The sequence below is a fragment of the Danio aesculapii genome, chromosome 23, assembly GCF_903798145.1.
Source record: "Danio aesculapii chromosome 23, fDanAes4.1, whole genome shotgun sequence".
NCBI classification, from domain to species: Eukaryota; Metazoa; Chordata; class Actinopteri; order Cypriniformes; family Danionidae; genus Danio; species Danio aesculapii.
In genome coordinates, this window is record NC_079457.1 from 14,035,728 (window position 1) to 14,324,085 (window position 288,358).

Below are 288,358 nucleotides of genomic sequence, written 5' to 3' on the forward strand. Positions count from 1 at the left end.
ATATCCTATTAACTTCAATGTTTTTTTATCTTATGTCAATCTCAATAAACACTGATGTTTGCTGACAACTAGGCTACATTATTTAAGGCCATTAGTTACGACATTGATAGGATCAAATGCATAATTCCTTTTTAATTCTTAGATATTTTAAGTTTTCCAGTCATAGGTTGCTTATTAAACACTCCCTCGCCTGAACTTGCCGCGAGTGAGACAGAGAAAATGAAAGCACATCAGCACCAAGGAAAAATCAGATGCTCAAGACATAATCTTTAAAATAATGACATTAAAAACTTAGCAAATATATGACAGAGGTTTGTGATACAACAATTACAGTGAGGCATTCATTAAACCCTTATTTTCCTCAGAGCAAAACAAATCATCCAAAATAGCCGAAATATAAATAAAATTTAAGTGAAATATTCAGTTTCAGAGAAGCCTTTGTTAAACGGGTTTCATTGTTAATGACAAAATCATCCATTGCTGGTGAGTTTCAATTTAATTAGTTTAATCAAGTAATTTGATTAGACAGGACAGGCTTTTAGAATGTATTCGCAGCACTGAACGTGTTCCCAGATTACCTCGGAAGAACAAACTCAGTTGGAAGGCTGAGAGAACTCAGAAATATGTTGTGAGAATAAAGATGTCTGCATATTTAAGCCAGTCTTTAAATATAACTGCTCAAAACACCTTAATATTTTAGAGAAAGTAGTTAAAGTTTGCATAACCAATAACTGATCTTATCCACCCGAGAAATATGCAGCCTATTTTTGATTTCCTGACCTACGGATTAATGGCTGCACCTGCAGGTATAACAGAAATGATGTGCTCCATTTGCCCAGTGTCACCCACGTGACGGAACTCGTCATGAAAATCGTGGAAAAAAATTCAACATGCTAGACTTTCTGCTATGGTGTTGTGACGCGTCGCAGACATGATATCCGTTGCTGTGAACTATGCCACATTACACGAGTAGAAATGATTGAATCTTGTGTCACGACACCCATTTGTTGTTTACAACCTCTTACAACCAGGCCAGGGCTGGCCAACTAAACCGTGCCTAGGTCCGATTCGGAGCACTCACACTTGTCAAACGAACCAGGAAACGAGCCCTGGTGAAATGAAAGTCAACATTTGGAGTGGATCAAAAATATTGTTTTTATATTTTTAATAAATAATAAATATATAATATATAAATTAAGAATGAATATTATTTCATTCATAAAAGTATGTTATTGTAAAAAATATATGAAGTAATCAATACACATTTAGGTTTTAGGACCACTTCAAATGTTCTTTTACTATATACATTTCAAATTGATCAATCATATCCTTCGGCTTAGTGCCTTATTTATCAGGGGTCACCCCAGCGGAATGAACCGCTAACTATTCTGGCATATGTTTTACGCAGCAGATGCCCTTCCAGCTGCAACCCAGTACTGGGAAACATCCATACACTCTCATTCACACACATGCACTCATACACTATGGGCAATTTAGTTCATCCAGTTCACCTGTACTGCATGTATTTGGACTGTGTGGGGAAACCCGGAGGAAACTCACGCGAACAAGGAGAGAACATGCAAACTCCACACAGAAATGCCAACTGGCCCAGCCGGGGCTCGAACCAGCGACCTTCTTGCTGTGAGGTGACAGTGCTAACCACTGAACTACCATGCCGGCTCACAAATTGATCAAATTTTGGAATAATTTAAAAAAGACAATAAACAACAGGAGTCATGATCAGCTTTTGGGCAGCTATTCGTTTATGAAGTTTATGCTTTTGGCGAAAAACAATGCATAAATAAGAATCCCGACAAATAAAAGCATCAGTATTTCCTGAGTGCACTCTTATAAAAACGCCACTGTCCGTGCTGTAGCAGATAATGAAATACTCATGGAGGCCTGTGATCTGCAGTTCGGTACATTGGAGTCCCGGGATCAGATGGTAATTGGATGGAGAGGCTAAAGATGAAGCGGCCCGTGAAACCAGACACAGATCAACACGAGCCACAGGTGACCACGATCCTCTCTATCCATGATTCACCAGCAGATTCTGTGGAGAAAAGCCGGAGGAGGATGATGAGACATATTTTATAATCAATATCAAGACTTCAGGTCACAATTTATATGATTATCTATAATTCTTTGACAAGTGTAAATGGAGCAGCAGTGTGAATGCAGAATATTGAAATGCAGTCTGTCGATATACATGAATACTACACTGTACAAGATGTTAATAACAGTTTCCATATCTTTATCTGTCGAATTTTGATGTTAAAAATTTAACTAACTTTGATGTTGAACAGTTTAACAAAGTGACTTTTATTGACATTTTAGTAGTTTGAAATAATATAATGCATAAGAAATACCATATGGAGAAATAATAAGTTTCTAAAATAACAGAAAATGTACTGGCAGTTTATTACAAGGTTTTTGTAGCATAACATACAACACAAACTCAGACAATATATTCCATTAAACTATCAAAAATGTTAGTAAAAGTCCCTTTCAAACCCGGGAAAGTTGAAACCCCTGGCCCCGCCCACAAACACAGAGCAGATCCCGGATGAATCATGTCGCGAAGACGCTGTGCTCTGAAGTGTGAGAGAAAGGTAGTGTTATTTCCCTACCCAGTCAGTCAGTGGTTGAAGTTTATTTATGCAAAAATACCTCAACATTATAGCCCCAGCCTTGTGCTGTGTTCCTGTTATTTTTTCTGACGAGTGTTTCAGCAATCTACACACTTACAAAAGGGGATTCGTTGGCCGTATGTTAAAAGAAGGATCAGAAAAGACTATTGATATATGGGACTTTGTCAGAGCTTAACAGGAACTTTAAAGCACACAGTTCATGGATTGTTTTCTTTCTCCAGTTGACAAGTAGTGCGATTAAAATGGTTGCCTCCTTGTTTTCTCTAGCTTGCAAATTATGTATTTAATTGTGTTTTGTTACTTGTAACCGCTTGTGCTGTCTGGTTATTTCTTTATATTCTCATATTGTGTCTGAAAACACATTGAAAACGCCAATGTTTCCGGATTTAAGTGCGTATGTGAGCTCGCGATCTACTGTCGTTTGTTCTTGCTATGGCCATCGCCAGCCGTTGCTACACACATGCAGTAGTCAAGTTTCAAAACAGTGCAGCTTTTGCCGCTGTGTGGATTAATGCAGAATGTGTGTCACTGTTTTTACTTATGGTTAAGGATAGAGCAATATGTTGGTGTTTAACTGCATTGCTTTAATGCGCTCCTGCATTGGGCTCACACATACACTCTGCACTCTGACTGTTGATAAGCCATGCTGGGCATTTCTCTCTGTCTCACGTTGAACGCAGTCCGCCAATCACAACAGACTGGGTCACCGGACCAATCAGCACAGATTAGCATCGCGCTAAGGAGGGGTTTGGGAACAAATGAATCGCTGAACGAATCATATGGGAGTCATTGGGATAATTAGGTAAAATAAATGCATATTATAAGACAATGAAAGTGTTTTTTGACCTTGCATGCATATCAGCCTGTTGTTGGAGACCCCCAAAACCAAAATCTGACCTTTTATAATGCGAAATAGAGGCTCTTTAACTTGACTTCAATTTAGAATGTAATTTTGCGCAGCTTGTTAGTAAACAACATCTCTGTGTAGTAAATGCTGCTCCATCCAAATGCACATGTAGAGGTTTACTAGAACCGGCTTTACTGACAAAATACGCATGAAAATCGCATTTGAATAATCATCGTACCCTAGTAGAGTACAGCTTCGCAAAGCCAGATCATTACAATTTTATTTTATATTTAACAATTGTACAATCTAATAACTATTTTTATTTAAATGTAAAAAAAATTTAATTGGCATCAGCCGAATTGCTTGTAAAAAAAAAAATGTAAAAAAATATTGGTAATTGCATTTAGCTATGAAAAATCGAGTTTGGTGCACCACTAGTCTGTGCCATGAGCAGTTGTGGGTTTGGGGCAGAGGGGGTGGACCACACCGCATGGGTAATCATCAGCCAGCAAAGGTCAGGCTCTTAATTCCAGTCATTCGGAAGAGCTCCATACATTGGTGAGAGCAGATGGAGGGAGGACAGGTCATCAGAAGAGGAGGGAGATGAAGACCAAACAAAGACAATCAGCGAAAGGGAGGACACTATGATGACATCACTCAGATTCCGAACAACCCACATAACTATTATTTCAGAGCGTTCGCCTTGACCTCGACAAACATGCAGGCAAAACGAAGACGCTGCAAAGCAAGTTAATTAACAACCTGTCAGCCTCACCAAAGGGCCGGTTTAACCTCGGAGGATTCGCTTCTTTCAGCCCAGAGGTAGAAATCAGCCTGGGTCAGGAAATCTGCAGCATTGATACCAATTACTCTGCATGGCCCTCGGAACGACTCAAACAAACATTAAATTGGCTTTCAAAGAGGGTTAAGGGTTTTTTTAGTGAAAGGAGTGAATGTAGAAAAGACGCAAGTTACACATGAATGAGTGTTTCTTCAGCTATGGCCAATTTTGTTGGCCTTGTGGACTTTTGGAAAATAAACTTATTTTTCACATTTCACAAGTTTGACTGGTTTACTAACAATAACCAACATAGAAGCACCACATAAGCACTATTTAGATTGTTTCATTTATCTATGTATGTACAGCGGGGAAAACAAGTATTGAACACGTCAGGTTTTTTCCTGGAATTAATATCTCTAAAGGAGCTGTTGACAAGGAACTGAACCAGATTTTGGTGAAAACCCAAACAATACAAACATAAAAATAAAACAAAACAAAACTATTCTGAAAAATGAGTACTGAACTACTGAAATGTATTTATTACTTAATATAAAAGGCTTTTTTGGTGATGGCAGCTTAAAGATGCCTCTCATTTGGAGAATGTAGTCACATACAGCTCAGGTGTGATTTTTTTCACAGACCTCAACAGAGTGTACAAATCTAGATGCTTCTGTGGTTCTCGTCAGTCAAATTTGAACATTATTTTGTATTTTCTATTATATTCAAGTCAGGTGATTGGCTGGGCCATTCTTCAGCTTGATTTTCTTTCTCTGAAAGCATTTGAGAGTTTCATTGGCTGTTCAATACTTTTTTCCTGTGTCATTTCATTAAACATAACTTTATTTGTAAACTAATTTGATTTGTTTTCTTTTCATATATGGATTTCCTTGATTTCTACTAACATCCAGTGAAAATTTCAAGTCAACGGCACCTTTAGAAATATGTTTTCTGAGAAAAATGGTGACATATTCAATACTTACTTTCCCTACTGTATGTATGTATGTATGTATGTATGTATGTATGTATGTATGTATGTATGTATGTATTTATGTATGTATGTGAATTGTACTGGTGACACTGTATAATGCATATGGTGTTTTAATCATTTTTGAAAAATAACTCCCTAATCCTAATACAAACAAATTCATATTTTTACATGCTGTAATTTGCACAATTTAACATAACCCACAAATAATGTTATGTTCACAAATGATAACATTTTTAAAGTAAAGTTTTTCATCAATTTGCAAAACGCTTAAAGTTAACTATAACTAAAACCAATAAAAACACTTCTGCTACTTCATATACAATAAATGTTTAGTGGAATTTACCTAAAATTCATACAATTACTAAAATAAAGATGAATATATATATAACAGAATATATCATTTAGTAACACTTTATTTTAATGGTCCATTTGAGTATTAGTAGACTGTCTGCTTAATATCTGCTGATACTGCTCCTTCAACAGACAATTAACTGACTATAAAAAACTTTGCAAGTTCATGTCAATTTACACTAACTCTAACCACAACCCTTACCCCAACAGTCCACTTATTATCTAATGAGAGTTAGTTGGCATGTAGATTAGTTGCATTATTATTGCAATTTAACTTAAATTCAACAAACAGACCATCAAAAAAAAGTGTGACCTATTATTTTTTTCCTAATATACATGTACATACAGTATATGTGTATATCACAGCTGTTGTATCACAGTTAATTTAACTGATGTAAAAAAACACATTTGTAAAGTAGAAAAACAAATGTAGGCATGGTAAAACATTTTTGTGACCTTCGACGAAAAAAGAAAAAAAAAAAAGTGGAGAAGAAAAAGCCCCCAACACAGGTTCCACCAGAGCTACATTTAATTCACTAAAGATCACTCTCTATAAGTAACTCGACCTACATAACAGAGTACCACAAAGAAGCTGCCCAGCGGTCGCCTTCCACAGCTTTCACACAAGGCCACCGTCAACTCAGCAGGCTTGTATATGTTGCAGTCCCTTATTGATCGGACTGTCTTTCCCTGTGGTCAAAGGCAGCCAAAGCCAATGTTTGTGCAGAGAATCAGACTCTGATAACCCTCCTGAGGACCTCCTGGATCAAAACAGGGAACTAACTGGAGGTGGAGGAGAGGCTGAATGAAGAGTGTGGGATATAGAGATAATTACAATGGGTCCAACACTGAGCCCTGAGGAACGCCGACCCATCGACTGTGCCAATGTGGCGTATTGACCTGCGGTTGATGATAGTGTGGCGAAGAGTGGGTGTCATAAAAAAGGTTCAGAGCTGAGAAACGTATAACACAAATAAGAAAGCTGATAGATCAATATCACAGCGGTGACGGATTCCTCACCGTGTACAATGCATGAAGGACAAATGCTGACAAGATAGAATGTTTGAGTGCAAAGGAGTGAAAGAGCGAGATTGATGTTATTTGTGACCTTATACTACAATTTTATCTGACAAAAGAACACTTAAATATGAATAGAACACAACAGCATAAGCACTGCAAGTATGTGTCTGTGTGTGTTATGTAAGCATAATGATAAAGGTATGCATGTATCAGGGCTGCTTCCTCTGAAGAGGCAGCAGTTCAGATGCTTCTCAAAAGCAGGATATATTCAAAGAGCAAAAAATGAAAAAATATGACATTAAAATGCGTGATCACAGCTATTTTTTTTTTTTTTTTATGTAACACTGTCTAACAGTGACACTAGCAGGAACAAATTATAGAAAGAGACCAACAAGCCCATTGAGTTTTGACCAACCCAGGCTCATTTCGAAAACATAGCCCTATATCCATATCTGGAGAGTGCCAAATACGGCACCTGATTTGTAAAAATAAATTGTTTTTCTACTTTACAAATTGTTTTTCTACTTTACAAGTCAGAGGAGGTATTGTTTCGCAAATCCACTAGAGGCCGCTGTGTATGCTTTTTCAGATCTTAAATTTCTCTTGCGAGTGCCATTTCCGCCTGCTGTTCTCACGTAAATCCACCAGAGGCCGCTGTCAACTGACTGAATCGACTGATCACCTTTCTCCTTCCCTAAACCCAACCAATAGTGTTTTCGAAAGCACCGATTGACCAGCGCCCACACACTTTCCTAAACCCAACCGACAGTGTTTTCAAAAGCAATCCAGAAAAAGAAAAGCCCTCGTCTGATTGGTTATGCTATAAATCCCACCTTTATTTTTCCATGTGCATTTTGCAATCCGAAATGTAAATGACCACAATTTTGGAAATAATTGGAAGACTAAAGATTAAATAAACAACTGACATTCTTAAAATATAATTTGAAAAAGATGTGATTCATGGGTTTTTTATGAGGAATCAGCTTGGAAATAACAATACATCTTAGCTTATGCAGAGTGCAGACTGCATGATTTTACCCCCGATTTTGACTCGCTGACAGGTTTTGAGAAATCGCCTACAAATGCCTGAAATCCCAGGCAAATCGGTCCTCATTCACGGGAGTAACAATCACAGTGTGAACTATCAAAGACGCGATCTGAGAGAATCGCCGATGCCCGTGAGATATTTGGAGCTAAATGCTTGGAGCTGTCTGCAATTCAAATCATGCAGTGTGAAATGAGTTTTGACTGAAAACAACATCAGCGATCCCCTACAGCCAATGAGAGAGCAGCATCCACTAGTGTGTGTATCTGCAGGTCAGAGGGAGGTTAAGGGAGCAGTTAAAAGTGTTCATTTTCAGTTTATTTGGACCCAAGAAAAAAAACTTGTGGAAATTTGCCAGGAGCACCCGTGTCTGTTTGACATGACATGTAAGAAATATCACAACCAAGTTGAAAAGTTTTTAAAAAGTTGAGCAGAAATTGCTAATTCCCTTTAAATCCAGGTAAGCAAATATGTACATTTTCTTCCCCATTTGAGGCTTCTTTGTCATTATGTAGCAAAAGACTACATGTTTTGAATTGTGTGATCCATCTTGCAAGTGTAAACAAAGCAGCGACAAAATGCTACCGCAGATAGTCATGCAGTATTAAAATATCTGTGACATGACTAGGCAGGGGTCGACAACCGTTTTCAAGGTATACCGCGGGTTGGAAAAGTCAAGGTTTTAAAACCGCAAAAAAAATCTGTAATATTGTTCCTAAGGTATGTGTAATATTTTTTATTTAAATTTTTTTAGTTTTACAGTATCTCCAGCAGAAAAGAAATCCAAAGTTGCCATTTTAAATTGTAAAGAAATCTGTGTTTTTAAAACTAATGAAGACAGCAGAAGTCTGTGATTCATTTTCATTTTTTTAGCCTGACATGTTTACTGCTCCAAAACATTTAAAATATTTCAAAAAATAAAATATTTTGTGTTCAAAGGGGAAAATATTTGTTGTGTTTTACCCAGACATTTAAAAAGAATATATTTCAGAGCTGTAATCACAATACTGTGAAAACGTGATGTTTTTATCCAAAGTTATCACACAGTCAGAATCATACTGTATACCTGCCCATGCTTAGACACGACTACTTTAAAAATCATGCAGTCTGAACTCGACATTAGTTTAATGACTGATGATTGAGGTGACTAAACAAACAAACACCTAAAAAAGTGAGTAAACACTCACACACAAAGATTTTCTAGATACAATGCTCAACATACATCCCATTTTGAAAAGGAATATTGTTATCCATTACTCAGTATAGGTCATATATTTTGGTCGATTTAAATAAAACACATTTATTAAATGGATATATTTATTAAAATAATATTTTAATCAGCGAACATCTTTAGAAATATACAGATAATACATTTCAATTCATGCTAAAAATTGGGAAAAAAAATTACAAACTACAAAATTTCAACCCAAATTTTTAATTTTGCTCTTTTAAAAATTTTCATTCAATATTTTTCCCTAACATATACATTTGGGTGTACTGATTTTGGACCATTACCAGAAGTTATTTTGTTAGATTAGCTCCAGATTTGGCTTCAGTACTGAGTAATCTAATCTGTATGCACAAATTGACTAATGTAGAGCGCCCTATAGAAAATATTCAGTTAAATGAGAGATTGTGAAAGGTGTACTTGTTATATTATTATTATTTTATTATTAATAATAAGCATAACCCATTCGGTTAAATCTGGGTTATAGCATAACCATGTTTCAAAAATATAATAAAATAAATCACATTTACCAACATCCCTCTTCTTTCATGATATTTATCGGCAGAATTAATCAATCACATGAGATCAAACAATAGACAACCCCAACCATCCAATCAATCCCTGACAAACGAAATCAAGCTCCACCCTACATTTTCTCTTGATTCACTTTATAAAAAAATACAACCATTTCCTGCCATTTTCTGGGGCACTGTGAACCCTTTATGTATCTAAATAGCTAACCGGATGTCCACCAAACAAAGTGATGTAACGTGGAGAAAGAGTTGAGCTGATGTTAGAGTTTCATTTTCCTCGTTCTCTGAGGTGTTGTCTAAACTGCTCTCACCATTAAGGACAGGACCAGACAGCTGCTGCCGCTGCGATGGCAAACAAGAGCGAAGCAGATGAAGAAGAACGATCAAACAAGACAAACAAACAAGGCCGAGAGGGAGCTCGACTCTGAACTCTACACAGAGCAGAGCACATGAAGAGAAGAAAAAAAATTTGCCAGCAGCGACAGCGAGTTTATCTACAAGAATTTTAACTTCACCAACTTCTGATGCGCTGCTCTCTGATCTGTTGGCTCTTTTCATTTCAGCTTAAAAATCACACAGACACGGGCAATCAAATATGCGCAAGAAAGTTCTCCGCAACACATCTTGCATAAAGCACGTCCTGAATCAGGCATTTAATAAGCCTGATAAGAGCTGATCTAATTATTTTTTACTTCACCTTTTATTAGGTGGGAAGTTTCAATGAGCCGTGTTCATTTGTTTCATGAAAAGATTCAATACTTTAAGACCTTAAAAACTAAAAATGCAAAACAAATAAAGAACAAAATGTCAATTCTCACCGAGAACAAAACGAACATTCATGAGGCTACATTAAAACTATATTCACTCTCATCAAATATGTGGTCCTGATCAACAAAGCTCTTCAAGATGGACTGCCATTGATGAAGGTAACAATAAGACATCAGATTCTGCTGGAAAATGCTGCAACAACACCTACCAGTTCAAAAACAAAAGCATAACTGTTTATATACAGCTCTGGTGGCAAAAAGACCATTTGAAAGTTGCTATCGGTGCTCTGGATTTGCCAATAATAGGTACAGGTATGTGTTTTGAGTAAAATGTTAACTTGGTAAGTGATGTGTTTTATTAAAATTTCATATAAGAATATTAACATTTTGCGCATGAATTTGCAGAAAACAGGCCAGTATTAAATGTTTTGTTATTATTTGAAATCTGGAAACAAGAAATATGTTATATTTTCTGCAAAACAATGCACTAAATGATAATATAGGCATCTGGAATTTGTAAAATATAAAGTGCATGCAGAAAGTATTCAAAGCGCTTTACTTTTTCCACATTTTTTTATGTTAAAGCCTTATTCCTAAATGGATTAAATTAATTAATTTCCTCAAAATTCTACACACAATACCCCATAATGACAATGTGAAAAAAAGAAAAAACCGGATAAATCACATGTACATAAGTATTCACAGCCTTTGCTCAAAACTTTGTTGATGCACCTTTGGCAGAAATTACAGCCTCAAGTCTTTTTGAATATGATACCACTGACTTTTCATGCAGGTTATCTCTGTACATTGCTGCATTTATCTTTCCCTCTAGTCTTCCAGTTCCTGCTGCTGAAAAATATGCTTCACTGTAGGGATGGTATTAGCCTGATGATGAGCGGTGCCTGGTTTTCTCCAAATGTGACGCCTGGCACTCACTCCAAATAGTTCAATTTTAGTGTCATCAGACCAGAGTATTTAGTTTCTTATGGTCTAAGATGGCTTTTTGGAAAACTCCCAGCGGGGAGTGGCTTCTGTCTTGCCACTTACCATACAGGTCTGATTGGTGGATTGCTGCACAGATGGTTGTTCTTCTGTAAGGTTCTCCTCTCTCCAAAGAAGAACGCTGGAGCTCAGATAGAGTGACCATCTAGTTATTGATCACCTCCCTGACTAAGGTCCATTTCCCCCCCATCCCTCAGCTTAGAAAGCCGGCCTGCTCTAGGAAGAGTCCTAGTGGTTCCAGACATCTTCCACTTACGGATAATGGTGGCCACTGTGCTCACTGGAACTTTCAGAGCAGCAGAATTTTTTTCTGTAACCTTCCCCAGCCTTGTGCCTCAAGATAATTCTGTCTCAGAGGTCTACAGACAATTCCTTTGTCTTCATGCTTGGTTTGTGCTTTGACATGCATCGTCAACCCTGGGATCTTATATAGACAGGTGTATGCCTTTTCAAATCATGTCCAATCAACTGAATTTATCACAGGAGAACTCAAATTAAACACCTGAAACACCTCAAGAATGATCAGTGGAAACAGAATGTACCTGAGCTCAAAGGCGAAAGGCTGTGAATATGTACACGTGTTTTTTCAGGTTTTTTATTTTTAATCAATTTGCAACAATTTCAAAAAATCTTTTTTCACATTGTCATTACGGGGTATTGGTGTTTAATGCATTTTTAAATCCATTTTGGAATAAGGCTGTAACATAAAAAAGTGGAAAAAGAAGTGCTATGAATACTTTCCGGATGCACTGTAAATAAATGAATAAAAACAACTTGTAACATAGTAAAAAAACATTTTTTTCTTCAGTATAACATTAAGAAGATTTTTAGTTGAAATTGTGGTCCGTGTTTACAGACAATTTTTCTGTATTTGTGACGGTGTTCCTTAAGGCTCAGTGTTGGGTCCATTTTAATTGTCTCTATATCCCTCAGGAGGGTTATCAGAGTCTGAGTCTCTGCACAAACATTGGCTTTTCTGATCACCTTGGTCTTGAGTAGTATAATCGCAGATATTTTACTAATGCGTTGGTTCATGGTCAGGATTTCTGAAAGTCTTGTTAACTTGTTCACAGCCAACATTTGCTTCATGTAAGCCTTAGTGGTTGTTCATACAACTAAAGCTGACGGTAAAACAGATTGGCCTTCAGAACATGTGGAAGTCGGAAACACACATTCACACTTTTATCTTTCAAACACGAGCACAATGTCACTTACTTTCTTTCTAAAAGGTCAGGTGGGTTCAGTGACCCCAAGCTCTCCGGCCACTACATCATGTCTGCTGTGACAGGACAATGTGAAAAGGAACGAATATATGCATGACCTCTGGCCTCTCCATTTCTGGACATAAAGCTGGAAATGGCCTTTGCTCTAATGACATCATCATCATCATCCAACAACAGCTATTCTAAAGAAAATAGAAAAGCCACTTTTTCTGTGGCTTCAATAAAATATACTGATTTGACAACAAAACCGCAAATTACAATATCACATATTTGGCCTGCAGCACTTATCTAATATCACATTACTTTATGGCACAAGAACTAAATATAAATATATCTAAAAATGTGAATAGTTGTTAAGCTAAAGTCAAATCCTCCTTTATTTAATCACTCTCCTTCACATAAACTGCAATTTAATATCATTTAATACAATTTACAGGGTTCCCACTCTTACATGAACAACAGATCCAAGGATTTTTTACATTTTAAAATCAAGAACTGCTGTAATTTACATCACCAGCATGTTTAGCTAACATTAACTTACATTTATTATCATTACATTTAAATGAGCTTCTACACAGTGTTTAACACAGCACCAAGTGAATGAAAACATCCAGCTGAGGGTAAATCTGAAAGTACACTGTGTTTAAAACTATTGATTCTTTAACAAAATAGTCAACTCAGAGTCGAATAAATGAATCGTGTTGGGTTCGGATCTTTTGCCTGAACGCATCAACATTGACATGGTACATCACTAAATATAAAGTGCCGGATCTGGTAAAACGTGAACGCGCCTTTCCCTTCAGACACTAGCGGGGCATGGGGGATCACGGGACTGATCTTGACGCGAAGATGATGATCATTGACAGATGGAGATTTGGCTGCGAGGAATAAACGCTTAAAGTTCATTTTCACAACAACACCACAATATAGCCAACCCAGTGCTGTGTTTGTTCCTGTCATTTTTCCTGGCTGGGTCGGCTGGAATTTCTGTGAGGAGTTTGCATGTTTTCCGGTGTTTGTGTGGGTTTCGTCCAGGCGCTCCGGTTTCCCCCACAGTCCAAAGACATGCGCTATAGGTGAATTGGATGAACTAAACTGGCTGTATAGTAGGAGCGCGCGTGTAAATGAGCAAGTGTATGGGTGTTTCCCAGTAATAGGTTGTGGCTAGAAGGCAATCCACTGCATAAAACATATGCTGGAATAGTTGGCGGTTCATTCTGATGTGGCGGCCGCTGATAAATAAGGGAGGAAAATGAATGAATGCGTAATATTTACATGCGGTTTATGAAATTTAAATAAAATTTGCATTATTTGTCATAGTTCTTGTACAGGATTTACATTTAAGATTTGTAAATTAAGAATATCTATTTTTTTATTCTGTTTTTGACAGCAGCTAAGCACAATTGTTAAAAAATAAAATTTAATTCAAGCACTTTCAAGGATCTGTGTTTGCTTTTAAGTACTTTCCAGGCCTTAAATCCATATGTCTGAAATTCAAGTACTTTCAAGAAGAGTGGGAACATTAGATTTAATATAATGAGAACTTATTTCTTCATTTTTAATTTCCAATACGTCTCAAAACATGTACTGTTTAATTTACATTTTCAAATTTCTTGAATTAAGTCAAGAAGTCATTTTTTCAACACATTTCTAAACATAATAGTTTTAACTAATTTTAATAACTGATTTCGTTTATCTTTGCCTTAATGACAGTACATAATATTTTACTAGATAGTTTTCAAGATACTAGTATTCAGCCTAAAGTGGAATTTAAAGGCTTAACTATTGGTTAACTTGGTTAATTAGGCAAGTTAGGGTAATTAGGAAAGTCATTGTGTAACAGTGGTTTGTTCTCTAGACTATTGAAAAATAAAGTGGGGGGTGCTAACGATATTGACCTTAAAATTGTTTTTAAAAAGAATTAAAAACTGCTATAATTTTAGCCAAAATAAAAAAAAAACAATTATATACTTTCTCCAGAAGAAAAAAATATTATAGAAAATACAGAAAAAAAACTATGCACTGTTAAATATCATTTGGGAAATATTTGAAAAAAAAAATAATCACACGGGGGCTTCAACTGTATATATTTTTGTATTACACATTTGAATTTAAAAAATAAAAGTTAAAATTAAAAAAACATGAACGGTTAATCAATGTCATGTTAAAAAACCCAGCTGAAATCTGTCTGAATATTTAAAAAAAAAAAAAAAAAAACTTTATAATTTGAATCACATCTATTCATGGCTTTTACACAGACAGTAAAGTTTATAATTTTTTGTTTAATTTATTATGGAAAAACAACAATTAAGAAGCACACTATAGTATCGTTATCAGCTCCCCCAATGTGCATTTAGTCAGAGCTAAATCAGAGATCCATCACTTCAGGCGCTTGACAGGCAATCTAGCACTCAAAGAAACTTCTTACCCACCAGCTGTAGAAAAGAGAGGTGAAACAAGAAAGCAGAGCAAATAAAAAAAACACACAAAAAATATCCCTGTACCACCTGAATGATAGGAGCGTTCACTTTTCCCAAAATGCTTTTTCAATTCAATCAAGAAGCCATTTCTTCCATCCGAACAGTCTGAAACACAATAACCTCATTCTGAAAACAAAAAAGCAAACAAAAACCTGTCTGTTGTAGGTAAAGGAACCCACAATTTGGTTGCTCTTCCTTATGATGTCTGATGACAACCGTAAAAAAAAAATAGATGTCTTTGAAGCCAGTCCGTGGAGGTACTTCAAACCTGCCTTTGTGGATGGAGTGATGGCCGGTCCAAACAGTGTGTTTGCCGCTCCTCCTAACAGCTTCAATAGAATAAAACAGAGGAAAGAGCTTTTTGGAGACCAGACAGACAAAGTGAGCCCGCCTTGTTCAGGCGCCAAATGGGAAACAGCACACGGATGCTTTCGGGGTAACAAAGCAAGAAAGCCATTCCTAATGCATTTTTATCACACCTGGAGAGTGTTGGGGAAAAAAATAAGAGAGAATGGACTGCAGTGTTACTCAATGTAAAAAAAAACCTGAGAGATTCTATAGTTCAAGTCCTGAAGCCGCTTTTTAGCTGAACAATGTCTGTCCGGTGGATAATCAGGGTTATCTGAGGGAAAACACAGTGGTGTGACTGCGATACCGAAAGGTCACGTCGGCCATTGTGTTTCAGGCTCTTGGCTTCAGGTTTCCCCCTGCTGACTGTGGCTTCAAAGCCTTTGTTAGGACGTTCATAGGCCATGTGGCAAGCCTGAGCCAAAATGAAGCCTTCAGAATAGGTTTGATATGCCGTTTGATAGTGCGAAGTGCAGACAATAGCGATAGAACGATTGGAGGGGAAAGCATAGAAGCAAGTCACAAGAGAAGAACTACAGATTGGAAGATGAATGGAGAATTACGGATACAAAGAGCATGTAGTCAGCCATTTTTTGGATCTGATCTTTTTGTATTACAAGCATAGAGTATTGTCACATTTGGTTCCAATGTCCCTCCATCACAGAAAAAGAAAAGGTAGCTACTGTAGGTGCAAATTAAATCAATTTCAGCGACAAAGGCCTAACAACACACAAGCTGCTGTAAAGATTTTAACACTAAGATAAAAACTGAGATTTTGATTTATGCAATTACACTGAATGAGGCTTTGAAGCTTTCAAACTTTAAAATAAAGACACCAGAAAAGTATGATGAAAGTGTTGCATACAAGTTATACAATAGCTTTGTGTGAAATACAGATTGAAATTTAGGTTGCTAACTACTCAAGAACTTTTCAATCCACCATTAACGTGTTCTTGAGGTGTTTAAAGAATCGTTTGAGTTAGACTTATTGGTTTGAGTGATTTGTTTAGATAAGATTTATTACAGAAGGGTATTTTTGGGAAGAAAGAGATGCATATGCAACAAAAATCAGTCCAAGGCACTCATAAAAATATGGAAAAAAAAATTTAAAAAGAAATTTGTATATTTTTTCCACATTTTTCGAGTGCCTTGGACTTACTTTTGCAGTTTATTCTGATGAATCCCTTACCCAGAGAGCACTGACACTTTATTTAAGCTATTCCTGAGCACTTTTTGTCTGATTTTGGAGATGTATATGCATTTGACAGGTCAATAAGTAAGTTTTCCATTGATTTATACTTATTATATGTAAGGACAAGGGCGGCACGGTGGCTCAGTGGTTAGCACTGTAACCTCACAGCAAGAAGGTCACTGGTTCGAGGCCCCAGTTGGCATTTCTGTACGGAGTTTGCACGTTCTCCCCGTGTTGGCATGGGTTTCCTATAGTTAATAGTGACCCCTGATAAATAAGAGACTAAGCCGAAGAAAAATGAATGAATGAATTATAGAACTATATTTGGCAGAGATACAGCTGTTTGAAAATTGAAAACCCGAGTGTTGAAAACAAAGAATTTCTATTTATTTTTATTAAATGAAGTGTTTAGCATTGCACATTACTAATCAAAAATTAGATTTTGATATATTTAGAATAGGAAATTTATAAAATATGTTCAGGTAACACAATCTTTACTTAATATTCTGACATTTTTGGCATAAATAAAAGCAATATGTTTGACCCATACTATGTATTTTTGTTTTCATTTTTATTTTGCCTCAATTTTGGCTTTAGGGGATGTAAGATAAGACTAGTTTTGTGAGTCCCAGGGTCACAATTCAGACTCGATACATTTTCAAAATCAACTGATTGAGTAGGTTTACATGGACACCCAACCCATACCCAACCTAACCCAATTTTAATACGACTGAGATGATACTCTGATTAAGAGAATACCATATAAACAGCTATTTTTGATTACCTTAATCCGACTTAAATCGGACATGTGGAGTATGCCGATTTAGTAGCATAATTAAAGTGCAGTACAGACATGCAAACACCTTAATCAAACTATTACCGTCATGTAGAATTTTCGTTGCTTTTTGCAACAGGATAGTCTACACACACATGACTGTTTGGCATTATTCTCTGCACCTATTATGTCAGTAAAGGACCACAGACACATACACCATGAAATGCAGAGGTTTTTTTCCCCCATACAGTGTGCAGTATCAAATTCCGTTAAAACAGCACTCTTCCACCAGTTCATACTCGTATCCAATATCTCGTTTGTCAAGGGGACATGCATAAAATGTTCCTGAATGAAAGCAAAAGTGCCAAACTGCAGTTAAAGTTGACAAATTAAAATTGAAACATTCGAAACTCTGGTGGAAATGTGGATAGCGCGGTGATGCAATGACATTAATCGAATTATGTACTAGAACATGTAAAACGGGATCATGAAAGGAACATTCAAATAGTAACTCATGTAAACAACTCATATTATTGTATTATTCAGATTAAGGCAAATACTTTGATGACTGATGTCCATGTAAATGTACTCACTGATTTGGTCATGGTGGTTGACAGTTCATAAGATGAGAAGATTAATCAGTAAAGTAAAATCTGTTTTCATTTTACCCTGTTTTCCACCCAAGTCTCTTGTATGTATTGGAAAATAGTGTTAAATTTCATATTTAAACTTGAAAATGACCACACAAGCAACATAAAGGTATACATTTTGTAATCAATTACAATAGTTTGATTTATACGGATTACTCTTGTGGACTGAACTTCTGAAGCATGAACAGTTTGGTATAATGACTTTCAATGGTGAAACAGAAAACTCACAGGCTTCATTAAAACATATCTGCATTTTGAAGATGTAAAGCCTAATAGGTTTGGAAAGGCATGACTGTTATGGGTCCCAGAATTGTAATTTTTTTGGGGTATAACTAACAATTGAAAAGATCCAACATGCAGCTGCGTAAAAAAAACTCAAAACAAACAGGTTTGGAACAACATGATCATAAATCAAACAACTACAGCATTAGTTGAGAGATTTTTGTGTGTGTTTTACAAGAAAATATTAAATGTTGTGTTTAACTCACTGCTTTCCTTCCTTTGTAATTGTAAAATTCATCAGGGATTTTTGAGTGAAAGTTTCCGTACCACAAAAAAATATATATTTGAAAGAGCATGTGGAAAATAAACCAAGCAAACCTTTTCCTTCATATGAATGATGAACAATAAAACGAGAAATATGCTGTCCCTGTCAGGATTCTGCCACTTCGGTCTTGATTACTCTCGTTTTGGTGGCAGAGACTGGGTACTACTCCTGTCTTGTCTAGTTTGTTGTGCTCGGCTTGAGCACTTATATTTCTTGTCATCGTTTATCTTCGTCTTTGTATGAGCGGCTCCTGGCCGCGCTCGGGCTTTGCGCGATCCCGCTTGATGTGGGCACGCGAGGTATGGGCGTGCTAGTTGTGGGCAAAGTGAGGCTTCAGGAAACACTGAAACAGTCGAAGCAAATGTGTCGAAGTTTCAAAACGTTTCTACAGTGACACCTATTGGTCATTTTTTAATGATTTGCTCTGGAACAGCTTCAGCAAAGAAAGTTTAGCAAATTGAGGTATTAAACCCCACATTGGAGTTGAGGCTTTAAGTTATTTAGTAAAGCGGTGAGAGTTCCAGACTAGCAAGCTGAGTTCGAATCCAGAGTGATGCAGCTATAGATGTTATTTTAAATGCTCTGTTCTTGGAACATGTTTTAACATTGGTCTGACATCTGAATGACCATTTTGTGAATAAATGTGTCTTGTTTTGATTATAAAACAGTGACATTATTAAAATTCCTCAAATCATAAATTTCGATAATAATAAGTTCGAGTCTGGGCCCTTTGCAGCACAGTAACTTTGTGCACATGCACTGTCCACTATGCTAGATGAGACCGAGGGTTTTTTTTAACGCAGATTCCCCAGGTCTCGAAATGCCTCTGAAATGACCGATGCTTTGAATTGCTTTAGTCGTGTGACCTGTGTGTTTCGAATAACCTTAGTCACATGACCTGGGTGTTTTGGATCAAGCTTCAGTGCAGTGTTTCAAAACACTTGCGCTTTGGGATCTCGACACTGTGTTTCACATCAGCCACCCCTAGGGAATTCTCTGGATGTCCGCTCTCGTCCTTGTGTATGTGTTTGTTTTGTCTTCAGCATACTGTTTTATTCTCAGCGGCTCAGTCTAGTTGGTTTTGGTTGGCACTGGGATGGAACATGCACGTCACGTGTAAGTAAGTGTTTTCATTTATCGTGTGCTTGTGTCTTCTGTTTGTGTTTGTATTGTGTAAGCACATGGCTTAATGTTTACATTGTAGCCATGTTGTATAGCATTTTGTTTCACGTGAACATGCGGTTATTGAGTTCTCATTGGCTGTGTGTTCTAGCCCTGTCGTCTCATGAGCCTATAACTTATGTTGTTTATTTGTGCCACAGCCATATCACCCCGAGCCTGGTAAGAACCTGAATGGGTGATCAATGGGAAAACTAGGTTGCTGTAGGAAGTGGGGTTGGTGAGGCTAGCAGGGGGCGATCAATCTGTGGTCTGTGTGAGTCCTGATGCCCCAGTAAAATTAGCGGGGACACTATACTGTCAGTGGGCGGCGTTTTTCGGATGAGACATTAAACCGAGGTCCTGACTCTGTAGTCATTAAAAGTTCCATGGCACTTTGTGTAAAGAGTAAGGGTGTAACCCCGGTGTTCTGGCCAAATTCCCTCCATTGGCTATTAACCATCATGGCTTACCAATCATCCCCATCCACCGAATTGGCTGTATCAATGTCTCTCCACTCCACCAATAGGTGGTTGTCCTGTGGCTACCGTTTCATCATCCAAGTGGATGCAGCACACTGGTTGTTATGTGGAGAGACCCCTCATGATTGTGAAGCGCTTTGGCTGTATGACCATACACAATAAATGCGCTATATAAATACACATTACATGTGCTTTCCCGTCTATTGTCTAGTCCCACCTTCCTTGTTAACCTATTATTAGTTTAGTATATTCACCTGCTTGTTTGCTAATGTGTTCTGCTTATAGTTTCCTCATGTCTGCTGTCCTGTGCCAGTTCGTCAGATGTCATTATCCAGTCGAGTCTTGTCCTGTTCTGTCCAGCCCTGATCTCTGCCCAGTCAAGTTTGTTTGTTTGTTTGCTAATGTTTTAACTCTTGGGTTTGTTTTTGTTGCTTTTTGTTTTGTTTTTTAATTAATAAACCCTTTTTATTTGCTACACTTGAGTCCTCATTCCCTTTCCCTACACCAACCATGACAGTCCCGATGACAGAAGAAATAGTCACGATGGTGGGTACATTATGACAATTGTAATGTCTGCTTGAACTTAATCTCTATGAAAGTAAACGGTAAATTTTAATAACACCACCACCTTAGTTTCTGTGACACAAGGAAATAGTAGAATAAACTCTTTCTGCTTGGCGTATGCTTGATCATCAGGGCTAAGAAGCAGATATGTAGCTGTAATCCCTTTAGCCAACAGACAGGAGCCAGTAAAGTACAGCGGCTTCTAAAACCCATTTCAGCCGCACACGTTCAGCTAATCAACAACAACCACTTATCTTAGTTAGATTCCCCACGAGACCAAAGATTACAATGAATTTTAATGTACTCCTTCCTACAGCTTTGATAAAGGCTGAACGGCGTAAATGAACGAGAGCCGTAACTCGGCGTATATATGTTGCGTCTCCAGGGCTGAATACATTAACACGTGTAATTTGGTCTCCACAGCACTGCACCTTTTTGATCTAAAGGCTTTCAGAAAAAAAGCAAGGCAACGGTCTCTTGTCGTATATTTCAATGCACCGCAAATCACAGCTTTCTAGTTCACCCAACCCCCCCACTTTACACTTTTATATAGATGTGCAATAAAAATTAAATAAAGAAAAAGCCTCTCCATCCATTTCCCTCAAGGTCTTTCTTGGTGTGGCCGCGTGAAGCTTTTTCAAGCCATTACCGCAAACAAGATAATCCTAGCCATCTATTATATTGTGTAAATGTGCTGCAGGAACAATAAGTTTGTTCTGAACTCGAACCACTTTAGCGTGCCACTTTCGGAAAAACTTTTGGAATCTGTGCCGCCAACAAACTCGCCATTATGCTTGATGTTGTTTGCCAATGCGAGCTCTATTATTTCAGGACACAAAAGGAGGAGAGAAAGGGAAACGGCTGCAAAAAAGAAAGATAATGGTGTTCGCTTTGATTGGTTCCTTCTAACACAGGCGGACCGAGGATCAATTCACTTTTTGAAAAGAGGGGAAGGTTGTTTACAACCAAGGACCTGCAGCAATATGAAAATGAAATCAATAATCCCACTGTGAAGAATGGATGGATGGAGGCTCGAGGCGTCTGGTATAACAAGAGAAAGGGGTAAAAAAAAAAAAACGAAAGGCAGAGATTGGGAATGATAAGCCTTGTGCCTGCCATTTAAAACTCTGGCTTTTTTACTAGGATTGTATATGTTTAACATATGCGAGAAGTTAAACAGGTTATTACAGTGAGTAATTAGTTGCAGGAGAATTTGATCTGATAAGCGCAAACATTTATACAAAATGTTGCTTAAAGAAGGGGTATACAAGAGCAAGTACACTAGTGTGAAAAAATGCCCCCATAATGAATTCTTACTTTTGTTTTGCATGTTTATCACATTTTAATGTTTCAGATCATCAAACTAATAATATTAGTCAAAGGTAACACATGTAAACACATCATGCAGTTTTTAAATGATGGATTTTATTATTAAGGGAAAACAAAATCCAACACTACATAACCCTAATTGGGAAAGTGTTTGCTCCCTGAAACTAATAACCAGTTGGGCCACAATCAAGCATTTTCAATAACTTGTCTTTTACAGCTCTGTGGAGATTTTTGGACAACTCATTTTTGCAGAATTGTTGTATTTGAGCCACATTGAACGGTTTTCTGTCATAAACCGCCTTTTTAAGGTCATTCCACAGCATCTCAATTGGATTCAGGTCGGGACTTTGACTAGGCCACTTCAATGTCTTCATTTTGTTTTTCTTCAGCCATTCAGAACTGGACTTGCTGGCGTCCTTTGGATTATTGTCCTGCTGCAGAACCCAAGTTCGCTTCAGTGGGCAAACACTTTTTCACATATAGGGCTATGTAGTTTTGGATTTTGCTTTCTTAAAATGATTAAAACCTTTATGCTTTAAAAACTGCACGATGCGTTATATTTGACTAATATTTAAATTAGTTTGTTGTTCTAAAACATCTATACATATTTTGATGGTGCCTTTGTTACATTGCATCTACAAGTCAATTAATTCTCATTAGATTATAAGTAGACTGTTAGGTTGGGGTTAGGGTTAGTTTAAGTTGACATGTACTTGCAAAGTGTCTTATAGTCAGTTAAATGTCTGTTGAAGGAGCAGTATCAACAGATATTAGCAGACAGTCTACTAATACTCAAATGGACTATCAAAATAAAGTGTTTCTCATTAAAGTGTGATTCACGAGTTCACACTTGCAATAGTTTCAGAATAAAGCGTATTTGGCGTGCTGTCCGGGGAGAGGGCTCTGAGCTCGGAGAAGACACCCAAATTCGAGTTATTCCTCTTATCAGGAAACAAAGAGGAATAGGGATTCGAGCGAAGTATCTAGCCCGGCCCCAGAACACTCCCCCCGGGATTGTAATGCTTAAGAGGTGAGGTGACGGGGTGGTGGAGGGATGCTAAAGTCGTAAGATGCTGCAGGTAAGACAGCTTTGGTATATATAGGGGTTTGGTCAAGAACTGATTGGATAATAGAATAATTGTCAATGACGTATTTGATACTGAAACTTCTGCGCGTGCTCCTCCCGAAATGTGTTTATAAAACATCACCAAGCATGCAAAAATATAAGAAATCAGCAAGGGGACAAACACTTTTTTACACCACTGTATGAAAACTGAATATGTTTATACAGATCTTTCAGTTTGGGATGTCATTTTATGTCATCCCAATGTGCAAAACTTCATCTGAAACTTCTGTAACTGTCACTTTAATACATAAATATCTATTCTTAAATCCTTAAATGTGTTTTTTAATCTAAGCTTTTTCAGTTAAGCCCTAAAAAAAACTTCACTGAACATTACAGCGCACCTTCTTTCCAGCTTTGTTTTACTACTTCAGATACAAAACAAGTCTCATTTTTCAAATACTGCCCATTCAATCAGTTCAAACCATAAATGCTGTTTTGACTTTCTTTGACGAGGCATGACAGATTTATACTGCCTACTCAGTATAAACTGCAACAAGTGAATGTGATCCCTCCTTCCTCTTTACTAATCTCACGTCTTGTGTAATCACTCAATCAGCATTTCAACCACAGGAAGACGTCAGTAAAACAGCTTGTAAACAACGTCACATTTACCTCTGCCATGTCATTCAGATAGTTAGCAAGAGATGTGTTCTCTAGGGAAGAGCATTTCTTCAAATATTTGCTGTGAAATTGTGCCAAGGCAAAATATACACGTCCTCAAAATTGGGAAAAGTATTTTCCCTTTCATTTTAAAAAGATTCACTACAATATACACTATATATCACTATACACTACAATGTTTTCAAAACAATTTGCATATACACAAATCTACAAAAACTACCAAAAACACTATCACATATATGTGGGCAGTAGTTGGTGCTGTCACTTTGTTAGCAACAGTACCTGTAGACTCATATTCACGCGGCCGAATATGACAGTTGGTTGGAATATTGGTATAGTAAATGCTCACTTTGCTGAAGAAGATTATCACCATTTATAGCCTCTCTTAAAACTAACTGTGACTTTATTTTCAATATTTTTATTGCATTTTTTCCAGATAATATACAACCTTTTAAATGTATATGAAAAATAGAAGTCCAATCAGCAAAGAGATGACATCAAATATATAGCAACAAAAACAAGAAAACTGTAGAACTCTTAAATCAAACACATACTTTTCTACCCCCTTCTATCCACATCCCTCCCATCTCCACCTCTCCCTATTTTCTGAATCCTTCAATAAGTATGCAAAGATGAATCAAGACAGATAAATAAATAATAAACCAAATGAAAATATAATTAATTAATTCATTAATTAATTTTGTTGTTAATGAAAGACCATATAAATGCTACCACCACCACTAGCAGCAGGTTAGCACAGAAACTCCATTGGAAAGACTGTGGTAAAATACATTTCCATATTTTAAAGACATGGCAGGGAAAAATGGAATTTATTGCAGTGCTTCTTGTCCAGTCGGATACCCACTTTTTATCTTATATCAATCGGGCAGTGAAGATCACTGATTTTTAAAGAAATCAGATCTTAAATGTGGCGATTTTGTAATGGAGAGACAGTTCACCGGAAGCGATTGGGCTGGCTGACTGAAAATTCAAAGTCTGCATGCATATACCCCATTAAAAGTCAGACAGGACACTTTGTAAAAGTTAAATCATTTGTCATTTTAAATTTTTTAATTTTAGAGATTGCTATCGTGCAATTTTTGTGCATGCACAGTTGCCGGGGCAAACTGAATATAACACTTTAAGCAGCAAAAATAATGGGACACGTCACTAGATTTAGCTGCTGATTTGAAATATGTAATTTAATTGCAAGTTCAGAAAGTAGTTTGAGACCTCAGGATTCCCCTATTCCTTTAGATGGAACAGGATGAACTGCCCAGAGGCATTGCAAATATGGGTGATTATTGAATAGACTTTATTTTTATATACTGCTATTTTTTTTATGATAATTTGTTCACTAATTAAGACAGACATGACATTAAATAAGAGTAAAATAAATTGCAATCTTTCACTTCAATTACGAAATTTAATTTCAAGTCTGACAATTCAAAATGTAAATAATCTAACATTATAATACCTTAACTTAAATAAATGCAAATAAAATAAATGTTCAAATGAAATAATTTTTTTTTTTCAAACATACATGAAAGTTGAATCTCCGACTCCAAGCTTCAGACGCTCACATCTGAGCTACCTGCCCTTAGCTTGAGGGATTTGTATTAGGCGATGAGCAGCTCTTCACGCCATCGGTTGTGCTCCAACAACCATGACAGAGATGTGACGGGTGATTAAAACGTTGCTGTGCACTGATTCTCACACGTTGTAACAAGAGCTTTGGAGAAAGAGAAGATCCAGAGGGACAACACTTCATAGTGGAACTGTAACAACGCTTAAGACGTGAAAAAAATACAAAATCAAAATTGATGCCATTTACCTTCCTAAGAACCGTTCTTTGTCTTATTTTGCATGATATAGATGAGTATCCTTCTTTATTTGAATTTACAGTACTTTTGAAAAAGAGTTGTGTGAACAGGGCCAGCTGGAATGACATGAGGAACAACAGGGGCTAAGAATTTACACTTGAGCATAGACTACACCTAATGGCAAACTAGCTGGTTTAATTTACACATGCATAATAGGAAATAACAGTCTATGTCTGCCAGTATCAACAATCTATATTTAGCATGCAAAAATGAAAATCAAACTAGAGCTGTGCCTTTTATCTGTCCTGACTACAATTTTTTTTGTTTGATTTCTTCACTTATAATTTTATTCTCAAAAATTAAGTCGATAAACTAAACAGCCAATCAAAGTTGTCATTCACTGAAGACCCCAAGGCCAACAGTTTCAGTTTAACTGGAGATGTCTGACTAGTGTTGACAGCAAAGAAAACACCACAAAAATGAAGCTGACACTCAGGTTGATGTTTGCTGGTGATTAGTTTGGTTTGTCAGCCAGAGTCTTAATATAACAACTCATAAACTGTATACGATATTGATAAATACTTTTCAAACATTGTTCAACTAATGAAAAATTATCAACGTCAAAGCCGGATTTACAATTTCACATCTCCAAGCTATACAATAATGTTTTAATTCTGAATGAAAATCAATGTTTTATGAAAGAATTAAATGAGTAAATGACTCAATTGCTGCATCCCATTTTGCATATTATCCATCCTAAACAGTATTAAAAAATAGAATTAGTATGTCCCGAACTGTATTATGTTGAAAAGAGTATGCGCAAGTTTCCCGAACTGTGTTCTATTTCTGCTAGAAATTCGAAGTGTAGAACCGTCTGTACAATAAACACTAATACTGCCCACAATACACTCAAAAAATGACATTTGCTGCTTCAAAAAATAAGCTCTTTTAAAATAAGCTGAAACAACACAATTCTTGTTTTGTTTTGGAAAACTTAATTGTTTCATGTCCAATCAAATTAAGTTTGTTTAAACTAAGAAGTATAATTAATTCCTTCATAATAGCCCCTTTCACACAGTGATACCGGTAAATATCTGGAAAATTTCCTAAACGACTTCACCGGTAAATTCAAATAAGCACCAAATTTTTCCGGGAAAGACCATTCACACATCCATTCCAAAATGCCGGTAAATTCTGACATCATTAACCTGAAATGAGCTCTAAACAGCTGCGCTTGTATTTGTAAGCATTTGACTACATTAAAAACTCAACTTTGAGAACAACTTTGATAAAAACATCTGGAGGAACACTTTCGCATGTTGAGATGCACATATTATGTGTGTGCTTGTGCTCACCGGCTGTTTTATCTGTACATGCGTCCAGCAACTGAAGCAGAGTTTGGAGGTAAACAAACAGCGGTTTATCATAAGCATTTTATCGATAATTTTTTACACAGTTGGCATTAAGAAGGAACAGAAACGTTATCTGACTTACATCTAGCAGCTAAATGTGTCTGGAAAAATATTCAAAGGCTTTTATTTTCATAAACAGTGTGGACGTGAATGCGTCTGAGTGTTCTAAATTGGCTAAAGTAGACATCTCACGTCAGCGCGTTCTTTTACGCAATCTTCCTTCTGCGTTCTCACAGCGCAGCATTCCAGCAAATTACCAGTAATGTTACAACTTCTCTTTCCGGAAAATTGCCAGAACGAATTTGCCGGTATTTTCAAAAAGAGTCTGTTCACACATACAGACCTTTCAGGAAAATTGCCGGTAATTTTCCGGAAAGGTCTGTATGTGTGAAAGGGGCTTTTGTCTCAACACAAATCAATTGTATGAAACCATGAATTTTACAGCCTACACTGCATGATGGAGGTGAATTCGATTAGAACTTTAAACTTGGGTTAGAAGTGTAAACAAATTACAAATATGGTGGACACGCAAAACCAACCATTAAGTAGAGAGGCTTTGATATGACTATTAATTAATTAATATCTAGCCAACTGGAAAATATCTAAATGACGGTTTCCATGTTACAGTTTAAGTCAGAATTATTAGCCCCCCCTGTTTATTTTTCCCCAATTTATGTTCACGGAGAGAAGATTTTTAACACATTTCTAAACATAATAGTTTTAATAACTCATTCCTAATAACTGATTTATTTTATCTTTGTCATGATGACAGTAAATAATATTTTACTAGATATTTTTTAATACACTTCTATACAGCTTAAAGTTACATTTAAAGGCTTACCTAGGTTAATTAGATTAACTAGGCAGGTTAGGGTAATTAGGCAAGTTATTGTATAATGATGGTTTGATCTGTAGGCTATCGAAAAAAAATATATAGCTTTAAGGGGCTAATAATATTGACTTTAAAATGATTTTTAAAAAAACTAAAAATTGCTTTTATTCTAGCTGAAATAAAACAAATAAGACTTTCTCCAGAAGAAAAAATATTGTCAGACTTACTGTGAAAATTTCCTTGCTCTGTTAAACATTATTTGGGAAATAATTAAAAAAAAGAAAAAAAAAATTCAAAGGGGGCTAATAATTCTGAGTTCAACTGTATATTTCATCTGCTACATCTGTGAACAAAAATGTTGCTTTATTTAGAGGTTTAGTGTGGGCTGGCCATTTACATAGGACTTTGGACTTGGATAAACTGCCTAAAAGCATTACAAATATGGCTGCCAAGTGAACAGTTTTTCCTTAAAAAACTGTTTTCATACTCTGTGTAGTAACATAGATACAGCTTCCCATTCACTAGAACCAAAGTCCCTTTAGGGCAAGTCATTTCACTCAGCCGCCATCTTTAAAATGCCTCTCAGGCAGCATGCTTGGGCGTTCTGTCTGAATGGGGGAACATCAAATTCTCCAAAAATGTTTGTCAAGCTTTCGATTACATTATATATTTGGAATCAGCAATAAAATTAAACAACAGCTGACTCATAAGTTTAATTTTTAATACTCAAATCAAACAAAATCGGCATATTTTCAGGTAGCCCAAGCTAATGCGCATGTGCATTCAAAAGCAACGAGATCACGACCTCAGTTATAGTCGTTTTACACACGATCATCCTCCGAATAATGCTTTTTGCTCTTCAAAAATTCATAACTTTGCTCGTAATTCACAACTTGGTTTTAATGGTGAATCTCCTCCAGAAATGACAGCGACTCTTTGTTTACAAGTTTGTGGGAGTTTGAGTCATCGCTGTCATGTGATGTGCGTTTGACAGGATGGACTGTACCTCGCGTTTGGTTTATACAGATTACAAAACCAAAAGAATGAGTTTGAAGTGTGGTTGGTTCGTTTAAAAGCACAGATTTCAAGCTTTATTTGAATACATTTTTCATGTCTGTGAAGCAAGTATTCACTGAGATTCCAGTGTGTTTGTTTACCACAAAAACTGTCGCAAAAACATACGTCTGGTCTGAGCTTCTCCCCCGGATAAACGTCAGTCTATAGCGATCAATGATTGGCTGCTGTACTAGTAGCCGCCATATTGACCGTTACACTTTTCCTCATTCAAAACTAAACGAGTGACATGTCTTGTGTATTCTGTAGTCTTTGCTAGAACTCACTACTGTCAATGATATTGGACAGATTAGCGTTTACGATACAACATACTTTACTAACAAAACACCATTCTGCTCTAAATACGAAGACGTTCTGAGAAACCTACCATGACCCAATCTGCTCTTCATCTCTAGCTATTTGATTCACTGAAAGAGCCAAACAGAAAACGCACAGGTCTGCAAAAATCACACACACAACAGAAACATCTCAATTAATCTGAAATCTCTTACGTAGACCAGCATAATCCACTATTTATTTGAATGTCTTCTTAGGTGGTGCTTGTATTGATGATTGTGTTTGTGGTCCCTGAAGTGGAATCTGTTGTTGCAGTTGTGTCTTGCTCCACATCCAAATAAATATCAAGCTGTCATGCAATATTCCAGCAACACTTGATCTGCAAACTCACGCTAACACACACAAACCCAGCAGACAGTTTCTTTCAGTCAATCTAGTGTAAAGACTGTCCATCTGTGGGCCTCAGTGGAGAAATGCAGAGATACATTTGATCTGATGATCGACTGCCGAGACAGTATGGGGCGAGGGTTGAGAGTGGGTTTGTGTGTGTGCACGTTTCTAGCATAGCTATACCTTTGGGGAGAAAATCTGCTTAAAAATGCTCCCTGATGTTTGCTGAATCTGCTAGAGTCTGCTTGGAAGGAAAGTTCAAAAAACAAGACTGCGCGTCACATTGATTTTCCCGCAATTAAGGGCTGTTGTTAGACACAACGTGAAGCAGCCTAGAGATATTGCAAAAAGATAAAACAAATCAAAGATAAAACAAAGGTATGTTCAAATAAGGAAATGCAAATGTAATTTAGGACAATAATAATAATAAAGTGTTTTTGTATTTCAGAATGTAATATAAAGTTATTTATTATTATTATTTTTACTCCGCCCATACGAGTGGCAAGCAGAACACTACAGTTTGACAAATATTGACAAAGGTTTTTTTAGGTGAGAATGTAGTTGATGGCGGCCATCAGCCTACTATACTGAACAGAGCAATGACAATTGTCGCCACCTACTGAATTTCACAAATATGGTTTCCCATTTCAGTCATATATCATTATTATATCGCAACGATCATTTTAACATCTCATCCATTTCTGAACTCAAATTACATAAATACAAATAATTGGTTAAACACTTATGACTTTATTTACTTGTCCACATACACAAAGAAAACATAACAGACAGTCTAACTGTAGGATTATGTAATAAACTAATTCAGGAACTTAATACTATCATACTTGGTTGAAATCGTTTTGTTGTAAAATATAAAAAGCAAACAATAATGTGTCACATTAAAATGAATTACTAGAGTTAATCATTTAAACAATTTACAATATAGTTATAAACTGATCATCTTAACTGATTATCTGATTATACTATCTTTTACTAAAGTTTAGCAAGAGTTGGTAATACATATTATTATTAATTATTAACAGTTAATTTGTGTGTAATGCTAAATTTGTTGCAACTATAATTACAACAAATTACCAGTACTTTATGGTTTAAAAACAATATATTACTTACTATAAATTACTATAGTATTTAATGTGGGAAATTATTAATAAAAAAGTTATTAGAAAATTAATCAAATAAATTCTATTAAATCGTTGAGTATAATATTAATACATCTCAAGATGTATTATTGCCTATATTAACATGCTATTATTTCTTTCATTATAAATAAATCCATTATATAAATTAAACCGGTCCAAATTAGATCACTCAGCAAGGCCAGCAAACAAGTATCTGCTATATTGACTCTGTCAGATTATAATGACTGATCATCTATGATGACTAATAGAAAATTTTTCAGTCTATTAAATTGAATGGCGATCGGAAACAACGCTCCTCATTCGCTCGTCTCAATCGAATATTTGTGAAATAGTAAACACTACTGTTTATTGCGTACAATATTTATTAACAATATATATTGATGACGATGTCCGAGAATACGTTAATAACATTAACATCCATCGTAACCATATATGGTTTGCCTAGATCGTGTGTGCTGGATTGTGTGTGCCTGAAACGTGTGTGTTTCTGCAGGCCTGCAGCTGGATATTATTGAAAAAAACAGCATTTTCTCAGCGCATTTTTCAAACTACAGCTGAACAAATCATTATAGAACTGAACATTATAGAAGTGTGTATCTCTCTCTCTCTCTCTCTCTCTCTCTCTCTCTCTCTCTCTCTCTCTCTCTCTCTCTCTCTCTCTCTCTCTCTCTCTCTCTCTCTCTCTCTCTCTCTCTCTCTCTCTCTCTCTCTCTCTCTCTCTCTCTCTCTCTCTCTCTATATATATATATATATATATATATATATATATATACGCACGTGACCCACGAATTAATAACTTTTTTGAACTTACAGGTTAATCCAACATAACAACTGCAGAGAGACCGCCTACTGCGTCATTGAAATCACGTGTATGAAAGCATTTTGGCTTTCATCAATAATGATGGAAAAAGTTGTGGTGGGACCTAAATGATTTCTTAGGCTATTAATTAAAGGTGTTTTCTGTCACTGTTTGTTTAGTCTGCATTAATGCATTCAGTGTAAACTGCACAATTAAACATTAAAAGATCGCAATCTCTATTCATACCTGTGCAACATGAATGATAAATGACAATCATTTGCATATGTTTATTAATCCTTCAAAGAGCTGCATTCAAATCTGCATTTGAGAGAGAGATTCAGTTTTTACACTTTTTCAGTTAGTTACAAACAATTAAATAACACAGAAGTACTGGGAGAACAGTTTATAGTTCAGATATAAACACTGATGTTTATGGTAGAGATTAAAATCACCATTTAACAACTTGATGCTGGTGAATGTTCTAGCAATTACATTGTTTAACCAATGACTGGTGACAAACAACCATCAAAATTATGCCACTGAATAGGTTTTTCAATAATTATCCACCTATAATCAAACATGAAGTTTTATGTGTGAATTGTTGAATCATTAATTGAAAATAAATTGGATATGTTGTACATGTTAGATTTCTATATTTAGCATTATCAGCAACAGTAGCAAAGATCATTTTTCGTACTGAATATTTTCCTTTTTTTCAGCTGTTTCTGTATAAGTTCTGTTTGTTAAAACCAATGATTTTTGCAGCAATATTTTTGTATAAATGGAAAGCAAACGACATTTGTCTCCTCCCTTCTTTGCTGATCCGTTACACCGCCAATATATATATTCAGTGGAAGTCAGAATTATTAGCTCCCTTTGACTTTCTTTTTCTTTTTAAAATATTTTCCAAATGATGTTTAACAGAGCAATATTAATATTTTTTCTTTTGGAAAAAGTCTTATTTGTTTTATTTTGGCTAGAATAAAAGCAGTTTTGAATTTTTTAAAAAACATTTTAAGGTCAAAATGATTAGCCCCTTTAAGCTATTTTTTTTACTGTTTACAGAACAAACCATCATTATACAATAACTTGCCTAATTACCCTAACCTGCCTAGTTAACCTGATTAACCTAGTTAAGCCTTTAAATGTCACTTTAAGCTGTATAGAAGTGTCTTGAAAAATATCTAGTCAAATATTATTTACTGTCATCATGGCAAAAATAAAATTAATCAGTTATTAGAAATGAGTTATTAAAACTACTGTGTTTCTCCGTTAAACAGAAATTGGGGATAATTCAGGGGGCTAATAATTATATATATATATATAATTATATATATATATATAATTATATATATATAATTATATATATATATATATATATATATATATATATATATATATATATATATATATATATATATATATATATATATATATATATATATATATATATATATTATAAATGTATTTATTTAATTCTATTTTTTTAAATAAACATATTACTACCAAATCCACATTATTATAACTGTTATTGTTGTTATTAGATATACTGTTCTGTATACAAAACTTCGTTTTGTTATGCATTTGGATCATAGAATCTATTTATCTTTTTTATTAATAAAATTAATACTAATATTATTATTATTAAAATTAATAATAATAATAATAATAATAATAATAATATAGTTTTTGTATTTTTTAATTTAATATAAAGTTATTATTACTATTATCATCATCATCATCATTAGTATTACTAGTACTAAAAATATTTATATTATTTTAACTAATCATATTTATTACTATAACTGTTATTGTTGTTATTTGACATACTTTTGTATCAAAAAAATTTATTATACTGTATTAGTAGTAGTGGTAGTAATGTAGTAAAAATAATGCTCTTTCAATTTGTTATTATGCATAGTTTGGATCATAGTTTCCATTTATCTTTTTTATAAATACAATTAATAATAGAGTATATGAAAGAAGTTGGAAACAAGACAATTGTGTGTAAACATGGACTCTAGACATTCTTAACTCAAATTATCTAAAAACAATTGTGCATCAAAGTGCTGCACAGCAACGATTACACAGACTGTTTAGTCTTCCTTACATATACATTCACAATATTTACAGTATCTCAGAGCTCACTCGAGAGCTGATGGATTTCTATATGTGGACAGGCGCTCTGAAACATCTGTTACAAAAGAGCGCACTGACCTAAACTGTCACACACACACACAGATCAACAAACACACAGGGCATTAGCCCTTCAGCAGGCATTGATGCTGATGGCAGACCTGGGGCTTTGGGGGGCAAATTTAGCGCTGGGAAAAACAGCATTAAAAGTTTTAGGCAGCTCTCAAAAAGTTCAGCCCTGACACAAACAGCCCCTGCCGGCCCACAGCATCAATCCCAAATCAGACATGGAGGCCTAACTAGCATGTTCTCTTCTTCCCTTCTCTTAAATTTCTCTCCATCCCAATGTCTTTTTATCTCCTTCACCAATCACCCACAAGCATCTCTCTCTTTTTCTCCCTCTCTCCTTTTTTTCCCTCTGTGTTAAATGCAAGGGAGCTCAAAACATCAATCACCATCAAAGTCAGTGTGTTTGAGTCTGATGGTAAATGAGCGGACGATCCTGGTGCAGGAATGGTGGAGGAATCAGAAATTCTCTAAGTCATTATATCAGACACTGCCCAGAGAAGCGTAGGTGCCCTGTTAGATGGGGTTTGCTCGCGGCACAAGTGCATCATCTAGATCCTGCTCCAGGCTTCCTCGTACCTGAGCATGCAGCTTTCACAAAGTGAAGCATGTCAAGTGCAAGAGAGAGTTGCTCTAATAAGAGCATCTAGAGGTGCAAAATGCTGTACGGAATATATATGCGATAAGATGAGAAGAGCCGTCTTTGATCAAGAATTAAAAAGGGGGCATTTAAAACTATAGTCTATATATTTACAAAACTGATTAGATGAGTTGTCTGGAAATTATGTCAACAAGTCAGCCCTAGAGAAACAATGTAAAATTAGGTTGGTCAAAGGTGGGGTTATTGTAGCTAAAAGGATAGTTCACCCAAAAATGAACATTTTGGCAGTGTTTAATGGAAATTTCGAGTGAGAACAATATGAGTAAATGTAAATTTTTTAGTAAAGTATTCCTTTTACTAAGACAAACCATAAAGTCAAAATTGGCTATTGGCCTGTTGGTTATTTATATTTGATATGTTATATTTTATTAAAATGTTTACTGTCCAACTTATTTCTGCTAGTTTGATATTTATTTTCTTTGGTCATATATATATATATATATATATATATATATATATATATATATATATATATATATATATATATATATATATATATATATATATTCAATCATCATTGCATTGGCTCCCTATTAAATATCGTATACATTTTTTTACTTTATTGACTACCTACAAAACCCTGAATGGCTTAGCTCCCCATTATTTGAGTCTATTATAGCCCCTCACGTCCACTACCCTCAATAAATTCTGGACAATTGATTATTCCCAGAATATCAAAATCAACTGCAGGCGGTAGATCTTTCTCATATCTGGCACCTAATCTCTGAAAGAGCGTTCCTAGTAGAGTTTGGGAAGCAGACACACTCTTTCAGTTTAAAGCTAGATTAAAGACACATCTCTTTGCATTGGCATACACGTAAAACACAAATGAAATCCAAATCTTCTAAAGGACTGTTAGTCTGCATTATTTAGGGCAACCGGAGCCGGGAACACTTCCCAAAAGACATTATAATTTAAACGGCATCTACGCTTATGTCTGTTTTTCATTATCCAGAGGTTTCCATAATCCTGAACCAGGCCGTATCCTGAGCAGATGCTGTGGTCGTCATGGAGGAGTGGAGAGCATGAAACTGATTCCTGTTAGACCCCAGTGACAGACAAGTCCTTGCATTGATCCTGAAGGGCCAGCCTGTACACCAGCCGGTGACCTCTCCCACATGCCCACGTCCAGCGTTCCCCAGCCTCCAGCACCTAGACTGCAGCTCTGTACAAGACGTTTGGCCATAAGAGAAATGATCGTGCCCAAATGACCCTGGTTTCTCTCTAGGTTTTTTTCCTTCACTTTCGCCAATTGGTGAAGTTTTTTCCTTGCCGCTGTCGCCACTGGCTTGCATGGTTCGGGATTTGTGGAGCTGCGCATTGATGGATTTGCTCCTCAGTGTTTGGACTTTCAGCAGTGAAATTCACTCTGAAAATTCACTCAAATCTTCTATGTGAAGCTGCTTTAACACAATCTATATTGTAAAAGCGCTATAGAAATAAAGACGAATTGAATTGAAAATTAGAATCCACCTCAAGCTAACTACAATACTCCATAATAAGACCAGGTGGTATCTAAGACTGTAGAATACACAAGACACGTCACTCGTATCCTTTTGAATGGGCAAAAGTGTAACTGTCAATATGGGAATGAAGCCCCGCCTTTTAGTATAGAAGCCAATCAGTGATCGCTATATGGCAAATAAAGTCCACCGTCTAGTACAGGAGCCAATCAGTAATTGCTATAGAATGACAATTCTCCAGGTGAGGGGCTCAGACAAGACGTGAGTTGCTGCAGATTTTGTGGGATGAGAACATTTAAAAATGAAACTAAAGACACAGTTGTTGTTTAATTTTATTGGTTATTCCTAATATGAAATGTAATCGTAAGCTTAGCAAGTAATCTTGGAGAATTTTATGTTTCCCCATTCAGACAGAATGCCTGAGAGGCGTTTCAAACATGGCCGCAGAGTGAAATGACTTGCCTTAAAGGGACTTTGGTAGTAATATGGTATATATATCAATAGAGCAGAAAAAAAATTGTAAACCATAACATTTTTATTTTTATCTGGTGTATAGCATGACATGTTAATAAGTAGGTGTGGCTAGCTCACATGCAGTGTGTGTGAGCCTGAGCAAGAAGTTGCTCATAACACTGAGAGTCAGCAGTCTAATGTGGACTTTTAACCATTCAACATTGAATGTGAGTACAGAATAACTTGGTGGTACAATATTTCTCAGTAAATTAAACATCACTTGTGTAGCACTACAGCCTCTAATACTATCTGCCTCCCCTGGTCCTAATACACACCCTATAAACACAAAAGTTTCACATTAAACTTATAAAAATAAAAGTAAAATACCAAAACATGAAGTTTTGTAATAAATGCTTAGTTTTAATTGATGTATTTGTCGGAAAAAGGATTGATTATCTAGAGATTAATTCAGTATCTGCTCCATTAATCTTTTTTCTTTAATATATTGCTCTCAACCAGCATCCAGCTGCGGCGGCTCTCACAATACTAAAAATTTACTAAAACATTTAGTTCTATCTAGGAACAACGCATCAGTTGGGGCCTAAAATCACAAGTCTAAATTTAATTTATTATGAGTAGCTGACACTTATGTGGATATAAAAATATTAAACCTGACTCTGTAAACTAGCCTGTAAACTAACACTTCTCAAAAACACACAATCAGAAAAGATATAGACATCAGCTCAGCCAAAAGAAGTTATTATATCAGCAAAAATCCCAGCTATATTTACCAAGGTCCAATAAAAATGGTGAATTTGTTTTCAGTTCTGAAGTATTTTAGTTAAACCCCTTTTTTTTTTTTTTTTTTTTTTTTTTTTGATTTTCTGGAATAACTAAATTGTGAAATAAAATTACTTGTACAGTAAAACAGAATTTGGGTCATATCGCCATATCCCTACTCCATGATACTAAAACAATTTCAGCTTTGCCATTACAAGATATTATTATTGGATTATTTTTTATTATCATTACCATTTTCCCCCTGCAATTTTCCTACATTTATGCGATAAATGGAATGCAACTTACTGCAATTTACTGAAAATGTACTGTCCCCAACCGTTTGAAAGTTAGTTCATATAAAACACACACACACACAAATATATATAAATTATTTCATTTTGCTGATATGTAAATATGTATCTCTTTCTTGTTATAAAACCATATGTAGTTAAAGCATTGTTTTAAAAGTCACTGTGTAGCATATGTTTAATTGCTGGAGTCTAATTAAATGCCACCCAATTATAACAAGGTTGACTGCGTTATATTCACACCTCCACCAAACAGCGTCTGTTCCACAGTATTGACAGGTAACACACATGCTATGCTAAAAAAATATTATCAAGAGGTGACTCACCTCAGCAAGTGTTACTTATAATGCAAACTGACATGTCTATCACTTAGAAGAATAATGAACTCAGAAAAAGAAATGTCTCCCATCATTTACTGACCCACATGTTAATATTAACCTGTTCGTTATGCTCAGATTTCAAATCTGATTAAATAAGAACAACTTTAACATTCTGCTAAAATTAGTAAATGAATTTTAACTATTCATATTTTGGTAACATTTTACAATAATGGCTCATTTGCTAATGTGTTCACAAACAATGAACAATACATTCACTACAGTATTTATTCATCTTTGTTAAAGTTAGTTAATATAAAAAGTCATTCATTGTAAACTCATAAATAGTCATTGTTAACTCATGTTAACACACAGTACATTAACTAATGTTAACAAGAATAGCTTTGGGTTATAATAACACATTAGCTCACTATCTGACAAAAATCTTAGTAAAGTGTTAGGAAAAACAAATAATAACTTGACTTCCAGTTGATCATTTGGTATCAGAAGTGGCATATATTAAAGGCAAAAGTCTCGTTACTTAACAGAAATAATGTCCAGTATAGAATATAAAGTCATGGTGCAGCGAAAAAAGAATTAAAATTGTGTATGACTCCCATGAGCTTGGAGGACTGCATCCATACATCTCTGCACTGACTCAAATAACTTATTAATAAAGTCATCTGGAATGGCAAAGAAAGCGTTCTTTCAGGACCCGAGTTCATCAAGATTCTTTGGATTCATCTTTAATGCCTCCTCCATCTTAGCCCAGACATGCTCAATAACGTTTATGTCTGGTGACTGGGCTGCCCAATCCTGGAGCACCTTGACCTTCTTTGCATTCAGGAACTTTGATGTGGTGGCGGAAGTATGAGAAGGAGCGCTATCCGGCTGAAGAATTTGCCCTCTCCTGTGGTTTGTAATGTAATGGGCAACATAAATGTCTTGATACCTCAGACTGTTGGTGTTGCCATCCACTCTGCAGATCTCTCGCACGCCCACATACTTAATGTAACCCTAAACCATGATTTTTCCTACACCAAACTTGACTGATTTCTCTGAGAATCATGGGTCCTTGTGGGTTCCAATAGGTCTTCTGCAGTATTTGTGATGATTGGCTTGCTGAAGAGATGATTCATCAGAAAAAAAAATATCTACCTTCTGCCACTTTTCCAAATGATCAACTAGAAGTCAAGTTATTTGTTGCTCTTACAACTGGGATTGACTATAAGACTTTTGTCAGGTAGTGTATATTCGTAAACTACGATTAACAAATGCTGTATATTGTTAAATCCTAGTATGTTAGTAAATAAATTAACTTTAACCAAATGAAAGCTTATTGTTCGGCCCACGGCTCTCAATATTTGTTTTTTGGCCCTTCATACAAAAAAATTTGTGCACCCCTGCTCTAGGGTAATAATAATGAAAAACAAAAATCACATTTTGAAGACAACTTTACAAAAATGCCCCTGGAAATTAATTAAAAGGTGAAATACTGCTCCTTAATGTACAAGTTCTCAACCCAACATTACAACATGGACAACATTACTCAGCTTTCCTGGTCCAATTTAAAGAAAAGAGAAAGCCATATTAAAAGCAGGTAAACTACTGTACAATCTCCCTGCAGGCCAACAAAATGAACAAACATCCCGAGGCTTTGTGTGCATTGAGAACGATGTTCGATTAGCCAAAAATGAACAGCATTGATTTGGATTTTGTGTTTACCGCCTCCTGCTTTTCAAGCAACAGCCATTCCCTTTTTATATAAGAAAGTTGGACAAAGACGCAGCATGCGACTACGTGCCTGCACACACAAAATTGCTTGATCAAAGTGCACCGAAAAACCCTTTTTAAAAAAATATTCAATTCCAGGCATTGAAAAGAAACTAGCAAAACAACAAGGACGTTTTTTCCAAGTTGTATTGAGTAGCTGTGCTGCTAAGTAATGGCAATTAAACTGAGTTCAAATCAACAGTTGACACTTGCATTCAACAGTTACAATGCAGCACGGATGAGTGGAGGTGAGGGGAATGAGGAAGTGAGAGCGATAACCCACCGGCGGCAGCATGCGGAGCGCCACATTCACATCCTGGTACCGGGAACCGTTGCCATAGCAGTGATTATCACACACTCCCTGAGAGCAGTGTGTACTAGAGAGCCAGCAAACCATCCACACACACACACAGATATACGCACGCTCTCTCTCTCTGTGTGATCGGGGGTGTGATGGAGTGCAGCCATTATTGTACTGTTGCCTGGCTACGACTGAACATAGAAAGTAAAACTCCTGGAGAATTAACACCTTGAAAAGGACACCTTTACTGACAGCCATTCAGCAAGGGCACCACAGACAAACACTACACACTTTGGCGATCGTACTGTAATGTGCGAGGAAAGAACGAATGGACTGGAATTTTTAGATTTTCACAATAATGGAATAGTTCACCCATATCATCGCTTGCTCACCTTGATGACATTCTATATCTGTAGGATTTGCTTTATGCTGTTGAATACAAATGAGAAAATGAAGAACAATGGCTGGGTACAAATAACACTGGACTTTTTAGCTGCCCGTAGAATTGCAGTTATGAAATTTAGCCTACAAATAAAGGAGTTTCACTATTCAGACCCCCTAGTTTTTCATGATTTTTTCAATAAAAGCGAGTGATTTTCTGGCAGTAATTCCCAGAAATTTTAGGTCTATTTTGCGATAAAAAATATATATAAATATAAAAAATTCTTGTTTACCAGGTAGCCTACTATGTTAGGTGCGCAATCTGACACAATGACAATGACACAAATCATAAAAAAAAGATTTTGGTCTCTTGTCAAAACAAGATCTAAAACAGTAAGGATTAGGGCAAAAGAAGGTTGTATAACTCTTATTTTTATCCTCGATCTTAGTTTCTCTCAGATTTCACTCCTTGGAGCATCCGACATCAGGTAGGCTACCTCATTCAGGACATGTGTTAGGGCTACCCCTACTGTAATACACCTAAAACACGGATTGCCTTAAGCATTTTCTCTCGTTAACTGCAGAGAAAGATTTATTCGAAAACATTTATCGATTTTGCGCAGATCATAATATCAGTCATGCATGTAAAGCACAAATAATGTCCTTCAATTCGGTCATATCCAGCGGCCGTCATCCTTGAATCTCAATCATTGCAAGCAGCTTGCTGTTCTGTTTGTTCCGTTGCTCCGTTTTTTAGATGTTTGCTCACGCTTTATTTTGCAGTCTGAAGTGCGTCAAACGCACAAAACACCCGTTTCATGCTTAAGGATGTCTAATCCCATATTTGTATTGACTTCATTGACATGCGTTTCATCTGTGTCTGCTTACCGCACAGGCTGCAAAACAGTTCCCCCGCTCTCATGTAATATGTGTATTGTGAGGGCGTAGGTGAGACGTCATTTTTCGGGAGAGACTCAAATACATCACGTGCGCTGTGTATGCAAAGTCATTGTGGTGGGGAGAGCGTGGCTGAACACCCGAAAGGGAGAGAGAGAGAGTGGAGACACCGGCGGCTGGTCAGTAGCCCAATCAGAAATAATTAATAACACCTGTTTTCTCTAGTGATTGGGTCGGAGAGACGCCTTCTTAAGGGAGCGAGAGAGACCAGTCGGGAGAGAGAGAGAGCGAAGCATCAACCACCTTGAGGAGTTGTTGTTGATGCCCGGAAAGGAAATAAAAATAAAGAAACATTGTCACTACCTTACGCCGACCCTGTCTTCTTCTTCCCTCACAAAGAACCGTACAACAGTCATGTAAAACAATTAATTGCAAACTGAAATAAATATAATTTGATTATGTGGTTTGGAATTGGATGTTTCATGAAATTATTTACATTTTTTGTATATATATGTGTGTGTATATATATATATATATATATATATATATATATATATATATATAAAAAAACATATAAGCCAATGATTCAAAAATGACAGATATCGTTTGATATATTGGCCTTGGTGATATATCGGTTGACCACTAACCATAATAAACCTAAAAGACAGAATGCCGTAATACTAGTCACAGGAGGCAGAAGCATTGTCTTATAAATGACAAGAGATTTCATTAAGGGCAGGGAAAGAGTTGAGCAAAGTAACGCAAAAAAAAAATTTATTAAATAAAGCGAAAATAAGACGTTTTTAGCTATTGTTAAACAATATTTAAATAAACTACATCTTAAAGCACATTTAATATGCGCATCCAGGTTTGTTTTGACAATAAATAAAAATCAGAGTTTCACATGGCAATTTTCGATCCTCTCTGATCTTTTGTCACTGCTGATGAAAAGACAAAAAAGTAACCCGCTTTTAACTACGTTTGACAATTTGAGGTGATTTGAGGCAGACCAATGGCGAGAGTTCAACTCTATGCAAATGTGCTGCAATGCAATGCAGAAGCCAAAGAGCATTTACATTTATATTTATGCATTTGGCAAAAGCATGTATCCAAAGCCACTTGCAGTGCATTCAAGAGATAAATTTCATCAGTTTTTGTGTCTCCAATGAATTAAATCCATGATCTTGGCGTAGCTATCCTCATGCTCTACCAATTGAGTTACAGGAACGCCTACTGCTAACGGAAGAGGAGGAGAAGTTCACATATTCCTCTGCTTGAAGTTGTCAAGTAGGACAGCTGCTAGACAACCAACAGTACATCAAATTGGCAAACACAGAGTGAATGTCCCTTTAGAAATCAAACAAGGTTTTATTGCGTACTGTGCCTTTAAGACAGAAAGTGGAAGATTATTTGGCCTTCTAAATATTAAGTATAAAATAATAATATAATAATAAAGAATAATAATAATTATATACTTAATAATAAATATAACAATAAAATAGTAAGTATATTATTACTGGTTTTGTTATTATTATTATTATTATTATTATTATTATTATTATTATAATAATGATGATGATGATGATAATAATTTTTATTATTATTAATCTTTTTGTGTCATTCATAATACTGATGAAATTAACAAATATTGTAATACCAATTGCTGATTTATTAAAATACGTTCAAATTATTAGGACTGTAATGAACACCTGTCTTTTATTGAATAGTTATGACTTATATAAATATAATTTGTTATCAAATTTAGTTTTATTAGTATATTTTTAAATGTATTTAATATATTTAAGAATCTTAGCATTTCATTTCAGTTGGATTGAAATTAATACAGAAAAAAATGTTTATTAAATGTCTATCACATTTGTAAATCAAGTGTTTCTTAGACATTTAACAATTTAACTTCGTGGATATTCTAAGCAACTATAAATGTACTGAACTTTTGAATAACATATACATAATTAATAATTACCTTGAATATCCATGTTACTATTACTATTTACTATTAACATAATGTTAACTTACTAAATTAATAAAATGCATATCTCTCTATTAAATTAATATTTTCTATAGGATGCTTTACAATAATATATTTGTGCTTACAAATTAAATTAGTCAGTACCAAAGCTTGAACTAATCTAACAAAAAATAAATAAATAATAAAATCACAGTCCAAAAATCAGTACACCCGAATTAATTGGGGGAAAATATTAAACTAGTTTTTAATAAACAGGAAGAAAAAAAAAAAAATCAAGAGAAAGATCAAATATAAAATTTGGTTTAACTCATTTAAATTTAATTATATTATTTTTTTATTCCTAAGGATTTTAGGTGACCAAATTCGTATTTTAATGGATATAACTGTTTATTAAAATTGTTTAAATGCACCAAAACTATTGGCTATATGTTGATTTTCAAAAGGGGGTACTTATTTATACTAAGCACTGTATATTCTATTCATATTTCTTAATTGATTTTTTTAAATATTTAATAAATTTTTTAATAACAACTTAAACTATAAACATTTTGGATGGTGACATTTTAATGTTATGGATTTTAAAAAATTATCAATGTCATGAACTTTTGATCAATATGACATGTATATGACCTACATTAAATTTTTATTAAATAACTAATTACACTTAAATTTAATAAAAAAATTTATTTCCTAATTTTGCCATTCAGTTTTTCAATGCCTCCTTAAAAAATGTAGAGATGTAAGTAAATTAAATAAGGTCATAAATGCTTTAAAAACAAAACAGAGTGGAGCTATGAATCACCTTGTTTCTTACCTTCTTAGCTGCATTGATGCACTGCATGTACTCTTTGGCCAGATCTGAGCACTGAAGCGTCTGCTCACGGTTTTCTCTATAGCAGTTCAGAATCTGAGCTTGTAGGTTTAAACACACTGGCTCCACATTACGCGCCCTGCAAAATAAGATCAGACGTCAGTTAGTTAATTTCGACAATCTTTTAATTGCAAAGACTCCAAAAACTAGGGCTGTACGTCACTGGAAAATATTGACATTGCGATATTTAGTTTTTCTGCAATAATAGGTGGCACGGTGGCTTAGTGTTTAGCACTGTCGCCTCACAGCAAGAAGACTGTTGGTTCAAATCCCAGCTGGACCAGTTGGCATTGGCTCCCTTATGTTCGCATGGATTTCCTCTGTGTGTTCCGGTTTCCCCACAGTCCAAAGACATGCACTATAGGTGAATTTTATGAACTAAATTGGTGTGTCAAAGTGAGAGTGTATGGGTGTGTCCCAGTAGTGAGTTGTAGCTGGAAGGGCATCCCCTGCGTAAAACATATGCTGGAATAGTTGCCGATTCATTCCTCTGTGGTGACCCCTGATAAATAAAAGACTAAACCGAAGAAAAATGAATGAATGAATTTAGCAATATGAATTCAATTTTACAATGATGATGACTTGAGTAGCTATATTTGGTATATTTGGTCATTTTACATTGATTTGGATGATTTTGTAAGGGAGTGCATCTGCGTAAAATTCTAAAAAAATTCTAAAAAAAAAATAAAGCACAGATGAAAACATTGTAACCCAAAAACCAGGGCTGCACGATATTGAAAAAAACAAACAGCTATACAATCACCGGCCACTTTATTGGGTACACCTGTCCAACAGGTGTAAATTTCTAGTCAGACAATCATATTGCAGCAACTCGATATGCTGCAGTTCAATCTGAGCATCAGAATGGGGAATAAAGGTGATTTACGTGACTGAACGTGGCATGGTTGGGGATTTTCATGCACAACCATCTGTAGGGTTTACATAGAATGGTCAGAACAAGAGAAAATATCCAGTGAGTGGCAGTTCTGTGGGCGCAAATACCTTGTTGATGCCAGAGTTTAGAGTAGAATGGCCAGACTGGTTTGAGCTGATAGAAAGGCAACAGTAACTCAAATAATTACTGGTTACAATCTCTGAATGCACAACATGTCGAACCTTGAGTCGGATGGGCTACAGCAGCAGAAGATCACACTGGGTGCCACTCCTGTCAGCTGCGAACAGGAAACTGAGGCTACAATTCCCTCAGGCTCACCAAAATAGGACAATAGAAGATTGAAAAAACATTGCCTGGTCTAATGAGTCTCATTTCTGCTGCAACATTCGGATGGTAGGGTCAGAATTTGGCATCAACAACATGAAAGCATGGATTTATCCTGCATTGTATCAACAGTTCAGGCTGGTGGTAATGGTGTAACGGTGTGGGGGATATTTTCTTGGCACACTTTAGGCCCATTAGTACCAATTGAGCATCGTGTCAATGTCACAGCCTACCTGAGTAGCAAACTCCACATGCAAACTCCACACAGAAACGCCAACTGACCCAGCTACGGCTCGAACCAGCGACCTTCTTGCTGTGAGGCGACAGCACTACCTACTGCGCCCCCGAGTATATTTGGTTTTTCTGTAAATAACTTCACATTGATGATGACTTGAGCTACTCTATTTGGAAAGCTTTTTTGGATTTGTATAATTTTTAGGGAATCTTCCTAAATTTTTATACAAATATACAAAATAAAATATTGTGCCAATGAAAACAATAGAACGAGCATAAAAAAATAAATAAACAGTGTATTGTGGCTTTCTGTGGAGTCTAACAGCATTGTGGATCAGAAATGCAATACTCAAATATAAAATGGCATCATATAATCTTTTTTTTTAATAAATAAACAATAATTATTTTTTTATGGAAAATTTTTGGTGCCCAAATCATTTAAATTAGCTTATAGTCATCAGCCATAAAAACACATTAAAAAAACTATTAGAGCCTATTAGGTCATGTTACATTAATTCCAACATGACATTGCAGATACGAAATGATATATTGTGCAGCTCTTCCAAAAACACATAAAACCATTTTAATTTAAAGTCAGTGAGAGAAAACTGTAAGTGTTTATCTAACTTTATGTAACAGCAAAGGCAGAGGAAAACTCTAATAGACATTCTAGCAGGATCGTGTATGGAGTGACAGTAAATATTTTATATGAAGCGCAACCAAAAAAGCGACTCAGCGGTAAAATACAGTCGCATGACTCACTCATTTCCCTCCCTCCTCCCTCGATTCCGCTCTTCCTGAGGATGGTTTAGTGAAATGAATGAATGCGGAGAGACAGGTTAAACTGAATTACCGGCAGAGTGGATATTCATTAATAACACCAATGTCAAGAGTGGCAGTGACTAGAACAACTATGATAAATAACCCGGCGAGTGGGAAGGAGGTGGAGGGGGTGAACATACCCGACAAACTCCTCTTATATCTGTACAGTAGACCCTGAAGGCAAAAGAAAGAGAGAGAGCTGCAAATAACCTGTCATTCATCCTCACTTCAGACAAACACCTTCAATCAAACTAATAACGCGAATCTGAACGGCCATTGTTGAAATGACTGCTGAACTGACGGTTATTGGCTGTGATAATGTGTGGAGGGATTTCTCTGCAGGTCGTGTTGCTAAAAAGCATTAAAAATGTGTAATAAAAGCACAGAATAGTAATGTAATTTAAAAAATGAGTCTGTCTAGTTGTGTTAATTAGTCTTGATGCCGAAGAGGAAATTTATAGTTATTGTTAAATTGAATTAATTTTAAATTGATCAGGTATGGGCTCTGTTCAAAAAATAATTGAAAACCACAAAGACTATTTATTTAAAATAATAAATGCACAACTATTGAAGAATCAAATAACGTATGCATTGATCCAAATAAGTTAAAATAAAATAAGAATAATAATAAATAAGAAGGTCGCTGGTTTGAGCCTCGGCTGGGTCAGTTGGCATTTCTGTGTGGAGTTTGCATGTTCTCCCTGTGTTGGCATGGGTTTCCTCCGAGTGCTCCGGTTTCCCCCACAAGACCAAAGACATGTGGTACAGGTGAATTGGGTAAGCCAAATTGTCTGTAGTGTTTGTGTGTGAATGAGAGTGTGTGTGGATGTTTCTCAGTGATGGGTTGTGGCTGGAAGGGCATCTGCTGCGTAAAATATATGCTGGATAAATTGGCGGTTCATTCCGCTGTGGCGACCCCAGATTAATGAAGGGACTACGCTGAAAAGAAAACGAATGAATGAATAAAATAAAAAATAAAAAATGTAAATATTATTTATAATTTGCATCAAGTATGGATTGTGCAAACCATTTATTTTAAATAAAATAAATATAATAGAATTAAACAATGCATGTGTGCAATAAAAATAAATAAATTAATTTAAATATATATTTTTTAATATTATTTATGATTTGCATCTTGTATGGGCTGTGCAAAACATTTTTATTGAATAAAATAAATATAACAGAATCAAATAATGTGTGTGTTCATTAAAAAAACAAAACAAAATATAATAAAAATTTAATATTTATGATTTGCATCTTGTATGGGCTGTGCAAAACCTTTTGTTGAATAAAATAAATAAAATAGAATCAAATAATATAATCATTAAAAAAACACAACAAAATAAAATAAAACTTAAATATTATTTATGATTTGCATCATGTATGGGCTGTGCAAAACCTTTTATGGAGTAAAATAAATACAATAGAATCAAATAATGTGTATAATAATTAAAAATAAATTAAATTAAATTAAAAAATTTAATTTTATATATTATTTATGATTTGCATTAAGTAAGGGCTGTGAAAAACATTTTTATTGAATAAAATAAATATAATATAAATCAAATAATCTATGTGTTCATTAAAAACAAAATAAAATGTAATATCAAATTCAAATATTATTTATGATTTACATCACGTAAGGGCTGTGCAAAACATTTGTAAATAAATTCATTTAAATTAAATTAAATTTATTTAATTAAATTAAATAAATATATTAAAATCACATAATTATCTATTCACTGAAAAAATAATTAAATAAAAAAAAGATCAAATAAAATAAATTTTAAATATTATTTATGATTTGCATCATGTATAGGCTGTGCAAAACATTTTTATTAAATAAAATAAATATAACAGAATAATTATCTATTCATTAACCAAAAAACTAGAATGAAATTAAATGAATTAAAACCAAATAAAATAAAACTAAACATTAATTTCAAATATTATTCATGATTTGCAAGTACAAAATCTACCCAATCAAAATAATAACAAGTTAACAGCTATCATACAATCAAATAATGTATGCATTAATAAAATAAAATAAAACAAAGGGGCAGCACGGTGGCGCTGGTTCAAGTTCAGGCTGGGTCAGTTGGCATTTCTGTGTGGACTTTGCATGTTCTCCCCTTGTTTGTGTGGATTTCCTCTGGGTTCTGCGGTTTCCCCATCAAGTCCAAGAACATGTGGTACAAGTGAATAAGCTAAAAGTGTCCGTAGCGTATCAGTGTGTGTGTGAATGAGTGTGTATGGATGTTTCCCTTGATTTGCATGCTGGAAGGGCATCCCCTACGTAAAAACATATGCTGGATAAGTTGGCGGTTCATTCCACTGCGGCGACCCCAGATTAATAAAGGGACTAAGTTGAAAAGAAAATGATTGAATGAAAATAAAATGAAATGAAATGAAATAACATAAAAATATCAAATTCTATTAATGATGTGCATTATTTATGGGCTGTGCAAAACATTTTTATTGAATAAAATAAAACAGCAACCACAAAATCAAACGAATAGTGCACAGCCTAACAGCCAACGTAGAATCACATAATGTATTCATTCATTGAAAAATAAACAAATGAAATAAAATGATTCAGAAGTGGTCTGTGTTAGCTACATATAGGCATCAGGCCACAAACATGACTGATGGCTTGACTGATTAAATGGACTTTCATTTGACTCAAATCTTCGTTCAAAACATATCCTAAGCCAATAAAGCCAGGTTTTACAGAGCAGTTTATCCAATCAAGCTAATAACTCTGTCCGTCAAGCTGATGAAAGCTGGGCTACAGCCGGGTGTCATGTAGGATATCACTGGACTGATTAGGCAAAGTGAATCCAGGCATCCACCTCCAGCTTCACAGCAACTGCGGCTTTCAGACGATCGACATCCTGCTTAATTGAAAGGCGATTTAAAGGCACAATCCAGCTAAGGTTTCACTTGCAAGTTCAATTAAATCATCAACGATTGCCATCATACTGACTTGCTTGAGATACGTCGATTCCTTTCCAAGCAGGGTAAACTAGATTTAAGCAAAGGGTGAGGGAAATAAACCTCCTTCAATGGCACATCTGCGCACGTTTGTATCAGATCCTGTTTTTTATCAGCCCACTGAAACCGTTTTTTGGTTTTAATTACCCCGCAAAAGGAAGAAACGACTACTGTAGTGACATTCTTTGCTCCGGAAGATAAGAAACTTGCCTTTAATTTAAAATAAAACTGCCTTCATCAGGAGCGGCGGAGGCTTCTGATAGAGCAGAGGGTTTATTAAAGCAGTCTGAAGCAGAAAATTGGCTTGCTCAAACCCGGGCTGAACTGAATTGAACCAAATTGAAGGTGAGGTCTTTAATAAAAATATTAGCCGAGCTGCTTACGAACTGCTCGGCTTTGAAGAGCACAAGCCGTGCCTGTTTAAGGGACGCTCGTTTCCTCGTTTCACATCTGTAAATAAATAACACCGCGCTTAAAGATTAAATGTTAATTACTGGAATTTCGTCTATTATTCGTAATCTCCTTAACGGAGCAGAGTGCTACAGAACAAAGCGCGACTTCAGAAACCTTTCCGAGGCGGAAACGCACAAAGCGCAATTTAAAAAAATATGGAAATGAAATGCAAAGAAGAAGAAAAAAGCAACTACAAAAGATTAAATTAGCTTAAAACACAGTCTGTGTGTAGGAGCATGTGCTCGTAACTCGGAGAGACAAGCTCATTATTCTGATGCTAAGGAGCTGTGCGCTAGCTGAGAATTGGTAGATACCAAAAGACCGCGCGGAGGTTTAGCTTCCACACGCTCGTTAATTATTTCCAATCAGCTCTTGTTGATAAGAGAGAAAACAAGACTTTGGAAATTACCGCACTACGGAAATCTCCAACCCGGATTACCGTCTGAATGCTTGAGAAAGCTAGATAAACAAATAATAGCAAGAGGAAGAACACAAAAACACAAAATCAAACTTGATAGAACACGTAGGCCACGAGGCTTTATCAGCGGAGAGTTCGGCTCGACATGTTTTCCGAATCGAGGGTCTAAAATTAACTAGATTAGAGGCGCCGTTGCCTTGACCTCGCTGGAGCTCAGCTGGCAGATGAGAAGCTGGTCTTATCTGCTCCACTCTGCTTCCAGCGGCTCGCTCGCTCTCTGACAGCTTTTCAATTGACTGAGCACGCTCTTCCTCCCTTCTCCTCCTCCACCCTCCTGTCCAATCTCACCTGTAGGGGCCGGTGGGCTTTTTTTTTTTTTCTCGCAGCAATGGGCCCTACTTAAACCTGACAGGGCGAGAGAGCAGGATGGGAGGCAGAAAGAGAGAGAGGTGTAACAATACTTTTATCTGTACAATTTACTTCACATTCTTAACGGTGTAGTCGTTAATATACACAAGTTGTCAAAAAATTACATTTAAAAACAAGCTGATTCTCATGTAACACACACAACACTACAATAACACATTATATTTTACAAAAACACACACTATGGGCTCTATTTTGATGATCCATGCGCAAAGTGCAAAGCGCAGGGTGCAAACGCATTAAGGGCGTGTCAGAATCCACTTTTGCTAATATAAGGACGGAAAAATCCGCTTTACGCCGTGGCGCACAGTCTAAAAGGGTTGAGTCTATTTTTTTTATGAGTTATAGGTGTGTTTTGAGAATAAACCAATCAGTCTCATCTCACATTCCCTTTAAGAGTCAGTTGCGTCGCGCCATAACGCATTTGCTATTTACATGATGGACTTTGTAAGTGTAAATGCTGAACCCTTCACTAGAGAGAAAACAGTTAAACAGCATCTACAGTGCGAGAATTAGAGATGAGCCTCCTCCTTGTTTACTTTCGCTTTCACTCTCGTGGATAGGGAAACATCTTGTACGCACAGACATCCATTAGCCTATAAATAATTAATTTTATTTGTTAAGCACAAAGATTTTTGTTTCAAAACTATTTCTAAATTCAGTTCTAATCTCCAGCAAACGAATAAATGAACAATAATAACGAAGTGTGGTCAAAAAACTGAGTTATATCCAAATACACATGCTGTGCCCCATATAGTCTAAAACCTGACAGGTGGGCAAATCTAAGCTTGTTTTTAATAAAACAAATATAAATATGCATATAATAAATAATACTGCTAATAATGATAACATTACACAAAAGCAAATTGTTATGAATAAACTGAAAAAGCCCCCCGAGATGAAGACATGAAAGTATGGTTTTTATATTTATGTAGGCTAGAAAATAATATGTTTTGTAATATTTGAATCCTTTATATTTATATCCTATATATATCCTTATTATATCCTATATATATCCTTAATATTTTAATTTATTTCATATGTAAAGATATTTACGTATTGCTGTACATCCTGTTTGTATTAAGCAATGTGTAAGCGAGGCGCATAACTAACGCGCTCTGCGCTGGACAATAGACCGGCTTTGTTCTGGTCTATAGATCAGTCTATTAAATTTTCTCAAAACAGCAACACGCCAGCAATGCGCCTCAACACACCTCCTTTTTTAGACCAGAACGCCTATTTTTTTTAGAACAGAACATATCAGTGCAAATGCATTTGCTATTTAAACAGCATGGCGCAAAACGTCAAAACGACTCTTGCGCCAAGCTGAAACTAGCAAACAACAATTGCGTTGCGCCTTGCGCCGGGTGTATGATAGGGCCCTATATTTCACTTAAAGGGCACCTATGATGAAAATCAACTTTTGTAAGCTATTTGGACAGAACTTCACGTAGGTATAGTGTGTCCACAGTCATACTGGAGTGATATAAACCCAACAAGTCTCTTTTTTAATATTTCCTGATGTTAAAATAGGATCCAAGTACCGCAAGCCCACCGCAATGTGACATAGGAGTGCGGTTTTCCTCGCCCACCGAATTGATTGACAGACGCAGGGGCTGACTTGGTGATTTGGAGGCCGTAAGCAGTTTTAGGTATGGGGCCCTGGCATTGAAAGTCAAAACATTCTCTTTCTCTATAGATGATTTTTTTTCTGGAATTTTTTCAGGTAGTTTAATAAACCCATTTTTTCTTTTTGTTTATTCCTCCAATAAAAAAACTAATCAGAAAACTTCAATTAGGTTTTTTAGATTCCTTTAGTTTCTAAGCACCTTACTTTCCAATCTCCAAATGCTCCACATCTTCCTTTTCCTCACAAAGAAACGACATAGTCCATTCAGAGCCATATTCAGGTGTGCCACGTGCTCATCGCTACTGTAGCTATTGCCCATTCAATGATCCGACATTGTAAATTTCCAGTGCACTTTGCAATGGATGGTTTATATAGAGTCAGTCTATCTTTTATTAGGAATTCTGACTTTAACAACTCTGGCCACTTTGAAACTTGTGAATATTGATGCACTGTATATATATATATAAAAATGTAAATGACATTTGCTGTTTGTTTAAACCACTTATTTAAAATGAGTCAAAACAGCACAATTCTTCAGTTTCTTTTGGGGGACAACTTAATTGTTTCATGTTTAATCCACTTAAATTTGAAAAAAAAAAGTTAACTTAATTTCTTCATGCTGCCCCAACACAAATCGATTGTGTGGAACCCAGGATTTTTTACAGTGTTTGCCATGGTTTTAAAAGGACAAAAATGTCTGAGCAGATAAGATAAAGAGACAGAGAGAGAAGAGGAAAGAGAAGTGCTCGGAGTGATCTGACAAAGCTGATAATTACTGCCGTATCTGGGGTCTGCGTTTGCTAGAGCGGCGGGCCAGAGTTCTGTAGCTCTCTCTGGGCCAGTGGTCTCTGAAGTGCTGAGAAGTCAGTTCTCTCGCCTCTAGTCAATCATTGCATGGAGTTGGGCAGTCACGCGCGCCTCTGTAACCTCCGGCCCGCCGCATGGAGACAGGTGTAGAGAGGAGATGTTAGTCTGGTGTGACAGGGTGAGGGGTTGTTGGGGTGCGGGAGCTGTCTGACATGTCCGCAAGACAGGAGGTCACTAAGCAGCAGCGATCAATTGCCTTTCTAAAAATCACACGTTTGTACTATATTAGAACTTTCAGTACACCTGGAATCCTCCACTTAATTTACTTTTTTATAGTACAGTCATGGCCTAGTGGTTAGAGAATTGGATTTGTCATCCAAAGGTCATAGATTTGAGTCACGGCACTGGCAGAGACGGTGGAGGGAGTGAATAACCAGCACTCACTTCTGTCCTCAATATGGCTGCAAGTCACCAAAGCCCCAACTTATTTGCCAAATGACGTTTAACAGAGCAAGGATTTTTTCCACAGTATTTCCTATAATATTTTTTCTTCTGGAGAAAGTCTTATTTGTTTTATTTAGACTAGAATAAAAGCAGTTTTTAATTTTCAAAAAAACATTTTAAAGGTCAAAATTATTAGCCCCCTTAAGCTATAAATTTTTTCATTAGTCTACAGAACGAACTACTGTTATGTAATAGTTAAGCATTTAAATTGCACTTTAAGCTGAATACTAGTATCTTGGCAGGGGACTTCAACTGTATGTGATTATGTATTATTCTAATTTAATTAAATGCACAATGTTGTGATTTTTTTTTTTGCCAATCCTTGTAATCTAATAATAGCTAATCAGAGGATACTGTAGGTCAGAACAAACCAAATATCCCACAAAACACTGAAAACTTGAATGTGTTTATTAATAAATAAGATGTAATATAAATAAATACATACATTTGATTTACTGAAGGCGTACACAAGCTAACATTACTAAAAAATTTGATCGTCCTGATAGTCAATGTATAATTCGCACCCTGCTGATAACAATGATTCATCATGTTCAAATAAAGTCCTTGATTCGACTGAATAAATAAAGCAAAGAGAGCATGGTGAGAGAATTGAACAAGACAATAATGGTTAAAATTCAAACCATACATCTCTGGCATGTGTGAAAAACATATTCTGTGTGACGAAAACACAGCTGCTTTGGACTTTTATTTGGGTTGCGCCAGACTTATGAACATGTGCTGCACTCTGGATGTGTTAAAGCAAGACTCATGACCCACAGTCTAGTCGTCCCACACCTCCACCCACCCTTCCAGCCAACAGCTCCTCTAATGAGGGCCTTTCCTCTGAGAGACCGCAAACAACATCCATCGCAAAACAACAAATGCCTGGCTAAGGCTATATAATTGGCTGCCATAGCACAGGAAAGTTTGCTGAGAGGGGAGACCAACCATGACGCTGGCCAGATCCATTTCTTGCTCCTTTTTTTAAACTTAGCTTCATCCTTTAAAGAGATAGTACAGCTAAAATAATAACCATGTTACTATTTACTTAAACTCATGCTGTTTGAAAACTGAATGTTACTTTTTGTGTGTTTTAACAAAACTAAATTTGCCCACCTAAAAAAAATAAAATAACGCAAAACACATATCTATGCAAAAACAAAACATGACCTAAAGACAATAAGGCACTGTGCAGTACCAAGTTGTGGAAAAAACAACACAGATTAATTGGAAATGCATGTTTTTTTTTCATTGTGAAACTGCACTGAAACATTTTGATCAGTTTGTTCAGTAGGCCACTTTGAACAGTATTATACTATGATGCAAACTCTAGGGTTAGAGTCTGGTAAAGGTTGGTCCAGAGCACTTTTCTCGATTTTTGCTTTTGACAACAGTATTGATTGGGTTTAGGTCAGAGATTCACTTGGTGATTTGAACAACAAGCCCTGCCTTATTATAGATGTGTACAAGGAGGACTTATATCTGAAACGTACAATAAAACATACCCTAAATAATGTATTTCAGATTTACAATAAAAGTACATGGTGCCCTCTAATAAGATTTGTCATCAAAAAATGGGCAACAAATGCTCCTGGACCTTTTTTTTTTTTTTTTTTACATGGTTTAGTCCTTTGTTCACAAAATTTTAATGCAGATTGTTTACAACAAGGCACAATTTAACCATGGATTTTCAGAAAGACTGAAACAAAGATAATGGTGCGTCTAATACATTAGATTCAACAGAAATCTCACACTAGGTGAGAAAATTAATTTTACTGAATTATTTTTATTATTTAATTACTGCACATGAATACTAGTCCCACACAGTGATACCGGAAAATTACCGGAATGACTTTACCGGTAAATTAAAAATCTGTGCTGTTCACACAGGTAAGAACGTTCCAGAATCTTTCCGGAAAAAACATTCACAGTTCACACATCAATTCCAAAATACCGGTAAATTCGGACATCATTAACCATAAATAAGCTCTAAACGACAGCACTTGTATTTGTAAACATAAAGGGAGTTGACGGTTGATGATTTCACTTCTGTTTTAAACTTTAGCGTTCATGTGCCTGCTTTTGTCCCAGAGACGGACCAAAAAAAGTTACCATTTGAAGGCAGAGGCACTAACCGCAGCTAAAAACAGCTTTGTTTACACCAGTGGTGCCCAAACTTTTTTGTATGAAGGGCCAAAAACCAAATATCATTGATAGCCGTGGGCCAAAGATAAATATACCAAACTATTTTACATTAAAATTGCCATGGGAAATTAATTTCATAATATTTAAAAATAAATAGAAAGCATTACTTTGAATCGTATTAACTAATGTAGTATAACTTTTTAATGATAAGTTAATGCAATAAAAACAATCATGTCTATAACACAGTGGAGTTTAATGCTGAATACACAAGTCAAGCAGAACCTGCCTTTGCCTTGATTCGCTCGCCAAAGTCTCTGCATTGTCCTCTATCTGTCGTATGTACATTTGAAACTAAATCTGATTAATTTACACCTTTTATATTGAAACATGTTCCGGCAATTTTTCTTCTGCATTCACACAGAGCAGCATTCTGGGAAATTACCAGCAATGTTACAACTTATTTTTCGGAAAACTTGCCGTAAGGAATTTACCAATATTTTCAAAAAGAGCCCATTCACAAATCACCCCTTTCTGGTAATCTACCAGAATGTCTGTATGCACGAAGGGGGCTACTGTTAGATGCAGAAAACAATATATCAGTGTTTATCTCAATTTCATATCTTATTTCATTAAAGCATCTATGCTTGTAGATTGTATATCATCATGCAGATAAAAATTATAAATTCTTTCCAAATAGAGAAAATTTATTCATATCGTAGTATATATATATATATATATATATATATATATATATATATATATATATATATATATATATATATATATATATATATATATATATATATACATATACTGTACAGTGCATCCGGAAAGCATTCATAGCACTATACTTTTTCCACATTTTTGTATGTTACTTACTCATTTTTTTCCTCATCATTCTACACCCAATACCCCATAATTACAATGTGAAAAGATTTTTTGAAATTGTTGCAAATTTATTACAAATAAAAAACCTGAAAAATCACATGTACATTAGTTTTCACAGCCTTTGCCGTGAAGCTTCAAATTGAGCTCAGGTACATTCCACTGTTTCAGCAGCTTAATTGGAGTTCACCAGTGGTAAATTCAATTGATTGGACATGATTTGAAAAGGCATACACCTATCTATATAAGGTCCCAGGGTTGACAGTGCATGTCAAAGCACAAACCAAGCATGAAGACAAAAAAATTGTCTGTAGACCTCCGAGAAAGGACTGTCTTGAGGCACAAGGTTGAGGAACGTTACCGAAAAATTTCTACTGCTCTAAAAGCTCCAATGAGCACAGTGGAATATAAGAGAGATGATCAATAACCCGATGGTCACTCCGTCTGAGCTTCAGCGTTCTTCTGTGGAGAGAGAACCTCAAAGTAGGACAACCATCTGTGCAGCAATCCAGCAATCAGGCCTGTACGGTAGAGTGGCCAGACAGAAGCCACTCCCCGCCTGGAATTTACCAAAAGGCATCTGAAGGAATCCTATTGAACATCTCTGGAGAGATCTGAAAATGGCTGTACACCGTCGCTTCCCATCCAACCTGATAGAGCTTGAGAGGTACTGCAAAGAGGAATGGGCAAAAATCCACAAAAACAGGTGTGCCAAGCTTGTGGTATCATATTCAAAAAGACGAGGCTGTAATTGCTGCCAAAGATGCATCAACAAAGTATTGAGCAAAGGCTATGAATACTTATGTACATGTGATTTATCAGGTTTTTTATTTTTTATAAATTTGCAATAATTTCAAAAACTCTTTTTTTCACATTGTCATTATGGGCTATTGTGTGTAGAATTTTGAGGAAATAAATTTTAATTTAATCCATTTTGGAATAAGGCTGTAACATAAAAAATATGGAAAAAGCGCAATGTTAGATTTTTCCAATAGAGCAGCCTTAATATATACACTCAATAAAAATATAGACACAACACTACTGTTTTTGCTTCCATTTTTTATAAGCTGAACTGGTCCAAACTTTTATTTTTATATTCTCTTAAATGCTGTTCACATATGTCTAAATCTGTATTAGTGAGCACTTCTCCTTTTGCGAGATAATCCATCCACCTCAGAGGTGTTGTATGTCATGATGCCTGCATTAGACAGCATGATTATTGCACAGTTGTGCCTTAGGCTTTTAGCAAAAATCTTTTAATCTCATACATGTATATCCATTTTAATATTTTTATTCTCTATATTTCAAACTATACAATACAATTTTGTATAGTTAGCTAATTTATTACAACTAATAACATTGCAATATTCAAATTTCTCTATCAAAAGTAAAATAACATTCTTTAAGCAAAATAAACATGAACGATTTGTTTTGAATCCGTTCCCGATGTATGATCCGGACATTTCTTAGTGGGATTTATTCTCTTTGAATAAACAACAAGTTCATGCAGTGATTCTCAGCATTAGCAAACACATCCAAATATCTTGCGGTGCACCCAAACCCGCATGTCCTCATCTGCACTGCCTAGTCTACATCCCTGACTGACAGGTCCAGCTGAGTTTCTTAACAGCCCTGTAGGTTCGCTAGTTTGCCTGGCAGGATCGCAGCTCCTCAGCAGGCATTTTCAATTTGAGTTATCAGATCCACAGTACTCCTCGCTAGGGAATGGGGCAGGTTGGCCGCAGGGTTTCGTGTGTTGGAGGGGCGAATGACAGAGAGATCCTCAACCTGAACAGTGAGGAGGGTGAGGATTAAACGGCGGCCTTGTCATGCTCCAGGAGTCGGGGGTCTGGCTGCTGCCGTTCCCTCAGGGATTAAAACCAGGATTAAAACATCAGCTCCACGTAGGTAGAACTGCAAAAATGCTTGCTAAAGCTTTTCGAAATATAACTGCCAACAAGTGGATTGGCTGGAGAGAACAAGCTGTACCTCAGCTAGTGCGAAAACTAGAAAAAAGAAACGGATTATCAATTTCTAACCTTTATGACGTGACATCAATTTTTGATCCAGTTTGACTTTAATGCCTTTTCCTGATTCTGAATGGTTCAAAAACGCTAAACAAATTCTAGTTAGGGGAAAAATCGTTATTGTGATATGATTTAATGTGATTGTGTTCATATTAAGTCTTGAAAAATTGGAAGTGCATCACTGACAAAACAAAACAAAAAAAAATCTCAATATTTTAGTTTTATTTACAATGACATTAATGGAACAATATATTGCTAAGTGTGTTTTTGTGCAGGTACATTTATTAATGTAGGCTTGTTGTGGATAAACATAGCACAAACACAGCCTAAATGAGTGACTCACAGAATTACTCATTCAAACAATTTGTTCAAAATGTCTGATTCATTGAGAAACAACGCAAGTATATTTATGAATGAACAAATCAATCACTGAAAGTACAAATAAAAGCTTCCTTCAGAAATGAAACACAGCAGTGTTGACCTGAAAAGCAACTGGTTCAATATGTTCTGCTAACTGTTTCATTGGCAACACAGAAAAAAGTCATATCAAAAACAGTCCTTTTATGTATGTCATCTCGTCAAAATAAAACAATCATGGCAAATTATTTGAAAATGATTACTGCATTTTTTTAAAAATGTTTTGGAAACACATTTTTTTCGAATTTTCACTTTACCTTTAATTGATTTTTTTTTATTTTTGTAATGTAGAGTTTCCTTTTTTGTCTGTATTGTTTTAAATTTTTTATATGTATTTAAAAAATTATATACAAATAATAAATACAAAAATTACTCCGCCCACATAGAGTTACAAGCAGAGAAATAATCTCTACAGTTGACAAATATCACAGCTGTTGGACAACATAATGTACTTTTGAGGCTTTTTTAGGCAAAAGTGTAATTGTTTAGATTGCAACTATGCAGTTTATTTATAAGAATAGTGCCTATTTTAGTGTTCGCGGCCATCAGCCTGTCATACTGAGCAGAGCAAAGAAATTTATGGTTGATGTTCCACCACAAGATGGCGTCTGAGACAGCATCATAAGTCCTTAGAGGGAGAAAAACTCTTGAACAAACAGCTGAACAAATCATTAAAAAACAGGCAAGTGACATTCTAAGTTGATCTCTTTGTTTGATGTAGTGCTGTATTTATACAATAATAATCTAGTAGTGTTTGCTTTGCTTTGGCTTTTTCTGAGTTAATTATTGTGATCTTCCGATTGCAACAGAGAAATATTGGGAAATCTCTGTAGACTGAGATGGAATTTCATGCCGGTCAACCTTATAATCTTAAAATGTGAACAAAATTCACAAAATCCACCTGTTTTGTCATCACTTTAGATATTATGCTATAAAATCATTCAAATACTAGCTCTAAAGTGATGTTTGTGAAGCTGCAACGGTTACTGCTGTTCTGACCGTCAGCTGCTAATGTAAATGAATGGTGGAAGAAAGTAGATCCTCGTACAAAAAGATTTTTGACACTCTCTGTGTTTGATCTTTTTTATAACATGATTATGCCGTCGAACTGTTGTATAAAAGCAATATCACACGAGTAGCAGTGCAAGATGGCTGTATATGTCACTGGTGGGGCACTCGGCCTGCAACGTAGAGCTATTGTACGCCTCCCACCACTGCCGAAATACAGCCATATCGCACTGCTACTCATGTAATATGGCCCATAATAATATAACTATATATAATGATTATATATTTTTGAATAAATGTAATACTAATCGCAAAGACTATTGCAAAGTTATTTCAAAATCAATTTCCATTGGATGTCACCAAGCTTCCTTGTCGATCTTTCATTTCCAGCAGTCTGGCTCTATTCTGCCAGCCACCACCCACTTTTTTTTTTTCTTCCTCATTTCTCTCAAAAATCACATCTCATTACAAAAGCAAAAACGATTGCGAACACTCTTTCATGTCGAATTTAAAGAGACGCTTCAGTCTGCTTTCAGCTCAGCTGTTTTCGTAAAAGCACAAGGTCATACATGAGCAACAAAGACACAGAGAATCTGAAGTAGTCATGTACAGATGTTCCTCTGTGCTCTGATTGGCAGATGAGGCGTCCCCAGAGTGAAGCTCATTACCCAGGTGCCAACATCGTTTGTATAACCTCAAAGCCCTCGCTTCTTTGCCATCTTCGCACCTACGACTGGCACTCGCCAACAGCTGGTGCAAAACCTGCGAGACTCGAGAGGGACCAGAGAGGAAAACAAGCTAACACAAACACTTACACACAGGCAAATCTGAAGATCTGAGCTCAATGCCGTGCTGCCGCGCGACACGATACCTCACACACTGGGACGGCCTTGCCAGATTATAGTTTTAAATCCCTCTTTAAATCTAGCACAAAGCATGCTGGGAGAGAATTAGTCACAAGCCATCTGCAGGTTTAACGGTCAAAAGTGTTATTTTTGTTTTGTCAAACATAAAGGCAATTTTAAGAGTCGTCTGGTGAATTCGGGGATTTTAATATTTTGAATGATTGCCCTCCTTTCCCAGAAATTAGCTAACGCACAAAGAAACCCAGAGTGCTTTGTTCTGCGGGGGGTTCGGATGAACAGCCAGACTTAACAGAAGGGTTCCTGAAGAAAATGGATTTTCAAAATATCTGAAAAATTCATCCTTTTTTTTTTTATTATGTACAAACCACTCAAGACAGACCAAAGACAAGCTCTGGGGCTGAGCAAAAAAAGCAGGTGTGTAAAATGGGGATGACATGTAAAGACATTCACCTGTTATCTTGAAAACTAGATGAACTGCTGGATTCTAGCAAAGACTATGGAATACACAAAACGTGTCACTTGTAGAGCTGCACAATTAATCAAAAAAAGATTGCGACCTCGGTTCAACCCATAGACGAACTTAATCCAGCATTTTTACGATTGTGTCAATCATATTTTCAAGTTCAGGAGAGAAGCAAAGGGAGCTGCGCGAGTCTTTTCATTGTTTCACATACATTGCTCAGCGACATGGACACCTCCAAATGATGTTGAAAGAGTCACATACTGTATTTATAAGGTATAATTCACCTAAAAATGTCATTTTTGTCTTCATATAATGCTGTATTCGCGGCCTGGAAAATCACACATGACGTGAGCTGCTGACCATAAGCTGTTACCACAGAGAGGGCGGGCATGCGCCCTACTTAATGATAGACGCGTGCGCATCTACTTTAGTGAACAGAACCTGCATAGGCTGTGAGTAACAGGTGATAAAGTTGTAAATGACATTCAGTTTGTGGCACAGAGTGAGCGTTTGGGAGCCGTGCGCTAAGTATGAACAGCACTTATCAGTGAAAATGAAAGTGAAAGCTTGCACATCATTTAAATAATCATATCGCATTTTAGAGTTATGATTGCGACAAGCAATTCATATATTTTTACCTTCATAGCGAACACACAGTTGTGCATGAAAATAAATGTTTACAGTGTCAGTATAACTACTCTAGCCTATATAATGTTCATTTTACCAGTGAATTAAATGTCTATTAATGTTAGATTGCAAGTATGTTAGATTGCAAGCATAAGCCTAGATCTCAAACATAATTCAACATCAGAATTATTATAAGTAGAATAGAATTATTTATAGAAATTAGTAGACCTACACATAATATTATTGTTGTTTTACCATGTGTTTGAGAAAAAGCAATAATAATTGCCGACTCATATTAACCTTTATTTTACATCTACAGAATCGTGAGAAAATAGTGATCTTTATTTTAAGCAAAAAATAAATAAATAAATAAATAAAAATCGCGATTTTAATTTTACCCAGAATCGTACAGCTCTAGTCACTCGTATAGTTTTGAATGGAGAAAACTGTAAAGGTCAATATGACGAATAAAGCCCTGTTACTAGTACAGGAGTCAATCAGTGATCGCTACACACTGACGTTTCTGCATGGGATAAGCTCGGACCAGACTTGTGGTTTCACGATAGTTTTGTGGTTAAAAAAACCCACTGGAATCTCAGAGAATACTTGCTTGATGGATTAAGAAATATACCCATTTAAAGCTTGGAATCTGTGCTTTTAAATGAACCAAGTCAACTGGAAAACTAAAATTATTTGGTTTTATAATCTGTATAAAACATAGTCTTTATAAAAGAAAAATGACTCCACCGAGTGAAATGACTTGGCTTAAAAGGACTTTGATTCTAGTAAAGTCTGTTAGCTATACATGTACTAGCTACCAATTATTTTAAGCACATTTAGGAAAAGGCAAAAAAAGGAGAGAAAATTAACAATAATAAGCAGGCACTGAAATATCGGCTAAAACAATGTTTCATCGGAAATTTGTGGCAGAAAATTGAAAACTGGAAATCATTATTAATATATTAAATGTATATCGAAAGCTTGTCAAAGCATCCAAAAATAACTGCAAAGCACATTATAAACAATCCTCTACTCTAGTTTTTGCAAACTTGTTGAGGCTATTTATATATGATGTATTAAGCAATTAAAGTGCTTTCTGAAGGATTGGGCTAAACTATTGAGCTTTAAAATAAATAAGAAAAAACTTGATGCATTTTGAAGCTGCAATGTGACCTTTAAATAGGTCTTTTAATATTTAAATCTTTTACATATTTTTAAAATCAGAGTCTTCATGTCATTTTTGTTCTAAATATTGATTTACTGAATGGAATTTGTGTGTGTGTGTGTGTGTGTGTGTGTGTGTGTGTGTGTGTGTGTGCGTCTTTTGTGAAGCATTCTAAAAATGTAATTATTATTTATAAATTTTTTATTTACAAATATATAGGGTGTGGGCAGCGCGGTGGCGCAGTGTGTAGCGCTGTCACCTCACAGCAAGACGGTCCCTGGTTCGAGCCTCAGCTGGGCCAGTTGGCATTTCTGTGTGGAGTTTGCATGTTGTCTCCGTGTTCGCGTGGGTTTACTCCGGGTGCTCCGGTTTCCCCCATAGTCCAAAGACATGCACTATAGGTGAAATGGATATGCTAAATTGTCCGTAGTGTATGTGTGTGAATGAGAGTATGGGTTTTTCTCAGTGATGGGCTGCAGCTGGAAGGGCATCCACTGCGTAAGACATATGCTGGATAAGTAAGGTGTCGACCCCTGTTTAATAAAGGGATTAATCCGAAAAGAAAATCAATGACTGATATATGGGGTACATTCTAATATATATGGGAGTAAAAATTAAAGCTACACTATACTTTTATTGTTTTGATGTCATTAACTGTCATTTCTCATTGATTAAATACACCTGTAAATCATGGTAAAAATAAATGAGTCATTATTATATTTTTTTCAAAAAAATAATTAAAATAGGCTAATTCTAATGTGCAGGGGAATAAAATTATAGCTGTGTTCAACTTTTACAGTTATGTCATTACTGTCAGACTGTCAGTTCTCATCGATTAAATACATCTCTACTGAAAAACAGTGTTTTTTTTTAAACAAATACAACTGACAGAAAACCCCTACATTTGAATCATGTGTATATTTCAAATTTGTTTTGACATTCAAAACAAAAAGCCCCTTTCACACATACAGACCTTTCCGGAAAATTACCGGCAATTTTCCTGGAAGGTCTGTATGTGTGAACAGGCCCTTTTGAAAATACCGTTAAATTTGTTCCGGCTATTTTCCGGAAAGAGAAGTTGTAACATTACCGGTAATTTGCTGGAATGCTGCGCTGTGTGAATGCAGAAGGAAAATTGCCGGAAAGAGCGCGTTCACGCTTAGAACGCACTGACGTGAGACGTCTACTTTAGCCAATTTAGAACACTTATTCATGTCCACACTGTTTATGAAGATAAAAGCTTTTGAATATTTTTCCAGACACATTTAGCTGCTAGATGTTAGTCGGATAACATTTCTGTTCCTTCTTAATGCCAACTGTGGAAAAAATATCAATAAGATGATAAGCCGTTGTTTGTTTACCTTCAAGCTCTGCTTCCTTCAATTGGTTGACGCACACACATATTATGTACATCTTGACATGTGAAAGTGGTTCTCCACATGTTTTCATCAAAGTTGTTCACAAAAATTATCCCACCATAGAGTTTGTAATGTAATCAAATGTTTACAAATACAAGCGCAGCTGTTTAGATCTCATTTCTGGTTAATGATGTCAGAATTTACCGGTATTTTGGAATAGATGTGTGAATGGTCTTTTCCAGAAAAATTCCATCATGTCCTTGCCTACAGTATGTGAACAGCATTTTTTTTTAATTTACCGGTAAATTCCTCCTGGAAATTTTCCGGATATTTACCGGCATCACTGTTTGAAAGGGGCTAAAGTGTTCTCTTAAATAATTATTAATAAAATTTAAAAAATTTTGCCCAAAATGTTCAAGACTTTTATTTTGCGATCTAAAACTTTTTTCTGAATTTATTTTTATAATGTAATTATTCTTTGCCCTCCAAAACAAATCTAGTAATTCTATGACTTATCTTCTGAAATGCCTATGCAGAAAATGAATGGGGAAAATACATCTGGAAGCTAAACGGCTGAAATGTGGATAGGCACTGTTAAGCAAGAGATAAGGACAGTGGCCAGCAAGAGGAACAGACAAACCACCATGCAGGAGGAGACACACACTATAAAAAAATAAATAAAAGGAAACCTCCTCAGCCTCAGTGAATGGTAAACAGCTCTGGGACAGCGATGAGTTCACGATGAGCTACAAACAATCCACATTATTACTGCAGCTGGAGATTCGTTTGAACCCACAGAGAGCAAAATGCCCATTTCCTGCATAGTAGAACATATTATGGATGCGTCCAAAATCGCCTACTACTAGTATAGGTAGTACATCTGAATTTGAATATACTACACGATCGTTAGAAAAGTATGTTCTATATAGCAGTGCTTCTCAAAATGTGGTGGTACACAGACTAAAAGGTATGCAAAGGAATCACTAATTATCAAAAGGAAAAAAGTAAACACACATTTACCCCGGGGACACATACGACAACACTGATGTGATCAGGGGCCGGTTGCACCAGCAGTGCACAAGATAAAACGTAGCCTAGTTGTGACTTAAAGGACACAAAGTTATACATTTCTAAATATTTTTGTGTTGCACTATTGAACTTAGTTTAAATGTAAAGTTACGTTCTAACTAAATATTTTACAGCAGCCTCGACCCATGTATAACAGTAGAAAGAGAAGATTAGTTTACATTGAGGAGCTCATGATGATAATGAAGAATGCTCTCCCTCTACTCAGCCTTAATTTCCTCCCAAATCTCACATGTTTTTCGGATTATGAAAGGTTTTTTTGTGCTAATTGTTTCCATCAATTAAAATGAGAATTTCTTCATGACCATGTTCTTCCTGCTCTTTTCTCTGTCATGTGTAGGATATTAAAAAAAATCTAGTTTTTGAATGTAATTTATAATTTCATTTTCATAGGACAGTTATGAATAGAAGCATTAGTTGCAGAATTTTAATGATTTAAATGCTTTTTATTGGATATTACGTCATTCAATGCGACTACGCGGGACTTTACGGAGAGCTTATAACCTACTAACTACGGTTGCCCAAACAACATGTGGTGCAATAGAAGTGAGAACAAATTTAGTTACAAACTAGCTAGTAGTTACTAAGCCCACTAGTGTGGACTTTAGATTTCAGTTTAAGAAAGAACTTACAATCAGCTGGTGCAACCCTACCCAGATGACCATGATAAATATTCTTATTAAGAATAAATATGCCTTGTTTTTTAACTGTGCATAGCTGTAGCTGATTAATTAGGCCTACTACGCTACTTTTTTTAATGCTGGTCATTATGGTGGTACTTGGAGAGACTATTTTTTCTGAGGTGTACATGGTGTAAAAAGTTGAGAACCACTGCTAATATAAACTACCTGACAAAAGTCTTGTTGCCTATCCCAGTTTTAGGAACAACAAATAATAACTTGACTTCTAGTTAATCATTTGGTATCAAAAGTGGCTTATATGAAAGGTAAAGGCATCTAGATTACGCTTTACCTAAATAAAACATGATCATGCCTTGATTTTTAATTATTTAATTAGGACAGTAAGGTCTGACTTGCTTAGACAAAAGTCTTGTCACTTAACAGAAAATAATGTACAGTATAGAATATAAAGTCATAGTGGAAAAGAATGAATATTGTGTATGACTCCCATGTGCTTGGACGACTACATCCATACATCTCTGCAGTGACTCAAATAACTTATTAATAAAGTCATCTGGAATGGCAAACAAAGCATTTCTGCAGGACTCACAGAATTCATCAGGATTCTTTGGATTCCTCTTCAATGTCTCCTCTATCTTACCCCAGACATGCTCAATAATGTTCATGTCTGGTGACTGGGCTGGCCAATCCTGGAGCACCTTGACCTTCTTTACTTTATGGAAGGCTAGTGGAGGCTAAAGTATGAGAATGAGCGCTATCCTGCTTAAAAATTTGCCCTCTCCTGTGGTTTGTAATGTAATGAGCAGCACAAATGTCTTGATAACTCAGGCTGTTGATGTTGCCATCCACTCTGCAGATCTCTCACACACACCCATACTAAATGTAACCCCAAACCATGATTTTTCCTTCACCAAACTTGACTGATTTTTGTGAGAATCTTGGGTCCATGCGGGTTCCAATAGGTCTTCTGCAGTATTTGTGATGATTGGGATGCAGTTCAACAGATGATTCATTGGAAAAATCTACCTTCTGCCAGTTTTCCAAATGATCAACTAGAAGTCAAGTTATTATTTGTTGCTCTTATAACTGAGATCGACGACAAAACTCAGACATTCTACATCTGTCATTTATCATTATCACAAGACCTTTCGGTGTCAGTTGCTCCAGTTCTATCCCATTCAAAAAGTCTCTCGCTTGGCATTATGGGATAGCATGGAGTCAATTGGATGCGCACTACAGAATCACACTACTTCTCGCCTACTGTTTTTCCAAAACTATGAATTCAGACCTACTACTACTGTAGGCTCGCATACCGTTTTGCACATACTTCATAGTAGGCAAGTTTGCAATTTCGGACACAGCCATTGTCTTTAATGAATATCAACCTGGTCAATTGCACAACCAGCTTCAGTGAAAAACTGACAGCAACCTCAACATGAAAGTGATGGCAAAGAATAATAATTGATGTACAGGGGAGGGTTCCTCGAATGTTGCATTTACGTTAATGAGAATCTGGAGACACATCCTGGCATGTTCTGCTCCTTCCACCTACTTTCATTCCACCATTTGTAGAGAAGGGAAAGAAATGAAGCATCTCCATAGAAACCAGGCCACCTTCCTTTGAAAGCAACAGAGCAAGGCTGCGACGCTGCTGCGCTTCTGACCCTATCATCAATTATGGACTATTTCAGGGAGTAAACTAGAGGACCGCAGAAAGGCTTACCTTGCCGCCAACATGATCATTAATTTAATGAAACATCTTCAAGGCACTAAAAAAAAAAAAAAAACCTGTCTCTATTCAAGAAAGTCAAGGTTATTATGAGGTTGTTATAAAGGCAGAATAAAATAAGCACGTTTCTTTTCAGGCATGTTTGTTTGGTAAATCAACTTTTTAATCTTGGAACTTGAAACTTTGTTGTCTGATCACTTTAACACCCACTTGACACCAAAAAAAGTAGCTTTAAAGTTTGCTTACTTTGGGTGTCTAATTTTACTAGCTAATCAATTTAATTCTTCTTTCTAAAACTATCCCTACAGCTCATTCATTCATTTTCCTTCGGCTTAGTCCCTTATTTATCAGGGGTCGCCACAGCGAAATTAACCGCCAACTATTCCAGCATACGTTTTACGCAGAGGATGCCCCTACAGCTGCAACCAAGTAGTAGGAAATACCCATACGCTCTCGCATTCACACACACACTCGTACACAACAGCCAATTTAGTTAATCTAATTCACCTATGGCGCATGTCTTTGAACTGTTGGGGAAACCAGAAGACACGGAGAAAACCCACGCGAACATGGGGAGAACATGCAAACTCCACACAGAAATGTAAACTGGCCCAGCTGGGACTCGAACCAGCGACCTTCTTGCTTCCAGCTTGCTCATTTTAATAATATAAAATGTTTACATTATGATTAGGTGACAATTTTACAATCTCTTACTTTATATTGGCTTCGCTCCTGGTTGCAGCAGCGTGGAACTGTTCGGCAGACGACCTGAAGCGTTCTTCATTCTGAAACAAACAACGAAGATATTAATTATGAGATGAACCTCTGCATGACTGCTAGAACACAATGAGCATAAACATGATAAAAAATAATAATGCAGAAAATTGCTGGTAATGTTTTTTGCAACCTTTTGTGTATAAATAGCACTGATTTCTTTCATAAATATAAACATTTCAGACAGGTTCCAAACCTTTGTAATGCAAATATATTTGAAAAGAGTCTTGGGAAGGCAATTATGGCACTTTTGAAAAGTTGCATTTATTTATCCTGCTTTTTTGTGTTTGATATAATTTGCACACATCAAGATCTCCGTGATCTACAACCATTATGGGCGGGGGGTATTTAGTGATTTAGGGGTGAAGACAGTAGTACTCTCTTGTACACGTTTATATTTTCCCAATATGTAAAACAAATATACAATTAAAAAACAAAACAAATGTTGGACAATGAAGCTGAACTATACAGTTATCCCAAGAGACCTTTTGGTAACTCTAGATTATGAATTATTTAAAGGCAGCTGAATAGTTCCTATTATGCCCTTTTTTCAAAACGACAAAAAAGCCTCAGGTGTCCCAAAAATGTGTCTGTGCGTAAAAAAAAAAGTTTCAGCTTAAAATACACTCAATTTCTCTGTGTGTCTGTGTAGCTTTATTCCTTACATTGTGGGAACCAAATGTCATCAAAAGGTATACCTCAATACTTGATGGGGACATTTTTTTTGGTCCCATGATAAAAATGGCTCATAAATCACACAAAATCAAGCATTTATCAATATAAAAAAGCAGATTTCCTGTGAGGGTTAGGTTTAAGGATAGGTTTGGGGTATAGAATATGCAGTCTGTACAGTATAGAAGTCATTACATGACTAAACCAATAAGCAAGGTAAGCAGCCTTTTAGGGCCCCGGGGAATTAAGGGACCCAGACCAATGCCAGGAAGCCTATATTAATCATATAGCTCTTTTATAAATGTTCATATCATTTTCAATCATATGTTGTAAAATCTGTTTATAACCATTAGGATTTTAACGTTATTACTTATTTAATTTGCATTAATAAGATAAAGGTTACACTTTAAAATATTTTTATTATGCAGTTAATTTACAGAAAAGAAAAAATACTAAATTAATAATAATAATAATAATAATAATAATAATAATAATAATAATATAAAATCTACAGAGGAAGAGAATGTATTGAGTTTCGACGCTAGGGTCCCATGCCTGGAAGCGCATATGGTCCCTAAATCATGGAGTCTACCCCTGTGTGCAAATGTGTGGGTGCGTGTGTTCTTGTTTTTATATCTCAGTGGGGACCTAAACCTGAATGCTCACAGATTGATGGTCACTGTGGAGGTCTAAATTGAGGTCCCAATGGGTAAACACGTTTAAAAATCAAGTGACAAGTCATTTGAAAAGGTAAAACTCATAAATTTTTCTTTGAGGGTTGGATTTAGAAGTAGGGGGATATAAAATGCCATCTGTAAATATTAAAATCATCACAAGGATGTGTGTGTGAGAGGGCTCGGAGTCTGGCAACAACAAACAAAACATCTGCAGGCATTTTAAAGTCTTGATACAGATCGGTTTTTGGAGAGCACAAAAAGCTGTCTGTCTATTTAGCTGAACTAAAGTTCTCTTCCTGTTGTCAAATGCAAGAATAAGTGAAAAAACAAAGCTGATTACGTCTGTAAATTAAGGCTGTACAATATATCATTTCAGCATCGATATCACAATGATCATTGTTGACTCTAGATTATAACTTATCATTTGCATGCGTTTTTCAGGCCTGTGACTGTATAAGGACTTTAAAGCATTCAGGTATAAGACATTTTATTAATTTTGAAATTAATAAAATGTATTTTATTGAATTATTTACACAATGAAGACGATGCAGTATTATTTTATATTTGATCATTCAATTACTATATATCTAAATGCAGATAGACTCACTGAAGCTGCAGATAGATAGAAAACAATAAAACACTGTTTATTTCAATTGTATTTTTTCTTTATTGTATTATTATTGCTTGCAGGTTTTGTTTATTATATTTTATTGCAGATGCGCTCCCCTACAGATCATTCTTATCAATTCAAAAGCATTAATTCTTTCCAAATAGATATTTAAGTCATCTTGTGAAATTGTATTGATATCACAATAAATTATTCCAGAATAACAAAACATTACAATGTTGGATTTTTCCAAAATTGTGCAGCCCTACTGTGAATGAACCAGGGTATCTGCAGTTTTCACAAAGTCAAATTTAAAACTTAAAGGCCTTTTTAAGACCATCATGAATAAGATTTCAGACTTATGCAGGACATTTTTTTATTATATTTTATTAGTTATTTCTTAGCCACATATTTTTTTTAAATAGTCAAACGAGCAACCTAAATGTATGCACAACGGTCTGTCCAAGTCAGTGTCCTCATAAATGCATATATAAATACACAGAGAACTTTTAAACAAATATTATTGTGAGGACGATAATTAAACCATACTGGTAAATAGAGTTTTGTTAAAGTTATATTGCGATGGATTGTTGATGATTGGATGCGTGTTGGCCTGATGGGGAGCTTTACATGGACAAATTCAGACCTGGTTACAACTGTTTAAACCGACAAGCAGACACCCTGACGTACATGTAGACTCTATATTCACCCTCGCCCACTTAGAAATGCAGGAATTAGAATGAAATATTGTGATGTGTGCGTCATACTGAGGACTACAATTGAGGAGTTTGCGGTAGTTGGGAATAGCAATGAATAGTGAAAAGCTTCATTGGAAGTACCTGTAGATCTTTTTCATGCTCACACAGCAGCAATACATGCTAAAGGAATAAAGGTAGAGAACGTAAAAAGCATAATAACGCCTTTAATAGCTTTCATCTTTCTAATTCTACACATTCATACACATAAGAAAAATGTCTGGCTGTTTAAGCACAACTGCTTTTAATTTTTAATGCTTTTAATGAAGCGTTAAGCAGCAGTAATACCGAGCAAATGTGGAAACAGCTGTCTCAGGTTGTGATAAAATGAACATATAAAACTATTTTTTTTTAGCTTGAGCAAAATAAAAGTTATGCTTTGATTTATTAATTATTTACATTTTGTTTTTCCTAAGATTGTTGCTAATGTTAAGAGGGTTTTGTGCACTAAAAAGGCATTATTTATGGTTCTGAAAGGCTGCTCTGCATTTAAAGACATTCTGTGCCCCTTTTTTTCAAGATGTAAAATAAGTCTCTGATGTTCCTAGAGTGTGTTTATGAAGTTTCAGTTCAAAATACCCCACAAATAATGTTGTATAACTCTTTGAAACGGTCCCTTTTAGGCTTTGATTCTAATTCGGCCATTTTGGTGACTGTCGCTATAAATGAGATGGTGCTCTTTACAAAAGAGGGCAGAGCTAGAAATGCCTATGTGTCAGCATAGTAGCAGATTCAAAGACAAGACTGAAATCTTGTCTTGCCTATGCTATTGAGGGGGAAGATCGTCACTAGCAGGCACAGACTTTCGCTCCTTCTAAAAGCCATGTACAACAGGAAAAAATAATAAATCAATCAATCAAGTGTTTTTAATCAAGTGCGATTATAAAAAAATATATAATTAATAAAATTTTACCATTAGAAGCTGGTTATATTCACAAAAACTGTTTCCACACAACAGAGTTTTAAACCCCTTCTAAAAGGTATTTTTGCGTAATAGGTCCCCTTTAAAAGTGGTTTCACTCCTGGCTCATTTGGAGAATTTGTTTCAAAGCCTCATGCATCTTCTTCTTTAGTTCAACAAACAACAAACCATGTGGTGTCAACATTCATAACGGGAAATGTGTTACATAAAAAGCAGTCTGATTCTGTGAGTGAACATTAGTTACAGGAGTTGAAAACCAAAGAGTTTTAAAAAAATGCAATTGCTCTTTTTCATGCATTTGTTTATACATACACACGCACAAGCACAAGCACACACACACACACACACAAATTATCACGTATGCATCCAAGCATAAAATATATACACCCCACATATACATACATTTTGTAATATAATTAAATGTATTTTATGATGTATAATTTATAATGCATTAATTTTGTAATATAATTTAAAAATCATTTAGTTTGGGAATAAACTCATTGCAAGTGCTGTCTGTCAATGAGTGTCTGTGTCTGTGAGTATTTGTGTGTGTATGATGAGAGGACAGTTTTACTCGCATGACTTGCATGAACACATTTTGGTGCAATTAAATTTTTTGCCTTAAGAATGCAAACCGAACCGAGGAGAAAATCCAACACTTCAATAAGAGAAGTCAGTTTTGGCACAAAGCAAATGATCTACAGAACCAAAAATGCACAGGAATATGTAAACAGCATCTTTACATATAGTTAAATTTACAGTCCATCTCTTACAGCATGTGAAGAAAAATAATAATGACTCTTCCTGCACTTTGGGTACGTGTCCACACGTGTCTGTTGATGGGAATGGAAGTGCTGTGTTTATGAAAAAGGGCAATGACTACGTGCTTTACGATCACTGATGGCCTCTCTGCATTTTTTAAAAAGAACCGACAGAAAAAGGTCTCATCACAGAGCCTTTTTGGAGGAACACTGGCCTTTTAGCTGCGCAAAAACACGCACTCTTAGATGAGATTTTTGCCCAAATCAAACACTTTCTAGAATAAGAAACCAACTCACTGGCAACTAAGTAACAAGCTTTAGCTGCAATGTAATGTGTTACTACTGTCTATTTTATGAAAGAAAAAACATGTCTGTCCCCTGTTAGTCTCACTAGCCAGACCAAAGCTTTAGCGCTTTAGTGACCGCCCACAATGTTATATGACTGACAGGTTAACCAACCAATCATGTTTTGTTTTCTGCCACACCATGTTTTTGGGTGTGGAACTGCCCTCAGAATAACAGTCCTAGACATAACTGCATCATTTTCAAAAGTTTACAACAATGACGCATAAATATTATAAATGATCTTTCCCCATAACATCGACAAAACATGCATGTAAAGTTTAATTCTTTATTTTGGTGATCCATGTCTACATGCATCCTCCAGGTGCTCCGGTTTCCCTCACAAGTCCAAAGACATGCAGTACAGGTGAATTAGGTAGGCTAAATTGTCCATAGTGTATGTGTGTGCATGAGTGTGTATGGATGTTTCCCAGTGATGGGTTGCAGCTGGAAGGGCATCCGCTGCATATGCTGGATAAGTTGGTGGTTCATTCCACTGTGGCGACCCCAGATAAATAAAGGGATTAAGCCGAAAAAAAAAATTAATGAATGAATCCCCAAAACAGCCCAATTTGGATCAAAGCCTAAAAGCGGCAGTTTCAATAAGTTAAAAGAAAATGTGTGTGGTATTTTGAGCTGAAACGTCACATACACACTCTAGGAACATCAGAGACTTATTTTACATCTTAAAAATAAGCATAATAGGTCACCTTTAACCTTCATTTCATACATATGTGTATGTACAATTGTGTGTCTGAAAATTCAAAAATACCCCAAAGCATATAACTTTCTAAGGCCATTTTTACACAGTAGCACGATTTATACTCACTATCATATTTTTGTGAAAAGCCAAAATATAAAAGCTTTCTTATATTTTATATTTAAAACTGTGTGTAAGTTAAACCTTTACTCAAACATGGTAAGGCGTCGTATTTTTGATATTTGCTTCAGTCTCTTGCTATAGTTACAGGTGATAGTCACAAATAAAACAGCATAAGAGTGAAATCAGTAAGCAAATGTGCTTTACAATCACTGACAGAGTGAATGTAGCCAATGGCCAGGCCAGATTTGAGAAAGAACCGTTGACATGTAAATGTGGGCAGTCATGCAGTAATGCATTTATAAAACATTTTCTCCATCACCAGGCAGCTATCAAATGACTCAATCTCATTCTAAACAAATGCTAAACAGCACGTGCTGAGGGCGGAACCTTTATCACACATAAAATAAAGTGTGAAAATATATGATGCTGTCTAGCAGGATTACCGGCACACTGACCCAAATACATTTCTGAATCCCTTTATCCTTTCAGGGAGCGATCCCTGACAGATCTTCAATTCGGGGTCATTTTCATGCCAGCGGGAAACACTTAATGCTGTAAAACAAAACTAATCCTCAATAACAAGAGCTCTGCTGCCAGGGCCGGTGAGCTTAGGACCCTAATTCTGTAAATGAAAAACACTTACGCGCAGACCACAAGCGATTGTTTTAGATTCGCGAGATTTACACTGGGCCTTTGGAAACTTTCAAAGCACTTTGTGACATTTTTCAAGCCCTTCGTTGCAAGATAATGATATCTGACCATCATCAGAGCCACTATTCAGCAGCTGACACCGGATGGGTTTCGCTAGAATGAACAACGACTCTAAATGAGAAATTGGAGAGTAAAAGATAAGGGCTATACCGAAATGAAAAAAAAAAACCTTCTTGCATCCTTGCATGCATTAGCGTCGAACGGCCCTTCCTGTAGCATCGCAGCAGGAAGGGATTTGTTGGTTATATCACGCAGCTGGCACCTGCTTTGTCATTCTCCTCTTTGCCTGGCACTGCCCGTCGGTGACACCCTCGCCTTTTCAGTCACAGCCACTGCATTTCTAATCCAATCAGCATTTTAATCTGTATCGGGCAGCTATGCTTCGCTGCCGGTGCATTTGCTGCAAGATTTCCTCCCAAGGACGAGCACTTCCTGTGACAGACAGGGAACAGTGCAGGGGAATCATAGAGCCAAAGCAAAACCTTTTTTCATATAATGTTGTGCTATATAATATATTTATAATATTTTAATTTTTTTGGGGGGGGGTGGGATTAGATTTATTTTCATTCAGGATAGGCAACAATAATTGGCAGAATAGCAGTATCAAATGCATTTAGTTTTCTACAGCGTTAAGGTTATTGGACACTGAATCTGAAATTTTCGTCCAGAAAAAAATACAAAAAAATACATTAACTCAAGTTAGTCAATCATATGACACACTGCCTCTTGTCTGTTATAAAAGAATATTAACTGGGTTTGTTGTTTTCTGTTTTTCGCATTCCGAAAAAGACCTGGAGAAGTGTTTGACAGTTCAAACCCACGTACAAGCAAAAGCTCAATACAAAATGCCGTCATTTGAGCTAACTTTAGACAACACAGTGCCATAATGTGTTTATGTGTGTCCATACATTTGTTCATACTGCCCAAAGACATTACATATAAAAAATGGTCATCTTTCGTTCCGTTGCTTCGACACATCAACACGGCCACCATCTATTATAATGTCTATAGGTACTCATCTTCATTCCTCTTTCTTTTCTCTACTTTGGAAAGACAGTAGAACAAAGTGGACACTGCTTAAACTGACTCTGAAATGTTTTGCCTCTTTGTAATGATAATTAATACACATCAGACTCAGTGTGCAAGGTTTGTTTACATGACGGATTTTTTGCATATGAATACGAAATAAAAACACACATGAAAATTTCGGACTTTAAAAAAAAAAAAGGTTTTTAACCTTATAAAGAAAGCAATCATTAAAAACCACCCAGTAGCCTACACGAGAACATAACTCAACAACCTAGAATGATTACTGAATGATCATGTGTCCCACTAAGACTGCAGTAATGGACTGTTGGAAATGCAGGTTTTGCCATCACAGAAATGTATTAAAATAAACTAAAAACAAACAAACAACAAAAAAGTTACTTGAATTCATAATTTTTAATTATGAAAATTATTATATATTTGTGTGTCACGGTGGTGCAGCAGGTAGCACGATCATCTCACAGCAAGAAGGTCGCTGGTTCGAACCTTGGCTGGGTCAGTTGGCATTTCTATGTGGAGTTTACATGTTCTCCCCGTGTTTGAATGGTTTCCTCCGGGTGCTCCGATTTGCCCCACAGTCCAAAAAAACTTGTGGTATAGATGAATTGGTTAAGCTAGATTGTCCATAGTGCATGTGTGTGAATGAGAGTGTATGAATGTTTTCCAGTGATGGGTGCAGCTGGAAGGAACATCCACTGCGTAAAACATATGCTGGATAAGTTGGCAGTTTCATCTGCTGTGGTGACCCCAGATAAATTAAAGGGACTAAGTCGAAAAGAAAATGAATGAATGAATTATATATATATATATATATATATATATATATATATATATATTTGTTTTTTTACTTCATTCTATAACAGGTCGTTATTATATTTTTTGTTACTTTATGAAAGTATTGTGATCCTGGACCACAAAAACTAGCCTCATGCTGCTAAGGTATAGAAAATAATACAAGAAATAATAATTATAAATAAAATACTTAGCAAATTTCCTACTGTAGATATATAAAAATGATATCATTAGTTGTGTGCATTCCTAAAATGTTTAAAAGGTGAATTTCTCAATACTGAGATTTTTTTTTTTAAGCGTCACACTCCAGATTTTTTTAAATATTTGCATCTCGGCCAAATTCTGTCCTAACCCAAAAAAACATACATCAATTGAAAGACCATTTATTCAGCTTTCATGTGATCTATGAATCTCAATTTCCAAAAACTGAGCTTTTGTAGCCCAGAGTCACATTTACATGTCTTACAAACTCCAAACTTTCCTAAACTTTATGTCCCAATTAAAGTAAGATCTTAATGAATTGCTAATGTAAATCTACCCTGCTGTTATAACAGTGTGTGCCAAGGATTGAGAATAACAAACAAAAATGTAATACTTCAAACTAATAAAATCACTGTCAACAATTCGGGTTCTGTTAGACTTAATCCACCTACAAATATGTAGGAGATGGTCTTCTCTTTAAACAGCAAAAAATGATCTGTTATATAAGAAAGGCATTGTTTATATCTTAAAAACCATGTCCAGACTTCCTCTGGGTGATTAACCGAAACAAGCAAGAAACATAAATATGAAAAATTGATAAGCTGAATAAGCAGACGTTTCTTCAGCGCATCAGCATTTACTTTTTGCATTACCATATGGAGATGCAACACAGCAAAAACGCATGCAAAAAAAAGTCCTAGTCTTGATTGTAATGCTGCTCCACCTCTCTGCTTCTCGCCATTACAGAGTCAATGAGCTATTACACCCCTGCAGCCCCTTACATCAGCGAACACCCAACACGGCATGAAAAATACACAAAAAAAGCATAATTCTGCTTAAGAGAAAAAAAATAATAATTTTAAATACTTTGAAGTAAATTAATTTAAGATATGCCAATGTTGGTGCCCCAGGCAAGAAAGGGCCAGATATCTGCCACTGGTCCAGGTGAAACCTGCCGCAGCCGGTTAGGGAATTTCTAGAAGGAGAGCTCCCGTTGACAGCACGTCAGCCTGGCTGCCAGGTTTTCAGGAGGATTATTATCTCGTACCCACGCTCAAGTGCTTCAAAGTGCTTTGCAACTAGTGACAAGGGAGAAAGAGAGCGAAGTAGGGGGGAGGCTGAAAAACGGTGGGGCAATAAAAAAAAAATCTTGTCTAGAGAGTGCAAGGCAGCTAAGAGCGGGACGCAGACATGACTGGAGAAGCTTTAGCGGGATTAGAGAGCGCTAGCGCTAATTCAAAACTGTGGTGGAATGCTGCTGTTTACAGCTTTTGCTTTCAGCGGCGCTAACTCACAGAAATTATGGATGTTAGGCGATTATGTGTGCAACCTTCAAAAAGATATGGGGGGGGGGGGGACGCCACGTTTGCGGCAATAAAAGCCATTCGCCACTTGCAGTGTGGAGAACGTTCCTGTGGTGGCTCGTCTGTGCTGTTGAGATAGACTTCTTCAGCTGCACCTGCCATTGAGGGGAAACAGGAGTAGCAGGATGGATTCGCCTTACCTCTAAGAGGTCTGTAATGAAGATACACCCCCTTCGAACCCATTCCCGAAATCCCCCCACCCTCTACAAAACCCCCTTCTGGGGTAACAGCAGTCTTGAGCAGACATGCCAACTGCCTGCATTATCCTACTCCCATGGTCTGACTGTGTCACACGGCAAGTAAAGCCTGACTGCAAACACTCTGTGCGCCTTTTATTGCCAGCTTCTGATCCCTTTGGCAAACGGCGCTTCCTTGTAATGAGGTAAATATAAATACTGGGGCATCTGACACACTGAGTTGATCCTATTTGCTATTAGACAGAAGATAGCTCATCTGTAACCTCAGTGCGTGCGAGATAGGGAGTGTGAATGTGCGTATGTGTGTGTATGGGTGGGAGGGGGGCTCCCAATGTAGAATGTTATTATGATGATCGCACAGTAATTAGCACTGGGTCGCCATTAATCCTCACAGCCTGTGTCTGCCCTGAGCCAGCGACGGAGATTGACACAATGTGGACCACCCCTTCGTGCCCTGACGGAATACTTGTGGCATAAATTTAGTTAACCACTTCCCTACTGGTTGTGCACCATCAATGGCATTTGGGGGGTATTGATTCTATAGCTGAATTTGAACGTAGGGGCAAAAAGGATGCAGAACTGAAATTGATATTTGCAAGCAAGGAAGTAGGATTACAATTACATAAAAGAAGGAAAACCGTGTTGGAAAGCAGAAGCCATTGACCACCATAGTATTTTTTTTGTCATTGTTCCTACTATGGATGTCATTGGTTGGTGGTTTCCAAATTCTTCAGAATTTCTTGTTTCTTGTTCAACAGAAGAAAGAAATTCATAAACATTTATGTAGACTATCCCTTATAGAGAAGCTAAATAGACGGGCAGAAGATACACAGAACAAAAAGACTGACCAATAGTGAGAAATGTAGATTGATAGGCAGACAGACGAGCTAAAATGTAAACTGACAGACAGACAAACTAGTTGGGCATTAAAAAAAACAAGTCCTATGAAATGACACTTATAATCAATGACTACGGCCCAATCCCAATTCTACCCTTAGCCCTTAGGGGAAGGGCTAGATACCCCTTGAAACTGAGATTTTTCAGGACCACACTCGAAACCAAGGGGTACAAACATTTACACGGAAGTAAGACATGCAAAAATTATAAAATTTTTTCATTATTACAAATTTCTCCAACAAAGAAACACACGTTTTAATACATTCATCACCAAAAAAAACGCTAAAACAAAAAAATCTATAATTCCTAATAACTCCTGTATAGCAGTCCCACAACATTCTGACACTCGATGACACTCCAATACCCTGTCAGAAAAGTCTAGTGGCTGGGAATGATCTTTTTACAGTGTCTGCTATAATTTTAATGTTGTTTTTGTGTGTTTACATTGATGAATATGGCCAGGGTGTAAATGCCCAGTACAGTTACGAGCTTATTGCCACATCATATCATTATGATAACATGATATCGCTGCCTTCAGGGATTTCCTGAAGACAAATACCAAATAAATAACGGAACTGGAATAAACTACAGCAGTCGTGATCAATCTCGTATGAAGAGATCGCGATGACATATGATGACATGTGCAGGTGTTGTAGTTCAATTCTTTGGGGTAAATTTTGAAGCCCTTCCCCTTTATACTCTGTTTTAAGGGCCAATGGGAAAGGTAAGGGAAAATGGGTAGGGGGACAAAGAGAAATTGGATGGGCCTATATCTGGAAACATGGAGGAGTGAAGGCTGGCTGCTATGATTCACCAAAACAAAGCAGTTCATAAGAGTCATTTGTTTGGACAACGCTTTATTAGACTAGATTTATTTTAATTAATTACAGGCTTATGGTATACTTATGTCTGCTGTAAATTAATCGATGAAACTGATTTTTATTTAACCACACTGGGTTAACAGTGCTGGGGTAGCAGATGGGGTGGCAATGCTTTTTCTCAGGTGTGGCAACAACCAACCCGTGCCACCCTAGTACGTCTGCCCCGATAGAGACTACTGTTACCTTGCAGGTATTGAAAGATACATTCACTCGTGCAGGCACAGAATATGCATTCTCATTTCAGATTCGGTGTGTTCAAATACAGCTTTTTGGTACAGATGGGACCAGGTGCAGCCAATTCGAGGCAACAACATAGTCAGTTAGCTCTTTAATGTCAGTTTGCTCTATGCTGAGCTTTAGACAGATAGACTGACCGACAGATGTTGGTCAAACTGCAAAATAGACCAACAGAAACAAATAGACAAATGTAGGGCTCCAACAACGAAATGATTAAAATCGATTACTAAAAGCGTTGGCAACGAATTTCATAATCGATTCGTCGTGCCGCACAACGCGGAGATGTTTGATTATTAAAAGTGAACGCACTATGCCTCTCTCGCGTATCCATCCTTTGAACTGTGAACTGGCTCTAACTTGGTCCTCTTTCACCCAACCAAGGGTCATTGGAAATATGTGCCCAGGGATACATTTTTGAGAATCGATAATTAAGAACCCAGGGGTACATTTTCTTGCAGTTTTTGTTTTCACAAATCCACTAGAGGCCGCTGTGTACATTTTTGACAATCTCAAATATATTACTGGAGCACATTTTCTCATATGTGACATTTCTTGTAAATCCACCAGAGACCGCTGTGTACATTTCTGTCAGTCTCAATGTCCTTCTTGTGCATGTGCGTGAGAGAAATGATATCGACTGACCCATCCACCCCCTTCCCTAAACCTAACCAATTGTGTTTTAAAAAGCAAAATAGAAAAGCCATAGCAGCCACGAGCTTCTACCACAATCCCACAGTGCTTTTTTTTACGCTTAATTTTACCTGGTTTCTGGAACTGCTCTTCACCGGACTCTAACCCCGGTCCACACTGCGGCCCCAAGTCTGACATTGTTTGTGGTGAGCTACCGAGCAAACCAGTCAAAGTCATTCATACAGAGGTAAGCAGTCAGCGGTATTGGACCGTAGCGTCCATTTTACACACAAAATGCAGCCATATGTACCCACAAGCACATATTTCTCGGTTCTCAAATATGCATCACTGGGCACATATCCTCAAATAACCCATATTGCTTTCTCATCTCTGCGTATATAAACTTACATGGGCCAGGGTAAAAAAATAAATAAATAAATCACTTCTCAGAATGCTTCACCCAAGCATGTGCTCTAATACCTTTGCACACAAGGACTTAGTTATCGTCCAGAGAAATATTGGTAACGTAGATTTAATATAAACGGACAAAATGGAAATGGTGCTTGGAAGTACTTAATAAATCTCCCTCCGTCTCAAAATGAAATGTGAATTAAGTCTGAAAGACAGTGAGGTGTAAATCTGCCGCATGCGAACAACGTTGACTGTACACCGTGGAACAAATCCTCTCTTTTGAGAAACACAGGCGTTAAATTATCAGCCCGGCAAAGCCACCATGGATGCCGTCCCAGTGTTAATATTTCCCTTTGCAATCCTTTTGTTTTCGCATCATAATGAAGCATGTACCCAAAACATTCATCTCCATCTCTTTCCCCCGAATCACTGGGCCCAAAGTGAATAAACAAAAAGGCAATTCTTCAAGCCAGTGAGTGAGCAACCCTCTTAGTACAGCTTATATGAACAAAGCAAGAGGAACTGAACAAAGTGAGGGAGTCAAATAGGGAGGAATTATCTCTCTAAAGCTGTCAAGGTGGCTGGGTTATTCTCTTGTTCTGAATGCAGGGTTTGACAGAGAGAATACAAATATTGCATCTAATGCCACTTTCTTCAGTCACTGAAAATAAAAACGACACCACGCATTATTATTAATGGAGGCACGGCCTTGTAATACATTTTGTTCCAAACACTGTATTCAGGCAAATTTGTTTGACGTTACTATGCAACTACATTATAATGTTCCCTTGACTGAGGTTCTTCAAATATTGCTGTGTTCTCTGGAAAATAAGGTGACTCAACTACGGTAATCAACCAAATTGATTTGGTGTTACTACACAACTAGGTTAAAATGTCTCACTGAGAGTCATTCTTTAAATATTGTGGTAAACTGCCAAAAATGCTTTTCCAAATTAGTTTTTTTGTCTTGTTTCTAGTCCAAACTTCTAAAAATTCTTAACTCAAGAAGCATTTTCTAGACAAGCAAAAAAATAATAATCATTTAAAGGGCACCTATGGTGAAAATTCTACTTTTCAAGCTGTTTGGACAGAAATGTGTATAGGTATAGACCATCATATTGGGGTGATTTAAATACACCCAGTCCATTTTTTTCAATTAGCAACATAAAAACGGAGGACCAATTGGAGCAGTTTTGAGACCTCGGCTGGCAGATAAACAATCACCACATGATCGCTCTCGTCAGTGCCATTGTTTGTAACTTTAGGTGGGTTTGCAAACACGCAGTCACAGAAGCTCCCTGTCATCTCAATTAGGTGCGGCTAGAAAGTGAGCGCGTTGCCTCGCGTGCGCATCCCTCCATTGGAAATAACGAACATCCCTTAGTTATAGCCCCAGTCAAAGTTAATCCAGTGTGCGTGGTTATTAGTCTCCGTGTTACAGCTCGGAGGTTTAAACTAGCACACAGTTGGCATAACTTTGTTTAGTTTCTGCAGTTTTGTTCTGTGCAGAAACACGGTGTTGAGAAGCCTTTATGATTAATTAACCGTGACAAAGCGCGGTTAATAGTGAAACCGGTTAATCATTATGATCTTTACAAAGATACAAATAATTTTGTAACTACCACTCTGACACATTCTGGCACATTAGGAATATTGATTCCTCAACAGTAGTCTCTGCTTGGTCTGTGTCTGAGTCGTACATGTACGGCTGAATGCTGGTCCTCACACTCATGTTGCTTCTCTCTGTCTGCCTGTCTGTTGCCATACACAAAGCTCTTGGCTCCGCCCCCTTGTTAAGTTGGGTGGGAATTCGAAACTAATTTTCATGTGAAAAACACACCCCTAAAACAACGACCTGTGTACACGCCCCCAAAATAAAACTTAACACATAATAAAATTTAACACATAATAAAAAATCTGAATTGTGTTTTGAACTGTACCTAGACTGGCACACTCAGAAGAATCATAATATTAATATTAAATCTTAAAAAAGGGGTAAACTAGGTGCCCTTTAAGTAATAATATGCCAAAATTAAGCAAGTTTTTCCTTAAACGTGGCATATACTGTATTGATTTAATAAGTTAAATTGTTCTCTGAAATCCACATAGTAGGTTTAAGGCTTCGGTAAGTTCAAAAAAATCTCCAGAAATGTTTCTAGTAGCTCATTTATTACTCCATAAAATACAGATAGAATCAGAAAGTCCATGATTGACAATATATGGTTTGTGTCGTGAATATTAATAAGCTCTGCCACTCATAGGCCCTGTTTACACTGCCAGTTAATTGTGACCCAATTCTGATTTTTTGCTCATCTGTGACACAGATTGGATCTGTTCTATAACTGTGTAAACACGAGAAAAAACGCATGCATTCGAATATTCAGAGATAGGTTTCAGGCCTCCTTCATATGTGGAAATAAATCAGATATAAATCGGATATGTGACATTGCAACTGTCATGTAAACGGGCAGAATGGATTTATTGAGGTGTTCCGTTTTGTACGTCATTAAACTTGCGACAATGTGGTACTTCTTCGCAGTTTAATGACGTAGAAGGAAGAGCGTGTGTGGAGACGCCGACGTAGTAAACAACAACAAAAACAACAGAGGAAACATGGAGGTGGAAAGTGGTCAGTGGTCGATGGCAGAAGTTACCTGCCTTCTTGCCCTGTTGGAAGATGAGTCCGCGCAGGACACCATATATAAATCACAGGCGCAAGCTGCAATGATGGCCCTTTACCTCCTCCTCTGCCTCAAAATCTATTTTAAAGTTAGGTGAACTTCGCATATTGCACAGAGCTAAAAGCAAGACAATTTCTTTCAAACTTGGCTAGTGTGGCGCAGATGCTAGAACCGCCTTTATGCATGCACAATGTCATGAATTGTATGGCAAGTGTAAACATTAAATGGATATGGGTCACGTATAAACAGACGTTAAAACAGACAATATTTTTTTATTAAAAAAATAAATCAGATATAGGCAACAAATCAGAAGACCTGACAGTGTAAACAGGGGCCCTTACAGATACACATACAGATAAAGAGAGAGAGAGAGAGAGAGAGAGAGAGGAGAGAGGAGAGAGAGAGAGAGAGAGAGAGAGAGAGAGAGAGAGAGAGAGAGAGAGAGAGAGAGAGAGAGAGCATGATGTACACTGAACACGGACAAATATAAACCCAATCAGAGTAACGTTAACCTATTTTTCTCATCAGATCTGTTGTGGAAAAGACTAAATTTCTATTACCGGTGCCATCCCCCATCCTATGCAATCCTCAAAACAGTCATATAGCGGTGCGTGACTGTCAGCTGACGCACTTCATAGTAATAAATACATGCTGTTTCCCAAACGGATTCTGTACACTTGATTTGAAACGGAGCGAAAGTCTGGGTTTTTGGTTTGTTTTTGAACAAACATGTACACGCAATAATAATAATAACAACAACATGTAAAGATGTCGATCTAAACAACTAATTTTGTCCTAAATGAGCATAAAAATTTCGAAAAGCAATCGAATGTTTTCATTATAACATTAGATGTGGGCATTTTTAAAGCGACACCTGTTATTTAATGCAATCAAACTAAAAATCTAAATAAATGAGAGATTCATTCAATACTCTTTAATCAGAATGTGTAAGTTATACAGTGAACAAAAGATTAATGAGATTTGATAACTTGATTCAATTTCTTTATAATAGCTATTCATTTTAATAAACTGAACTGTTTGCTAATTCATTTGCTGCTAATGTATACTATTTTTGGGGTTTTTTGGTAAATAATAACAATAAAATATATTGCTGACTGTTTAACTGTTTATTTACAATGAAACAGCTTCACATGAACATATTTATGTTTTTTTTTTTTTTTTTTTTGGGGGGGGGGGTCCTTTATTTTCACATCCCAATGTTGACAGGTATGATGAAAACATGACAGTTGAGCGAAGTGATTTGACACGATTCAGCAGTATACATGTGTTTGTTGAAACACACGTTTCAAATTTCACAATAAAAAACATTTTGCATCCTGAGGCAAGTTTGAAACATGCCTCGTGCTGTCGTTGCCCAGTAACGCACAATAAACAATTTGAGACTCATGTTTTCAAAATAAAAGTCCCACATACATAGTAAGTGAAATATTCACTTAAAATAACTAAGGGACTTTTTGAAATTGTTGCAAATTTATTAAAAATAAAAAACCTGAAAACTCACATGTACATTAGGTTATTCGCCCTTCTCCTCTGATGGCCAGCCAGCTCTAGCAAGAGTCCTGGTGGTTCCAAACATCTTCCACTTACGGATGATGGGGGCCACTGTGCTCATTGGAACTTTTACAGCAGCAGAAATGTTTCTGTAACCTTCCCCAGCCTTGTGGAACAATCCTGTCTCAGAGGTCTACAGACACTTCCTTTGTCTTCATGCTTGGTTTGTGCTTTGACATGCACTGTCAAACCTGGGACCTTATATAAAATCATGTCCAATCAACTGAATTTTCCACAGGTGAACTCCAATTAAGCTGCTGAAACATCTCAAGAATGATCAGTGGAAACAGAATGTACCTGAGCTCCATTTAGAGCTTCACGGCAAAGGCTGTGAATACTTACATACATGTTTTTTTTTTCAGGTTTTTTGTTTTTACCAAATTTGCAAAATTTCAAAAATCTTTTTTTACATTGTCATTATGGGGTATTGTGTGTAGAATTTTGAGGAAATAAATTAATTTAATCCATTTTGGAATAAGGCTGTAACATAAGAAAAAACGGGGGGAAAGTGAAGCGCTATGAATACTTTCCGGATGCACTGTATGAATAGTGTTCTCTAAATGTCGACGTCAGCTGCTCGTCGGGTCCGGATGAATGACCTAAAGTAGGCATCCATGCAAATGCAGAGAGCATGGCCTGTGAGTCTTGTCACAGTTTGTTTTGTCCTCTGATTGGGCCGTTGTTCACTGGAGTTTTACACTCGTGGACTTTATATGAGAACGAGGAAACAGTATGCCCATCTCCATATACTGATCTTTTATTATTCTACTATGCCTTGGTATACCTAGATTTTCACCTTTAAAACAAGCAAAATAATCTGCCAATGGGGAACTCAAAATAATTTTATTTTTAGTTTAGACAAGAATATTTAGTTTACCCCTTTGTCAGATTATTTTGCTTGTTTTAAAGAAAAACTCACTTAATTTTGGCATTTTAATACTTAATAAAACAAGACCATATGTTTTGCTTTTCTAGAAAATTCTTCTTGATTTAAGAATTTTTTAATATTTTGACAAGAAAAATCTCCATGCAAGAATATGACTGAGCAGTATTTAAAGAATCTCTTAAAATGACATGCTTAGCCTGTGTTTAATAACAAAAACTGTTTGACTGCAGTGGCCGAGCCAATTTATTTCCCAAAACGTACAGCAAATATTTGAAATGAGGTGACTCGAGCACTGTAGTCAAGCCCGTTTAGCGTTACTACACAAGAACCTGACAATGTTTATTCATTAAGGATTCTTCACATATTGCTTTGCCATCTGGAAAATTATATGACTGAACCACTGTCAATAACCATGTTTCATTTGATCATTACTAAGCAACTAGGTCATAATGTTTCTTTGACTGAAGTTCCTCAAATACTGCCTTGCATCCTGGGAAATTGTGACTCAGGATTTAATCTAACTAATGTATTCAACCGAACACATCTGACATTATTAGCAACTAGGTTACAAAATAAGACAATATAAAGAATGCTGGAAACCGGTAACATCCATAGTTAAATTTTTTTCAAAATAGCTTCTTTTGTGTTCAAGTGCAGAATGAGTAAATAATGACAGAACATTCATTTTTAGGTGAAAAATCCCTCCAAGCAAAATAATTTGTTGTTTATAGGCATCTTGGTTATAATGTCAGATGACATTCATTCTTTAAAAATGCCTGTGCATTCCAGAAAATAAGATGACTCATATTTTTACAATGCTTTTTTTCCTCAGAATAGTATTTTTTACATTTAAAAACAGGGATTTTAAAACATTATAACCATGAACCAAACCAACCAGCTACAAGGAGAATTCATAACATCACAAAGAAATACACTACCTGACAAATGTCTTGTCGCCTATCCCAGTTTTAGGAGCAAAAAATAATAACTTGTTGATCATTTGGTATCAGATGTGTCTTATATGAAAGGCAAAAGCCTCTAGATTACACTTATTTTACCAAAATAAAATATGATCATGCCTTGATTTTTAATTATTTAATTAGGACAGTAAGGTTTGACTTTGCTTAGACAAAAGTCTTGTCATGTAACAGAAATAATGTCCAGTATAGAATATAAAGTATATTCAGTATAGAATATAAAGTCTTGGTGTAATAATTAATATTGTGTTTGACTCCCATGAGCTTGGACGACTGCATCCATACAAAGTTTCAGGAACTTTGATGTGGAGACTGAAGTATGAGAAGGAGCGCTATCCTGCTAAAGAATTTGCCCTCTCCTGTGTTTTGTAATGTAATGGGCAACGCAAATGTCTTGATACCTCAGGCTGCTGATGTTGCCATTCACTCTGCTGATCTCTCACACGCCCCCATACTGAATGTAACAAACCATGATTTTTCCTTCACCAAACTTGACTGATTTCTGTGAGAATCTTGGGTATGCGTGTAGGTCCCAATAGTTTAAAGAATAGACAAAGTATTTGTGATGATTGGGATGAAGTTCAACAGATGATTCATCAGAAAAAAAATAAAATAAAATAAAATAAATCGACCTTCTGCCACATTTCCAAATAATCAACTAGAAATCAAGTTATTATTTGTTGCTTTAACAACTGGGATTGACGACAACAGTTTTGTCAGGTAATGTGTATATAAATCATATATTGAATTAATATGAACAGATGCTTTCCACCAAAGCATATTGAATCAATTAATAACCTCAGACCTGTTGTGAGCTCTGATAAAAAGGGTTTATCAGTTATTTAAATTCCCAATGGAGAAAATGAAGCCAGTTTTCACTTTCAGGAATTATTTAGTAAAATTCTGTTGACTCTATCTATAAAAATTTGTAATAAATAATACAGGTTTAGGACGACGCGGTGGCACAGTGGGCAACACTGACGCATCACAGAAAGGTCACTGGTTCGAGCCTCAGCTGGGTCAGTTGCCATTTCTGTGTGGAGTTTGCATGTTCTTCCCGTGTTTGTGTGGGTTTACTCAGGGTTCTCCGGTTTCACCCCCAAGTCCAAAAGACATGCGGTACAGGTGAATTGGTAAGCTAAATTATTCGTATTATATATGTGACTGTGTATGGGTGTTTCCCAGTGATGGGTTGAAGCTGTAAGGGCATCTGCGTAAAACATTTGCTTGATAAGTTGGCGGTTCATTCCGCTGTAGCGACCCCAGATTAATAAAGGGACTAAGCCAAAAAAATGAATGAATGAATAAATAATATTGGTTTAACAGTAAACAGCAAAGTCGCAACGTTTCTTCATGAAATATTCAAAATCCTCTTTCTCATTCTGGAAAACAACATGACTGAACAGCCAAATATATTTAGCATTTCTTCAGCTGTGGTTCTTCAAATATTGCTGTGAATTCTGGGAAACAAAGCAACCACCGTAGACAATCACATTTATGTACGTAAATCAGTCAAACCAAACTCGTCTGATGTTACTAAGCAACTAGGCTATGACGTTTTTCCCATCAGAGTTTCTTCAAACACTGCTTTGCATTCTGGGAAATAAGCTGACTCCACCATCACACCCAACCAAAAATTCATTACACAAGTAGGTTATAACATTTCTCGTTTGGTGGTTGTTCAAATTCCTGCTTTGCATTCTGGGAAATAAGGAAAAACTCAACCACGTGCAAAAAAAAAGCTTTTTTATGGACACCCACTTTCATACACTGTTACACGCTGGGCCGCTTTCCTACAGCATGTTGCTGAAGAGGGGAAAGAAGCAAATCTCACTTTTTGCCTTCTGCATGCGGTTGATAAGACCTCAGAGAGAGAGAGAAAGAGAGCGAGGGAAAAATGGATGAGGGAGGGCAAGAGAGAGAGAAAACGAAAGAGAAGGGGGGGACTGAAGAAAATCACAAATCTTGGAGAGCGACTCTGACTTCATTTGCCAATAGCTGAATGGTTTCGAGGCTTTGGCTAAAGCACTTTCTGCACCATTGCCCCTCGCCGCGCAGAGCAAGCCCTTTCCATTTAACGTAACTTTATTCATTTTTATTTTTTTTTACACCAATGGGGGTCAATCAAGGTGTGAACCAAGCGGATAAAGGCAGTCGGCGTTGTTGCCCATCCAATTGGAGCCAATGCACTTCAGATTCCCACTTCAGTGCAGTATGAACCATTATGATCTCTGTCCAGTCGTTTACAGAGGATAGATGGCTGAAGGTAGGGCAGTGGAAAATGGCCCTGCTTGAGCATTATCCATCTCTGAAAGCGGCTAAACGCGGCAGCTGAGGATAACCGGTGCTTTCATCCTCAAATACTGTCGTAATGAGAATTGTGTACAAACAGAGGCGTCTTCTGCAACTATAGCCTTTGCGTGAAGTGGAAAAAAACTGACAGCAGCTTGGAAACAAGTTCTTAACCACCCACTGATCCGGAGTTTCCTTATGCACACCTTTCTTTAAGGCTCTGGCGTCATAACTTTTATTTCTTGAAAATGTCAGGGACTGGCTGTGAAAATTATACGGGAGGAAGAAACTTAAAAGCCAGACATTTCAAAAGCTTTCTGAGAAATTGCACAGACGCTGTATTATTTTATTTGACAATTTACACACTCGAGGCAATGATATCTTGCGAGCCTTTTCATCAGCATTTAGAATGTTTTAAAAATATGGTGAAATTGATAAAGGATGAAAAAATATATAAATAAATCACCAACCTTCTTCTCTAGCTGTGTGATTTGTTCTTGGTAAAAAGCCTCCAACGCCTTCAGCTCTGCCTCCTTCTTGTCCAGCTGTTTCCCCTGGAATTAAATAAATGAAGAGTTATGTGGCGTCCATTTGCTTGTCTTGACAAATTTGAGGTTTATTGCAAACAATATATATTTCTGTAAAAAAACATGAATACTAAAATCATTTTAATACTTCTAGCAAACAAAACGAAAAATCTTGTAAAGAAACTTTAAAAAAATAATTGAGGAGTAAACTAGCCAAAACCATGCAAACCAAGCCAAAAATAAAATTGCAAAGAAAAATTTATTAAAATTAAATAAATAAATAAAATAAAAAAATAAAATACTTGCATTAAAATAAAAAAAATAAAAAATAAATATAATAAAAATGATTTATTCTGATAATTACATTCTATCTATTTCTAAAATAATAATAATAATAATAAATAAACTATGAACAAAAAAATTGGGGAAAGAGTCACACCTGAAACTTGTCTATAGCACTTGTTCACTGCTGCTCTTATAGTTGTGTAAATTGCTTCCTTGTCCTCATTTGTAAGTCGCTTTGGATAAAAGCGTCTGCTAAATGACTAAATGTAAATGTAAAGCCAAAAATAGTAAAGTTAAATAAAAATTAAATAAAAATTGTGATAAACAAAAAAAACATTACAGGTAAAAACTAAATTTTTAAATTTTAAAAATAAATTATAAAAATGTTATAATCTGATTATTACATTCTGACTGTAACAACTATTTGTAAAAATAAATATATAAATAAATAAACTACGAAAAAAATAGAGAAAGATGTTTAAAGCCAAAATTAAAATAGTAAAGTAAAATTAAATTAAATTAAATTAAAAACTAAATAAATAAAATTAAAAATGCTTGCATTACAAGTAAAAAATGTATAAATAAATTTAATAAAAATTATATATTCTGATGATTACATTGTTTTTTGTGTCAAATAAGTTTTATTGAAGACACAGATTCAAAAAGAAAAAGATTCTCTGTTTTAAACATTTTGATAATTACATTCTGATTGTAACAACTATTTGTAATAAATAAATAAATAATGAACAAAAAAATTGGCTTTAAAGCCAAAAATTAAAAAAAATTTAAAAATATATCTTTTAATTTAAAGCCAAATATAAAATAAAATAAAAACATAAAATAAAATTGTAATTAAAAATTAAACAAATAAATAAAATTAAATTAAATAAAAATTAAATTAAATTTAAAAATAAAATAAATAAATAAATAAATAAATAAAATGAAAAAAAAAAAAACTAAATCAACAATAAAAATTTGAGAAAGATGTTTAAAGCCAAAATTAAAATAGTAAAGTTAAATAAAAATGTAATTTAAATATAAATAAAATAAAAAATAATATGCATTACACCTAAAAAATAATGGGTCTACAGAAAAAAAAAACTAAAAAACTACTGGCCTGACATTGTTAAAAGAATTATTGTTGAGCCCAAGGCCGTTAATGACCGCCTACCTCACAAACAAACCTGTGGCAAAGCAGAAAGTGACACACTTCCCAAACTCAAGCCCTGTGATGTAGTTGGTGACATTAATTTCAAAAACATTTTCTATCATAAGGCTTATAAGCTTAGGACAAAGTCCAACTGTCATCTTTGGAAATTTCACTGTTTGTTGGCGTTTCTTAAAGCCTCGTCAAGGTTTTCAGATTTTTGGGCAGCGAATTAACAAACGCTTTCAGCAACATATGTCCCGACTGGTCCAAAACTGTTGACCATCCTCAAGAGAGACCGGACGGATGACGCTCCACAGCACAGCTTCACTCAAACAGAATGGAGCAAAAGCTCTTAAAACCGTTCTGCCGATTCTGCCAGAGACTTTAGGAAATGGACAGCTGGTGTAAGATTTTCAGCCCTCGAAAAAAAAACCATTGAGAAGGATTTACAGCACAAAGGGATTCCGAAAATAAACAGAGAAAGTGAGGACACAAGGCAATGGCACGCACAAGTTTGTAGGTGATTTTGTCCATGCTTGAGACACTCAAACAGGTGAGCACAAACTGGATGGTTGGCACGGAGTCAATAGGCACAGCACAACACACACACAAAAATAAAAAGGATTGACTTCCTGAGATGATATGGATTCCTTGTGAGCACGCAAACATCTGGGCCATTGAAAATCCAAAGCAGATATCACCTTTTTTACCCATCCTAAAGTCTGTAAGACTTTTGGAGAAACACTGTGCCAGAAACAATCCAGTTAGAAGGCTATTCCATGGATTTACCATAAATTTACTTCAGTACCAGAAACTGCACCTTGGTTTTGTGGCAGGACTGGGAGATATACAGTTAAAGACAAAATTATTAGCCTTCCTGTGGAATTTTTTTTCTTTTTAAAACACTTACCAAATGACGTTAAGAGAGTAATAACATTTTCACAGTATAGACTATTTTCACATTTCCGGGTTTCTTAGAGAAGCAGAAGTCGTCATAGTTGTGTAAACTTAGAGTGCAGTGGATGGGAGAGAATAGCAAATACATTTTGTACAATCCTACTTGCTGAAATAATGACGGCAATGATGACGGCATGACGGTGTTATCAAGACTTTCAGAAAAAGGATAAAAATAACATGAGACTGACAGTGGCAGCCATTGGGCGACCGCAGACGCAAGTCAAAAGTGGGGTTGGGGGTTTGATGTCGCAGATGTCATTAAAGAGGGGGGGGGTCTGGTGAGCCCCTAATAATGAATCTGGGGGCCCCTAAACGCCCTGGGCTTTTGAATAATAACAAAGTGTGGTCAAAAAAACTGAGTTATATTCAACACCTATCCTATGTCCCATATGGTCCAAAACATAAGGTGGACAAATCTAAGTTTGTTTATGTTTTTTTAAAGCAAATATAAATACGCATATAATAAATAATACTGCTAATAATAATAACATTATACAAAGACAAGTTGTCGTGAATAAACTGAAAAAAGCCCCCTGAGATTAAGGCGGCATTGAGCCAGTGGTTTTATTCATGTAGAAAGTAATAATTTTTGTAATATTTTATTCCTTTAATTCATTTTAATTTGTTAAAGATATTTGCATATTAATGTACATCCTGTGTGTTTTAAGCAATGTGTAAGTGAGGCACACAACTAATGTACTCTGCTCTGGACTTTAGACCTGCTTTCAGCAGGTGCCTCAAAATAGTAACGCCAACAATGCGCCTTAACACACCTCTTTTCTAGACTAGAACACCCATGAGTCCACAAAGTGGTGCAAATGGATTTGCTATTTAAACAACGTGGCAGAAAATGGGAAAATTAAGGTTGCGCTGGTCTGAAAATAGCATCACGTCGGAGTAAACATGTCTTGCGCCTTATTGCGCCGGGTGTATGATAGGGCCCTATATTAGAACCACCTCGCATAAGTGGTGATTCATTTCTGTTATTTGATGAAAAGATGATATAATACATACATAAATGCATATAAATGTTCATAAATTAAAAAAAATAATAATAATAATATATATATATATATATATATATATAAAAACTTGGAGAATTAAACATTTAAAAATAATTTTAAATAATAATAATAAAAAATTATAACAGTAAAAAAGGTCCATTTGCTAAAAATTTTTCATATTTTTAATAAGTTTTATCAAATATTATAAATATTTATGAAAATTTATAATAAATATTATTAGCCCTTATTAAGAATTAATTTTTTGACTGGCTAAAGGACAAACCACTGTTTAAGCCTTTAAATTGCACTTTAAACTGAATACTAGTATCTTGCAAAAACACAAGTCAAATATTATCCTCATGACAAAGACTAAATAAATTTGTTTTTAGAAATTAGTTATTAAAATGATTATGTTTAAAAACGTGTTGGAAAAAAATCTCTCTATTAAACAGGACTTGAGAAACATTTGAAAAAGTTAAATTTCACAGGATGGCTAATCATTTTTACTAATGTAGATATGTATTAAATGTATTAAAGGAGTAGTATAAAGCAATTACAGTAATTGCTGTTATTAAGCCATGTGTACAGTATAGTTATATTTTAACAGTAATTAGGTGCTATATGTGTGGTTTTACCTATGATTATGATGATTTTAAATATGAAAGCTAAAACATTTAAATACATAGATTTACAAATGAATTGAGATCTGTGGAGGCTATTTGAGTACAGTGAACTCATTGTCATGTTTAAGAAACCAGTCTGAGATGATTCGCACTATATGACATGGTGTGTTATCCTGTTTGAAGTAGCCATCAAAAGACGGTCATAAAGGGATGGACATGGTCAGCAACAATACTCAGGTAGGCTGTGGCGTTGACACAATGCTCAGTTGGTTCTAATGGGCCCAAAGCGTGCCAAGAAAATAACCCCCACACCATTATACCAGCAACACCATCCTGAACCGTTGATACAAAGCAGGATGTCTCCATGCGTTCATATTGTTGACGCCAAATTCTGACCCAACCACCAGAATGTTGCAGCAGAAATAGAGACTCATCAGACCAGGGAGTGTTTTTCCGATCTTCCATTGTCCAATTTTGGTGAGCCTGTGCGAATTGTAGCCTCAGTTTCCTGTTCTTAGCTGGCAGGAGTGTCACCCAGTGTGGTCCTCTGCTGTTGTAGCCCATCTGCCTCAAGGTTTGACATGTTGTGCGTTCAGAGAAGCTCTTCTGCATACCTCAGCTGTAACGAGTGTTTATTTGAGTTACTGTTGCCTTTCTATCAGCTCGAACCAGTCTTGCCATTCACCTCTGGCATCAACAAGGCATTTGCGCCCACAAAACTGCCGCTTACTGGATATTTTCAGACCATTTTCTGTAAACCATAGAGATAGTTGTGCGTGAAAATCCCAGTAGATCAGCAGTTTCTGAAATACTCAGACCAGCTCGTCTGGCACCAACCGTGCCACGTTCAAAGTCACTTAAATCCCCTTTCTTCCCTATTCTGATGCTCGGTTTGAACTGCAGCAGGTTGTCTTGACCATGGATTGAGTTGCTGCCATGTGATTGGCTGATTAGAAATTTGCGTTAACGAGCAGTTGGACAGGTGTGCCTAATGAAGTGGCCAGTTCATGCACAGGATTAGAACCACTCAGTGATAGAACCACTCATATCAGAGTGACACAGTGAAACATTACGTGTGTTGTTGTATTAAAAATTATTTCCTATTGTCTATTATGACTTATATTATGATAGTGAAATGTTTGTAAATTAGCCTGTACGTTTTTTTCATGTTTATATAAATGCCATATTGCATTAGAAAAGTGGCAGTTTTATTTGTGTACTACATGGAAAAAATGTACTTGAATATAGAAACTGGTTTGTAATACAATAAACAGAATTCATATCAAGCATTCTTAAACGTCGTAGAATGCTTCAAGTAACATACAAACAAATCCAAACATCCAAAAAAAATTAGTTCAAAGTTGCAAAAAAAGGACAAGTATTTAAACAAGAGAACCAAAAAAAAAAAGTGACATGCTCGCACACATGCACGCATCTCCCCTGCAATTAGCTTCCCTCATTCCGCAACTGTACGAGACACAGATACATTAAACCCAGCGGGACACGCCATTCACACAGTTGTGCTTTCTCAAACACACACACGTGCACAAACACGGTGGTGGAGAGACGCCCCGTGGCGCTGACCGGGAGAGAGGCGCATGTACTGTAGCAGCCAGACAACGGCGCACAACAAAAGCACAACCCCAAATTACGGGCATACATAATCACCCCCTTTCCTCTGCCTCCTGTCTCGAGCGAGCAGTAAATCACCTCCATCAGCACCAGCATCATATGCAATTTTCTAGCTGGGTAGCTCCGAAAACGCCACGCCGGCCGACACGCTTTGCACGCTCACAATCGGGGCTTAATGCATAAAAACCAAAACATCGTGTTTTCAATGAGGAGGGAACAAGACGCTGAGAGATAGGGAGAAAGAAAGAGAGTGAATGAAAGAGAGAAATGTAGCTACAGTTGTGGAATAAACCGTGCTTACCCAGGCATCCAGTTCAGAGGCAGGCTGGAGAGAGAAGGATAGAAAGATAAGAAAGAAATCAGCACTTCACTTCATGTGGCTACAAAAAGACGTTTTCTTAAAAGGCGGTTCATCGGTTTACATTACATTAAATTATTAGGGCATGAATGACACAACAACTGTAGACAATTATAATTAAAATGTGGCTTTTTTGGGGACAAACAATATGTGATAATTGGATTATAATTAGATTATAAACCTTACCATTTTTATGGAGTGCAGTAAGTACACTATTCTGTGCCTCTGAATGGCTGTATTTAAATTTATGTCGTGTTTCGTCTGGTGCAAACAGCCAAATTGCTTATCACTGCAAATCTTGTCACGTATCGTGTTGTTAGAACATAGGGTTACAATGTAACCTGCTCACCTAATGTTTACACTTATAATGTTTATATATCATTTGCTAATTAATAACCTCATGTGGAACTCTGAATCTGCGTCTTATTTCGGAGTTTGTTACTGTCCACTGGAGGTCGCAATTTGGTTGCAGATGCAAACTTTGAGAGCCTTTCTGAATGAACAAATGAAATATGCTGTTTTCCATCAAGGCAACCCGAGGATCTGAAATATAATTGGCTAAATTGGCATTTGTTAATTGACCAAAACAAAGACAGACGCTCCGACATGTAACACATGTTTTCAAAGCAGAATGTTTGACTTTAGCATTGTGTTTGTAGATAAACAAGTATGTTCTCTTAGCATTTGGTATTTTTATTATTAATAATTTATTATTATGGTGTTTTTATGCTTTAGAAGAGTCAAAAGGTTACATAAAGCACCTTTAAATAGCATAAATAAAATCAACAGAATCGGAACGGAAAAGCAGAATAAACGGCTGATCACACCGAACACAATTTTTCTGTTAGGAGAACGCAAGGCGCACTGCACTTCACTTTTTATGTCGCTTACCCATCATCTATAGGGCAAGACTGACTTGCTTCCAGGCCTACTACTTTTTAAGAATGTTGTAAATTTGTGAAGTCGTACAGCTCCGGATAACTCGAAACAGCAACCACTAGTCTCTCCTCCATTTTTAAAGGCCACCCACTGAAGCTAAGCAGGGCTGCGCCCGGTCAGTACCTGGATGGGAGACCACATGGGAAAGCTAGGTTGCTGCCGGAAGTGGTGATAGTGAGACCAGCAGGGGGCGCTCAATCTAAAGTCTGTGTGGGTTAAGATATTTCTTTCTATTTTTATATTTTTTTTTTTCAATTTTTCAGCTAAAACTTTTTTTAATTTGTCAGGCAGCTGTATATGTTTAAACAATAAACAAAATAAGAAATTAGTCAATGACAACATACAGTGGATTGTTGTTTTCAAACAATTCCTATTTTACAAATAATTTAAAACCTTTTTTTTTTTAAGCCGAGTAATTCTGCTTTTTTGAACAAAAAAAAATAAATTTCTGTTATGAAGCCAACAGGTCATGTTTGACTGTAACTTAAATATTGTAAAAGTTTAATTTCTATTGTCTATATAGGGGTGCCCAAACTTTTTCTTGTGAAGGGCCAAAACCAAACTTGACTGAGGCTAGTGGGCTGATTGTAAAGTTGCCACGGGTGATTTCCTAATTTAATTAATAATATTTAAAATGACTAGAAAGCATTGCTTTATATTAACTAATAAAGTTTTTTACATTTTATAATGAACTTGTTTACAGTAAAGTGTCTGATAATCTAATTTATATCAAAACGAGACCCGTTTTTGCCTTGATTTGCTCGCCGAAGTCTTCTCCATTGTACACTATCCATCGAGTGACAGTATTTACATTTTAAAAAAATGAAATTCATTTACAACATTTAATTAATTAAAACATTTAATTTGTTTACTTTTTGTAGCTCAGCAAGAAAACAAACAAACAAACAAAAAAATGTTATGTCAAATTAGAAATGATGATTTCTGTATTAAAGGCATTCGCCCCAGTCTTCTCTTTCATTCTCTCTCCCTTCTCAGATGAGATGGTGGGCCAAGCCTTTGGACATCTCTGGTCTATGCATTGAGATTCATATGGATTTTAAGTAGTAATGAGTCAAGTAATTAAATTGCTGATTGAATAAATTATTTCAACTATTTTATGTAATTACAGAAAACACTATGATGATATTAGTGCTTTTAAAACGTGAAATAAATACACTGATTGTCTGTAAAAAATAATGGCAGGTACTTTTTTTGCATTAATATTGGTTATATGTATTGTTAGGTGTCCAAACAACCTAGTGAAATCTAAAAACAAATACATAGTTTTGAAATTCAAAACCATTTTAGGTCCACTTTTGCACTTAAAGGTATAGTTCACCCAAAAAGGAAAATTCATTACTCGCATCATTTACTGCGGGAAATCCATAACCATTGACTTCCATAGTAGGAAACACAAATACTATGGAGGCCAATGTTTACAGGTTTCCAACATTCCTTTTGTGTTCAACAGAACAGCACACAAAAATATGATTTAAGGGTGGAGTAAATGATGACAGAATTTTCATTCTTGGGTGAGCGATCCCTTTAATCGGTTAAAAAGCAAACATGAAATGGAGACTGTAAATGGCAAAGCACAAATCTCCAAGGGCTCCTAATTGCAACTGTAAATTGAGTGCTAACAAATGTATTATGTAGTATGGAATCAGTCCTCATTATAGGAGCAGCAGCAGGGCGTTTCACACATATTTAATGAAGAGGAAGGCGAGGGTAATCTGGCCTGCTTGCTGAAGCCAAGCGCTACACACACTGCCAGGGCTCACATGGATCTACAGCGATAAGACTTTAAGAGCCCAGCATCAGAGGAGACCTACTAATATGGTTCATTCTGCACATGGTGTTAAAGGGAAAAAATTAAAAGCTCAACATTTTTTTCTTTAGTAATCATTTATTTTGTATATTACCTTTTTTTGCTGTTGCATTCATTTAATTTAATGTTGTTAATTTATACTAAAAGCTAGTTAAAATCAACCTAATGCAACTGAAATAGCAATGATCATCATAAAAAATAATAATGTTTACTCAAAAAAAAAAAAAAAAAAAAGTACAATTCATGTAAACTTAAATTCCATAAAAAAATAACAAAAATAAAAGTAGAAATTAGGAATGTTCTTGTGGAAGTATTACAAACGGCTAACAAAACAGAAATTGACAAAGATTTTTTTAAAACTACTGTTTAAATAAAATAATATTTATAATATTTAATATTAGTTTATTTATATTTTATAATATTATAATCATTTTTATTACATAATAAAATAGATAAAAAGTAATAAAGAGTTAAGCTGAATAAAAACTAATTTAAAAATTTGTAATTTACTAATAAAAATGTACTAATAAATACTATTAGTTTTTAATTTATAATATTTAATAATGTAATAATTTTTAATTACACAGTAAAATACACAAGTAAAAAAAGAGTGAAGCTGAATAAAAATGAATGAAAAAACTGATATGCTACAACAGAGAATTATACTGTATTTAACACTAATATTTATTAAAACCATATTTATATAAAGCAATATCTTTATGTATATATTTATTAAATGTACTTATTTATTTATTTTTTGTATTTTTTTAGGTCTATAAAATGGTATTTATAATTTACATTAATTTTTTTTATATATTAATTCAAACAATATATTGTTTGTAAATAGGCCTGTCACAATAATCAATATATTCAATTAATGCACGACACATGCACATGACCTCAATCATTATTAGTGATTTAATAAGTGTTGCCAGATTGGGTGGTTTTGAATTTGATTGTGGCCCTACCCGCAAGAGGAGGTGAAGGAAAGCTGTTTCCAAATCTGACTCCCCGGACAAATCGGTCTCCTTTTCGTGTGCATGCGCATCATGCAGCGAGTGCAGTTAATGAGGGGTTTACCCTAACACTTTTATCGATAATTTTTTCCGCAATTAACAGCAAGAACAAACATAGAAGCAATGTCTGATTGACAAGCAGCCCCTAATTATGTTCAAAATAATTTAAAACGGGGGGGCAGTGTTTCGATGTGATCCGGTTAGGTTGTGGTTCTGTGACTGCTGGTGTTGGTTGCTGTATGGACTAAAATACATATAACAGTTAAAGTATGTTAATTTAATTTTAAAATAAATAAAAATTAAATAAAATATTAATACACTATTTTGGGTGGGTTTTGGACAACTTTTGGGCAGGAAAAAGTCAGCTATATCTGGCAACAATGTATGAAATATATATCTCTCAAACATAAAAAAACAATTGTAGCCACATTACAGCTGATTGCACAAAATCTCTATCTCTATTGGAGGTATCAGTGTCAGTATGGTTAAAAAACACTATAGTATTTACTATAAATTACTATAGTATATTTTCATTGTGAGTACCTGACAAATGAAAATAGATCTGGCTGCAGATATCACAGCCTCTATTACTTTTTACCTTGCACTTTTTTTTTTGTTAAGATTTATTATTATTTATTTGTTTAGGATATTCGCATTCCGATTCCAATGCCTAATGATTAAATTGTTAAAATGACTAGAATTAAATGAAATACTGTTAAAAATAAAATATCATGTGTTCTTTGGAAGAGTGTCCTTGCATTATGATGTGTCCACATAGACATCACCTATATGCCATGAAACTGCAGCTTAACTATGTTTATACATAACTTTTATTTAATTGTAATGCAATAATGCACACCTTTTGTAAAGCTGCTTTGAAACAAAATTATAGTAAAAAATACAAATAAACATGAATTGAATTATACATGGTCATATATAGGCATAAAATGGTCTTAAAATGGTAATAATATCAATTTTCATGATATTTATTGTTGCAATATATCATATGACAAAAAATAGATATTGTGACATTTGCAATATTTTTTTACAAGTTTCTAAGTTGTGTTGATTTAAAAATATTCAATTCAATAAGATGTTTATCAGATTTAACACTTCAAACAGATTTTCTAAATTGAAAAAACAGCAATATAAAAAAATACACCTATGTGTAATCAATAATTAAATGCCTTCATATATTACAAACATTTCTTTAACCAAGTAATAGTATGTCAGCTTTCCAGCCCCTGTAGGAAAAATTGGCCCATTGATGTATATTTTATCAGTTGCACTAGTGAATATATTGTCTATTTTAAAACATCTTGTCCAATAATATTTTCGATTTTATTCACAAGGCTACAATGATGCCAACACAGACAGGCAGCCTTAAAAATAGCCTCTCGGGGAACTAAAAGTGACTCAATGACAACTCTTAGCTGAAGAATCGAGAGTTTGCTCCCTGCTGGTCTTATGACGGCAAACTCATCACTCTGTCTTAAAGAACTCTCAGAGCCTGTTGAAAGCCAAAGACACACACACGCACGCACACACACACACACACACACACGCACGCACACACACACACACGCGCGCGCACGCACGCACACGCAAGCCTTGTCATTTCTTTATTTATCCTCTTTAAATTCTCTGTGGTGACAAAGCCAATCTGATGGGCGTGCGGCACTCGTGTAACGCTCTGTTTGGGATCTGGAGCAGGCTGATAATACTCAGGCAAGCATGAATTACACTGATAAGTCTAGAAATGAGCCCTGCTCGGAGTTGGGTTTACCGTAAACAATGGTGCATGCGTGTGCGTAAGGCTGTAACTCAGCACCGAGGCCGGGATAGATGTAAAGTGACAGGCCGTACGCTCCAGAAGAAATGAAGAGACTGCAGGAATGATGAACTGAAGGCTGCTGAACACTGCTGATTATGTCAACAATAGCATATTATCACAGTTTTCAGTCACACCTTCAGGTTTCTGCATGAAGTTTGGATGTGGATCAAATAAAGGAGGGTGTAGATGGTACAAATTCATATGGTCAGAAGATTGTATGAAGTGTTCAGTTGCAAAAATCTATATACGTTTAAGTGCAGTTATTTCACTTTAAAAGGCAGTTATTTTCACTTAAAGACTTTGTACGTTTATGTACGGTTGAATTTTACGCATTTCAAAAAGGATAAAGTACAAAAAAACTAGATGATTAGAAAATCTATGAAATCTAGGATCTAGAATTCTATGATTGTGCTTTAAGTTGTGCTTTTAACCCATTCATACGCTTTTGGTAAAGCAGGGGGGAAGATAAACTTAATAGGGTGTTTTTTAAACAGTTATTTACAAAACAAATCCATCTCAACTAATGCTGTACTAAATAAAGAAAACAAATCACGAAGCCTATTACTTCCACATCATTACAGTTTTAAAGGCTGCCATGATAAACAGCCTGAACTACAATCAGCTACCATTTATTTTTAGTTCTAATAACCAAAACAAACATGCAAACAGCATGTAAGGCATTTTCACATTAATGTCTTAATCTAATCCTAAAATTATGGCAGATTTATTTAAACATTTAAATTAACACATCACTGCTAGATAAAGTAAAGCTGTGGATACCGAACAACTTGCCTTGGGTAAAGATAATGCTACATGACATTTTTCACAACCTATTTTTTTAGTATCTTTCCCAGCAGAAACATTTACTGAGTACTTGGATTTCACATGAGTTAAGCTGTTCATTCAGATGTATTTCATGCCATAACTAGTAAACCGGAAGTTTTCACTGATGATTTAACTATTATTTGAATTTCTTATTTCGACAGCATTGGATTAAATCTTGGGATTTAAAAATAAATACAAATACAAACCTAGTAGACTACCTGACAAAAGTCTTGTCGCCTATCCAAGTTTTAGGAACAACAAAAACTTGACTGCTAGTTGATCATTTGGTATCAGAAGTGGTTTACAGTATATGAAAAGGCCTCTAGATTACGCTAATTTTAACCAAAGAAAAATTTGATCATGGCTTGATTTTTAATTATTTAAGACAGTAAGCTCTGACTTTGCTTAGACAAAATTCTTGTCATTTAACAGAAATAATGTACAGTATAGAATATAAAGTCATGGTGCAGTGGAAAAAGAATTAATATTGTGTTTGACTCCCATGAGCTGCATGCATACATCTCTGCAGTGACTCAAATAACTTATAAATAAAAGTCATCTGGAATGGCAAAGAAAGCGTTCTTGCAGAACTCCCAGAGTCATCTTACCCCAGACACGCTCAATAATGTTTAGTCTGGTGACTGGGCTGGCCAATCCTTGAGCACCCTGACTCACGCTGACTTCTTTACTTTAAGGAACTGAGTGGGGGCTGAAGTATAAAAAGGAGCGCTATCCTGCTAAAGAATTTGCCCTCTCCTGTGGTTTGAAGTGTAATGGGCAGCACAAATGTCTTGATACCTCGGGCTGTTGACGTTGCCATCCACTCTGCAGATCTCTTGCACGCCCCTATACTAAAAGTAACCCCAAATTATGATTATTCCTTCACCAAACTTGACTGATTTCTGTGAGAATCTTGAGTCCATGCGGGTTCCAATAGGTCATCTGCAGTATTTGCGATGATTGGGATGCAGTGATTCGTCGTAAAAATCTACCTTCTGCCACTTTTCCAAATGATCAAGTAGAAAGCAAGGTATTATTTGTTGCTCTTACAACTGGGATCGACGACAAGACTTTTGTCAGATAGTGTACTTTCAGATTAAAGGTGCCATATAGGGCTGGGAGATTAAGTGCCGTAACTCCCGTAATTGATGATTAATGAGGGACCACTGTATACACAAAGAGAAACCCAGGAAATCACCTGGGGAAAATAGCAGCTGCTGAATAAACAGAAGATTTAACTGCTTCCATTGATTCAGCATGACTAACATACACATGACTATAGAATATTCTCACTGTAAAAATTATTTCAAACACTCGGCTATAATTTGGAGTTTGGAGCAAAAACACTATGCAATATATATAATGCAAATACTGTATACGTCGTAATTTCACATGCAGTTTTTACTACAGCTGTAGTTCATTGAGAAGTGACATGACGGCTGTCAATATCGCAGATGATTATCTTGTTATCATTATTGACTGAGTAAACAAATTTCAAATTTAAACCATTTTTTGCACAGCTTATCAGTGTACTACTATGCTCTGTATAGTAAACTCTGCTCAATCATGCTTGTGCTGGAAGTTTGCTAGAACCAGCTTTACTGACAAAATGAGCATGAAAATTTCCTCGGTTAAAAATCGCCCAGCCCTAGTCCCATAGAATGAAAATCTGGATATACCTAGGCATAGCTGAATAATAAGAGTACAGTAGTTTAAATCGAATGAGGCTCACAAATATCATAAGTCTCAAACACCACTGTTTCCTTAATCAAACGAAAGTGTTTAGGAGTAGCTTAATTTATGTGTCAGTGCTCTTTGGGTAAGGAATTCATCAGAATAAACCAGAAAAAGTAAGTCCAAGGCACTCGAAAAATAAAAAAAAATATGATTGACATGGCTATTTCTTAAAACTGCGCCTACATGTTTCGGCAAGCCCTTGCCTTCATCAAGCGATATTGTTTCCTTGTTTCCATGTAAACGGTGTTAGTTTAAAATCATGGTGAAAATCAGGCCAATCAGAAGAAAACACTGAGTCTGATAATCCACACGGGAACATCATTTGCGTGCGAGCGTTTGATTGGCCACAACATTTCCTGGTGAGATTAAAACTATGATAATTTTCCCTTATTTTTAAAAATATCTAAACGCATCTTTGGTATGTGGGACTCTTATTTTGAAAACACAACAGGCTTTAGGGAAGAGTAAAGGTGCAGACTAATGAAGTAGGTAGGGTTGTTGCTAGATCAGATATGGTTGTAGACAAAAGTTAACAAGAATGATTTATATTATTAATTAAATTTCCTTTTAATTGTAAGTTATAAGGGCATCACGGTGGTGCAGTGGGCAGCACGATCACCTCACAGCAAGAAGATCGTTGTTTCGAGCCCCAGCCAGGTCAGCTGGCATTTCTGTGTGGAGTTTGCATGTTCTCTCTATATTGGCGTGGGTTTCTCTATGTGCTCTGGTTTCCCCCACAAGTCCAAAGACATGCGCTATAAGTGAATTGGGTAAGCTAAATTGAGTGTATGGTGTTTCGCAGTGTTGGGTTGCAGCTGGAAGGGCATCCGCTGCGTAAAACATATGTTGGATAAGTTGGCGGTTCATTCTGCTGTGGTGACCCCAAATGAATAAAGGGACTAAGCCGAAAAGAAAATGAATAAATGAATGTATTTTATAAATGCCTACCCCAACCGTCACAGTAATGTAAAAACGATAGTTGTACCGAGTATTACCCAATAAATTGTTTTTTATTAACGCTTACCCCTACCCCAACCGTCACAGTACTGTAAAAATAAAGATTTTTGTCATACAGTGTCACCAAACTGATGCTATATTAATGTGCATATCCGCAGCTGTATCCTATCTGGACTTCACCAGTAAGTAGCCATGCTTGATTTAATCTGTTCACAGACCACAAAATACAGAATTTACGGATTATTAAATTATTCTACGGCACCTAAATAAAACAGCATTTGTTAAGTACGTGTATAATGACTTTTTAAAAAAAAAGCATATTACAATTTTAGTTTGAAGCATGTACCATTAGCAGAGCTTTAATTGCACTTAAAATATCAGCATTAGGTGTTTCCAGTCAAAGCTAAAATGAGATTTAGATGTTTCAGTCCCTCACCACCTTGGAAAACATAATTAAAAGCGCTCATTTCTATTTATTATTACCTCTGGTAATGATAATCTGCAATTAAATGCTCTCCCCGTATGAAACGTCCAGATAACGGTCGTACCAGGCGGCTACTGATTAACCCGTGTCTTATGAAAAACCTGATTCAGGTTCATTTAATTTAATTTCAAGTTTTGCAGGCAATGTGACTGAAAACTCGCCACGAGTAACAGTTGTCACGTATCCTCAGATATGCACACACACTCACGGTGCATCTGTTGTGTCCTGCGGTGTGTGTTTATACTCCGTCGTCCCCTCTAGGTTGGATGTGCTGCGTTGCCATCTGATATCTGGGCACAGCTTCCCTCCCGCTCTCCTCGTCTATTTACTCGTCTGCGTTTATTTAACACGTAGCTCCCGGCCACGCAATAAATTAGCACTTAATATTCAAACTGACTACCCAGAGTGCACGCCGCCGCGCTCGTCTGGGGAGGAGAAGAAAGGGCCACTTGCTTCCCTCGTGCCGTTGCCATGAATAATTTCTCCGCCGACATTCCGCCTCTTATCTGAGCCCGATCCGACCACCGTGCCAAAGAGAGCCGATGTCATTTTCGAGCAGGGTCTCGAACGCGATATTGATGACATGAGGGAAAAGAGATTAGAGCAACAAGACAAATCTAGAGGAACTATTTGACAGAGGGTCAGGATTCGTTCGGCACCAGAGGGAGAGACACGGGAATCAGCCCGGAACGGTCAAGTGCTCGCGAGGTATAAAAATTTAATATGCTCATCTTCCTTTATTGAATGGCGGATAAAGAGTACAGCTAGCACTCATAATCCTAACCGCCTTCAGGGGTCACCTGCCCCGAAATGATATTGTTCCCCCATCATCCATCATAGTTGCACTTTTTTTCTTCTTGAGATGCTCTCAGAAATCTGAAGCTGTTGCCTAGCAGTTAGCTCATGTTCATATGGGAAATGTAGGTCTTATCTCCTCTCTCCCCAAATAATTTCCTGTCCCATTTCAAATTTTGAGGTCAATAAAAGTGACCAAAAAAGAGAACTTTCTTTTCTCTTAAAAATGTCAGAGATGTAGGCTAGCAGTAATCACTTTTGGTGCAATTTTGGTGCTCATATGGGAAATTAAAGTTTAAATCTAGCTACAAACCCATTTCCTCTCTCTACTCAAATCATTTCTTGACCTGTCTTCTTTCTCAACTCAAAGCCGAGATTTTTTAAATGTTCAAAAACAAACTTTTTCTTTTAAATAAAAGTGTTTAGTAGGGCAGCACGATTAATCGAAAAAAGATCACGATCTCGATTCGACCCCCCACGCGATCTTAATCCAGCATCTCTATGATTCAGCCAACTATATTTTCAAGTTCAGGAGAACATAAAGGCAGTCGCACAAGTCCTCACATTGTTTTACATACATTGCTCATTGACGTGGACACCACCAAATAGACCCACTGTTTGTTTACTACTGAGAGGACGCGCGCTTGCCCATGAATGATGTGTGCATAGAACTGGTATAGGCGGTGAATAACAGGTAATAAAGCTGTAAATAACGTTCAGTTTGTTGCACAGAGTGATCGTTCGGGAGCCGCATGGTAAATATGACTTGCATGTATGTTTTTATATCTCAGAGTGATATAGCCATGACATAAGCACACTCAACAGCAAAAGTGAAATGGTCATATCGCATTTTAAAGTTATGAGTAGAACAATCAATTGATGTTTTTTTTTTCTTTCATAGCGAATACAGAGTGTTGTGCATGAAAATGTTCAGTGTCGGTATAACTACTTTAGCCTATATAATGTGGAATATAATGCAAGATAGAGTCTCATTTTACCAGTGAAAAAATGGTCTATTAATGTGTTCAATGACAGATTGCAAGTATAAATCTCAAACATAATAACTCAACTTCAGAATTATGAATAGTTGTATTCTGATGTAGTCACTTTACTGTGCATTAATGACCAGGACATATTCAGAATCTGTTCAAATCCACCATTCCAAGTCTATACAAAATGCATTATATTAACCAACAGTACACCTACATATAGGCCTAATATTATTTTTGTTCTTTTACCATAACCATGTTTGAGAATAACAATAATAATAGCCTACTCATATTAACCTTTATTTTACATATACAGAGAAAATCGTGATCTAGATTAAGCAAAAACAAAAAATTGTTTAGGAAACTATTATTTCCTATTATGTCCCTTTACAAGATATTATATAAATCTAAAGTTTTAGCTCAAAGTACACCCACTGTTTTTTAAATTGTATATGTTGTACAGTGAGTTTGAGTTTCATGAGAAGTGCTTTAAACAAAATGTATTACAAATTACTGATCACTTTTTATTGTAGTCTACCATGCTGCAAAAGCCCATTTGTGTGGAAGCGGAAGCAAAAAATTTTGTGTGCATTTCTTTAAAAGCAAATGAGCTGCTGCTCCCTCCCCTACTCAAGAAGAAAGTGGCGTCTTTACAGCTTGTGTTTCTGAGGTAAACCATCTTTGGTTTTATCCATAGACTGTAAAAGATATGGATGTAATATCCGTGACTTGACCCATAGGTTTCTGAAGAGCGCAATTGAAACTGCAAGAAGGCGTGGCCAACCATCGCCATTTTGTTTGCGCGTTATTGCACAGACCAGGGGATACCAAACAAGAGCAAAGAGGCAGAGCGTCAGTAGAGCTGCAGATGCCTGCTAGCATTTCGCTTATGCTTTTCTGTGGGAGAAACTCTTAATACTTCATTACTTGTGACTCGTTTGTGTTCTGACCACGTGCTTGGTTGCATACTATATCAATAAAGTGTTTAGACTTTTAAAAACACTGTTGTAACACATTGAGCCACTGAGCATTTTTTTTTTTCTACCGGAGAAAAGTGCAAATTACTTCCAAACACTTCAAATACATTCTGTGTTAGGAAATGTAAGGTTATTCATGAAATCCAGGCATAGCACTGTATGACAACGTTTCAGATGACTGTTCTAGAGCCTACAGCTGATTAATCTGTCAGATTCTGGAGTGCATTACGGGTCTAAAGAAAATTCTAAATGCTAAATTATCTTAAATAAAACAAATACATTTACAGATATGGTAAAAGGCTTCAAACCTAGACTTTTGTTACGGAACCTGGCATGTTTAGCCAGTTAGCGCGGTTCATTTGGCATATGTGAATCCAGCGATCGTGCTCGGATCCGTGCTAAAACAATTGGTCCGAGATCGCCTGAATGGCAGGATGTCATTCCTTCTGGTAAATATGTGTTTCATGTCAAATACAAAGGTGAAATCATGTTAAATATTAACAAGCTGTTTATCAGTTAGGAAAATTGACAGAACAGCAGCATTGGTTTATCTGTTATTTCTCTTTATAATGTAAAGCCTATAATGAATAAGGATAAATAAGGAGGCATGACAGCTGAGCGGGACTCTGAAAAATAAACCGTGAAACTCTGACCAATGTGACAAGAGTTTACTAGCATGTGATATGTTTTAGCTCTTTTGGTCTGTTTAGAAACTTTAACGTGTGAAAGCGAACCGCACCAAGAACAAAAATAAACATTGTAACAATTTTAATCCCTGTTTTAGAACAAAAGAATCAATCCACAGGTGTGAAAGCACCCTTAGAATAAGAGCAAAATAGAGAAACAAGTCCAAGAAGTGATCAGAAAAAAGCCAAGCTACACTTTTATTTATTTTTATTTTTTTTTAAATGTTCAAAATAATTATTTCATTCCACTCAAATAATTTCAGTCCTGCTTCATTTCTTACGGTCTATAAAAAAGTGACAGAAGTCCACAAAATAAACCTTCTCCTCCAAACAACTGTTATAATATTTTTAGGCAGCCTGAAAAAAAAACATCAACTGTGGCCTTGTGGATTTATATTAGATCTGTGAGTTGAAATGTCTATGCTGTTAATGACTAACAATGAATAATTGATACTATAAAATAAAATCTCACTCACTGCTCTACTCTGAATAACGTTAGTAGAATAATAATATTAAACATATTAGTTGAACACAGTATTTGTTACTGATCTATGCTAATAGCTCAGATCACCACCAGTCATGGGCGGAGCTTGTAATATGATGTCACAGTAGAGGGATAGTGGCTAAATGATTGCAGAATAAGAGCAAGATGGAGAAACAAGTTCAAGAAGTGTTTAGGGAAAAAAAAGCCAAGCAACACTTTTTTCTTAAAATGTTCAACAAAATAACCTTAAAAACATTTCCGTTCCACTCAAATTATTTCAGTAGACCAAATTATGGTCTACTGAAATAATTTGAGTGTTACAAATTATTTCAGTATTTTGTAGACCTGCTTCATATCTAGTGGTCTACAAAAGTGACAGAAGCCCACAAAATAAAGCTTCTCTTCTAAACAACTGTTATTTTTGTTAGGGAGTCTTAAAAAAACAAAACATCAACTGTGGCCTAGTGGATTGCAAGCATATTTGACATGTTAAAAAGAAACAAATTGAAATCCAGGCCAAATGATTAGTCTCTTGCCAGATATTTTACAAACTAAATCCCTAATTAGCACATATTTTAGATTCTTTGTGCTCTTGTCTCCTTTTAAATATAAAGTGGCAAAAAAAACTCCTGTTTCAAATTCTGAGGGTTAAAAAAAGTCAAACTAAACAAACTTTGCAGTCAATTAAAGTCCCGAAATGTAAAAAAGCGCAGTTCAGTATAAATTCACACCACTTTTGTCAGAAACGATGACATTTTGAGGTTGACATGGAAACAAGAAAATCATTCATGACTGACACAAAGATGCTTACCAGTTAAACCTGTGGCACACTCAACAACGACAACAAAAAAAAAGCCCTTCTGACAGAGTGATAAGTAAACACTTACAAACACAGAGACAACACAAGACCTAATCCTGCACCTAATTCCCTCTTATCCCAGACTCCTGCTCGAACAGCGACGCTAGAGCGGAAGAAACGGTGCAGGGAGCGCGGGATAAAATCTATCCACTCCACCTGCCTGCCGCGGGCCCCGCTGGCAATTACCTGAGCTCTGGCCTGGCTTGAGCTCAGAGAGCGCAGGAGTCTTAATGGCTTTGCATGCAGGAAGATGTCAGACCTGAGATTACAATTACTGATAGGACTTTGCTACCAGACCGGCTCTCTTCTCTCTTCTCTCTCTCCCGCCGCACTGGATTACTTGCACTGAGCTTCTCTGATAAACTGCACGGCGAAGGGTGATGAAATGTAGGTAAATAAATAAACGAAGGAATGGATTGTTCACTAGGTGCAACGAGTGCTCGCTGTTATCTTGTGTTGGGGGACGAAATGTCGATGTCTGTGATGTGATGAGGTGTGTTATGAGGCCCGATGAAGAGATAAAGCTTTCATTTACAAAAGGAAATCATGTCAGAATAAAGGATTCATGTTTTGAGTCTAGCATAACTGGAATGTTTTAATAATATCAATTTATGGTATATATTAAGAATTGATTAAATAGTCATGATTTTATTACATTACAATACTAATGAATAACTACACATGAGGCAAGTGTATAATCGTGCTGGGAACTGATTCAGATGTGTCGATATGATTCTGATTCGCAAACTCTCATATCGATTCGATTCAATAAATACAGATTTAGAAGCCACTTATTTTACCTCTTTTACAAGATGTAAGGCAAGACTTTGGTGTCTCCAGAATGTGTCTGTAAAGTTTCAGCTCAAAATACCCATCAGATTAATTATCATATAATGCAGAATCTGACCATTTTGGTCTCTGAGGACTAGGTAGCTGTTTTTGTAGCCTGTGGCTTTAAATGCAAATGAGCTGCTTCTCCCCACCCACTGCTCCAACTTGTGTGTCTGCTTCTTATGCGTTACGTCAAATAAACAGCCAGGTTTAAACTTATAAAATTAATTATTGAGGTGCAGATGATCACAGAGAGTGGTAACATGTTTTAACCTCAGTTACTAATGGTTTTGTGTGTCAATTAGGTTTTTTTTTTTTTGAGGAGGGTTGTCGAAAGCTCACAGGAAATGGTCTTCTGTTGTTTGTAAGCTATTTTTGTTGTTATTGTTTTATATTTTCCTTTTGTTTTGTTCTAATGTTCTTTTTTCAAATGACATGTTTATAATATAGGATTGAGCTGTGATGTGGAAAATATACATTTTGTTCTTTGTGCCTTTCCAGAGACTTTGTGAATAATTGGTAGGCCTACAGGGGATCTGCGCGCGCAGAATTCTGCAGACTTTCCGCAGATTTTCCACAGATTTTTAGCCCATCATTAAATCTGTTTATTTACTTGAGCAAATGTGTGTAAATCTATATTTATTCCGTTTTTAAATTAATTACAGTTATATTATTGACTAATATGAAAATGTTCATCTGATTTATGTACAATGCAGTTTGTACAGTAATATTTATTAGTACAGTCATTTAGTAGATATATTATATGAGAGACTTGCTTTCTTAACCAAATAAAGTGAATCTAATTGAATTAGCATTTTAAACATTAAATAAAAGCTTAAAAGATTTTTTTTTTCACATATTAAGGATTTAGTTATGATACTGCCAAAATAATTCCACAGAAATCCGCAGATTTTTACCAAAATTCTCCGCAGAAACAGCAAAAAACGTCTGCAGATTCCATCTTGCCCTACTAATTGGTCACCAATATTAGTACTTATAGATGATATGATGTTTCTCTTTTTTCTTACCTCCATTTATCTATTGACTTACTTACTTATTTTCTTATTTTTAAGGATTACTATAATTTCTATAACCCATTGCACATTTTTTGTAAAACTTGCCTTTGATTATGTCTGTAAAAGCACATTGTACATTCATTTTGATAATCTTAAATAAACATGTTAAGAAAAAAAAAATTTTTTTGCAAAAAATTATTATTACAGGTTATTATGGAGAAATGGCATCTCTCAATCAATTCAGTGGGCGGAGAAACCGCACACCTTCTTCACATTGCGGTGGGCCTCAAAATCACTGGAATTTGGGTCCTATTTTAATGTCAGGAAATAAAAAAAAGAGACTTATTGTGTTTCTATAACTCCAGTATGACAGAGGATACACTATACCTACAGACAGTTCTGTCCAAACAGCTAACAAAAGGTGATTTTCACAATGTAAAAATATATTTCATTAAAATATAAAAAAAACACTAGAAAGTAAAATTATCCCAAATGTTTGTAAAAATGTTTAAATCCAGAGAAATAAGCAATGACTACAAATGTTTTATGTTACTTTAACAAGTTAATAAAGTTTCAACTATATCTTTTAAAAGTTATGTAATCAGTCTGATTTGATATAAGTTGAGATGACTAGAAAAGTTAATTTGATTCAACAAAAAAAAGTATGCAGCAATCATTTTTACAGTGTTATGGATTGCAGCAGAGGCTTTTCAAAAATCAAAGCCACAGAAGTAAACAGAGTTCAGCACTTGTGCGCTATCAGAACTGTCTTTCTGTGCAGATGCTGAAGTGAGTGCCAGAGAAAGCCTGTCTCATCGAAAAACAACTCAATCTCTTTATGAGCATCTATTTTTCTTTACTACCCTAACGTATACAAGCAGTACTGTTCTGCACGGATATGTTTACAGATAGACTATATAGAAAAGTCTGTCGCCTGATGCCTTCATACTGTATATATGGCTCAGTCCTACTGTGCGCCTCCCCTGACATGCTCTCATACCAAAGGTGCACTCTCCACTCCTATAAGCCTGGAACATGCATTACAGGGAAAAAAAAGATTGAATCACAACTTTTTAAAATCTATAGTGAATAAAAAAAAAGTCATTAAAATGCATTTATTTACAAAAAAATTATACTGTATATCAACTGCTTTGCTTAGCCCTAGAATTAAATTTAACATAGAATCAGAGTGATGTGGTCCAATTGTACAAAACTGATGGAATTTTTGCCTCTTTTTAGAGACAGAGATTAAACATGAGACAGAAGAAATAAGACATACACTATAAAAGGCAAGAACCCTCATTTCTTGCATAAGCACAAAGGTTTAACATGTAAAAAAAAAATTTACTGCAAAGCTATAAAGTCTGCATAAATAAGCACACATCATAAATGTAAACAAAACTCTGGACATAAGAGCTATTTTAAACCTATATATAGAAAACTAACATCCCAGAGTGGTAATCTGACTACACAATCTACTAACTATAAATACTTATATACACCTATACACATAACTAGGGCCAGACAGAATCTGTGAATGTTTTTTGCCATTTCTGAGGAGAATTTTGGTAAAAATCTGTGGATTTCTGCGGAATTATTTTGGGAGTATCATAACTAAAACCTTAATATGTGAAATAAAAAATTATATCTTTTTAACTTTTATTTAATGTTAAAAATGCAAATCCAATTAGATCCACTTTATTTGGAAAACAAAGCAAGTCTCCCATAAAATATATCTACTAAAAGACAGAAAATATTACTGTACAAACTGCATAGTACATAAATCAGATGAACATTTTCATATTAGTCAATAATATCACTGTCATTAATTTGAAAAGTGAATAAATATAGATTTACACACATTTACTCAAGTAAATAAACAGAATTAATGATGGGATAAAAATCTGCGGAATTCTGCGAAAATCTGCGCACACAGATTCCGTGTGGGCCTACACATAACCTAAGACAGATTATACAAGTATCGTGGTGTCGTGGGTGTCGTGGAGGGGAGAGGTGTCCAACCTACAGCATCTATACACTGGGGTACCTCAGGGCTCTGTGCTTGGGCCACTTCTCTTCTCTATCTACACGGCATCTTTAGGAACAGTCATCCAGAAACATGGTTTTTCCTACCACTGCTATGCTGACGACACCCACCTATACCTCTCTTTCCACCCTGATGATCCCTCGGTTTCAGCTCGCATTTCAGCCTGCCTGTCAGACATTTCACTCTGGATGAAAGATCATCATCTCCAGCTTAACCTCATGAAAACGGAAATGCTTGAAGTTTCTGCCAACCCGACTCTTCACCATAACTTTTCAATCCAGATGGATGGAGCAACCATCACTGCATCCAAAATGGTAAAAAGCCTCGGAGTTACGATTGATGACCAACTGAACTTCTCTGACCACATTTCTAGAACTGCTCGATCTTGCAGATTCGCACTCTACAACATCAGAAAGGTCCGACTCTTCCTATCTGAACATACAACTCAACTTATTGTTCAAGCTCTTGTCCTCTCCAAACTGGACTATTGCAACTCTCTGCTAGCCGGGCTACCAGCTAGTTCTATCAAACCTCTTCAGCTGCTTCAGAACGCAGCAGCACGAGTGGTCTTTGATGAACCCAAAAGAGCACCGTTTGCACTGGCTGCCAGTTGCTGCCCGCATCAAATTCAAAGCTCTGATGTTTGCTTACAAAGTGACCTCTAGCTGTACTCCTTCGTTTCTGCTCTCACTTCTGCAGATATATGTGCCCTCCAGAAACTTGCGTTCTGTGAATGAACGTCGCCTCGTTGTTCCATCCCAAAGAGGGAAGAAATCACTTTCCCGAACTCTCACATTCAATCTGCCCAGTTGGTGGAATGAACTCCCTAACTACATCAGAACAGCAGAGTCACTTGCTGTCTTCAAGAAACGACTAAAAACGCAACTGTTTAGTCTCCACTTTCCTTCCTAATCTGCAATTGCCTCTCTGGCTATACCACTAAATGTGCCCTCTTTCTCTCTCTCTCTCTCTCAAAAAAAAAAAAAAAAAAAAAAAAAATTTCTAATGTTTTGCTTCTTAGACTTTTACACACATGAAACTTGTCTATAGCGCTTGTTCACTGCTGCTCTTATAGTTGTGTAAATTGCTTCCTTGTCCTCATTTGTAAGTCGCTTTGGATAAAAGCGTCTGCTAAATGACTAAATGTAAATGTAAATGTAAAGTACTTTTACAAAAGACAGAACAATATTATGACAATATTGCAACATGATGAGTGGTGCATTCACAGGTAAACTGTTTTCCTTATTGAGTCCTTGTAAAATGGAGTTTAAGTAAAGTGTCAGGTGCATATAGAGAGAAGAGTGTTCCTACGGGTGGTTTGTCAAACCCACTCATTCGTTTGAAGCACAGAAATGCACAATGCTTTCTTTTTCAGAGATATGGAGTGATGAAAGTGTCTGGTGCAGATGCAAAACTGGTGCAAGTGTCTGTTGAAGTGTCAGAGAGATGAAAGAGTGTGTTTTCTACAGGTGGTTTGTCAAGCCCACTCACCTGTGTGAGGCACACTCAGAATTATATAATGTTTTGAGATTTTTTTCTGTGGTGGGGGGGAGTGGGTCCTGGTTTTGGGAGCTGGGACTGTGGATAATATTTTAGAGTGTGGTAAAATGATTGGAGTTGAGGGCTCTAACAGCTTGGCTTGTTCACATCAAGAATGATATAACAGCCATAATGATAATTATGTTCACAATTTAATTTCTCAAACTCTGTCAGCACCAATAGCCTTGTGGTTAGTGCGTCGGCATATACAGTAGCACTGATGTGCTCACATTGACAGGAGATCAATTCCCAGCTTGAGATCTTTTGCTGATCATTGCTCTTTCTGATCCCAATGTATTCCTGTAATCTCCCAATAAAGTAAAAGTTAAAACCCCCTAAAATTATTTATCATTCATTAGCTGGGGAAAGAAAATGGTAGGCAAAGAGATTTCAGAATTTTGTCTGTGCCATTTTGTTATAACTGTTGTCTAGACTCACTTGATTTCTTTAAAATATAGACAGAAAACTGTTTTAAATATAAAATGCACCACTATACTTTCATAATAGTAAAAAATAAGCTAATATGTAGTTGAAGTACAATTCTAATTGAAAGCAATGACACATTTTTTCACGTCTTTGTACTTAGTGTAAATATATGTGTTTACATTGTGCTTATGATTGATTAAATACCTGCATGTAATTACATCTACAATAAAATGTACAATCACACTGTTGACCATCCCTTATGCTAATGATACAAAGGGCAACTTTTTGAGCAATGTTGCTGGGCAACTTTGTGAAACGATGCCATAAATGGGCAACCAGGTGAGACACAGGGTAACTAATTAGAGCAATTAGTTACAGATTCAATATTCTTTCCCATTCTTAGTAGAAAAGTAGCCAAGCAATATCGCTTTGCAAAATTGCCCGGCAACATTGCCCAAATAGTTGCCCTGTGTATCATCAACATTACATCTTAACCCACACTTAAACCAACCCATACTTGTCCCTAACCCTACCCATATCCCACCTCAAGAGCACCAGAAGTGTGCTCCAATACATTATGAACACAGTATGTACATATTTCTTTTGATGCAAGTACATAGCAGTTAAGGCCGCCAAACATAAAGTAGGACCTTCAAGTCATAACCAATATACTGTAATAACATGCTGTATAAATAAGATGACTTCAGAGCTGAATTGCAGAGTTTGTGCAAACATCCACATTAGATGATTTGATCAGATGCTTTAACTGCCGTTTCTCACCTCTGTAATTTTGTCATGTTTATTTTGTTACAAACAGGAAAGCACAGAGCACATATCAAAGTGTCTATTATTTTACTATAGTCTTTGCACATATTTACATATTCATCTAAACACCTCATTAGTGTGGGAAGCGTCAGGATGTTCGCTAACAATATACTGCTGCTCAGGTGTTTTGAACTTCTTTCGAGCACAAACGGGCCTTCATGCTGTTAGCGTTCATGTCAGAGATAAATAGAACTAAATACTATATTAAACAGATAGTTCACTAGGCATGGGACGATAACCGCTTTCAGGGTATACCGCGGTTTGGAAAAGTCAAGGTTTTAAAAGCACCAAATTTTCTGCTACACTGTTCCTAAGGTATGTGTAAGATCTTATTATTTATGTTTTTCTTTTAATTTTAGGTCAACAGTATCTCCAGCAGAAAAGATATATAAAGATGTGGTTTTAAATTGTAAAGAAATCAGAGTTTTTGAAATTAACAAAGGCAGCAAAAGTCAATGATTCATTTGAATTGTTTAGCCTGACCTGTTTACCATTCCAAAATATTTTAAATGTTTCTCAAAATTAAATATATTGTGTTCAAGGAGGAAAAAAGTAGTTTTTTACCTAGACATTAAAAAAAACTGATTTTAGAGCAGTAATCACAATACAGTGAAACTAGGGATGAATCACATTTCATGACTTGATCATTACTCTCTAATCTAGCCGATCTCATAAACCGATCCCAATTATTTGTTTATGAGATTACAAGCAAAGTACACATAAGAAGTGAAATCATTTTACATATCAGAACTGAACGTTCTGTGTTTTAACAATATTGCAAGTATATTCAATCCTAGCTGAAAATATTGGGGGAATAAAAAATGTAAAAAAATAAAAAATTTGAAACTTGAATATTTCATAATATAACTTATTGTAATATATGCATGTATTGAAGTAAGCAGCAGTTTATAGACCTATTTTCTTTTAGTAAAGAAGTAATGGATTTATAGGTGAGCATTTTAACTTCTTATGCATCAAATATGCACTCCACAAACTTCATTGAGACATGTTGGATTCTACTTCCACGATTTGGTTTCCAAATTGCTTTAGTAGTGATTTTTCTTGCCAAATTTGTCTGTTTTATCTATTTTGATCTGTAAAGTTTCCCCTGACCATGACATCTCCACACTAAATGATCATAAGTGGCATGTTTAAGGTATTATATGCAACATCTTAAATTTATTCTCTGAGGTAAGCCAAGATCTCCACTTAAGTATCATACTTGGACTGAAAATGTGCTTTATGCATTATAAAGCTTGAAGCATCAAAATTGGTACTCTGTATCGGCTGATCACCATGACAAGAAATCGGTATTCTGTATCAGCTGCAAAAATCCTGATTGGAAAACCGTGATATTTTTATCTATGGTTAACATACCACCAGAATCTTATACAGGCCCATGCCTAAAGTTCAACCAAAAATGAAAATTCTGTCATCACTAACCCTCTACTCATTTCAAACCTTTATGTGTTTTGTTCTTCTGTTAAACAAATATATTCTGAAGAAATCTGGAAACTATTGACTTCTATAGCATCGGAATACTATGGAATGAAATAGTTACAGGTTTTCAGCATTCTTCAAAATATCTTCTCTTCTGTTCAACACAAGAAAGAAATGTTTAATACCAATTAATAGTGGAGTAAATATTAAGTACATTTTCATTTATTGGCTAAACTATCCCTTTAACACAGCAGACAAAATCAGCAATTAAGAAAATAGTGAGAAAAAAATATATTTTTGCAGCTTATGTTAATGCAGTATCTTGTACAGTTCATGTACATAACCAAAAATAGATCAACACCTAGAATCTGTCTGTCCTGCTTTCATTTACTCTCAAGAGGTAGTACACCATTCTGCTTCTTTTTTGACTTCAACAGACAGATAGTGGTGACGAAAGCCTATTTATTCCAAATTTAAGTACTGTAATAATGCAACAGAAAGACACGTCTTATAATACCAATTAACACTGAAGATCTCCAGGGCGTTGTGCTGAGATCTGGCAGAAGGGAAGACAAGGGCATTCTGTCGAAGAGTTCCTCTGCCATCTAGTGTCTGACAACTGAATTTGCATAGTTTGTACTATATGCAATGGATTCTTTCAAGAAAAAGGACATAGTGGACAAATGCAACACTAAAATTCTGATAAGAGACTCTACAAATGTATAAATTACTAAAATAATAATAATAATAATAATAATAAATAAAAAATAATAAAAACAATAAAGGAAAGAAATAATAATAATAAAAAATAAAAAAATAATAAAAACAATAAAGGAAAGAAATAATAATTAAAAAAATTATTAATAATAATAATAATAATAATAATAATAATAATAATAATAATAATAGTAATAATAATAATAATAAAGAAATATAATAATAATAATAATAATAATAATAATAATAATAATAATAATAATAATAATAATAATAATAATAATAATAAAAGTAAAGGGGGAAAATAATAATAATAATAATAATAATAATAATAATAATAATAATAATAATAATAATAATAATAATAATAATAATAATAATAATAATAATAAAAATAAAAATAATAAAAATAAGAATAAAATAATAATAATAATAAAATAATAATAATAATAATAATAATAATAAATACAATTTTTATAAAAATAATAATAATAATAATAATAAAATACAAAACGTTTTAATTAAAATAATAATAATAATAATGAAGATTATTAATAATAATAATAATAATAATAATAATAATAATAGCATACATGGCATGAATCAAATCACAACCTGATTATAGTGAACAACAGGAAGTAAGGCGCCGCAGGCACCATTTACACTCAAGTGTGAAGCTTTGTGTGATGATGTCACAGCATTGCAGGTACACTCCAAAACCAGATTTGAAAAACAGCATTCATCTGATGCAAAAAAAAAATCAGATACGAGAGGTTTGGAAAAAGATCAGAGTCCTTATCGCAGAGAGATAAGCCCGGCATTGAAGCACTCACGATTATTTTAGCATCTCTCATGCATAAGTAACAGCTGAGCTAGAGGAGCAGGCGGGCAGCTCGGCGGCGAGCGTGAAGCGGTGTTAATGAGACCAGCTTTTTAATGGAACTGTGGAAAGAGAGTGCCAAATGCAAATGCAACTTATCACCTCTCCTCGCCAACAGGCCAGGGAATGGCATTAATGCGTTTAAGAGCAAAGAAATTACCCACAATCCTCCCCCCTCTCCCTTTATCCTCGTCTCTCTACGCAATTTTTTTTTATTCATCTCGTGAATGGTTGATGTACAGTGAGAGCTCACGGAGGGCATCCATACAGGCCATGGCAGATGGATGGAGGAAGTAAGGCAGGAGATGAACACACATTATATTGTGGATTTCACAGAAAGAGTGTTACTGTAGTGTGAGTGAAAGCACATGGGTGGAGGAGACACACTAATGAAGTTTAATACATTTGGACTGTCCTCTACTGAATAACAATGTTTCAGAAAGTGAATATGTGAAGCAGTTATGATAAATTAAAATGCGTAAAAATTCCAGGAGGAAATCCATGGCAATACGGGGAGAACATGCAAACTCCACACAGAAATGACAACTGACCCAGTCAAGGCTTGAACCATTGACCTTTTTGCTGTGAGGTGATCGTGCAACCCATAGCACCACCGTGATGCCCGTTGTATGATATATTGCACCGAAATATATTGCAATTAAGGATATTATTGTCATTTTAAGACAATTTTATTATATAATAATATATAATAAATAATATTATATAATACACACTCATTATATAATGCCAGAATGACAATATAATATCATCACAATGTAAGTACACTCTTCCAAAGAACACATATTTTATTCTTAAGAATATTTCATTTAATTCTAGGGGACATTCTACCAGAAAAGTACATTTTCACTTATAAAAAATGTGACGTCCTCAAAAAATCATACAAAAACAAGCATTAAATCATAAACTTCAATGGTAGAACGCATATTTGATCACTGTCAGCTTCTCCTCAGTCAAATGACGTCACTTCCGAATCACAGCCTTAAAGGTGTTTTGCACACATTTTATGTTAAATTTAATGCAAATGTGACAGAAACATGGGGAAAATTGTAAAATAGTATTTATTTGTAGAGTTTATTTATAGTTTCATGTTTTTAATCTATTGCTGTGATTGATAACAACTTAAACTTGCTATTGCTGAAGTTTTTTTTTCTAAATAACAGTTTTTAAGCATAAAAACTATTAAAGCTGTATGTTCAATTGGGCTGGGGACAAGGACAATGACAGGTTTTGTAAATTTGTATAGTGTTTTATTAATAAAGAACAAAAATCTGAGAACCAAATGAATGACATATTCCTTTACTTAACAACTCGAAATTGACCATCAGTCCATTTTAGAAATTCTTGAGATGAAATACTTTTTATTCACTGTATAAATCTTTTTATTTCAGGGACAGTAAATTACGTACGTTTCTGGGAGAATGTTCCAACAGTTTAATAATTAGACATTGGAGTCTGAATGTAAAAACGCATATCCTAAATAAACAATAATAAATTTTAGCAAAAAAAGCGTGTGGTGTTTGAAGGCGTGAAATGCGGAGTAGACGCCCTTGACAGTTCTGGAGATAAATAATAATATAATAACACTAATACTGAAATGGTTAAGGCATTTTAGAATGACCAAAACAACATTTCAGATGTTTTACAAAGTGCTCAGCCTGCTGGTTTGTCCATTCACATATTTTCATCATCATATGATCTCTTATAACAAAAATCAAATAATCTTTTTTAATGCGCATACTGGAATTTGTTTGGTAAAAGTGTTCCCAACATAGTTTATGCTTATCTCTTCTCATTAAATAAAAAGTTTATCCTGCTCAGTTATGCGCTTATGTTTTTATGCACTTTTTCAAAGTTTGTGCGCATCATGGCGTTTCCATCAGATGATTTTTTTATGCACATATCTAAAATGCACATAAAAATAGATTGATGGAAACAGCTACAAAGATGCTCACAAACAAGTGAAACAAATCAAGAAGTCACAAGGTAAAACAAAGTTTTTGACACTGAGAGCAAAATAAAAACTGTTGCATGAAATAGCAAAACGTCAAAAACTGAGCACTGAGAAAGAATCAAATCAAAGTTATTCACACAGAGCAAAAATCAATTAAGAGAAAAATCAAAAAGGCAAACAAAAACATATTCATGCTGAGAGAGCAACAAATCAATGAGTCGAAAAAAGCTCAACCTAAAGGTAAAATTATTCACACTGGGTGCAAAAAAAAATCTGTTAAAGGAACACTCCGCTTTTTTGGCTTATTTTTCAAGTCCCCTAGAGTAAAACAGTTGCGTTTTACCATTTTTGAATGCATTCTGTGCTGTGTGACATGTTACATTCATTCGTTTTCCTTCGGCTTGGTCCCTTTATTCATCAGAGGTCGCCACAGAGGAATGAACTGCCAACTTATCCTGCATGTTTTACGCAGCGGATGCCCTTCCAGCTGTTAACCCAGTACTGTGAAAGACCCATACACACTCATTCACACACATACACTATGGCCCGTTTAGTTCATTCAATTCAACTATAGCACATGTCTTTGGACTGTGGGGGAACCGGAGCACCCGGAGGAAACTCACACAAACACTAGGAGAACATGCAAACTCCACGCAGAAATGCCACCTGGCCCAGCCAGGAATCGAACCAGCGACCTTCTTGCTGTGAGGCAACAGTGCTAACCACTAAGCCCACTTTTATTTCTTTATATATTATTTATTATACATTATTTCAAACTACTAAAATAACAGTAAAAGTCACTTAATTAAACTGTAGAGTTAATTTTTTACCAACAAATGTCGACAGATTAAAGTCCCATAACACAATTATTAACTGTAAAATAAATACAAAACAAAATACAGCAACTGTTAATTAACAGATATATTTTACAGTGTATTGTATTGTATGGTATTTAAATAATTAATTACACAGCAGCGCAGTAGGTAGCACGATCGCCTCACAGCAAGAAGGTCGTTTCGAGCCTCAGCTGGGTCAGTTGGCATTTCTGTGTGGAGTTTGCTTGTTCTCCCCGTGTTTGCGTGGATTTCCTCCGGGTGCTCTGGTTTCCCCCACAGTCCAAAGACAGGCGGTACAGGTGAATTGGGTAAGCTAAATCGCCCGTAGTGTATGTGTGTGAATAAGTGTGTATGGATGTTTCCCAGTGATGGGTTGGAGCTGGAAGGGCATCCGCTGCGTAAAACATTTGCTGGATAAGTTGGCGGTTCATTCCGCTGTGGCGATCCCATATGAATAAAGGCACCAAGTTGAAAAGAAAATGAATTAATGAATGATTAATTACTAGATTCTCATGAACTCATCCATTAGGGAAATCTTATCTAAGAGAACTGTTTCACAACTATGTCATTTTAATTCTAAAGGCATGTACAAAAAAAGGTTTACACTCAGTCTGAATGATGTTCATCTTGAATTGTTCATAATCTGTCTGTTAGACAGTGTCTCTTCATAAACGATACACCACGCAGTCTTAAATAAGCCGGAACAACAGATGCAACTCCCCCAATATAACACACCTAAAAAAAACACTTTACAAACGCCTGGTGATCAATCATACACTATAAGAACTGACAGCACAGAAAATACCATTTGCACAAGCCAAACCCACTCAATTCAACTTCACTTTAACAACAGACAGAGGAAAACATATCAAACTCACACTGTCATGCCTTATTGGTGATTTTTTTTTATTTTACGCCAACACTTTAATATCAATATTTCACCATCCTTCCGCAAGAAACAGAAAGGATCAATTCGTCCTCAGATGGATGAGCTGATCTGTCAGCGTGACTCGTGAACAAGAGGGTCTCCAGCGATCAGGACATTATTGGTAATCATGAATATTTAGAGGCGCAGACCTTGATGTTGCGCTCTGAAACGCACCAGCAGAACAGAGATGAGTCGCCATGTCACAGATTCATTCTGATTGATGATAAGACTTTCCATCACATCTGCATCACACAGAGGCTGAATCGCAGAAGGAGGAACTGGATGGGGCTTACAATCCATATATAGAGTGTGAAAGAGTGCTTCTCAACTTTGTGCAAATGAAATGCAAATTTGTTCCTTTATGGCTTAAGGCCACGCACAGAAAAAAACATCAGTGCTAAGTGGAAACAAAATGCTGCTAATAAAATAACAGAGATTCAATAGAGAAGCATAATTGGCTTTTGGTGTTGATACTTTCTGTTTTTTTGTTAAATAATATACACTACCTGACAAAAGTCTTGTCACCTACCCAAATTTTAGGAACAATAAATAATAACTTGACTTCTAGTTGATCATTTGGTATCAAAAGTGGCTTATTTGAAAGACAAAAGCCTCTAGATTACGCTTATTTTCCCTAAATAAATTATGATCATGCCTTGATTTTAAATGGTTTAATTGGGACAGTAAGGTCCGACTTTGCTTAGACAAAAGTTTTGTAACTTAACAGAAATAATGTACAGTATAGAATATAAAGTCATGGTGCAGTGGAAAAAAAATTAATATTGTGTTTGACTCCCATGAGCTTGGAGGACTGCATCCATAAATCTCTGCACTGACTCAAATAACTTATTAATAAAACCATCTGGAATGGCAAAGAAAGCGTTCTTGCAGGACTCCCAGAGTTCATCATGATTCTTTGGATTCATCTTCAATGCCTCCTCCTTCAACTTACCCCAGACATGCTCAATAACGTTCATGTCTGGTGACTGGGCTGGCCAATCCTGGAGCACCTTGACCTTCTTTGCTTTCAGGAACTTTGATGTGGAGGCTGAAGTATGAGAAGGAGCGCTATCCTGCTAAAGAATTTGCCCTCTCCTGTGGTTTGTAATGTAATGGGGAGCACAAATGTCTTGATAACTCAGGCTGCTGATGTTGCCATCCACTCTGCAGATCTCTCGCACGCCCCCATATTTCCTTCACCAAACTTGACTGATTTCTCCAAGAATCTTGGGTCCATCTGGGTTCCAATAGGTCTTCTGCAGTATTTGTGTTGATTGGGATGCAGTTCAACAGATGATTCATCTGAAAAATCTACCATCTGCCACTTTTCTAAATGATCAACTAGAAGTCAAGTTATTATTTGTTGCTTTTACAACTGGGATAAACAACAAGACTTTTGTCAGGTAGTGTACAGGCTTATTATGATATTTCATTACATTACAAATCTATAAAAAAACTAATCAGTCATGGTAATTATGTTGAATATAAGTTTTAAATATGTTTTTGCTATAACTTATTTATTTATTTATTTATTTTATTTATACTAATGTCAAATGTAAAATCTGGATTGTAAAGCAAACTCACTTTAGAATCTATTAACAAACTCGTGATGACAACTAGGGCTGCATGATATTGGAAAAATTTGACATTGCGATATTTTTTTTTTTCTGTGATATAAATACAATGTTACCAAATGACTTAAATAGCTCTATTAGGGAAGTGAATTATAAATATATTTTAATTTAATTTTGTTACATACGTATAACAAATAAAGTACATTCATAAATAAACACAATGGAGCAAATATTACAGTGAAATACATACATTCTTTATGGTTTTCTGGGGAGAGTCTAACAGTATTTGGGTACAGAAATGCAATAACCGAATGTAAAATAGCATTGCATAGTCTTGATCATATAAATAATTCAATTAAATAATTCTTTATTAAACCCTCCTAAAATGCTCACAGTCATAAGCCTTAAAAACACATGAATATAATAAACTCACTCTATTATAGTTCAATTCAGCAGTGTCTCCACAAATCTCGTGTGTTTCGACCTTGTCGTTTCTGGTCATCTATTATTTCAACTCAACATTGCCTATCTTGCGATGTGACTATTGCAGACGCACACATTGCGATATCAATGCTGAAACAATATATTGTGCAGCTCTAACTCCATATAAACATCCGAATGACATCAGTATGTATGCTCACACGTCTGCTAATAAGGCAGAAAGGTTTAAAGACTGAGCAATGTTCAGGAATTAACTGAGAATTGATACATAATAACGTTCGCTACCTGCATCCACACACACACACACACACGCGTTTACTCTTCAAAGCTTGAGCCCAGGGGAAGCTTTTTCTATTAAGTGTCCAGAACATGTCAGAGCTTAGATAAGACACACACCAACAAGACATACCACAGGATCCTCGGGCATGGGACGACATGTACTACATCACACAACGTTTTTCAATCCCACGTCTACGAGATGTCGACACGTGCGACGTGTAACTCTTATTGACTAGATAAGGTGAATGAGGGACACAATCCCTAAAGGACTAGAATAAGTGGATGAGAGAAAGTGGAAGACGGGACAAAGGGGGGGAAAAAACTGAGTGGAATTCAAAAAAGCCAATTTCACCCGTGTCAAGAGAGCAGCGGAATGTTTCTCAGACGGGGACTTGACCGGGCCAAGTGCTCCTCGCCTCCGGGACTTGATTTAAAAGAAAAACTTTCAAACCGGAAAATGAAGCCAGATAAGAATACTTATTAATTTTTACATTTGTAAGTATTTATGCAACACAGAACTAGTTTGGCTGGCTGGATATAGATGAATGTGAAGCAAGCAAAAGTCACCAAAAGCAACGTTGAAGTGAACTGAAACTGTTAGTAGAAATCAAACTAAAGTTAGGCCCAATCCCATTTCTATTTTTGTATCCCTACACCTTCCCCTTGGCCCTTGAAACAGAGTGTGAAGGGGAAGGGCTTCAAAATTTACTCCTAAGAAAGGGGAGACCACTACAACACCCACACCCACACCCATCATCATGTCATCGCAGTTTCGTACTTCATATGAAATCGATGATAACGATTGCTGCTGTAGTCATTCCAGTTGCATTATTTATTTGGTATTTACCTTCAGGAAATCACTGAAGGTAACAATATCATGTTATCATAACTATATAATGTGGCAATAAGCTCATAACTGTACAGTGCATTTACATCATGGCCATATTCATGTTTTCATGCAAACACAAGAAAACAACATTAACATTATCCCACACACTGTAAAATTCGAGTGGCATTTCATTTCAGACAGATCTGAAAGTATATTGTGGGACTACTATACAGGAGTTATTATTATGGATTATGGATAGCGAAATTGAGTTTTTTACTTTAGCGTTTTTATTTAAAAGCATGACGGTAAAACACGAACGCTGTTATTTGCAAATTTGGCATCAAACACTTGCAGATTTGCACAACGCCACCGATTTTGATACCGCTCCAAAAATTACTTTAAACCCAGAAGATATTAGCCAACAAAAGCTCAAAATGATCCAGTTTTCCCCACGATTAAAGCTGACAGGTGTTAAGATTGTTCTAAATGATGCTCAACACACACAAATCTGTTAAACTCTCAAAAAAAAGTACTCCAGGGGATCTTAAACATTTAATACGGTACTCAATAAATATTTCTTATTACAATATCAATGTTAAAAAACATCAATGATCTGCTGATGAACTGAGGAATCAAAAGAACAGCATTAATAAAAAAAAATATATATATATATATATATATACACACATGTGTGTGTGTGTGTGTCCCTTTTAATATATATATATGTGTGTCCCTTTTAGTGTGGCATTTTAGTATGTCATTTTGATCCCATTGTGTATTATTATTATCTGAGAGCAGTGCTTGATTTTAAACACAGGCAAAACTGTTTTGAGGCAAAAGAAATGAGAAGTCAGAGGTTTTGTTAATAGTGCTTGAAGATGAGGTTTTGTGTTTAATGGTGTAATAAAATGGAGTTCAGAAATTGTTTTAGCAATCAAGAAAAACTAATATTTTTAAAACTTAATATTTGAATTTAGCCTCATATTGTTGTCTTATGTCTGTGTTTATAAGAATCTTTTGTGATACCTTTTTCTAAACATACAATTGTTATTTTTTAACATTATTATACACGAATGACTGCACTTCAAAAGACTCCTCTGTGAAGCTCTTGAAGTTTGCAGACGACAACACACTTATTGGCCTCATTCAGGACGGTGACGAGTCTGTTTACAGACAGGAGGTTAAGGAGTTGGCTGTCTGGTGTAGCCACAACAACCTGGAGCTCAACACGCTCAAAACAGTGGAGATGATAGTAGACTTCAGGAGAAACCCCCCTGCTCTCCCCCCACTGAGCATCATGGACAGCATTGTGGCAGCAGTGGAGTCATTCAGGTTCCTGGGCACCACCATCTCTCAGGACCTGAAGTGGGACACTCACATTGACTCCATTGTCAAAAAAGCTCAACAGAGGCTGTACTTTCTTCGTCAGCTGAGGAAGTTTAACTTCCCAAAGGAGCTGCTGAAACAGTTCTACACCTCCATCATTGAATCAGTCATCTGCACATCAATAACTGTCTGGTTTAACTCAGCTACTAAATACGACCTCCAAAGACTACGTCGAATAGTTCGGACTGCTGAGCGAATCACTGGTACAACCCTTCCTACTCCCCAAGAACTGTACTTATCCAGAGCGAGCAGAAGGGCTGCCAAAATCACTCTGGACCCCTCACACCCAGCACACTGCCTCTTTGAACTTTTACCTTCTGGTCGACGCTACAGAGCACTGCGCACCAGAACAGCCCGACACAGAAACAGTTTCTTCCCTCAGGCAATCCATCTCATGAACACTTGATGATAATAATTGTGGAACCAACATCACTACTTGCCATACACTTTTATACACATATACACTTATTTAACAACACACTTTACATGCCAATTTGCACATAACAGCTGCACATATAACGTTGTATATAGTAATAAACATGTACATACTGTACACTTGTCAATCTGTATATTTGCACTCACTACTTAAATATATTTTTAAAAAAATAGAAGTATTATCTGTTTTTTGTCCTGTCTCTGTAATCCTGTTGCACTGTAGAAGCTCTGTCACGAAAACAAATTCCTAGTATGTGTGAACATACCTGGCAATAAAGCTCTTCTGATTTCTGATTTCTATAAAACATATTGTACATTTAGAAAAAGCTATTACAAAAGTGTCATTTCTAAACACTGCAATAAGACAACATGAAGCTGAATTCAAATATTACATTTAAAATATTAAATAGAAAGCTAATTAAAAAAATTTATTTCCCAGCACTCAAGTGGTTTTAAACTTTCATAAATTTCTTCCAATATATCTATTGAAATTCACTGCAATGTGTTTGCCGCCTACATTATGCACGGCATTTAAGCCGGCTGCCTCGGGACGCAGTAGAGTCAGAGTGTGTTTGCGTGTGTCGTTATACTTCAGTCCTGAAGTACTGTGCTGTGCTGAAGTGTTTGCAGAAGAGTCTCACCAGCTGTTTGGCTCTCTCAGACTCCTGCCGCGTCTGTGCTCGCTCTCTCTGCACCGCTCGACTGATGTCCTGCCGCGCCGCCTCTCTCTCTTTGCGTGCGATGCGAGCCAATTCCTCCTGTATAATGGCCTGCTGCTGCTCATACCTGTGCAGAAACACACACACCGCTTGATTTACAAGCCTGTTGCCAAGCCATGACTCACTCGCTGCAGTTCTCAATCCTACCACTGCATGTCAGTGTTTCGTCCTTTGTTTGTCACTTCATGATTCACACTTGAACTGCATCCAGGAAAAAGTGAATCCTATTCTAATTGCAGTCTCTGCCCTTTTGGGAGCAACACTACACTACATGTGTGATTTTTATGAGCAGTACATTAGATATACTAGTCGACTGACACATGTATTGTCATATTAGAAGCATGATTTTTAAAATCCAACATGAATTGGTTGAAAATGTCAATTTTTTTTTTACACCTGCGACAAATTTGCATGAGGTGATTCAACATTGTACAGAAGACTAATTTACTATAGTATTTACTAGAGCAATTTATTGTAAGATTTGGAAAATAATTTGTTTAAATTGAGAGCTATTATTTATTTATTTATTTATTTATAACTGGTCTGCTCTGATAGATGCATTATTATCTTCAGACAGCTGAGTACACAATGTATGCAAAATTTATTAACAGAATTTATCATTTATGATGCAACATAAATTGGTGTAAAATGTCAGTTTTTTTTACACCTGCGACAGATTTGCATGAAGTGATTCAACACTGTAAAGATGACTAACTTACTTTACTTTTTGACGCAGATCTACTTAGCCCTATTGCCTAATGACTACAGCCCCATTGAAACCCTCTGCCAATGCACTGATGAAATTAACAGTTGGATGTGCCAAAACTTTCTTCATTGCATTTGGGAACAGAGAAGAGGTTCTTAAGGTGAATGCATCCCTCGGCTCAAACAACAAAAAATAAGGTAAATAATGTCTGTGTTATTCTGGAGTCAGATCCAAGTTTGAGTAGTCATGTCAAAGCAGTAAGTAAATCAGCATACTATCATCTCAAAAATGCTTCAAAAATTAGCTGCTTTGTTTCCAGTGAAGACTTGAAGAAACTTGTTCATGCTTTTATCACCAGCAGGGCAGATTACTGTAATGGACTTCTCACCGGCCTTCCCAAAAAGACACACCGAGCACATCAAACCTGTCCTCAGGTTTTTACACTGGCTCCCACTTACATTAAGAATATATTTTAAAGTATTATTACTTGTCTATAAATCACTAAATAGCCTAGGACCGCAATACATTACAGATATGCTCACTGAATACAAACCTAACCGATCACTCAGATCATTAGGATCAAGTCACGCAGAAATTCCAAAAGTTCATTCAAAGCAGGATGAATCGGCCTTCAGCTACTATGCCCCTCGCTGCTGGAATCAGCTTCCAGAAATGATTAGGTGTGCTTCAACATTAGGCACATTCAAATCAAGACTGAAAACACATCTGTTTAGCTGTGCCTTTACTGAATGAGCACTGTGCTACGTCCGACAGATCGCAATATTGTGTCTTTCTTTTCTTTTTCATTCAATTAAAACCTGTTTTAACACATTTTTATCTATTTTTAATCATTTTTAATTGTTTTAATCATTTTTTTCTTGCTTTTTTTATTCCTGTTTATGTAAAGTACTTACCTGAATGGTAAGAATTACCATTGTGTATGAAATGTGCTATATAAATAAACTTGCCTTTTTTAATGTTACCTTACTTAATTTGATGAATTTTAATATCACATTTGTAATATAATAGCATTTTATCAAATTATTTAAATCCACTTATGTATTACTAAATAAAATTAATTTATTTTCAACATTTAGATTTCACATCTGGACTTAAGTACCTCTTTTTGAGCTCCTCTTTAGAGTCGGGAAATGTCGTTTTGGCCTGTGTTTTTGGAGCTTGTGCGTCTGATGTGCTGGATGTTCGAGTTTGATGGCCTGCAGGATTCAATTAAAATGTAAATAATTCTAAACTTGCATTACAAATTAATGATTTTACAGTTCAACAAAGAAAAGTGAATGTTGATTTATTTATTGCCACATCAGCAAGATCAATTGCCATCATGGGAAGATCAATTTATAAAAACATAACATGATAAGAACAACTTCATATTTTAATAAGAGATGATACACAAACAAATACATCAATAGAAATAAATAAATAAATTCACAAAAACTGTATACTAAAAGATAAATATGATTTTTCAATTCAATATTTGATCAACAGCTTAAAATTTGTCCTGGTGAAAGTTTTTTCATTTTTCATTATAAAAAAATCTTGTATAATAGTGCAAAGCCAATATGAGCAGCAAACAATTATGGATGGAGAGGCAGTAATAATGTCATACCTTGGTTTTCTTTATTGTTGGCAGGTGGTCTCGGATCTGCATTGATGTTCCTCATGCGCTGTAGGACGTCTTCAGACAGCTGAGTACACAAATGTAGAAAAGTGACAGATAAATATACAGTTGAAATCAGATACCTGTATATTAAACCCTCTTTGAACTTTTTTTTTCTATTTTAAATATTTTCCAAATGATGTTTAACAAAGAAATTTTCACAGTATGTCTGATCATATTTTTTCTTCTGGAGAAAGTCTTTATTTCGGCTAGAATAAAAGCAGTTTTAAATTTTTTTAAAAAACATTTTAAGGTCAAAATTATTAGCCCCTTTAAGCTATTTTTTTTTTCGATAGTCTACAGAACAAACCATCATTATACAATGACTTGCCTAATTACCCTAACCTGCATAGTTAACCTAATTAACCTAGTTAAGCCTCTTAATGTCACTTTAAGCTGTATAGAAGTGTCTTGAAAAATATCTAATCAAATATTATTTACTGTCATCATGGCAAAGATAAAATAAATCAGTTATTAAAATGAGTTATTAAAACTATTATGTTTAGAAATGTGTTGAAAAAAAATCTCTCTGTTAAACTGAAATTGGGGAAAAATAAATAGAGGGGCTAATAATTCAGGGGGGTTAATAATTCTGACTTCAACTGTACATATGCAAAATTAATTAACACAGAATTTATAGTATTAATGTGTCGTTTTATCTACAGACTGATAAACAATCATGGATATAGTGAAAAAAATATAGCTTCCTTTTTGTCAATGTATCATTTCTAAAGTTACACAGGTTATTTCTGGAATATTGATAAAGATTTGCAAACTTATTGAAGAAAACATAAGAATGCTTAGGTTGTTTTTAAGCAAATTAATAATTATAATTAGTAAGCCAATTAAATGCCAAAAAAATGCATTTTTCCATACAAACATTAATTGTTTGTTTTTTAAAAAATAATAATAGATAGGATTTATTTTATAAATCTGCACAAAACAGACAGTCAAAAAAAATTATATTTATATATATATATATATATATATAATATAGTAAATATCCCCAACACTAATTTCCCCTTTGTGGCTTTAACAGAAGAGACACATAGCTAACAGTCTGCAAACATCAAAGTTCTGAAATGTCATACAAATGCACAGCAAATGTACGTATAGGGTGAATCCACAACTACAATACAGTAATAACGAATAAATAAATTTAAAAAAGGAAAATGTAAAAAGGAAAATACCAAAGATATATGATGCACATAAAAAAGCGCACCATTTAGTGTGTAACAGCAGAAAGGTTCTGTATACCTTTATTACAAGCAAGCCCATTGTGAAAAGCATTACACGGAAAGGGGAGAGGGCTTTGGAGATTGTGTGGGATTAAATCTTCTCCTCTAAGAATTGTAAATTGTCAACATATGTAAGAAAGGGAGACCATGTTTCAAAAAGTTCACTTTTTGAACCTCTGAGGCACAGGTTTCCTCTGGGTGCTCCGGTTTCCCCCACAGTCCAAATATATGCAATACAGATAAATTTAATAAGCTAAATTGTCCATGGCGTATGAGAGTGTGTGCAAGATTGTTTGGGTGTTTCCCAGTGTTGGGTTGCTGCTGGAAGGGCATCCGCTGCATAGAACATGTGCTGGATAAATTGGTGATTCATTCCGCTGTGGCAAGCCCAGATTAATAAAGGGACTAAGCTGAAAAGAAAATGAATGAATGAACTTCTGAGAGTAAATTAGATTTTTCCAAGCTGAATAAAATACATCATGTCTTTGATCCACTTACTATGTGTTGGGGGCTCTGTTTGTTTTTTGTTTTTGTTTTTTTTTTTTTCAAATAGAGAAGAATTAAATGCCTTGACAATAGTGAGGTGAAAGCAATTACTCTACATATTTTTTCTTTAAGCACAATATTTTTAGGGCTGGTACCAAAAATTACCAACAGGGGTTGAGGTTCAATAAGAAAACCATACATGTTTCAATAAGAAAACCATACATGTTACAAACGTTAATTAATTACAAAATCAGATCACTATTGTGGACCTAGTTATATAAACAGGAACTAAACTTCTATTTAAACAATTTATCAACAAGAAAATGATTCAAATCCATCCAACAGTACCACATTTAATATTCATTATGAATATGCTTTATCGTGTATCATCTCACCTGTTGGATTTGGATTATATTCCATATTACGTTAGGTTTCCTTTCTTTAGTACAGCAACTTTTGTATTTAAAAATTCTTTGCAATTATTTGAATTGCAATAAATGATCAAATAAAAATAATAAATTGATTACAACATCAAAACACTTGTCCTCATCTGACCTAATGGCGAAGCTGTGACAACTGCCATTTAAAGATTCGATTCACTTGAAAGATTCAACCTCTCCAAGGCAAACGAGTCTGTAAACTCCACTAAGCGTGGGTAATCTTGTAAAACTATTTCACTTCCAGACAGGACCAAACACCTGTCTTAATTCAATTACACTTCTGCACACCGGAGGGTGAAAATAGATAACTAAATTCCATTCCCACCAAAATTCCGAAGCAGAAACAGTTTATCCGACCCCGAGGACACGACTGTCAATAACCATAAATTAATATTATGAAGTCTGCAGAAGAAGAAAAATAGCTTCGTGTTAATGTTTTTGCGAACTGACACATGAAACACCCATGTGTCCTATTCTGAAATAACGTGTCCCATTCACTGAAGGGCATTGGGCTAATCTGAGGGCATATTCAGTCCCTCGGAAACAAATATTATCGTACATAACCAGCAAGCCTGATAATAATAATAACGTTACAAGTAAATAGTAAATATGGGATGTTGGATTACCTTCACTCCACGCAGAATCCTCACCCTGTCATCCTCATCTAGGCCGAAAGAAACTCTCCTAGTCGTGCTTTCTCCGGATCCCATTGCTTTTTGCTACAGTCTCGTTAATGGAGCTGTGTTCGAAGATAGATATTTCACTTTTTAATTGAAACGAATACAAGTAACTCCGTAAACACGCAATATGTTTGACAGATTCACATCTTACCGTTGAGAAGCGCTGTTTGTAAGAAGCAGTATTCTAAAACGCCATTGGCGAATGACAATACGACGAGCCAATCGAATTTCGGGATATAACGCCGATGGGAGTAGAGATCTCTGGGATTTGTAGTCCTTAAGGCGTTCTGTTCATTTGCGTTCTGTTTACTCAGCACTTCTTATTATTACACAAAATCAATAAGATGCTTCAGTATACTCATTACTCTGAGTAAAAAAAGCACTTCCATTTACACTCTGATATGCTTTTATCCACACTTATAGCAACATAAATTGTGAAGTTTTGAAACAAATGACTTCAAAAATACTTGATGCAAGCTATTTCTCTAAAAGTTTAAACAAAATGATTATAATTTTTGTTAATTTTATATAAGTACTGACCAAAAATTCTCCAGAACTGTTCATGATTTATAAATCAAGCGCTTGCCAAAAACAAAAAAAAAAACTCCCTGCTATGAGGGTTGAGCTAAATGCTAAAAACAAATACATTTTACTTTAGATGTGTAAAGCACTTTGAATTACCATTGTGTATAAAATGTGCTATTTAAGTAAACTTGCCTAGCCTTGCCTGAAAGGCAAACCAACTAAGCTGAAAATCCTTTAATAATAAGTATTAGTATCAAAATCAACTGTAGGCGGTAGATTTTTCTCATATCTGGCACCAAAGCACTGGAACAGTCTTCCTAGCACAGTTCGAGAAGCAGACACACTCTGTCAGTTTAAAACTAGATTATAGACACATCTCTTTGTATTAGCAAACACATAAAACACAAATGCTTTTGAAATCCAAATCCTCTTGTTAGGTTATATTAATTAGGGTAACCAGAGCCAGGATCACCTCCCAAAAGACATTATAATTTGAACAGCATCTATGCTTATATTAGTCTGTTTTTCATTATCCCGAAGTTTCCATAATCCTAGACCAGGCCGTATCCTGAGCAGATGCTGAGGTGGTCATAGGGGAGAGAAGAGCATGAGACCGATTCCTGAAAGTCACCAGTGACAGACGAGTCTGCGCATTGATCTTGTGGGCCAGCATGAACACCCGCCGGTGACCTACTCACACCTGCAGCTTCTCCACGATGGATGTCCAGTGTTCTCCAGCCTCCGGCCCCGAGACTGCAGCTCTGCACAAGAAGTTTGGCCACAGGAGAAATGGTCATGCCCAACCGAGCCTGGTTTCACTCAAGGTTTTTTCCTTCATTTTCGTCAATTGGTGAAGTTTGTTCCTTACCACTGGCTTGCTTGGTTTGGGACTTGTGGAGCTGCGCATCAATGGATTTGCTCTTCAGTGTTTGGACTTTCAGCAGTGAAATTTAAACCACACTGAACTGAACTAAACTGAACTTCAACTCTGAAAACTGGACTGACACGATTTTAATTTACTAGAACTTCTATGTTAAGCTGCTTTGACACAATCTACATTGTAGAAGCGCTAGAGAAATAAAGATGAATTGAATGTACATGTATCACTGATAATATTAATGTTGGCTTCTTGTACTCTCAAAAGGTTAACTAAGTGTATTGTGAATTGTGTTTTAGATATACGTGCATCTTTAACTATATTCTAGCATGGTATTTAACACAACATCTTACAATATTAATGAATGACACAAAGCAATTCAGACACCAGACAAATGTACTCCTTCAGGTATTGATTTATTCTCAAATGCCATCCTCCTCCTCACGCAAGGCATCTTAAGTAAGTACTGTACATATAATAACATTCCCTCTTTTACAGACAAATCACGAGAAGAAATAATTCTATGAAGGAAAGACGGACGTAGATGATGGAAAGCTGCATTCTGCTGTTGTGAATGTTAAGTGCACAGTAATCAATGATTACCTTTACTTTAAATATAGCACAAATGTTAATTATAAGACAGGATACTGAAAGATGTCTTTCCGTTATGCATAACCGATTTCCAGAATGTCCTAAAACTCTCACCTCTAATCCCAGTACTGACTGTTATGTTCCCTTTAATTCATTGGCAGGCTTGAAATGCAGTGTCTTTCAGGAAAATAAAGTGCTGTAAAAGCAATTCAGTCTAATGGCTAAATGTCTTGTCACAACACCATGCATTTTAATTTAATATTTCTAAAGACCCCTTGGTATGAAAATGATTTGTTGATACAAGATAAGATTATTAGCATGACAGCATCACCTTTAGTTCCAGTAGGTCTGTCCCGGATGAAAACGTGAGAGCTCCAGGGGACAGTGATTGTGATTGGGCAACATGAAATGAAGAGCCTGTGAACCAATATGATTGGATGAGACTGTGGGGGGCGTGTCTAAGAGTCATTGACTGACATGTTTTCCACTTTGTTCTCTAGATCAGCATCGCCGCCCTGATGTTTCTTCTTCTTTCCTCCCTCCTGCTGTTTCTTCTGCTTCTTTGTTGTTTCCTGGTCAATGGGGGCTGGCTTCACAAACTTGATTATTTCTGTTAAACCTGGAGTTAGGAAAAAAAAGTTATTAAGAATTTACAGCTGGTGGAGTCTTATTGAGAAAACAACAACAACATCTATATAAAAGGTCTAGTCTGATTCCCAAAGTTTAATTGATTTTAAGTGAATTATAAACAAACAGCATAACCATTGTTGTCAAAGTAACAGGGTTTCACCGAGTCAAATTTAAGACATTTTAACATTTTAAGGCCTTTTTGAGACCATTATGAATGAAATTTCAGGCTTATACAGGGCTAACACTTTAAATATTATTTATATTGTGTCAAAACAAGCAAACCCTAGTTGTATACTGTACATATTAGGGCTGGGCGATATATAATGTATGTATGTATATATATATATATATATATATATATATATATATATATATAGATAATTATTGATTATTTTTAACAATACATTTAGGAACATTAGGATTCTTTTTTATTTTATTTCAACATTACTAGGGCAAATAGATTTAATAGTCAAAAACAAAAATATTTAAACAAAATATCTAATCTCTTTATAATAAAATAAACACGATGTAAGTGTTAAAGAGACTCTTAAATTTGATAAATAAAAATGTTACAAAGTGTGTGCAATGGTGAAGGTAGATCAACATCTGAAAGGTGTGAATAATGATGATACAGTAAACCTCAAACTCTGTCAACAACATAAATTATGATAATCAAATTTGAGCTTTCAAGTAAAGAAACCAGCCATCATTATTCAAATACATATTGCAATATTACAAATTGTGATGTTCTTACCCCTATGCTAAAAAATCTCAGATCAGGTGCTAGTGGCTGGGATGCACAAAAAAAAGAAACCAAAAACCCACTTTGGCGACATCCTTACATCCTTTTTTATTTACAATCTCTTCACTGCTGCTATACGGCACTCATTTTTACGCGTGTTGTTATTCTGACCTGAAGTAACAAGCGTGTGCGCGTGGTTTCCTTGACCATTTACAATAGGCTTTGCGCTCGTACACCTCTGGTGTCTCTCGTAACCAAGCGACCGTCAAGCATTTTCTCAGAAAATGACAAATGAACAAAGGAAATTAAAAAGCGCTGCAGTGTTTGGGTGTGCTGTGTTTGTCTGAGGTAATTAGTCTACCGCTATTACTGAAATATGTATATGCCATACAAAGTGTGAAGCAGATTGGTTAGTTCTAGTTGCACGAATTGCGGTGTGTTCGCAGCATTCAGAAAAGTTAAGGTGTTTTCAACTAGGTGTGGGTGGAAAATGCACGTGCATCACTTGTGCGCCGCTTGCACAACATGTGTGTCGCTTTCATGTGCATGTCCTGCAAGTCACGCGCCTCCATTGGAAAGACAAACTGACACCCTAAGCTTATTGGCATTGCTTCTAAGGTGAGTGCCCAGTAGCCACATTACAATAAAACTATAGTGATTCATACCGAAATTTCAAATCAAATCTTTTTTATTTTATTTTTTTTAAATCGATATTGACAATAGTGCTCAGTCAATAAATATTGATACCGATTTTAATCGCCCAGTCCTAATACATACACTTAAAAAAAAAAAAAAACATTTTTACTTGTCAAATCTTGTTGTAAGACTGATAATTCAACCATATTGGTACATAGACAATTTGGATTGTTGGTGATGGCCAGATTGGGGTAGCTTGGACCAGTTCAAAATGATTTAAGACCTAGAACAATATTTCAGTGAATTTGAGACTTCTTAAAAACTAAAATTTAGTTGGTGAAATTTAAGATACTTTAAGACTTCTTACGACTCCGTAGACACCCTGAATAAATAAAATCCTACAATCTTGTTCCTTTTAGTAGACCAGTACATAAAATGACCATGATGAAATGATCTTTTGAGCATCAGAAACTCAAGCAAAAAATTGTGAGGTGAAAAACATTCAGCAACTAAACTACAGCAAGCAACACCAATGTGTGTGTTCTTTGTGTTTGACTTGAACTTCTTAACATCATTCAGAATAATTAATTGGCATCAGAACCTTTACAATTCCTTGTGCATCTTTGACAAAGTACTTCATATTAAAAAAAACAAGCAGCTAATTTTAATGACTCTGTCAAGTATCAAGCTTTAGTTAAATAAATGAAGCTTAATAATAACACTCACCTGGAGGCATGAATGCCTTGAGGGGTTCTGGAACAATGATGCCTTCCTCTGTTTGGAAGTTCTCCAGGATGGCACATATGACGCGAGTGGTCGCACACATGGTGGCATTGAGCATGTGCACAAACTCAGCCTGTAATAAAAAAAAAAAACAGATACAACAGTCAAACCAACCTGAAACCATAAACGTATAGTATCCACCACTTCTACACTCAGAACAGAGAGGTACCTTGTCCATCATTTTCTTAGTCTGCCCGTATCGAATCCGCAAGCGGCGAGCCTGGTAGTCTGTGCAGTTTGAGCATGACACAAGCTCTCTAAAAGCCTGAGAACCAGGAAACCAAGCCTCTAAATCCAGCTTTTTACTAGCTGCATGGTTCAAAGCACCTGTGAAGTAAAAGAGAAGAACTGATTGGATGTTTTTTTTATGGAGCGGTCAGGAAAACATTGAGTGTTTTCCAATAAAAGGTCACTTTTTAGTTGCATTGGTGCTCTAAATTGGGACAAAAAGGATAATGTGAACAAACCTGACACGATGTTGACAATTCGATAAGGAATTCCTAATGTTTGATAAAAGGATTCAGCTGTTCCAATCATTTCATCGAACATCTCCCAGGATTTGCCATCATGAGGAGAGGCGTACACAAACTGCTCAATCTGGAAAGAGAGGTTGTGATTCATTGAGTCATTTTGACATTGTGCTTGGGTCTTACTGTAATGAAAATCAACCAAATTCAATATTTGAAGTCCGGGTAAAGTGATTTTAAAATGGGTGTCTGAGTTTGCCACACAACAGAAAAATGTGTCATTAACAGGGTTCATACACATTTTCACTTCTAAAATTCCATGATTTTTTCAAGACTTTCAAGCTAATTTTTATGACCTAATGTTTCATGTAATGCCTACGTGTACATGGCAAACAATAAGCAAAACAATGCATGTTAAAACTCAATACAGCGCGCATATTGTAAAACATATAACAATCCATTTAGTTAAATGTATTTGTATATCCATGTAAAATGCATTTAGATAATGCATACACAGCACTAATAAATGTAAGAGCATGTGACAGGCCATGGACAGAAAAGACGCATAAACAAGTAACCTATTTTCAAGTATACAGATATTTGTTAAATATCCATGACTTTTCCAAAACTTGGTGGCTTTTAATATTTTTCCAAAACTTTTGCAAGCATGGAAAATGCCGTATCAAAAATTCCTTATCCAGGTTTTTCATGTCTGTTTAAACCCTGTATTAACCAACCAGACAAATTTGAATGACAAAAAAATCCAAGTAATTTAAATAAAATGGGCGTGTCAGCTGAAACCACACCCACTCCTAGGAAAGCATCCATTTCTCAACCATCAAATAACTTGACAACCTAAATGGATGCTACAGATGCTACCTGTAGATGTGAATTGTGAATTCTCCATGTTTTTAAATTGTAGTCTGATAGCTAGAAAAATATAGACTGTAAGAATGAACAGTAACTCAAGATTGAGCAGGAGAACAAATACCATTAATATGCAGTAGTTCGTTTTAGGGATGCTAAAACAAAACTTGAGATGTGCTCTGCTTTGGAAACAAGCTGGCCACAAGAGGAAGTGTCAGGGTTTTCTCTCCATCAAAGCGAACTCGGGCACCGCTCAAACACAACAAATTGGCTATAGTTTTGATGATTTAGAGTACAACCAACAAACCAACATTTTTCCATTTGGAAAACTAGTTATTAATATTTCTTATAAATTTTTCATTTTTAAAATAGCCTACATACCCTAATCTAATCAAAATCCAATGATTTACTTGATTTTTGCATAATGATAACTCCGCACCAAACTGAGGTTTTCAATTTACAGCTTATAAAACATGCATGCAAATTAATGCAATATCATAAGTAAACAAAAAATTGTTATATGATATAGTAGCCCACACTAAACACTACACTAAGTCAACATTTGCGCCCTTTCCATTGTCTTTCATCATGCGCAGGGCCACACATGAACAGCAAGTGAGACAGAGAAAATGAAAGCACAGAAGCTCTGAAATAAAATCTGAAACTCAAGACATGATCCTTCAACTAATGACATCTATTGAAAATGTTGACAGAAGTTTGTGATTTAAGAATTACAGCGAAGCATTAATTAAATGTATATTTTCCGTAAAGCAATCGATTTGAGCCGGCTATTTTTATTTGACGAAAGAAAAAATAACATGATTGGAAAATGATTCAGCATTTGTGTTTTGTAATCTACATTTGAAAATCAAGTGAAAAACATCTAGTGCAGAACTATTTATTTTATTCTTTTTTTATTTAATTTGTTCTTTTTTTCTGTTGGTAACACTGCAGGTGCATGAGGATGCTCTGTTGTTAATATATTCTGTATGCTGCTGTTCGCATGTTAAAATAAATCACGTCAATCAATTTTTTTCACAATTAAATAATAATTTTATATTAATCTGACCGGTAAACGTATTCGATTAATGAGCAGTGGTTGTCGGTTTGCAAAATTAACTGAAATGAGCATCCCTAGTTTGTATATTGTTAGGGCCGCCCAAAATATACTGAACACAGAATTGGTGAAAACTCCACAGTACTACATACTTCAGAGTCTTTGCAATGTGTTTCAGTAATACATTTATAAGATATATGACTATAGAGACAATTCTCAGAATTCTCTTTCCCCGGACTTAATTGCTATCACTTGGTGTTTTCCACGATAAACTAGTTCAGACCTTCTCAAACTGATGGACCCTGAAGATCCCACGCGTGTCTCTGCCATGAGAGCCCACTTCCTGTCTGAAGCAGGTGGAGAGGCCAGCGTAGCGGATAGGAAGTTCTTCTGGTTTCAGCCACTCATCTCTCAGGAAGGCTGCGATTGGCTGCTCTGATGTGGCAATCAAGTACTTCTCATCCACTGTATTATCATCAGACTTCTCACTTCCTTTCCCGATCACCTGATGAAATACATTACAGCAAATACCGTCATTGTCTGTGGGTTCATATAAGGGTTATAAATGTGCATGGAAGAAGTTCAAAGACTGTTCAAAGACTCTCTTCCAAGGAACACGGCTGGATAATTAGTGTTGGGGTCATAGAGCATCCATCATTAAGCTGTTTGAGAGGCTTTAAAGTGAGGAAAAAAATGCTCTATTCCAACAAATCCAGAACATTTGCTTTCCAGACATTTTTGCATCTTTTAATATTTTTTTATGTAGGGATGAAACCAAAAAAACTTTGGCGCAAGAATGCTTTGATGCACAGGTGTCAAGGCCAATTCCTGGAGGGCCGCAGCCCTGTACAGTTTAGTTCCAACCCTGCTTTAACACACTCAAGCTGCGGTCACACTGCACTTTTCTCCCCATAGACTTCCATTCATACGCACGCGAATGCGTATAACAATAAAATTAATGAAATAAAATATTTACTTAATGTTTTATTTGTTTTTTTAATAGAATTCATTTATTCTACCTCGGTGATGGTGTCTGATTAAAAAGATAGACAGGTGACACACCTTGTAGAGCTCCTCGTCAAACTGGCTGAGCTGAGCGACCTCCTGCATGACCTCTTTCCTCATGAAGAAGGGTGTGTACAGGAGGTTGTAGTTCTTGCTGTACAGGATCCGCAGCGCATAGTTAATTAAAGCTTGCTCCAAGAACACTAAAGGCCCCTAAAATAAAAAACAACAATTAAAAAATTATGTTTAGTGTTAGTTTATTTTTTTTGGAAGAACATGAATCAGAACGGGTGTAAATACTATACAAGGCCAAATGGTGTCCACATGTGCAGAGTTCAGACATTCAGATGCAATTTGCTCAGACACGGCACACTTTTTTTTTTATAATTCAAACACATGCACAGTTTGACAATTCAAAAAAAGTAATTTCTAGTGAATCCTTGTGTACTGTTCCAACTGACTAACCTTTTCGCTATGTTTGTGGCTGTTTTTGCCCCACTGATTTCCATTATGACAACATTTTTTGATTGCAAAACCATGACACCAGATAATCATGCATTCTTTTATTGTTGGTGTTTTTTCTTGTTGGAAAGAGGTAAAACTTTTTTTACTGTTAATCATCGGTTGGCACCATTAACCCTTTAGATAGGCCTGTGCAAAACTTTTTTTTACTTTTATATGGAGTTTTATGGAGTAAAACAACTATTGTGGGTGTGCATAAATACACTTACTATGTTTACTATGTTCTGAGAGCTGAGCTACTTTATTTTCTCAAACATATCAAGGTAAATGCACAAAAGTCTCTCTTACACTCTCACATGCACTATACTCCATATAACCATTTATCTTTGAGGCAGAAACTACGATTTTTTTGCACTGCAACTGATGATCAACAGAAAAAAATACAAACTTTACCTCTTCCCAGCAGGAAAAACCAGCAACAATCAAAAATACATGTTTATATGTTGTGTACCAAATCAAAAAAGTAATTATAATGAAAGTCAATGGGGCAAAAACAGCCCCAAACATAACGAAAGGGTAATACATTTCCCCAGAGTGTATTGTTGAATTTTTGAACATTTTCCCAAAATATGGGTCAAAATAAGATTTGTGATCAAAAATTATTCTACTTGCTTAAACACAGAGTAAGTTGTGTCCAAATTAGGACTAATTAATAAGTCCAAATTAATTAGCCCAGAGTGGATGAAAACATCCCAAACAGCACGTAAGGGTTAACGGGCAACAAACCTTGAGAAAGTATCCTCTGCTTCCAGCAACGATGGCTCCTTTTTCCCCCTCGTATCCATCAACCATGACGACCAGATCCACATGAGAGTATTTCTTCTGCCCCGTGCAGTCACCCCAGGTGCGCTCCACCTTATTATCAGCATCCTGGGAAAGAAAACACCATTTTACCTTAGTCTCCTTTTGTAGGGTTTGTTCCATAACCCAGTGCCATACCTGTACGACCAGCATGTACTGGACTGCACCAGAATATACCTTTCTGAGCTGTTGATTAAAGCGGAAATGCAGGAAAGAGAGGATTGGAAACCTGCTGCTTTTTATGAAGAATTCAATAGGCTACATTTCAAGTCAGTAACCCGAAAGTAATATAATGTCAATTTGTCCTTTTTGTTAAACCTGCATCGTGTACGTGATTTTTATAACCATGCATGCAATGTGGAAGCAGCTCAGATGTGTGCTTTGAATTGCTTTTGCACTATTTTGTTTGTTCAGCACTGAATGGGGACCGTCTTTTACTGGAGAGATGTAGTAACAATAATAATAGAGGTAATAACGCATATCTGCTACTGTAGTTTAAACTAGTATAAGACGTGTTTATCAGTCGTATATCTGCATAATAGACCGAGATTAACAGTTCGGTCAAGATATAATATTTCAGGATATAGGTCAGGATATGCAGTAATTTAGAAGTGTCATTATTTTTGCCAAAGAAAGTAAAACAGTTGCTGCATAACAAGTATGTACTACTTTAATGTTATTAGTACTGTAACTACTTATTTTCTTAAAAGTATTTCATGTATATTTGTATCCTGTACATTGTCTCTCTTTAAAGAAACATTTCTAATATTTTGGAATTAAAATAAGGTTGCAGATTCGCAGGGCTTCACTGTGTTTGTGAAAACTGCCACTGTAACTGATGACTGAAACTCACCTCATCATTGCTGATGGGCACAGAGGGATGCAGGAGGTTGCCGATCTCTCGCAGGTACTCAAAGCGCTCTGCCTCCAGCTTCAGCCGGTCACTGTCTGTCTTCTGCACAGCCTCGTCCACCAGGACCCGCACCTTCTTTATCTGGGTCACAGTGAGTGGCTGCCAGGGACAGGAAGGATCATTGTTTAATGGGTTCACAACAGATCATTTTTTTTGTCTTTTATGCTCACCAAAGTTGCATTTCTTACAGTCAAATTTACACAGTTAACAGTTTTACTGCAAACCTTTACAATATTTTCTTCACAAATCACACCAATATGATGATTAACACTTGTGTTGCATAATTTCTTTGTAAAACATGTGAAACATTTTAATTTCAGGACAAACTGAAAAAACTGCATTGATTTTATTAAAAATTCTTTAAAGGGAACCTATTTTAAAGGGAAAAATTACTTTCTAAAAGGTTTAAACAAAATTGTGTGGCAACAGTCTGTGAATATAACCAGCTTCTAATAGTAAAAACATTCATTTAATTTAGCACACTTGATAAAAGTAGTCTGCATAAACAATGATTGACATGCTCAGTTTGTACATGTTATTAGAAGTGGAAAGCCCTGCCCATAAGTGACATCTCTCCCTCATTAGCATAGGATGTTAGTCTTGTTTTTGAATCTGCCATTATGCTAATGCATAAGCGCTTGTAGCTCCGCCCTCTTTTAAAAAGAGCACAATCTCATTTGAATTTAAAGCGACAGCCACCAAAATGGCACAATCATGATCAAAGTAGAAAAGGTTTTTTTTTAAGAGTTATAAAACACTATTTGTGGAGTATTTTGAGCTTAAACTTCATATACAAACACTCTAGGAACCTCAGAGACTTGTTTTACATCTTGTAAAAAGGGGCTTAATATGTCACATTTAAAAGTTAGCAATATTTGTATCATTGCTATTTTGATATATTCAATACCTCCTTGCTTAATAAGTGTTTGTGTACAGTGTCCAGCCACCCCTCACAGACCTCTCTTTGAAATTAATATTTGCTATAGGATGCTATTTAATATTATATTTCTACATATAAATTAGATTAGTCAGTAACAAAGACAAATCTGGAGCTGATGTAATAGAATAACTGTCCAAAAATTAGTAGACACAAATAATATGGTAGGGAAAAAATAAAAAATAAAACTTTAATAAAGAGAGATTATTGTAAATTATAAATATTGCAATTTGCTGTTGCAATATTTAGTTTCAATTTAAATGCATTATCCTTCTATTCCTAAAGACCCAAACCTTTATTTTAATAGATATAACTGCTTAATAATAATTGCACCAAAATAAATTATCTATATTAACTGAGAAATGGATAAATATTTTGATTTTCTAAATTAATTTTCATTTTTAGTAATTAAGTGTGTGTGTATATGTATATATATACACACATATATAAATCGTACCGATAACGTTTCTGCAGTAAGGGCTTCCAGATTTTGAGCCTCCTCTGGAAGAGTTTCATCATCCCCAACTGGCTCTTTCTTCTGCAAAAACACAGGAAAAAAAACATCTTAATAGCGGTCATTATTAAAACTTATTGACAACAGATCACAAATATATTACAGCAGCTTTACATGCCTTCATCTTTTCACCGATGGATTTGCTGCAGAGATTCTTGGCCTTGTTAAGGTTATCGGCTGTGAAGCGACCTGGAGGCAAAAAAAAATCTTTCCATCATCAGTGTCAGTGATATACTGGCAAGTGGTCTGGCAAGATTAATTGTAATGTTTTGATAACACCAGGAGAGATGATGGATCTTTGAAAATGTGTAGTGCTTTGATGCTTTAGAGAGCAGAAAATTATGCTACAAGCTGCAACAAGTTTGTCATTTTAGATACATATATTTATACAACAGTTCTTTCTGGTTCTTGAATCTGATTGGATGATAGCCGTGCAATATTCTGCCAGTAACAGCACTCGTGCAGCCTCTTAACCCTTCACAATTGTGTATTACTTCACCCACATACTGCAACAAGCAGAGGACACTCTACAGTTTGACAAATATTCCTGCTGTTGGGCAATAATGTACTTTGGAGGCTTTTTTTAATCGAGAATGTAGTTGTTTAGATTACAACTATGCAGTTTATTTATTAGGATAGCGCCTATTTTAAAATATTTATAATTTCTGAGAGACAGCGGCGGCCATAAGCCTCTTTGAGCAAAGACGGTTAACGATGTTCATCCGAAAGATGGCGCATAAGCCTTTATGCTGTGTTCACACAAGATGCGGATGGTGCAGATAAATCATGCTATTCACGTGTAAATAGCAGTGTGAACATTTGAGTTTACTTGCTTCATTCGCGCATCAAACCCCGCTTCATTCGCATTCGCGTTAAGCACGACAACTGCCCAAAACGCAAAATTCGCGCAGCGCAATTCGCGCAGCGCAATTCGCGCGTATTGCGCCATTCACACTGTGCAATTCGCGTCATTCGCACCACATCGCACTGCAGGATGTCTATTCACGCGTTTGCATTGACTTAACATCGGAAAACAGCATAATTTCAAACTACAGCTGATCAAATCATTATTAACCAGACAAATTACTTTCTAGGTCGATCTCTCTCTTTTGTATGCTGTAGTGCTGTATTTATAACACAGTAATACTGTGATCTCCCAATTGCAACAGAAAAATACTGGGAAATCTCTGTAGACTGATGGCATTTCATGCCGTTCAGCCTTATAATCTTATAATGTGAGCAAAATCACCTGTTTTGTCATCACTTTAGCCATTACGCTAGAGAATCATTCAAACACTAGCTCTAAAGTGACGTTGGTGAATGAGCAATGGTTCTGACCTCAGCTGCAGATGTGTATGAATGGCGGAAGAAAGTAGTTCCTCTTAAAAAAGGGTTTTGAGAATCTCCATGTTTTATTTAATTTTTTAAACACACGATTGTGCAGTCAAACTGTTGAATAAACGCAATATCACACAAGTAGCAGTGCGATGTGGCTGTATATCGTCAGTGGTGGGATACCAAGGCACTTCGCTTGCGGCCTCGTACCAACGCACACCTCCCACCAGTGCCGATATACAGGCACATCGCACTGCTTCTTGTGTGATATTTCTTTTTCATATATATATATATATATATATATATATATATATATATATATATATATATATATATATATATTACTACTACTATTTAAATAATAAAATCCAAATTTGGGTTACCCAGAAAGGGTTATTTTTATTAACTGAAACAAGCCGAAAAAGAAACATGTATTTTTATTATTTTTAAAAAATTTTAATGGTATTATTTATTTTAATCAAGCGATAAATCATAACTAACTTATAGAGAACTGTGAATTTTCATGTGGCCTCTATTTTTTTTCTTAAGGTAATCTTTGTGACATGCTGACATTTTTTCTATGGTAAAACATTACAAATTATTAATTAAAAATCAGAATCCAAAGGCAAATAATATCCACGACTCCAGACGATACACTAACGTCTTGGCACAATGTGCATGAAACAAAACATTATTAATATTATTAATTTAATCCACAGATTTACAAACACAGTTTTTGATCATGCTCATGATATGCAATGACATGAGCTGATGCTGTTTGTTTACAGCGTCTGACAGGGAGGATTGGCCTTTACACGCTTATTTTCTTTTTTAAATATAATTATTATTACTTATTTATTTATGAGGCAATTAAATCACCAAGGGCAAACAAAAAGACAAAAGATCTTGAATGTCTTGTCAGGCAAGTATTTTCTTTTTTTGTTGAACTGTCCCTTTAAAGCATCCCTGATACCTTTGTTATCATGTACCACATGTGACAATACTATGTTCAAATGTCTTAATTCTTGGATTTTTTAGATAGGTTTAAAGTAATAAGAAAATCATTTTCCAAACTATCATCGTGTTATAGTAAATAGCATGGTAAAGCACTAACAGTAATACAGTGCCGACAGTCAGCAGCTCCTCCTCTGACAGAGATTGCATCAGATCCAGCAGGATGATGATGATGATGCTGCAGCTGCGACATATTTAATCAATACATTCTTAAACCTCACAACATCCAAATAACTAATGCTATAAACATACATTACGCTCAATAAATACATAATAGCTTCATTAACTGGAATGAGTAAGATTACGCAGTGTGCCAGCTCGTTTAACCATTAGCATCAATGCTACATGCTATTCCAGAACACCGGTAATGCGGTTTCTGCTCATTTCGATTAATTTAATATTAGTTATTACGTGACATGGCACCATAAGTGTGTAATTACCATCATATAGTCATAATGTTGATGAATTAATCGGTAAAAAGTGTCACAACTTGTTCTCATTCACAGGCTGCCATGTGTTACGTTAGCTTTAGCGTTAGCCTTCACTTACATTTTCTCCATTCTGTGTCCGCCTGGACCAGTTTATCCACCAGAGACACATCTTTGAAACGTTTCCTCTGGGTTTCCCGGACGATTTCAGGATCACCGCCTTTGTCGGTGCGAAACAGGTCTAAATCAAGCACCATGATGGCTGTGGACGAGGTGCGCGGTGCGGATGAATGGAGGAGGAAAGGAAAATCCAAAAAGTGTGGAGGAATATGGAGGGGAGGCGCTAGAGAGCTTATCCATACTCATCACTCAACGGTGCTGAAGTAAAAAGCATTTATCATAGAACAGTTTGTGAATTATGCTTTCATTTAATTCTATGATGTTAATTAAATAATGTTGGCGAGAAAAACTTAAACCAGTCTAAGCCATTGGTCTAAGCTGGTTGGCTGGTTTAAGAGGGGTTTTGCCCATTTATTACAGGTCTTAGCTGGCCAGGCTGGGAGATGACCTATGGAGATGACTAGCTAAAACCAGCTTGACGTAAAATCTTATTTAGCACTATTTTTTAGTTGACTGTGAGCAATGTGGTACTTTGATAGTCATTCATTCATTCATTTTCTTTTCAGCTTAGTCCCTTTATTAATCTGGGGTCACGGAATGAACTGCCAACTTATCCAACATATATTATACGCAGCGAATGCCCTTCCAGCTGCAACCTATCACTGGAAAACATCCATACACACTCATTCACACACATACACTAGGGACAATTTAGCTTGCCCAATTCACGTATAGGCAAATTACCAGTTTGTAAACATTGTATGTAATGCTTTCAATGTATTATAACAGCTTGTCACTCGCTCAGTGATTCGGCAAAATTAACGTTAAAGTGAGCGGCGTTCGTCTGAAAGGTCCATTTGCGATAGCACCCAATGGATATTGGATAAGACGAAATGGCCAAGCATCCAGCCCGGAATATACAACTATCTCATTGAAACTTAAAGTTATTTTACAAGAGAGAAGTTAAAGGCCTACAAGTCTTTGGATGCCTACAATTGTGTTCTGTGGGGTCATGTGCAAGAAATAATGTTCCATGATTACCAGATTCAACACTTTGTTGTGCTAAAAACCGAGGTTCTGCCTAGCCAAAGACAAGGAAAGTAGACAGAACTGTACAAGGCCTGGGTAATTAATCATCAACAAGCAAAACAACTGCATTCTGACAGTGAACTGCACCTGTACGACAGGGTATGTAAACTTACATTTTTACATTTCATTAGCATTCAGTGTCCGCAGTTTAACGCACCATATTAAACTGTTTTTGATGAAATCATTGCTGCAATCAAAAACGAGTAATGTGTATGATTCAGCATAGCGTGAACAAACCTGATATAAATTGAGAACTGCTGAGTCGAGCATTTTTAATGAGGTCCTCACTCTATTAAGCTCTTCTGATGGCTGTTAGCCAAAGACGTCTCCGGTTGGCATTAAAAGCAGTGTGGTGTATGGTAAAATTAAAGTTTTCTATTTTTTGGACTTTCTAAACCCACGCAATCACAGGGAGAACATGCAAACTCCACACAGAAATGCCAACTGACCCAGCCGAGGCTCGAACCAGTGAGGCGCCTTGCTGTGAGGCGATCATGCTACCGACTGCACCACCGTGACGCCACTGATAGTCATTGGCTGCTAATGTGATTTCCGTATTTAGAACTTGCTAATAATACTTTTCTGAAATTATATTATTAAAGAGAATGTGCGAATATGAAACCAGCTTTACCTCAGTCTTGACCAGTCTGGCTAGGTTGGTCAAGCTGGTTTTAGCTGGTCATCTTCCACTCCTAGCCCAAATAAATGGTCAAAACCCTTCTAAAACCAGGCTGGTCGACCAGCTTAAACCAGCCAAGCAGCTCAGGCTGGTTTAAGCAGATTTTTTTAGCAGGGGTGTTTTTTTTTTTTTTTTTTAAAGGGGTACTTAGTGTTAGTTCACCTAAAATTGAAAATCATATTATTGATTTTACTCACCCTGATGTAATTCCAAACCATTGAGACCTTTGTTGGTCTTCGGAAAACAAATTAAGATATTTTAGATGAAATCTGAAAGCTCTATCATTCTCCAAAGACAGCAAGATTCGCGACTCGCAAAGTGCAGAAAAATACCACGAAATAAATCTCAAACAGACAATATGCCTTTAGTGGGTCAATAATAATATTATCAAGCTACGAGAATTCTTTTATGCACACATTAAATAAAAACAAGGACTTTATTCAACAGTCTTCGCAGTGTCAGTATATTGCGCACAGTCATGAGCAGTGACCTATACCTTTCTACACTTTGAGTTGGGAATATTGCTGTATTTTAGCTCTATGGTGGATGGGAGATATTTCAGAGTGACATCAGGGTGAGTAATTAATAACAATTTTCAGTTTTGGATGAATTAACACTAAAATGAGGCTCATATTTCCAGATAATATTATATATAAATAACTTTTTATAACAGAGTTGGATTGGCGCACATGTTTAATTAAGGATATAATTGTGACACTCTAGCCTACAAAAAACCTTGAACATGTATAGGAATTAACCTTATTCTGGTCATCAAGAGGCAGCACAGTGGGTAGCACAATCGCCTCACAGCAAGAAGGTCGCTGGTTCAAGGCCCGACTGGGTCAGTTGGCATTTCTGTGTGGAGTTTGCATGTTTCCCCCAGGTTTCCTCCGGGTGCTCCGGTTTCCCCCACAGTCCAAAGACATGCCGTAGTGTATGTGTGTGAATGAGAGTGTATGGATGTTTCCTAGTGATGGGTTGTGGCTGCGTAAAACATATGCTGGATAAGTTGGTGGTTCATTCCGCTGTGGTGACCCTAGATTAAAAAAAGGGACTAAGTCGAAAAGAAAACGAATGAAATAATGGTCAGTATGATGAACATTCAAGGTGAATCAGGAATGTTTTTCCAGTTCCCATCTTTGATTGTTTGCAGCTACGCTAATCAGACTCTGCGTTTGATTTGAGCTCATTAATGGACATATTAAAATTACAGTTCCAGTGGGATTTTATGATTGCCTGTTTATAGGAACATTCAACAAAAAACATACAAGTGAGTGAAGCACGAAGCAAAATATTTACTTTTAAATTGCTCACAAATATTTGAGGGAAATACATCAGCTTTCTTGGATTTTAAAACAGCTTGGGCAAGATTTTACAAGACTTATAGGTGAAGGAATTTACGATTGTTTACTGTATCACGGAAAGCTGTGGTCTTTGAGTTTCCTGCTAATTATCAAATAGAGGAAAAACTATTATAGCTAAACATTTGATCCATAAATCAAAGCTTCTTAACAAGGGGTATTTTGTAAATAGACAGCTGTTTCGGATTATACACCAACAGCCAAACATTGTATTGCAGTAAAACACAGGATAAAATATACTGCGCTCTTTAATAAAAGTAATAAAACTTTATTCACACAAAACACATCATAATCATAAATTTTCTTAAGCAATTTATGCAAGTTTAGGTTTTATAAAAAAAAACAGATGCCCAGCAGAACTGTTTAAACTGTGGTGTGAACAAGATTACACATAATAAAGACATAAATAGCTGTGTGTTTTGATAATGCACGTCATGCACTGACATTAAGAGGTATTTTGTCAAAACACAAACATAGAATGTTCCCTTCATGTAATACAAACAGTTGCATCGTAACACACACACACACACACACACACACAAACGTTTAAGAAACCAACATGCCTTAGAGTATGACCAAAGTAAATACAAATAACTGGGTTTAATGTCAATTATATGCAATAAATAATATAAAAAGTTGTTGTTTTTTTGCGTTTTTTCTTCTCAATCTGTGGTAAACACCTAATGACAGAGCATGCTATTACTTGGAATATTTACTGTAACGTTCAAGAAGCAGGAGCTATGCAAATAATGCTTAATAAATACACGCTTATATAAAAAAATATCAAACATTCACAGCTTTCAGCAACCTCTACATACTTCAGATTCCCTCTTTCACAACAATCTTAATTACTTGTCCATTGAAAACTCCTGTGCATGATCAATGCGGTTGTTCAGGGGTTCTGAAAGTTTTCATAAGGAAACCTACATGACATTGTGGCTGGTTTCTGAATAGGGTTTTGAACGGAGTCATGTATATCTTGCGTCAGTTTCCTTCCTCCATTGACTATGTGTGATTTCTTCTAAGAAACTGTGCCTAAATTACACACTTGTGGATTTACGAACAAAGTGCACCAGAAGAAACCGATTATCATCAGCTTTGCTTGTTTGCGATCCTATAATGATTTGCACAGATAAAAATTCACACTTGTCCAGTGGAATGTACCATTTCTCTCCAAAATTAAATGTCTGTGTGTGAGCAAGACAGAGCACAAAAGAGCACGCACAGGCACTGACACAAGCCAAAGAGCATCAGAGAATGCTTCAAACATGGTCAAAACCAAACGTTTCATTCTAGGGGTTAATTCCTGTGGTTATAAATGAGCATAAAACCATTTCTGCCGAGTTTCACTTATTTAGTCAATGCACTTTAAGGCACCTTTAACCATTCTGTTCCATGTGAATCTGGCCCAATCAACACAAATATGATTTCCTTTTCCACGGAGGTGCTGATAACAGATCTCTTTGGAATGTAATACAAATACATCACTTGTTGGCTTGGTAATGCATGTCATGTGTAACGTAATATGGACGATAAATTTTTCATTAATAAACAGAAAAAAAGAAATATGATGCAAAATTGCATACTTCCACTCTACATTAGTCAATAAGCCAAGTAGCATTACCGAATTCATAGTAAACAGAATATGAGAAGTACATGGATGACCAACTACATTCGGTGATATTCTGAAGTGAGGACAATCTACTGTCCCTTAAGGCCGTGGGAGAGAATTTATGAATGGGAATGAAATGACGCAACGGACATACAGTTAGGTCCAACACAATTCTAACATGTTTGACTGTATACTTCAACACAATGGATTTGAAATGTGTTTTAACTGCTGCCTGTCAGCTTTAATTTGAGGCTATTTACATACAAATTAGGTGAATGCTTTAGAAATAACAACAGTTTGCATATGTGCCTCCCACTTGTTAAGGGTCCAAAAGTAATTTGACAGTATAATAATCATGAATCAAACTTTCACTTTTTAATTCTAGGTTGCAAATCCTTTGCAGTCAATTACAGCCTGAAGTCTGGAACGCATAGACATCACCAGACGCTGGGTTTCAATCCTGGTGGTTCTCTGCCAGGCCTCTACAGCAACTGTCTTCAGTTCCTGCTTGTTTTTCAGTTTTGTCTTCAGCAAGTCATTTGCAAGCTCAATCGGATTTAGATCAGGTGGCCATTGCATAACATTCCACTTCTTTCCCTTCAAAAACTCTTTGGTTGCTTTTGCAGTACGCTTTGGGTCATTCTCCATCTGCACTGTGAAGCACCATCCAATCCAAAGAGTTCTGAAGCATTTGGCTTAATATGAGCTGAAAATATTGGCTGAAACATTTCAGAATTCATCCTGCTGCTTTTATCATCGGTCACATCATCAATAAATACAAGAGAACATGTTCCATTGACAGCCATACATGCCCACGCCATGCCACTACTACCACCATGCTTCACTGCTTAGGATCATGAGTAGTTCCTGTCCTTCTCCATACTCTTCTCTTCACATCTAGATCTTATCTGTCCATAGGATGTTGTTCCAGCACTGTAAAGGCTTTTTTTAGAACTCTAATCTGGCCTTCCTGTTTTTGAGGCTGACCAATGGTTTACATCTTGTGGTGAAACCTCTGTTTTCACCCTTCTCTTGATTGTTGACTTTGACACAAATACACCTACCTCCTGGAGAGTGTTCTTGATCACGCCAACTGTTGTTGGGTGTTTTCTTCACCAGAGAAAGAATACATTGGTCGTCCACCACATTTGTTGTTTCCGTGATCTTCCGGGGGTTTTGGTGTTGCTGAGCTTACTGGTGTGCTCTTTCTTTTTAAGAACGTTCCAAACAGTTGTTTTGTCCACGGCTGATGTTTCTGATATCTATCTGATGAGTTTGTTTTGTTTTTTCTATTCAAGCCTATTGATTGCTTTCTTGACTGATAGTGACAGCTCTTTGGATCTTATCTTGAGAGTTGACTAACAGATTCCAAATGCGAATAGCACACTTGAAATGAACTCTGGACCTTTTATCAGCTCATTGTAATTGGGATAATGGGGAAATTACACACACCTGGCCACGGAACAGCTTAGAAGCCAATTGTCCAAGTACTTTTGGACCCTTAACAAGTGGGAAGCACATATGCAAACTGTTGTAATTCCTACAGCGTTCACCTGATTTGGATGTAAATACCATCAAATTAAAGCTGACAGTCTGCAGTTAAAGTACATCTTGTTCAAATTGATCGTGTTTGTGTAAGAGACAAAAATGTTAGAATTGTGTCGATGTCCCAAGATTTATGGACCTAACTGTAGGCAGGTCATGTCATGTTTTATATATATATATATATATTTATTTATATAGAAAAAGCTATTATGTACTAGCTAATTAGTTAAAGGTATTAGTAACTAATAAAGTTATGGTAACTAACAACCTTATCTGCTCCAAATTTGATTGTAATGCAGTAATATGCACTTTTTGTAAAGCTGCTTTGAAACTATAATTATTGTGAAAAGCGCTATACAAATAATTTGAATTGAATGTGATAATGACAAATGGTGGAAACAGTACGTCAGAATTCCATTCATATTATTAATACTATACAGAATGCACTTTTGAATGCTTGAGAAGTAAATTAAGATGTAGTACCTAGAAGTAAATAGCAAGAACATTCCTGGTTGAGAATGGTTTGTAATTGTGCTGCATCATACCAGGCTCAAGTCCAAATATGACTGGAACCATTCAAATATCTGACAACCATTAAGAATGATTGTGGAAAAGTAGCTTATCATATGGATTATACTTTTAAATGGACATGCATTGGGTGTTGCATTACGGTGTTATAATTGCATGAATTACTGCCGTCCTTATGAAATGATTGGATTTCCTTCACACTGCTCCTCAGAGAACTGTGCTTTGGCTTCCTGGATGGCCAGCTGTAGTGTAGCTCCAGCCGGCAGTTTGTAGTAGCCACTTTGCGAAATGTTCTCCACCTGCAGGTAAACTCCAGGCTTCTGCAAAGCCACTCTGTGAAGATGAGAGAAGAGCAAAGTCAAGTCTTTAGTCAGGATGTATCTTGAAGCCAGACTCAGCGCTGCTGGGATATCGGACTCTTGCGAGTACTCGAATATGGCCACCATGTATTTGGAAAGGTCTTGACCCAGAGCTTTAGCACGGCATAGCTCTTCTCCGATCATAGAAACCACAGCTAAGGTTGTGTTCTCCAGCGGTTCCTCATCCTCAGACTGGTTGATCTGGTTCTGAAGGAGACCGCGAGAGCAGATGACTAGCACAAAGTCACACTCCTTCATTCTCCTGCAATGCCAACCCATAATGCCCTCCTCCATGATACCCAGGGCCTCCCACAGGTCCAAATGCACCTGAACAGGAAAAAATATATTGAAGATAGAGAGCATTTTGAGGTAAAGAATTGAAAATATTAAATAGTTTTTCACCCTCCAATTGTTTTAATTATGTTTATTTACGTTATTAAGAAAGTACTTTGAAGAATGTTGGAAACAGGTAGCCATTGACCTTCCATAGTTTTTACTATAGTTGTCAATGGCTACAGGGTTCTAGCATTCTTTAAAAAAATAAATAATAATAATAATAAAAAAAAATAAAATAGAAAAATAACAATAAAATTATTATTTTTTTAATTAATAAATGTAACAAAATAATAAATAAATAAACAACATTAAATAAAAATATATATAAAAATAAAAACCGAAAAATAATATACAAATAACTAAACAAATGAATAAACAAATAAATAAAATAAGCAAATATAAATAAATAAATGCACATGTGTGGGTGTGTGTGGGTTCAACATACAGTAAATAAGAAACCCAAACATTTTCAGGATCACTTAAATTTTTCAATTTCGCAATGTTGTTTACCGTTTTATTTGTTCATTACACTTTTTTTTCACTTGTTTTGTTATTATGTTTGAGAAGATGTTGGTCAATAGATGTGTGAAATAAAATCCATGTTTCTAAATAACTCGATTTCTAAATAACTCTATTTACAAAACTATGTGCAATGAAATTGTTTTTCACCGCTGTTCAACACTGATTGATTTATTTATTAAATGTCTATTAATCTACAAAAAAGATCTATTAAAAAGGTAGAATTGTAGGTAAAGAGTAGGCATCGCATTGCAATAAGGATCCATTTGATAAACTAATCCCGAGTTCAGACTGCAGGATTTTAGACCTGATTTTGACTCGCCAACAATTTTTCAGAAAATGGCAACAAATGCCTAAAATAACAAGTAAATCGGTCCTCATTCACGAGAGTAACAATCACACAGTGTGAACTATCAAAGACGCGATCTGGGAGAATCGCCTATGAGTCGCTGACACCTGTCAGATGTTTGGCATGCTAAATATCTGGAGCTGTCGGCGATTCAAATCATGCCGTGTGAACTGTGTTCTGATTGAAAACAACATCAGTGATCCAATGAGAGAGCAGCATCCGCTAGTGTGTGCATCTGCAGGCCAGAGGGAGTTTGAGGGAGCAGTTAAAAGCGCTCATTTTCAGATTATTTGGACCCAAGAAATGGAGGAAAAACTAGTGTAAATTTGGCAGGAGCACCAGTGTCTGTTTGACGTGTCATCTGAGCAATATCACAACCGGATCGAAAAAGAAAATCAGTTGAGAAATTGCTAATTGTCTTCAAAGGCCAGTACAATAAGTACATTTTCTACCGCAATAAAGCCTTGTTTTTCCATTATGTAGATAATAACGAAAGATATATTAAATGACCTTGCCCATTGTTTCCATGTCACTTCTCGCGTTTGTTTGGTTGTGAGATGTAGTTTAGACAACATTGTCGGCGATTCTTTTTATTTTAAAGTCATGTAGTGTGAAACCCCCTGTCGCCGATCCATCCTACAGTGTTAATACAGCAGCGACAGAACGCTAGCCCAGAAAGTCATGCAGTGTGAAAACATCTGTGACACGACTACTTTGAAAATCATGCAGTTTGAACTCAGCATAACAATGCAAAGCACTACTAATAACAGAAACCAGACTCTGCGGACATTTTACGATATTTCTGTGCAGAATTTTGTAAAAAAAAATCTGCAGATTTATGTGGAATGATTATGAGAGTATCGTAACTAAAAACTTCATATGTAAAATAAAAAATAATACCTTTTTAACTTTTATTTAATGTTTACAATGCAAATCCACTTATTTGGTAACAAAATAAATGTATCATATAACATATCTACTAAAAGACTGAAAAAACACTTTACAAACTGTATTGAAAATAAACCAAATGAACATTTTTCATATTAGTCAATTTTACTGAAATTAATTTAAAAACTGAATAAATATACTGTATATTTACACACATTTACACAAGTATAAATAACTAGACTTGATGGGCTGAAAATCTGCGGATTTCTGTGCATGCAGATTCCGTGTGGGCCTACTAATAACTTAGTAACACATCATTAATACATCAAAAGGGACTAATGTGATCAATGTTTTGCCCATTGTTAATAAAGGTTGAACGAGTCAACCATTAATAACTAACAAGACCTGTAATTATAGTAAAAAGCACTACACAAATAAACTTGAATTGAATTATTTTGTCATTCTGGCAATATTTTAATGAGCGGCAAAAAATAGTCTTAAAATGACTGTACTATAGACCAGGGGTTGGCAAACTCGTTCCTGGAGGGCTGGTGTCCTGCACAGTTTAGCTCCAACACTAATTAAACACACCTGAAGTTGCTAATCAGAGTCTTCAAGATCACTAAAAATCTGATTAGAATCTGAATCTTGATTAGAGTTGGAGCTAAACTGTGCAGGACACCGGCCCTCCAGGAACGAGTTTGCCCACCCCTGCTGTAGACCATATTGAGGAATGTAAACAATAACAATGGTTCTAATGTATTTCCTGTTGAACATTATTAATTTCTATAGACAAATTACCAACCTACGTCACACAGGTTCCCGGTTGCAAAAAGAGACAGGTTGCAATAGCAAACATGTCGTGTTGTGCGGTAGGATGGCAAACGTGCTGTGCGCGCATCCTGAATGTTTACAAACATGGTAAACTATAGCAGCCTATTGCAGTGGTGCTCAACCCTGCTCCTGGAGATCGAACTTCCTGCAAAGTTCAGCTCCAACCCTAATCAAACCCACCTGAACCAATTAATTAGGACCTGAACAGCACTTGACAATTACAGGCAGGTGTGTTCGATATGGGTTGCAACTGAAATCTGCAGGAAGGTTGATCTCCAGGAACAGGGTTGGTCACGCCTGGTCTGTAGCTTCCGAGAATCCAAAAAGAGCCATATATTGATAAATAACGTTATGATAGCTGTTTTAACATAAAGTTATGATTGAATTGCCTCTTGTTACAGTTATGATGATAACAAGTGGGAAATTTTTAAGGGTCAACCACATTGAAATGGTCTATAACATCGTTTATCATGATATAGTTTTGTACAACAAAAGGTATTCTATAAAATAGCTTCTAATTGAAACACTTACTTGAGTGGCCATGTGCCTTTGCAGAAAAGCAGCCAGCTGCAGCACGACCCTGACGTGTGCAGGACCATCATTACTAGAGTAGCAGATCAGGAGGCGAGGGGGGCGCATGCTTTTGTCCAATAAAACACATTGTCCTTCGCTGTCTGTTTTTTTATCGTAGTACTGTTCTGCGATCTCTACCAAAAAGATTTTAAAAAGAGTTTAATAGCACAACACAGCGCAGTTGGCATTCTCAAATACTTTCCAACTTTATTTATGGATAATTAAAAGATGTCATAAAGAACTGATACTTTAGCCAATGCGCACTATGCATGTCAGTGAAGTTATAAAGCTCAAACCTGGTCTCAATTTGGTCAGGGCCTTTTTCTTTTTCAGTCTTTTCTTGTAGAAAATGCTGAAGGCGAGCACTGCTGTTGCAGACAGCAGGGCTCCTAGAGACAGCAGCACCATCAGTGAAGGGCTGTCGGTCAACCGTGAAGCCGGCAGCTCTGAATGTGAGAGTGGAAACAGAGTAAACATATTAAGACATTCAGCGGGTGTGTAACCTCTATAAAAGCTGCCTGACATGCTGCTCCACCCACAGTTACTGTATGCACTTCAGGCGAATTGTTGACGTTTTTGTAAGCTTATAAAACGTGTCCTTAAAGGAATAGTTCAGCCCAAATTTTTCATCAATGAGTGTAAATGTTGTTTTGCTGGTAGTAAATACACAAACAGTTGAAGTCATAATTATTAGCCCAACACTGATTTATTTTTATTTTATTTTTTATATTTCCCAAATTATGTTTTTGCAAGGAAATTTTCACAGTATGTCTGATAATGTTTTTTCTTCTGGATAAAGTCTTATTTGTTTAATTTCAGATAGAATAAAAGCAGTTTTAAATTTTTTAAAACTCATTTTAAGGACAAAATCATTAGCCCCTTTAAGCTAAAATTTTTTTTCAATAGTCTACAGAACAAACCATCATTATACAATGACTTGCCTAATTACCCTAACCTGTCTAATTAACCTAATTAACCTAGTTAAGCCTTTAAATGCCACCTTAATCTGTATAGAAGTGTCTTGAAAATATCTAGTCAAATATTATTTACTGTCATCATGGCAAAGATAAAATAAATCAGTTATTAGAAATGAGTTATTAAAACTATTATGTTTAGAAATGTGTTGAGAAAATCTTCTCTCCGTTAAACAGAAATAGGGGCAAAAATTAAACAGGGAGGCTAATAATTCTGACTTCAACTGTACATTCAATCCTTCATTTTCTTTCAGTTAGTTCCTGATTTATCAGGGGCCGCCACAGCAGAATGAGGCACCAACTACTCTGGCATACGTTTTACACAGCGGATGCCCTTCTAGCCGGAACCCAGCACTATACTGGGAAAATACACATACATTTGTATTCAGAAATACACAAACAAACAAAGAAAATGTAAAGCCATATTCACAACTCTCTATTTTTTTTTTACTTTAGAAATACATTAGTTTAAAAATATATAATTAATATAAAATAAATAAACAAATAAAAGCTATTATTTAGAACTTTCTTTTTTATTAAAGAATTCTAAAAGTATCAGTATCACTATATTCACAATATTAAAAACTCTTTTCAGCACTTATAATTGTAGGTATCATTATTAGTAATTTTGTACAAACAATAACTGATCATAATAGAACAGCAAATCATCATATTATGATTTGTGACGGATCATGCAACACTGAAGACGTCTGCTTTGAATCGTATGAATAAATTCAATTTGAAATGAATTATTTATTTAAAATTGTAATAATATTTCACAACTTAACAGTTTTAACTGTATTTTGGATACAATGAATGAGTAGAATTTGCTTCTTTCTAAAAATTACATATAATCTTACCATTTACAAACTTTGGACTGGCAGTGTACACTACCTGACAAAACTCTTGTTGCCTATCCAAGTTTTAAGAACAACAAATAATAACTTGATTTCTAGTTGATCATTTAGTATTAGAAGTGGCTTATATGAAAGGCAAAGGCCTCTAGATTAAGCTTATTTTACCAAAATAACATATGACCATGGCTTAATTTTTAATGATTTAATTAGGACAGTAATGTCTGACTTTGCTTAGACAAAAGTCTTGTCCCTTAACAGAAATAATGTACAGTATAGAATATAAAGTCATGCTGCAGTGGAAAAATAATTAATATTGTGTATGACTCCCATGAGCTTGGAGGACTGCATCCATACATCTCTGCACTGACTCAAATTACTTATTAATAAAGTCATCTGGAATGGCAAAGAAAGCGTTCTTGCAGGACTCCCAGAGTTCATCAAGATTCTTTGAATTCATCTTCAATGCCTCCTCCTTCAACTTACCCCAGACACGCTCAATTATATTCATGTCTGGTGACTGGGCTGGCCAACCCTAGAGAACATTGACCTTCTTTGTTTTCAGGAAATTTGATGTGGAGGCTGAAGTATGAGAAGGAGCTCTATCCTGCTGAAGATTTTGCCCTCTCCTGTGGTTTGTAATGTAATGGACAGCACAAATGTCTTGATACCTCAGGCTGTTGATGTTGCCATCCACTCTGCAGATCTCTCGCTCGTCCCCATCCTGAATGTAACCCCAAACTTGACTGATTCCTCTAACAATCTTGGGTCCATGCGGGTTCCAAAAGGTCTTCTGCAGTATTTGTGATGATTGGGATGCAGTTCAACAGATGATTCATCTGAAAAATCTACCTTCTGCCACTTTTCCAAATGATCAACTAGAAGTCAAGTTATTATTTGTTGCTCTTACAACTTGGAGCAATGAGAAGACTTTTGTCGGGGAGTGCAAATATAAAAACATTTAATTCCCATATAGTCAAAAATAAGTCTCAAGCGGTAAACACAACACAAAATATTACAATAACAGCTGTTTTCTTTTATCGGACTATACAAAACACGGTGGTTCTCCAATGCAGGACAAATAATGGTCTTGTCAGACACTCCAAACACAAACTTCTACAAACAATGAAAATTAGCAGAAACGTCATCGCGTTCTAGACGTGAACGCGATGATGTTGGATGTCTACTCCAGCCAATCAGACGATTCAAACACATTCACATCCGCGCTGTTAATGAAAATAAAAGCCTTTGAATGTTTTTCCCACATTTAGATGCTAGATTTTAGTCAGATAACGTTTCTATGTTCCTTCCTAATGCTAACTGTGTAAAAAAATCATCAATTAAATGCTTATGATAAACCGTTGTTTGTCTACCTTCAAGCTCTGCTTCAATTGTTTGACACATGTGCACGTAAAGCAGCTAGTGAGCACCAGCACACACACATATTATGTACATCTCGACATGCAAAAGTGTTCCTCCATATGTTTTCATCCGAGTTGTTCACAATACTCATCCATCCTCAGGATTTGTAATGTTGTCAAATGTGTAAACATTTAGCTGCGGTTCGCACTTCTGCCTTTGGATGTCTCTGGGACAAAGCAGCTGCATAAATGCTAAAGCTTTAAATATAAGTGAAACCATCAACAAAAGACTCCTATGTTAACCAATACAAGCGCAGCCATGTAGAGCTCATTTCTGGTTAATGATGCCAGAATTTACTGGTATTTTTGAATGAATGTGTGAACAGTATTTTCTGGAAACATTCCGTAACGTCTGTGTGAACAGTAGTTTTTTAAATTTACCGGTAAAGTCGTTCCTGTAATTTTACGGTTTATTTACTGGTATCGCTGTGTGAAAGGGGCTATTACCTTCAAAGTTACGATTAACTACAACCAGAAATGTTTTTCTGACAGCATCCACAACATCAGCTGCAATCTAAAATGAAGAAATATACAACAGTTACTGATTTTATACAGAGCTCAGCATAATTAAGTACAAAATCATTTTGAAAATGAATATTTTTATCTATTTCTCAGTGAATATAGGCAATGTATTTTGGTTCATTTAAACAAAACAGATTAAACAGATTTATTTATTAAAATAATATTGTAGTCACCAAATATATTTAGAAATTGAAAGATAATACAATTAAATTCAGGCAAAATATTGCAAAAATAAATTACAATCTACAAAATTTTAACAAAATTTCTTTTTTTTTTTTTTTTGCTTATCTTGATTTTTTTCTCTTTTTTAAATTTGTATTTAATATTTTTCTATAACATATAGATTTGGCTGTACTAGTTTTTGAACCATTATCTTAAGTTATTTTGTTAGATAAGCTCCAGACTTGGCTTCAGTACTGACTAATCTAATGTTTATGCACAAATATAATATTGTATAGTTTCCTATTAATTTGTGAGATTTGTGAGGGGTGTACTTGTACATGCTGAGCACTGTATTTGAAAAGCTGCAGTCAAACTATTGGCAGATTTCTGTTGATGTGAATACTCTTGACTGATTAAGATAAAAGACGAAAGCTGACAATGTAATGATACAGTAACCTGAACCAACACACACCCTTGCAATGTTAAGAATGAAACCTTACCTCACAAGAGTAGTTTGTACCTGCTTGGAGATTCTGCAAACGGTATGTGTGGTGTGTCTTGTTAAGACTAAAATCCTAGAAAATCAATAAAAACAAAATGTAAAAAATAAATGAATTAATATAAAACAAAGAGAAAATATAGGAAATATGTACTAAAAACAACAACAACAACAGTAGCACATTTCCTCATCAAGCAAAAGTCTATATTTTGGTACAGGGTTCATTCCTCATCTACATGCGCACATCGCTGCCTCATTAGTGTAAAGTGGTTCACTGAGTACACTAGTCGAAATGTAGGCTCGCATGGACTATTAATCTGGAGTGTGATAGGTGTCATTTGGGTTTAGGCATTTTATCCCATATGTTCTGAACATGCCCAGCTCTTTCCTCATACTGAGGTTCAGTATTTCTCTCTCTTTCAGCCATTACTTCTATATAGCACCATCACGTTTTATTGACCTGTTTGCTGTGATGCCTGATAATTATACATTACCCATTTTTCAAACTTTGTGGCCTTTCCTACTTTGCTTGCTAAGTGTGTATTTTTGTGTATAATTTTATTAAACTGGAAGAGCCCCCAGCCCCCCAGATGTTCTATATTTTGTGAAACTAGAATAGATTAGATACTCCCTTCAAAGACATAAGAAAACGCTTGTTCAAATTTGGAAGCCCTTTTTTTCTTATGTTAAAACTCTCCTGCTGGATCTAGACTGATCATCCTTGCTAGATCTTGACAATAATAGTACATTAATTTGTAATCTTTCATTACTCAAATTGTAACATTGAGATTGTTGCATAAATGTTGATGTCTTACCCTAGTAGTGTAATTGGGTTTATTTTATTTTATTATTAATTTAATTTATTTCGTTGTAATTATTTCTATAAGGGTTGTTTAATATGTTTGTAAAATGTAAAAACTGTAAAATAAATTATAAATAAATAAATGAAGTCTATGTTTAGTGTGGCTTCCCTTGGCACCACGCACAGCTTGTTTTGTTCTAATTGTCCTGACATTTTCTAAAATAATGTGCCGTGTATCAGGCTTCTTTTAGCACTTTCCAGAGTTCCTCTTTAGGTTTAGAGCAGGGGTCACCAACCTTTTTGAAACTGAGAGCTACTTCTTGGGTACTGATTAATGTGAAGGGCTACCAGTTTAATACACACTTCTCGAATAACAAATTTGCTAAATTTACTTTTAATTATATGTTATTATTAATAAATAATGATATTCATCTATGTTAAGACACTGATCACGTTAATGATTTCTCACAATAGTGAATATCAGTATGCAACACTTTATTTCTATAAATCTCTGCAGTTATTTACATTTTAAATATATCACTTTTACAATATTTTCACTAGCCACTAACAATTTTTAAGAAATCATACACTACAATGTACCATGTTTGTACAGATGATCAATTGTGTTAGGTGAATCAAATTTTACAGCATTTTTAACATAACACACTCTTCAAACCATTGCCGAGTTGGACATCGGAGAGAGTGGAGATTATATTCGTTCTGGTCAGTTTTGTTTTTCTGCCTTGTTTTTCTAATCAAAATATGTGTAGCTCTAAATGAGGCTTCCGTTGCTTTTTGGAGGTTTTCATCGGTCTCGTGAAAAAAGGTTTTTCACAAACCTTCCTTTAATTCGCAGTCTTTTTCCACTTGTAGTGCACTGCCTGGTGGGTAGTTAGCATGGTAAATGTTAGCTTGCGTGACACGTTCTGAAATGTCTCTCAACATTGTGTTGATTTGCCGTCACCAAATTAAGTAAAAAATAACTCTTCCTCCTATTCACTGTGAAAATGATATGTTTTTCTGCCATGTTTTCAAATCATCTCCTCCCCTTTACTGCACCCGCAACCATTGCTGTGGAGACCAGCTAGCTCTAATCTAAAATGAAATTTCTTTTTTTTTATATATATATATATATACATATATATATAACTTCTTAAGGCCCAAGGTGTTTTTTTTTTCATGCATTTTTTATTACTCTTGGCTATTTGGGCTTATTGGAACCTAATTAGTATAATCTTTTGATACGATGTACTTTTAGAGAAAAATTATGTCCATATATGTGGACTCGTGGTCTGAATTTACATAAAACACTTTTTCCTGAATGTTTTTTGATGCATATATAACATTGATTTTTTTTACTTGCTTTGACTATCAGAGAGTAAAAAAAGAAGTGTTTGGGACATTTCATATGCTGCAAAACAGTTGCAGAATGACACTGTATGTCTGTAACAAAATATAAAACATTCAAAGTATTTTAAATAGCCAAGAGCTAAAAAGTGCTGCCCACGTATGTGGACACTCAAGCCCTAGGAGGTTAATGTCATTTTCAAATTTACATAGATGCAAGTGTGATTTTAAAAAGCTACAAAAAATATTAAATGCAGCTAAACTGGTAGTGAACAGGCCTGCGGGCAACTCATGTGGTCCTCGCAGGGCACCATGTTGGTTACCCCTGGTTTAGAGTGTCTTATTTTTCTTTTTCTGTCCAGGTGATCTCATACAGACTCTATAATATTCAGGTCTGGACACTGTGTACGCCATTTCATGACTGTCTGCTCTTCATCAGCTGTTTTCTTTCACCAAATATTTCACAAATTTTGTTTTAAAAATCGGCTACTTTTTTAAAAAGACGGTTGCTACCAAGTTGCTAAATGGGACTACAGGCGGTGTCTGAGCTATTATACATCATCAAGCTGAACTGGTCTGGAATGCAGCTTGTTTTCTTTGGACATTTGGATTTGTCTGTGATTTAAGTATTTTCATGAATAGTAATTTATAGTTTGTAGTATTTTTCTAATTGGGAATTCATAAGACTGTTGAGACTGAGTCATTTGTTGATCCTTTATTTTAATTAAACGATATTATGGGGATACTGCTTACGTGTGCAGCCTGTCTCCTGCTCTCAGTAATGCAAACGTGTGAATAAATGTGTAAAAATAGATACAGGTTAACTGTCATTTTAACGTGATCAATAGATTTTTCATCAGTTAAATCTGAACACATTTAACTCTGTTATAACTGCAATATTTACACTCTCTAAAATGTATAGAATATGTGACTGTCCGGGCTGCTTTTCGCTGTACTTCATGACCAAAAAAAGGAATATTAAATGTTGTTCTGTGTCCATGATGAAACCTACAGGCATATAGACTTGTCCCTCAAACCTCATTTCTGTCATCTGTTACTAAGGCTAGCGATACACTTATTTAAATATGTCTTATGAAAATACTATGTAGACACATTTACACGTACAATTTTAAAACTTTTACAACATCCGTAAAGCAAAACAAAATGTATTTCCCACATAAAAAAACTATCCAAAAGGCACGTAAGTCTATTCAGAGGTGTTTTTGCTTATTTATTTGTTTATAATATTTAGCGTGGATTATAATATAATAAACTGAGAGAGTTAATCTTTGTTATGAACCATATTTCTAAAAATAAGCTTGAAAATTTGTGTGTTGCAGGGTGGTGCTGACATCACAGGCGAGCACCCCGAAGGCACTGTAGTCCGTTTATAGCCTAATGTTAGCTTTTCAATTGTTCTGTTTGCATTTAAAACCCAAAAGTGCTAAAAGTTGTATTTTCGTGTGAGGATTATCCGGTTGGACAATACATGCAAGTGTAATGATCAGTATTTTAACGCAGAGCTTATTATTTGCAATCTTCAAAATGCCTATGGGAAAATCCTATAGGGATTTAATAGAGGGAACCAGTTTTATGCTAACAGCCGATTAGCCTATAAGGTGACGTCATAGTTCCTCCACTCTATTTATAGGATTTCACTGCAAATGGATCATTATCATGCTGACAATTAAAACTATTACCACTGAAGTCCTTCCCAGAAGGGATGGCATAATGGATTAAAACCTATCTGTACTTTTTAACATTCACAATTCAGACAATATTGCTAATATAACTGATAGAAATGTAGTTCAAACCAGTACAAACAGCCTCTCTCCAACATTGTCTTTCATATGTCTTAAACAATTAAACCAAAAATAATTCACTAACTCTAACCTAACTCCTATCTTAACAAACCATACATCAACTTAAAGAAAATGTATTTATCCTGTATAAATCTCAATTTTAAATGTACGGTTATGGCTGGTTTTGTGGTAAAGGGTCACATATAGCCATTATACCATCAGTAAAACAACAGATTTGATGTTGGCCTAAATCTTTTGCACAGCACTGCATATACACACAATATATAATTAAAATTGAAAACCCACTGGTTTAATGCTCGTGTAGTTCCGTCGTCCGCCTCCAAAACATGACGAAAAATACTGACGAACTCCAAAGTTCTCAGGAGCAAGGTTAAAGGTCACATAAACGTCCCGGTTGTCCTGGTGGACCTCAACGTATGTGGGATGCCAGTCTATAATGTTTGACAGGATATACATTAATGCACACATACTGTATATAATGAAAATATGTGGCACAAACAACAAAAATAAAAAAGACGCAAAAATCACTCACCTTTCTTACATTTTTCAAGTCCATTTTTTTCAGGACATGCTGAAAACATCAACACAATTGACAGGTTTATTACAACGCAAGCATCATTTGTCATGCGATAGTCTGAATGTGACAAGACAAGTTGTCAACGTTTCTAATGGGTATCAAACTAATTGCATGATTGTTTTGAACTAGAAAAGAAGAAAGTCTTACTCTGGGTGAAGAACTGTTTCTTCTGATAGAACTGGTTCCACCGTTCAGGAACGGGCAGTGCCATGACAGTCACAACATACTCCCTATCCAAGAACAGACGCGTGAAGGGATCGGAGTAATAAACCTGTGCAAAACCAGCAAGGAAATAAGTTCCATGACCTCATGACTTCAGGAATTCATGACATGGCACATACTGTAGATACACAATATGATACCACCATAAGCGTAATGTGATATGGTTATCACATGCATTACACAGTTCTAAAGAATGATAAAAATGCTTTTTGTGGTTTCTTGCTTTCTGACTTTTTACATACCCTCTGTGCATCAGCAGGGGTGAGAGATAAATTGCTTCCCAGGAGAAAAAGCTGACATAATATTTGAGATCCACCAAGAACCTGAAGCGTTACTTGAAATCCACGCAAGAACGCAATTCCTGTGCACATCAACGAAATAATTAGATAGGCTGACAAACAGATCAGTAGCTGGAGAAATGACAGATAGATGATAACAAACAACAGAATAGAAAAACATAATGAACTAGAACAGTAGAATAGAATGGATTAGAATAGAAGACGAAGAGACAGACAAACGGAAAAAAAGACAAACATGAACAAACAGATGATGAACAAATGGATAGATGGATGGTTGAACGGATTGATGGATGAACAAATTGAAGAATGGATGGATGGATGGTTAAACAAATAGAAGAATGAACAGATGGATGGATGGTTTAACAAACAGAAGAATTAACAGATGGACGGTTGGTTGAACAAATAGAAGAATTAACGGATGAATGGATGGTTGAACAAATAAAAAAATTAACAGATGGATGGTTAAACAAATAGAAGAATAAATGGATGGATGGTTGGTAAAACAAATAGAAGAATGAACAGAAGGATGGATGGCTGAACAAATAGAAGAATGAACGGATGGATGGATGGTTGAACAAATAGAAGAATGAACAGATGGATGGTTGGTTAAACAAATAGAAGAATGAACAGATGGATGAATGGAAGGATGGATGGATGAATGGACAGATAGATGAACAAATTGAAGGATGGATGGATGGATTAATAAATAGAAGAAAAATGGATGGATGGTTGAACAAATAGAAGGATGGATGGATGGTTGAACAAATAGAACAATGATGAATGGATGGTTGAACAAACAGAAGGATGGGAGGATGGATAGATGGATGGATGAACCAACAAATGGATGAAAAAATATAAAAAAGATGGACAAATGGACAGATGGTTGAACAAATAGGAGGATGAACGGATGGATAGATGGTTGGTTAAACAAATAGAAGAATAAACGGATGGATGGATGGATGGTTGAACAAATAGAAGAACGGAAGGATGGATGGATGGATGAATGAATGAATGGACAGATAGATGGACAAATTGAAGGATGGATGGAAAAATAAATAGAAGAAAAATGGATGGATGGTTAAACAAATAGAAGGATGAATGGATGGAGAGATTGATGGATTAATGGACAGATGGATGAAAAACAGATGGATGGGTGAACAAACAGAAGAAAATGGATGGATGGATGGTTGAACAAATAGAAGAAGAATGATGAATGGATGGTTGAACAAATAGAAGGACATAAGGATGGATGGACGAACCAACAAATGGATGAAAAAATATAAAAAAGATGGACAAATGGACAGATGGTTGAACAAATAGGAGGATGAACGGATGGATAGATGAATAAATGGACAGATGGACAAATGAATTAACAAAAATAAGGAGGATGGATGGACAAATGGATGAACAAATAGACGATAAACAATAGGAGAGGCAGATGGATTAGAATACACAGAATGGTACGCCAGATAGAATGACAGAAAGACAAAGAGACAGACCGCCTGGATCATGTAAAACAAAGAGATAGACAGACATACAAAAAAAGGCAAAAAGGGACAAATGAATAAATAGAACGATAGTGTGATCAATGAATCTATTGATGGATGGAATGACAGATAAATAGGTTGAAAGAATAAATAAAAAGCAAAAATGGATGAAAATAAAAATATAACAATAGATGAAAAGACGGACAGACAGAGACAGATGAATAGATGGATAGCTGGATAGATAGATATTACCGTATTGGCTGGGGTTCCATGACACCGTAACAGTATCGTATGTTGGCTCTTCATTGTGTTCAAACTCGATGTTAATATTGTGAGGTGCATGAACATAATGCTGGCAGACATCTGGAGATTCCTGCCCTAGAAATGAGTGACAAGGCCAAGGGACACAACCTGGCCAAGCAGAAAAGTTAACACTACCACCCAAAGAGATGCTGTTCTCTTGATGAGCTTCACACATGACTTGCTTTAATAGCAATTAGAGCAATGGCTTTAATAGATGTGTTTAATAGCTACAGTGGGGGAAATAAATATTGAACACGCCAATTTATTTTTCCTGGGAATGATGTTTCAAAAGAAGCTGTTGACATGGAATTAAACCAGATTTTGGTAAAAACACAAACAATACAGACATAAAAATAAAAAAATACATAAAGAAATCTGAAAAATGATTTGTGTGTAATAATGTACACAAGGAGAAAGTACTAAACTACTGAAATGTATTGAATACTTTATATAAAGTCATCATTTTTAAAATGATGCCTCTTAAAGACGCCTCTCATGTGGAGAATGAAGTCACATGCATTGCTCAGGTGTGAGTTTTTTTCCATAGACGTCAACAGAGTGTAAAAATCTTGATGGTTCTGTGGGTCTCGTCTATCAAATCTGATCTTTATTTTGTATTTTCTATTGAATTCACATCAGGTGATTGGCTGGGCCATTCCACAGCTTGGTTTTCTTTCTCTGAAATAATTTGAGAGTTTCTTTGGCTGTGGTTTGGATCATCGTCTTGCTGAAATGTCCACCCTGGTTTCATCTTCATCGTCCTGATAATGTAGATGTTGAACTGAAGCAGCTAATATTAATTTACAATGACGAAGGGCAGAGGGTTGCTGAAGAACTACTGAGAGATTTCAGCTGCTGTCTGGGCTTTCGCTGCCTTTCAACACCTCCATTTCCTCATGTGTTCAATACTTTTTTCCCTGTTCATTGTATTAAACAAGTTAATTTGTAAACTAATTAGTTTTGTTTTCTTTGCATATTTGGATTTCTTTGGTTTCCATCAACATCCGGTGAAACTCAAGGCAACAGCACCCTTTAAATATATGTTTTCTTAAATAAATGGTGACATGTTCAATACTTATTTCCCCTATTGTATACTGATGAACAGGCAGATGCAGACATTGCTGTCATTCTTGAAAACTGAACGTGTAGATTTATGGTGAATGCATTACAAGGTAAACTGTTAAAAACTAGAGAAACAAAAGTGGAAAAAGTAATTAAAAGCAGCTGAAAACAACAGACGGTATATTTGAGAGTGAAAAAATAAAAGCTTGTTTGGGAAAGCAGCAACAAATGGACAAGTACAGATATTGATTATAGTTTGGCTCAAGCAAATGCAAAAATGAAAGCGATTCCTAGAACTTCTGCTAACGATTACATGGCTAAACAGCCTGTTTAGTTTAGCGAAATGGTCGAAACAATTGTAGGTACAAATCCAGAGACCTGTAATTTTCTACACTGCGTGTGTTTTTATAATAAATAAATTTAAAAAAATAAAATAAATAAAGCTGCAATCCTTCTGGTATGCGTCAATACTGATCACTGCTAAAGGGAAAACGCAAAAACACTTTTCTGAATGTTATTCTTTCGTGAAGGGGCACAAAAATCCCAATCATTAACCTCATGTGTTTTTGCATTGTTAGCAATCTATAACACATACATTTAAAGGTGCTGTATGCAAGTTTTTGACTGTTCTAAAGCAAAAAAAATAACAATACGTTTGCAGATATTAAAGAAACATGCCAAGTGAACATTCTTGTTTATCTGAAAAACAATGCCAAAGTCAGATATTCTGCTTTAAAAGTGTGTTTTCCTGCCGGGATGCTGTCTTTATTTTACTTCTTTTAACACACCCAATACCAGTTTAGCCAATTATATTTCAGCACCCGGGTTGCCTTAATGGAAAACCCCATATTTCATTCAATCATTCAGAAAGGCTCTCAAAGCATACGTCCGTGACCGAAAATGTGACCTCCGGTGGACAGTAGCAGCCTCGAAATGAGATGCAGATTCAGAGTTCAACATGAGGTTATAAATTAGCAAATTATATAAACATTATGAGCGTAAACATTAGGTGAGCAGGTTACATTGTAACCGAGTGTCCTAACAACATGCTACGTGACGAGACCATGCAGTGATAAGCCATTTGGCTGTTTGCACCAGACGAAACATGACAGAAATTTCAATACAGCCATACAGAAGCACAGAAACTGCACTTACTGCACTCACTCACGAAATGGTAAGGTTTATAATCTAATTAAAACATATTAAATCTCTTTAACATTATTAAATGTACATGCTGAATCACTGATATGTGTTGGTTTTGAGTCAGTTCTAAAGTTTTATCTCAAACGGTTTATTTTATTTTTAAGCTGCTGCTTTCAGTATATGGTAATAAATGTCATGTAAAATGGCATTCAAACTCACATTATTAGCATTTAACACTGAATTAAGCACATGAGTTTTCTGTTGTTCACCTGTGGGAACTAGAAGCCGTTTCTAATATATCAATTCGAGGTGTTGGTTAGAACAAAAACTCCTTTTAATATGGAAAAGATTATTTCTATCAAGTGCCGTTGCTTTTATTTAGAACATTTAAATTAGCCTTGTTGGTCCTCAATCTGGAAACCTGTGCTTGCGTTTGTTTCAATAGCTAAGTTTCCAATCAAATATTTATGTGTGCATTTTGGATATGAGCCTAATAAAACGGTTGATGGAAACGCCAAGATGCGCATAAATGTTGAAAATGTGCATAAAAAACATGCGCATAACTGAGTAGGATAAACGTTTTATTCGATAGGAAAAGACGCACATAAACTACGATGGAAACACTTTTACTGAACAAATTCCAATATGCACATTAAAAAAGGTCATGTGATTTTGTTATATTAGATCATGTGATGATAAAAATGTGTGTGAATAAACAAACCAGCAGGCTGAGCACTTTGCAAAACATCTGAAATATTGTTTTGGTCATTCTAAAACGCCTTAACCATTACATACAGTATTACTGTGTTATAATATTAATAATAACCTCCAGAATCAAGAGCGTCTGTGCTCCGCATCTTATGCCTTTAAACGCCACCGTGCATTTACTTTGTGTCAGGATTGTCTTCTGAGGCGAAAGTCATTTATTAAATGAAGAAAAGATTCACGCAGCTTCTCCTATTACAGCAAATTACATTTTATTGTTGATATTTGGCGACAGTTAATCAGGAGGTGACGATTTTGTTCGCTTTGACTCATTGGATGGAAACGCTGCTTTATTCGCACATCTTTTATGCAATAATCCAGTTTTACGTATAAATTTAATTCGCATCTTTGGATGGAAACAGCTACTGACTGTAAAAATCCAGAGATGCAATACCTAGTTTAATTACTGGGTGTCAAACTTGCATACTGCACCTTTAATATAATAAACAAAAAAGTAGCATTCAGTTCTCTGGATTTACATTGTTTAGTTATGTTTGAGTAAAATATGATTTTGTATTATTAAATGCTGTTTGAATTATGAAAATTTTATCATTTACAGCTGCATAAAATAACAAAAAGTCATTTTATGATATTATATAGGAAATGCTTATATGAATTTTCACAATAAAATGCCAGTTTAAACATCAGAACAGTTTGAAGGTCTGGAAATTAAAACTTTTGTTATTCTGACCAATTGTAATTTCCTGAAAAAAATAGTACTAAATAAAATAAATAAAAATAGTCTATAAAGGAATATTTAGCTTTATTTAAGACTGAGAAATTTGATAGATTTTTTTTTTACACAAGCAGTGTAAAGCTGGTTACGTTTTATGGGTACTGGAGATCATTTATAAATAAATAAAAAACTTCCAAATAATAATGACTTACTTCCAAAAGGACTGGAAAAAGGAACAATGGTAGAAACCTGCACATCGTCTGTTGTGATTCTGCAGTATTCACATTTTGGGTCCCCCTAAAAAAAAGAAGTCTTCAGTAAAGAAAATAAATTTCAGATCATCTGCCTCATTAATCAAATGAGCAAATACTTCCCCTGAGGACACATTTGTATATATATTGGAATAAAAAAAAAACATTTCTTGTTATATATTTTTTTGCCATACGCAAGTAAGATGATATAATGTTTAAGCAAAAATAGCTGGCTTCACCGAATGTTTTTATGAGAGTTTATTCCTCTTATAGTCATTAAACTGAGCAACCAGAAAAACCAGCAGCAAAAAATGACCAACATTTGTGCTGTCAAACGATTGATCACATCCAAAATTTAAATTCATATTCACAATTTATTTACATGCTATATATATATATATATATATATATATATATATATATATATATATATATATATACATACATACATACATACATACATACATACATACATATACATATACATATACATATACACACAGTTGAAGTCAGAATTATTAGCCCCCCATTTATTTTTTCCCCAATTTCTGTTTAACAGAGAGATTTTTTTTTCAACACATTTCTAAACTTATTAGTTTTAATAACTCATTTCTAATAACTGATTTATTTTATCTTTGCCATGATGACAATAAATAAACATATATATAATGCATATCATATATATATCCATCCTTATCATCCATATATATCCATCCATTATCCATCGATATCTATCTATCTATCTATCTATCTATCTATCTATCTATCTATCTATATATATATATATATATATATATATATATATATATATATATATATCCATCCATATACATCATCCATATATATCCAACCATATACAGTTGAACTCAGAATCATCAGCCCCCCCTGAATTTTCTTTTCTTTTTTAAATATTTCCCAAATGTTTAACAGAGCAAGGAAATTTTCACAGTATGTCTGATAATATTTTTTCTTCTTGAGAAAGTCTTATCTGTTTTATTTTGGCTAGAATAAAAGCAGTTCTAATTTTTTTAAAAGCCATTTAAGGTAAATATTATTAGCTCCTTTAAGCTATTTTTTTCAATAGTCTGCAAAACAAACCATCATTATACAATAACTTGCCTAATTACCCTAACCTGCCTTGTTAACCTAATTAACCTATTTAAGCCTTTAAATGTCATTTTAAGCTGTATAGAAGAGTCTTGAAAAATATCTAGTCAAATATATATTTTTTTTTCAAATAATTTATATATATATATATATATATATATATATATATATATATATATATATATATATATATATATATATTTATATATTTATTATCTGTTTTTTGTCCTGTCTCTGTTATCCTGTTGCACTGTAGAAGCTCTGTCACGAAAACAAATTCCTCGTATGTGTGAACATACCTGGCAATAAAGCTCTTTCTGATTCTGAGTATTTAATGTCATCATGGCAAAGATAAAACAAATCAGTTATTAGAAATGAGTCCTTTAAACTATTTAAACTATGTTTAGAAATGTGTTCTTCTCCGTTAGAAATCTTCTCTCCGTTAAACAGAAATTGGATGAAAAAATTCACAGGGGGGCTAACATTTCTGACTTCAACTGTATATGGATAGATATAAATGGATATAATGGATGGATATATATATATATATATATATATATATATATATATATATATATATATATATATATATATATATATATATATATATATATATATATAACAAATGTATATGTGTGTGTGTACATACATACATACACACACATATACATAGATGACTTACTACAAATGAAACTGACAATTATATTAATTTCATTAATAACAATACACATTTTTACCTATTAGGGACAATCAGAAATACTAAAACTGTTGTCATTATTGAGTTAGTCAAAACTATGTATTTTTGTATTTTAATTTTAATATATATATATATATATATATATATATATATATATATATATATATATATATATATATATATATATATATATATATATATATATAAATAAAACAGACCATTATATTAGTTTCATTAATAACAAACATAAAAATATTTATCTATTAAAGACAATTTTATATTTGATTACTGACCCAGAAATTGTAGTTATTATTATTGAGTTAGTCAAAATTTTGTATTTTTATATTTTAATTACATAATCAAAACTCAAATATTGACACTTACTAAATATTAACATTACAGCTTTCGTGGAACTCAGAAACAAAGTACCAGTGATTCTCCAAACATTGATCCGCTCAGCTGAATGTCAAAAGCATAAAGCAGATCTTACCCGACGGATGCATTCAAGTGTGCAACTCTGAGGTCTGTAAGACGCTTGCTCTCCACGGGTGTAGATCAACAAGCTGATCAGCAGGAGCAGATCCAGGGTCAACGTGGGTGGCCGCATCGCGTACCCTTCACCTGAAGTCCAACTAAAAAACCTTGTCTTCAGTCCTAGAACTTTAGGGTCCTCGACACAAATAAGCTGAGTCTCTTGAAGAAGTGAAGATCAGTTGTGTAAAAGCGGAAGGGGGTGGAATGGGAGGAGAGGAGGTAGACCAAAGGTTTGGAAGTGAAAATAACAGCAGCAGAGGGAGTGGTGGCCTGGGGGGAAAATGTAGAGGCTGTCAACGTTCCTCAACCGCCAGGTATGCCTAAACCTGATTTACTGCTTTGAAGCTGCTCTTTCTGGCTTTAACCATGACCATGTAAACTGATGAATGACCCATGATAACTCGCACCACAAAAACATTCCTGACCAATGGCCAAAGGCAACATTCTGCATCTGTGAAAATAAGTTTGGTGTAAATACAGTTCCATGAAACGCACCATGAGAAATTGATAGCCTGCGGTTTTACGTGACTGTTGAACATTCCGTTTAATTTTCGACAGGGGTGGTTTCTCTCTGGGAACCTACAAATCTTTCATAAAATATAGACAACAACAATCTTCAAAAGCGGCCGATGGAATAAACACGAAATGATTTACGAGAGTGACTGATTTTTTTTTTTTAATAGATGAATGAAACACTTCATTAATTACAATTATCAATATCAGTTGCAGAAAAACAAAAGACCTAGTTGTTTATATCAAACACAAGTGTATGACAAAAAACTAAATTCACAACCAGTTTATGCCTCATCTTCTCCTATATACAATGAAAATGTGGGTGAAAAGAGTTACTGATGGTCTAAAATGCTACACGTGAAGAAGCATTCTGCTGCCCAGAGTCAATAAAACCAACGAATGAGAACGATGGTTTTGGAACTCTGCAGGTCACATCGGTGCGGCATCTCACCGAATCTGAAAAAGCAATGCAAAAGGGAGTTCATAAACACACTAGGAATTGACAAGCTGGGATTTCTTTGTACTCTGCCGACATCTTGATTTCATCTCGCCAAAACATTTTTTGCTAGTCCTGGAAAACCACCATTTTTGGTTTTGGTTAAATGGCCATGTCAGACCACATCACGATTATACATTTCAAGCACACAGAGAGCCTCTTTCATCTGCCACATTTCCCTGAAGATATAGTGTTTCTTTTAACATACTTTGTTACGTTCATTCATTCTCATGTGGCACTTTACGTAGTAGTAAAGAGGAAGACGATTGGCTCATGTGTCACTTGACATAAATGACCAAGGCTATCGGTTCCATTAAACTAAAAGCACATTTCTCTTTAGAAATTCCTAGAAAATCTGCACAATTTCAAAGCTCTGACTTTGTTTGACATCAAAAGTAAATTGCTTAGATGTGACTTTGTTTGATCTCCGACAACCTGTTAACTATGAAAAATCATGTGTGTGTGTTTTTGTTTTGGCTGGTGCTGGAACATATTATGTTTGGTGTTTTGGGTTAGGATCATGTTTTGGACTCTTTTATTCAAAACAGACATAACATCAATATCAGAGTGGAGACGTTCGGAAAATATAGTGACCGTCTGCTAATACTTACTGTGTATTTATCCCATTTCTTTTCGGGATCGTAAGGTTCCCAGCGACTGGCCGGGAAGATGTGCTTGTTTTTCTCATACCAGCTCCTCAGCACCACTTTTCCTGCATGAGACTTGACGAAGGAAGAGAAGCGTTCAATGTGCGTAAATGCCAACAAATCTTGTTTTATATGTGTTCTCAACTTGCTGACGGCTACTTGATACAAAATAAAATAAAATAAATATATTAATTTTGGGGGAAAAAACAGCTATGTAAAATATACAGTAGAAACCTTTCTATATTTGCAATAAACTACCATAAAGACCATTAATCATGGTAACACAGATTGCACTACCTTGATTTTTTTTCGACAACCTTTAACCTTGAAAAGTTCGAAAAAGTGACTTTTATTAACATTTTTGGTCCCACTTTATATTAAGTGTCCTTAACTACTATGTACTTGCATCAAAAAATAAATACAATGTACTTACTGTGTTCATAATGCATTTGAGAACACTTGTGGTGCTCTTGAGCTGGGATAGGGGTAGGGTTCTTGACAGATTTGGTGGTATGGGTAGGTTTAAGGGTGGGTTAAGGTGTTAGGGATAGACAACAGTGTATTTACAAATGTAATTACAGAATTTAATTACAGATGCAGTTACATACAGGTATTTAATCAAGCATAAGTGCACAGTAAATACATGTATTTACACAATAAGTAAATTATTAATTTCTGTGTAAGTATATATTAGTTAAGGTCATTTAATATAAAGTGGGACCACATTTTTAATAGTTTAAAGTGATATACTGTCTGGGTTGGTGTTTTATATTATGGTACAAAACCATTGTAATACATTTTCTGTTATTTTACAGTCTTTTTCCATACATATTATTTATTATACATTATATTATTTCAAACTATTAATATGTCAATAAAAGTCACTTTGTTAAACTGTAGAGCTGAATTTTCAATATCAAAAGTCAACAGAAGCAGAGACCAACATCCCATAATGCAATTCACATTCGTAAATAAACAGAAAACACTTGTGAATCACAAAACAGAAACTCTTAATTAATATATTTTTTACAGTCTAGTAATATAGTAAGGCAACTTACTGTCAATCAGGTGACAGATTTTTACTAAACATTTTTTATCTGCTTTAAATAGATCTTATTTTACAGTTGCCTAACTTCCAACATCACACACAGTGCACTTTTTCCACATTTTTTTATGTAACAGCCTTATTCTCAAAATAGATTAAATTCATTTATTTCCTCAAAATGCTACACACAATACCCCATAATGACAATGTGAAAAAAGAGGTTTTGAAATTGTTGCAAATTTATTAAAAATAAAAAACCTGAAAAATCACATGGACATTAGTATTCACAGCCTTTGCCATGAAGTTCTAAATTGAGCTCAGGTACATTCTGTTTCCACTGATCATCCTTGAGGTGTTTCAGCAGCTTAATTGGAGTTCACCTGTGGTAAATTCAGTTGATAGGACATAATTTGAAAAGGCACACACCTGTCTATATAGGGTCTCAGGGTTGACAGTGCATGTCAAAGCACAAACCAAGCATGAAGACAAAGGAATTGTCTGTAGACCTCCCTTCGAGACAGGATTGTCTCGAGGCACAAGGGTGGGGAAGGTTACAGAAAATTTCTGCTGCTCTGAAAGTTTCAATGAGCACAGTGGCCTCCATTATCAGTGAGTGGAAGATGTCTGGAACCACTAGGACTCTTCCTAGAGCTGGCCGGCCATTTAAGCTGAGTGATCAAGGGAGAAGGGCTTTAGTCAGGGAGGTGATCAATAACCCGATGGTCACTCTGTGTGAGCTCCAGCTTTCTTCTGCGGAGAGAGGAGAACCTTACCGAAGGACCATCTGTGCAGCAATCTGCCAATCAGGCCTGTATGGTAAGTGGCCAGACGGAAGCCACTCCCCGCCTGGAATTAGCCAAAAGGCATCCGAAGGACTCTCAGACCATAAGAAACAAAATTCTCTGGTCTGATGAGACTAAAATTGAACTCTTTGGAGTGAATTCCAGGCATTACGTTTGGAGAAAACCAGGCACCGCTCATCACCAGGCTAATACCATCCCTACAGTGAAGCATGGTGTTGGCAGCATCATGCCGTGGGAATGTTTGGGAATACTTATGTACATGTGATTTTTTGAAAAAAATCTTCTCTCACATTGTCATTATGGGGTTTTGTGTGTAGCATTTTGAGGGAATAAATTGATTTTATCCAATTTGGAATAAGGCTGTAACATAAATGTGGAAAAGGTGAAGCGCTATGAATACTTTCCGCATGCACTGTATAAAGGAGTATTTCATACTAAACACAAAACAGCCAAATCGTCTACAGTAAATTCTAGAAAGTACAAGAGATGTTGTTGATCACAACAATGCATTTTTTTGGCAGCTGACATCCTGACATCTCCTTTCTTCCTCGTGTATGTATCTTGTTTTTTCTCCATTTCGCTTTAACCTCAAACTGACACAAACTTGGAACTAAACCAGAAACACAAGATCATGCTTAAAAAGAAAATTCGGTCATCATTTACTTATTCTTTACTTGCCACAAACCTGTTTGAGTTTCTTTCATTCGTTGAACACCAAAGAAAATATTTTGAAGAAAGCTGGAATCATGTAACCATTGAATTCCATAGTATTTGTTTTTCATACTATGGGAGTAAACGGCTACAGGTTTTCAGTTTTCTTCTAAATATCTTCTTTAGTGTAAGAAATAGAAGAAAAACTTATAAAGATTCAGAACCACTTGAGGGAGAGTAAATAGCGGGTTTTATTTTTGGGTGAACTATCCCTTTAAGTACAACGTTGATTTAATATCATAACCCCATTGTACATTCTCTTCAACGATCTTGGTACAAGCACCTTAACTGTGCATTTGCATGTTTTTACCTTTAATTCTGATACAGATATTACTAAAAATCCTCCTACCTCATCTTTTTCAACAGTGGCGTCATTCACCAGCCTAATGTCATCGTGCACATCGAAATTGAAAAGGGGACCTAAAAAGGAAGACCAAGATCTCAATTTTTAATATTAATAAGAGATGCAGTTTAATAATCCATTAATTAATCAGTAGTATCTTTAAAATATCAGAGCAAACTCAGAAGCCACATAAGAGCCTGTTAAACCAGATGTAGTGAAGAATGTGGGCACTTACCACTTTTTCCTCGTGCCTTTGTCACAATAAAATCATAGAAGCTGTGGTGCTGGAAGAAAAGCAGGTTATATGTCATTGAGCAATGTGTTTTAAAGGCAAAATGAACTCTTATTTAAAACCACCTGTCTTTGTAAACAGGGAAACACTTCGGTCAAATCCCAATTCAACCCCTTAGCCTTTAACCTTACCACTACTCCTAGTTTTGCGCATTCACTTGAAGGGGTAGGGGTGTCCCAATTCTCTTTAGCTTGAAGGCGTATGGCTAAGGGGAAGGGTTTTCTGGTGTTTACATAGATGAAAATGGGCAAGGTGTAAATGCACAGTACAATTACGAGCTTATTGCCACATCATATCATTATAATAACATGATACATGCCTTCGGTGATTTCCTAAAGATAAATAAATAACGCAACTGGAATAACTGCAGCAGTCGTGATCGTCGATCTCATAAAGTAAGAGCTCGTGAGGACATATGATGACGAGTGCAGGTGATTTAGTGCTGTTCCATTTCTTAGAAAGAGAGAGGGTGTGTGCGCGAGAGAGAGAGAGAGAGATATATACACACACACACACACACACACACACGCACACACACACACACGCACACGCACACGCACACGCACACGCACACGCACGCACACGCACACGCACACGCACACGCACACGCACACGCACACGCACACGCACACGCACACGCACACGCACACACACACACACACACACACACACACACACACAGTTGAAGTCAGAATTATTAGCCCCCCTTTGAATTATTATTATTATTTTTATTTTTTATTTTTTCATTTTTAAATATTTCCCAAATTATGTTTAGCAGAGCAAGGAAATTTTCACAGTATGCATGATAATATTTTTTCTTTCTGGAGAAAGTCTTTTTGTTTAGTTTTTTTCTAAAATAAAAGCTGTTTTTTTAAACCATTAAAGGTTTAAAAACCATTTAAGGTCAAAATTATTAGCCTCTTTAAGCTATATATTTTTTCCATAGCCAACAGAACAAACCATTGTTATACAATAACTTGCCCAATTACCCTAACCTGCCTAGGTAACCTAATTAACCCAGTTAAGCCTTTAAATGTCACTTTAAGCTGTATAGAAGTGTCTTGAAAAATATCTAGTCAAATATTATTTACTGTCATCATGGCAAAGATAAAATAAATCAGTTATTAGAAATGAGTTATTAAAACTATTATGTTTAGAAATGTTTGAAAAATCTCCACGTTAAACAGAAATTGGGGGAAAATATACAGGGGATAATAATTCTGACTTCAACTGTACATATTTCTTTTTATTTTTAAGTGAACTTCACTTACATGTGGGATAATCAAATCCTCTTTAATGTACATTAGATGCTCCACTCCTGCTGATCTGAAGGACGAAACATGCAATGATATCAGCCCAAAAACATCCAGAACACAAGTGCCTTGACTTTCTCCATGCATACTCTGCCTGATGATCCAAAACATCATGACTAGTCACAGGTCAGGCAGCTCTCATTAATTATCTCCTGATTTAGATTATAATAGTGGTTCAGAGAGGAAATGGTCACAAACCAAATCCATGCGGTTCTCAGAACTGGACCTTGGAGTCATTGAAGTAATTTGATACAGCAGTTATTTTTTCTTTTCTTTTTCTTTTTTTTATGACTAAAAAGAATCCGGGGTGATGCGGTGGCACAGTGGGTAGCGCTGTCACCTCACAGTAAGAAGGTCGCTGGTTCGAGCCTCGGCTGGATCAGGTGGCATTTCTGTGTGGAGTTTGCATGTTCTCCCCGTGTTCGTGTGGGTTTCCTCCGGGTGCTCCGGTTTCCCCCACAAGTCCAAAGACGTGGTATAGGTGAATTGGGTAAGCTAAATTGTATGGGTGTTTCCCAGTAATGGGTTGCAGCTGGAAGGGCATACACTGCGTAAAACATATCCTGGATAAGCTGGCGGTTCATTCTGCTGTGGTGACCCCTGATAAATAAAGGGACTAAGCCGAAAACAAAATGAATGAATGAATAAAAGGAATCCTGCATCCAGTGTAAAATCTGCTGCATGTTTCTGGATGTGCAAATGTGAAATGTTAATTTACCCTGAGCTATAATGTAGTTAAGCTGGTTAGGTGCAGTGTACAAAGACCTGAACTTTACTAACGTTACTCACTGAGTGGTACAGTACAGTGCGGTATGAGTCGGTATGCTTTTATGGCCGTTTCCACTGTCAAAAGGAACCTAAATGCAAACTGTACTGTACCACTTTTTGGGTAACCTTTCCAAAGGGTACCGGGCACGAAAAAATGGTACCAAAGGCGGAGCTAGACGTGCAGCTGAATGCTATTGGTTTACAGAGAAGCATCACTAGCGCATACATAAGCCAGGAAAATGAAAACAAACGAAGCACCATTTTTAAAAAAACAGCCGAGACATTAAATCATAATTATGCATATAATAACGAGCTGTGGTCAGCTCAAGCTCAAACAAACCTTGTTGTCGTCTTGATGAACAGCCACAAAACCAAGAAGAACAAAACCTGACATGTCCAGTTGTTGTTTTACGAGGCTGTCTAAAATCGTGAGCGGTTTCGTCTATATTTGAAATAACGAACTTCTTGAGCTGATGATAATAACGTGTGCGTGATTATTGAAGTGCTTCTGACATTCGATCCTTTCATAAACAGACAAACCAGGGTTTCTACAGGTTTTATCAAGTCAATTTTACGACTTTTTAAGACCCTAATGAATGAAATTTCAGACTTACACAAGGCTAAACGCTAAAGATGTTTTTAATGGCCAAGTTAAAACCTTTAAAAAAACTTTAACATCACATGTTATTGTAAGGAAGATAATTAAACCATATTAATAAGTAAACAGAGTTAATAAATATTGTTTCTTAAAACTTTTTTTGAAATATATTGTTATTGATTGGATGAGTGTTGGCCCAACTGGGTATAGCTTTACATGGACATAGAAAAATAACGACCCCTTTAAAATTATTGAACTTCACAGCACAATATTTTAGTGGATTTAAGACTTTTAAAGGCCTAAAATTTGGTTTTTGAAATTTAAGACATTTTAAGACTTTAAGACCCCGCGGACACCCTGACAAATGAGAGAGTGAAGCGTGAAAAAACAAATGATTCTTTCAGTAACCTTAATCATGAACAAACTGCCATGTTTAACTATTATCATCACCTTTTAGACTATTATGTACTTGGAATGATGGAATTACTTTCTAACATGTAAGGTTACATGTGCTGGTGAAGATAAAAGATGCAGATGAGAGGTTTGCACTGACTGTGGGCTATATGTTGAAGCCAAATAAGGACTAAATGCATGCTGTGTGTAGTTTTTCTGTAATTAGTAACACATCGGAGACTGTAAGGGTCTGTATGTGTTCATTCATTCATTTTCTTTTCGGCTTAGTCCCTTTTATTAATCCAGGCCACAGCAGAATGAACCGCCAACTTATCCAGCACGTTTTTACACAGCAAATGCCCTTCCAACCACAACCTATCTCTGGGAAACATCCACACACACTCATTCACACATACACTCATACACTACGGACAATTTAGTCTACCCAATTCACCTGTACCGCATGTCTTTGGACTGTGGGGGAAACCGAAGCACCCGGAGGAACCCACGCGAATGCAGGGAGAACATGCAAACCCCACACAGAAACGTCAACTGAGCCGAGGCTCGAACCAGCGACCTTCTTGCTGTGAGGTGACAGCATTACCTACTGCACCACTGCGTATGTCTTCATATGTTGCAATTTTTTATTTATTTTATATAATTGCAAACGTTACAGTAGGCTATTTCTCATCACTGATTTGTAGTTAGAATCACATCCTGTTCATAGAAAGGTTAGAAATTAACATTTATACACAAGTATTGATGTTTATAAAGCATCTGTTTTGTGAGAAGTGCTTCTCATATGAAGTGAACAACCTGTACAGCTTTACAATAGACATTTCCTCAAGCGAGAATGACATCGACTGAAACTTTCTGTCGTACACCACGCCTTTTGGCAACGGAAATGCAAGCATGATAAAGCATGATACCGACCCATACCGTATGACTTAATAGCCATAACTATTAATGTCTCAATAGTAAGTGACAATAAAAGCGTTTACCTAAGCTCACTGAAGTCTTTTCTCAAAACTTCCAGGGCCCTTTGGAGAAACTGCTGGATTGTGTTGCCTTTCTTCATCTACGTGAGCAGAGAACATTTTTACGATTCAGAACATACATTAGAACCCGTCTGACTTATTTGTACATGCAGTGTAACAGCAACAATTTGACATTTTGGGTGCAGCATTTCTTTAATTAGGACACTCTAATAACCTTCCATGTACCTTGACAGTTTTCCGATGCCCTGAGCCATCCCAGTAGCTGAAAGTGATTTCAATTTCTTCACCTAAAAATAAAACCGAGAGAACAGGTTTATCAAAGATCAAGAAACACCCAACAAGAAACACCCAATACTTGGAGACGGTTGCATGAAGATTTCTTTGATTTTTACATCTTACTTTTGATCTTCTCTTGTTTTCTTTCCCACTCCTGCCTGAGCTCTTCTCTTAAACGATTTTCTTCTTCCTGAAACACACATACAAATGAAAATGACACTGAGATAAGCTTTAGATAAATCTCATATAACATCAAGATACTTGTTTAAAAGCTCTTAAAGTGAAAGTTTAGCACAAAAAAATGAAGATTTACACTTCAACCTAAACTAAATAAAGCTGTTCCAAGCATTTCTTCTGTTGAACACAAAAGAAGATATTTTGAACAATGTTGGAAATCGGTAACCATTGACAATCATAATATGAAAAACAAATACTATGGAACTCGATGGTTACAGTTTTCCAAGATTCTTTCTAAATATCTTCTTTTATATTGAACAGAAGAAGGAAACTTAAAGAGTTCAGTGACACATGAAGACACAGTGTTCCCTATAAATATCGAGTGCATGTTCCTAAGCTCCTCAATAATACTGCTGACAGACGATATGACATGCAAAGATCAAATATCCACAATGCAAACAAAACCTTCAGGATTTTTAGTGGCATGCAGCAACTCATTTAACACACCTCACTGGAAGCTGTTTGAAAATGAGCGCAAACAATCACTCACTGACAAGATCATGCTTTATGTGACAGTTGATCAACATTACAGGCTGATGTCTCAATGTGTGCTGCTCACTGACATCTCTTTAAATACCGCACACTGTTTTTGTTTTTAATGCATAGCTCAGAGATAGCTCAAAAACACTAAGAGCTACGGGAAACTGCATCCTGCCATTTGGGAAAAATCACAGCACATTCTAGGACAGTGAATGCAGAAGCTTTTAACTATTAGTATATAAAATAGGTTTGCATATGTTAAGTATATGAACTAGTGTATGTATACATGTGTGGGATATATACTTCTCTGTCCCTGTCCGGCAGGAAACTGGTGTCCACGTCTGGGTTCTTCCCTAGTTTTTTCTTTTTTACAGGTAGGCCTGTAGAAGTGAATTTACAAGGGTACAAAATAAATCATTATACATAAATATTTTTAGAACTAATTTACTTATATGCACAAATTTTAATACACACAAACACACACAGGTGAAGACAAAATGATTATGGCCTCTTGTGAAATTTTAATGATTTAATTAATATTTTCCAAGCGCTGCTTATTAAAATTTAACAAAATATTTTTAATCACTCATTTCTAATAACCAATTTCTTTGTCTTTGCCGTGATGACAACAGTATATTATAATTTACTAGAAATTTTGCAAGATACTAGTATTCAGTTTAAAGTGTGATTTAAAGACTTAACTGGGTTAAATTAAGTTAACAATCAAAGTTAGGTTAATTAGGCATGTCATTGGACAACAGTGGTTTGTTCTGTAGCCAATTAAAAAAAAACATTCTTAAGAGAGCTAATAATATCGACCTTAGCAGTTTTTATATTTATTAAAATATTTAGATTCTAGACAAACTAAACTAAAAGACTTTCCTCTGAAGGAAAATATAATAGGAAATACCGTGAAAAGAAACTAATTCTTGCACTGAGGTGCGTTTTCAAAAACCTTCGTTAGCCAACTAAGGGCGTAAGTTCTGTCGTTACAAACATAGTTCATTGATTTGGTGTTTCCCAAATCCGTCATTCCAACTTGTACGTTTGCAACTACACCTCTAGAGCTGTATTTAGAAGCATAGTTCCTGGCTGTGTTCTATTCCCAGTTATCCCCCCTATGCCCTATTCATTTAGAACGTTCCAACATTTAAACTTGGAATGTTTTAAAAAAAACATTATAGTCATCTCTCTTACATTAATTTCCTTTCAAAGGATTATTGTACAGTTTAGTTTTAGCAATCTTCATATTGACAATTGCGGCCCCTTCGTAGTGCACTTTGAAATCATTCATTTTTTTTTTTTAACAACAGTCGTGGCTTATGACGAAAGCTATTCGCTTGTTTAGTGTGATGTCACGCAAATGGCTTCCGGGTCCAAGTGCTATATCAAACTGTATGCGGAGACTCATCAAATGGTAACAATAAACATTTATTAATTGATGTGATACTTTCGAAAATCAAGATCGCAATATATATATCCATGCCTAACATCAGACGGCCAGTAAGTGATCAATTTTTTTATAAATTGTTAAAATTTTGGTATTTGTGATGCAGCAAGTCCAGAGACTGATGTGTACGCCATGATTTTATATAAAATTCACTTTAAAGTGTGATGTGACAAAAAAGTGGTCATAAACAAATATTTTCTCAATTCAAATGAGTAGCGACTTAGACCCGGAAACAGTATTTCATACATCAATGATAGGTCACGATTTAACAAATGTATAGGTGGACCTATGGAAAGCGGAAGACTACATTACGTCTCTAAAGCTCGTGAAAACAAAAATATATAGCATACGTTAATAGTTTTAATTTATAGTAGCTTAAGCTATTTAATAAGAAACGTATACTGCTGCATTGGGCCTATATTCTAGATTATGTCTGAGTGGTTTGAGATATATTATATAATATAATTATAACATAATATAACTTTATTATTATTAAGTAGGATATTGTTTTTTATTCCTTAATAAATAGCCTACTACAAAAGAAAACAATTACCATGATGGTTTATATATAAGATTAGAATACGTGTTAGCTTTTTGTAAGTGATTTTATGTTTTAGAACAGAATATGGAATATTTTCAATAATATATGTAAAAAACATCTGCCCTTATATGTGCAGTTTACATACATTTTAATTAACGATATTAACAACGAGTGCATGTTTTTACCTAAATTAATACCAAAATTTTTACCTAAATTAATTTTTTTCTCTATAAAGAAGTAGTTACTCCACCCTGCTTAGAGTGTCATTATGGAGGTTTTACATTATAACTAACGTGGTTCAAATGATGGATCTGTGACAGAGAAACTACGGTTTTGGGAAACACTCATCACTACATCGCTCATTTCCCAAACGATGCATTGCACTATGATAGATCAGCCACGAGTTATGTCGTTGTTTGGGGAAACACACCCCTGTTTGTTAAACATCACTTAGGAAATATTAAAAATAGAATGACATTTTTGCATGTGGGCTTGAAAAAAGAATATAATAAAGTAAAATAAATATATATTATTTTTATATAATAATTAATTTAATAATTTTAAATTAAAATAAAACTATACAGAATTTTTGGGTAGAAAGTAAATTACCTAAAGCATAGTACTCTACTGTAAATCTTACAAAAAATGGCTAGAATAAGTGAAAATAATATAAAGGATTGTTTCTGTGGAAAACTGCTAAGTAAAATCCCGTACATATCTCCTCCTCAATTTCTTCATCCTCCTCCTCCTCTTCCTCCTCCTCCTCCTCCTCTTCATCCTCTCCTTCATCCGGATTGAAGGATAAACTGGCAATCTTCCTTTTCTGCTCTTCCTTTCTTTTCTTCTCTTTCTGTTTCTCCAGTTTCCTACAAGAACAGACCAAACGCGACCCTTTAAAAGCAAACCTCAAACAGACTTTACGGGTAAAAGAAAACAAGGAAAAGCCTGCATTCTGCTTGTTTCTTTTTCCCAATCTCTGAGAATATACAGTGTGTGTATATATGCAGGGTATGAGCCATTTAAAAAGGTAATTAGGAAAAAAAAAAGCTTAAATCTAATTAATAGAGAGCAAATGAATCAGATGAATGAGAATAAATGAATGGATTACAGCTGCAACTCCTTGGACTGCTCTTTCTTGGCAAGCTGTTTCTCTCGTTCTTTCACCAGAGCTTCCTGTTTTGCCTTCATGTCATTCAGAGTCACCAGACCTGCCAAGAACACCAACATCCATCACTCACAAAGTGACTTATTACACAATCGAAGCTGACATGATTAAACACAATAATTCCACCTGAGGGTTGCCAAAAAACTGATGAGACATGTAACAAAAATAAAGCCTTTCTCAGTTTTATGAAACTAAATGTCAAGCTCTACACGCTCTAGACCAGGGGTGCCCAAACTTTTTGTTATGAAGGGCCAAAAACCAACCTTGATTGAAGGTGGTGGGCCTAAGGTAAATAAACCATACTCTATGAACATTAAAGTTGCCATTGGTGATTTCCTAATTTATTTAATATTGAAAAATAAAAATAATAAAAATTTATATTAACTACATTTTTATTTAACTATTTACATTTTATAATGAACTGAACACTGAATTTAATTGAAACTATTTGTTTTTATGTAGCTCATCTACAAAAAATGGTGGTGGCCCAAATTATTAATTAGAAATTTCTTACTTAATAATTTCACCAAAAAAAGGTTTAAAGTGGGTCGTTTCTTTATTTTTCTGTAGCAGGTCAGTTTGAAATTTCAATTTACATTTACAAACATTATTTTTGCTATTAATTGTAATTATTCTGTGAGATTTCTAAAATGCTTGAAATAACCGACCAGCAAAGCCACCTAAAAACTATGAGCAAGTGTACAAAGTGCTTTAAATGCAATGTGTTTTCAAACCAGATGTTGATTTGATTTAGTTAATATAAATTAATTGATAATGTTTTATGCACAATATTTTTTTCATTTATTGTAATTATACAGTGATGGTGGGCCAAATCAAAGGTTACCGTGGGTCAACTTTTTGGACCGTTTGGACATCTCTGCTCCAGACTACAAGCAGTGTTGGGTAAGTTAATTCACAAAAGTAGCTTATTACTTCAATATATTGTTTCAAATGCAATCAATATATACGGATAAAAACATCAACTTATTTATAAAAAAAAATACTGTTTTTACTTGCAAATACTTGCATATACTGTCCTTCAGTATATGCAATTGTCTTGATAAATGATGTCCTTTTGTTATACAAAATATACGACTTTGCTTTTTAGAATTGATTTATACAATATTGTTGGATTCGTGTCCGGCAACAAGTAATTTTTTTGTTAACTGTAATTAAATTATTAAAAAACTTATTACACCACAAGCTGCCTCACTCAGAAAAACACCCCTAAAGAATTACATCTGAATGCTGTAACGTTAAATGATTTTAATATTCACTTACCAACAGTGCTGGATTTGAGCTCTTGCTCCACAGCATCATAGTGAGCAGAGAACTTTTTATCAATGTTGGACTTCACCATGTTGTCCTGCACAAAGATTAAATATAAGGTGTTTAAAACTGCATGTGAAGACCTAACAATCTTTGTTTTAACACATTACTATGAAATTGATTATAAAACAATTATTATAGTTACGCAATGCTTAAAGATCAGCCCACACATACATATACGTATATGTGTATATGTATGTATGTATGCATGCATGTATGTATGTTTGTATGTATGTTTGTTTGTATGCATGCATGTATGTATGTATGCATTTATATATATATATATATATATATATATATATATATATATATATATATATATATATAGTCACCTTAGAATTATAAGGTTCTATCTGACATTTTTGTCAAAATTGAGTTATTGACATATTCTTATTTAAACGACAACTTATTTACATTATGGGATGTTTTTTTATAAGTTGTTTACATTTTAAGACTTTTTATTTAAAAAACAAATGTTACACACATACTGTCTGCTATATGGAATGCAAAAAAAGAATTTAGAGAAGCTCAATATCTCAAAATCATTTAGAACACAAATAGAACCTTATAATTCCAAAGGTGATGAGATATATATATATATATATATATATATATATATATATATATATATATATATATATATATATATATATATATATATATATATATATATATACACACACCCTGAATTATTAGCCCCCGTTTATTTTCCCCCCTATTTCTAGAGATTTCTGAGATTTTTTCAACACATTTCTACACATATATATATTAAAAATATATAGCTTAAAGGGGCTAATAATTTTGACCTTAAAATGTTTTTTTTTAATTAATAACTGAATAAAACAAATAAGACTTTCTCCAGAAGAAAAATATTATCAGACACACTGTGAAAATGTCCTTGCTCTGTTAAATATAATTTGGGAAATATTTAAAAAAAGAAAAAAGTAATAAATCAAAGGGGGGCTAATAATTCGGACTTCAACTGTATATATTTTATTGAGATGGATTGTTAGTGATTGTACGAGTGTTAATGGCCAGACTGGGTAACTATACATGAACAAAGGAAAATTAAGACCTGTTTTAAAAAAACCGATTTAAGACATTTCACATAACATTTCAGTAGATTTAAGACTTTTTAATGCCTACAATTTAGCTTTTGCGATTTCAGACATTTTAAGACCCCGCGGATACCCTTTATATAAACTATTTCTTTTTTAAAACTTAATCTTTACCTAATTTGACTGCTGGACTGCTCCATGATTGAGAGTGGGGAACACATTTAGACCCTCATCACACAAAATATGATAGAAATGGATGTTATTTATAATTTATAGGTACAATTTATACTTCTATGTATTTATTTGGGGGCCCTCAGATTTCTTGAGGCCATAAGTTATTCTTGAGTTAAACATTATTGTGCCTGAATGCTTTTAAAACACATGCAAATGATAAAGTCTCACTGTGTTATGGTTCTGCGCTGCAATGACTCCACAAATCTCATGCATTCTCAACTGTTGATCAACTATAATCCTTGCATATCCTGTGATGTGACTACTGCAGACACACACATTGTGATATCAATGCTGAAACATTGAGGTAAAGTTGGTTTTAAATTCGCACATTCGTTCAGTGACAGCTCCATACATTGTTTACCATGGTACTTTCAATATTCTGACTGAAATCACATGTAAGTATGACTTTAAAACAACATTAGCACTTTTAAATTGACTGTAAACAATGTTGTACTTTGATGGTTGCTGGCTGCTAGTAAGATTTCCCTATTTAGAATTTGCAATGAATACTTTTCTGAAATTATTTTATTAAAGAGAAAGTCTGAATGTGCGAATATAAAGCCAACTTTACCTCAATTGCTGAAAGGATATATTGTGCAGCCCTAATTCACTTAATTCCTTAATTATATGTATTAATTCACCTAATTATATGTATATGTGTGTGTGTATCATTTATGTATTTATCACACGAATGACGTTATTATGGAGTCCAAAATTATTAAACCTGATTCTGTGACTTTATACTACCTAAAATGGGACATAAACATGTATTTATTATCCTGCAAAATCCTATATTTTACGTGACGTTATTTCACTGACGTTACATATAGTTTGAAGGAATTTATAAGGGACGTGTAACGTTAGCCAGCTGATGCTGAATGAGCAGCGTGTGTCTGTTTATCTGCTGTGTTTGTTCTTGCCTCTGCGATCTTCTGTTTGAGCTGCTCGAGCTGTTCTCGCTCTCTTTCTCTCTTCTTCATGAGCTGCATCGCTCTCCCCGCTTCACTGGCCGCTCCTTTATACTGCGCCATGGCTCCTTTTCACAGGACTCTCAGAAGAGAAATAATAACGCAAAACCCCTTGAATTCAGTCAGTAAACAAACGACAAACTTCTCGGGTGAAGCAAGCGATTGTGGGTAATGAACGCAGTATTGCTTCCTGTTGAGACGCAAGTTCACTGCATTCCAAAATAAAAGTCTTCGTTGATATTTGCAATGATAATAATTGTAATTATTATAATATTTGAATAATGAGAATAACTGGTAATAGTTTACCAGTCAAATGTTTAGAAACATGTTGAATTAAGTCGCTTCTGATCACCAAGATATATACATATATATATATATATATATATATATATATATATATATATATATATATATATATATATATATATATATATATATACACACACACACACACACACACACACACACACACACACACACACACACACACACATATATATATATATATATATATATATATATATATATATATATATATATATATATATATATATATATATATATATATATATATATATATTGTTTTTTTTTCAAAACAAATCTGAAGCATGTGCCACTGCACAGTGGTACTGACATTTCAGCAAATAAATTTACATAGAAAGCGGTTATAGTACATTTAAAAATAATTATTTTGTCTTTTAGTTTAGTTTAGTTTAGTTTAGTTTAGTTTAGTTTAGTTTAGATAGTTAGTTTAGTTTCCTTTATTTTGTCATTCAAAACATCACAATAAAATTGTAATGCAGAACAAAATTACGTTGCAACAGACCCAACAAGAACATAAAAAACATCACTATACAAACATTATAAAATCCTAACATGATAGACAAGCTTTATAATTTCATAAAAATATAAAAATATAGTTATAAAAGATATAACCTGATTTAAAAAGAAATCTCAGTAGAGTAACTTAATACTAAAATACATATTTCACCATTTGTTATAATAGTTATAATATTAATAATTTATGCTAGTTTAACTATTTATTGATTTATTATTTTACACTAGCTATCAATAGTGTTTAAGTGTATTTATATTTATATTCATATTTAGTGTATTTATATCAAATCAATGCGGCATATTTCCATTTTTTACATATAAATACATAGATAAAAATACAGGCTTATACTGGTACATCCAAATAAATCCTAAAAAATGTTATCATGTTACATTCTTGAACACAAGCGGACTTTTAATACATAAAAGCCGTTTGGAGGATCGAGTGACTCTGAAATCGATTGTCAGCCCTGGATTGAGTGAGGGATGATTTGGATGGAGATGAAGGCGTTTGTGTCCTGTGTCGGGTTTTTGCTTTTATTTGTGTGGCTTTCTCCAAGCCAGGCGCTATATTTCCACATCGGAGAGACCGAGAAGAAATGTTTTATAGAAGAAATACCCGATGAGACCATGGTTATCGGTACGTCCATTGTCAAATCTGCTCTCGGTGATCGGTTAGCTTTGTCGATAAACTGATTCATCCATCTGGATTTATCAGTGGAATTATTCACTGTACATCTCATTTAACAGTCTTAGCGTGCGGACAGTTGATGTAAAATCAGATATGAGGTTTGTATGTATGTATGTTTATGTCACATATCTGCCAAAATAAAGAGGCTGTCTCTCAGTAGATCCGCGTGTTCAAGGATGTGGCAGGTGCAGCATCCGGCTCGGGGTACCTGAGGTACAGGTACAACCAGTTTCTGCAGCCACAAGCCTAATCTTTTGTTGATAGTAATCAGAAATTACAGTTATTATCCCACTTGAAAACAAAATACTATAGTAATTTCTTTATGCTACAATAAATACTATAGGCTATACTAAAGTGCTTTAATCTGTTGTGGTTATTCGGTGGATGCCGAGGTAATATAACTATTACAGTAATATAAACAATTTAAGTTTTCTACAACAAGTTACATTATACTACAATATACCACCGTTTACTGTAGTAAAAACTAAAGTATACTACGATGTGCTTTTCAGTTTAACAGTTCATTCTTATTCAAGTAGAACTAATAATAATAAAATAAAAAGTTGTGAATGCTATAATACAGTATAATAAAACACTTTATTATAGTATGGTTTAAAGACACCATAGCATTTCCTATAAATTACTATTACTAGTATTTTTTTTATGAAGGATGACAAGAATATTTAACCTGCGCAATGCCAATTTAGCCAAAATATTTCAGCTCCCTGGTTTGCTTTCATGGAAAACAGCATATTTCATTCATTCATTCATTCATTCATTCAGAAAGGCTCTCAAAGTATGCATCCGTGACTGAAATGCGACCTTTGGTGGACAGTAGCAGACTCTTCGATATGAGATGCAGATTCATAGTTCCACATGAGGTTATTAATTAGCAAATAATATAAACATTATGAGCGTAAACATTAGGTAAGCAGGTTACATTGTAACCGCGTCTCCTTTCAGCATACTATGTGAGGAGATTTGCAGTGATAAGCAATTTGGCTGTTTGCACCAGACGAAACACGGCAGAAATTTAAATACAGCCATTCAGAGGCACAGAATAGTGCACTCACTCATGAAATGGTAAGGTTTATGATCTAATTAATACATATTAAACATCTTTAACATTATTAAATGTACATACTGAATAACTCATGTGTTTAGCTCTGAAGTTCAATTTCAAGCAGTTTATTTTATCTGCTGCTGCTTTCAGTAGTATGGCAATAAATGTCATGTAAAATGCCATTCAAACTCACATTATTAGCATTTAACACTGAATAACGCACATGATGTTTACATGAAGTGATCAGTTGTCAGTTTTCTGTTGTTCACCTGTGAGAACTAAAAGCTGTTTCTAATATATCAATTCTAGGTGTTGGTTAGGACAAAAACTCCTTTTAATATGGAAAAGATTCCTTCTATCGGGTGTCGTTGCTTTTATTTAGAACACGACTTAAATCATTCACTCCTGTCCTCAATCTGGCAACCTGTGTTTGCGTTTGTTTTGATCCAGAAGTGCAATACCTAGTTCAACCACTCTGTGTCAAACTTGCATGCAGCACCTTTAAAGGAATAATTACATTCCACGTTGTTTTGTGTGTTTAGGGAGATACAGAACTCAACTGTGGGACAAGCAGGCTGGCTCTTTTCTCCCATCCACCCCTGGTTTAGGCATGCATGTGGAAATCAAAGATCCTGAAACCAAGGTAGCCAATTTTATAATCCACATTTTAAAAGAAGATACGTGTCTGCTTTCTAACAATAGCTATATTTGCCAGTTTTGCTACTAGTTTTTGCTGTGTTTCTATTTCAGGTCATCCTGTCCCGTCAGTACGGCTCTGATGGTCGTTTTACCTTCACCTCACACACACCAGGAGAGCATCAAATCTGCCTCCATTCCAACTCCACCAAGATGGCACTGTTTGCTGGTGGAAAACTGGTACGACTGTAAAAACCAGGACAGGGCAGAAGAAAATCGAGAAAAGTCTTTATGCTCATTTCACTTCTCAAATTACAGATATAAAATATGACAAATACTTTGCTGCATAATAGGTCATTTTTTATCGTTTTCAATTTTCAGAGTAATTTTAGTACTTTAATTTATTTAATTATTTTATTTTAGTTTAATTTATTTACTTTCAGTCGCATTTATGTTTTTCCTCCATGTTCAGTTTTCTCTCCATTTAAAGGCTATAATTCAAGTTTAGTTCTATGAAGAACTACAGTTTATTACCCCTCTTGTGATTTATTTTTTTTAATATTTCCCAAATTATGTTTGTTTAACAGAGCAAGGACATTTTCACAGTATTTCCCATAATATTTTTTTCTTCTAGAGAAAGTTTTATTTGTTTTATTTCAGCTAGAATAAAAGCTGTTTTAAATATTTTTCAAAACCATTTCAGTATATTATCAGCCTGCTGCTCTACCAAATGGTTGACCATATTATGACTGTTTTGAATAATTAGTATTAAAGTCATTTAAAGAATGACTGTTTTAAATAATGATTTACACTAACACTATCATAATCCTGTTGCACTACTACACTTGATCTTGGTTTTATTGTAAAAAATTAATAAGAAAACGTGTAAATTACTGTGTTAAATGAGAATCTGAAATATTTTATGGCATACTTCAATAAATAAAGATGATTTAGTATTAAAATGTTTTATTTTGATTATGTTTTTAAATAAATTAGTCTTACACTTCATATTTTCTGATAGTATGTGTATTAATTCAAGTACTTTTACCATAAACCGACATACCTACCATTTGGAAGAGGTTGATATTTTAGAAATTTAGAGTGTGTTAACTAGCAACATTAGCAGTGCAATCAAGAAATGCAATCAAAAAAATTCTATTGCTTTTTTTCTTGGTGGGGCAGTTAAAGGGTTAAGCAATATTTTTTCCCCAAGATGTGGCTAATTACCTTAAATTGTCTAATTAACATAATAAATAACCCAAATTAAGCCTTTAAATTGCATTTTAAGCTGAATACAAATATCTTGAAAATATCTAGTAAAATATTATGTACTGTCATCATGGCAAAGATAAAAGAAATGAGTTATCAAAACTATTATGCTTAGAAATGTGTTTAAAAAATCTTCTGAAAAAAAATATACAGGGCGGCTAATAATTCAGGAGGGCTAATAATTCAATTGTATGTTAACAATATTGGTCAGATAATAATATATTATCAATGTTTTTGTATTTCCTAACAGGTAATCAGTATAGCAATTTTAGATTTGTATTTGCATAGAGTATAATTAAAGCTTATTTTCATGCTGTCCTGCAGAGAGTCCACTTGGACATTCAGGTGGGTGAACACACCAACAACTACCCAGAGATCGCAGCCAAAGACAAACTGACAGAGCTGCAGCTGAGGGTCCGACAGCTCCTGGACCAGGTGGAGCAGATCCAGAAAGAGCAGAACTACCAACGGGTGAGTCTTAAAGGGACAGTTCATTCAAAACTGACAATTCTGTAAACATTACTCACCCTTTACTTGTTTTAAACCTGTTTCACCTTTTTCTTTTTTCTTTGTCGAACACTAAAGAAGATATTTTGAAAAATGCTGGAAAGCTATCACTATTGATTTCTGTAGTATTTGTTTTTTCTACTGTGGATGTTTTCAGCTTTCTTCAAAATATCATATTTTGTGTTCAGCAGAATAAAGAAGCCTGTGAAGGTTTGGAGCCACTTGAGGGAGAGTAAATGTGTAGATTTTCATGTTTATGGTGAACTATCCCTTTAACGGAGTAAACTTAATTCCAGATTACACTGGGTACATTGAGGTTGTCTCAGCAGACTGGCCATCTTAAATCAGATTAACATGCTTCTGCACAACAGCTCAAGATTTAAAAGTCCCATGTTATGCTAAGGACTCCTCTTTTTGGGATGTCTCCTAAAATCAGTTTGCATCTATCCAAGCTCAAAAAACACCTTTTCTCAAAAAATATACAATTTTCTAAAATAAAAATATAGTATGGCACCTAAAACAGTTTTCTCCATTATCTTTCTGAGTCCATCCTTTCTGACAGCTTATTCTGCTCTGATTGGTCAGATGACACAATTGTTTTGTAATTGGACAACTGCCCACAGCACATGGAAAATGAGTTTGACTTGAAATAGATTTATTTTTAGCTAGTATCATTTTAGATTTCTGCATACTTTGGAGACATAATTAGAAGAATTAGTGCCGCAACTTATTTATATGAATTTAATGCTAATCATTTTCTTTACCATTGTGAAAATATAATTGATAAACATTTACTGCCATGACTACACTAAACTGCTATTTTTCCTCATTTTTGAAGTTTGTGTGAACCGGAAGTTATTGAGACTTTTTTCCTGTATGTTGATGTACTTTCAACTTAAATGGAATATTGAGTAAGGGGCGTGGCTTTCTTTTTGTGCATTATTCCCTCATAGCAAACTAACAGTAAAAGGGCAGAAAAGCAGTTTTGCAGTGCAAATGCTAAATATTGTATTATCTTCATTGTAAAAAAAAATAAAATACAGTTAATCTTTGTTACACCTTCAAATGTCAGGATTATTTGTATCCAACTGTTTTAAACAACAAAAAAACTTTGCAGTTAGGCCTGTTTCACACCGCAAGCGCGAGCAGAGCATCGCGTATGGAGAGCAGAAGTAGTGTACAGGCGTTTGCCTTTCACACCAGCTGCTTCAGCAGCGCGCAGCAGATCGGCAGCTTCTGCAGAGGTCAATCTATCTCTGTCTATTCTATCTAGTTACCTTTCTTTCCTTCTATCTATCTATCCATCCATCCATCCATCCATCCATCCATCTATCTATATATAGATTGGTCAAAATTATTAGCCCCTTTAAGCTATTTTGTCAGTAGTCTACAGAACAAGTAACCTAGTTAAGCCTTTAAATGTCACTTTAAGCTGAATAGAAGTGTCTTAAAAAATATCTAGTCAAATATTATTTACTGTCATCATGAGAAAGATAAAATAAATCAGTTATTAGAAATGAGTTATTAAAACTATTATGTTTAAAAATGTGTTGAAAAAAATCTCAAAAATAATTCTGACTTCAACTGTATTTATAAATACACTTTTTTTAACTTCTCATATGCACCAAGGCCTGCAGCAACTTTCTCCTATGCAGTTTCCTTAACCTGCAAGTCTTTATTTTACAAATTATATAGATCCTAAAGAACTGTATGCTTCTCACGCTCTATGAGGAGTGTCATTCATGTCTTTTAAGGAGACAAATTGCCTGTGATATCATGTAATTTTGTAATTGCTCATCAGCAAGATGCAGGTCTATAGTTATAATAATATTTATACATGATCAAACTAGTGTGCAACTTAAGCAAAACTGATATTAAAATTGTTTTACATTTGGTTTTGTAGTTCGGGCCCTAATAAATATTTGTTGCCGATTTTAATCAATTAAGTTCATTTGACTGAATATATATTTAATGGGTAAAATTGCTACTTTTCACTGTCATTCAATGTGTTTTAGCAATGCACTGTCACATTTATTGAGCGTGAGCAGCTCGGCAAAAATAGACCCAGCGCCGAACGACCACGCACTGCTGCTTCAGCGACGCTTATGCCTCGCGCTGCTTCTGCGTGCAGTATGAAAGCTGTAATCTGCTCACACTCTGCTTGCACTTGCGGTAGGAAACAGGCTTTACTCCACACGTGTTCTGTGGCTCCTGGTCAACTATAAATCAGGCCCAACAATGCAGGTCCTGCGATGTGACTATTGGGGATGCGCACATTGCGATATCGATGCTGAAGCGATATTGTGCAGCCCTAATTCTTACTATATATATATATCACATGGGTCATTAAAAGCCTGATGTATCAGCTGTAATAATAAAGAAAACATTTTTATTTCAAGTTTAGCTCAGAATAAATTGTTTTAAATGTTTAAAAATAAATAGTAAATGTCTACATGTACAATACACAAGAAGTTTAGCAATCGATTCAGTATACGCAGACCATATCAATTCAACAGGAGTTTACAATTTGGAAATTCCTCTAAATTGTGGCATTGGCTTGATTTTCGGCTGACGGAGCATTGTTTTTCCACAGTACCGCGAGGAGCGTTTCCGCATGACGAGCGAGAGCACGAACCAGCGTGTTTTGTGGTGGTCCATCGCTCAGACCGTCATCCTCCTCATCACCGGCATCTGGCAAATGAAGCACCTCAAGAGCTTCTTCGAGGCCAAAAAGCTGGTGTGAAAAACAGACAACAGTAGAAAGACAATAACCCAAATAACATTCATCGCCGTTTCGATTCTCAAGCATGGAAAAAAATCCTCACTCCTTCATTTCAGTGTTTTCTTTTTTAAAAATCAGTTCGGTCCAAGTTTAGCTTGAGCAGGTACATTTGGATTCAGTGATACCCATATATCATAAAAGAACCATAATCGTAAATTCGTTATGTCACGAATGTTGCTCAAGTGTTCATATAACGAAGAAGTAGGATATAAAACAAATGTTACGCCTTTTCAGTGATGATCAACATGGGTGCATGGAAACTACTGTTGACTTTAAGGTCGCATTACCCATAAATGTGAAGAATCAAGCCAGCTAATAATTTCTCACTATTTTTAATATGTATATATTGAAGACTTTGACAAATCTGTGGCTTTGTTTTCATGTTCTGGCCATTTTTGGGATCCAAACACCCTTAGATAGGTTTCAGGTTGAGATGAGATTCAGGTTTTTTGACAGGAAATGATTTCAGCTATTTGATTGTAGCGTACACTGTAGCTGTTTATCCACAATTTTGGGATTTTCTTAGTTTTTGACTTACAAGATGTGATTTTTGTTGTTCATCCATAATTTAGGGATTTTCTTACTTTGTGATTTAGACAATTGCTGTTGTTCTCGATGTTCTGTTTGATTATTTATTTTTCAGTGACCGGATTTCAAATATTACTCCAATAGGTACATATGATGAGCAGGAATGTCTGTAATTTAATCAAAAGGGTCAGTTTTGTTTGAGATTATATGTTGTTTATAGGATCTTTGGAGATTTTTTGTACTGGCTTCTTACAAATACCGTTTATAAACCTGCTGGTTTGCATGACACAATGACAAAATCCTCCATGTAATGTGAAATGTTGAAGGTTATTTCTGTTAATGCAGCTCTGTATTGATAGGTGTCATTTGAGCTTTGTAATAATAAACTATTTATCTGTGCACACTGTGTGTATGCACATACTTCACTACTTACCTGGTACTCAATACATTATACATATACAGTGGGGGAAATGAGTATTGAACACGTCACCATTTTTCTCAGAAAACTTATTTCTAAAAGTGCCGTTGAATGTTCACCAGATGTGGGTAACAACCAAAGAAATCCATATATGCAAAGAAAACAAAACTAATTTGTTCAGAAATTAAGCTTTGAGTAATAAAATGAAATGACGCAAAGAAAAGGTATTGAACACATGGAGAAAGGGAGGTGTAGAAAGGCAGCGAAAGCCCAGAAAGCAGCTGAAATCTCTCAGTAGTTCTTCAGCAACACTGCTATTCCTCAGTGTAAATGAATATTAGCTGCTTCAGTTCAATGTCTACATTATCAGGACGATGAAGATGAAACCAGGGTGGACATTTCAGCATGACAATGACCCAAACCAGAGCCAAACTCTCAAATACTTTCACAGAAAGAAAATCAAGCTGTAGAATGGCCCAGTCAATCGCTTTGCTTGAAAATAATAGAAAATAGAAAATAAAGATCAGATCTGAGACCCACAGAACCATCAAGATTTTTACACTCTGTTGAAGTCTGTGAAAAACTCAAGACGTGAGCAATGCATGTGACTTCATTCTCCATATAAAAGGCGTCTTTAAGCTGCAATCACCAATAAAGCCTTTTATATAAAGTATTAAATACATTTCAGTAGTTCAGTACTTTCTCCTTGTGTCATTTCATTGTGATTACACAGAACAAATTTTTCTGTTTGTATTGTTTGGTCTTTTACCTAAATCTGGTCCAATTCCACATCAACAGCTCCTTTAGAAATATTATTCCCAGGAAAAAAACATGACGTGTTTAATACTTATTTTCTCCACTGTACATAAACAATGTCTCTTTATTTTCTTTTCTTTGTTTTATCTGATTTGTTTGTCTTTCTTCGAATTAAATGTTTTAAATTAGTTAGTATTACACAAAACTATTATTTCAAGTTTTTCTGGATTTATTATCTTTGAGTAGAATGTTAATATTTATTTATTCTGTAAAAGCTCAAATAAATTGTTTCTCTGAGCTTTTTTTTGTTGTTTTTTTACAGAAAATGACAATGTTTCCATTTATTGTGATTGAAAATTATAATCAAATATTCTTATCCCACCAAATATTAATTTTTTAACAATCCTAAAGTTACAATATCGGTATTATGTCATCTAAAAATGAATACATGGCACCAATTTAGTTATTTTATGAAATAGAAATTTCATGAGTAATTTACAAAATAAAACAAACTTATATTTTACTTTAAACCAGGGGTATCCAAACTCAGTCCTGGAGGGTTGGTATCCTGCATACTTTAGCTCCAACTTCCTTCAACAGACCTCCCTGGAAGTTTCTGGTAAACATAGAAAGAGCTTGATTAGCTGGTTCAGGTGTGTTTAATTGGGGTTGGAACTAAAATATGCAGTACACTGGCACTCCGGGACCGAGTTTAGACATCCCTGCTCTAAACATTCTAAATCATAAATCCAGACAATCGTTTTCCCATAACACACACATTTCAACCGCTGCATCTACATAAGCCAAACAACCCATTTAATTTAATTTTCATTTTATTCCTCGACTCGCCTAAATCAATGAAATATAATATGCATCTATCTATTGACAAAACAATACAAGATGTTATTTAACACACGGATTAAAAACAACAACAAAAAAAAAATTTGATTTTGGAGCACAAACAGCAAACCCGTTAGTTGAACACTGCATTAATCCAAACTTAAAATATGAACGCCTCTAAACAAGCATCTAAGATCTCTCTCTTGCATAGTAAAAGGCCTCGAACCCTCAACTCCTCCAAAACACCAAACACCTGTTCATGTCTCGGCTTATGTTCATTGCATTTCTATGTTCTGTTCTCAAATCGGCACCAAATTCGACGCTAGTCATTTAAAGGACATGAAATACTACATGTTACAACATCATCACACACACAAACGCACACACATCAGTCCTGAAACGTCTCATTGACGACAAGTGGATACTTAAAGGGATAGTTCACCTATAAATGAACATTCTGTCAGCATTTACTTGGTGTTGAACACAAAAGAAGATGTACTGAAGGATGTTGAAAACCTGTAAACACTGACTTCCATAGTATTTGTTGTTCTACTGTGTGTGTGTCAATGTTTACATCTTTTTAACATTCTTCAGTATATCCTCTGTGTTAAACAGAACTAAATAAAAACTCAAATTGATTTGCAACAAGTAAATAATGACAGAACTTTAATTTTTGGGTGAACTACCCCTTAAAGCAACACTATAAAATGTGTTATTTATATTATTTACATCACAGGTGTCAAACTCAGTTCCTGGAGGGCTGCAGCTCTGCACAGTTTAGTTCCAACCCTAATTAAACACACTACAAACTAATCGAGCACTTCAGGCTTGTTTGAAACCTATAGGTAATAGTGTTGAAGCAGGGTTGGAACTAAACTATGCAGAGCTGCGGCCCTCCAGGATCTGAGCTTGACACTCCTGATTTACATGATTTCGAACTCAACGATACGCATTAGACTATAAAATATACCTACACACTTCTAGGAACAAAAATAATACACTCTACAGTTTCACTTAAAGGTTGAAATGGGCCGCAAACGTCGTCTAACTTAACGGAAATGACAGAAATTATACTTCACGTCTACGATTGGCACAACGAAACGGAGCATGTGCTGACCCTGTATCTGTTAGAAAACAAAACTTTAGCAAATCTGACAAGTATTTTACACAGGGCTGGAGGACACTTCTGGAGATCTTTCGACAATAAAAACACCTTCAGGAAGCAAATTTAGTATTCCAGTTAATAAATTGCGCTTCTTTCTTGCCACAGAAGGTTGGTAGCATTATTTAAGACTTATTAAAGGCCCTTGACTGGTGAATGGTTAGCCCAGTCATTGGGAAGAAACCCAAGAAGTCCCATATTTTGTTCATTTAGAAACCTGTTTTCCCCATCCTTCATTGCTCTGTGACTGTAAGCCGGTCCATTTTTCTAGCAGCTTCCTCACATACGACCTTTGGCTTTTTCTCCGGGCTGGGGCTTGGGGTGTTGGGGTATTCGCGAGTGCCGAAAATGGTGCTGCCAACGCGTATGTTGGTGGATCCAACCTCGATCTGATTAGAGAATCATTATAGATGGATTAAAGATCAACTTGGCACTATCAAGATTGGGGAAAAAAATGCGAGAAAGTCACCTACCGCATGTTCAAAGTCAGTAGACATGCCCATGCTGAGCTCAACCTGCTCCAATGGGATCTTCAGATTCTCGCAAACTTTAGCACGACATTGCAAAAGCAGCTGGAACAAAAAAAAAACACATCAGTTTAATAAATTTCATTTCATATGCTTAACTGTAACATCCATGTTGTTAGTTTGCTTCAAGATGCATCAAACCGATCAGTTTTCGACATTCAGAAAAGGTTTCTTGGGTATAATCGAGCCTTATAATTAGCGATGCACTGAATATTCGGCCACAGAAAATTTTCAAAAGATTTTAATCACTGAAACAGAAACCATGGCTTGCATGTGTTGTCTGAAGCACTTTTCAAACTGAAGTGAAGAAGTGCCATTCATGTATTTTCAAGTGCACTCAGAGGACAATCACCTGTGATAAAGTAATTTTGTTTTTGATCGTTAGCATGATGTATTCCTATAGTTATAATAATATTTATACAATAAAGTTATAATTATATTTATTCATGATTAAACTAGTGTGCAGCTTAAGCAAAACTCATACTAACATTCTTTTAAATATGGTATTGTAGTTTAGGCCCAAAACAAATATGTGTTGCGTTTTTTAATCATTTAAAGTTCTTTTGATTGACTATATACTTCTTGGAACAAAGATATATATATGTGTGTGTGTATGTATATATATGTATATGTATAGGTCTCTTGACTGGAACAACATGAGGTTAAGTAATTCACAGACTTTTTATTTTTGGGTTAACTAACTCTTTAAAAGCAGGGGTAAACAAGACCTGTATGACATTTAATGCAAACAAAGTCTAACAATCACAAAACACACTGCATTTTTACAGATACAGGTTGTATGTGTAAGAATATAGTGTGTGAGAGATTGTACGCAAATAAAGTATACATTTTGGGTCAGTGAAGCCAGCTGGTGACCCATCTGATGTAACGCACCTGGAAATCGGGATTGGGGCCGTCGCTGAGGTCATAACCGTAACGGCCAATCGTCATGAGCCCGGCGAGATCAAGAGCTGGACACTGAGATGTAATGTGTTTAACCATGTTTACAGTCTCATCAGGCGGCAGGCCATGTTTACCTGAAACACATCCCAGAGAAATGATCATGCTGAGGCTTCAGGAAAACGGTTATCTGATACACTGACAAAAAAAAAATCATGAGCTGTAGATGTTTTTGTTTGACATTCCCCATAGTGAAATCACAGAGTCAGAAGGTGAATTAAACAACATCTAAACCTTTGAAATGAAGTTTTTTAACAACACTGCAAAACAAAGCTAAGCCTCACTACGATGCTTCCAGCTGAGAATCGCATGATTTTACAAACAAAGAACAAAAACAAAGCATCTCGAGTGGTTTCATAACACATCCCAAACATGCAAAGATCCAGCTGTGGTTAATTTGTATAAATTTAATTTACTAGTGTTGCAATACGGTTCACATAAGTGTTTACAGCATCATATAATAATTTAAATGAGATAGAATGATGGAAATAAAGAAAAGTCTGTGACATTCACAGTAACTTCACCGTAATAAACGGGATGCACCAAACTGGTGTCAAAAAAACTACCGCCGATGAACATAGACAGTGTTGTTACCTCGCGTTTGTGGTATCTGGTCTCATCTGGGCCTAAACATATGACAACTGACTCGAACTTGTTTTTTGCCCCTGCGTGAGACGATGTACTTCTCCATACCTGCATGTGGCTGTAGTCTGTATTATCTTTCCATAAAAGGAAAACTAGTGCAGAACACATTCATTCATTCATTTTACTTCGGCTTAATGCCTTTTTTATCAGGGGTCACCACAGCGAACTATTCCGACATATGTTTTACGCAGCGGATGGCCTTCCAGCTGCATCCCAGTACTCGGAAACACCCATATACACTCGTTCACACACATACACTACGGCCAATTTAGTGCACCTATACAGCATGTCTTTGGACTGTTGGGGAAACCGGAGTACCCGGAGGAAACCCACGCCAACATGGAGAACATGCAAACTCCACATAGAAACGCCAACTAGCCTAGCCAGGACTCGAACCAGCGACCTTCTTGCTGTGAGGCCACAGCGCTAACCACTGAGCCACCGTGCCACCCATGTGGAACACATATAAACCATAAACAAAGCATATAACTTTCACAGCACTTTGTTGCTCACCACAGAGAGATTTGCGTATACACAGTGGTGTAAAGTAACTAATTACAAATACATAAATTACTGTGAGTAGTTTTTCTGAGGAATGGTAATTTACTAAGTAGTTTTAAAAATGTACTTTCACTTTCCCTTGAGTACATTTTTAGTGCAGTATTGGTACTTTTACTCCACTACTTTCCTTCCACCTGCAGTCACTACTTTATTTTTTTCTTGTCTATGAGGATTAGAAAAATCAGTCCTGCGAGTCCAATCCAAATCACACATAGAAGGTAAATCACCTCATAATGAACTACCTCAATGAAGTATTCAAAGCGTCCAAGAAGATGTCCAAAGTCTTTACACGCATTGACCCAGAGACTGTTTAGATGCATGTCACTGATGAGATGACAGATCACAGATGTTTACTATATGATGACCAAATTGGCCTTAAACATCCAGCAGGCACAAGATGTCAACATGACGTTGTACCCTAACGTGGGGGATGTTGCGTTTTGTTTGGAAATGAAAATCGGGTTGACGTCAGAACTCAACGTCAGGCCAACATCAATGTCCAACGTCCAACCTAAAACCAACCAAATATCAACGTCTAATGATGTACATTTACATTTACATTTAGTCATTTAGCAGACGCTTTTATCCAAAGCGACTTACAAATGAGGACAAGGAAGCAATTTACACAACTATAAGAGCAGCTGTGAACAAGTGCTATAGACAAGTTTCAGGTGTGTAAAGTCTAAGAAGCAAAGCATTAGTAAATTTTTTTTTTTTTTTTGAGAGAGTACAGTTAGTGGTATAGCCAGAGAGGCAGTTAAGATTAAAAAGGAAAGTGGAGACTAAACAGTTGAGTTTTTAGTCGTTTCTTGAAGACAGCAAGTGACTCTGCCGTTCTGATGTAGTTAGGGAGTTCATTCCACCAACTGGGCAGATTGAATGTGAGAGTTCGGGAAAGTGATTTCTTCCCTCTTAGGGATGGAACAACGAGGCGACGTTCATTCACAGAACGCAAGTTGTAACAGCTTGACGTTGCGTGGACGTTACCACTATCGACATTTATCAGACATTGGATTTTGGTTGCCACACCTGATGAATAAATGTCAGTATTTTGACGTCAATATGATGTTAGTTTTTTGATGTTGCGTCGACGTTGGATGTTACTTTCGAACAATCTAACTTCACATGTTTGGAAATGAAAATCGGGTTGACGTCAGAACTCAACGTCAGGCCAACATCAATGTCCAACATCCAACCTAAAACCAACCAAATATCAACGTCTAATGATGTAACAGCTTGACGTTGCGTGGACGTTACCACTATCGACATTTATCAGACATTGGATTTTGGTTGCCACACCTGATGAAGAAAATGTCAGTATTTTGACGTCAATATGATGTTAGTTTTTAGATGTTGCGTCGATGTTGGATGTTACTTTCGAACAATCTAACTTCACAAGTCCACTGCGTATACAAATATATCTGATAATTTATATAGTTTGCAAATATTTAAGAAATGCAACAAAATGACAGCCAGCTTCTTTGTCTTCCCCTTTGACTTGCTTTATTTGCTTAGTTTCGCCACTTTAGTTTTTGTCCTCATGCTCCAGTTTGCTATCTGAACCGTAGCTCAACAAACAATCAGAATGCCAATAACGATTGTACAGGCTGAATCTGGCAAACTCCCGCCAACATCAACATGACGCAAGGTATGTGCCGAACACACAAAACAAACTAGCCTGACAGTTGCTCACCATCGGCCCAGCCCTAACATAATCAAAGTTGCAAATTTAAAGTCCCAGTGAAATCAAAATAAAGTTTTAGCATCAATACATTAGTCTTAAGATAATCTATAATCTAGTGTGTGCTGCAAAACAGTGACAAAATTCAGATTTAAAAGATATTAAATATTTTAAAAACATTTAAATTTGACACTTTCAGCAAAACAAATCGTACCATATAGGGATACTGACAGTGTATATGTGATTTTCTTTGGGGTGACTACAGTCTGCTTTTGCGTTAATATCACGTGAACCACCTCAGTACACATATATGGTCTGCTTCAGCAGTAAGAGACGCAACACAGACATCTTATGCACGAGCCGGTGCATTCCACAAAACATATCAAACCCATTTGAATTAGACAGAAAGCTAAGCAGAAAAGATACTGATGGCTGGCTTTGAAAGGAGGAGCTACTCAATGTAACATTTAAGTTACTCGTTTTAACTGTAATATTGCACAAAATTCTTAGAAATCATGGTTTCCTGGTAAACTGACATATTAAAATGCTGCAACTGAGGAAACCACTATAGCTCTTTGTTCCAAAATAATAAATGATTTGCAGTTCAGAAGGTACAAAAGACACACACACACATAATAACAAACACTGTCAAGCCTGATTTTTTTAAACACAGTTCTGTTAGATCACACAGTCATTATGCTAATAGGTGATGGGTAAACCATTATCAGAATCTGAGAACACTCACTGTCCTCTCCGCTGGTGTTGATCTGAACCATAATCTTTAACCTCTGTGTGTTGGCCGCTCTCATTTTTTGCCATGAGCTGTTGACTTTTTCAGCCAGTTTCACCGAGTCAATCGTCTCTACCATATACAGGTTTGGGACACCTGTAAATGAATTTAATGATAGTGAGTTCAATCTGAATCAAAAAATAAGGCCCTAAATCTTCAAATGCTTAACATCAATAAATAATTTCTTCTACAGTAAAATCTAGGCTGTAAATAATGGATGTTCGAATAAATCTATACATAAATCAAGGTTGACTCACCCAGGAGTTTGTTGACGTTGCCCTTTTGCAGATGACCAATGAAATGCCACTTTATTTCAGGACATGACGACAAAATCTACAAAGACATTTTACATTGATGAAAGCTACTCAATAAAACCAACTATTAAACAAATATTTATCTGCCTTCATACCTGGGGATTGGACGCCTTCTCAACAAGCTCATTTACCTGTGGATAAATTGGATAACTGTAATGAAATAAATGAGACTGAGAGGCTTCAAAATATGCTAACTTAATTATTTCCTTACGTAATTCTCTCCAAAGTTTCGCTGTCCATGTTTGTAAGCCTCCACCACCATTTCTGGTGGTTTTGTCTTACTAACTGCAACCAGTCGTGGAGGTATACATGGTAACGTCTGCAATACAAAAGACACTATTTCTTATAATAGTGCTACAGAAAAGTGTTGATATTAAACACACTTTCCTTTTATATGATAAAGCCCAAAATTTCCCCTTAATGAAAAATGACATCCATTAATGCAAATCTGAAATTTATTTTAACAAATAATTCTCTGCTAAAATGGATTTTCGTTTGTTTCCTATTTTAGGCTGTACATATGTATATGGAATACCGATATTTACCCATATATACTGTTAATATGTTTATAAGAATGTAAGATATAGAAGAATGTACAGATCAAAACCTGTATTTTCTATATCTCAAACAAATGTCTGCAAAATGTCAGCATTTTCAATGTAACGGTGCATTATTAAATTAATTCAAATATACATTTGTTACATTTTTATATTACACATGAACTACACTAAAAAAACCTCCGACAAATATACTTTTTCTCCCAATATAAATGGGAAATCTTGTGCGAGTATACCACTGTTCAAAATGTATTGATAATTACCAACAGAACTAATAATTACCAACAGAATTAATTAATAACTCAGAATTATTAATACTTAATTTATATATATACACATACATACATAAAATAAATTAATTAATAATTTAAAAAAAGATATATGTTCCCAAAGGGTGAGATAATAAAGCTTTTTTTTACATTTGACCATATAACCTCAGATAATTTAACAAAAACTATTTTTAATACATTAGAATTATTATTATAGAATTATAACAAAATTGATAATTATATGTGGATTAAATTTATTGTGGAATATTTTGAAATGGTAATTTATCTTAAAAGAATTTTTATAAATAAACAATTGATATATCTTATATGACTTAAATGAAATATTTGATCTTAAATGAAATATTATATTTTAAAATGATGTACACTGTTAACATATAACATACACAGATTATTAATATTCAACCATTAAAAATAACACAACATTTGTTTAAATAAATGTAAGTGCCTTATTGCTATACAGCAATATCACAACTGCTCTTCATGACATTAATTCTGAAACCACGTCAACCAACCATAAACCTTTTATTATTTTATTAATTTGTCAATATATTTGCTTCATGGATATACAGTGAAATGTTACTTAAAGACCTAATACACCTTGTCATAAATAACAAAATAAATCAAATAAAAAACATTTTAAAACCAATAAAATCAGTCCACAAAGTGTGCGAGATACAATAAATAATACATTTTTGAGACCTTATAACCTCAATTTAAGATCATTTAACAAATAGTATTTTTTAATATATTAAATCCAAAGCCAGGACTAAAGTGACCCAAAATTATATGTGGAATATTTTGAAATGGTTATGTATCTTAAAAGAAATTTGTCTGAGAGAAAATTTATTATATCTATCTATCTATCTATCTATCTATCTATATATATATATATATATTATTATTATAACCATATAAAAAGGGTCTTAAAGAACTCTAATTAGTTTCCCTGAAACTTAAAACAAAATGCTTCAAAACTGACTCAAATGCATTATAAAACAGTTTTTAGGTTAAAAAAAGGTTTATGATTGGTTGACTTGATTTTAGAATTAATGCAATAAAGAGAAGTTGTGATTTAATTGTTACAGTTTTTCTCAGTGGCTTTGGTGCATTTCTCACAACACTATTTACATTTGCACTACAGTCAATGCATTTCTCAAAACAATTAGTCATTTATGCACATCACAGTAGCAGTTTCTCATTCCTTAAAACAAATTGTGAATGCGTTTGAACATGCATCAATTGCTTTGATACAACTCTCTGCTGTTTTCTAACATTATCATTTGCTTATGTCATGTCAGTCAAACAACTAAACTTGTGAATACTAAATAGTCATTCATATAAAACTAATAGTCTTGAGCTGTCTTGAGCATTTTCAGGAAGTGTCACTAAAATCTGAATTTTTTGCACTGGATAAAAAATATATCTATCTATCTATCTATCTATCTATCTATCTATCTATCTATCTATCTATCTATCTATCTATCTATCTATATACTATAGAACAAACATGATTGATTTTATTTGATTTTACATTTATGAAGAAAAAGCTTTGTTATGGATGTGACGTCTCTCTGTTATGGATGTGACGGATGTGAAATTGCCACTTGTGTGACTTTGGTAAATCAAATATAATTGTTTGAAGACACTGACAGAGACATTTTAAGTATTTTTAAAGCTCTGTAAAATACAAGCCTACACAAAAAACGGTTTTGCTATTTTGGCGAAAACTTAATTTTTTTCGTGGCAAGGTAGACATTTGCGTGGAAGTGCTCAAATATATATTTTCTCTTTCTCAGACATATTTCTTTTAAGATGCATAACATTTCACAAATCAAATTACTATTTGTTAAATTATATTTAATATCTCACACCCTTCGTGGACTGATTTAATTTGTTTTAAAATGTTTTTTTTATTATTTATGACAAACAAAATTATTTAGAAGGTGTATTAGGTCTTTAAGTTACAATTTTCAACATATATCCATGGAGCAAATATATTGACAAATTAATACAAGTAATTCATATTGAACAATTAAATCACAACTACTTTTCATGACATTAATTGTAAAAACCAACCATAAACCATTTTTTTAAATTGTCAATACATTTGCTCGATGTATATACGGTGAAATTTGCCATTTAGAGATCTAATATTACTGTCAAACACCTTAAAGTGCGTGTAATTACCGCGTGTCGTGTACATTTGCAGAAGCGTGACTGCTGGGAATCAGATATTTCACGCAACATGCTTTCATTCATCCAGTGTCCTTCTCCTTGAGCACACACTGTTCAAATATCATTTCTCAAAATCATTATGTCTTCTGTATACATTGTGTTTTTAAAAAGTATTACTTAGTTATTCCGTGTATCATCAGCTGTCACTCATCCCTCGTTACTATATCTGTGTAAAGGTTGAACAGATTATATAACCCTGCCATAACAACACGGTAAGCACGAGTGGAGAGTTTGCCTTTCAGGGTATTTAAAAAGTATATTGTTGTCTCGTGTCTGACTTAAATAAAAGCGACGGAAAACTGACCTTCGGGCGTCGGGAAACCGCTTGATTCACCCGCTCCACCACCGCCTGCACTTTCTTACCAACCTCCTCCGACATCATCACTACTCTCCACATAGCCTCAGAGTGCGCGCATACACCAGCCGTCTGACGTCACTGGCACATCCGGTCAGCTCTCTGACAGAATAAAAGTCACGCCTCGTTTAAAGGTTTCGCGGGCACAATTTTTTTACTTTTAGAAATGTTAACTCATTTTCTTTCGGTTTAGTCGCTTATTTATCAGGAGTCGCCACAGCGGAATGAAACGCCAACTATTCCAACATATGCTTTACACATTGAATGCCCTTCCAGCCGCAACCCTGTACTGGGAAACACCCATTCACACACGCACTCACACACTACGGCCACTACTTTACTCAATAGGGTATATGCCGAGCTAGTGTTTTTCCCATACTGATAAACTTCCGGTGACCGGTTATTGTGAGTTTTTTTTCCATTTTATACGGTTCCTTTTACAGCATCGATGTTGTAATGTAATTTAAATACAATCAGTTAAACAGACTTTGGCATTCATTTAGTTGCTCAAGCGTAAAACGAGACATAAAGCCGTTTACTCGCACGCGCCTGTCAGAATCGGCAGGCTAGTGCAGAATATACTGGGTAAAATAAATGTTCATATTATAAAGATACGGCGGGGAAACATGTAATTTAATCCAGTGCTTATTGTACAATCTGAGAGCCACTTTATATCAGATATAACTCAGCCAGTGGAGATCGCTGGTTTTTAAAGAAAACAGACCTTAAATGCGCCGATTTTGCATTGGCATACACTTCACCGGAAACGATTAACCCAGGTTACTGGCAAATTAAAAGTCCTATTAGCATGCTCTGGCATATACCCTATTCACCATTTGGACTGTGGGGGAAACCAGAGCACCTGGAGGAAACCCACTTAGAGCCGGGACTCGAACCAGCGACCTTCTTGCTGTGAGGTGACAGTGCTAACCACCGTGATTCTTGAATTTATTGTTAATCTCTTTATTTTATTGCCAAAATTTCACATACGCAATCAGAAATTTGCTATTTTTCTGAAATATCTCCAAATATTGCCAGGATAATATGCAAGGGGGATCATTTGATGACAAATGAAAATATAACAAATAAATTAGTGTTACAGTCTGATGATTGTTGGGTGGCGCTTTTTGGTTTTCAGCGGGTTTTGGGCTGGAATCAGTCAGCTACAATCTGGCAACACTGGAAGTGGGACACTCACTCCATTGTTAAAAAAGCTCAACAGAGGCTGTACTTCCTTCATCAGCTGAGGAGGCTCCACCTTCAAAAGGAGCTGTAGAAACAGTTCTACACCTCCATCATTGAATCAGTCATCTGCACTTCAATAACTGTCTGGTTTAGCTCAGCTACCAAATCTGACCTCTGAAGACTACGTCGAATAGCTCAGACTGCTGAGCGAATCACTGGTACAACCCTCTCTCCCTCCCTACTCTCCAAGAACTTATCCAGAGCGAGCAGAAGGGCTGCCAAATTACTCTGGACCCCTCACACTGCCTCTGAACTTCAACCTTCTGGTCGACGCTACAGAGCACTGCGCACAGAACAGCCATCTCATGAACACTTGATGATAGTAATTATAAAACAATTATCACTACTTGCTATGCGCTTTTATACACATATACACTTATTTACAGCATACTTCACATGCCAATTTGCACATATACCAGTACATACACCTGTCAATTTGTATATTTGCATTCACTACTTACTTCTATTTTTAAATATATTTATTATGCGTTTCTTGTCCTGTCTCTAATTTTGTTGCACTGTAGCTGTCACCAAAACTAATTCTTTGTGTGTAAACTTACTTTTTTTTTTCCCTCTCCGCTGTCGCCACTGGCTTGCATGGTTCAGGATCTGTAGAGCTGCGCATCGTTGGATTTGCTCTTCAATATTTGGACTCTCAGTAGTGATTATTAAACCACACTGAACTGAGCTAAACTGAACTGAACTGCACTTAAACACTACAAAATGAACTACACTGTTCATATTTACTGTGACCTTTTATGTGAAGCTGCTTTGACACAATCTACATTGTATAAGCGCTATACAAATAAAGGTGAATTGAATTGAATTGAATTTTAACTTGTATATATTTTTTAAAGCACAGGTCAGAATATGTTTTCTCTTTTACTGTTTTTTTATGCTGAATGACATTTTCCATGTATAAATCCTTATTTTTGAACACAAAGCAAGTTGCGCTATTATTGAAAAAGTTCTCTTTTTTTATATCAGAGACAGTGAATATATCATCACTGAAACACCCTGTTGAATATCACACATATCAGACATCAGTCAAGAAAGAGACGCTTGGAGAGTCACACTGTCCATGTATTCACAAAAATGTTTTATGAATTGTGTACACAAATACAAGGAAAAATATATAAAAACACAAAAAGGTTGTTTACAAACTAAACATTTGTGGACAAAATCAAGGGTTTCTGCTTATCATTGAGTCTTTGTTGTAAACAGACATGAGAAACCCATTCTTACATTTGCTGGCTGTGAGGGGAAAAAAAGGAGAGGAAAAAAATGGCTGTTTATCTCATACTCGTTCTAGAGCCTCCAGCATGATGATACTGTTTCCTCTGATTACCTGAAATGACAAAAAAAAGAGAGAATTAAAACCAAGATATCATAATCTACTTAGCTGCAAATCAAGGTTTATATAATGACATTCTGGCAACACAGTGGCTCAGTGGTTAGCACTGTCACCTCACAGCAAGACGGTTGCTAGTTCAAGTCCCGACTGGGTCAGTTGGCATTTCTGTGTGGAGTTTGCATGTTCTCCCTGTGTTGGCGTGGGTTTCCTCCGGCAGCTCCGGTTTCCCCCACAGTCCAAACACATGCGCTTTAGGTGAATTGGATTAACTAAATTGGCCATAGTGTACGAGTGTGAATGAGTGTGTTTGGATGTTTCCCAGTACTGGGTTGCAGCTGGAAGGGCATTCGCTGTGTAAAACATTCGTGTGTAAAATGATTAGAAAAGCACTACCAGAACAAAAAGCTGCTAAAATGTTGGCAGATACTAAAGCTCTCAATACCTGAACAGAGCGTTTCAATATTACACGTTTATCAGCAAGTTATATCACCATGTATTATGAAATGGATTTAAAGGCACAATATGCAAGATCTTTCCATTAAAATACCCCCCCCACACACACACACACACACAAAAAAAAACAACTAGATCAGTGTTGTATTTCACTGATGATGTACTTATAATTATCCCAAATGATTTGAAGAATGTTGAAATTATCTAGTGACAGACACTGTTCTGTGTCGTCATGCTAATGCTCACACACCTTTTAAAATATTTCATTTAAATAAAAAAAATTAAAAATAAAAACACAACAAAATGACTAAAACTAAACAAAAATTCAAATAAGTACATGCAAGAACTAAAATCTATCCAAACTATTACTCAAAATTAGAATGGTTACTCATGACCTGTTTCCACTGAGTGGTACGGTACAGTGAGGTACGGGTCAGTACGCTTTATTGGCCATTTCTACTGTCAAAGGGTACCTAAAAGCGAACCGTACCATGTTTTGGTCACCTTTTGCAAAGGATACCAACAGGCCCAAAAAGTACCATAAGGCGGAGCTAGACGTGCAGCTGAACGCTATTGGTTTACAGATATACGTCACTCGCATAAGCAGGAGAATGAAAACAAGACGACGACAAGGTTCCTTTGTTTTCATTTGATAAACAGCCACAAAGCCAAGAAGAACAAAATCTGCTGTGTCCTGTTGTTGTTTTACGAGCCCATCTAAAAGTGCGAGCGGGTTCACTTTCTCCAAAGAGATCACTGCGCGTCTATATTTGAAACAACAAACTTTGAGCTCATCTTAATAACGTGCGCGTGATTATTGAAGCGCTCTGATATGCGATCCTTTCAGAAGCAGACAAACGCGAGAGTAAAGCATGAAAAAACAAAAGGAGAAGCCAGAAAAAAACAGCAGCAAATGATGCTTCTGCAACCTAAAACATGAACAAACTGCCATGTTTAACTATTATCATCACCTTTTGGACTATTATGAACTTGGAATGATGGAGTTACTTTCTAACAGAGGTTACATGTGCTGCTGAAGATTAAAGAGACAGATGAGCGGTTTGCACTGACTGTGGGCTTATGCTGCATGTTGTTTTTGAAGCCAAATAAGGACTAAATGTATGTTGTGTGTAGTTTTTCTGTAATTGGTAACACATTGGAGACTGTAAGGGTCTGTATGTGTTCATATATGTTGCATTTTATTATTTATTTATTTATTTTATGTAATTGCAGATGTTACAGTAGGTTATTTTGCAGTAGGCTATCATTGATCTGCAGTTATAATCACATCATGTTCATAAAAGGTTAGTAATGAACATTTATACACAAGTATTTATGTTTAAAGCATGTTTTGTGAGAAGTGCTTCTCATATTATATGTGAACGACCCGTACAGATTTACTGTAGACATTTCCTCGAGTAAAAGTGACAGCATCTGAAACGTTCAGTCGTACACCATGACCACCAAAAAGATACCCTTGGTACCATTTAAGCAGTGGAAACACAAGCCTGATAAAGGTCACCCGTATGGACTCATACTGTACTGTAACAGTCAGTGGAAATGGGCCATCAGTTATACTAATGCCAGATGTAAACATATAGTGAAATTACTATAAAAAATATTAAAAGCAAACATTTTTGTTTAATAAACATTTATTTATACATTGTATTATTTAAATTAATATAACTCTTTTTCTAATTTTATTTTATTTCAGGTAAACACATAAGATGCTCTAATATGTTGTGTGTTTTATTAGGCTGCACGAAGCTGCATTACAACAGAAATGTATTTAGTATGATGATCCCAACCGGAAAAGGTGGAGTGTGGCATAATAAAAGCTCCTCTGATTTTTTATTTGTCGCATTGCTTTAATCTCTTATTAGCAATTGCTTCTTCAACGTTCTCTTGTCTTACTCTGCTTCATACTACCATGATAATACATTTTTTTTTATACTTTAGCTCATCCATAAACATGATTTCCGCAGAAGTCGTGTAGGATGTAATGAAAACCACAACTCCCATTACTCCACACTCACGCCATGTCCACACATAAACAGCCATTTTATAAATGATATATTCCTGCTTTTGTTTTTCTCTGTCCACATGAAAACAGAAAACCGCACTTTGATGCATGTTAAGGGCACGCCGAACCAACAGGCAGAGATGAAGGCACTTATGCTGGGTTCACACCAAATGGAGAAGTACTTTCGCAGGTGAATTGCATACAAGTCAATGCAAACATGAGAACAGGGGTGGATTACCGTCCTGTGATGCAAACTAAGCAATATATGCGATGTTTTTTCTGTGAACGTGCAAAATTTGCCTCATTCACATCGTCTGCATTTGGTGTGAACCCAGTTTTGATGGCCAATCAGAAAAATGTGAGGCAAACAATGAGGCGAAGTCCAGTTGTAGTGTCCACACTGGACCCGGAGTTTTGGAAAATCTTACCCCTGGCCAGATTTTCCAGCCGATACTCTGTTTTCATGTGGAAAAACAGCAAAACCTCAGAAAAAAAATAATGTTGTTTTGAAAATACCCTTGTTCGTGTGGACAGGGAATTAGTCTCATCCTCATCAAAATATAAGTTAGTGTTTGTTGTGAAGGCAACATACAGTGTCTTTAGTAATAAATTACTGTAACGAATACTGACCACCATCCCGATGGTGTTCATTTGTCCTCCTGGAGCCATTTCTATAGTGTCATCAACGACCAGATTCATGAAGGGATCAAAGCCACGCAAGATGCCCTGAACATGACGGCCACCGTTGAGCTTTACTGAAAGTGCACATAAAAACAACAGCTTTAAAAACAATGCACATAAAGGCCAAGCAAATTAAAAGTGATGGGCGTTCATTCAGATTTGTGTCAATTATTTAGATTTCTACAAGATAAAAAGCCATATTAATTCATTCAAAATCTGCTTACGCTTTCTGTCAAAGTCAAACAGGATCTCAGATGAATCATTGTTCTCAAAACATAACTCATTGGCTTCATAATTAATGAGTGATTTTTTTTTTATTACTGACAAAACCCACAAGCAAAGAAAAAGGAATACTTAGGAAAGAAATGCATTACTGTATAGTTATATAATCACAAACGTTACATCTATCAATATAAATGTCCCTTTGAATATAAAACGGTATACATTTATTTATAATGTTCACAAAAAATATTACTCTGTGCAAGTAAAAAAAATTGTATGAACTTTTCAAAGTTTAATTTCAGGTGAAAAACGACCTGGTTAAGAAAACTTAACTTCTGCTGATATTTTAAACTGAAGAAAACAAATAACCTGTAATATTAAAACAGAGCTGAATGTATTCTGAGGACATCGTGGTTTCCATTGTACTAAGTTCCTATAGATCACTACATGTTACCATTTAATTAAAAATATAATAATAATAATAATAATAATAATAATAATAATAATAATAATAATAATACATCTCTGTATTTTACATTTGAACTGTAAGGAAAATCATCCATTATACTCACATGAAAGCTTCTTGTCCATAAACCTAAAGGAAAACAGACTTTCTTAATTCACAACAGATACACCACCAAATTCAGACTTAACTGGTACAATACTGTATCAAAATGGATTGACAATATATGTTTAGTTTGCAAAAAACAATGCAATTTAGTCGTTAAACTGAACGTACACCGGCCGAAGTTACCGCTATGAAATAATTATTAATATCAAATTTCTAACAGACTCAAGAAAACACTTACTTTTTCAGCTCGGGTGGATGTGCTTTACTCATGTTTATTCAGTAAGATGTGCTAGTTTTGTCAAACAAAAACGTCTGAATCACGTTTCAAACGATGTTCGGAGAATGAGTGAAATGCAGGAAGTGACGTTTTAGGTCGCGGGATTTTTCCTTTGTACTACCACCATTGAGTAATATTGCCCTCTACTCCGGCGGATGATGAACTACAACAACAACATATCGACAAGAATGTCGCTAGTTTGAGTCTCAGCCATGGTCTCAGCTGGGTCAGTTGGCATTTCTGTTGAGTTTCTATGTTCTCCCTGTGTTTGCGTGTGTTTTCTCCGGGTGCTCCGGTTTCCTCCAAACACATGCGCTAAAGGTGAATTGAATACGCTAAATTGTCCGTAGTGTCTGTGTGTAAATGAGAGTGTATGGGGGTTTCCCAGTACTGGGTTGCAGTTGGTAGGGCATCCACTGTGTAAAACATATGCTTGAATGGAATGAATGTTGACGTTTCATTCCGTTGTAGTGACCCTTGATGAATAAAGGGACTAAGCTGAAGGGAAATTATTGAATATTATACAGGCTCGTAGCCAGCCTGGTCAAAGGGGTGGTTCTTATTTCTCACTAAGTGAACCTTTTTGCAATTATTCGCCTCATTTTCTATTTCATTACTAGATATACTGCATTTTAGTGATATTTTAAGTTCTATTTTTAGCTGGATTAGCCTGTCGAATAGTCATCACAACCACACTTTTTGATGTACCAAAAATATTTCCTAAAGATTTAGAAGAAATGTAAATAAATACATATTTTTAAAATACAAATGTATTATATCAAATAACATTAAAAAAGGGAATCTGTTAATGTTTTAAATTAGAAACTGTGGCCTATTGACATTTATTGGGCAAATAACAAACTTGGCCAGCTCATTCAACTGTCCTCAGTCAGAATTTGGCCATTTGACTATATAATAATAATAATAATAATAATAATAATAATAATATTGCAGAGCTTCGTGATTTTTTTTTATCCTCTCTTGTAAAAAGTTACATTTGAAAATTCATGGACAACAACATTAGCCAAATTAGTATTCAAAATAATTTAATACGGGCCACTTTTCTTTTTATTGGTCATTTTTTGTTTCAAGAGTAAAGTCCAAGATTTAGAATAAAAGTTACTTGTCAGATGTTTTCTCCATTTAACAATACAGTAGGTCAGTAGTGAAAGTCCAGTTTGCATTGGTCAAAGATTAGCTGAAGTCACACCGAAGCAACAGCCTGTTAACAGAGGATTCCGCTTGGTCTTAAAACCTTTTTTGATGAGTTATTTTTACAATTTATCATGGCATAGCAGTCATTCATTCATTTTCTTTTCGGCTTAGTCCCTTTATTAATCTGGGGTCGCAACAGCGGTATGAACCGCCAACTTATCCAGCACGTTTTTACGCAGCGGATGCCCTTCTAGCCGCAACCAATCACTGGGAAACATCCATTCACACACGATGGACAATTTAGCCTACCCAATTCACCTATACAACATGTCTTTGGACTTGTGGGGGAAACCGGAGCACCCGGAGGAAACCCACGCGAATGCAGGGAGAACACGCATATCCACACAGAAATGCCAACTGACCCAGCCGAGGCTCTAGCCAGCGACATTCTTGCTGTGAGCGACAGCACTACCTACTGCGCCACCACATCGGCCGCGTAGCAGTCAAAATGGGACAAATGAGCTCATGTATAGAGCAAATTTTGGACCTTTGTCAGTGAGGGGTGGGTCTTTCAAACCACCCGAACCCCCCATCACCCCCCCCCAGGCTAAAGGCCTTTTATAAACGCAAAACTTACAACAAACATGTTTTTAAACTATTTATTCAAAAATAATTTCAAAAAGTACAAAGTAACATGAGGTAAATTTTCTGACAAACATTAGTCAAAGAAAAAAAAATAAATCACACATTTTGGGACAAAGCAGGTGGTACTTGAGGTAGCCGCAAGTAAACACAGCCTGAGATTAATGCAGAGCTACACTGGATCGTCTATAATCATAATAGAAAAAAGAGGTACATTCACTCATCTCATACAATGTGAGCCATAAAGGTACATTTAATACAGTGTTCAAAGACAAAAAAAAAGTCAGTGCATAAAATAAAAGCTGATACATCACTGCAGCCCATCTGCAAAAGTGTTAGCCGTGTTATACAAAAAGTTAATGCAGATTATAAAGATTACATCATACATCTATTACAAAGGTTAGGAAGCCCAAGTAAAGAAACAAAAACGATATTTTCTGCTGTGAAAGTCAGCGAAATGGACAGATCTGAGGTCTCAGTTCATTCTCCAGAAAGAAACTGAAAAAGTACTAGCGATCTTTGGCCTGATAGCATAAAATGTCATATATATTTATTCATTTATATATATATATATATATATATATATATATATATATATATATATATATATATATATATATATATATATATATATATATATATAAAAAACATGTTGGAACATTACATTAGCTTGCTTATATATATATATATATATATATATATATATATATATATATATATATATATATATATATATATATATATATATATATATATATATATATATATATATAAAAGTACATATAAAATATATTTATTCCCAATGTTGAGCAGCAGGCATATGACTGGGTGTTATTTTGATGCTGTTATAAAAAATAAAGCTTACTTTAAGACGTTTGCTAACAAACTGAAAAGTCAATCTTCAACAGCCGAATTTCACAGATCAAAATATATGAAGAACATGAATTTAATTGGTTTTGTGTTTCAGCTAGCAGACATTGGCCACATATATAAGACTTTACACTTTAGTTAAATATATGCCATATATACACACTGTGTGGAAGTATTGAAAACATTCATCCTGAAGGTAAACTACATGCAGAGTGGAAGTGGTTTTAATGAGGTACCCGTATCTGATAATGCAATTGGCTTCTTATTATTGAAGGAAACATGTCATAACCTGGAGAAAAGACAATAAGAGTGTGTTTTCATGGAGTTTTACTATGAGGAATTTCTATTTATGATAAATTATGGTCTGTGGTTTCTTCTACATCATAAATCACACAGACTCACACTCAAAACATTCTCATGCAGTCACCTATTAGAAACGTATGTTTTATAAAATACACACACACTCATATCTAAACTTGTTTTTGACGTGGACATGTCTAATTCAGTGTTTGCCAACTCTGTTCCTGAAGGCACACCAACACATTTTCAACCTCTTCCTGATCAAACACACCTGCAGATCATTAGAAGAGACTCCAAAATCTCAAGTTAACAGGTCAGATACAGGAGAAATCCAAAACATGTGCTGCTGGTGTGCCTACAGGTACAGGGTTGGGAAACACTGCTCTAATTTATGCTGTAGAGCAAAGCATTACATCTTTGAGTTATGTTTACCACAGAAGTTTTAATAATAACTACAAATTATAAAAATCTTCAAAACATTAAACTTTCAAAATGAATTATTCTAGGTCAGTGGTTTCAAACTCAATTCCTGGAGGGCAGCAACTCTGCATAGTTTAGCTTCAACCACGTCCAACTCACACCTGCTTAATAGTCTCTAGTAGTCTTTTAACACCTTGATCAGTTGGATCATCTGGGTTCGATTAGGATTGGAGCAAAACTATGCAGAGCTCCGGCACTCCAGGAATTGAGTTTGAAACCCATGATCTAGAACAACGGCCTCAAACTCAATTCCTGGAGGGCCGCAGCTCTGCATAGTTTAGCTTCAACCACGTCCAACTCACACCTGCTTAATAATCTCCAGTAGTCTTGAACACCTTGATTAGAAGGAATATCTGTGTTTGATTAGGGTTGGAGCAAAGCTGCGGCCCTCCAGGAATCCAGTTTGACATCCATGATCTAGGTTCTGACGTCATTCCATCTCCACTCTATTATATGTCAGGTTATTTGGCTCAGTTTAGTTAAGTTAGTTAGTTAGTGTGAGTTATCCTGTGTACGCCTTACAATATTATAAACTACATAATCTGTAAAATGCTGATATTATCTAAACAGTCTACCCAATCCAAGAAGACCTGATGAATGCGATTCCTGAAAAATGTGTCCATAATCAAGCAGCTCACACAAAAGTCTTGTTCCACCCCATTAGGAATTAACTTTTTCAGTAGAATATAAGATTTTTTCAATAATATTGGCAAGTAACACGTTTTGGATCCCATTCATTTCCATAGTATGAAAAAACACAATGAAAATCATCAAGATCCGAAAACAATTTGGCTACCAAAACATCTCCTGTAGTGTTCTACATTGGAAAGAACATCAGAGTGGTTTGAAACGACACAAGGGTGAGTAAATGATGGCAGTATGCCTATTTTGTGTCACTAAAAAAAAAAGTAAATCATTATTTGCCCACCCTTGAGCTGTTAAAAATACATTCTTAAAGGGATAGTTCACCCTAAAGTGAAAATTCTGTCATCATTTAATCACCCTCCACCTGTTTGTTTCTTTCTTCTATTGAAAAACATATTTTGAGAAATACTGGTTGCTTTCTAAGGAAGCAAATAGGTGGCAGCAACCAGCATTCTTCAAAATGTCTTCTTTTGTGTTCAAACTCATAAAGCTTTAAAACCACATGATGAGGGAAAATAAATGAGGTAATTTTAATTTTTGGGGTGAACCATCCCTTAAACTTTCTCCTGTTTACCACAAAAGAAGATATTTTAAACAATATGGGTGACCAAAACAGCTACTGGTCCCCACTGACTTCTACTTTTCACATTTTTAAAATATCTTGAGAAGAAAGTGAAATTTGGACCAGCTCGTGGGTCCATTTTTACTTTTTTTGAGTGAACTATCCCTTAAACGTCATGTCAATTTTATTTATTTTTTTTGCCTTTTGTCTAATTATATGCAATTATCTTTTGTTCTAGATCATGGATCTCAAACTCAATTCCTGAAGGGCCGCAGCTCTGCACAGCTTTGCTCCAACCCTAATCAAACACAGCTGATCCAACTAATCAAGGTGTTCAAGACTACTAGAGACTATTAAGCAGGTGTGAGTTGGAGGTGGTTGGAGCTATATGTAGAGCCGCAGCCCTTCAGGAATTGAGTTTGAGACCATTGTTCTAAAGGAAAAAAACAATGGCAAAAAAGCAAGCTCTTTCAGTCATCACTGAACTCATCCTCATGTTCACGTATCAGATGTTTCTGGCAGTGCTCTAGAAAAGTGTCCAGAGCTTTGAAGGTCTCAGCACACGGCACACAGTGATAGACTTCCCCCTCACAACCATCTTCAGTAAGCATGTGGTGAGGAATCTCGTCTGAACAGACACTACAACACCTGCACGTCTTGGCCGGCTCGTCTTCTACTTCCTCCGGCAACTGTTCGTGGACTTTCTCATGAACAAACAGAGCAGCTTTGGAACTGAAGACCTGATCGCATGATGTACAAGGGAACTCGGCATCCTCGTCTTCCTCTTCATCATCATCATCACTATCATCTTCCAGTTTATCCTCTTCAATTTCATCCTCTTCTTCAATTTCCTCAATTTGAACAGGGAGAAGTTTCTTCGGTCTTCCTTTCTTTCCTGCAGGTTTATCTTTTTGGAGCTTTCTTGCTGGCTTCAGCTTCTGCTTAGCAGCAGTTGCATAAACACGGGTTGATTTGTTGCTTAATTTGAGGTGCATCTCATGGTGAACGGTGTATTTTCTAAAATGCGCCAAGCGCGTCAGATGATGCAGGAACTCCGTTCCGCAGTGCAGGCATGGATATATCCCACTTTTCCGCTTCTGCCTGGTGATCTTCACAGAGTTTCTAAACGTATTCCTCACCTTTACATCCCGTCTGTGTTCTTCCTTCCTATGCCGATGCAGAAGTGACGTCTTGGAAAACGATTTATCACAGGAACGGCATTGAAAGAGCGTACTCGAGATGCTCTTATCCCCCCCTATAATCCCTAAATGCACATCCTTTTCTAAATTTGTGCTTCTTTTTCTTGGTGCGTGGGAAAAGCGCATGTGGCAGGCAAGACCTCTGGGAGCACGGAAAGTTCTGGAGCACAGGGTGCATGTGGAAATGGCTTTCGGTTTAAATGGTGGCAAGGAAGCAGGTTTGAGAGTGTTTGCAGGCTGACAGTCTCCAGCCTGCTGGTGGTGGAGCAGATCTTGTTTGTGGGTGAATGCTTGTCCGCATGGGGTGCAAGCATATGTGCTGTTGTCTTGATGGATGGGATCTTCTGTAGAGTCAGGAACCGAGGTTTTACTCCCACAGGAGGCGCAAGAAGACCCCTTTGGCATTTTCCCCATGCATGTTTGGCACACGGATAAAGAACGAGGGCACTTGTGTAACTGCAGACTGGAAAGCAAAGCAAACTGTTGGTTACAGCGTTGACAGCTGTGGAGTTTTTGCAGGGTGCGCTCTTTTTGCTGGTGACGGACAAGGGCGTTCATTTCGGAGGGTTTCTGGCTGGCGTCCTTGCAGATGGAGGAAGACGTTTGGGATTTTGGTTTGTACTCCATGCAGGTGATGAGTTGAGCCAGTTTGGATAAGGTTTCGGACATGGGTCTTGATCTTTTGGAGATCTGGTTAGCTTGTGATACATTCCTCCAGTTGCAGTGTACGGACTCCATACTCCTAGATACAATTTGGAACAAATGAAGTAGATTAATGGCACTGAATTATAAGTTATGCTAAGAAAGAGTGCATTTCTTTAGACACAAATTAGAGGCAATTCCTTAATTTTACAGTGTTTTGCATTTTTACATATTTGGAGATTGTAAAAGATATTCTTAGAGATGTTTAGTTATTCTTTGTTTTGCAGGTATCATGTTTTAAATTCAAATAAAGACAGTCGAATCATTTACAAAGTCATGAAATACGTTCACTGAACTTTCTAATCATCATATCTTTTAATTGACAATAACTAATAATTGACAATAAATGAGTATCAAATCATCACATGAGACCTTGGACTACTAAACCAATCATAAGTGTCAATTTTTGCAAACAGATTTATGTATTTTCTGATGTATACTTGTACAGAGATCCGGAAGGGACGTGATGGTGGGGGAAAAATGGGTGGGAGATGATGTTCCCCTCACAAAACTGTTGTTCCCCAAACACTTCCCGTTCACTTCATACATGTCAACCCTCTGGTTTTTGCCAGGATTCTCCTGTATTATACCATTCTATCCTGCTATCATCCCGTTTAAGTATTTTCCCATATATCTCCCATATTTTTAATCTTGAAAGCACGTTGAAATTAATATAACTGCATCTGCATTCAATTTCTTTCCATTAAAGCTGTGCATAGACCATCACCCTTCCTATGCAACCTCTGAATCCGTGAATGCATGTATAAGCGCTGACTGACGGACGGACGCACTCCATATGATAAACTGATCCCAGATCAGCTTCTATACACGGCATTTAAAGTGTTGCTGAAGTGCAGGACACTTTGGCATTTGGGTGTGTTTAAACAAATACTCGTATTAATATGTAAACATGTCCGTCCTGCGTGTTTATTTTACTTTAAACAACTAATTTTCTCTTAAATTAGCACAAACAGATACTAAAGTAATTGAATGCTTTCATTATGGAGCTGTGCATTCTTAAAGTGGCACCTCTCTTATCAAATAAAACAAAACGAAAGATTCATTTGCTGCTTGTACTTGTATATGTATGTATTATATCAAGTATACTACTTATTTCTTTTAACTGACAATAATAATAAGTGTCATATCATCATATGTAACTACGAAACAAGTTTCAAGTGTCAGTTTTTGGAAACTTGAGATTTATGTATTATCTGAAAGCGAAATAATTTTAAAAAATGCTTTGATGTATATTTAAGATAGGACATTAATTAGACGAGATACAATTATTAGAAAATCTGTAATCTGAGGGTTTGAACAAATCAAAATACTGAGAAAATCACCTTTAAAATGTCAACAAGTTCTTAGAAATAAATATTACTAATCCAAAATTGTGTTTTGATATATTTATGGAATAAAATTTACAAAATGTCTTAATGAAACATCGTTACTTGATATTCTAATTCTTTGATTTTTTTTTTTTTTTTTTTGGCATAACAGAAAAACAGATAACTTCCACTCAATATAATGTACTTTTGGATATTTGTAAATAATATACAATTTCAGCGTGGTTTGTTTTGTTCAACATGTTCAGACGTGCTTGTGTGTCCAGGGTCAGATATCAGAATGATTTCAGAAAGATCACGTGACAGTGAGAAGCGCAGTAATGGCTGTATAAAATTCAGCTTCACACGAGTAAACAATATATCGCCTTTTAAATTACAACGCAACAAGCAGTTTACGTAAACAACTGTGCAAAAAGAATGATGTAAAACAATTAATATAATGCACATGCTTTGCTACACAACGTAGATAAACTTCGCAAAGCAGCACTGATACAGGAAGAGTTTGCTAGCTGTTTAGCTACGCAGCTGACATAGAAACTCACCCACTCGAGGACGTTGTATCGCACAACATGGGTCTCTCGACCGTATTTGTGGACATTGCAGCGGGTGTTTTGAGGTTCATAAACTAAAATTGTACGAATTTCTGAAGCGAGAAGCAAACGGACTGTCACTTCTACTACCACGCGCTTCTAACTTAGTTAGGGCAGTTTGGCAAACTACAACTCCCATCATCCATTGCGAGCAAGTTTCACATTCGCTACTTCTTCTTCTTTTTATTTTATTGGCTGTTTGCATTCTTAAACAGAGCATTACCGCCATCTACTGTGGGGATTGGATCAGAGACTCAAATACCTTTACATCTGGACTCTTCAAGACCCGAGCTTTCGATGTTGCTGTGTTCAGCTCCTCCATCTACAGCTCAAGTCCTTCACAGCCAAGAGAGAGAAAAAGATAGTAAAGGGGAAGATAGAGAATTTAAAAAGCCCAATGTTATTAATTATACTCAGGGATGGGCAGTATTTATGATACATGTATTTCAAATACGCATTTTAAATACAAAATAGTATTTTGTAATTTGTATTTTGTAGAGTTTATGAAAATGGCTTAATGTTTTGTATCAAAACACTTTAGTGTCTTGAATTTTTGTATTTTTAAAATACTGTAAAAAAACTTTGTAAGAAGATATTCCAGTCTACTGGTCAAAAACTCTCAAATCTTTTGAGATATCGGGTTTTTTAGATTAGATTAGATTAGATTCAATTTATTGTCATCACACATGTACAAGTACAAGGCAACGAAATGCAGGTAAATGGAACCCCCCGACCGTGCACAGACATCACAACTCCAGGGAAGACAGGTCACGGGAGGTGGAACAGGAAATAAAATAGTCAGGAAAAAGAGGCAAAAAAAAAGTCCCTCTCACCTTGCTCTTAAGTTAGAGCACCGTGAGATCAGGGATAAGAAAAAGCCCCAGCAATCTAGCACAAAAACACACCGACAAGACATAACATTGCCACAGGGGATGGGAACAGGGGGTGTGGAAATAGTCCGGTAAGGGCGGGCAGCCATCAGGTCCTGCAGCCATGGAGGCGCTGGTCGCAGACCTGCTCACCCCCTCCAGTGGGTGAAAGCATACGAAGGCGTTGGATTTGGGGCCAGGAAGTGTCGTGCTATGTATCTGTGTGTGTGTGTGCGTAAGCCTGTATAGTCCAACAGGTGTCCTTGACGGGGAGCAGGAATTTCAGAGCGTCTCCTTATCTTGCTATCCGGGAGAAGTTGTTTTCCTCCAGCCGAGGCCGTCTGGCAGGAGAAAAGAAAACACAGGGAAGCCGAAAGAGTGGAAAGATACTTCAACTTTAGGTCAATACCTGCCAATTTCACAGATATTTAATGTCCATCACATGTCTCCAGATCTGGCCAAATTTTGTTGCAAAGCTGCTAACTTCACCCCGATGTTTTCCAGTTTGCGATCTAATATTGCAGTCTGATTATTAGCAAGCCTGCCCATCAGCGCTTCAATCAAGCCGGCCAGCCTGGTGGGGTTTTGAGCAGCACTGACCGCTTTCATCATTCGTCGATACGCCAGGGCCCCGCATAAGCCCATCAGCAGAAACCCTGTTATCAAAGTTCCGAATAGGTAAATGTCTTCAATATCCTCCAGAGACAGAGCAGCCAGGCACAGGACGCGCCACTTCTCCCACCCGTCCATCACGTATCCAGCTGCAAACGTCCCCGCAGGACATGTGGGCTCTCCCGAGCCCAAACTTCTCGTCGAGAAGATGGTGTCAATCGCATTCAGAGACCAGTTGATCAAATCCATAATTCCTTATTTGTTTGGATAGCAGGGCACGGAGAGTCTCAGAGATAGAATAAGACAAAGACAAGAGGAGCTAGCGAGGAGAGATATGGGACGGAGAGGGAAAAAGTGCGACCGCCTTCGCCGAGAGCCAAAGAAGAATTTTATATTGTGTTTTGAAGAGTACATTTGCAAAAGAAAAAAAAACACGATTTATAGATATTACTAAAACTGGAAATATTTGTAGTTTTCAGAAATGGTGATTTTACATTGTGTATTGACGATTTCAATTGCAAAAATGTTGAAAAATAAGACTTTTAAGAGATGGTGGAAATTTTCACAATCAAGAGATATAGTACTATATTCCAACTCGTTATCTGCATTAAATTGTTATTACAGTGATTAAAGAGATCATCTTCAAGACAGGACTTACTGTATGAAATTTGTACAAAATCTGTACTGAAATCAAAGAGAAAAACAAGCTTTATGAAGAAAACTTACATTTTTATTCTTACAGTAGAGGTGATGCGGTGCAGAGAAGCTAACTTAAACTTGCTCAGAGAAAGGCCGCTGTTATTGATCATGGTTTACTTTACTAAATCAGTTTAATGGTCTAGGAATTGATCCAATAGGCCAATTGATAGAGGGATTGTGAAAAAATGGCATGCTCCCTTGTAAAAATATTTTGTAGTATTTTCATAATACAAATTATGGTATTTTATTTTGATACTTGCTGTGGCTGCTGTATTTTGTAGTTTATTTTGATACATGTAAAACTGAGGGGTTTGGTATTTTATATTAAAATACATTTTAATGTATTTTTGCCCATCCCTGATTATACTCTATATCTATATCCTATGAATTAACTGAGTTCTTTTTAAGATTTGTATCAACCATTTATTATCTTCTGGATAAAAAAATCTTTGTGTTATTTGTTCACCATTTTTCTGTATCCTCAATTAATATTTTTCTTTCATCTGTGTATTTATTGCAGATAATGAGTACCTGATCTACTGTCTCACTAACTCCACATTCATCGTACAATCCTGTTGGATGTTTACCTATACTGTGTTATGTACAACTCAGTCCTGTATGTCCCATCCTTAAACTTGAAAGAATACAATCCTCCTTCCTGCTCCCTTTTGATTTCTATATGTCCTACATTTGGCTGTATTACGGAAACATTTACATGTAAAACATTTACATGTAAATGTCTGCCTTTTTGCTCATTGTGCCAACTTATTTGCCAATTTTTGTGTATTCCCTTTAATTACTGATTTAAGTTCAGCCCTACTATACCGGATTTGCATATCTATCCTCTCTTTTGCCATTACAGTTTTTGCTAACCAATCTGCTTCACATTCGTGGTAGACCATTTCAAGGGATGCAAATAAAAACAATGGTCCCAATGTATTTACTGTTGTTATTTTTTATTTCTATAGCTTCCGAGAATCCAAAAAGAGCCACACATTGATGAACAACGTTATAACAGCTGTTTTAAAATTAAGTTATGCTTAAAAATGCTTGTTTCTATTTAACCATTGCCATGATAAAAGCCCCTTAATAGTAAGCTCTGGAAGCGAGCCAGATACATGGTTATATATTTTTGCGGTTTTAATTAGGTGAAGTAAGTTTGGGGGGGTACAATGAACTTTTTTGTATTTATTTAAAGTAATTTTTGAACCAAAAGTGTTAATAAATTCACTGCAATTTTATAACCCCCTACAAAACATTATGAAATATATACCCTCGTTTTTTTTTTACTAGCGCGAGTACTTTTATTATGAAATGTCCTCAATCCGTGCATCTTCCCCTAGTGAGGGGGAGTGAAATGACACCCCTCCTAACACAAATATTAATCTTTATTCGTTGTTGTCATGTGTTTTAATTGCCACATATCATTCATTAAGATAATTCAATAATTACTAGCCAGTCTGGAATTTAAATAAGCGTATTTGTCTTGTAATGTGACACAGTGTCCTCCTCCGGTCCAGCTGGCGGCAGCTGCACCTGTTCGCGCGGTGCCACATCAGAACAGCGAGTCCCGCACACCGGCAGCTTATGAAGGCTTCACCGGTTTAACCTCAATCGGTAGCAGAGCAATCACCGGAGAAAGGGCTATTGTTTTACTAGTTGTTTAATCTAGAAGTCGAAATATGATACGTGAACAACACTGATCAAACGCAACGCAAGGATTTGACCGCTGGAAAAAACCCGGCCGACTCATTTATTCACGGAGCCTAACCTTAGAGATGACAGCGCGCGCTCGTTTATTGTCGTGTTAATCGAGATTATTCGTTAATAATTTTAATCATAAGAATAGGTTAAGATATATTATTGATGGCCGTGTCGGGAGGCGCCCGGAGGATCCCGATGGGTGTGCGGACATTCAGCGAGTTTCTGGAAATAGCGACTGTCGGTCCGTGTCGCTCCAGCAGCCCATATAAATACAGAGAGAGAATACAGCACTGGTCCATCAGGTAAAACACCGCATTTACATGATGGAATATATTATATAAATCTTTTATATTTGATGTGTCGCATTGCTGAACAAAGCGAGATGGAAAAATAAACTATACAATTACCATAGTAACTACAGTTTCCGCTAAAATACTATTATTACAGTTGTTCATGAAAAGTATATAATAAATATATAACTTAAACGCATTTTATTTTTTTCAATTAAATTATTATTATTATTATTTTAAATAGCTTCAATATTGCTACTGGAACGTTACAATAATGTTAACAATAACACTATAAAAACACCGTACGAGCTTATTTGTTCATATGAAGTAGGCTAATGCATGGTAAATAAAACGAGATCCTAAAAGCGTTTCACTCTTTATTATAATACTCTGTGTGTAATCGATTATGATTTTGTTTGTACAGTAAGTAATCGTGTTTTTTTTTCTTTTGTGTTCACTCAGGTTGGAAATGACTCTTATTTGTTTAACTTAACTGTAAATCATAAATATTGTATTTGAGTGTACAGTGGGAATTCCATGGTTGTTTGTTTTTGCAAGTTACAAGGTATTGTACAGCAGTATAATGTATGTGTGCATCAAAACAATAAAAGTAATTTTAGTATAAAGTTAAGTTGTGAAATGTATATTAAAAAAACATAACAATTCCCATACACAAGAACTTGTAATTTGTATTTATTTTAATTATCCTGAAAATAAGTGTTTATCATGCATCTTAATTAAGATTAAATATACATTTAAAAATCTTGTCAGGCATATTTGGTCCAAGAATCATTAGATAGAATATATTTTTCATTAATAATTTTTTTCAGTTTAGTCCCTTTATTAATCTGGGGTCACCACAGCGAAATGAACCGCCAACTCACCTAGCACATGTTTTTTTGCAGCAGATGCCCTTCCAGCTACAACCAAGGACTGGGAACATCCATACACACTCATTTACACACATACACTATGGACAATTTAGCTTACCCAATTCACCTATACCGCATGTCTTTGGACTTGTGGGGGAAACCGGAGCACCTGGAGGAAACCCATGCCAACACGGGGAGAACATGCAAACTGCACACAGAAATGCCAACTGACCCAGCCAAGGTTCAAACCAGCGACCTTGCTGTGAGGCGATTGTGCTACCCACTGCGCTAATGTGCTGCCCTTGTATATTTTATTAAGTACAGGTCAGAATCAGTAGTGCATATTGTTTAATTTTGACATGCTTAATTATGAAAAAACATTATTTCATCCATATTTTGATATTTTCTCTAAAGTAATAGAAACATTATAGTTTTAACAATTTACTTGTGCTTTTTTTTTCTCTATATATACACACACACACACGTCTATTCTAAATATTATTAGAAATTCTTGAAGTTTGTTTACAGTATAAAAACCTAATTTGTTTACGTCTGCAGATTACTGTACTGAACTGATGACTTTTCTTCTAAATGTAAAATAAAACATGTCAAAATAACAAAAAAAAAAACACATTTTCAGACATTTATTCTCAATCATTTTTGAAAGACTTTAGAAGAAAAAGGAAAGCTGTATTTAATTTCGAACAACAAAAAATGGAAACATTTGTTATTATTGTCATTTGTAAGTTTCCGCTAAAACAAATCTCTAAATGACAATGATTTACATTATTATTGGACATTTGGTAGCAATATTATCAGACTCTTGTAGAATAAAAATGATTAACGTTTTTTAACACACCCATTTCTTTTAAATACAATACAATCAAATATTCTCTTAATTTCTCTTTTATTAATTTATTCTGAAGAGGCCATGATGGAACATCGTCTTTGTCCCATATTGTATACTAGTCTTTCTTTACCTGATGTTTTTACGTTCCAGATGTCCTCTCAGTGCTGTATATGCAGTGTATTCATAATCCACTTGTTTGTTTTTGTTCTCCTCTGTCCTCAACATCAGGCACCTGTCCTCCTGTGGGATCTTGATGACTCGCTATCCTCGCGCTCTCTGTCACTCTGAAGTGGATTTGACTCCCACTCATCACCGGCGATCTTTCATCAGCCTCACCAACAAGAGAAAAGAGTATTCGGAGAGGAGAATATTAGGGTAAGTTGACTAACTATTTCTGTCGTGTTTGATCCTGAACAATGAGCTGGCCTGCTTTCAGTTTGGTGGATAAAGGCAAGCTTTTGTGGTGTTAAATAATTAACTAACAGAGCTGTATTGATCTAGTGGAGGCGAGATGGTTGTTAATATAGATCTAAATCAGGGAGATAAATTAAGAGCCATTAAAGGTAAGAAAATAAAACTGAATCAATAGTAGTACTAATAAAAGTACAGTACAACAAAATCTGCATTGAGTAGAAGGCAATAAATAAATACGAAATACAGCTTTAGTATTTTGCTGCATCATTACAATGAAGCATTTTAGTGCATTATTGTTAGTTTTATATGAATATACTTGCACAATATTGTTATCATACTATATAATACTGTGCATTATTATGTCTATGAATTTATTATGATTTAGGTCATATTTTAGCTTTAATGGAGTAAATTTATGACACTATATGTAGCATGCTGCACAAGAGGATTAAAAATTACAGAAAAAAAACATTTTAAAAATTAAATGAAATGTAAAACACTAATGTTTGTCCATCTTTTTAATTGGTTTCTGATTATTAAAATACCACAATAAAAGCTTTAGCAATTATTATGTCGTGTGAATTTGATTTTGATTTCATTTTCAGTATTTTTGAAGTTGTTTTTAATTTAGTTTTTTGCTTTTTCTAAATAGAAATTTCCAAATGTTTCTATTTAGATTTAAATCATTGTAATTTTTGTTTCAGTAAGTTTGGGACTTAACATTTACATTTAGTCGCAAAGGCATAGTTTTATAAATAATATTGCTATCATTTGTAATATTTAATCCTATTTATTTTCAACTGTCGCATTTTGGTTTAGTCGTTTCAATTAGGGTTGTGTGATGTCGACCAATTTGGCATCATACGATGTCTAATGGGAAACATCGCGATGGATGATGGCATCGTCGACATAGGCGGCAGTGAATTAATTATTATTCAATAATTAATTAATAACTAATTCATTATTTGTAGCCTACCGTTTCAACTACCTGACTCGCGTGGTTTTTATTTTACCCATAACCAAATCATAAATAAATAAAGATAACTTACACTCAAATTACCACCTGTCAATCACTTTTTCTGCGGGACTCTGGCATGAATAGGCAGAGTGATCTGTGTTGTTATAATGGCGTCAACAAACTTGGTTGGTAAAAAAGATGCACAAACAAAAGTATCTGAGGTTTTCACTAAAATTACTAAGTACAAGTGTGAAAAGTAACAGATTGAAGCAGTGTACTGATGCTATGACACATTACCTGATAAATTCAAAAGGCCGAAGAGTTGTTAGATAAGAGACAAGATTAATTAAATATCACATTTAACAACTATAGTGAGATGCGATCCAGAAGTACATCCTTGATAAATTGTCCGACATTGAGTGCTCTCTGGGGTTTTGTGCCCAGTGCACCGGCTGCTGACTGCACCGGGAGCTCAGACTTGCTCATATGCTGCAGCCGCGCATGCCTGTGTGTGTATGTGTTTGTGTGTGTGTGTGTGTGTGTGTGTGTGTGTGTGTGTGTGTGTGTGTGTGGTCACATGATGTTCGTTACCAGCTGTATAGTGTAGAAGGAGGGCTTTTCAGGAATGCTAGGTGAAACGCCAGTGTGGACAAGGATTGTTTTCGTTCTAAAATACCATTTTAAAACTAAGACGTATTCGTGCAAACGGGGCCTAAGTGTGTATTTTTCGTGAGGGGGTTTAAGAAAGGGAGCGGGGTGGAGGATCGTCATGCCGGCTCAGCATCGTGATGTCTATCGGCCATCGGTGATGGACGATAGCATCGTCTATCGGCCCAACCCTAGTTTCAATCTTTATAAATAAAAAAAAACTACATTTTTTATTGAATTTAAATGGAAATTTAAAAAAAATAATAAATAATAATAATATTTTTTTATTTTTTTAAACATCAGATGCTGCTTCATTGTAAAACAATTTTGGTCATCAGGTACTCTATGCAAGAGATGTATGAAGTGGTGGCCAATGTGGATGACTACAAACACTTTGTACCGTGGTGTAAAAAATCCCAAACCATCATGAAAAGGGCTGGTCATGCTAAAGCCCAGCTGGAAGTGGGTTTCCCTCCTGTTGTTGAACGTTACACTTCAATGATCAGCCACGTTCGTCCACATCTGGTCAAAGTAAGTCATCCTGCGTGCTTAACTTCAATCTGATCAATGAAAGGAAATCTAATGTCTGATAATTAATTTGAACCTGTTTCCATTTCAGGCGGTGTGCTCTGATGGTAAACTCTTCAATCATTTAGAGACAATATGGCGGTTTAGTCCTGGTATTCCTGGCTATCCTCGCACATGCACCGTAGACTTCTCTGTAAGTACCGTTCACACTACTTTTGCTTCAGGTTAAACTTCGCTTAGCCAAAGACTATAGAATACACAAGACGTGTCGCTTGTATACTTTTGAATGGGGAAAAGTGTAATTGTCAATATGACGAATGAAGCCCCGCCTTCTAGTAAAGGAGCCAATCAGTGATCGCTATAGGGCGAATAAAGCCCGCCTTCTAGTACAGGAGCCATTCAGCGATCGCTATAGAATGACAATTCTCCGGGGGAGGGGGGAGGACAAGACGTGAGTTTCTGCAGATTTTGTGTGATACGAACAATAAGAAATGAAACTAAATGGACAGTTGTTTAATTTTATTAGTTATTCCTAATATGAAATTTAATCGTAAGCTTGGCAAGCAGTTTTAGAGAATTTGATGTTTTCCCATTCAAACAATGCCCGAGTATATTGCTGAAAGGCATTTCAAAGATGGCTGCCAAGTGAAATGACTTGCCTTAAAGGGACTTTGGCTAAACTCCACCCAACTTGTTTACTGTTGCTAGATTTGCTAGACAATTTAGCTAAACCAATTCACCTGTACCACATGTCTTTGGACTCTGGGGGAAACCGGAGCGCCCGGAGGAAACCCACGCAAACACGGAGAGAACATGCAAACTCCATACAGAAATGCCAACTGACCCATAGCATTGTTTATATATTTGAAACCTATTTACAGTTTTTTTTGTAAGACATTATTTTAAATGTGCGCAGTCCAAACAGGAAAGACTATACATTTAAATCAGGCAAAAAAAAAAAAAAAAAAGCGAAAGCACCTTAGACACTGGACAACAGTGTTATTTCAGTATTATTAATTTAATATTACAGTATTTATGAGAATTTTGAATTAGTATTTTAATATTTTCTGATTACATTTAAATGTTTATTGTTTGATGTTTTTATTGTTGTTTCTTTTATTTGAAGTCATTTTAGTCTTCAGCTTAAAGTTCACTCAAACATTTGCTGGTAATTGAAGAATTGAAATGTGATAGGTGACAAATCATTCCAGCAACTAGCAGTTTGTCCACACCAGACACGAAACAACAGAAACATTTAAATACCAGCCCTACAGAAGCACAGAATAGCGAACTGCACTGCCAATGACAAGGCCAGTTTTATAATCTATTATTTATTAATTAAACCACTTCATTATTAATAGGCTACTGACTGACGTCGTATTAGTGTATGTTAATCAGACACAGTTCTAAAGCTGCGGTCACGCTAGAGTTTGAGCATGCAAAATTTTGTCGTACGGCGCTGCAAAAAGGAGTGGGATTAAATGAGATGATTAGACGTTAAAACAGCGGGCGATTTCTCCATATTTAAAATTTCTGTCCAGAGAGGTCATGTTTTGATCGTCGATAGGTCTCACGCAATCACATGATGCGATTTTTGCACCTCAGAGTTCACCAAGCTTGAACTTTCTAATGCAGCGAACTGCAAAACTTGTTGCACGAGCTTGCGTTTCCGGTCTGCCGCATTCGTGTGCGTATGAATGGAAGTCTATGGGGAGAAAAGTGCAGTGTGATCGGGGCTTATCTTTTGGGTTCAAGCCATTTGCTTGTCTTTTTATTTTCTGAGGTAAACTATCTGCTCCTGCTTTCAGTATGGTTATAAATATCATGAAAAATGGTGTTCAAACTCACACTGGTAGCATTTAACGCTGAAAAAAGCACATAATCAGCTCCTGAGGTGATCATTATCATAGTAGTTTATGCTGCTGTTCAGCCACAACGTCGCAGAAATAGAAATGCTATTAATAAAAACATTTTGTAAATCAGATGTTTAGAATAAAAGCTGGTTTTAACCTGGAAAAGATCTCTTTTATTGTGTGTCGTGTGTAGTTAGGACACTGTGTCAGTGTTTATAAGCAAGTTCACTTACCATGTCGTCATTTTCTCTCTGGCTACTGGTTTTCCTCAGGTATCATTCGAGTTTCGTTCGCTGCTGCATTCTCAGTTAGCGACGGTGTTCTTCGACGAGGTGGTGAAGCAGATGGTGGCCGCGTTTGAGCGACGAGCAGGCAAGCTGTACGGCCCCGAGACGAGGATACCACGAGAGCTGATGTTTCATGAGGTCCATCAAACGTGAGGTGCCCCATTACACTGGACTCGCCTGCATCTGGAACTCAAACTCTCTAGCCGGTTATCACATCACTAGATTACATCAGGATGGTACGATAGATACCATGTACTTTTAGACAACATTACAGTTCCAAGTATTGCACCTTAAAGCTATTTTGTTTTTCTTTTGTTTGCTTATTGACTGTGAATGAAGAATAACTGATTTATTGCAGCTCTGAACAGTAAAGTTGAGGTGCAGAATTGGAGAAAACCTCTCGTTTACTCGTTCTGTCTGACTATGGGTTTTGCTGGGGCCAAACTGATGAATTTACTAAGCTGAAAGGAATATTTCAGGTCAAATCTGTCAAACGCTGTTGATTTCCACTTGAAATAATTTCAATTTGCACCTCCGTTTTTAAAAACAATAACAGCACAAACATTGCCCTCTTAGTTTTAAAACTAAATTATTTCCGGTGGTAATCAACTCCATGTGAAATGCTCCGATTAACCAGGAATATTCCTTTTAATACAGCTCTTTATACAACTATATATATAAATATAGTAAGAATTCATATGCTTGAATTGAAACACACTTACGATGAGTGACTTGACTTTCACTGCACTGAGTTTATTGTAATATTCATCTCAAGAAGTCGGTGTGACTCCAAACACAACTGTAAATATACTGAATATGAGCTATACAGTTAAAGTGGCGTCAGATATTTCTCCCAGCTAAATATTTATCCTTATCGACAACAACAACAACAAAGACTTTGTTTATAGAAGTGGTGTATTGTGATGAAGGTATATTTAGCATGCTTTTGCTTTCTTTGGATGCATTCATGCGAACTCAGGGCTTTGGAGAAAATGAAATGTAAGAATTCTGCCTGTTTTCCCCTAATAGTGATCCCAGTTTGTGCCTGTTGATGTAGACTGTGCCATTTCCATTTTGTCGCTTCGTTAATGTCTGTTGAAACACTACTGTATTCACTTATTGTGATTTTCTCAAAGCGCTACAGTTGGAAGCCTAGCAAGCTTTTTCTTTATCGTTTGTTTTTATTTAATGAGATTTTATTTTCAGCCATTTCAATGCCTTATCCAAGTGTTCATGGCATTTATAAATGACTCCACGTACCATTGTAATTGTCGAATGCTAATTTATTTGTGCTGTATCCCAACCTCCTGTCCGAGAGTCTTCCACAGAAATAAAACGCCACCTTCATTTCTAAAAAAATAAGTAAAAAAAGATCCTGTTAGATGTCTGTTTAGTGAGAATGTTGGCTTGAACAACTGTGAATCAGAACCAAAGAGATGATCAGTGCTTCAGAAGATCCACAAGAGCACAGTTTTAGGAACAACGTCTCGCTGAAATGAATGTTATCTGTAAACCTTAATTCTCTGTCAGCAGACCTGTCATCAGTGTTATAACCTTGCACAAGCATTTCTTTTAATTTTGAAAATCTATAAATTTATTTACCAACAGAACTGTTGTCTTGTTTTACTTGATCCACTGAAAACCCTCCTGGAAATTCTTAAAATGGCAGTTCAGCCAAAAGTTAAACTACAGTCATTATTTATGCACTCGTATGCACTTCTTTTTCAGATCACACAAGGAGAAATTAAGTCCTCCTACATCCTTTCTAATGGATATTTTTCATTTTCATTATTGTTTTTTGTGTGTGTGATCATTTTAACACTCATGATTTATATTTCACACTCATTTTCTTTACTAAATTTATTTTACACTTAGTACAAAAAGTAGTTTCTCTTAGGACTTTCGGGACAAATGGGTTTTAATGAAACCCATTAAAGCCCCCTTTTATAAGATGTAAAATAAGTCTCTGTTGTCCCTAGAGTGTATATGAAGTTTCAGCTCAAAAAAACCCCACAGATAATGTTTTACAACTCTTTGAAACGGCCCCTTTTAGGCTTTGATTGTGCCCTTTTGGTGACTGTCGCTTTAAATTCAAATGAGATGAGGAAGAGGGAGGAGCTACAAACACCTATGTGTCAGCATAACGGCAGATTTAAAACAGGATTTTAACTATGTGAAAAACTGAAAATGACACAACAAATGACAAGCATCTAAAACTGCATGTTTATAATGCCTCTTAGTCGCTGACAATATCTTCATCTGGTGAAATCTCTAATGGTGGACGGCTGCTTATCGCTTAGGACTGTCTATGCTAATGAGGGAGAGATTGTCACAAATGGGTGGGGCTTTCTGATGACACGTACAATCAATCAACGTGTTTCTGCAGACTGTTTTTATCAAGTGTGATCATTCATTTTCTTTTCCGCTTGGTACCTTTATTAATCAAGGGTCACCACAGAGGAATGAACCGTCAACTTATCTAGCATGTTATACACAACGGATGCCAATCCAGCTGCAAACCAAGACTGGGAAACACTCATACACTCTTGCATTCACACACATACACTATGGCCAATTTAGCTTATTCATCAAACCTATACCACATGTCTTTGGACTTGTGGGGGAAACCAGAGAACCCAGAGGAAACCCACACGAACACGGGGAGAACATGTAAACTCCACACTGTAAACTCCCAGCCGAGGCTTGAACCAGCAACCTTCTTGCTGTAAGGCAATCGTGCTACCCACTGTGCCACCGTGACACCCTTAAGTGTGATTATAAAAAATTTAATATATAGCTGGTATATATATTAAATATATTAAATTTAATAAACTAATATATATTTAATAAAGCTGGTTATATTCACACACTGTTGCCACACAACTGTCCCTAAATCCCTTAAAAAGTGACTTTTGCATACTAGGTCCCCTTTAAAACTTTAATATATCATGTTAAAGAGTGTCATTTAAGAAAAATCTCACACAATCCTTGTTAACAGAATTTAATTGTGTTGGCAAGGCTTTAATATGTTAACTTTTTTAAATAGAAAGTAAAACCTTGTCACATTTTTCAGGTTTGGACACGGAGGCAAATAATAACTAATTTTCTGCTCTTCAGAACTGCAAGCCAAATAATTCAAACGATGTAATTATAATCATGTCAGTATGGGGATTTTGAATGTCTCTAGGCTACTGGGAAATTAGGATGTGTGTGAGGAGTAGTTTTGTTTAATTTGTTTATGCGACCCTGCACCCAAAGGAAAAAAATCCTCAATTGTTGCTTCTGACCATAGATTAATGCAAGATTAATACTTTTAACTGGGTCTCTTCTGGTTTCGAGTGAAATGTAAGACTTTTTAAGACATTTTAAGACCATTATTAAATGTTAGACCCATAAAGTGCTAAAGGCTAAGGAATTTTTCAAATGGCCCAGATGGAAAAGATTTTTATTTGCCCTATCAAATGACAATAATTGAATACATTTAATAATACAATAATACATTAATAATAAGAAAATAAATATTTAAGATTTTATTTCTTGGCTAAATATTTTAAATATTGTGTAAAAACAAGCAAGCTCTACTTGTATCCATACACTTTTTTTCCAACATAAAATTTCTTCTTCAAAAATAAAAATAAAAATGAACAAATGTTTTAAAAGGTTTAAAACTATAATAAACTAAATCTATGCACCACAATCTGTCCAGGTCAGTGTCCCCAGCAGTGAATACATGAAGTACTTTTAACAAATGTTATTGTAAGAAAAATGATCAAACCATTATGATAGAGTTAAAAATGACCTTTTTAAATAAAAACTTTAATGTTTTATTGAGATGATTGTTGGTGATTGTATGGGTTTTGGCCAGATTTGATAGCAATACATGAACAAATGAAAATTAAGACCTGTTTAAAAAAAGAATTTAAGACCAACAACACAATATTTCAGTCAATTTAAGACTTTTGAGCCCTAAAATGTGGATTTTGAGATGTAAGACATTTTAAGACTTTAAGACCCTGCAGAAACCCTGCTTTAAAGATCTAGTTTGAAAAATCTGATTAGCCTTAAAGAGCGAGTTCACAGAAAAATGAAAATCTTTCATCATCTACTCATCTTGCACTTGCAAACATGTTTAGGTTACTTTCTTCTGTTGAACACAAAACAAGACATTGTGAAGAATGTTGGTAACCAGCAGCCATTGACTTCCGTAGCAAGAACAAACATCGTCAGTGGCTGCTCTTAAACATTCTTCACACTCTTCATCTGTGTTTAATTCAATTCAATTCAATTCACCTTTATTTGTATAGCGCTTATACAATGTAGATTGTGTCAAAGCAGCTTCACATAAAAGGTCACAGTAAATAGGAACTGTGTAGTTCAGTTTGTAGTGTTTAAGTTCAGTTCAGTTGAGCTCAGTTCAGTGTGGTTTAATAATCACTACTGAGAGTCCAAACACTGAAGAGCAAATCCATCGATGCGCAGCTCTACAGATCTTGAACCATGCAAGCCAGTGGCGACAGCGGAGAGGGAAAAAAAACTTCACTAAAGGCGGAAGTGAAGAAAAAAAACCTTGAGAGAAACCTGACTCAGTTGGGCACGACCATTTTAATTTCTCCGCTGGCCAAACGTCTTGTGCAGAGCTGCAGTCTCAGAGGCGGAGGCTGGAAGCTGGCCTCAGCGAAGACTCGTCTGTCTCTGGAGCGTCATAGGAAACAGTCTCATGTTCTCCACTCTTCCATGACCATCGCAGTAGTTGTTCAGGATTCGGCCAGGTCCAGGATATGGAAACCTTGGGATCATCTCGTCGTTGGTCTTGGATCGAATCAGTGACTCTGCATAGTCTGAGGGCCTCGGGAAGAGTATCCCCAGGTGGAAATGGAGAATAAAGAAAATAATTAGCGTAGCTGATGTTCACAGTGTATATCAGCAAGATGCATAACCTGTGTGGAAGCCCCCTAAGTGGTGCACTAAGTGTATGCTTTACTGAACAGATAGGTCTTTAATCTAGTTTTGAATTGGGAGAGTGTGTCTGAGCCTCGGACGTTATCAGGAAGGCTATTCCAGAGTTTAGGAGCTATAAATGAGAAGGCTCGACCTCCTTTACTCGACTTTGCTATTCTAGGTACTACCAGAAGCCCTGAGTTTTGAGATCTTAAAGAGCGAGTTGGATTGTAGCGAGACAGAAGATTGGTTAGATAAACAGGAGCTAGATTATTTAAAGCTTTATATGTAAGAAGCAATATTTTAAATTCAATACGAAACTTAACAGGCAGCCAGTGTAAGGAGGATAAAATTGGGGTGATGTGATCAAATTTTCTAGACCTGGTTAGAACTCTGGCAGCTGCATTTTGTACTAATTGAAGTTTGTTAATAGAGGATGCTGGGCAGCCAGCAAACAGTGCATTACAGTAGTCCAGCCTAGAAGTCATAAAAGCATGGACAAGCTTTTCTGCATCTGAGATGGATAGCATACTTCGTAACTTAGCTATAGTTTAATACAATAAAGAAACTCAAACAGGCTTGAAACAAGGTGGGGGGTGACATTTTATGTTTTGATGAACCATCCCTTTAAGTTATATAAATAAAAAATAAACCTAAAGGTAAATTATTATCTAACAAGAATCCTGACCTTGGCTGTACTTGTAAAGGACTGTTTCTTACCTCAGATTGGAGGCACAGGCATTGCTAGCTTGCAGATTGCCAGATTTAAAGGGATAGTTCACCCAAAAATTTGAATTCTGTCACGTTCTGGGCATTTTTCTTATCTTGAACGCAAAAGAAAATATCCTGAAGAATGTAGGAAAACCAGCTGGTATTTTTGGTTCTTACTATGTTGGTCAATGTTTGTTTCAACATTCTTCAGAATATCTTCCTTTGCAATCAACAGAAGAAAGAAATTCACAGTAAACTGTGTGGAACTGTTCATTTTTGGACGAACTGTCCCTTTAAATGAAGTGTTCCGCTACCGAGGAGGTCAAATGATACAGGAGAACTTGTGAAAACAACATTGGTGCAGCACCAGCGAACAGATAACACAAAGTGAAACAGGCGATGGAGGTTGAGGAAATCCGAGTATGGTGGTGGTATCTGGGTCATGTATTTATAAGAGCACGAGGGACCTCAGTTAAGTTTCTTATGCTGTTGCCCTGACATGAAGATCTTTCCCATGTTGGTCTTCACACACCATTCTTAAAGGGATAGTTCACCCAAAAATGAAAATTCTATCATTTACATAAAAGATATTTTGAAGAAAGCTGAAAACCACCGACTTCATAGTAGCAAAAACAAATAACATGAAAGTCAATGGTTACAGGTTTTCAGCTTTCTTCAAAATATCTTCTTTTGTGTTTAACAGAAGAAAAGAAACTCATAAAAGGTTTGGAACCACTTGTGGGTGAGTAAAGAATAAGTAAATGTTCATTTTTTGACTGAACTATCACTTTATGAAAGTTACAACTAGGTAACCTACTATCGCTTAACCTACCCTCAATATCCCGTTAGTTTTCTAACACAATACAGTATGTTCTTAGTTAAATACACACACCATAAAATAAAGAGAAATAACAAAACGAGAGAGTGGTGGGGGATGGATATGATATAAACAACCACTGATAATCAAAATAATATTTTGCACAAAGGTATATTACCTTAAAATGCTTCACATTACATAAAAAAAATAATTAAATATCCCATGTAAAAATCTGCTGGATGAAAATATATTCAAATTTAATGGCATACAAGTTCATATATGCATTTCACATATATAAAATGTATGTATGCATTATGCAACATGTTTCAAAATACTGCAAAAATGGCAAATATATTTTTTTCAACAATTAGAATTACAAATATACTATGTGTATGTTAATATTTGAACACATATTATAGTGAATATATTAGAATATGTTGGCTATATATTTGTAATTTTCACAGTATGTCTGATAATATTTTTTTTCTTCTGGAGAAAGTCTTATTTGTTTTATTTCGGCTAAAATAAAAGCAGTTTTTAATTTTTTTGAAAAGCCATTTTAAGGTCAAAATTATTAGCTCCTTTAAGCTATATATTTTTTCAATAGTCTACAGAACTAACCATCTTTATACAATAACTGGCCTAATTACCCTAACCTGCCTAGTTAACCTAATTAACCTAGTTAAGCCTTAAAATGTCACTTTAAGCTGTATAGAAGTGTCTTGAAAAATATCTAGTCAAATATTATTTACTGTCATCATGGCAAAGATAAAATAAATCAATTATTAAATGAGTTATTAAAACTATTATGTTTACAAATGTGTAGAAAAAGAAAAAATTCTCTCCGTTAAACAGAAATTGGGGTAAAAAAAATAAACAGGGGGGGCTAATAATTCTGACTTTAACTATAATCCAAATATGACCTTGTATGTCATATATCAGATTTGTTGTATCAGACCAGGATTGTTTGTTAATTAAAGCTACCTGTATAAAGCAGCACACAGACTTCCTTTAATTAAAGTGTAAATATTAATGTGTTTGTAGTAGGCCTACATCGAGTGTGAATATTTATAACACATTAAAATGACTAATTATGAAGCATACGACTTACAGTTTTTAAGTAAATGTAGTAAACGTATTTTCATTACTATGGCAATTTTAATTCTACAAACAGGCTAACTATTTTTACATTCAAAAGAGCTGTTGTGTAATGGAAATATCTCATGGATGTTTTAGAATCTTCATGGATTCCTAAACCACCTTATTTGCGTTTCTAGTAAGCCCAATACTAGCCTTTGTTACTCTGGGTTATGGTCGTTACTAAACGTTGCTTTTAGCCAAGGTCAAACATTTAAATGATGGCGGGTTGGCGCCATTTTGTACTCGTGTCTAAAACCAATTAACATCTAATTGTGTATTCATATTCACCTGCTTTGGATAGCCACAGAAACGTCGCCGTTTGAATGTATGACCAGCTAGAAAACCTCAAACGTGGCGGCAACGCTTCTAACGTTACTGGAGTGAGATAGTCTTACCTTTACATTTAAAACAATCACTGGAAACGATTCAGTCTTACCTTTTCATTCAAAACAATCACTGGAAACGATTCAGTCTTACCTTTTCATTCAAAACAATCCATTCAGGTTCAAGGTTGGGAGAAAAAAGCTTGTTAGCAGCTAGAGCCTTTACGTAGATCACGTGCTGCGTTTGACCAAACAATAACAGTGGTACACCAAAAATATGCAAATAAGGACGTTGAACCTAGGATTGTCATAATCGTAAAATTAATGGATTGTTAAAGGGATCATGGCTTTTATGATCTGGTACTTGTTTTATCTTCTGTTGAACAAATAAGGTGTTTATAAACAATGTAGGAAACCTTTAGTGCTTTTTTCCTACTATAGATGTCAAAATAACCTTCTCAGGCTTTTTGCATCATTTTTGCACATTATTTTGTTTAAATTAAATAAATCAGCAAATTTATGCGAGTATAGTGTATAGCAATTGAAAACACATTAAAAACACACTTGCGGTTAACAGATGAAATCCAATTAGAATCACTTGTTGGGTAAACAGAAGATAATTATTACTTTACAAATAGTTTTGTACATAAATCTAAACATCTACATAATATTCAATATTAATTAAACAAACTACTTACTCCCAGGGCCATTAATATCAATGTTTAGCTGCATCATACTAGTGTTTCATTACATCTACAGTATTTTTTTGGGCACGAGTTGTTAGGCCAACACTCAACCCCCAATCTGGAGGACTAGTACATACAATTTAGCTTACCCAATTCACCTACAACACATGTCTTTGGACTGTGGAGGAAACCCACGCCAACAAGGGGAGAACATGCAAACTCATACCTGCCAACACTTCAGACCCATCTCCCGTTTTGTTCTGTCTCTCGGAAAACTCCCGGAATTTAAAACACCCCCAGAGCGCCGACATAAGTGTAATGTCCGATTGCAGCGTAAAAAAAGGTGCATAACCCCCCCTCCCCATCTTAATTTCCAGCATGCCACCTACACATTTGCACTCTTCGTCCTCAGCCTCAAACACCCCCTTATAGTTTGGCCTAGTTATAGGTATGAAAGCATTTAAGGGTGAGTAAATATTGAACAAATTTTTGGGTCTTCCATAACCATAAACAATGTAAACCATGAAAAGAAGAAATAAAGTCTCAGTGTTTTGTTAAAAACATTTATTGGTTTTCGTTTTTTGTCAATTTCCCACATTTTTTCTTTTTTGTTCACCTAAGCTTCTTTTTCACAATCCAGACTCCTTTTTTAACCCCATTCTCTTGTTTCCCCTCCCCATTTCCCCCTGGTGGGTCTGACTTCAACCAATCATCTCCATATTCACGTTCCCTGTTATTGAAATCAACTCAATGGAGCATAAACCAATCAAATTCATCATAATGAAAGCAATCGCAACGGAAAAGGGCACAGCAAATCAGACAAAATATGTTCTTGGATGACTGCGGTTCAACACACAGAAATGATGATGATGAAGATGATGATGATGGAGGGAAAAGTGCCATCAAGTTAAATGGAGTGCTTATGGAGCGACTAGCAAAAATAGCAGCTAGATTGTCCAGAGAAAAAAAAAAAAAAAAGATACGTCAACCTGAGAGCAAGCGTGCACCCAAACAGGGGTCTGATCAGACCGTTACACGCACAAGCCATGTTTAAATAATCTTAAAGGTATTTAAAATAAAGGGTTGAGCCAGTCATTACCTAACAGGGATGGTGGGACAGTGTTTTGATATGCAGTTCAATACATTCAAGCTATATTTACAGGAATAAATAAAACCACGACTTATGTATAACTACACAAAATGATAGCTTTTCTCTTTATACAAGACATCATTCTTCAAAACACTGGACAATAAAACTCAAGAGGTAAAAAAAAAAAAGGTATCAGATTTTAAGCGCTCTTGGATGAACGTATAAATACAAATTAAATTTGACTTGCTCTCAAGCTGATACACAAATTTGACCACAATAACTTGTGTGAATGACACAAATCAGCCAAATGTTGTCCACAAATAGAAATACGGGAGAAGAAAACTGGCCGTTTCGAATAAAAACGGTTGTATCGCGATGAAGATGATTGGTTTAAGTCAGAGAGCAATATGAGAGATAACTTATTAAAGGGGCAGTACCCTTTTAAACAAATATACAAGCTTCCCCAAGTTGAACTGAACTCATAGAATCAATTCTATTGAGAGAGGACCTATTTTTTGCCATCATGGAGTGCTCTTACAAGGAGAAACGCGATGTTAGCTAAAGTCAAACGTAGTCAAATTAGCTCAGAAACAGGGCTTTGATGATTGGTTTCCTCAAACAAACAAAGGCTCAAGTGAACATCTGACCTCGGGAGAGTAAAATACAAGACTAAAACTGAAATAGTGTGGCGCGACAGCTGAGGATAAGGGATTTATTTACATACTAAAGTCGACTAACTAGTATTCAATAGTCATTATTATTTTAAATAGGTGATTCATGGAAAGATATTTTGCTGCTGGACAATAACACAGCCTCCTTCATCAAAACCACCCTGCTACATCCATAGCTGCGTCATTCAAGCTGGCCATAAATCTGGGAAAACTGAAGTGTGATGGTTTGTGCAATGCGTGGAAAAAGTAGGACTAATAGAAGAGTGTCAATGGGATGTGTGATCTTGACGTTATATATATCAACAAAGGCCCTTTTTAGAAGAAATTTAAAAGTGTACTGTCTCTTTGAATCCCTTAGCCTGGAGGGTTGTTCTAATAGCTTAAGCTCCTCCCCCTTCCTGTTCTCACTCCGCTGGCATGGTCCCTCCCTTTCTAGCCTGACTTGGCCCCGACTAGAGCCATGAGTCCGTCTGTGCTCATGGACTTGGGACGCTCCAGAGGGAAGCCCAGCGCTCTGCTCCACACCAGCTGGGCGAGGACACCCAAAGCTCGGGATACGCCAAAGAGCACAGTGTAATAGTTCATCTCGGTCATGCCGTAATACTGTGAGAAACACAAGAGTAAACAGGAAATTAGATGTAAACTGTACATATTGACTTTATTCTTAGTGTATGAGTGGGCACAGCCACTGAAATCCTTTTAGCCTGAGACTTCCGGTCTCATTCACTTCTAATTCACGATTTTTAGATGTTTAAAACGGCTCGTTATGCTGCTTGATGCCTCAAACTTTTATTCTAATTACATTATTCTTTTTTATGTAGTCATGAACACTGAGTGAGCAAGCAGTTTGACTGTTTTCTGCTTTGCTATTTCTTGTCATTTCTCCCATAGACAACTGAATCAGAAGTTCTAAAACAATTGCAAAAACAAGAACAAGTGCACCTCCACATTAAAGAATAAGGTCCATAGACAAGAGATATATACAAAAATATAATAGGGATGCACTGACGTTTTGGCCCCCTAAAATTATTGGCTAAATTTTTTATTTTTAGTTTGAAAGAGAAAAACTATGAAAAAATATGAGGCAAAAGGTGCTCTGTCACACTGTTTCAGTGTTCAGTATTTTGGCTTCACTCTCCCTCCAGGGGTTCGTTCTTTGTATCTTGCTTAATTGATCTAAGATGATTTGGCAGATCTTGGATGTTTTAATCATGATAACTGATTTCTGACTAATTTGGTACTTTAAACAAATTCACCAATCAGATTAAAATGTCTAGATGAACTGATCTGAGATTGTTGTGCGTGTTGTGAAGGACAGATCTATCGATCCTCATATTCATGATCAGCAATGCAAAGTCTGGTTGACAGCACAGAAGCGTAATGACATCATCTGTTTAATATTAAATTATCCATGTGAGCTAAATTATCTAAAATTTGCAGTAAACTGTTTGTTAAATATGATACGCAATAACTTATATAAATAATATATTAATAATAAATAAAATGGATATAAATAATACCTATATAAATAAATAAATGTATATATATATATAGTTGTATATTATTAAAATAAATTAGTTTTTAAATAAGATATCAGAACAAGAATAAAGTTTAATATTTTAATTGTTTATCTTTCTAGAAAACTGTGAAATAAGGCTATATTTATGAAGAAAGAAATTTGGGTAAAATTTGATTAATATATAAAACAATAATAAATTATCACTATATCACTATAATAACAAATTATCAATAATCCCAATAATAAAAAACATCCATTTACATACTCAACATGAGATGAGGAATAAGGAAATCCCTTTACAAAAACAACAGATCTTCACTAAATTGACCACAGATCAACTTTCAATCAAAAATGTATGGATACCAATAGTTGGGTTCAGTTTTCTTACTTGCAACAGGACTCCGCTGTGTGCGTCTACATTGGGCCAGGGGTTCTTGGCCTTGCCCTGCTCCAGAAGCACATTGGGTACGATCTTGTAGAGCTGAGCAACCAGCTTGAACATTGGGTCATTGGGAAGATGCTTGAGGGCAAACTCTCGCTGACAGGTGTAGCGAGGATCTGTCTTTCTCAGCACAGCGTGACCATAGCCGGGCACCACCTGAATAACCACACGAGAAGCAACAATTATATTTCAATCCATCATGTTTTTATGCTACAAAAGAAAACACAAGCACTCACTCTGCCTGATTTGAGTGTGTTCCAAATGTAATCTCTCATTTTCTCATCGGACACCTCACCGCCGAGCTCCTTCTGCAGGGCTGTCAGCCACACCAGCACTTCCTACAGGACAGAGAAGGAAATTAATTAATGAACTGCAAAGCTTGATAATATTTCAGAACCGTATGTCTTTCGCAGTAGCAAGCACATTGAGGTTCAAACCTGATTGGCCAGTCCATGCAGGGGTCCAGCAAGACCATTCATAGCAGCGCTGAAGGAGAGGTAGGGGTCGGATAGTGCACTTCCTACCAGGTGACTAGTGTGTGCGCTCACGTTTCCACCCTCATGGTCACTGGAGATGAACAGAAGCACACAAAGCGGTTCGGATTACAGTCAAAGGGCAAGCAACTAGATCAGATTGGTAAACTTACGACCACAAGAGGGCAGACTTGATTCATTTAAATATTCTTATATTCATATTATTCTCTATAAAATACATAAAATAGCATGTCAGGAGTATTCTTGCTGACTGAACATATTAGTTTATAATCACTAGTTGCATCAATAAATGTAAGCAATGTGATCATTTTTTAGTGCATAACAGGATAAATTTACTTTATGAATTTATAATCTGATATGAACAGTTTGGTAATCAAAATATGTTTAGCTATTGAAAAAAACACTGCAGCATGAAACCCGGATCTTTTTTTTTTTTAAGCGAGTGTTTATGCAAGTAAAATGACTTAAAGCAGAGTAATATTTGTAGTTGTTTTGATGCAGTTTTTTTAAACTGGGCATTTTTTGAATAGTCATGAATTACAAATTAAAATGTTATTTAATTGTTTTCAAAAGTTCTTGGGAAACTCATACCGAGGTAAATATTTAATAAATTTTGTTACCATGATATGTATATAATTTAGATGCGTGTAAATACAAATACCCAAGCAGCTCCTGACCAGGGCTGCCAACCTTTGGTTTTAGCTAAAGCTGTTAAAAAATGCAACCATAAAAATACACCCCTCCTGAAATGTCCATCTATTAACTTAAATTGACACAATATCTTAATAACAGTTACACTAATGAGAGTGAACCCTTCCATACAGAATATGAAGATGTAAATGTTTAAAACCAATCAAAAGTCTAATTTTTGAAACAGACTCATTACATTTGTCTTCTACACAACAGTAAAAAGTAACATTTATTTGTAAACCAAGTTCGTTTTAAAATGCGTTTCACTTACTGTTTTTGATTTACTCATCAAAATAATAATAATCTCATTACATTTTAATGAATTGTGGCCTTTTGATTGTTTTATTTTTAAATGTAGACTGACAATCTTAATCCTAAAACCTTTGAAAGGAGTGTATTTTACGGCAGGGGTGCGTTTCTCGGCACAACACCTGTTGCTTTTTAAATTTTGTGTTTGTTTTTGATTACTTTGTTTTCACCAGCGTTGGTTCAGTTGCACACAGAGAATAACATCTTTATTTAACCAAAAAAAAAAAAAAGTCTCAAACAATTGCAGCATTTTATATTAAATTATTCATTGAAATTATGGTCCTACTTAATCACTGTGCAAAGCACAGTGCTTCCATCCTTTTCATCAGCAATAAATGTGATAACTCCTTTAGCTAGCACAGATTACAAAACACAATCCAAAGTCCTGCTGCACACTGCTATGAATAAAACAAAATCATCTTGATTAATCTGTCAATTATTTATAAAATCCGCTAATCAGATAAATTACTCAAATTTAAAAAACATTACTTGCCCAGCTGAGCATATCACGTACTTTTAGGTTAGGGTAGAGCAAATTCTTGTAATTTTAGATCACACCTTTCTCTTTAATTTATATATAGTTTCAGAGTGTGGCAATTTGTTCTAGGAAGAGCCAATTTATAGTATTGCATTTTTGATTTTAATTGAAAACAGCCTAACTAATCTTAAATGACAAGTGCATTCTAGCATCTGATCAGAGCTGGAAACACAAGCTTCTCAAATGTGATTTTTGTCTCAAGGCTAAGGCCAAAATCTCAAAAATTCACAGGGAACCTTGCAAAGATTTTCTGAAAGCAATGACAAAGGTTAAAATGCAAGCAGACCTCATTCCTAAAAACGTTTTTGACAAATGTTTGAGTGAACATGTAGCTCATGATCACCTGTGGATGGTGAGGTAGAGCCTCATGAGCTCTGTGAACTGTGGCTCGGTGTAGCCCAGCATGTTGGTGAAGTTATGTGACCAGTCCAGGTTGGAGTCGATGGCGCCGATGCTGCTGCCTTCACGGTACAAGTTACGGTAGATCTTGGCTGCCACGCAAGGGAGCTTGGCAATCAAGTCCATGGAGTCCTCATAAACAAACTAAACAGAAGTGACAAAAGTTCAGAATTATCTATTTGTAATTATCTTAAGCCTAGCTCACACAGTGTGATTTTTAATAATCCTAAATCAATGTTTCTCAACCATGTTCCTGGAGGACCACCAGCTCTGCAGAATTTACATTCTCCTTAACAAAACACACCTGATTCAGATCATCAGCTCATTCGCAGAGACTGTAAGACCTGTAATGGGTGTGACAGACAAAGAAGACATCCAAAACATGCAATGTTGATGGTCCTTCAGGAATGCGGTTGAGAAACACTGTCCTAAATGATTGTAGCATGTTGGACTGGATGAATATGATCCACATGTCACACTGTAAGGTCTCAGATATGAATGTCAGACTGAAAGACAAAATGCTGCAAACACAGACATCGAAAGAAAATGTACCTGGAGTTTGACGTCATTAATCCATGACATTTTTACTTTACCACATTATTACACGATACCTCATGGCAAACATAAATTTGTAACAGTAATTTTGATCATAGAGTGCCTCAACAATAAAACCAGAAAAAAAGCTGTTTTGACATTTTGCCCATGCTGGTTTGAAGTTGTGGTGCTGATTGCATCATCAGAGTCGGTGCTATTAGGGTGCATTTACACTGAAGATCTAAATAGTCAATCCTAATTTTAAGACCATATCCAATTTTTTTGACGACCCGCTTACATCTTGACTCGTATCTGATGTCTGCATTTACAACCCACATGGCAAAGAAGTGGGCGCTGACTGACAGCTGTGATAATAAGAGCACTCTTTTCTTCATTCCTGTCTTTAATTTGTTCACAGGGTTTATTTACTTATTTATTTTCTTTTTGACAAGTTGTTTAGCTATAGTTTATGACAGAAAAGCTCTCACTCGGCGATCTTCTTTTAATCGAGGCTTTTTTAAACCAGTAGGCATCTTAGTTTATATTGTTACTCGCGCTCGCTCTCTTATTAATGTGCTTAAATACTTGTGCTTAATGACAATTTGAAAATATTTTTGTCCTTGTATATGAGAATTAAGATTTGAGACTCTGCTGATGTCTGTTCCGAAATGAAAGCATTAAACATGACGTCATTCGCGATCGGTTTTATCACATGCGGCTCGCATTGACAGGTAAAAATGCAATCTACCTGCTTACACTGCAGACACGTATCCGATTCATATCTGATAAATTTCTACATATGAAAGAATCTGAAATCTACTGAAACTCCTAGAACTTAATTGAAGGGAAAATTATCACAACGGCAATTAAGCGGCTGTTGGTGAACATTTCAAATCAACGATCATATTACAGTAATATTTTAGGATTTCCCAAATTTGTCTCAGATGACCAAAACAACACAGTGTGAGCAGAGCTTTAGTCATTTTAATGTTTATAATTACACGCTTGCCTTTAAAGATTCTAGTACAAATATTTGCAGTGACTCACCTCCCAGTACTTGGCCTTGTTAACTCCCTCAGAATACGCCCGAGCGAAGCTGCTCTCGCTGTTCAGAGCCGTTATGGCAGCACTGAACTGAGACATGGGGTGCAGGTTTGTGGGGAAGTTGTCCAGCATGGTGACCACGTGAGAGGGAAGGGCTGCGCGTTTGGCCCACTCCTTAGACAGCCAACTCACCTGAGGAAGCAGATGCGAGTAAAGTGTTAATGATTGGTAAGGATCTTTGTGGTTATTAGAAAATACCACAAGATTTGTCACCAGAGCAGTCAATATATGGTTCTGTTTACATCTGGTATTTAGATGGTCAATTCATCAATCCGACCAAAGTGGATTATTCATCAATCCGAAGTGGATTATGCTAAACACAGGTTTAAATGGCCTTCAGAAAAATGTTCACTTACGCTAACCTCCAGAAGTGTGGGTGAAATTTATTGAATTGCTGTTATAGTGTAGATGCTCATGTGGTTGCATGTGTTTAAACACACTGGCTAAAGAGGATTTAATTTTGCTGTCAAAAATTGCAAGCCTGGTTTAAATTATCTGTGAAAAATCAAAAAAATTACATAACAGTATAGTTTTTTTCCCACTGTACAATATAGAATGCTTTTCTACAGACATATGACACGAAAAATCTAAACAGAAAAAATTAGGGAACTTTTCCTCAACTTATTTAAAACTTGCATTTCTCCATCACCACAGCTAAATGCATTAAAACAAACAGTCTAATTGCTAAGCCAAAGCTATTTCCTCTGTTAGGCCATGAATAGTTTTACCAGGCAACTATGCAGTGACTGAATGTAGTCCTCCTCACCTGCTCCTCAGTGGGCACCTGCCCTGTGACCAGCAGCCAGAACAGACCCTCCGGCAGTGGCTCCTCTCCACCAGGAGCTTTGGGCAACAACTGCTGACACTCTGGAATGCTGTAACCACGGAAACGGATGCCCTAAAGATAAAATCAATAAACACAGGGAGGGCGTCAGAACGTTTGACTAAAGCTGCAGTTCTCAATGTTTACTTCATATAAACTCAGAGAGGGTTCAGGGGTTAGTGGGGGAACTACTGGACCAATGTATATTTATCAAAGGCGCTGTGGTGCTACTTTCTATTTATAGCTTACAGCAACATAGCTGTGCTATGTACAAATAAAGTGCTGCATCTACAACATCGTGGACTTTCTTCATTCACTGCACATTTTCACAACCTAAAATCCATATATGAATATATGTCAAGGCTGAAAGTTGCACACTGGAAGTCTATTTTGACTTTGTAATGGATTAATACCGATTAATTTATATAACACTAACAATACAAGATATGTATTACAAATAAGATTAACGATTAACATCTGATTTAAGACATATTTTTAGCAATTCCAGGCTGTGAGTACATGATTGATAGTGTTTGTGTACATGTGCTTGAACATGAATACAAAAGTGTATAATGATACTGGCACAACACCATAAATAGTTAAGAGGGCATTTATTATTGTTATTATTATTATTATTATTAATTTGTCAGACATTATCTGTGAGGGTTTTGTTAAAAATAAATACCATAAAGCTCAGTTTGTACAATATAAAAAAAAATATGCACGAAGAATGTGTACGTACCTCATCAGGGTCTAGTACAGAGGTCTCGTAAACTAAACCCTTCATCCCTCTCATTCCTCCATAAACCTGTTAAGCACAAAACATTACAGAGATACCTTGTCAATACCTGTTGCTGAACAAGTAGCCTCCTCATTCTTCCGCATCTATCTTCTGTGTCTGGCATAAGTCACACAAGTTGTAATGATGTGATGGAAAGAAAGTGTAACACACAGTGCATCAAGCTCTGCTGCTCAACCTAAACACTGATGCAGACCAGGATCACCCATTCATGACAATGATGATCACTGGTGGAAGTGGCTTCTTTCAGCAGGGTAATGTACCCAAACTACACACAATGTTCAGGAATGGTTTGAAGAACAGATCTCAATCCAGTTGAGCAATTCTAAAATATGGTGGTACAAAACGTTCAATTCATGATGGCGTACATGTCTTAAAGCAGAGGTGAGGAACGCTGATCTTGGAGAGCCAATGTCCAGCATAGATTAGCTCCAACCCAGAATAAATTACCTGCCTGAATCCTGAAGAAAACCTTGATTGGCTTGTTCAGTTGTGCTTGATTAAAGTTGGAATTAAAACTCTTCAAGGACACTGACCCTCCAGGATCAACGTTCCCCACCAATGACCTAAAGCATGGGTGCCCAAACTCAGTCCTGGAGGGTCGATGTCCTGCATAGTTTAGCTGTTTGGAAGTTTCTAGCATACCTAGCTTGATTAGCCATTTCAGGTCTTTCTAATAGGGGTTGTAATTAAAATATGCAGGACACCGGCCTTCCAGGACTGAGTTTGGGCACCCCTGACTTAAAGGATCATCTGTATTCCGCTAGATGACACAGGACATCATCAGGGGTCTTGTAGAGTTAATGCCTTGGCAGCTCAGCACTGTTTTGGGAGCATTCAGAAGACCGAAAGCACATTCTGCAGGTCTTATACATTAGCACACTAGCATATGATGAGATTAATAAATGATGCCTTTATTGTGCAGTTTAATCTGCAATATAGAATAACTGGCAGTGAGACAAAGACCAAATGACTCAGCTGAAACAACTGCAGTCACTCCACAGCCTGAAGGTCCTTGACAAAACAGCCATCCAATCAGAGGCCAAAAAACTATTACTGCGTTCATGGTGGTTTGCGACACCACATCATGTGAGATGGAACTGGTCAGGAATCTTAGGCAACACTTGCTCATTTCATTAGTTAGACAAAACAGAATTTGGCTGACTACACTGACAGGATGTCCTAAATTTAAGACACAACAGTGATTAACAGTGATGAAGTAATTCAAAACAGCTCTTAATGTCACCACATATTTTGAGTTCAGACTTAAATGAAATATGCATATGATTTACAAAGATAAAAAAATTTATTAAACTTGTACTAAAATTAGGGATTAAGCAGTTACTTAAAAAGATTTAAAGTAACTATAATAAGGATGCATTTACTAATAAACCAAAATTAAACATTTACAGCAAAACAGCCATCCACAGACAAATAACGGTTTGTAAATCAACCATTTTTACTGTTTGTGATGGTTTGCAGCAGCACATTATGTGAGATATGAATGTTGTGACATAGTAACAGTGCATTAAAAACATTGCACCAGATTAACCGAGTCAGCATCAACAACTGAACCTATCTGCCTACTTAATTTTGATTGTAATGAAGCCTAAATGGATGAGCAATAAGAAAATCCCAGGCATGATTTACAGCAACAGTAAATGTGATGATGTTGCTCTCACCATGTCCACCGTGATCTGACCAATGGAGGTTTTGCCATACTGCTGTTTGAAGTTCTTGATCCTGCTCTGTTCTTTAGGGACGAGGTCTGACAGGACATCTTTCAAATTCTACATATGGTCAAATAAATAAATCAGTCTTTGGTTAGTGAATCTCCCACAGATTTAACAACAGTCTTGTGCATTTAAAAGACAAAGTAATGTTTGAGGTTTAAAAAAAAAAAAAAGTATGCTTCAGAGTGACTTCACTTTTCATATTCCCATCAAAAGGCTGTGATTTATCTCAGTCGTGCAATTAACATCTTAAGTCTGTCTGTGATCATAAATCCAGGATATCTGAAAAGGTGCACACACGTACCGTGGATGCGCTGGCATTTCTGGCAGCCACAACAACACATGCTGCATTCTGGAAAAGAAAACAATTACTTTGATGAAAAATGCAATGCAGAGGGAGCCATCACCATAGCCTCGTCTAACAGACAGATTTCACTGCAGCAGATCCGCTGACAGCTGCAGGGCAGGTGAATTTAGTTTAGCACACTGCAAAATGTTTCAGTTGCCAAGGCGATGTTCTTATTCCTTAGAGTCTTATTACAAGTTTCTACAGGACCACATTCTATTAAAACAGTACCGCATGATTTAATAAAATAGTTTTTCCCACTGGTTTCCACTGTATCTCCTCCCTTTATTTAACTTATTTATTTTATATACTGTGTATGTTTTAGTTTGTTTGCTGCTTAATTTTGATGTTCTGTATTGTTAACTTTTGAAAAAGCAAAATAAAAAATTATAATAATAAAAAAACAGCTTATGTTGCTTTATATTACATTTTTCTTATTTTTTTAGATTATTTTTGTGTATTATCATAAACACTTGGGCACCCCTGACTTAAAGGATCATCTGTATTCCACTAGATGACACAGGACATCATCAGGGGTCTTGTAGAGTTAATGCCTTGGCAGCTCAGCACTGTTTTGGCAGCATTCAGAAGACCAAAAGCACATTCTGCAGGTCTTATACATTAGCACACTAGCATATGATGAGATATGAGATAAATAAATGATGCCTTTATTGTGCAGTTTAATCTGCAATATAGAATAACTGGCAGTGAGACAAAGACCAAATGACTCAGCTGAAACAACTGCACTCCACAGCCTGAAGGTCCTTGACAAAACAGCCATCCAATCAGAGGCCAAAAAACTATTACTGCGTTCATGGTGGTTTGCGACACCACATCATGTGAGATGGAACTGGTCAGGAATCTTAGGCAACACTTGCTCATTTCATTAGTTAGACAAAACAGAATTTGGCTGACTACATTATTTTTGTGTATTATCATAAACACTTGTTTGTAGACCAAGTGGTGACTAGTTAAGAAAATAAATCAGAGAAAAAGCCTACTTCATAGCAGAATAAGGTCAATAACACAGCCACTTGGAAATGTAAAAAGTTTAAAAGATAAAAAGCAATTCAGTCAAGATCTAGAAGTGGTCAATTATAGACAATTCTTTGTGTTTGTGTTCACACTGTCTTTTTTCCTTCTGAACCCCAGTACACTAACTTCATCCAGCTGCTGTTTTGTGTACAGCTGTTACTAGGCGACTTACACAAAAGCAAAGCACCAAAATAGAAAGACATCCGCACATTGCGGTCATTCTGCTTTTACTGAATCTCTCGTTTTTGGACATACAGAAAGCGGCTCGCGTCCATCTGCCGCAAAAACATATTATAAAAGTTCAGAACATAATGCGATGTCTGAAGAAACAGTTTTTGGAGGAGACAAGTCGACATTATCACTGTGATTGACCTGGCTCAGTACAGTACATGACACGCTCGCACACACAAATAAACGTTCTGAAAACTAAAGTTTTGTTGTACAGTTGGCGGTTCACTTTCGTTATTTGGTACGACTGCATTCATAATAGAAGTGAACTGGACCAGAGTTCATGTGAACCATACTCCAGACCATCTCTGTCAGGCGGACTTGGGTACGTTCATGGGTGCGCACCCAAGTTCAGAAGACACAATCACACCAGCTAAAACGTATCGCACTTTGACATCAAACCCGGGTGCGGACCAAAAGTGCTAGTGTGAAAGCACCCTCATATACGTAGCATTGGCGATGCAACTTAATATCATGTCTAAACAGAGCAAAATAGGGTGCGATAAAAGAGATCAAGCTGCAAAGTGTGCTTTGAGAAAACTAAAGCATCATTTGACCTTGAAGAGAAATCCCTTTTTTTAGACTTCCAACATAGTAGAGTCCTTTAAAATAGCATATATAGGATTTCTTTTGTCCAAAACATACTTACTAGAAAGTTCAAGATCATTTCACATCTCGCCATCTTGTCTTTCACTAGCATCCAATTAATCATGTTATAATTATGTGTTATGATGATATGTAGGCATCAATCCTCCAAATATAATGCCAATATTTATGACCCAACTCAACAGATTTACAAATTGATAATACTTCACAATAGGACCGCACGATATTGTAAAAATCTGACTTTCACATATTTTGTTTTGCCGCATTATACATTGCAATACAAATATACTTTTACTAGATGACCTGTATAGCTCTATTTGGAAAAAAATTCATTAAATTTAAATTGACTGGGTTGATCAAGTGTTTTTCTATGCAGAACATAAATAAGTATTCTGGGGAGTCTTAACGGTATTAGAATACAGAAATTGAACAATCAAATGTAAAATTGCATGGTCATCCTTGTATAAATAATTTAAAAATAATAATATATTTATCTTTTAATCTTTAATCCATAATCTAATCCTGCAATGTGTACTGTGGATACACTCATGTCGAAATCAATATAGTCACAATAAATGGAAATGGAAGCTCAGGTGCAACAGAAGAACACAATGAATTCTGCAGAGACAGCTAGCCGGATCCAATAGTTAATTGTAATATGGCCGAGCCTTTCTTACAGTGGGACACATCCTTCATTTCTATATATAGCTATAGATTAAGAGCCATGTTTGATTGACACAGAGCAGGACTGGAGATAGTGCCACTGCAGAATGACTCAAGCATGGACGGACGTAGGACTGGCAAGATGTGTGAGGGAATTGAGGGGGCTGAGATTCTTCAAACAGAATATATAATCACTGGAATCATCATTAATTCTTTCCACACACAAATTGGCAGATGTTTATCAAATCTAGCCGTCATGCTTTGGACTAAAAACACAGCCAATCTTAAATAACCTTGGATTATTAGTTAAAAGAAATAAAACACAAAAACGTCCATTGAAAAGGTTTATTTTTGCACCCATTTTTAATATCTAAGACACATGGCATTTTTTTTTATTTGACAGGACTCCAGTCAATGCTGATCCTGGAAGTCACACTGATAAGATTGAGTGGGATTACGCAGCGAATCATTGTGGCTTCCTGAACACGAGCCAATAATTCCTACTCCACAAGCCTCCTGATCATCATGTGGGTCAGTGACACCAGACACCCATCACTCTGGCCTACAGCTAAAGATTTCTCTCTGGCCAGAAATAAAGAACGGCCTGACGTCTTGCATAACATACAGTAGCCGTGTGATCAGAACAACAATCCAATCGGGTTTAGAGCTCAATTAAGGGGCGGTCTTTATTGTTGCTGATAAGTAACTGCTAGTCTCTGACCTTCCTCCAAGTCTACGGTGGTGTAATCTGTGGGAAAGGTGAGGCTAGCAGCAGCTGATTGACCTGGTGTGAGCGCATCAGAGCATGATTACATAAACCTCTGTACTGTAATAACTGAATATGTACAGACATGCCAAATCCTGTGCATTTCACACAAACTAGAGTGCTTATTAAATTAAATACATAGACTTGCATAATTTCTTTCAAATATTCTGTGGATTTTTACAGCATTTCACTAAATTTGTAGTAAATTCTCTGGAAAATGGATATAGCTTGGCTAGGGCTGTGCAATATGACAATATATATTGTATGGACAAAATAAAAAGGTTATCGTTTCATATTATGCTTTATCTATCGTTGTTGCCCTTAAGTTTTAAATAAAGTAGGAAATATAATCACATTTGTTACAGAAGTGTTGATCATAGCATACTTAGATTACAAAAAAAGTTTCCACTAAAATAAAAGAGAAAACCATGAAAGTATTGCTATAAGTAACCTTTAAATAATAATAACTGTAAATATAAAAATTTATCATTGTTTTTTTTATTTAACAATGCAGTTGCAATACAACTGTAACATCCAAAGATAGTAGTGCACATGATTGATGCATATACCTTTAAAATGTAATGGAAGCCTCTGGAGGGTCAAAGGTCAATCAACTGTAGTCGCACAGATATCTTGATGGAAACATTTATATAATAAAATGGAAATTTTAAAAATACTCTACAATATTACTTATTACCGCGATTACAGGGTGCTGCTGTATGACTGTGATCGCTATTCACATGCAAAGAAACCTTATTGGCATGTTTCTATGGAGTTGCTAGGGCTTAGTGATGAAGCAAAGCACAAATGGATAGTTGTTGCTGTTTCTCGCAACACGTCTCACAAAGATCACACGATTGGTCAGAAGGCAGAGCGCAAGTGGTCTTTTGTGGTCAAATGCCTTTTCTACTATCTTTAAAAGTGATCTAAAGTGGACAAGCTCCAAAAATGTTTGGCCCTTATTAGGGCTGGGAAATACCAAGCCAACACCAAACATCTAGCACCAATGAAACCCAACAGGGTTGTCGCATTGCATTAGGGTTGTCACGATACTGGAATTCGGTTCTGAAATTTTAAAAAACGTCCATTTCCTGCAAACATTTGAGCGCTGTCTAAAGAAATGACTGTGATTGGTCGTGAAGGTCATCGCTTCACTGAATTCACAGCTGTTTACTGCATGTAACCACAGATACAGGGACACTGAAGTGTTTTAAAGCCGCGATATATCAGCAGATCGCTTGTGTGTTAGCTTACAGACAAACCAGTTGATCGACGTGACTTTGAAATGCTCCAGTGTGCCTGTATCTGTGGTTATACTCAGCGGTGAGTTCGGTAAACCGATGACCTTCACAGCCAATCACAGTCATTTCTGGTGAGCACCTGAACACAATGTCAAATCAGCGCTGTTTAAGAAAGTGCTCAACAGCGATCAAATGTTTGTGTGGAAATGGACATCTTTAAAATTTCATTACCTATTGGTATCGAATTCCAGTATTGCGACAACACTACCTTGCATAGGATCACATCTGGGCCAAAAGAAGATGAATGAACACACCAAACGGATAAAAAATGACTAAAAACAGAGCCACGGTCTGCACCTGCACAAGAGGAGGAGTCTTTCTGCCCCACGGAGGGCAGTAGTCGGTTTTTTTCGTTCCGCAAAGGGAAACCAAACTTCCGTAAACAAAGCACCGTTTAGTACGCACAGCTAGTGTTTCTTCCCATACAGATAAACTTCTGGTGAATGGTTAATGTGACTTTTTTCAATTGTATGTTGTGATAATACAATTGTGTTCGATGTTGTAATGTAATTAAAATAAAGTCAGTTAAACAGACTTCAGCATTCATTTAGTTGTTTAATTGTAAAACGAGAGGAAAAGCCATTTACACGCATGTGCCCGTCAGGATCAGCAGGCTAGCACTGAAAATCTTGTACATTCTGAGACTCACTTTAGATTGTATATCAATCAGACACTGAAGATCGTTGATTTTTAAAGAAAACAGACCTTAAATGCGGCAATTTTTGTAATGGCCTACAGTTCACCAGAAGCATTTGACCCAGGTTACTGAAAACTTTAAATTAAAATTAATACCCCATTGTTTACTTGCTAGGTCACTTCACACTCATGCTCTGATTCGTTACTGAATGACCAGCCAGAGCCCTTTCTTCAGCCAACACAGATTCTACACACTGATTTGGGCCAATGAGCTCCGAAGTTAACCTGATGGGAGGCCCCTTGTGAAACACACCAGCAGGTGTAAATGAAGCCTAGGTCTCTGTGATTCTTTAATATGGCTTGGGTAGGGCTGTGCAATATGACAATATATATATCGTATGAACAAATTAAAAAGATTATCGTTTTATATTAGTGTTACAAAATAAATTGTTTGAAAAGTAAAACTTTTTCATAATTTATATGAGAGCAATATTACACACCATTTATGGGAATGCAGACAAATTAATAAGACCTTTGTGAAAACGCTAAAATCTTGAAAACACAAGTTTACATTTTATTTTAATTTTTATGTTGCCATATATATATATATATATATATATATATATATATATATATATATATATATATATATATATATATATATATATGTATGTGTGTGTGTATATATATATATATATATATATATATATATACACACACACATACATATTCAAATGTTTGCCCTTTAGTTTAAATAAGACGAGAAATACGATCACATCAAAACGTATCATTTACCCCAACAAAACAATTCACTTTATGAACGTTTTACTGTCCATTAGACAAACATGGCAAGCAAATTATTTATTAAAAAAAACAGATCATCCTGAAATGATCAATCCTGAAACAACTACATGTCAGTTTACTTGGAGAACAGCCCATGCTACAGTATGTAACATTGACCTTGAAAACACGGTCAAGATAACGACATTACAAATGATGCAAAGAATAAATCATACACACAAACTGCTGGTAGCTAAGAAACCTAACACCAACTATGATGACCTTTGACTCATTTCTACCTGCGTCCTAATTCACGTAACAAGCCTATGCAGAACAGACAAAAGAGACTGCAGGTTAGCAGAGGTCGCAAAAACCATATGGAGAAATTACTCCAGACAAAGGACTCTCTGTGAGCTTTTCCTTTAGGAAAAGAAAGTGTATGATTGTCAGGTAATGCTCCAATGGTTTTCAAAGATCCTCCCTGCGTTGTTTAAAGGAAAACATCATCTTTTTCACAGATTACAGGTGGACAGCTGTGTCAGACAGGTCAGACGTGTTGGGTGAGGCGGTCCGATATTTGAATGCTTTATCGGGAACGGATATTTAAAAAATCTATTCATATTTTTAAACAAATATATGCAGCATCCTTTAAGTCTTTTTATATCAAGAGTTTACAAAGCAGACTACTAGATGTGAATTAAAAAAAAAAAAACACTAGTGGGATTTACGGTACAAAAATGTGACTCGGCCATCATATGGACTGACTGACAGTCAGCGGATTACATAAGGCTAAAAAAAGGCAGAAAACTATGGTGTACAAAGGTCATCTAGGGGTGTGAATGGAGCATTAACCCAAGAGCACAGTAACCTATATTACTGTAGTCATTCAGACAGAGTGGCGAAGGGTTTATCTCTACAGCAAAAACAATGAGGACCGTATAAGAGTTATGAGAGGACAACGAAGACAGTATATGATTAAAGTACAGGTTTATATGGATGATAAGCGCCCTCTGATACTACTTGCAGTCATTTGTGCTCATCATAATGTACAAGTCAGATGTTGAACATCATCAGCAGTCACACATATTGCTGAAGGCGTTTATAAAGCAAGCATAATCATTGAGGAATGAAACTTGTATGAGTCGTAACTACAGAAATCACTGAATGTGAAATATTAACATCCCAGCAAGCTTTTTAGCAAGTCTTGTAGACATCTAAACATGGTCGTCTTGGCTAAAAACAAAGCTAAATTTGGGCTGTCAGTGAAAATCTAATAGACGTCTAACAACAGCCAAAACTAGACTAGTTATCAAACAAACAAAATTGCCTGACTGCACATGTAAAGTCTGTCTAATTTGTCTATTTGACGACTAGTGTAGTTTTGGGCTATTCTTAGATGTCTATTAGTTTTTCACTGACAGCCCAAGTTTGGCCTTGTTTTAGCCAAGCTGTCTACGTTTAGATGTCTATTAGACGTCTACCAAACACAAAATTGTTTGCTGGGACATCACTAAAAATAAAAACCTTTTACAATTTAGGAAAACACTCTTCAAGTTCATATTACGCAATAATTTCTGAAACTTCAAATGAGGCTTTACTATAGAGGAGTGTTTTAAAATGAAAAATAGGGTCTTATTTTAGTAAGTATTAGATTTCAGATTTATTGAAAACCCTGGATTACACTTATTGCTAATTTACAGCTACATAATGGTGTATTTTCAGTGATCTTGCACATCCACAATTACCAAAGCTTGAAAATTATTAATAGATCCTATTCTGAAGGTCAAAATCAGACAGGGAATAACAAAGGGGCCGAGCTGTCAGTTTAAACTGGTCCAGGTGTCAATGTGACCGGTCAAATGTATTTACATTATCACAACCGAAACACTGGTTAAAATTATTAGTGCACTGTGAAAGGAAGCCAACCATACAACTGGACTTCAGATGAGAGTCGTGTAAATATCAGACACCCAATATCTGCATTTTACAGTTCTTTGTCGTGTAAGCACCTCCATGGAGCTCAATTACACCATTTCCAAAGTAAAACACAATATTATTCTAAAAGTGGCTCAACATTTATTCAGTTACCTATATAGATAGCATGTCTACAGTGGGTTTTTATGAGGTTACAAATAAAATGTAAACGCTTGACAGAGGAATTGAGCGACTATGAGGTTTATAAATGCTGCCCATGTCTTATTAGCAGATGTTTTAAAACACATTCGCTGACTTTATCATAAACTTAAAGAGTTATATACACACAAATACATAAACATACCGTTTTTACATGTAAATAACCGAAATCATACGTTACATGCGGTTAAATAATATCGAACGTACCACACTGAGAGTCAGTTACTAAGGTAATCTATGCTACGCTAAGCTAACCGGGGAAACGTTAGCAGTCAGTGTTTTCTAGACTCAAGTTAAAATAAACTTTCCTACCTTTGAACTGAGGAGCCTTGGGGCTAGTCTGCTGATAGAGAGGAAGGACATTGTTCTTGTATATGTGTATAAATTTTACAAGTGGTTATTTATCGACCCCTGCTTGAAGGTGCCCCTCTCGCTACCGTGCTCGAAGTGAAGGTTGAAAAAGGGACTCGGGCCCTGTTGTAGGCGCGGTTTGGGTAAGATAGGGCCTGGTGAGGATGGAACGGGGACGCGTGATGTGATTGGTTGAAAATGAGATATAATACTGTGATTGGTGGAGACTCTCATCGCTTTTTTATTCGATTGGCTCACGAATGGAACGTAGATGAATTATTCATAAGTACACGGCGGATTGTAGGATTTTTAACTGCCTGTTTAGAAATAGAATGACAGATATGCTCATGTGAAGTCACGTGCTTATTATTAGGAATTTTGGTTAACTTTGTAAGTTTAAGGTCACGTTAAATCGTTTCAAAAATATCGAACATATCGACACATTATAAACGTAAGACTTTGAAATGAACAATAGATGATTGAATTCTCCTCAATATCAGATTTGTGCTCCGTCCTGAAATGATCCCAAACTGCCATGTACACAAAGATTTCATACTTTTATTGGAAAAAAGGGTCGTTGAATATACAAATATATAGTTACAGAGGCTCAAGGACGTTCATTTGAGACTTCATGCTGCCTGTAACATTGTCATGGCTCCGGTAGGAAGGATTTTGCTTGGACCTACAGCACAACAGAACATTCTGGGGTTTGTTTAACTTGCATCACAATGTCAACACACAGAACTTACAAGGTTTCTACATATACATTTCAGCAACACATGAAGGTCACAAAAAATAAGTTTATTAATGATATAAAAATATGATCAGCGAATGGGAAAAGGCAGGAGAGACAACCGATATCTTGTGTTTGATCAGTTTTAAACTATTTATAATAGTTTTATTGCCATTTTGTCCAATGTTTTCTTATAATCATTATTATAATCAGTTTTCAGTTGATGAGCTGGTAAACTGCTGGGTTGTACCTGCATATATATTTTACACTAAAGCTCAAAAGTTTGGTGTCAGTAAGATTTTTGGTAACACCTTAGTTTAAGTAGCAATTCCACTATTCACTACTGGCTTTATATTTTTTCATTATGTTTCTAATATTAAGATATTGGCTCTTTATTGGTATGTATAAAGTATGATCTTGTTCTACATCCCTAATCCTACCCAATATCTAAACCCAACTACTACCTTACTAACTATTAATAAGCAACAAATTGGTTAGTTTACTGAGCTAAAATTCAGCATTAATGGTTAATTAATATTGCGAATTGTACCTTAAAATAAAGTATGAGCAGATTTGTTTTGTTTGATTAGGTTTTTAAAAGACATTTCATAAGCTGGCCTGAATTTATTTGAGCTAATATACAGTGGAATATCATATACTGTCATTTTAAAAATCCAATCTATTTTAATTTTAAAAATTCAGTCTATATTCAATCATTCCTGAATTTCAACATCATACCTTCAGACTTCAGTGTCACATGATCAGAAATCTTTGCAATACACTGATTTTCTACTCAAGAAACATTGTCACATTATTAATAGTGATGCAACAATGTATCTGCCAATAATTGGTATTTGTCTACATACATACATTATTACATAAAGTACATTATTAGCTAATTATCAAGGCCAATTATATCCTACCAATAAAAAGAGAGCACAGAAACGCATCAGATTTGTGCTGTGTATGAAGTTAATGTCTCCTGCGAGGAATTACTTATGTTACTTTGGAAGACACTTGTTTTTCATGGGCTATTTTGACCCTAAAATTATTATGATACATTTTTTTTTAAATGGAATCAATATTTTACTACTTTAATATTCATTTATTTTCATCCCCTTTTTCGGGGCTGGGTTGCGGGGGTCTTAGGAGAGAACCCCAGACTTTTCTCTCCCCAGACACTTCCTCCAGCTCCTCTTGAGGCATTCCCAAGCCAGCCGAGAGACATAGTCCCAGCATGTCCTGGGTCTTCCCCGGGGCCTCCTCCCAGTGGGACATGCCTAAAACACCTCCTTAGGTAGGCATCTGACACAGATGCCCGAGCCACCTCAGCTGACTTCTCTCGATGTGGAGGAGCAGCGGCTCTACTCCAAGCTCCTCCCGGGTGACAGAGCTATATAGGTCTATAAGGGTGTGCCCTGCCACCCTGCGAAGGAAACTCATTTCGGTCATTTCGAAACTCATTTTCTTGTCCTTTCGGTCATGACTCAAAGCTCATGACCATAGGTGAGAGTAGGAACGTAGATTGACCAGTAATTCAAGAGCTTTGCCTTTCGGCTCAGCTCCTTCTTTAACACAACGGTCTGGTACATCGACCGCATTACAGCTGCCGCTGCACCGATCCGCCTGTCAATCTCATGTTTCATCCTCATTCGTGAACAAAACCCCAAGATACTTGAGCTCCTCCACCTGGGGTAAGGACTTTCCTCCAACCTGGAGATGGCAAACCACCTTTTTCCGGTGGAGCACCATGGCCTCTGACTTGGAGGTGCTGATTCTCATCCTAGCTGCCTCACACTTGGCCGCAAACTGCCCCAGTGCATGCCGAAGGTCCATGTTCAAAGAAGCCAACAGAACAACATTGTCTGCGAATAACAGAGATTCAATTCTGTGGTCGCCGCACCGGACCCCCTCCAGCCCAAGACTGCGCTTTGAAATTTTGTCCAGAAAAATTAAGAACAGAATTGCTGACAAAGGGCAGCCAACATGCACTGGAAACAAGTCTGACGCGTCACCGGCAATGCAACTACTACTTCCTACACTTGCTTTTTTAAACTTATTTTAGGGTAAACTATATTATTTTAACTAAAACATTACATCACAGTACCTTTAATTCATTTAATTCATTTTCATCCGCTTTTCTTGGCCAGGGTCGCAGGGGCAGCAGTCTTAGGTGAGAACCCCAGACATCCCTCCCCCCAGACACTTCCTCCAGCTCCTCCAGGGGGATCCAGAGGCATTCCCAGGCCAGCCGAGAGGCATGTCCTGGGTCCTCCTCAAGGCCTCCTCCCGGCGTCCAGGAGGCATCCGAAACAGATGCTCGAACCACCTCAGCTGACTTCTCTCGATGTGGAGGAGCAGCGGCTCTACTCTGAGCTCCTCTCAGGTGACAGAGCTCCTCACCCTATGTATAAGGGTGCGCCCTGCCACCCTGCGAAGGAAACTCATTTCGGCCGAGATCTTGTCCTTTCGGTCATGACCCAAAGCTCATGACCTTAGGTGAGAGTAGGAACGTAGATTGACCGGTAATTCAAGAGCTTTGCCTTTCGGCTCAGCTCCTTCTTTACCACAAGAGATCAATACATCGACCTCATTACTGCTGCCGCTGCACCAATTCGCCAGTCAATCTCACATTCCATCCTTTCCTCACTCCTAAACAAAAAACCAGAGACACTTGAACTCCTCCACCTGGGGTAGGGATTTTCCTCCAACCTGGAGATGGCAAACCCCCTTTACTGGTGGAGCACCATGACCTCGTACTTGGAGGTGCTGATTCTCATCCCAGCCGTGTCACACTTGGCAGCAAACCGCCCCAGTGCATGCTAAAGGTCCATGTTTGATGAAGCCAACAGAAGAACATAGTCTGCGAATAACAGATTAAATTTTGTGGTCGCCAAACCAGACCCCTTCAGCCCAATTATGAACAGAATTGGTGACAGGGCAGCCAACATGCACTGGAAACAAGTCTGACTTATTACCAGCAGTGCAACTTCTACTTCTTACACTTGTTTTTTACTTATTTTAGGGTAAAATATATTATTTTTATTAAAACATTACAACACAGTACTTTTAATCAATATAATATTCCATTGAATAATAAAAGCAATCATTTCTTCTTAACCAGTATATAGGACTGACCCCATGCTTTTGAACTGTAGTATATAAACCATATATGCACGTATAAAACCACTCCATTATTACCAACTGATTATCAAGCTTTACCTTAATCACTATTTTCACAAATACATAAAAAAAAATAATGAAACCCTGCATGAAGAATTTAAAACATGACCAAACTGCTGGCTCACAAATATGTTGGCACATTTGATTTGTAAACATGAAATCTGCATATGCATGACAACGCCAACAGAAAGAGTTGTATTTGCCTGTCCGCTAAAATATAGTTACTCCCAGCATTAAAAAAAGCTGCACAGCAGGGTTTGACGTTCACAAAGAGATATGATGTATGCTGGAGACCTTATGAGGCTTCTGTAAACAGTAGCATGCAGTGCGATTCATTGAGTTTTGTTCCCTTACACGGAGGACGGCTTGTGTACTTACACTGCAATGCTTCGGATACTCGCTGTATGTGCACACGGCGTGCTTTGGGTTCACACACTGTATGCATTTTTTTTTTTACATTTGTATCATTGATTTCTATTGCGATTATGAAAGAGTCAGTCAGTATGCAGCACCATGCAGCCGGGTTTGTCATGCATATAAAGAGCCAGGTTCAAATAACATGTCGCAGTTGACATTCAGTGAAATCTTCCACAGTATAAGCTTGTGACTGATTGGTGCACAGATCATTCTGATTCTTGATCAGTTTTGGTTTGATGTTAATGAATTCATGTTTTTATGATTTTTAAATAAATTCTGCGTGAAACAGTCATTGATTTCATGTCAGCGATCTTATTTGAAGTCATTATTGTAGCGCACATGTATTTTAGCAATATATCGTCCACACTTCCTTCTAAATGTCAACATCGTCTATTGAAAAATAAACACCGGTTCAGTGTTACTGATGACATTTTACACAAAATTTTGAAGTTAACATTAGATAATGGAGTTGTTATTCATGTAAACTAAAACATTTGTTAAGCAGTTAATACTGGAGATGGGTTTTATGTATATAGTGTTAACACTAAAGTATTCATATTAATTATAATATTAATATTTACATTTGTTGTATCGCTATATATATATATATATATATATATATATATATATATATATATATATATATATATATTAGGGCTGCACAATATATCGTTTCTGCATTGAGATCGCAATATGACTGTTAATTTTGCCAATTTTCGTGACGACCAAATTTCTACTGACGAAAATTAGATGAAAACTAAATAAAAAGGAAGTGATGATGACGACAACTATAATAAAAATATACTGACATTTTTGTTGACTTGTAAAAATGAGACAAGAATGTGATTGAGGGATATTTTTTGGAAAATATCCAATTATAATTGAACTTGGTGTATGATTCATGACACACACACATTTGAAAAGTAACTAGTCCACTGGTAGACGTGGGTGATTTTCATGTGGATTGATTGCAGACACATAATTGTACATATTACTTAGTATATAAACAATACATATGTAGTTTTTTGTCTACAATGGAAAAGCTGTATTCTATATTTATGAGACTGTTTTATTTAATTTGAAGTTAAAATATTTTATATAAAAGGATGTATTTAATATGTAATTAAATTATATTAATTAATGAAGTCAAAATTTTTAAAACTCCTTTGCATTTTTTTTTCTTTTTTAAATAATTCTGAAATGATGTTTAACGGAGCAAGGCAATTTTCACAGTATGTCTGATAATATATTTTTTTCTGGACAAAATCTTATTTGTTTTATTTCAGCTAAAATAAAAGCTGTTTACATTTTTTTTTAAACATTTTAATTATTAGCCCCTTTAAGCAGTATTTTTATTTCATCTACAGAACCATCATTATACAATAGCTGGCTTAATTACTCTAACTTGCCTGGTTAAACGAATTCACCTAGTTAATCCTTTAAATGTCACTTTAAGCCGTTTAGAAATATCTAGTCAATTATTTTCTTCTGACATCATGGCAAAGATAAAATAAATCAGTTATTAGAAATGAGTTTTTCAATATCATAATGTTATATTACATTGTTACTAATTGCCGTGAGGTAACATGAACTATAGTGAATAGTTGTATTTCTATTTACTAACAATAAAATATTGTAACAAATAATTTTCTTGGATTTAAATATTTTTAATTATATATTTTTTGTTGGTGCACTCCCCTGCAGAATCATCCCAATCAATCTAAAATTATAAATTCTTTCCAAACAGTTATTCAACTCATCTATAGTGAAATTGTATTCCTATCGCAAAATATATCGCAGAAGAAAAAAATATTGTGATTATATCATATTTTTTTCCAATATCGTGCAGCCCTAATATATATATATATATATATATATATATATATATATATATATATATATATATATATATATATAACATTTTCGATATTATATTACATATGTGTGATATTGGTATTATAGTTACTAATTAAAATATTGTAACAAATTATTTTCTTGGATTTGGATCATTTTAATTAATGCATTAAGTAATGTTAACTAATTAAATCTTATTGTAAAGTGTCGCCATGTTATTTAAATATAGTATGCATTAAAAAAATTTTTAAATGAGATTTTATTCGGTTATTATGCATTATATTGTCCGTTTAAAATATTTCTATTTGTATTATTCTGCTTTACTAATTTTGGTCCTTTAAACGTATTTTAGTTAGTTATGTTTTAAGCTTTTCGTCCAATATTTATTTTTCAACAATATAACAAAATTATTGGTAATTATTTAGGTAAGCAATAACAATATCCATGTAATATTTGACACTATGGCTTTTTCAAACGTAACTGTGTGTATTTGTCATCTTTAAATATGTCTGTTTAGCTTGACTTTTATTTCAGTTTTAGTTTTTAAATTTTCCATCTTCACTTCTCTATGATGATCTAAACATTTGTTGAAGTAGTTCTCTTGCACCACAAGGCGGCGCTATAACACCAAGCCTGATCAGCATGCCTATTTGCAGTTTTGTTTCCTTACCCATTTTACACAACCTGAGAAATGATGTCGATCGCATGAAGCCTGTAGACGTTATAGTGTGTGTGATTTTCTAAACTGTATGAACCAGAGCAGTTGTGTTTAATCCTCCACTCAAACGACATTAACCATTCCAGCCTGAACATCAACAAACAAACAAATCAAACTAAATAAATAACAAAAAAAAAAAAAGAAATATTCCAAAACCGAGTTTGTGGAATCAGCTGGTGACTTTGGTCCTCTTGATCTCTATTATTTCGCTCCTTTTTTTCTCCCTTTGGTGAAACAATGCAACCTGAAGTTTTCACCAGGGCAGCTTTGAGGACCGAGAGCGCAGACACTGGAGGAGATTACTCTTCCTCCTCCTCGTCCTCCTCTTCCTCCTCTGTGTTGAGAAAGGGGTCGTATTTTAGGCAGTTGTGGAGGTAGTGAAGGATGGTGCGGTGCAGGTGCTGCTGGCTCCGCTCTTCCCTCAGAGTGTGGCCCTCGTCTGGGTAGAGCTGAAGGGTGTAGTTGGCCTCTACCTTCACCAGACGACTCAACAGCTCAGCGCTGTGTTGGAAATGCACTCGCGCTAAACACACAAAAGCAACGGACATGGCTGGGAATCCACAAATAATGTGTCTAGAGAATTCAGAATCGTGTAATTGCGAACACTAACCATCTGCAGTCCCGTGTATGAGGAGGAAGTTTTCGTCTTTGAGCTTGTGGATGTCGTCCAACAAAGATGCAGTCTGCAAAAAAAAAAAACAGAACTGTTCAGCTAGTACTTTGGCAGAAGATTGGCTTGTAGATTTTTTTTACACCAATATGATTGCTATTTTGTTTCTCATTACTTTGCACACATGGAACAAATTATTTCCCTGAATTTAGATCATTTTAATGGCTACATTAAGTAGTGTTAACTAATCAATTCTTATTGTAAAGTGTCGCCATATTATTTAAATACTATAGTATTAATTACTATATTTAAATTAGATTTTATTTTGTTATTATACATTATATTGTCGGTTTTAAATATTTATATCAGTATTATTTCTGCTTTACTAATTTCGGTCCATAAAACGTATTTGTTTCTCAACAATATTCAAAATTATTGGTAATTATTTAGGTAAACAATAGCAATATCCATTTAATAATTGACAATACTATGAAATAGTTAATCTGTGCACATGTTTGAGTCTATTTGTTTTATGTAAATGCTAATATATATATTTAGCCGGTTTTTATATGAATTTCAGTAATATTATTCAATAATATGGAAATGTTTCTATGATTTATGTACAATACAGTTTGTAAAGTATTATTTTCCATCTTTTAGTAGATATATTATATGGGAGACTTGCTTTGTTTACGTTTGCTTATTGAATTTGCATTGTAAACCTTGCATAAGTTAAAAAGTTCTTAATATCTCTTCAGATTTACAAGACTGTGCACAAATGGCAAAAAAATGTCCACCAATTCTGTCAGGCCCTGCTGATATCTGCAATAAAAAAAAATCGCTCCATCTGTGGATTTGTTTCTCATAACTGTAACTCAATTTGACACAACATCTTACAGTTGTATCATGATGAGTCTCCTATAAGTGTGTCACGGTCACCAGCAATCCAGCCTGTGCAGATCACTAAAGAGCTACAAATCTGCCACTTTAATGAACTACACATGCCATCATGCACTTCACTCACACACCAGGGGCCTGTTTCAGTAAGGAGGTTCAACCAACTCGGAGTTTAAACTTGAACTCTGAGTTGATTTACCGAGAGATTGAAAACTCAGAGTTTTCGGTTTCAGAATAGCGGATCTGAGTTAGGTCAATCAGCTTTAAGTAGACCAACTCAAAGTTAAGCGCGCACACCGCAACTATAAAAAGGCATTATCAATGGAGCGCAGATATTACGAGTGACTATGGCAACATCTTAAAAAAAGAGATCACCATTTCTTCTCCTGCTGAACTTGATTGCTCATGCAGAGTTATAGCAAATATGAGCAAATATTTAAAAAAGCAACACCACTGCATCAGTGAAACAGGGGCAGTTAGCATGAGAAAATGCTGCTCAAGTTAATGCGTAATTTTACATTTAAAGTATTTAAATATTTAAGTGTAATAAAATAAGTAATATTATAAATTTAATTTTTTATTTACTTTTATACACGTTTTAATAGATTTAAAAGTGCACTTGTGTGTGTCTGCCTTTTTTATTGATCAAGTGATAGAGATTGATATGACTTAGATTTAGAATGTAAGCAGAACAATAGTTTTTAGAAAGTAAAAATAATAATCCCATTAATCTAGTTACAGTACATGTCTCTGTCGAAGGTCAGTGAATTTAAGCTAATTATTTATTTAAAAAGGATAAGCCATTCTCGTACGTGACTTTGTTCTTTGTGTGACTGAAATGTAGGCAATAGCTATGTTTTCATCCAAATATGTTAATTAAATTTACATGCAACACTGGATTATTGCATAAAAGATGTGCGAATAAAGCAGCTTTTCCATCCAGCGAGTTAAAGAGAACAAAATCGGCACTTCCTAATTAAACGGGTGCCAAATATCAACAGTAAAAACAGAAATTACTGCGGTAGAAAAAGCTGCGTCAATCTTATCTTTATTTAATAAATGTAGGCTACTTGCGCCTCAGAAAACAATGCTAACACACAATGAACACTTGGGGGCATTTGAAGCCATGACACGCAGAGAACAGGCGCTCTTGACATGCTCCAGACACTCTGGAGATCATTAATAATATAATAACATTAATACTGAAATGGTTAAGGCGTTTTAGAATGATCAAAACAACATTTCAGATGTGTTACAGTGTGCTTAGCCTGCTGGTTTGTCCATTCACATATTTTCATCATCATATGATCTCTTATAACAAACATTTTTTTAATGCACATACTGTAAATTGTTCAGTAAAAGTGTTTACATTGTAGTTTATGCACATCTTTTGTATTGAATAAAAGTTTATCCTACTCCCTTATGCGCGTGTTTTTATGTGTATTTTTTCAAAGTTATGAGCATCATGGCGTTTCCATCAATAGTTTTTATGCGCGTCTCCAAAATCAGCATAAAAATAGGTGGGTGGAAACGCAAGGCTAAGCCGAGAAATACAGCTTCGTCTTTAAAAAAGGGGAGGAGACCGACAAAAACTCAGAGTTTAGAGAGTAAAACCTGCTTCTGACCAGGTTAGGTTCACCTGTGTTAAAGTTACCTCTCTTTAAGAAACAGGCTCGACTTACCCTGCTTCCTCGAGTTTAACAAACATGCCATTTTGAAACGGAAAACCCAGAGTTTCTCTCATTTTAGAGTTTTCACTTAACCTCCTTTCTGAAACGGGCCCCTGGTCCAGATCCCCCATGTTTGCAAACACACACAGCTGAAGCTGTTCAGGACTAATTACACAGACTATTTATACACCTCTCAAACACACACTCGTTGCTGAGTCTTGTTATACTGTATTGTGAACATTACAACGTGTTTCCCTTGCCAAGCCTAGCCTTGCCTAGCTGTGTTTGATCCTGGCTTTGTTCTGTTTGTTTACGTTGCTTGCTGCCTGCACTGACCATTCACCTGTTTATTGACCATGACTCTGGATTCCCTGCATGCATCTGTTTGCCCCTGTTTTGACCATTGCTTGCCTAATCATTCTCATAATAAACCTGCATTTGGATCCTCAACTCTGTTGTCAGCGCTGACTATAAAGACCCGCTGACGCCAGGGCTTGCTATTCACTCCACTAACTCTATTATGCTGGCATCACTCATACTCCCATCTCCTGTTAATCAGTCCACCACTCCACCTTCCTTTTGGACTGTATTTGGAACGTCTGAAATCCTGCTCCTAGAGGGGGGGCTCTGTCAGAGTGTAATCTTGTTCTTTTATTATTACAGTTGTGACTTTGTTTCTCTTAATTGTAAGTAAATTTGTCACAAGGTACATGTATATAACACTATATTCTAATATGTTACTATAGGACTGTGTAACTGTTACTTTGTAACTTCATTTCTCACAATTATGAGTTGTATTATGTAACAACGTCATTGTAACTGCTACTAGTAATTTTAACTTTGGTACAATGTGACAAATCTTGGAAATGATTAGAGTTCATTTTATCAATGTAAACAGTTCTTTACTAGCAACTGTAACTAGCAAATGTAATGATTCTAATAACTTTGTTACAATATCAGTGTTAATATGAGACAGAAATAGCATTGCATCTGGCCACTTGTGATTGGATCTCTGAAAATGCGTTGTTGCATCCAATGGAAACAGGGCCTCTGTGAGTATACTTTACATAACAGTTGCCATTTTGTTACTCTGACATGGACAACATAACATACAGTAATGCTTAATAAAGACTTAAAGTTGAACACAAAAGGCATACCATGTATGAATGCTCCTCTTTAGCTGGAAGGCCTAGATATCTCTCAGAGAAAGCTGCACCTAAAAAAAACAAGTAGAATTTATTTTCGCATATTAATATATAAACAGGCAACACTGCACTGCACATTATATCATTTATTACACAGACACTTAAAAAAGGGGTGACGCAGTGGCGCAGTAGGTAGTGCTGTCGCCTCACAGCAAGAAGGTCGCTGGTTCGAGCATCGGCTGGGTCAGTTGGCGTTTCTGTGGAGTTTGCATGTTCTCCCTGTGTTCGCGTGGGTTTCCTCCGGGTGCTCCGGTTTCCCCCACAGTCGGCTTAATTGTCCGTAGTGTATGTGTGTGTGAATGAGTGTGTATGTGTTTCCCAGTGATGGGTTGCAGCTGGAAGGGCATCCACTGCATAAAACAAATGCTGGATAAGTCGGGTTCATTCCGCTGTGGCGACCCCTGATTAATAAAGGGAATAAGCCGAAAAGAAAATGAATGAATGAACAATTAAAAAAGTCATGTGAGAGTAATACAAGACTACATATATACCATTGGACTGAATAATAGCATTACACACACACCATGATTTTTAAAGCCCTCAAAGGCACTTCAAAGAATAGTGTTTAACCATAGGTGTTTTTTTTACTAGTGTATGAAGTTGGAACTCACTATAGAGCTTGAAGTCAGTGATGGGAGCCATAACAGCAGCACATCTGAACATCTGATCGGTTCCCGTCAGCATCTTCAAACCTAAATAGCCACCGAATCCCTGTGAGGAAGACAAATGAAGGCTGATGTCAGAGCTCTGCAACTGAAGACTAATTTCAAAGTACATATCCTATGTGAAAGTATGATGCAAGTCTACAAAGGGATTAGTTTGGTAAAATGATGTGTATTGAAGCAACAGGCCACAAGAGTGCATTAGCATTAGATCTTCTGGACCGCTTTAAAGTGATGCAATGCAGAAAACTCTTCAACCAGAGTCAAAATCAATACCTGGGTGTTATTAATCCTAATTACATTCCTAATAGTAATTTCAACTATGTAGCTCTTCCTAAAGACTTATAATAATAACTGATAAACCTTTAAATATTGATAGATTGTATGACTGGTTTCATATGCAAACAAGTATCTGCATCTGAAAAGGGGTGACCCGAATGGCCTACAGGAACTCAAGAGTACTGACCCAATCAAACCAGTTGATTAATCTCAGTGGGGGATCATATCCTTTGTTATAAAGTAACACAGACAGTACTTTGGGTTAAGTTGCTTGAAGATTGCCGGGTTAACATTGATGCTGAATAACTTTACTCTTCAGTAAAGCCTTCTCCTCGCAAGAACACTGGTCAGCTTACTTATTCTATGTATTTGTCACGCCTGGGCTCTCTTAGAAAGTAAAAGGGCCGCAGGAGTTATCGAACACGTAGATTTATTTGCAAACACTCACATGAAGGTCATTGGAGAGTCATGAACGCCATGGGTTGTAGACAGAACATAAAAATAACCAGACGAGGAACAAACTAAACACAAGGACTTAAGTACAAGGGATATGATAGGACTGATTACATACAGGGGAGGAACACAGGTGAGACTCATGGAACATTAACAAACGGCGGGAACTAGAACAAAGGGGTCATGTGATACAAATAAACACAGATGGAGCATGGAAACATGAGGAAAGATCACATGACAACAACACGGGAGTCTGACAGTATTAGAGGCATTTAAAATATTTGTGAGCCACCCAATAACGGTTAAGCCAAACACAGCAAAATCTAACAATATAGACCCATGAATTTATCAGTGTTAAAACTACCCAAAGTGATTTACAAAATAATTACAATATAATATTAAGCTCCACCCACTCCACATGAACATAAAATACCACAAATAATATAATCAAGTCGGTCTTACGACAAATACTTGTACTTTTAGGTGCTGTGTACACTAGTCTATTTTGTTTATGCACTACGAACGTCCTCACTGTACATCATCAAAACTGGAATTTAAAAACCACAGCAGAACTAGTAATATTCATATATTAATTTTACTAAGTTTTTAAAAGTACATAATAGTTAGGGCCAGATGGAATCTGCGGACATTTTTTGCTATTTCAATGGTAGAGCAGAATTGTGTTTACAATCTGTTAGTTTAAAAACTAAAACCTTAATGTATGGAATAAAAAGTAATACCTTTTTAACTTTTATTTATTTTATTTTATTCAATGCAAATCCAATTAGATCCACTTTATTTGGTAAACAAAGCAATCTCTTGCAATTTTTTTTAGATAATATATCTACTAAAAGACAAAAATTTTACTTTACAAACTATATTGTACATAAATCATATGAATATTTTTATATTAGTCAATCATATTACTGTAATTAATGTAAAAACTGAATAAATATAAATTTACACACATTTACACAAGTAAATAAACAGAATCAATAATGGGCTCAAAATCTGTGGAAATCTGAGGAATTCTGCATGTGCAGATTCCGTGTGGGCCTAATTATAGCTAAATAATTTGATTGTTTCATATACCATCAAAATTTCAACCAATAAACAATTATAAATGTTTGCTAGATTTTTCCTATCCTATCTAGCCATGTTTGTTCATGGTAAAAATAAGTAAATAGGAGCTTATTGACCTTATTCTGCGATAAGGAATTGCGATCATTTTTGCAATTGTTTTATAACATCACTTGATTATAGGAGAAATGACTAGGAATAATAAACATCATAAGATGCTCAAACTACTTTCTCTACAAATAAGTGTGTTCGTGACTATAGACCATTTCAATGTGGTCATGTCATTGGCCCATAAACATTTCCTGCTTGTTATCAAACTATTTCATAACTGTAACAAGAGGCAATTCAATCATAACTTAATGTTAAAACAGCTATCACAGCGTTGTTTATCAATAGGTGGCTCTTTTTGGATTCTCAGAAGTTATAGAAATTAAAAATGTATAACAGGAAATACATTGGGACTGTTTTTATTTACATCTCTCAAAATGATCTATACATAAAAAGTAGAATAATTTAATAAGACAATATCAGTTTGCAACATCAAGCAGCTTAACAAGTCGTTTTAAATGTTTAAAGTCAATGGAAGCCTCAAGTGAAAAGATTCCAATGGCTGTGTCTACTTAAACAAGAACAATAAGGTAAATGGATGGGCCCGGATTTTCACGATTCATTTAGGGCACAAATATTTCTGTACATCGGAACACTTATGCCTCATTCACACTAGCAATGACTTTGTAGCTGCCTGTCGCTCTGGTTGGCGACCTGCTGCAAACGCAGGTCTGTGTAGGTATATACAGCACAAATACAACCAGCCTCTGAGCAAGCTGAGACAGGATCACGTGAGCTCTACTGGTGCTCCTATTGGCTGCCGCTCAAGAAAGTCGCTCTTTCTTTGCATTAAGTTGAAGGATTCTCATCTTTGTCGCATCGCTCGTCACACCCACCTGGTCGCCAACGGTCGCTGTCGATTGCAAAGATGGAGGTCTCCATTGAAATGAATGGTCGCTTGTCAAACTTAGTTCGTTGATTTGGTGTTTCCCAAATCCATCGTTCCAACGAACATTCACAAACTGCGTTGAAAACTTCTGCGCTTGCAACTACACCTCTAGAGCTGTGGTTAGAAACATAGTTCCAGGCTGGTGCCTGAACAGGTTCCAGTTCCCTATGCCCTATTAGTTTAGAACATTCTAACATTTAAACTTGCAATTAGCATTAAAGTCATTATTCTTAAGTGTCATTTGCTTTCAAACTATTTTTACAGTTCAGTTTAGCAATCTTCAAGTTTACAATTGCGCTCCCTTCGCAGTGCACTTTGAAAACATTGATGCCATTTTGATCAGCCATGGCTCATGACGAAAGCTATGGTCACCTATTATTTAAAAGTGGAATTTATGTTACGTCTTCAAAGCTTGTGAAAACAAAAAACATCATACATTAATGCTTTTAATTTATAGTAAGCTATGTATTAAGTATCTGTTCTGTATATGACATGGGCCTGTTGGTTAGAACATTTCTGCAGTGGTTTGCATGTGTCAAATTAAAACAATATCCTACTTAATAATAATCGTCACTATCATCATTAATATTATTCTTAAAGTAGGACTTTTTTTTATTTCCTTATAATTTAATTTAATTTCTAGGTAAATAGCCTCATTATTTATTGATTTATATGATTTATATATGAGATTAGAAAATGTGTTAGCTTTTGTAAGTGATTTTATGTTTTAGAATATGTAATGTTCTCAATAATATTGGTAAAGAAAACACAGGCCCTATATGTGCCATTTACATACATTTTAATTAATATGGAAAGCGAGTGCATAGTTTTACCAAAACTGATATTGGTTTTTTTTTAAATGCGTGTGCGTGTAAAACAATATGATTTGCACAAAGAAATAATGGGGATCTTCTCTAAAGAAGTTGTTACCACCCATTTAGAACATCATTATTGACGTTTTACGTTATAACTAAAGTGGTTCAAACAAGAGAGAAACTACAGGTTTTGGGAAACACTCGTCACTACATCGTTTTTTTCCCAAACAATGCATCGTACTAGGATAGTTCCGCCGCGAGTTATGTCGCTGTTTGGGAAATGGACCCCTGATTAGTGCACTGACTACTGAACAAGGGTGTGGATTAAATTGCACCATAAGTGTGTGTGAGGGTGTACATGAATGTTTACCAATAAACCTGAAATAGATTGTTTTTACAAATGTAGCCAAAAACATTTAATGAATTTTTGTATTTAACCCTTGTGTGTCTTCGGGAATGTTTTTATCCACTCTGGACTGATTTGAGCCTTAATTTGGCCACAACGTTCTCTGTGTTTCAGCAAACGGAATGACTTTTGGTGATAAATCTCATTTGGATATATATTTTGACAAAATGCTTTGAATATTTTCAAAAACCAAACAATACACTCTGGGCAAATCGACTACCCTTTTGTTATGTTAGTAGCTGTTTTTGCCCCATTGACTTCCATTATAATGAAATGTTTTGATTGCATAGCCATGACTCCAAATAATCTTGCATTCTTTATTGTTTCTGGTTTTTGCTGTTAGGAAGAGTAATTTTAACTGTGGAAATGGAAGTCAATGGAGCTAAAACAGCCACAAACATAACAAATTTGAACAAAGCACAAGGGTTAAAAAGCTTCTGTATATAATCAAATCACATTCCAGAGCTTCAACTTTCGATTTTCACAACGTGTATTTTACCTTTCCATACACTGCAATTCTTTTGGCGTCGATGTACGGCAGCTTCATTAACCACCTGCAACAAAACATGCAAATTTCACGGTGACATTTAGCAGTTATGATAAATGGCTGCTGTTTTATAAGCAGCCCATGCATTAACTCTGCAGAGACATAAACATTGCCTTCTTTTGCCTCGAGCAAGAAGTAGGTTAAATTATATTAGCCAAGCAAGCGTTTAACAAAATCCCAAAGAATTCTCAGCACCTGCTTTAGATCATAAAGCATTTCCTAATCAAATATTTTTCACAGCATAATACACAAAATGACTTTTCTATTACATGTATTCTTCTTAATAACTGAAAACAGAGAATGACTCACTCCACGACTCCGAGCTTGTCTTTAATGCGGAGTGAACCCAGCTTGCGAGGGTCTAGCGTGCTGCTTTTCTGTGTCTGTGAGATTCTGCTTCTGCTATCGATCCAAGCAAGCGCCACTCCGTGCATACTGGACAAAACCTCCGGCCAGCCCAGGGCAAACTCCTCTGTTACCGACTGCCTGCCTGGAATACTGTCACTACATGTGCAGAGAAAGTAAGATGGATAAGTGGTGTCGACACATCAGGGTTGCAAGATATTGGAAAAAATCAAACATTGCGATATTTTGTTATTCTGCAAGATACTTGACTTGTATTTCATTGCAGACAATAAAACAAACACATGTATTGTTTGTTTGTTTGTTTGTTTTTTTCAAAATAACCACATATTCCAATTTTGGTTCTTGCAACACATTTAAAAAATAGTTGAGACAGTAAAGCATTTACCACTTTGTAATGTGGCTATTCCTTTTCACAACACTTAAAATATACTTAGGGAGTGAAAACACCAAGTGATGAAGTGTTTCAGGTGTAATTTTGTCCCAACAAGTCATAAGATGGCCAACAGTATGGGGTCTTCGTTGTTGCAATTTTTGCTTCAAAATGCCCGACACATTCTCTATTGGAGACAGGTCGGGACTGCAGGCAGGCCACTCTTCCTCTGTGGCCAGGACTTTGTAATGTGTGTAGAATGTGGTTTTGCATTGTCTTGTTGAAATGCTGACATCAACTGTTTCAAATCACATCATTATTTAACAAATGTACCTGATTACTGACCCTAAATTGCTCCTGTTCCAACCCTTTTTGTGAAATGTGCTGCAAGAACCTTGGAATTCGTGTTTATTTAAAAAAAAAAAAAACTATAACAATCAAGAGGAACACATTAAATAATGTCTGTTGTACTGTCTGCAATGAAATACATAAGTAATTTTTTAGAAATCGCTACCTTCTTTTTTATTTGCGTTTTCCATACTGTCCCAACCTTTTCTGATTTGGGGTTGTACATCTAGATGACCTATATATCTCTATTTGTAAATCATAAAATTATTTGTGAATAAATCATTTAGATTGATTTGGGATAAATCTGCAGTGGGAGTGTATCTGCATAAAATCAGCGTTTCTGTGGGTTTTATCAAGTAAAATTAAAGTTTTTTTAAGACTCTTTTATGTCTATTATGACTATTATGACTATTATGAATGAAATTTTAGACTTTAGAAGGCTAAACACTAAGGAATTTTTCTAATGGCCAATAGATTTTTTAAATCTAATATAGAATATCTGAAGTAAACTATCTAATGTAAAAATCTCTTCTTTTATTTTTTTAAATACCAAATGTAGTTATTTCTTAGCCACATATTTTAAAATGGAAGATCACGTAAAGGTATATTTGCTCTGTTATTACCTTAAGGAATTGTGTCATTGTTTTTAGGTTTTCTTTCCCTGATTAGCGAATTTAATTTGGATAATTTGCAGCAAAAATGTCTGACAGCTGTTGTCAATTGTATTTCTTTGCAATAAATATTTTGAATATAAAAATAGCTTTATTGAGATGGGTTGTCACTGATTGGATGGATGTCGGCACGACAGGGCAGCTTTACTTGGACAGAGGAAAATTAAGACATTTTTAAAATGATTAGACCTACAACACAATATTTCAATGAATTTAAGACTTTTTAAGACCCCTTGGACAACCTGAAAATATAATATACAATCTATACATAAATCTAATAGAGAAAAAGATACAATTGAAATTGTATCGTTTTCCGAGTCTAACAGGTATATTAATTGAATAATAAAG

The 288,358-nt window shown here is 35.8% G+C and overlaps 11 protein-coding genes across 16 annotated transcripts in view; 2 read left to right on the plus strand and 9 right to left on the minus strand.

Moving 5' to 3' along the window:
• Positions 1-1,740: 1,740 nt before the first annotated feature.
• On the minus strand, positions 1,741-135,425 carry chchd6a (coiled-coil-helix-coiled-coil-helix domain containing 6a). Of its 3 annotated transcripts, XM_056449708.1 has the most exons (10): positions 135,353-135,425; positions 135,148-135,260; positions 132,307-132,385; positions 131,800-131,896; positions 129,896-130,040; positions 96,387-96,410; positions 90,378-90,461; positions 68,513-68,583; positions 43,803-43,950; positions 1,741-2,053 (listed from the first exon to the last, which is right to left on the minus strand). In XM_056449708.1, the coding sequence occupies exons 2-10, from the start codon at positions 135,229-135,231 to the stop codon at positions 2,030-2,032; spliced, it is 756 nt and encodes a 251-aa protein (XP_056305683.1). In that variant the 5' UTR covers positions 135,232-135,260; positions 135,353-135,425; the 3' UTR covers positions 1,741-2,029. The 3 variants fall into 3 exon arrangements, with proteins under 3 accessions (XP_056305683.1, XP_056305684.1, XP_056305686.1); XM_056449709.1 differs by lacking the exon at positions 135,353-135,425 and having other exon boundaries at positions 43,815-43,950; positions 135,148-135,346; XM_056449711.1 differs by lacking the exons at positions 96,387-96,410; positions 135,353-135,425 and having other exon boundaries at positions 135,148-135,346.
• Positions 135,426-137,000: 1,575 nt separating this feature from the next.
• On the minus strand, positions 137,001-150,164 carry sars1 (seryl-tRNA synthetase 1). 2 transcript variants are annotated; one of them, XM_056449661.1, is made up of 11 exons: positions 149,967-150,162; positions 147,187-147,257; positions 147,012-147,092; positions 145,558-145,716; positions 144,630-144,773; positions 143,439-143,594; positions 142,660-142,881; positions 140,453-140,582; positions 140,155-140,312; positions 139,929-140,058; positions 137,001-137,813 (listed from the first exon to the last, which is right to left on the minus strand). In XM_056449661.1, exons 1-11 carry the CDS (start codon positions 150,100-150,102, stop codon positions 137,653-137,655), a joined length of 1,548 nt encoding a protein of 515 aa, XP_056305636.1. In that variant the 5' UTR covers positions 150,103-150,162; the 3' UTR covers positions 137,001-137,652. The 2 variants fall into 2 exon arrangements, with proteins under 2 accessions (XP_056305636.1, XP_056305635.1); XM_056449660.1 differs by having other exon boundaries at positions 139,929-140,312; positions 149,967-150,164.
• Positions 150,165-153,341: 3,177 nt separating this feature from the next.
• On the minus strand, positions 153,342-178,603 carry si:ch211-207e14.4 (interleukin-17 receptor D). Its single transcript, XM_056449073.1, has 12 exons — positions 178,121-178,603; positions 175,788-175,872; positions 171,879-172,037; positions 170,083-170,201; positions 169,766-169,889; positions 169,574-169,612; positions 169,327-169,472; positions 165,071-165,145; positions 164,334-164,400; positions 160,934-161,083; positions 160,596-160,771; positions 153,342-157,465 (listed from the first exon to the last, which is right to left on the minus strand). Exons 1-12 carry the CDS (start codon positions 178,235-178,237, stop codon positions 156,953-156,955), a joined length of 1,770 nt encoding a protein of 589 aa, XP_056305048.1. The 5' UTR covers positions 178,238-178,603; the 3' UTR covers positions 153,342-156,952.
• A 210-nt stretch (positions 178,604-178,813) lies between these two features.
• fam50a (family with sequence similarity 50 member A) lies at positions 178,814-195,003 on the minus strand. Its single transcript, XM_056449921.1, has 13 exons — positions 194,775-195,003; positions 192,515-192,599; positions 191,177-191,276; positions 190,783-190,934; positions 188,381-188,457; positions 187,484-187,550; positions 187,310-187,371; positions 187,088-187,164; positions 184,286-184,340; positions 182,958-183,006; positions 182,729-182,799; positions 179,785-179,895; positions 178,814-179,133 (listed from the first exon to the last, which is right to left on the minus strand). Exons 1-13 carry the CDS (start codon positions 194,883-194,885, stop codon positions 179,125-179,127), a joined length of 1,026 nt encoding a protein of 341 aa, XP_056305896.1. The 5' UTR covers positions 194,886-195,003; the 3' UTR covers positions 178,814-179,124.
• A 1,110-nt stretch (positions 195,004-196,113) lies between these two features.
• On the plus strand, positions 196,114-203,531 carry tmed4 (transmembrane p24 trafficking protein 4). Its single transcript, XM_056449901.1, has 5 exons — positions 196,114-196,296; positions 197,953-198,053; positions 198,161-198,286; positions 199,640-199,786; positions 202,416-203,531. The coding sequence occupies exons 1-5, from the start codon at positions 196,143-196,145 to the stop codon at positions 202,563-202,565; spliced, it is 678 nt and encodes a 225-aa protein (XP_056305876.1). The 5' UTR covers positions 196,114-196,142; the 3' UTR covers positions 202,566-203,531.
• Positions 203,532-205,121: 1,590 nt separating this feature from the next.
• On the minus strand, positions 205,122-215,301 carry plpbp (pyridoxal phosphate binding protein). The gene is made up of 8 exons (XM_056449689.1): positions 215,173-215,301; positions 211,998-212,105; positions 211,882-211,917; positions 211,730-211,805; positions 211,428-211,568; positions 207,730-207,872; positions 206,782-206,880; positions 205,122-206,697 (listed from the first exon to the last, which is right to left on the minus strand). The coding sequence occupies exons 1-8, from the start codon at positions 215,263-215,265 to the stop codon at positions 206,542-206,544; spliced, it is 852 nt and encodes a 283-aa protein (XP_056305664.1). The 5' UTR covers positions 215,266-215,301; the 3' UTR covers positions 205,122-206,541.
• Positions 215,302-217,530: 2,229 nt separating this feature from the next.
• On the minus strand, positions 217,531-222,147 carry snrpg (small nuclear ribonucleoprotein polypeptide G). The gene is made up of 4 exons (XM_056449361.1): positions 222,011-222,147; positions 221,774-221,796; positions 220,929-221,053; positions 217,531-217,816 (listed from the first exon to the last, which is right to left on the minus strand). Exons 1-4 carry the CDS (start codon positions 222,040-222,042, stop codon positions 217,766-217,768), a joined length of 231 nt encoding a protein of 76 aa, XP_056305336.1. The 5' UTR covers positions 222,043-222,147; the 3' UTR covers positions 217,531-217,765.
• A 2,945-nt stretch (positions 222,148-225,092) lies between these two features.
• Positions 225,093-230,687, minus strand: si:ch211-148l7.4 (uncharacterized protein LOC563603 homolog). Of its 2 annotated transcripts, none has more exons than XM_056449917.1 (2): positions 230,497-230,687; positions 225,093-228,644 (listed from the first exon to the last, which is right to left on the minus strand). In XM_056449917.1, exon 2 carries the CDS (start codon positions 228,638-228,640, stop codon positions 227,174-227,176), a length of 1,467 nt encoding a protein of 488 aa, XP_056305892.1. In that variant the 5' UTR covers positions 228,641-228,644; positions 230,497-230,687; the 3' UTR covers positions 225,093-227,173. The 2 variants fall into 2 exon arrangements, with proteins under 2 accessions (XP_056305892.1, XP_056305891.1); XM_056449916.1 differs by having other exon boundaries at positions 230,493-230,687.
• A 3,396-nt stretch (positions 230,688-234,083) lies between these two features.
• On the plus strand, positions 234,084-242,734 carry coq10a (coenzyme Q10A). Its single transcript, XM_056449815.1, has 5 exons — positions 234,084-234,726; positions 236,665-236,811; positions 238,795-238,987; positions 239,076-239,177; positions 241,110-242,734. Exons 1-5 carry the CDS (start codon positions 234,587-234,589, stop codon positions 241,275-241,277), a joined length of 750 nt encoding a protein of 249 aa, XP_056305790.1. The 5' UTR covers positions 234,084-234,586; the 3' UTR covers positions 241,278-242,734.
• Positions 242,735-250,288: 7,554 nt separating this feature from the next.
• On the minus strand, positions 250,289-269,849 carry cs (citrate synthase). The gene is made up of 11 exons (XM_056448981.1): positions 269,691-269,849; positions 261,189-261,236; positions 260,834-260,941; positions 259,095-259,160; positions 258,296-258,427; positions 257,473-257,661; positions 255,836-256,035; positions 253,899-254,028; positions 253,698-253,799; positions 253,408-253,617; positions 250,289-252,103 (listed from the first exon to the last, which is right to left on the minus strand). Exons 1-11 carry the CDS (start codon positions 269,739-269,741, stop codon positions 251,933-251,935), a joined length of 1,407 nt encoding a protein of 468 aa, XP_056304956.1. The 5' UTR covers positions 269,742-269,849; the 3' UTR covers positions 250,289-251,932.
• Positions 269,850-276,187: 6,338 nt separating this feature from the next.
• LOC130217083 (inactive dipeptidyl peptidase 10) overlaps positions 276,188-288,358 on the minus strand; it is a 132,269-nt gene continuing 120,098 nt past the window's right edge. For both annotated transcript variants that reach the window (XM_056449099.1, XM_056449098.1), the window contains exons 20-25: positions 286,565-286,759; positions 286,208-286,262; positions 281,628-281,727; positions 280,969-281,027; positions 277,245-277,317; positions 276,188-277,157 (exon numbers count right to left, since the gene is read on the minus strand). In XM_056449099.1, coding sequence (XP_056305074.1) covers positions 276,934-277,157; positions 277,245-277,317; positions 280,969-281,027; positions 281,628-281,727; positions 286,208-286,262; positions 286,565-286,759 — 706 coding nt within the window. In that variant the 3' untranslated portion in view covers positions 276,188-276,933. The remainder of the gene's footprint in view (positions 277,158-277,244; positions 277,318-280,968; positions 281,028-281,627; positions 281,728-286,207; positions 286,263-286,564; positions 286,760-288,358) is intronic.

Excerpts from the sequence above, each read along its gene's own strand:
- snrpg (XM_056449361.1), bottom strand. The coding sequence starts at position 222,042 with ATGAGTAAAGCACATCCACCCGAGCTGAAAAA. Across the intron at positions 221,054-221,773 it reads TATGGACAAGAAGCTTTCAT|TAAAGCTCAACGGTGGCCGT; the intron begins GTGAGTATAATG and ends GTGCACTTTCAG. Across the intron at positions 217,817-220,928 it reads TGAACACCATCGGGATGGTG|GTAATCAGAGGAAACAGTAT; the intron begins GTCAGTATTCGT and ends TTGTCATTTCAG.
- cs (XM_056448981.1), bottom strand. The coding sequence starts at position 269,741 with ATGTCCTTCCTCTCTATCAGCAGACTAGCCCCAAGGCTCCTCAGTTCA. Across the intron at positions 261,237-269,690 it reads CAAGGCTCCTCAGTTCAAAG|AATGCAGCATGTGTTGTTGT; the intron begins GTAGGAAAGTTT and ends TTTCTTTTCCAG. Across the intron at positions 259,161-260,833 it reads GTCAGATCACGGTGGACATG|GTTTATGGAGGAATGAGAGG; the intron begins GTGAGAGCAACA and ends TGTGCTTAACAG.
- chchd6a (XM_056449708.1), bottom strand. The coding sequence starts at position 135,231 with ATGGGATCCGGAGAAAGCACGACTAGGAGAGTTTCTTTCGGCCTAGAT. Across the intron at positions 130,041-131,799 it reads AAAGAGGAGCTCAAAAAGAG|GTATGAGCAGCAGCAGGCCA; the intron begins GTACTTAAGTCC and ends GTTTCTGCACAG. Across the intron at positions 2,054-43,802 it reads CTAAGAAGGTAAGAAACAAG|AATCTGCTGGTGAATCATGG; the intron begins GTGATTCATAGC and ends TTTTCTCCACAG.
- coq10a (XM_056449815.1), top strand. The coding sequence starts at position 234,587 with ATGGCCGTGTCGGGAGGCGCCCGGAGGATCCCGATGGGTGTGCGGACA. Across the intron at positions 238,988-239,075 it reads TTCGTCCACATCTGGTCAAA|GCGGTGTGCTCTGATGGTAA; the intron begins GTAAGTCATCCT and ends TTTCCATTTCAG. Across the intron at positions 239,178-241,109 it reads CATGCACCGTAGACTTCTCT|GTATCATTCGAGTTTCGTTC; the intron begins GTAAGTACCGTT and ends GGTTTTCCTCAG.
- sars1 (XM_056449660.1), bottom strand. The coding sequence starts at position 150,102 with ATGGTGCTTGATTTAGACCTGTTTCGCACCGACAAAGGCGGTGATCCT. Across the intron at positions 147,258-149,966 it reads GGACACAGAATGGAGAAAAT|GTCGCTTCACAGCCGATAAC; the intron begins GTAAGTGAAGGC and ends TTTTGCCTCCAG. Across the intron at positions 147,093-147,186 it reads CCATCGGTGAAAAGATGAAG|AAGAAAGAGCCAGTTGGGGA; the intron begins GCATGTAAAGCT and ends GTGTTTTTGCAG.
- si:ch211-148l7.4 (XM_056449916.1), bottom strand. The coding sequence starts at position 230,572 with ATGAACCTCAAAACACCCGCTGCAATGTCCACAAATACGGTCGAGAGA. Across the intron at positions 228,645-230,492 it reads GATACAACGTCCTCGAGTGG|GAGTATGGAGTCCGTACACT; the intron begins GTGAGTTTCTAT and ends AATTGTATCTAG.
- fam50a (XM_056449921.1), bottom strand. The coding sequence starts at position 194,885 with ATGGCGCAGTATAAAGGAGCGGCCAGTGAAGCGGGGAGAGCGATGCAG. Across the intron at positions 191,277-192,514 it reads GCTCAAATCCAGCACTGTTG|GTCTGGTGACTCTGAATGAC; the intron begins GTAAGTGAATAT and ends TGTTCTTGGCAG. Across the intron at positions 184,341-187,087 it reads AAAGACTTCAGTGAGCTTAG|ATCAGCAGGAGTGGAGCATC; the intron begins GTAAACGCTTTT and ends TTCGTCCTTCAG.
- si:ch211-207e14.4 (XM_056449073.1), bottom strand. The coding sequence starts at position 178,237 with ATGCGGCCACCCACGTTGACCCTGGATCTGCTCCTGCTGATCAGCTTG. Across the intron at positions 165,146-169,326 it reads ACTACACGAGCATTAAACCA|GATTTTAGTCTTAACAAGAC; the intron begins GTGGGTTTTCAA and ends TTGATTTTCTAG. Across the intron at positions 164,401-165,070 it reads GTACAAACTACTCTTGTGAG|ATTGCAGCTGATGTTGTGGA; the intron begins GTAAGGTTTCAT and ends TCTTCATTTTAG.
- plpbp (XM_056449689.1), bottom strand. The coding sequence starts at position 215,265 with ATGTGGAGAGTAGTGATGATGTCGGAGGAGGTTGGTAAGAAAGTGCAG. Across the intron at positions 212,106-215,172 it reads CGGTTTCCCGACGCCCGAAG|ACGTTACCATGTATACCTCC; the intron begins GTCAGTTTTCCG and ends TTTGTATTGCAG. Across the intron at positions 211,569-211,729 it reads CAACGTCAACAAACTCCTGG|GTGTCCCAAACCTGTATATG; the intron begins GTGAGTCAACCT and ends ATTCATTTACAG.
- tmed4 (XM_056449901.1), top strand. The coding sequence starts at position 196,143 with ATGATTTGGATGGAGATGAAGGCGTTTGTGTCCTGTGTCGGGTTTTTG. Across the intron at positions 198,054-198,160 it reads TCAAAGATCCTGAAACCAAG|GTCATCCTGTCCCGTCAGTA; the intron begins GTAGCCAATTTT and ends TTTCTATTTCAG. Across the intron at positions 199,787-202,415 it reads AAGAGCAGAACTACCAACGG|TACCGCGAGGAGCGTTTCCG; the intron begins GTGAGTCTTAAA and ends GTTTTTCCACAG.